Source organism: Ranitomeya variabilis, chromosome 4, assembly GCF_051348905.1.
Source record: "Ranitomeya variabilis isolate aRanVar5 chromosome 4, aRanVar5.hap1, whole genome shotgun sequence".
NCBI classification, from domain to species: Eukaryota; Metazoa; Chordata; class Amphibia; order Anura; family Dendrobatidae; genus Ranitomeya; species Ranitomeya variabilis.
The window spans coordinates 476,763,392-477,044,694 of record NC_135235.1 but is presented as its reverse complement, the minus strand read 5'-3'; the positions used below and the strand labels follow the sequence as shown (position 1 = coordinate 477,044,694).

The 281,303-nt window shown below is 44.9% G+C and overlaps 1 protein-coding gene across 1 annotated transcript; it reads left to right on the top strand.

The window, feature by feature from the left end:
• Positions 1-117,017: 117,017 nt before the first annotated feature.
• On the top strand, positions 117,018-268,660 carry ST6GALNAC1 (ST6 N-acetylgalactosaminide alpha-2,6-sialyltransferase 1). The gene is made up of 9 exons (XM_077251833.1): positions 117,018-117,252; positions 209,572-209,920; positions 210,873-211,041; positions 223,272-223,443; positions 238,906-239,044; positions 259,214-259,317; positions 262,165-262,254; positions 267,386-267,485; positions 268,098-268,660. The coding sequence occupies exons 1-9, from the start codon at positions 117,140-117,142 to the stop codon at positions 268,275-268,277; spliced, it is 1,416 nt and encodes a 471-aa protein (XP_077107948.1). The 5' UTR covers positions 117,018-117,139; the 3' UTR covers positions 268,278-268,660.
• Positions 268,661-281,303: the final 12,643 nt, after the last annotated feature.

Below are 281,303 nucleotides of genomic sequence, written 5' to 3'. Positions count from 1 at the left end.
GTGCTTCTCACAAAATTAGAATAACATCAAAAAGTTAATTTATTTCAGTTCTTCGATACAAAAGTGAAACTCATATATGATATAGAGTCATTACAACAGAGTGATCTATTTCAAGTGTTTATTTCTGTTAATGTTGATGATTATGGCTTATAGCCAATGAAAACCCAAAAGTCATTATCTCAGTAAATTAGAATAATTAACAAAAACACCATAAAAGGCTTCCTAAATGTTTTAAAAGGTCCCTCAGTAGACTCCACAATCATGGGGAAGACTGCTGACTTGACAGATGTCCAAAAGGCAATCAATGACACACTCCACAAGGAGGGTAAGCCACAAAAGGTCATTGCAAAAGAAGCTGGCTGCTCACAGAGTGCTGTATCCAAGCATATTAATGGAAAGTTGAGTGGAAGGAAAAAGTGTGGTAGAAAAAGGTGCAGAAGCAACCGGGATAACCGCAGCCTTGAAAGGATTGTTAAGAAAAGGCCATTAAAAAATTTGGGGGAGATTTACAAGGAGTGGACTGCTGCTGCAGTCATTGCTTCAAGAGCCACCACACACAGATGTATCCAGGACATGGGCTACAAGTGTTACATTCCTTGTATCAAGGAAATTTTAGAGCACTTCATGATTCCCTCTGCCAACAAGCTTTTGGGAGATGGAAATTTCATTCTCCAGCAGGACTTGGCACCTATCCACACTGCCAAAAGTACCAATTCCTGGTTTATAAACAACAGTATCACTGTGCTTGATTGGGCAGCAAATTTACCTGACCTTAACCCCATAGAGAATCTATGGGGCATTGTCAAGAGGAAGATGCGAGACACCAGACCCAACAATGCAGATGAGCTGAAGGCTGCTATCAAAGCAACCTGGGCTTCCATAACACCTCAGCAGTGCCACAGACTGATCACCTCCATGCCATGCCACATTGATGCAAATGGAGCCCCGAGTGCATTTACTGAACATACATTTCACTAGGCCAACATTTTAGATTTTAAAATCATTTTTCAAGCTGGTGTTATATATAAGTATTCTAATTTACTGAGATAATGACTTTTGGGTTTTCATTGGCTGTAAGCCATAATCAACATTAGCGGAAATAAACGATTGAAATAGATCACTCTATTTGTAATAACTCTACATAATATATGAGTTTCACTTTTTGTTTTGAAGAACTGAAATACTGTATATACTCGAGTATAAGCCGAGATTTTCAGCCCACTTTTTTGGGCTGAAAGTAACCCTCTCAGCTTATACTCGCGTCATATCCAGGGGTTGGCAGGGGAGGGGGTGCGGAGCTGTGTAATAATACTCACCTGCTCCTGGCGCGGTCCCTGCACATCTTTTCCCCGGCGCTGGCAGCTTCTTCCTGTAGTGAGCGGTCACATGGTACCACTCATTACAGTAATGAATATGGACCCGACTCCACTCCCATAGGGGTGGAGCCGCATATTTATTACGTTAATGTCTGTATGGAGCATCTTATGGGGTCATAATCAACATTTGTGCAGCATTATATGGGGCATATTTTAATATGGAGCATCTTATGGAGCCCATCATAAACACTATGGAGCATTATATGGGGCGTATTTTGTATGGAGCATCTTATGGGGCCATCATGAACTGTGTGGAGCATTATATGGGGCTCCTAATTCAATATGGATATTCAAAAACACTTAAACTACTGATGTCTCAATTAATTTTACTTTTATTGGTATCTATTTTTATTTTTGAAATTTACCAGTAGCTGCTACATTTTCCACCTTAGGCTTATACTCGAGTCACTAAGTTTTCCCAGTTTTTGTTGCAAAATTAGGGGGGTCGGCTTATACTCGAGTATATACTGTAAATTAACTTTTTGATTATATTCTAAATTTGTGAGAAGCACCTGTATATGAACTTGCCCATAAATGTTCACCATGAGAAAGAATATATTTTTTATGGCTGAGAATTGTAATCAATGTAGGTATTTAGTCAAATACTCCTATATAAAATGGAAATAACCATCACGTACAGAGGTGCAAGATAAATAATGGTTCTTATTCATAGAGACATAAAGAGAGGCCACAGCAACCAATGGGATTGCAGATTTTTCACTGTGGTTTAGAGATTTAGGCCCAAAAGAGTAAATAAAAAATAAAATCCATGCTAAAAGTGACCATTCACAGCATCTTATATATGAAATGAATCTACATGTAAAGGTGGGTAACTATTTAAATAAGTGACATTTTGTTTGGATGACCTTTACTGTACAATTCTGGAGGCATCAAAGCTTACATGTCCTAGCATTTACTGGCTCTTTTTTGGGCATAGAGATTAAAGAGTGCTGAAAATAGTCCTCCCTGGAAGCCTCATATCAGATGTCTTCTGGTAGAAAAATCATCTTTTATCCCTTTATGTAAATGAGGTCTTCCAGGCTATGGGGCAGACACTGCCTGGAAGATAACTCTGCCTCCTCACTTCATCAGCTTCACCTTCCATCAGTGTCCCTGTGACGTCTAGTTTTTGTCCAGAAACCCCACGCCTGCGCACTACAATTGCTGACGTTTCACTTTAGTGTTCCGCCCTTCTATGCGCATTGCTTCTGATTGTTCATGCGCAGTTGCCAGAGAGTCACTGCTACTTCCACTTCAGTGATCTCCGGCTGGCAGAAAAGTTGCACTCCCCACTTCCTTCCTCCCTGCCTGCAGAGCAACAATATACTGTAATTTTCAATGCCCTAGTTTAACAAAATACTGCCAACCAGTTTGCTCTCACAATCAATGAATGTATGTATGCATGCTTGTTTATATACACTACTGTTCAAAAGTTTAGGGTCAATTAGAAATTTCCATATTTTTGAAAGAAAAGCAGTTTTTTCCAATCAAGCTAACATTAAATGATTCAGAAATAGACTCTATACATTGTTAATATTGTAAATGACTATTTTAGCTGCAAACGTCTGGTTTGTAATGTAATATCATCATAGGTGTATAGAGGCCCATTTCCAACAACCATCACTCCAGTGTTCTTATGGTACTTTGTGTTTGCTAACTGTGTAAGAAGGCTTATGGATGGTTAGAATACCCTTGAAAACCCTTGTGCAAGTATGTTAGCACAGCTGAAAACAGTTTGGCTGATTAGAAAACCTATAAACCTGACCTTCCTTTGAGCTAGTTGAGAATCTGGAGCATTACATTTGTTGGTTCCATTAAACTCTCAAAATGGCCAGAAAAAAAGAACTTTCACATGAAACTCGACAGTCTATTCTTGTTCTTAGAAATGAAGGCTATTCCATGTGAGAAATTGCCAAGAAACTGAAGATTTCCTACAACGGTGTGTACTACTCCCTTCATTGGAGAGTCAAACAGGCTCTAACCAGAGTAGAAAGAAGTGGGAGGCCCCGCTGCACAACTGAGCAACAAGACAAGTACATTAGAGTCTGTAGTTTGAAAAATCGATGCCTCGCAGGTCCTCAACTGGCAGCTTCATTAAATAGTACACGCAAAATGCCAGTGTCAACGTCTACAGTGAAGAGCAGACTCCGGGATGCTGGCTGGCAGGGCAGAGTGGCAAAGAAAAAGCCATATCTGACACTGGCTAATAAAAGGAAAAGATTAATATGGGCAAAAGAACACAGACATTGGTCAGAGGAAGATTGGAAAAAAGTGTTATGGACAGACAAATAGACGAATCCAAGTTTGAGGTGTTTGGATCACAAAGAAGAACATTTGTGAGACGAAGAACAACTGAAAAGATGCTGGAAGAGTTTCTGACGCCATCTGTCAAGCATGGTGGAGGTAATGTGATGGTCTGGGGTTGCTTTGGTGCTAGTAAAGTGGGAGATTTGTACAAGGTAAAAGGGATATTGAATAAGGAAGGCTATCACTCCATTTTGCAATGCCATGGCATACCCTGTGGACAGCGCTTGTTTGGAGCCTATTTCATCCTATAACAGGACAATGACCCAAAGCACACGTCCAAATTATGCAAGAACTATTTAGGGAAGAAGCAGGCAGCTGGTATTCTATCTGTAATGGAGTGGCCAGCGCAGTCACCAGATCTCAACCCCATTGTGCTGTTGTGGGAGCAGCTTAACCGTATGGTACGCAAAAAGTTCCCATCAAGCCAAACCAACTTGTGGGAGTGGCTTCTGGAAGCATGGGGTGAAATTTCTCCAGATTACCTCAGCAAATTAACTGCTAGAATGCCAAAGGTCTGCAATGCTGTAATTGCTGCAAAGGGAGCATTCTTTGACGGAAGCAAATTTTGTAGGAGAAAATTATGATTTCAAATTAAAATCTTTTTTTTTCGAACCTTGTCAATGTCTGGACTAGATTTGCAATTCATTTGGCAACTCATTTGATTAATAAAAGTATGAGTTTACATGGAAAACATAAAATTGTCTGGGTGACCCTAAACTTTTGAACGGTATTCTGTGTATATATTGTAGGGGTTGTACTCGCTCAGGTGCGACGGGTGACACTCAGGAGACACGTTTCCTTAAAAAGTTCACAGGTTTATTGCTCCATAAACCACATTGCAACAGGAATAACAGGTAAGCAGTCTTACGTCAGACAGGTGATTCCTCAATGTCCATAGTAGAGCTCCGCTCTCTCAGGTCTGTGGGCACACAGACTGTGCTATGTCCAGCATATAGGCTCTCCAGCCTAAATATGGTCTCTGTGTGCTGTTCAGGACATCTGTCGCCACGTGGAACCGTCCAACACACAGGCCACTCTGGAGTGTCCAGCCAGGACACATGGAAGTGTGTCCACCCTGACAGACTCCCACACACTCACACCATGTGCTACACACACCTCCTTTACATAGGTGTAACCACACCCAGGTACCTGTCACATGGCCAGTCAGGTGAGCGTGACATCACCACAGGTCCTTACACACAAAACCATCTTATGTGTTCAGACACGCCTCTTTGGGTGGGTTTGTAGGTGACTGAACCCACCCATCTCTCCAATCACCTGGAAGCCTACCCAATGTAAACAATTCCCTCAGCAGTAGATCTGCTTGAGCAAAACATACCCAGGCTTCCATCACAGGGCCACCTCTGCGATACATACCGTCCATTAATCACATGACCAGTCGCTATGCCACAATATATATATATATATATATATATATATATATATATATATATATATATATAGTATATATATATACAGTACAGACTAAAAGTTTGGACACACCTTCTCATTTAAAGATTTTTCTGTATTTTCATGACTATGAAAATTGTAAATTCACACTGAAGGCATCAAAAATATGAATTAACACATGTGGAATTATATACTTAACAAAAAAGTGTGAAACAACTGAAAATATGTCTTATATTCTAGGTTCTTCAAAGTAGCCACCTTTTGCTTTGATGACTGCTTTGCACACTCTTGGCATTCTCTTGTTGAGCTTCAAGAGGTAGCCACCGGAAATGGTCTTCCAACAATCTTGAAGGATTTCCCAGAGATGCTTAGCACTTGTTGTCCCTTTTGCCTTCACTCTGCGGTCCAGCTCACCCCAAACCATCTCGATTGGGCTCAGGTCTGGCGTAGCATTCCATCACTCTCCTTCTTGGTCAAATAGCACTAACACAGCCTGGAGGTGTGTTTGGGGTAATTGTCCTGTTGAAAAAGAAATGATGGTCCAACTAAATGCAAACCTGTTGGAATAGCATGCCGCTGCAAGATGCTGTGGTAGCCATGCTGGTTCAGTAGGCCTTCAATTTTGAATAAATCCCCAACAGTGTCACCAGCAAAGCACTCCCACACCATCACACCTCCTCCTCCATGCTTCAGGTGGGAGCTAGGCATGTAGAGTCCATCTGTTCACCTTTTCTGCGTCGCACAAAGACACGGTGGTTGGAACCAAAGATCTCAAATTTGGACTCATCAGACCAAAGCACAGATTTCCACTGGTCTAATGTCCATTCCTTGTGTTCTTTAGCCCAAACTAGTCTCTTCTGCTTGTTGCCTGTCCTTAGCAGTGGTTTTCTAGCAGCTATTTTACCATGAAGGCCTGCTGCACAAAGTCTCCTCTTAACAGTTGTTGTAGAGATGTGTCTGCTGCTAGAACTCTGTGTGGTATTGACCTGGTCTCTAATCTGAGCTGCTGTTAACCTGCGGTTTCTGAGGCTGGTGACTCCGATAAACTTATCCTCAGAAGCTGAGGTGACTCTTGGTCTTCCTTTTTCCCAATTTTTCGGACTGACTGACCTTCATTTCTTAAAGTAATGATGGCCACTCATTTTTCTTTACTTAGCTGCTTTCTTCTTGCCATAATACAAATTCTAACAGTCTATTCAGTAGGACTATCAGCTGTGTATCCACCAGACTTCTGCACAACACAACTGATGGTCCCAACCCCATTTATAAGGCAAGAAATCCCACTTATTAAACCTGACAGGGCACACCTGTGACGTGAAAACCATTTCCGGTGACTACCTCTTGAAGTTCATCAAGAGATTGCCAATAGTGTGCAAAGCAGCACGGTGTCGCAGTGGTTGGCACAGCAGCCTTGCAGCGCTGGAGTCCTGGGTTCTAATCCCATCAAGGACAACATCTGCAAAGAGTTTGTATGTTCTCCCCGTGTTTGCGTGGGTTTCCTCCGGGTACTCCGGTTTCCTCCCACATTCTAAAGACATACTGATAGGGAATTTAGATTGTGAGCCCCATCGGGGACAGCAATGATAATGTGTGCAAACTGTAAAGCTCTGCGTAATATGTTAGCGCTATATAAAAATAAAGATTATTATTATTAAAGCAGTCATCAAAGCAAAAGGTGGCTACTTTGAAGAACCTAGAATATAAGACATATTTTCAATTGTTTCACACTTTTTTGTTAAGTATATAATTCCACATGTGTTAATTCATAGTTTTGATGCCTTCAGTGTGAATTTACAATTTTCATAGTCATGAAAATAAAGAAAAATCTTTAAAGGGAACCTGTCACCTGAATTTGGCGGGACCAGTTTTGGGTCATATGGGTGGGGTTTTGGGGTGTTTGATTCACCCTTTCCTTACCCGCTGGCTGCATGCTGGCCGCAATATTGGATTGAAGTTCATTCTCTGTCCTCCGGAGTACACGCCAGCGCAAGGCAATATTGCCAGCACAGACCGCACAGTGGTCTATCCAGCACAGCCCGCACAGTGGTCTATCCAGCACAGCCCGCACAGTGGTCTATCCAGCACAGCCCGCACAGTGGTCTATCCAGCACAGCCCGCACAGTGGTCTATCCAGCACAGCCCGCACAGTGGTCTATCCAGCACAGCCCGCACAGTGGTCTATCCAGCACAGCCCGCACAGTGGTCTATACAGCACAGCCCGCACAGTGGTATATCCAGCACAACCCGCACAGTGGTATATACAGCACAGCCCGCATCTCTCGCCCCCCCCCGAGAATGCCCCCACAGTCCAGTAAAAAAAAACAAAAAAACACTCCTTACCTTTCCTCTTGCCAGCGTTGCTTCCTGCTCCGGTCTCAGGCTCGGCTGCAGTCTGCCCGGGACACAGCAGGTGCGCGATGATATGATGTCATCGCGCACCCGCAGTGTCAGAGGCAGAGCGGGGAATGATGGGAGAGGGAGCGTCTGTAGACGCTCTCTCCTCCGTCATTGCATTCAACTATACCGGCGTCATAGACGCCGGTATAGTTGAATGCGACGGCAGGGGGGGTGAGTCGGCGGCGGCGGGGGGAGGCGGATCGAGCGGCCCATGACTGGCACCGGCTCTTCTGGCATTTGCCAGAAGTGCCCGATGGCCAGTCCGGCCCTGCTCTGACCTGCCGGCCCTGGGCCCCTGACCTGCCGGGCCGGGTCGCAATGGCGACCGCTGCAACCGCGGTAGTTACGCCCCTGTCCATACTGTACAATGGCCACACATAGTGCTCTATACTGTACAATGGCCACACATGATGCTCCATACTGTACAATGGCCACACATGATATTGCCTACAGTATAATGGCCGCACATAGTTACTCCTACACACGCGGCTGAGCTCCGTACACATTGCACATGCGGCTCCCCTCCGTACACCTCGTACACCTTGCACACACGGCTCCGCTCCGTATACCTCGTACACACATGGCTCCGCTCCGTACACCTCGTACACACACTGCTACGCTCCGTACACCTCGTACACACACGGCTACGCTCCGTACACCTCGTACACACACGGCTACGCTCCGTACACCTCACACACACAGCAACGCTCCGTATACCTCATACACACCCGGCTCCGCTCCGTACACCTCATACACACACGGCTCCGCTCCGTACACCTCATACACACCCGGCTCCGCACCATACACCTCATACACACACGGTTCCGCTCCATACACCGCATACACACCCAGCTCCGCTCCGTACACCTCATACACACCCGGCTCCGCTCCGTTCACCTCGTACACACCCGGCTCCGCTCCGTACACCTCATACACACCCAGCTCCGCCTTGTACACCTCATACACACACGGCTCCGCACCATACACCTCATACACACACGGCTCCGCTCCATACACCGCATACACACCCAGCTCCACTCCGTACACCTCATACACACCCAGCTCCGCTCCGTACACCTCATACACACACGGCTCTGCTCTGTACACCTCATACACACACGGCTCCGCTCCGTACACCTCATACACACACGGCTCCGCTCTGTACACCTCATACACACACTGCTCTGCTACATCCACACAAACCCCTCCTGACCTCACACAAAAGCTTACCCTCCTCCAGCACGATGACGACCAGCACTGCACTACTGTCCTGCACTACACGGAAGCCCTTGATCATGTGACTCCGACTCCTCCCCTCCTGTGACCTCATCACAGGTCCTGTGCGCTCAGAGCAGCTGCAGCCATAGTTGTGGTGTGCGGCTCTCTGCGGTGGAGGGGCTCTGCTGCGGGACAAGTGCAGTCCCACCCGTGATCGCGCATGCACTGAGAGAGTTCACGCGCACCAGGGCCTGTAAAGAAGATTTATTTAAAGGGCCGGTGGCCCATTTTGTAGCTCAGAGTTCTTAGGGGCCCGCCCAGTCTGCTGGACTGGGCGGGCCCCTAAGCACTGCGGGCCCCGTTGCAATTGCGACCCCTGCGACCACGGTAGTTACGCCCCTGTGTGGACATGTAAATAAATATAGACACTAGCTTTATTTACATAAAGGGATAAAGGATGATTTTTCCACCAGAAGGCTTCTTAGATGAGGCATACGTGTAGGGCTATTTTAAGCTTTCTATAACCTGTATGCTCATATTAATAGTTTAGATAGATCAAATGTGGTGACAGATTCTCTTTAAGCTCGGTGGTGTCTATGTTCCTTGTATTCTGTGCTCAGTCTCATACCTATTGTTACCCATACTTTGACCTTGGTTATGACCATCCATTTGCCTAGCCCCTTTATCTTGAACAGCTGCCTTCCTGGAGTTCTGAACTCGGAGCAAGATCTGACTACACCTTTGTCTAACCCCTTTGTTTATGATGAGCTCTCTTGGTATCTGACCCCGGACCTCTTGACTACCCAGCATCATGGCTTGCCCGTGTGTAGTGACTAGTGTCACATTTTTTTTTATACAAAACATTGCATCAAAAATTCATAAAATAATGGGGAAAATGCATTAAAATGCAACAATAATCAGAGAAGACTGTTGTTGTGTTGTTTGGTGCGGACACCAGCAGATAATAAAAAATACAGGATTTATGCAATATGTGAACACAGTATTAGGCTGGGGTCACACATGCGTGTTTTACGTACGTAAGAGCGCAAAAACTACGTACGTAAAACTCGCATTACATACGGCACAATGCTTCTCAATGGGGCTGCTCCTATTAGCCGTATATTACGGTTCAGTATTATACGGCGTTCTACGGCCGTACAAAATCGCAGCATGCTGCGTTTGTCAGCGTATTGCGCAAATAATACGCCAATGAAAGTCTATGGGGGCGAGAAAAATACGGATTCCACACGGACCAGCAGTGTGACCTGCGAGAAATACGCAGCGGTGTTAGTGAAAAGTCGGTAATTCAATTGCCGGCTTTTCATTTCTCCTGCACAACCCCGACAGGATATGAGACATGGTTTACATACAGTAAACCATCTCATATCCCCTTTTTTTTTGCATATTCCACACTACTAATGTTAGTAGTGTGTATGTGCAAAATTTCAGCGCTGTAGCTGCTGAAATAAAGGGTTAAATGGCGGAAAAAATTGGCGTGGGCTCCCGCGCAATTTTCTCCGCCAGAGTGGTAAAGCCAGTGACTGAGGGCAGATATTAATAGCCAGGAGAGGGTCCATGGTTATTGGCCCCCCCGTGGCTACAAACATCTGCCCCCAGCCACCCCAGAAAAGGCACATCTGGAAGATGCGCCTATTCTGGCACTTGGCCACTCTCTTCCCACTCCCTGTAGCGGTGGGATATGGGGTAATGAAGGGTTAATGCCACCTTGCTATTGTAAGGTGACATTAAGCCAGATTAATAATGGAGAGGCGTCAATTATGACACCTATCCATTATTAATCCAATTGTAGGAAAGGGTTAAAACACACACACACACATGATTTAAAAGTAGTTTAATGAAATAAACACAGCGGTTGTTGTAATAATTTATTGTTCTCGCAATCCATCAGGAACACCCTCGCTTGGAAAAATAATAAACGCACAAGATACATACCTTCTGGTGAACCGTCTCGTCCCACGAAGTAATCCATCTGAAGGGGTTAACTAATATTACAGGCACGAGCTGCGATAAACCACTCGCTCGTACCTGTAATCCCCGGCGAATGAATGAAATGTAGGTCATTGACCTACATTTCCTTCAGTCGCGGTGATGCGCCCCCTGGTGGATGTCCTCATATGACCTGGAGCGTGGGAAAAAGTTCCCAGGCTGCAGTTCATGAGAACATCCACCAGAGGGCGCCTCACCGCGACTGAATGTAAGTATAGATCCTGCTTTCCTTTCAGCACCCGGGGATTACAGGCACGAGCGAGTGGTTTATCGCAGCTGTGCCTGTAATATTAGTTAACCCCTTCAGATGGATTACTTCGTGGGACGTGATCTGACATCAGAAGGTATGTATCTTGTGTGTTTATTATTTTGCCAAGCGAGGGCCTGGAAATGGATTGCGAGAACAATAAATTATTACAACAACCGCTGTGTTTATTTCATTAAAATCCTTTTTAATCATGTGTGTGTGTGTTTTTTAACACTTTCCAACAATTGGATTAATAATGGATAGGTGACATAATTGACGCCTCTCCATTATTAATCTGGCTTAATGTCACCTTACAATAGCAAGGTGACATTAACCCTTCATTACCCCATATCCCCCCGCTACAGGGAGTGGGAAGAGAGTGGCCAAGTGCCAGAATAGGCGCATCTTCCAGATGTGCCTTTTCTGGGGTGGCTGGGGGCAGATGTTTTTAGCCACGGGGGGGCCAATAACCATGGACCCTCTCCTGGCTATTAATATCTGCCGTCAGTCACTGGCTTTACCATTCTGGCGGAGAAAATTGCGCGGGAGCCCACGCCAATTTTTTCCGCCATTTAACCCTTTATTTCAGCAGCTACAGCGCGGAAATTTTGCACACACACACTACTAACATTAGTAGTGTGGAATATGCAAAAAAAAAGGGGATATGAGATGGTTTACTATATGTAATCATGTCTCATATCCTGTCGGGTTTGTGCAGGAGAAATGAAAAGCCGGCAATTGAATTACCGGCTGTTCACAGATATCGCGCTGAATGAAATCTAAATACAGAATATATATATGTGTCTCAATGACATATATATATATATATATATATATATATATATATATATATATATATATATACTGTATATATGTTTTCCCGAACATTTGAGCACATAAATCCATTAGATGTCGGTTTTGCAAGCCTGCGCGAAAATCTCGCAGTACGGATGCCATACGGATTACATACGGAGGATGCCATGCGCAAAATACGCTGACACACCCTGACTACGGATCACTATTTTGGGAACATTTCTCCGTATTACGGCCGTAGTACGGACGTATAATACGTGGCGTATTGTCTTACGCCAAGTGTGACTCCAGCCTTACAGACACAAAAAAGCCAGATATCCTATAGCAAAGCTTACGTACAAATGAGAACGTTTTGGCTGCTACGATTCTGTATGAATGAACAAAAAAATAAATCCATAGGTCTCAACTAGAGATGAACATGACACACAGATGACCTTACGACAGCCAATCAAAAGCTGCGCCGGGCGCCGGAAGGTAAGAGATTCATGGGTCTCCAGTCCAGCTGCCTGGTGCCGCTGACCTGAATGCTGGAATGGTAAATGAGTGTGGTTTGGGGTATGGCCATGGGTGTGGTCAAAATTTGCCACAGCACTCTAAGCGTGCCACATAATTTGTCCCTCTATCAGTTCTTCAAAAGTTGGGAGGTATGGTTTAATGCAGAGATAAGCAGGCTGAAGTTGGGTGGCTGCCCAGGCCAAAATTTAACAGCCAGCCCCAGATTCACGCAATGTTGCAATCATGTCTGCATTTTCCTGCGGCCTCTGTGTGTCCTAGTGCACTTGCTTGTCATCTTGCATAGCATATTGTCCTGGCCTTCACCGCTGTGAGCGCCAAACAGCAATTTATAAAAATATCCATGTACATTAGGGTTGATAGTTTTTCTTCTACATTTACGCTTTGGTCTGCAAAGTAATGTTAGATCAAAGCCAATTCTTGAACATCAGTTTTACGTTCTTAAATGTGTAATATATCCCTGTATTTTAGATCATATACAAGTCTAAGAAATAACATACACCTGAATATTTGGAAACCCTGTAATGAGAAAAAAAATACAGAAATACATATAAAGACATTCAAAAGTAAAAACTTTGTTCAAAATCTGTTGGGGATGCATATCATTTCTACTAAGGTTCAACCTAACTAAAGGCATAGCAAATTTGCCTTGGTGATTAGAGCCCAGAATGTATGTATGGGAGGACTGTAACATTATATCTTCCCCATAGTGCTTGATGCCGCCAACATTAAAGGGAGCTCGCTGCATAGAAAAAAGCTCTAATTGAGGTCAGTCCAAGCTGTATAAATTGATTTACTATGCGCCCCCTAGTGGGGACTCCAGGCAGATAGATGATTATCATACAAGTGCATGAAGACACGCAGGTCATTTGGAGTTTTATGTGCATGTTGTGAAATTAAGGTGGAAGATAATTTTATGAGTAGTTAAAGGACTTTTTGAACATGTCTACAGCCTTAAAGCAAGTCGGAGGATTAGTGCAGCTATGATTTCCCCTTTAGGAAGGTTTCACATTAACGTTTTTTGTGCAGCATAGGCCTGCGTACTGTCCGCATGCGTCTTGCGTACCTATCTTTAACATTGTGTACGCAGGGACCTGCGTTGGCATCAGTTTGCATGCGAATGCGTCCGCATGCGTTGTTTCGCGGTGTCTGGCAAACGGAACATGTTGCATTTTTTGAGGCGTCAAATATGCACTGGCATAAACATACGGATGAGTGCGTATAATCAACACATTACTGTCTATGGGAACGCATTGGTAGCAAGGACATGCGTTCGATACGCTTGTGTACTTCGGACTGCGCATGTCCAGGAACTGATTGAGATACGCCCATTGAGACATGCCCTCCTGGAAATATCAAACACCTGTGCATAAACATTGCAAAACCAGGCAAAAATGCATACAAACGCATGCACATGCAGCGTTTTTTTGGCATCATGCGCAGGGCCGTATTTGCCACTAGGCACTCGAGGGCATGTGCCTAGGGCGGTGACGATGCGGGGGGGGGGGGGCGGCACCAGAGCAAGGGTGTTTTTTATTTTTTTTATTTTGAAAGTCCGGCAGGGTCACCTTAATAAACAACCCGCCCCCCGCTCCCCGCTCGTGGTCTCCCGCCCTTGCCCCGACATCATGAGTGGTGAGTCATCATCAATCATACATAGATACATACTCACCTAGCTAGCTCCAGCGATGCCTGGTCTCGTCTCTGCGTCGGCCGGCGGCAGCTCGTCCTGTGTGAGCGGTCAGGTGGTACCGCTCATTAGGTTCATGAATATGCGCATATTCATGAACCTAATGAGCGGTACCACCTGACAGCTCACACAGGAGGACTAGGGTGCTGCGCCGCCGCCGCCGGGACAGAGGTGGATTCCGCGCAGTGTGGAAAGGAGTCGGACGGTGAGTCGGTGACTCGGTGAGTATGATGTCATGTGTCAGCCAGGGTGGGAGGACGGCGGGGGGAGGACCGTGGACAGGGAGCGGAGCAGCGAGCCGAGCCATAAGATGGGACTGGAGCGCAGAGCGGCGGGGAGCCTCAGCCGATGAAGATGAGCCGCCCATGATGACCATGAATGATGGTGACGCAGCCGCTGATGCCCATGCATGGAGGATGGAGCCTGGGGGCGGCTGGCCCGGGGGGAGAGGAGAGATGACAAGCCATGCAAGATGGGAGCCCGAGCCGGGCGGCGATGAGCCACGCGTACAGGGGGAGGATGGGGGTGTGGTTTTATGGGAGATGAGCCAGAGAGCCACCCCTGCATACAGGGAGGCCTGGGAGGGGGACATCACATGAGCCAGTGCCACGCATGGGGGGGGATGGGAGATGAGCCAGAGCCACCCCTGCATACAGGGAGGCCTGGGAGGGGGACATCACATGAGCCAGTGCTACGCATGGGGGGGATGGGAGATGAGCCAGAGCCACCCCTGCATACAGGGAGGCCTGGGAGGGGGACATCACATGAGCCAGTGCCACGCATGGGGGGGGATGGGAGATGAGCCAGAGCCACCCCTGCATACAGGGAGGCCTGGGAGGGGGACATCACATGAGCCACGCATGGGGAGGATGGGAGATGAGCCAGAGCCACCCCTGCATACAGGGAGGGGGACAACATGAGCCACGCATAAAGGGGGGGGAGATGAGCCATCATCCATGCATACAGGAGGGGGGGTCATTATACAGTATGGAGAACTGTGTGTGGCCATTATACAGTATGGAGCATCATGTGTGGCCGTTATACAGTATGGAGCATCATGTGTGGCCGTTATACAGTATGGAGCATCATGTGTGGTCATTATACAGTATGGAGCATCATGTGTGGCCGTTATACAGTATGGAGCATCATGTGTGGCCATTATACAGTATGGAGCATCATGTGTGGTCATTATACAGTATGGAGCGTCATGTGTGGCAAATGGCCATTATACAGTATGGAGCATCACTTGTGGCCAATGGCCATTATACAGTATGGAGCATCACGTGTGGCCATTATACAGTATTGAGCATCATTTGTGGCCATTATACAGTATGGAGCATCAAGTGTGGCCGTTATACAGTGTGGAGCATCATGTGTGACCATTATACAGTATGGAGCATCATGTGTGGTCATTATACAGTATGGAGCGTCATGTGTGGCCAATGGCCATTATACAGTATGGAGCATCACGTGTGGCCAATGGCCATTATACAGTATGGAGCATCACGTGTGGCCATTATACAGTATTGAGCATCATTTGTGGCCATTATACAATATGGAGCATCATGTGTGGCCAATGGCCATTATACAGTATGGAGCATCACGTGTGGCCATTATACAGTATTGAGCATCATTTGTGGCCATTATACAGTATGGAGCATCATGTGTGGTCATTATACAGTATGGAGAATCATGTGTGGCCATTATACAGTATGGAGCATCATGTGTGGCCATTATACAGTATATGGAGCACTGTGGCCATATTGTTTCGTTTATAATTATTGTATATAAAACAGTGTGATCAGCAGTGCTAAATGGCTGTGGTTGGGATGTGGATATGGGTGTGACTAGTTGTGAAATGGGTGTGGTCAGAGGCGTGGCCTAAAATTTGCCGCGGCGCGCTATGCACGCCGCACACTTTATACCTCCTTCCCTTCTTCAAAAGTTGGGAGGTATGGTACCGCATTTGCCAGGTCATGGCAAGTGCCGCAAATCCCATAGGGAATGAATGAGGCCGAACGCAGTGTTGCTGTAAGTGATCCGTTACACGGCATATGCAGAAAAACTGCCCGATCTGCTGCAAAAGGCTACTTTCACATCAGCGATTCTTGCCAAAGTCACTGCCGATAGTGTCATACTCATCAAAGGGGGAGGCAGCACTATAAGTGCCTAGGGCAGCAGAAACTCTAAATACAGCCGTGGTCATGCGTAAGCTGATGCGGATAAAAAACGTAGTGTAAGCATACGATTAAATGCGTTTTGGCATGTGTTGGCGCATGCAGATGATACGCTGCGCACAGGTACGCTAATGTCCACTTAGCCTTATTTATCATCAACAAATGTTTTAAAAAAATGTTTCTGAGACATATTTGGCAGCATTCATTTAATACTATTAAACATTGGAGTTTTACATGTGCTATCACTTAGTGGTCAAATAGACTATGATGCAAAACAGATGCACTTTACTTTACAATTCACAGGGTGTAAAATAGCTCTAAAAGGAATAAAACTGTCTCCCTAGTGCCTATGGATAGCTGCTTATTATGTTAATAACCAAGAGCCTGAAACAGGGCCGGACTGGGACAAAAAAGCAGCCCTACCACACAAACCCCACCAGCCCACAAACTATAACACTCCTCTCCCCGATCAGTGAATTTTGCTTTACTTTCTCGTGCCCCTCACTCTGATAAAAGGAGATATTTGAAGAGCCACATGTGAATAACGTCACGGTGCATATGATCGACCACAGCTGCATTAACATGGTGCTCTACAGAGCTCTGATTTTCAGGATCATGGGGGTCCCAGCAGTCGGGTCTCCAGCACTTGGAAAGTTATCTCCTATCCAGAGGAGAGGGGATTACTTAGGATAATCCATTTAAACAGCTTTTCCAATATTTTATTTTTATTTGGCCATAGTAATGTTGAAAATACTAAACCAATATTGATCCTCCCAATGTCCAATGTCTCCTCTTCGAAAACAGGACAGGAGAAGTGGTACTGTGCAGTGTACACTACCGTTCAAAACTTTAGGGTCACCCAGACAATTTTGTGTTTACCATGAAAACTCATACTTTTATTAATCAAATGAGTTGCCAAATGAATTGAAAATCTAGTCCAGACATTGACAAGGTTCGAAAAAAAGATTTTTATTTGAAATCATAATTTTCTCCATCAAACTTTGCTTCCGTCAAAGAATGCTCCCTTTGCGGCAGTTACAGCATTGCAGACCTTTGGCATTCTAGCAGTTAATTTGCTGAAGTAATCTGGAGAAATTTCACCCCATGCTTCCAGAAGCCCCTCCTACAAGTTGGTTTGGCTTGATGGGAACTTTTTGCTTATCATACGGTCAAGCTGCTCCCACAACAGCTCAGTGGGGTTGAGCTCTGGTGACTGCGCTGGCCACTCCATTACAGATAGAATACCAGCTGTCTGCTTCTTCCCTAAATAGTTCTTGCATAATTTGGAGGTGCACTTTGGGTCATTGTCCTGTTGTAGGATGAAATTGGCTCCAATCAAGCGCTGTCCACAGGGTATGCCATGGCGTTGCAAAATGGAGTGATAGCCTTCCTTATTCAAAATCCCTTTTACCTTGTACAAATCTCCCATTTTACCAGCACCAAAGCAACCTCAGACCATCACATTACCTCCACCATGCTTGACAGATGGCGTCAGGAACTCTTCCAGCATCTTTTCAGTTTTTCTGCGTCTCACAAATGTTCTTCTGTGTGATCCAAACACCTCAAACTTGAATTCTTCTGTCTATAACACTTTTTTCCAATCGTCTTCAGTCCAATATCTGTGTTCTTGTGGCATATTAATCTTTTCCTTTTGTCAGCCAGTCTCAGATATGGCTTTTTCTTTGCCACTCTGCCCTGAAGGCCAGCATCCCGGAGTCGCCTCTTCACTGTAGATGTTGACACTGGCGTTTTGCATGTACTATTTAATTAACCCCTTCATGACCTTGGGATTTTCCGTTTTTCCGTGTTCGTTTTTCACTCCCCTCCTTCCCAGAGCCATAACTTTTTTATTTTTCCGTCAATTTGGCCATTTGAAGGCTTATTTCTTGCGGGACGAGTTGTACTTTTGAACGACATCATTGGTTTTAGCATGTCGTGTACTAGAAAATGGGAAAAAAATTCCAAGCGCAGTGAAATTGCAAAAAAAGTGCAGTCCCACACTTGTTTTTTGGTTGGCTTTTTTGCTAGGTTCACTAAATGCTAAAACTGACATTATGATTCTCCAGGTCAGTACGAGTTCATAGACACCTAACATGACTAGGTTATTTTTTACCTAAGTGGTGAAAACAAAATCCAAAGTTTGCTAAAAAAAAAAAAAAAAAAAAATCGCGCCATTTTCCGATACTCGTAGCGTCTCCATTTTTCATGATCTGGGGTCAGTTGAGGGCTTATTTTTTGCTTGCCGAGCTGACGTTTTTAATGATAGCATTTTGGTGCAGATACGTTCTTTTGACCGCCCGTTATTGCATTTTAATGCAATGTTGCTGCGACCAAAAAAACGTAATTCTGGCATTTCTAATTTTTTTCTCGCTACGCCGTTTAGCGATCAGGTTAATGTTTTTTTTTTATTGATAGATCGGGCGATTCTGAACGCGGCGATACCAAACATCTGTAGGTTTGATTTTTTTTTTATTGATTTATTTTGATTGGGGCGAAAGGGGGGTGATTTAAACTATTATATTTTTTTTATTTTTTTCACATTTTTTTAACTTTTTTTTTTTACTTTTGCCATGCTTCAATAGCCTCCATGGGAGGCTAGAAGCAGGCACAGCACGATCGCCTCTGCTACATAGCAGCGATCTGCTGTTCGCTGCTATGTAGCAGAAAATCAGGTGTGCTGTGAGCGCCGACCACAGGGTGGCGCTCACAGCTGCCGGGATCAGTAACCATAGAGGTCTCAAGGACCTCTATGGTTACTATTCTGAAGCATCGCCGACCTCCGATCATGTGACGGGGGTCGGCCATGCCATTATTTCCGGCCGCCCGACCGGATGCGGTAGTTAAATGCCGCTGTCTGCGTTTGACAGCGGCATTTAACTAGTTAATAGGCACGGGCAAATCAAAACAGCTGACATGTCCCGGCTTTGATGAGGGCTCACCGCCGGAGCCCGCATCAAAGCGGGGCTTCTGACCTCGGACGTACTATCCCATCCGAGGTCAGAAATTGGTTAAGCTGCCAGTTGAGGACCTGTGAGGCGTTGATTTCTCAAAAAACAGACTCTAATGTACTTGTCTTGTTGCTTAGTTGTGCAGCGGGGCCTCCCACTTCTCTTTCTACTCTGGTTAGAGCCTGTTTATGCTCTCCTCTGAAGGGAGTAGTACACACCGTTGTAGGATATCTTCACTTTCTTGGCTATTTCTTGCATGAAATATTCATTTCTAAGAACAAGAATAGACTGTCGAGTTTCACATGAAAGTTCTTTTTTTTTTGGCCATTTTGAGAGTTTAATGGAACAAACAAATGTAATGCTCCAGATTCTCAACTAGCTCAAAGTAAGGTCAGGTTTATAGGTTCTCTAATCAGCCAAACTGTTTTCAGCTGTGCTAACATACTTGCACAAGGGTTTTCAAGGGTTTTCTAACCATCCATTAGCTTTCTTAGGCTAGGTTCACATTGCGTTAGTGGGTGGTCGCTAACGGACAGCGTTGCACGGCGAAAATGTTGCAATTACCGCCGTGCAACGGGTCCGTTAGCGCACCCATTGACAGCAATGTAAATTTCGCCTGCAGCGCATCAGTAGCGCGTGCATTTTTCGGCTCGCGCTAGCGATGTGCCGTTCTTTTGTAGCGCTCCTCGGACTAGGACTGGCAAGCGTGAGGACCCGTGACATGGGTTGCCAGCTTATGTATTGTGGCCATAATATTAACTAATACCTTACATTTTTCAATGTGTTCTTGTGCACTTTTTTTACTTTTACTTTTTGAGGTGCAGTTGGGCCCTGATGGCTTTGTAAGTTGTGGCCTCTGTTCACACAGGACGCATTACAGTTAGCACTGGTCAGCCCGCCACATGGCATTACTAATAGGCTAGGATCCAGTTGCTGTGCATACTCTGTGTGATCATTGCTGCAGATTATTTATTTGCACTGGTGTGCCCAGCGGCCAATCCCTGATTGTAGGCTGGCTGTCTCATTTGGTATTACCACACCTGTGTAGTCGCCATCTTTACTTGGGGCCCACTGCACCATGAGAGTGCATTTGATTTGAGGCCTAGTCAGGTAAGCACCTTTGCCTGTTTTTCTGTGGTGTTTTTTTCTAGAATAGTGGAGGTTTTTTCCTCCTTTTTTTCCTCCTGTTGTGGTTTTTGCTGTTAGACTAGGACTGGCAAGCGTGAGGACCCGTGACGTGGGTTGCCAGCTTATGTATTGTGGCCATAATATTAACTAATACCTTACATTTTTCAATGTGTTCTTGTGCACTTTTTTTACTTTTACTTTTTGAGGTGCAGTTGGGCCCTGATGGCTTTGTAAGTTGTGGCCTCTGTTCACACAGGACGCATTACAGTTAGCACTGGTCAGCCCGCCACATGGCGTTACTAATAGGCTAGGATCCAGTTGCTGTGCATACTCTGTGTGATCACTGCTGCAGATTATTTATTTGCACTGGTGTGCCCAGCGGCCAATCCCTGATTGTAGGCTGGCTGTCTCATTTGGTATTACCACACCTGTGTAGTCGCCATCTTTACTTGGGGCCCACTGCACCATGAGAGTGCATTTGATTTGAGGCCTAGTCAGGTAAGCACCTTTGCCTGTTTTTCTGTGGTGTTTTTTCAAGAATGGTTCTGTGCAGTGTATATACACAGGACAGGGGGAGTAGTACTGTGCAGTTTATATATACAGGACAGGAGCAGTGGTACTGTGCAGTGTATATATACATGAGGAGTGGTACTGTGCAGTGTATATATACAGGACAGGAGAAGTGGTACTGTGCAGTTTATATATACAGGACAGGAGGAGTGGTACTGTGCAGTTCATATATACAGGACAGGAGGAGTGGTACTGTGCAGTGTATATATATTAGGGTTGAACAATTAATATAAATGTTCAATTCTCTAGTTGCCTACTCCTGGCCTAATGGATATTGATCATGTGCACTAAAGAAATACACCAGACACAGTCAGCTGTAACTCTCCTTGATCAATGTGTGGCTCAGCTCAAAGAAGAAATTTATTAGTCAAACACAATGTTATATATCTCCTGTAAGGGGGCTCGGTTAGCTCTAAAATGGGAGTGATCGGATGTATTCCATTGGTTAGTGGGTTGGGCATGAGCAAGTCCATGGGCGGATCCATGAGGTCATCAAGGTGGGTTGGTCCGTGAGGTCATCAGGGTGGGCATCGCTGTGGGTGGATCCATGAGGTCATCAGGGTGGGCGTCATCTTGGATACCAGACCACACGGTCTGGTGAAACAGGAAATGGCGGCCATCTTCAGTGTCTTACTTTGTCTGAGGAAAACTTATGTAAGGTTAAACAATACATGTTATAGGTTGCTTCCCTCAATTACCTTATGTGTTGAGGTTAATTAAGTATTTGATCTTATGGCTCTCCTCAACAGTCCCCCCTAAATACTTTATTAACCTTTTCTTTTATCTTGATCCCACCGTGGTTCCCTAACCCATCAATGTTAAGTGTTATTATGACATCAGAGGCTTCATGACAATATGGATGCTATAGACACCAGAGAATGTGTGACCGATTATGGGTATACTGAGGAGGTATATCGGAGCGTGTTACCAGTGTCCTCGGGACTTCCCAACCTGCTGGATCTATTACTCTCCAATCTCCCATCTCCATGGTTACTTAGAGTAAAATACACATGCGACTAACCCTGTTGTACACATCCTAGATCTGATCGTCTTGCCTGGGAGGGGGAATTGGAGTTTTCACCAGTTTGAGACAAGTTTTCCCTTATGGAAAACCTCCCTTTGTAGCTGGACTTTGACAAGCAGGTCAGATCCTACTCTGTCCCTACCTGTCTAAGAAGTTTACAATGTGAGAGATGGATCCAGGAGGCGCTCAGCAATCCTGACCGAAGTAGGCACAAACTTGCATACAGCTGCTCTGACTGCCTAGTTGTGGACTGTAAAAGACCGAAGAGGGCCTAGCTGTTCTATGTCTGCAGAATAACTCACCTCCTGAGCTATGAAAATGGGCACTGATGTTTTTACTCCTCTTTCGATCATTTTCCTTACACAGGGAAGAACACAACAAACAATAATAGCTGCAACGATTAGGACGACGAGGATAACTACGCCTATCTGAGCTAGCCATCTCTGCCACCCTTTCATCCATGAAAATTATTGGTCCCAGGGATCTTCTACACCTGAATTTTTCTTTAATTCTTTTTGTAGGGAGTTCAGCTTTTTTATGGCTACTGTAACCTTCCCTGTGGGACCTGTATTATCTGGAATATAGGTACAGCATGCAGATTTCACCATTTTGCAAACACCTCCTTTTTCTGCCAATATCATGTCAAGGGCCATTCTGTTTTGAAAAGCCATTATTGATGTAGGGCCTAGTTGGTCTGCCAAACCTTGAAGAGCTTCTCTAGTGTAATTGACAAATCTCTGTTGATTATAATAGATGTAATTGATCCAGTCTACATTTTTATTTATAGTCACTAGGGGTAAGATAAACGATTCAAAACCTGCTTTGACTTGATCCCTGGCTTTAAATTCATCTGGTACCCCCCTTGGGACTCCTATAGCATCGATATAAATGTGGGGGTCAAAACTGCCTCTTGGTTCTAAATTTGTTTCCCGTTTTGTTCTGTGGAGATTTTCTGAAGTTAGGGCTTCCTCACCTTCTGCTGCTATGTAGAAGGGCATTATGGCTTTGGCTAGTGTACATTCTCCTATCCACTCTCCTTCTAAATGAGTTCTGATCTTCATGTCTCCACATATCCAGAAAACATCAGAAATAGACTGGGTTTGGTTAATCAGGTCCCCCCTGCTTGCATTACTATATCTGCTGCAATATCCCTTTGTGAAATTACCCAAAAATATGCTCCCTTCAGTATTAGTGTAACAGGTGTACTTTCCTGGGTATATGGCGATGCCTTCACCTGGATTAGGTGTTTTTGTGACTATGGGATACTTCTTTTTCCAATTTTCTCAATTTGTTTCATCAAGGGATTTGTTAGTAAACAGACTCAGGAAACATTTTTCCACATCTGGGGGTAAATCTAGAGGGACAGATCCCAAGTGGGGTCTTGCTCCTGCACAGACAAAGCAATTAGATTTATTATATTGATTGGCTGTATATTTCATCCACTTCAACCATAAGTTGGTCTCAGTGTATCCTGTTTCAATGGCAAGAATATCTTCAAATGTGGGGTTTGCAATGGCTGTCACCTTGTTAAGAGGGTTTGAATGCTTATTTTTATCTTTTGGGGACATTTCTTTTATATCTGCTAATATGAATTGACCTAGATGGGCACAACTGGCACACACACCATTTACATACAGTGGGGCAAAAAAGTATTTAGTCAGTCAGCAATAGTGCAAGTTCCACCACTTAAAAAGATGAGAGGCGTCTGTAATTTACATCATAGGTAGACCTCAACTATGGGAGACAAACTGAGAAAAAAAAATCCAGAAAATCACATTGTCTGTTTTTTTATCATTTTAATTGCATATTCTGGTGGAAAATAAGTATTTGGTCAGAAACAAAATTTCATCTCAATACTTTGTAATACATCCTTTGTTGGCAATGACAGAGGTCAAACGTTTTCTGTAAGTCTTCACAAGGTTGCCACACACTGTTGTTGGTATGTTGGCCCATTCCTCCATGCAGATCTCCTCTAGAGCAGTGATATTTTTGGCTTTTCGCTTGGCAACACGGACTTTCAACTCCCTCCAAAGGTTTTCTATAGGGTTGAGATCTGGAGACTGGCTAGGCCACTCTAGGATCTTGAAATGCTTCTTACGAAGCCACTCCTTCGTTGCCCTGGCGGTGTGCTTTGGATCATTGTCATGTTGAAAGACCCAGCCACGTTTCATCTTCAATGCCCTTGCTGATGGAAGGAGGCTTGCACTCAAAATCTCACGATACATGGCCCCATTCATTCTTTCATGTACCCGGATCAGTCGTCCTGGCCCCTTTGCAGAGAAACAGCCCCAAAGCATGATGTTTCCACCACCATGCTTTACAGTAGGTATGGTGTTTGATGGATGCAACTCAGTATTCTTTTTCCTCCAAACACGACAAGTTGTGTTTCTACCAAACAGTTCCAGTTTGGTTTCATCAGACCATAGGACATTCTCCCAAAACTCCTCTGGATCATCCAAATGCTCTCTAGCAAACTTCAGACGGGCCCGGACATGTACTGGCTTAAGCAGTGGGACACGTCTGGCACTGCAGGATCTGAGTCCATGGTGGCGTAGTGTGTTACTTATGGTAGGCCTTGTTACATTGGTCCCAGCTCTCTGCAGTTCATTCACTAGGTCCCCCCGCGTGGTTCTGGGATTTTTGCTCACCGTTCTTGTGATCATTCTGACCCCACGGGGTGGGATTTTGCGTGGAGCCCCAGATCGAGGGAGATTATCAGTGGTCTTGAATGTCTTCCATTTTCTAATTATTGCTCCCACTGTTGATTTCTTCACTCCAAGCTGGTTGGCTATTGCAGATTCAGTCTTCCCAGCCTGGTGCAGGGCTACAATTTTGTTTCTGGTGTCCTTTGACAGCTCTTTGGTCTTCACCATAGTGGAGTTTGGAGTCAGACTGTTTGAGGGTGTGCACAGGTGTCTTTTTATACTGATAACAAGTTTAAACAGGTGCCATTACTACAGGTAATGAGTAGAGGAAAGAGGAGACTCTTAAAGAAGAAGTTACAGGTCTGTGAGAGCCAGAAATCTTGATTGTTTGTTTCTGACCAAATACTTATTTTCCACCAGAATATGCAAATAAAATGATAAAAAAAACAGACAATGTGATTTTCTGGATTTTTTTTTCTCAGTTTGTCTCCCATAGTTGAGGTCTACCTATGATGTAAATTACAGACGCCTCTCATCTTTTTAAGTGGTGGAACTTGCACTATTGCTGACTGACTAAATACTTTTTTGCCCCACTGTATGTACCCAGCAGATAGGTGCCATTATCGCCAGGTTGAGGGTTCTCCAGGTTGAGGACTAAAGGGTTGCATTGGCCAATGGTATCACAGGGTTTGAGGACTTTTGTACGGGAGAGTGTCATCCTAGTGAGTAGGGATTTGCCCTGTGAGTCCTGTTTTCTTGAGGCTGTGTTTGGTCTATACCCCCAATCTTCACCGGTGTTCCACCCGACCGCCCTCCATGAACTACATGTTCGTCCCCATCCATCACCTGTAACACATATATATTGTTGTCCTGATCTCAGCTGTGCCGGTTGACTCATTGTGGAAGGTGAGGAAACCCACTTAGTGTCGCACTGTACTACATCACAATAATCAAATTTAAAAGAAGCAACGTGTGCAGTAGTATTGTACCAGAATGTGATCACCCCCCCAGTTTGGGTGATTGCGACCTGTTGTGCTCCTACAAAGGAGTATAGAATGGCACAACACACAAAGTAAAGGATATGCAACATTATGTAGAGGGTTCTGATGGTGGCACGAACTTCTTGCAGTGAGAGGCGTGTATCCACGTCGGTCTTCCTTCAAGTTTGACCAAAGTAGGAGTAGTCAGGAGCACTTGGTAGGGACCCTCAAATCTCAACTCCAGGGAAGTCTTTCTGACGAACTTCTTAACCAGCACGTAGTCACCGGGTTGGAAAGTATGGGTACCTTCAATGGAATCTGGATCTGGAATGGATGATAAAACTCGTGCATGTGTTACTGACAGTTCTTTAGTAAGGGCAATGACATATTTCACCAAAGTATCACTTCCTAAGGCTAGCTGTTGTGGAAAATATTGACCCAACCTTGGAGGCCCCCCAAAAAGAATCTCGTATGGTGTGAGTTTAGTGGGACCCCTTGGAGTGTTTCTGACTGAGTATAAGGCAATGGGCAAAATGTCTGTCCAAGGAAGTCTGACCTCCTGACTGGCTTTCAGTATTTTATTTTTCAAGGTGCCATTCAATCTTTCTACTTTCCCACTGCTCTGAGGGTGATATGGAGTATGTAAACCCAAATCCGCTCCCACCAGTGTCCATAGTTCCTTAGTCAGTGCTGCAGTGAACGCAGGTCCTTGGTCACTCTCAATTACCTCTGGGACCCCATATCTGCAGACTACTTCAGTCATCAGTCTCTTAACAGTCACTCTGGCAGTCATGTTTGTTACTGGATAGGCTTCGGGCCATCCTGAGAACATGTCAGTCACTACCAGTACATACTCGTACTTCCCTACTTTTGGCATTTGAATGTGATCAATCTGAATCCTCTGAAAGGGATAAAGTGGTTTAGCCAAATGTTTCTGAGTAACTTTCTGAGGCGGTGCTGGATTGCATGTTGCACACACAAGGCAGGACTTGCAATATTTTTGGGTAACAGTAGAGATTCCAGGTGCCATATAAGTCTTCCAAATTAGGTCATTCATCTGATTCTTGCCTCTGTGGGTGATACCGTGTGCCCATTCTGTCACTGAAGGGTACAGATTACGGAGTAGACAGACCTTTTTGTTCATCCTCCAGACTCCATCTTCATCCTTTTTAGCTCCTCCTTCTTGCCATGACTTCTTTTCATCATCTGATGTCTTGTCTTGATGTAGATGGATGATTCTCATAATAGAGCCTTTAGTCCCTTCTTCAGTGTCTTGTGACACGTACACCGCTGCTTTTTCTTTCCCGAATGGATGCACAGCATAGGTTTTTGCTGTTTTGTCAGCAAAGAAATTCCCCCTTGCTTCTGGAGAATCCAATCTCCCGTGAGCTTTGATCTTGATTACTGCAACCTCCAAAGGTAGATCTAGAGCGGCCACAAGTTCTTGTATGATAGCAGCATGTTTTACAGGAGTTCCACTGGACGTTAGGTATCCTCTGGCTGCCCAGATACTGCCGAAGTCATGAGCCACTCCAAAAGCGTATCTTGAATCCGTGTAGATGTTGACCACCTTCTCCGTCGCTTCCTGACAAGCCAACGTCAAAGCTTTAAGTTCCGCTTCTTGTGCAGACATGTGCGGTGGTAGCGATCCAGCTGAGATGACCTGGTCATGTGTAACCACGGCATACCCCGTATGGAATCTTCCAGTTTCATCTGCAAATCTGGAACCATCAGTGAAGAACGTCAGGTCAGCATGTGGGAGTGGGTCTTCAGACACGTTTTTCTTGGAGGCTGCTTCTTCCTGCATTTGTTCGAGACAGTCATGATCCTCTGAGTGTGTAGAGGCATCTTCTCCGAGAGCATCAGTATCATCATCCACATCCCCCCTGGAAAGAGGAAGCAGCGTGGACGGGTTGAGGATGGTGCAGCGGACAAGAGTGACATTATCCGGAATCAAGAGGGAACATTGGAGTCTCATATGACGCTGTAGCGACAGGTGTTTAGGTTGAGTCTGGCCTAGAATAGCTTTTATGTCGTGTGGAGCCATTAAGAGAACCGGATGTCCTAAGATGATATCAGAAGTTTTGTCCAGAAGCATATGTGCAGCATGAACAGCTCTGAGGCAAGTCGGGGAAGCTTGAGACACAGAGTCCAGGCGGGCAGAGTAGTAGCCGATTGGTCTTGTTCTTCCCCCATGTTTTTGTGCTAGGACTCCAGAAGCATGTCCTGCTACTTCACTGACAAACAAGTAAAAAGGTAGTTGATAATTTGGGATTCCAAGAGCTGGTGCAGACTGTATGGCCTGTTTAAGAGCATAGAAGGCTTCAACAGATTTGGGACATAGTGGAAATGCTGACGTCTTAAGGTCATCGTACAATGGTTGCATCAGCTTGGAGGCGTCTGGAATCCATTGGCGACAATATGCGATAAGTCCCAAAAAAGCTTGTAACTGCTTAGGTCCTTTTGGTAGAGGAACGGTCTTAATAGCAAGCTTCCTTTCATCCGTTAGGTGTTTCAATTTCGGAGAGAGACAGTGGCCTAAAAACACGACTTTAGGCTGACACCACTGGACTTTGTTGAGGGACACCTTACAGTTTTGTTGTGCAAGATGAAGAAGAAGACTGAGACTTGACTCTTCAGCGGTCGCCTGATTAGGACAGCATAGTAGGAGATCATCCACATATTGAAGGAGGACAACTTGATGGTTAATCTCTCTCCATGGCTGTAGACAAGTGGCAAGGGCCTGAGAGAAATGACTTGGTGAGTTCTGTGCTCCTTGTGGTAAGACCGTCCAGGTATATTGTAATCCTCTGTAAGTGAAAGCAAACAGGTACCAATCTTCTGAATGCAGTGGTATGCTGAAGAAAGCATTGGCCAGGTCTATGACAGTGAAACGTTCTGCATCTGATGGTATTTCCGACAGCAATGTATGTGGATTGGGCACAATTGGACTTTCTAGTACAGTTGCTGCGTTAACAGCCCGGAGATCTTGAACCATACGATACTTTGGAGCTTCTCCTTTTAATGTCCTCTTCTTTACTGGAAATAAAGGTGTGTTACAGGGAGAGTTACATTTGACTAGTGCCCCGTTCTCCAAGAGAGTCTTAATTTGAGTGGCTAAAGACTCTTCTTGGACAGATTTGAGTGGATATTGGGGCACCCTTGGAAGCTGAGCTCCAGGTTTAAGAATGACCCGCACCGGGGGCACAGCAAGATGTCCAATATCTTCAGGGCCAGTAGACCATAGAGTAGATGGAACTTGTGACATTACTTCTGGCGGAACACTCGAGACTGTTTTAGCAGCTTCATCCATCATCATAAGCAGAGGTGCAGCTTGAAGTTGACACTCTTCGCTCGGATCGAGCGGGTCAGTGATGGTGATGGTGAGACCATCTGATGAATAAGCTATAGTTGCTCTCAGCTTTTGGAGAAGGTCTGCTCCCAGAAGGTTGGTAGGACAAGTGGGGGACACTACTAGACGCATAAACATATCTTCGTATGGTCCAACCTGTATCTTACGGGTGAGCTTGTTAGAAGTAGGCTTGCCATCCACTCCCACGCATGTCACGGCTTCAGAGGATATCAGATCGGGAAAAGGCAGGTCCTGTAATCTGATAACACTTCTGGCTGCACCTGTATCCACAAGAAACGGTAAGGGTTTGCCTTGAATGTTGATAGTTACTTTGGCTATAGGACCAGACATGGAAGCCAAAGTAGTGGACACGGGCTTGCCCTTGTCCTATCGGGTACTTAGATCCATCAGAGATGCATCGGGATGCATCTGAGCTTGTAGTGGTCGTTCGTAGTATTGGTCATTGTAACGAGGATAGTTGAATCTGTGATTATCATCGTTGTGATTCCTGAATCTGCGTCTTGGGAAAGGGACTCTACAATCTCGTTTTCGGTGACCTGGGTTGCCACAATTGAAGCAGATGTCTTTGCTACGAGGTGATAGAAGTTGCTGGTTTTGATATTGTACATCAGTCCATAGAATATGGGTCTTTTTGTTTGAGGGTATCAATTTCTCAGGGAGTGTTTTTTCGAATCCCTTAGCTATTGTTAAAACATCCTTAGGATCCAATGTAGCATATTCAGGTCTGATTGCTTGAAATTGCTTCCTCAGGGCTTCTCGTAGGCCTTCAACAAAAGAGGAGACGAGCAGTGTCCGTTGAACTTTTATTTGGTTACTGAAGCCAAGGTCATTAAACATTTGAGCTAAACGAGCATGATATCTCTCCACTGATTCCCCTGGTTCCTGCGTGACATCCTTGAAAGATGTTGACTGATCCGCCAACTTATCCGAGGCCCATGTCTTAAGTTGTTGGCAAAACAAAATACCAGAGTCCCATGTGGTGTCACTGGCAAGTGAGGCATCATTGAATGCGGCCTCCATAACAGGCCAATATGCATCGCCCGCTTTAAGATTTGCCAGGGAAATGAGATCTTGCCACGTGGCTGAGTAATTCCTTTATATTTGAAGCATGCTCCTGTAGAAAGGCATCGGCTGTTTTTCTGGATCTGGAAGCTGGTTCAACAGAGTAGCAGCTTGCTGGGGTGTAAACTTGACATAGAGGGTGGGCTCTTCAGACATGAGCATCGGCACTGTTGGTGGCGGCACCTGAGGCGGGAGTAGAGATGGCACCGCGAGTACAGATGTAATCCCTTGTTTATGAGGAGCAGGAGGAGGTAACAGTCCTGGAATGAGGGGCTCTATTTGGGCAGCTCCAGTATCATGGTGTGGGGTCCAGGTGATGCAGGCAGTCTTAAAAGCTTTAACAGTCCTGTCCTCATTACTAATTAACCAGATTTCAGAAAGGCAGCAAATGCTTGGGGGGCTACACTTGTTTATTATAATTTCAACGATTTCCCTTGTACATGCATAAACAGGGAAACCGAAAATGCCAACACCAATGGCGGGAATTGTCAAGGTCTCAATGTGCTCACTAATATTTGCATACTCTAAAATGCGAGTTATTGCTGCACGAAGTTGTTGAGCACTAACGTCTGGATGAATAGGGTCATAAGTAGGGGTCACAGCATGTATGATCATTCTACATGGAAGATTGCCAGCTTTAGTCACCGCTATGTCCCCAACAGCTATCTGACCACGTGACTCAACAATGATATGACTGTCAGCTTGAATAGTCGCCCCTCCTGCTTCCACTATAGCTCTAGCTACACCTCCATTGTGCTCTAACCGAGAATTGGCAGCATTAACAATAGCGTCTGTCTCCATTGTTGTTATGTCACCCTTTCCCACCACTAACAAGGGTCCCTCAGGAAGTTCTTTTTCAAAAATAGGTTGCCAACATTCCCTCCCCTTTGTGCTTCCTGTGCTATTGGTATCCCCCTCCCACATTGAGCCCCCCTTGATACAGTCGCCACCGTCCCATACAGGTGTGCGCTTGGCTGCGAGACAGCCTGTGAGGTACTGGGTATAGGGTTATGTAGGCTGCGTGAGAGTGCTGTTGTGGAAGCATTGGGAGGAGAGGCCGCTGCTTGGAGCATCTCATGTGGGTGTGCGGCTAAATTGGCAGTGGAAGTGACAGTAGAAAGGGTAGGTGCTGGGGACGATCCAGGTGGGAGGACTGCTGGATTCACAACAGGAGTGATAGAGGAAAGGGTTGGTGCCCCATTGGAAACAACAGAGATAGGAAACATGGGTAAAGCCTGTTCACTTCCCGAAGGAATATAGTATTGGCCGTTAGTGGTCATTACTGGGTAACAAGGATTTGGTGATGTGGCGTGTAGCCTTAATCTGAGATGTTCACCACCAGGAGCAGCACATTCGCCATCCACAACATGGGTGCCGTCAGAATTACATTTGCCATCCACGAAATGGCCGCCGTCAGCATTAACACCTTTGCCATCCACAAAATGGCCGCCATCAGCATTATATTTACCACCAACAAGATGGCCGCCGTCAGAATTATATTTACCACCAACAAGATGGCCGCCGTCAGAATTATATTTACCACCAACAAGATGGCCGCCGTCAGAATTATATTTACCACCAACAAGATGGCCGCCGTCAGAATTATATTTACCACCAACAAGATGGCCGCTGTCAGAATTACAGTGGGGCAAAAAAGTATTTAGTCAGTCAGCAATAGTGCAAGTTCCACCACTTAAAAAGATGAGAGGCGTCTGTAATTTACATCATAGGTAGACCTCAACTATGGGAGACAAACTGAGACAAAAAAATCCAGAAAATCACATTGTCTGTTTTTTTTATCATTTTATTTGCATATTATGGTGGAAAATAAGTATTTGGTCAGAAACAAACAATCAAGATTTCTGGCTCTCACAGACCTGTAACTTCTTCTTTAAGAGTCTCCTCTTTCCTCCACTCATTACCTGTAGTAATGGCACCTGTTTAAACTTGTTATCAGTATAAAAAGACACCTGTGCACACCCTCAAACAGTCTGACTCCAAACTCCACTATGGTGAAGACCAAAGAGCTGTCAAAGGACACCAGAAACAAAATTGTAGCCCTGCACCAGGCTGGGAAGACTGAATCTGCAAAAGCCAACCAGCTTGGAGTGAAGAAATCAACAGTGGGAGCAATAATTAGAAAATGGAAGACATTCAAGACCACTGATAATCTCCCTCGATCTGGGGCTCCACGCAAAATCCCACCCCGTGGAGTCAGAATGATCACAAGAACGGTGAGCAAAAATCCCAGAACCACGCGGGGGGACCTAGTAAATGAACTGCAGAGAGCTGGGACCAATGTAACAAGGCCTACCATAAGTAACACACTACGCCACCATGGACTCAGATCCTGCAGTGCCAGACGTGTCCCACTGCTTGGGCCCGGACATGTACTGGCTTGTCTGAAGTTTGCTAGAGAGCATTTGGATGATCCAGAGGAGTTTTGGGAGAATGTCCTATGGTCTGATGAAACCAAACTGGAACTGTTTGGTAGAAACACAACTTGTCGTGTTTGGAGGAAAAAGAATACTGAGTTGCATCCATCAAACACCATACCTACTGTAAAGCATGGTGGTGGAAACATCATGCTTTGGGGCTGTTTCTCTGCAAAGGGGCCAGGACGACTGATCCGGGTACATGAAAGAATGAATGGGGCCATGTATCGTGAGATTTTGAGTGCAAACCTCCTTCCATCAGCAAGGGCATTGAAGATGAAACGTGGCTGGGTCTTTCAACATGACAATGATCCAAAGCACACCGCCAGGGCAACGAAGGAGTGGCTTCGTAAGAAGCATTTCAAGGTCCTGGAGTGGCCTAGCCAGTCTCCAGATCTCAACCCTATAGAAAACCTTTGGAGGGAGTTGAAAGTCCGTGTTGCCAAGCGAAAAGCCAAAAACATCACTGCTCTAGAGGAGATCTGCATGGAGGAATGGGCCAACATACCAACAACAGTGTGTGGCAACCTTGTGAAGACTTACAGAAAACGTTTGACCTCTGTCATTGCCAACAAAGGAAATATTACAAAGTATTGAGATGAAATTTTGTTTCTGACCAAATACTTATTTTCCACCATAATATGCAAATAAAATGATAAAAATACAGACAATGTGATTTTCTGGATTTTTTTTTCTCAGTTTGTCTCCCATAGTTGAGGTCTACCTATGATGTAAATTACAGACGCCTCTCATCTTTTTAAGTGGTGGAACTTGCACTATTGCTGACTGACTAAATACTTTTTTGCCCCACTGTATATTTACCACCAACAAGATGGCCGCCGTCAGAATTATATTTACCACCAACAAGATGGCCGCCGTCAGAATTATATTTACCACCAACAAGATGGCCGCCGTCAGAATTATATTTACCACCAACAAGATGGCCGCCGTCAGAATTATATTTACCACCAACAAGATGGCCGCCGTCAGAATTATATTTACCACCAACAAGATGGCCGCCATTACATTTAGCACCTGGCTCTGGGCCACCATTTTGGCTGCTATTACATTTAACACATTCGCCATTAACAAAATGGCCACCATTACATTTACCACATGGCTCTGGGCCACCATTTTGGCTGCTATTACATTTAACACATTCGCCATTAACAAAATGGCCACCATTACATTTACCACATGGCTCTTGGCCACCATTTTGGCTGCTATTACATTTAACACATTCGCCATTAACAAAATGGCCACCATTACATTTACCACATGGCTCTGGGCCACCATTATACGGTGGTGGCCGCTCACAGGATATATTTTTGTAATACACATAGGTCAAAACTCTACCTCTTTTTTTCCTTTCCTCCTCTATCCAATTTTCTCTATACAGACTTTCAGAGACTCTTTCCCATGCCCTAGCAGTAGACAACAATCCATTATCTTCTAGGATACCTTTTCTTTCTTTCAAGACAAGCTTCCAGTCCAGGGGCTGCAACCTTCCCCCTTCTGGCATTCCACACAACTTCATAAGCTTTTTACATTGCTTAATATGACTCTTCCCTTCACGAGTCGCTACTAATGTGCATGAGTCTAACTTGCCATCTGAATTTGGCTTAGTGCCTATACGGCAGAACTGCATTAATTTCTCCATCTTTCTATAGATATACAGTATATATATATCTATCTATCTATCAAGATAACAAACACCAAACAAACAATAAGACGGGGGAGATGACTCAAACCTGAGATTCTAAAGGGAACTGAGTCTGCAGTACTCAGTTCCTATTGCTTCTTGTCACGTGGTCCCTGTCTGACTTCCGTGCTCCGTACTTTACAAACCAATTATTCCCTACTTTGTCAAATTGCTCCCTAACTTACCGGTCCCCGTGCAGAGTCAACTCACTCGATGTCACGGGGCAAAAAAAAGAAAAACTATAAATTTAATTGGCTCGAACTGAGCCAATTCGCTCCAAGTTTCAATGAGCCGCTACACAATTTATTATGCCCGAACTGAGCCAATTCGCTCCAAGCTTTACCGGGCCCCCCCTAGGCCGAGTCAATTCACTCCAGGTCCTAGTCTCTCTTATATAGAACTGAAAATCTTATCACAGGCGACAACCGTATACCACAGACAAAAATTATTATTTTTTTTTATTATTTTTTTTTTTACTTGCTTGCTTTCCTTTTCTAAAAACAAACCTGTTTTTCCCGTCCTACCACATGCTTTTCCTTCTATAAACACTTGCTTAACTTTCCTAGAAACCTGTTTTTCCTGCTCCAAACACAATGCTTCTCTTTAACTACTAGTCATCTCCCCTCTTCACAACATGTAACAGGCAGTAGGCAACTAAAACGTGACGGTTCTTGCAATTAAATGACCAGCAGCGGAGAGACCCTTCTGCCGTGTTACAGATACCAAGGAAACCGGACACGGTCAGGCAATCTGCACAGGATACCCCGAAAGACACAGGTAAAGACTACAGATTATAAAAAAATCAGCAGACTTACCGTGTTCTGTTAAAGAGGTGATCAGTCTCCAGATTTGGGGTACTCAGAGCATCCAGCCGTTCCACCTGCCGGTTTTACAGGGTTCAGGGCTCTCCTCTGCTGGCCCCAGGTTGGGCGGCCAAATATTAGGGTTGAACAATTAATATAAATGTTCAATTCTCTAGTTGCCTACTCCTGGCCTAATGGATATTGATCATGTGCACTAAAGAAATACACCAGACACAGTCAGCTGTAACTCTCCTTGATCAATGTGTGGCTCAGCTCCAAGAAGAAATTTATTAGTCAAACACAATGTTATATATCTCCTGTAAGGGGGCTCGGTTAGCTCTAAAATGGGAGTGATCGGATGTATTCCATTGGTTAGTGGGTTGGGCATGAGCAAGTCCATGGGCGGATCCATGAGGTCATCAAGGTGGGTTGGTCCGTGAGGTCATCAGGGTGGGCGTCGCTGTGGGTGGATCCATGAGGTCATCAGGGTGGGCGTCATCTTGGATACCAGACCACACGGTCTGGTGAAACAGGAAATGGCGGCCATCTTCAGTGTCTTACTTTGTCTGAGGAAAACTTATGTAAGGTTAAACAATACATGTTATAGGTTGCTTCCCTCAATTACCTTATGTGTTGAGGTTAATTAAGTATTTGATCTTATGGCTTTCCTCAACATATATACAGGACAGGAGGAGTGATACTGTGCAGTGTATATATACAGGACAGGAGGAGTGGTAATGTGCAGTGTATATATACAGGACAGGAGGAGTGGTAATGTGCAGTGTATATACACAGGAGGAGTGGTACTGTGCAGTGTATATATACAGGAGGAGTGGTACTGTGCAGTGTATATATACAGGACAGGAGGAGTGGTACTGTGCAGTGTATATATACAGGACAGGAGGAGTGGTACTGTGCAGTGTATATATACAGGACAGGAGGAGTGGTACTGTGCAGTGTATATATGCAGGACAGGAGGAGTGGTACTAAATAACTCACAGACTTGTTGTTTTCATATATAATTCTTTTACATTTTCCTTTTTTTCTCTCCTTATGACGACTGTATACAAGATATTGTTTTATACGAATGTGTACATTGTTCTTTGGTTGTTGTTTAGTAAACAAATTTAACCCCTTAAGCCCCAAGGGTGGTTTGCACGTTAATGACCGGGCCAATTTTTACAATTCTGACCACTGTCCCTTTATCTATAAATATAATTGTCTAAGGGTTTTTCTGTCTGTCTGTCTGTCCTGGAAATCCCGCGTCTCTGATTGGTCGAGGCCGCCAGGCCTCGACCAATCAGCGACGGGCACAGTCTGCCGCGAATTCGCCTCGACCAATCAGCGACGGGCACAGTATCGACGTAGATGTCATAATGGTTGCCATGGCGACGATGATGTCATAAAGGTTGCTTCGACCAATCAGCGACGGGCACAGTCTGCTGCGAATTCTTGAATCATCATTGTCCATATACTACGGGGACATGCATATTCTAGAACTAGATTGTGGCCCGATTCTAATGCATCGGGTATTCTGGAATATGCATGTCCCCGTAGTATATGGACAATGATGATTCCATAATTCGCAGCAGACTGTGCCCATCGCTGATTGGTCGAGGCAACCTTTATGACATCATCGTCGCCATGGCAACCATTATGACATCTACGTCGATACTGTGCCCGTCGCTGATTGGTCGAGGCCTGGCGGCCTCGACCAATCAGAGACACGGGATTTCCAGGACAGACAGACAGACAGAAAGACAGACAGACAGACAGACAGATGGAAAAACCCTTAGACAATTATATATATAGATATATAGATACCCGATGCGTTAGAATCGGGCCACAATCTAGTGAGGTTATAACTCTGGAACGCTTCAACGGAACGGATTCTGACCATGTTTTCTCATGACATATTGTACTTCATGATGGTGGTAAAATTTATTTGATATAATTTGCGTTTATTTGTGAAAAAAATGGAAATTTGGCGAAAATTTTGAAAATTTTGCAATTTTCCAAATTTGAATTTTTATGCCCTTAAATCACAGAGATATGTCGCACAAAATAATTAATAAGTAACATTTTCCACATGTCTACTTTACATCAGCACAATTTTGGAACCAAATTTTTTTTTCTTAGGGAGTTAAAAGGGTTAAAAGTTGACCAGCAATTTCTCATTTTTACAACACCAATATTTTTTAGGGACCACATCACATTTGAAGTCATTTTGAGGGGTCTATATGATAGAAAATAACCAAGTGTGACACCTTTCTAAAAACTGCACCCCTCAAGGTGCTCAAAACCACATTCAAGAAGTTTATTAACCCTTCAGGTGTTTTACAGGAATTTTTGGAATGTTAAAAAAAAAAAAAATGAACATTTAACTTTTTTTCACAAAAAATTTACTTCAGCTCAATTTTGTTTTATTTTACCAAGGGTAACAGAAGAAAAGGGACATCAAAAGTTGTTGTACAATTTGTCCTAAGTACGCTGATACTCCATATGTGGGGGTAAACCACTGTTTAGGTGCATGACAGAGCTCGGAAGGGAAGGAGCGCGGTTTGACTTTTCAATGCAAAGTTGACTGGAATTGAGATGGGACGCTATGTTGCATTTGAAAGCCCCTGATGTGCCTGAACATTGAAACCCCCACAAGTGACACCATTTTGGAAAGTAGACCCCCTAAGTAACTTATCTAGATATGTGGTGAGCACTTTAACCCACCAAGTGCTTCACAGAAGTTTATAATGCAGAGCCGTAAAAACAAAAAAATCATATTTTTTCACAAATATGATCTTTTCACCCCCCATAATTTTTTATTTTCCCAAGGGTAAGAGAAGAAATTGGACCCCAAAAGTTGTTGTGCCATTTGTCCTGAGTAAGCCAATACCCCATATGTGGGGTAAACCACTGTTTGGGCGCATGGCAGAGCTCGGAAGGGAAGGAGCGCCATTAGACTTTTCAATGCATAATTGACTGGAAATGAGATGGGACACCATGTCACGTTTGGAGAGCCCCTGATGTGCCTAAACATTGCAACCCCCCACAAGTGACACCAGTTTGGAAAGTAGACCTTCTAAGGAACTTAAATTAAGCGTCAGAGAATTTCTTTTACATTTAAGGCCACTCAATCATAAGCTTACTAAAACAGGAGAAAAACGAGTCACATTAAGCCTGGATACAATCAAAATATCCTTTATTATAAGACTAGTATCAATTCCATTTTAAAAACAGATATACAGCACAGTGCATGAGTATAAGTAAATTCACTAGGTAGCTAAACAGTGATTACTATGGTGCAACCCTTAAACCGGGACACATAACAGGATATAGGTATTGAGAAAATAAGAAAATAATGTACAAGAGGATCCAATGCATACAAACAAAAGTAAAGGCCCACAATCAGCAGCACATGGCAGAGTAAAATGTCCTTGCACGGCTAAATTGCCACAGTACATACCGCCATCATGTGCCACATAACTACGCCCATGCTGCTTGTATAAACATAGATAGAAGTATTAGTTACCCATTTATAGTAGAATATCCTGAACTGGGTCCCGGTCCCGTATCCCGTGCCATGTGCTGCTGATTGTGGGCCTTTACTTTTGTTTGTATGCATTGGATCCTCTTGTACATTATTTTCTTATTTTCTCAATACCTATATCCTGTTATGTGTCCCGGTTTAAGGGTTGCACCATAGTAATCACTGTTTAGCTACCTAGTGAATTTACTTATACTCATGCACTGTGCTGTATATCTGTTTTTAAAATGGAATTGATACTAGTCTTATAATAAAGGATATTTTGATTGTATCCAGGCTTAATGTGACTCGTTTTTCTCCTGTTTTAGTAAGCTTCTAAGGAACTTATCTAGATGTGTTTTGACAGCTTTTTTTTCAGAAAAATTATTTTTTAGCCCCCAATTTTGTATTTTCCCAAGGGTAACAGGAGAAATTCGACCACAAAAGTTGTTATCCAATTTGTCCTGAGTACGCTGATACCCCATATGTGGGGGGGAACCACCGTTTGGGTGCATGGCAGAGCTCGGAAGGGAAGGAGAGCCATTTGGAATGCAGACTTAGATGGATTGGTCTGCAGGCGTCACGTTGCATTTGCAGAGCACCTTATGCACCTAAACAGTAGAAACCCCCCACAAGTGACACCATTTTGGAAACTAGACCCCCCAAGGAACTTATCTAGATGTGTTGTGAGAACTTTGAACCCCCAAGGGTTTTACTAAAGTTTGCAATGCAGAGTCGTGAAAATAAAAATTAATTTTCCATTACGTCCCTCAGGACAGCACAATGGAGGATGTCCTTCCTTTGACCTAAAGCGGGACAGGATCATAGAGAGGTTAAAAGGACCCTCCCACCTCCACCCTCCAGTGTTTTTCCTGTCCCTACAGGGGACGGTTGTATGAGAGGTTGCTCCTAGAGCGAAGATAGCCTGTGGATTCTCTCACCCCTGTCAAGTGGACCGTGGCCGACTCCTCTTTGAGAGGTTCCTCAGCCAACAGTCAGCCTGTGCAATGGGCTCAGGGGGATCGTGCGGCTGGTCCAATCCTTCCCCCTGTCAAGTAGCCCAGGGTGGAAACTCCCCGGTGGGGAGTCCCTCAGCCCCAGAGACCAGTCGAGCAGACGGGCTCCTGGGTAGAGCCGCTTCCTCCCGGTGGGGGGCTCTCGGCTCGGACGCCAACCGGCAAAACACCTCTATGTCCGAAAGTCGTGTGGTGGAGAAGGCCGTGGCGCTTACAGTGATGCCAGAGAGGAGCGCCGGCACATAGGTTTGGCGTGCGTTCCACGATGGAACACGGAAGGGGGCACAGGAGAAGAGTAATGGGGACGCCGCTTCCTTCCACGGTAGGCTTTCGGCGTTACCAGCTCCCCCTGTCTTCTAGCAGGTATGGAGCCAGCACAGGTGAGTGCATGGTTTAAATGTTGCATTGATGGCCTGGGCCTGTGGGCTGACTCTAGTCTCATGCCTTTGTGTCAAAGCTGTACCTGGAACCCATTTGCAGCTAGGCCTTGGACCTCTAGGCTATGGTAGGGCCATATGTCCAGGCTACATCTCATGACTGGACTTCAGTTAGTGCAGGTTTGTCTGCACAGAGCCTTATGATTGGGCTTCAGAGTGATTTTTTTTTTTTTTTTTAGAAGCATGCTTTCCATTTTTTGGTTCAATAAACAAGTGTTTCACTTTTCTTTGCAACTTAACTACTCCGTCCGTAGGAGGACACAAGGTGTTTATTCAGCACATTGTCTTCATGAAGTCTGCCCTCCAGCTGCGGCTCATTAATTAGCTCCTTCGGGTGGAGTCAGTCTGACAAATGAGAGGTACTGTTCAGAGTGGAGATTTATCTGGACCTCTGATAGATTGCTCTTTTGCTTAAAAGTGTAGGCCTGGTCTCTTGTTTGGCACCTTCAAGCATGGCCTAGTCTTTCTGTGCATCATATCAAGTGCCTCCGTGCATAATACTGCATCATACTGCTTTTATGCATCATATGGAGGGTCTCTGTGCATGATACTGAATCATAGTACATCTATGCAACATATTGAGTGCCTCTGGGTTATCATACGGCATCATATTGCTTTATAGTTCCTATATGCATCATAGCGCTTCATAGTTACTTCGTGTATCATATTGCATCATATTGCTTCATGGTTCCTTTATGCATCAGAGTGCTTCATATTGCCTTTCTGCATCATATATTGCATCTCTGTTCCTATATGCATCATAGTGCTCATATTGCCTTTGTGTATCATATTGCTTCATGGTTCCTATATGCATCATAACGCTTCATATTGCCTCTGTGCATTATATTACAGCATATTGCTTCATGGTTCCTATACGCATCATAGCGCTTCATATTGCCTCTGTGCATTATATTACAGCATATTGCTTCATGGTTCCTATACGCATCATAGCGCTTCATATTGCCTCTGGCATTAGATTACAGCATATTGCTTCATGGTTCCTATACGCATCATAGCACTGCATATTGCCTTTGTGCATTATATTACAGCATATTGCTTCATGGTTCCTATACGCATCATAGCACTGCATATTGCCTTTGTGCATTATATTACAGCATATTGCTTCATGGTTCCTATACGCATCATAGCGCTTCATATTACCTTTGAGCATTATATTACAGCATATTGCTTCATGATTCCTATACGCATCATAGCTCTTCATATTGCCTTTGTGCATTAGGTTACAGCATATTTCTTCATGGTTCCTATACGCATCATAGCGCTTCATATTGCCTTTGTGCATTAGATTACAGCATATTGCTTCATGGTTCCTATATGCATCATAGCGCTTCATAGTGACTTTGTGCATTATATTACAGCATATTGCTTCATTGTTCCTATATGCACCATTGTGCTTTATAGTTACTTCATGCATCATATTGCTTCATAGTTCCTATATGCATTATAGTGCTTTGTTCCTATATGCACCATAGCGCTTCATAGTTACTTCATGCATCATATTGCTTCATTATTCCTATATGCATCATATTGCTTCATTGTTCTGTGTATGCATCATAGTGCTTCAGATTGCCTTTGTGCATCATATTTCTTCATAGTTTCTATATGCATTATAGCGCTTCATAGTGACTTTGCATCATATTGCATCGTATTGAATCAGATTACTTAATAGTGCCTTTGGACATCATATTGCATTATATTGCTTCATAGTTCCTATATGCATCATTTTGCATCATAGGGTTTTGGTGCCCTGTGCCTCAGGGGGTATCATTAGTGTGTCAGGCTTGGTGCTTTCTTCGCATCTGGCGGTGAACCACTGTGTTAGACCTTCTGTCTTGTGCCTTGTGTGGCTGCACATTGTATCATCGGCCTACCACTTCACATTTTGTCTTGAGCCGCAACTCTGGATATGGAGTCCTTGTGTTTTTGGGCCCAGATCCAGCTTCTGTTACTTCATTCTTTACAACAGGGCTTAGTCAAGCAAACAGATATGCTTGAATTGTCTTAGTAGAATTTGCATTTCTTCTGTTTGGAACAGATCTGTCAGGTAGGTTCTACCTTGAGTGCTAAAGGCAAGTCTATTACATAATTAGCTTTAAAAGATGACATGTCATTTTGGTACATCCTATAATCCTATAAAAGGACATACTACTGTCCTGGGAATGGGAAAAATCCCACGAGTTGAAAGGAAGGATTCCTTCCTCCTTGGAATGATTTGCCCTAAAATATTAGGACCATCTACAATTTGCATAGTTTTGGGCACTCCCTCAAAACACATTTGTTCAGAGCGGCCTATCACGTTCCCTAATCAGTCATTTTGTGTTTGTGTGTGTGTGTTAAGCCCATTCACTATCTCCATCTATCCCCCACCCCCTAAAGATGGCTGTGCCATCATTGTTATACAACATTGTTAATACTTGTACATTGTATCTTCCCCGCCTCATTGTAGATTGAACTCTCACGAGCAGGGTCGTCTTATTTTGCTTTATTATATGGTGGTTACTTATGACTGTTGCGTTTGAAACTGTCAAGCTGTAAAGCGCTGCGGAATATGTTGACTTTATATAAAGTTTATTGTTGTTGTTATTATTGATCCTTCCCAAACTCTACATTCGGCAATCAGACAGATTCTTGTCCCATAAGTCTGTTGCGTTATGTTTACCAGGGACATCAGCACTGCCTTCTGTACCTTGTGGTGAAGTAGCAGCACTGTGTCGTGTGGCAGAGGATCCCATACTCGCGGCTCTTACAGCAGTCACGGCTCCTAAGATAAATTAAACTGGATCCAGGGCTCTTACTGTTAAGACCCCATAGTCTCACTGCCTCACAGTAGATAATCTCCCTCCGTAATGGGGAAGAGACCTACTTTTTCTGTAGCCATGGAATATGGTTACTCCCACAATGGCAGTCTGGGTGTATAAAGATCCCTGAGAAGATTGCCTCTTGGATATGTATGTGCGTATATGCATATATGGACAAATAGTCGACATACTTATAATGTCTGGACTAATGACTCGTATAAATGCAGTTTCGAATAATTTCAAGTGTCGGAAGATTTTTAATAGCACCACCACATTTATTGATTGAGTCCGGACTTCCTGTGTCTAACATCAAGGAAAACAGGAGTGATGATCCACGTTTCTCTTTCAGCGCTTCTAATAGAAGCCCAGCATTGGTAATGGCAGGAGATATTACCTGCCGGATGGTGTATCCCTTAGTTTCAATAATATCCAACCCTTACTTGGGATTAGACATCTAAGGATTTAGAATAGACGTGATCTCCTGGATGAGTAATGTGTGTACATCCCAATGCTGTGCCATTATCCATGTACTAACTGTTATTGGTTTGATCTTTCCCAGTCCAGGGCCTCTGTCCTGCAGGTCTCCTTGTAGTACGGTAAGTTGGTCGGTTACCAAGACTTAACCTGAGCCCAGAAGGTCCGATGAAGGAACAGTCCTGTTATAAGCACATCCAGTTTATTATTGGTCGGTACAGTCCTCATTGTATGGTGGCTGTGACTTTCACCATATTTTGCTGGGCAGTAAGGTTCTCTATCCCTATTCTGGGGCGGTGATGTCTATAAGTATCTATCACAATAAATAACTTGCTGTGGTTCATTATTGGTATTGGAGTACAATGGGTGAATTTCCCTCTCTGTTTCTGATGCTTATTTCGTTTACCACATTCATACTGAAATTGGCCATTATAGATGTATATCAGACACTCACTACGGTGATTTTCTTTGCGGATCTCTTTAGATATCTATGGTTTTTCTGATCTTTCATATCATTTATTCATCTAGTCTGGTTTTAGCCTGGGACTTTGATTCCTGGGCTTCTGTACCCACCCTGGGAGAGTTTCTTTGGTATTCTCCATTGTGCTGTCCTGAGGGACGTAATGGAAAAAGGGAATTAGACCTACCGGTAATTCGGTTTCCAGGTAGTCCCTCAGGACAGCACCCTTAGTTCCCTCCCTTATGTTTCTCTTTTTAGGCTTGTACGGGATTAATCTACCGGCAGATCGTTCGTCCTTTGAGTCACCATGGCTCAAAATTAAGATGAAGCCGTTAAATGGATTATAACACACGTGTTTGTAAGGGCATGTTTAGACCATTTATTTCCATCCTTCTGTGGTACTTTGAAAAAACACTGGAGGGTGGAGGTGGGAGGGTCCTTTTAACCTCTCTATGATCCTGTCCCGCTATAGGTCAAAGGAACGACATCCTCCATTGTGCTGTCCTGAGGGACTACCTGGAAACCGAATTACCGGTAGGTCTAATTCCCTTTTTTTTCCAGCAAAAATGTTTTTTTACTCGGACTCCCATGACAGCACGACGAGAGAGGGGATCCGCCCATTAGGAACAGGAAACCTACAGATACAAAAGGGCGGCACCTCTCCCCTGCATCAGTTGGTTTCCTGTTCCTAAAGGGACGGGTGCCTACAGATGAACTAACGGAGCCCAGGCCGGTCGGACCGAATCTGGTAGCGGGGGGGTCTCCTACCTCGGCCGGTGCGGAGAACCCTGGAGACGCCACGGTGGTCCTGGCTGGACTGCACGCGGTGGCGTTCGCAGCAGGGAGCGGAGTCCGGAGGATTTCCTGCCTCCATCAGCGTCAGCGCCGGTAAGTATACCCATTGGTGGTGCAGCGGTGCGGTGAATGTGGGGTGCCGGCGTCAGGGCTGTCTGGGTGAACTCCTGGAGCGCTGCGGTCCGTCCCCGGCGTCCTGCACCGCTCTCAGCGTGTGCTGGAGCGTTTCCGGGTGCGGTGACGTGAGGGGGCGGAGTTAGCAGCCGCTTCCGGGTCGCCGGGTGTCTGCGCATGCGCAGTCGATCCAAGATGGCGGCGTCCATAGCATCCTGATGCCGGTTTTCTCCCACATGGTTTCCTGCCTCCCTGCGGTATCCTGAGCCAATGGGGCAGCGTCTGACCTATCTGCTGACCGGATCCAAGGGGGATTTAAGCAGGTGACAACTACAGAGCCCTGCTTTTGGTCGCAAATCATCATGGAGAGTGGTGGTGAGCAGCAGCAGCAGCAGCAGCTGGATGAGGTGCGTCAGAAGCCCAAGGACAGAAGCGACCAGTCCAGTCGAAGAAGCTCGTCCGCAAAAGGATCCAGAGCTTCGGCTAGGAAAGAACCCCCTCGTATTCCGGTACTTACTTTGGCGCACGGGTAAGTGATCTACGTGAAAGTTCACTCTGTGACGCAGGCCCCCTATACTTTATCATTCTAGGGGAAGAAAAGCACGGACAAGTCGAAGCATAAGGAATGTGCCCTCTGTGGGGTCCCCTTACCTGATTCTTGTCCCAAAAAATGATGTGCCCCCTGTATACAACAGACGGTGAGGTCTACAGGAGTGGTTGGGTGGAAGTGACATTAGGTCAGATAGTAGTTATCACCTATATTGTCCTCCCCTAGGTAGCGGAAGAATCTGTGAGTGCGGCTAACCTGAAAGAAATTATCCGTTTGGAAGTAAGGGAATCCCTACGGTCCCTGTCCCAAGCGGGAGGTTCAAAACATAGGACCCCCCTGGACTCTAATTCTTCGGAGGAAGAAAGAGAAGAGGGTGCCTATCACTCAAGTCCTTCCTCCTCTTCATCAGATGAGGAGTCTGGACGATTCTGCCTACCCCTGGATAGAATTGACAAAGTCGTCAAGTCTGTTAGAGGCACAATGGGGATAGAAGAGCCCAAACCGCAGCCCTCAAAGCAGGATATGATGTTCAGCGGATTGGATCGTAAAAAACATAGATCTTTCCCGGTGAACGAAAAAATCCAAGACCTGATTCTCCGAGAATGGAAGAAACCCGAGAAAAAGGGTTCCTTACCGCCAGCGTTGAAACGCAGGTACCCTTTCGATGATCCGGTTGTGGAAACATGGGATAAAGCCCCTAAGCTGGATGCGGCGGTGGCAAAAGCGTCAAAGAAAGCCTCTTTGCCATTTGAGGATATGGGGACCCTCAAGGACCCCCTTGACAGAAAGGCAGATACTTTCCTTAAAGGAACCTGGGAGACGGCGGCAGGATCTCTAAGACCAGCAGTTGCCGCGACATGTACAGCCAGGTCTTTAATGGTCTGGCTGGATCAGTTAGAATCCCAGCTCAAGGACGGCGCTTCCAGAGATTCCATTCTGAAGGCTTTACCAACAATGCAGAATGCTGCGGCCTTTCTGTCAGACGCATCTGTGGACTCAGTCAGGATGGCGGCTAGAGCAGCAGGACTCTCCAACGCGGCTCGTAGAGCTTTATGGTTGAAGTGCTGGTCTGGCGACATTCAATCCAGAACTAAGCTCTGCGCCATTCCGTGTAAAGGAGAATATCTCTTTGGACCAACTCTGGATGAGTTGCTGGAGAAAGCGGGGGATGATAAGAAGAAATTTCCTAATCTGTCTTCAGCATCCTACCGCAGGCCCTTCATTAAGAGGAGATTTGGTCGCGGGAAGAAACGCGGATCCTCACCCTCTAGAGAGAGTTTTAGATGGGAGGACAGACGCGGAAGAGGTACGGGCTATATGTTTCGCCGTTCCTTGAAAGAACAGAAGAAACCGGACCAATGACTAGCGATCCCTGTGGGGGGTAGACTGTCAGCATTCTCCTCAGCTTGGTTTGACATTACGAACAGTAAATGGGTCCGAGGCATCATAGCGAAAGGTCTAAGACTTGACTTTGATCACTGGCCTCGAGATAAATTTAAATTAACCCCTTTACGTTCCTCCCCCCTTGAGCAAGCAGCCTTGGAAGCAGAGGTCACAAACTTATGCTTCAAGAATGTTTTGGTTGAAATCCCAGTATCAGAAAGAGGGAGGGGATTTTACTCTCCTCTCTTTCTGATCAAGAAGCCGGACGGATCATTTAGAACGATCATAAATCTTAAAGGCCTTAATAATTTTCTGACCAATGAATCGTTCAAAATGGAATCAATTGGTTCAGCAATAAAGATGTTGTTTAAAAACTGCTTCATGGTAGTTGTAGATCTAAAGGACGCGTACTATCATGTCCCAATACATGAAGACTTCCAGAGATTCCTGAGGGTAGCTGTGTCAATGGGGGGACAAATTCGTCATTTCCAGTTTAGAGCTCTTCCCTTTGGCTTATCAGCGGCTCCTAGGGTGTTTACCAAGTTAGTGGCCGAAGTCATGGCGCACTTACGAGAGTCTGACATCTTAATTGTCCCCTATTTGGATGATTTCCTTATAGTTGGGAATTCAGCAGACCATTGCCTCTCTCAGCTACAGACAACCACAACCAAACTTGAGCATCTGGGGTGGATTGTGAATTATGAAAAATCCCGATTACAGCCCCAGAAAATACAGAGATTCTTAGGACTGTTGTTAAATTCAGAGACCCAACAGTGTTGTCTTCCGCCCGACAAGTTATTACAAATCCAACAACAGGTGTCTAGAGCAACTGATAATCCATCCATGACACTTAGACAGGCTATGTCACTGTTAGGATCTCTAACCTCGTGCATTCCCGCTGTCCGGTGGGCCCAATTTCACACAAGACCTTTACAATCCGAGGTACTGGTTAATGACAGAATCTTACAAGGGTCCTTGCAAAGTCAGATTACTTTGGGTCCAGAAGCACTGACATCTCTTAGATGGTGGCTAATCAATGACAATTTATCGGCAGGAGTTCCCTGGGTGACACAGGTGACACGTATTGTAACGACAGACGCTAGCCCTTCAGGTTGGGGAGCCCACATGGACGACATGATAGTTCAGGGTCTATGGGACCCCCTAACATCAGCCTCCTCCAACCAAAAAGAATTAATGGCGGTTGAACTTTCAGTTAAAAAATTACTCTCATATCTGCAGGGTCACCACGTCAAGATCCTCTCGGACAACCAGGTGGCAGTCGCGTACACAAATCACCAGGGTGGAACTCATTCCGAATCACTGATGAGGGTGACAGATCGTCTATTCCAGACTGCGGAAGACCATTTTCTATCTTTAACCGCACTGCACATAAGAGGAAAAGAAAATGTAAAAGCGGACTTTCTAAGCCGCAACACCCTGAGACAAGGGGAGTAGTCTCTAAACGGTCTTGTGTTCGACCAGATTGTCCACAAATGGGGACATCCAGAGGTGGATTTATTTGCCACCAGGGACAATCGAAAGTGTCATTAATCCCAATGGCTAGGGATAGCAAGGGACAAGCAAAGTAATACAAAATATCGGACGAGCTCTAGGGTGATGGAACCTGGGCTGACCGCTGCCCTACGCCTGACAAACGCAACTAGAGATAGCCAGGGAGCGTGCCTACGTTGGTTCTAGACGCCACGCACCAGCCTAAGAGCTAACTAGTACTGCAGAGAAAATAAAGACCTCACTTGCCTCCAGAGGAATGAACCCCAAAAGGTATAGTTGCCCCCCACATGTATTGACGGTGAAATGAGAGGAAGGCACACACATAGAGATGATATATATAGGTTCAGCAAATTGAGGCCCGCTCTAAACTAGAAAGCAGAACGATACAAAAGGGGTCTGAGCGGTCAGCAAAAAACCCTAATCAAAAACCATCCTGAGATTACAAGAACCCATGTGCCAACTCATGGCACATGGGGAGAACCTCAGTCCACTAGAGCTACCAGCTAGCATAGAGACATAATAAGCAAGCTGGACAAAAAAACCAACAACTGAAAATCAGCACTTAGCTTATCCTGAAAGATCTGGGAGCAGGTAGGCAGGAACCAAACAGAGCACATCTGAATACATTGATAGCCGGCAAGGGAATGACAGAAAGGCCAGGTAAAATAGGAACCACCCAGCCTCTGATGGACAGGTGGAAACCAAAGGCCGCAACCCACCAAAGTCACCCAGTACCAGCAGTAACCACCAGAGGGAGCCCACAAACAGAATCCACAACAGTACCCCCCCCTTGAGGAGGGGTCACCGAACCCTCACGAGAACCCCCAGGGCGATCAGGGTGAGCTCTATGGAAGGCGCGGACCAAATCAGTCGCATGAACATCGGAGGCGACCACCCAGGAATTATCCTCCTGACCATAACCCTTCCACTTAACCAAATACTGGAGTTTGCGTCTGGAAACACGAGAATCCAAGATCTTCTCAACAACATACTCCAATTCTCCCTCCACCAGCACCGGAGCAGGAGGCTCAACCGAAGGAACAACGGGCACCTCATACCTCCGCAACAACGACCGATGGAACACATTATGAATAGCGAACGATGCTGGGAGATCCAAACGAAAAGATACAGGGTTAAGAATCTCCGAGATCCTATAAGGACCGATGAACCGAGGCTTGAACTTAGGAGAAGAGACCTTCATAGGGACAAAACGAGAAGACAACCACACCAAATCCCCAACAAGAAGTCGGGGACCCACGCGGCGACGGCGATTAGCAAACTGCTGAGTCTTCTCCTGAGATAACTTCAAATTGTCCACCACCTGATTCCAAATCTGATGTAGCCTGTCCACCACCACGTCCACTCCAGGACAATCCGAAGACTCCACCTGACCAGAGGAAAAACGAGGATGAAACCCCGAATTACAAAAAAAAGGAGAGACCAACGTGGCAGAACTAGCCCGATTATTAAGAGCAAATTCGGCCAGTGGCAAAAAAGCAACCCAGTCATCTTGATCAGCAGAAACAAAACACCTCAAATAAGTTTCCAAGGTCTGATTAGTTCGCTCCATCTGGCCATTCGTCTGAGGATGGAATGCAGACGAGAAAGACAAATCAATGCCCATCTTGGCACAAAACGTCCGCCAAAATCTAGACACAAACTGGGATCCCCTGTCAGAAACGATATTCTCCGGAATCCCATGCAAACGAACCACGTTCTGAAAAAATAAAGGGACCAACTCAGAGGAGGAAGGCAACTTAGGCAAGGGCACCAAATGAACCATCTTAGAAAAGCGGTCACACACAACCCAGATAACGGACATTTTCTGTGAAACCGGGAGATCAGAAATAAAATCCATGGAAATGTGCGTCCAAGGCCTCTTTGGGATGGGCAAGGATAACAACAACCCACTGGCCCGAGAACAGCAAGGCTTAGCTCGAGCACACACTTCACAAGACTGCACAAAGGTACGCACATCCCTAGACAAGGAAGGCCACCAAAAAGACCTGGCCACCAAGTCTCTAGTACCAAATATTCCAGGATGACAAGCCAACACAGAAGAATGGACCTCGGAGATGACTCTACTGGTCCAATCATCCGGAACAAACAGTCTTTCTGGCGGACAACGATCCGGTTTATCCACCTGAAACTCCTGCAATGCACGTCGCAAGTCTGGGGATACGGCGGACAATATTACCCCATCCCTAAGGATACCAGTAGGCCCAGAGTCTCCAGGAGAGTCAGGCACAAAACTCCTGGAAAGAGCATCTGCCTTCACATTCTTAGAACCTGGCAGGTATGAAACCACGAAATTGAAACGATAAAAAAACAACGACCAACGAGCCTGTCTAGGATTCAAACGCCTGGCAGACTCAAGGTAAATGAGATTCTTGTGATCAGTCAAGACCACCACACGATGTTTAGCACCCTCAAGCCAATGACGCCACTCCTCAAATGCCCACTTCATGGCCAAAAGCTCCCGATTACCCACATCATAATTGCGCTCGGCGGGCGAGAATTTTCTAGAGAAGAATGCACATGGCTTCATCACCGAGCCATTAGAACTTCTCTGTGACAAAACCGCCCCCGCTCCAATCTCGGCAGCATCAACCTCAACCTGAAAAGGAAGTGAAACATCTGGTTGACACAACACAGGAGCAGAAGAAAACCGGCGCTTAAGTTCCCGAAAGGCCTCCACGGCCGCAGGAGACCAATCAGCAACATCAGCACCCTTTTTAGTCCAATCAGTCAAAGGTTTAACAATACTGGAAAAATTAGCAATGAACCGACGATAAAAATTAGCAAACCCCAAGAACTTCTGAAGGCTCTTAACAGATGTAGGTTGTGTCCAGTCACAAATCGCCTGAACCTTGACGGGATCCATCTCAATAGTAGAAGGAGAAAAAATGTACCCCAAAAAAGAAATCTTCTGGACTCCGAAGAGACACTTTGAGCCCTTCACAAACAGAGAATTGGCCCGCAGAACCTGAAACACCTTCCTGACCTGTAAAACATGAGACTCCCAGTCATCAGAAAACACCAAAATATCATCCAAATACACAATCATAAACTTATCCAGATATTCACGGAAAATATTGTGCATAAAGGACTGAAAGACTGACGGAGCATTGGAGAGTCCAAAAGGCATTACCAAATACTCAAAATGGCCCTCAGGCGTATTAAATGCGGTTTTCCACTCGTCACCCTGTTTTATCCGCACCAGATTATACGCACCGCGAAGATCTATCTTAGTGAACCACCTAGCCCCCTTAATGCGAGCAAACAAATCAGTCAATAATGGCAGTGGATACTGATATTTGACTGTAATCTTATTCAGAAGGCGATAATCTATACAAGGCCTCAGGGAACCATCTTTTTTGGCCACGAAAAAAAAAAACCTGCTCCCAGAGGGGACGAAGATGGACGAATATGTCCCTTTTCCAAGGACTCCTTAATATAATTCCGCATAGCAGTATGCTCTGGCAGTGACAGATTAAATAAACGACCCTTAGGGAACTTACTGCCAGGAATCAATTCTATAGCACAGTCACACTCTCTATGAGGAGGGAGCGAATTGAGCTTAGGCTCCTCAAAAACATCCCTATAGTCAGACAAAAACGCAGGGATCTCAGAAGGAGTAGATGAAGCGATTGAAATCGGAGGTGCATCATCATGAACCCCCTGACATCCCCAGCTTAACACAGACATTGTTTTCCAGTCCAGGACAGGATTATGAGTTTGTAACCATGGCAGACCAAGCACTAGTACATCATGTAAATTATACAGTACAAGGAAGCGAATCACCTCCTGATGAACGGGAGTCATGCGCATGGTCACTTGTGTCCAATACTGCGGCTTATTCATAGCCAATGGTGTAGAGTCAATTCCCTTCAGAGGGATAGGAACTTCCAGAGGCTCCAGACTAAAACTGTAGCGTTTAGCAAATGACCAATCCATAAGACTCAGGGCAGCGCCTGAATCCACATAGGCATCGACGGAAATGGAAGACAGTGAAAAAATCAGAGTCACAGACAAAATGAACTTAGGCTGCAGAGTACCAATGGCAAAAGATTTATCAACCCTTTTTGTGCGTTTAGAGCATGCTGATATAACATGAGCTGAATCACCACAATAAAAACACAATCCATTTTTCCGCCTATAATTTTGCCGTTCACTTCTGGACTGAATTCTATCACATTGCATAGTCTCAGGTGCCTGTTCAGAAGACACCGCCAAGTGGTGCACGGGTTTGCGCTCCCGTAAACGCCGATCAATCTGAATGGCCATAGCCATCGACTCATTCAGACCTGTAGGCGTAGGGAACCCCACCATAATATCCTTAATGGCCTCGGAAAGACCATTTCTGAAGTTTGCAGCCAGGGCGCACTCATTCCACTGAGTAAGCACCGACCATTTCCGAAATTTTTGACAATATATTTCCGCTTCATCATGCCCCTGAGAGAGGGCTAATAAAGCCTTTTCAGCCTGAATCTCCAGGTTGGGTTCCTCATAGAGCAATCCCAATGCCAGAAAAAACGCATCCACATTGAGCAATGCAGGATCCCCTGGTGCCAATGCAAATGCCCAATTCTGAGGGTCGCCCCGCAGGAAAGATATTACAATCTTAACCTGTTGAGCAGGGTCTCCAGAGGAGCGAGATTTTAAAGAAAGAAACAATTTACAATTGTTCCTGAAATTCAGGAAGGTAGATCTATCTCCAGAAAAGAACTCTGGAATAGGAATTCTAGGTTCAGACATGGAAGTGTGAACAACAAAATCCTGTATGTTTTGAACTTTTGCCGCGAGATTACTCAGGCTGGAAGCCAAACTCTGGACATCCATGTTAAACAGCTAATATTAGAGCCATTCAAGGGTTAAGAGGAGGTAAGAAGCAGCTAGACAGCAATTAAGGGCTAGGCAGCAAAACTCTGAAGGAAAAAAAAAAAAAAAAAAAAATTTCCCTTAAACATTTCTTTTTCTCCTGCTTCAGCCCAAACAATTAACACTTTGTGGCCCGGCTATACTGTCATGAATCCCAATGGCTAGGGATAGCAAGGGACAAGCAAAGTAATACAAAATATCGGACGAGCTCTAGGGTGATGGAACCTGGGCTGACCGCTGCCCTACGCCTGACAAACGCAACTAGAGATAGCCAGGGAGCGTGCCTACGTTGGTTCTAGACGCCACGCACCAGCCTAAGAGCTAACTAGTACTGCAGAGAAAATAAAGACCTCACTTGCCTCCAGAGGAATGAACCCCAAAAGGTATAGTTGCCCCCCACATGTATTGACGGTGAAATGAGAGGAAGGCACACACATAGAGATGATATATATAGGTTCAGCAAATTGAGGCCCGCTCTAAACTAGAAAGCAGAACGATACAAAAGGGGTCTGAGCGGTCAGCAAAAAACCCTAATCAAAAACCATCCTGAGATTACAAGAACCCATGTGCCAACTCATGGCACATGGGGAGAACCTCAGTCCACTAGAGCTACCAGCTAGCATAGAGACATAATAAGCAAGCTGGACAAAAAAACCAACAACTGAAAATCAGCACTTAGCTTATCCTGAAAGATCTGGGAGCAGGTAGGCAGGAACCAAACAGAGCACATCTGAATACATTGATAGCCGGCAAGGGAATGACAGAAAGGCCAGGTAAAATAGGAACCACCCAGCCTCTGATGGACAGGTGGAAACCAAAGGCCGCAACCCACCAAAGTCACCCAGTACCAGCAGTAACCACCAGAGGGAGCCCACAAACAGAATCCACAACACGAAAGACAGTAAAATTCTGTTCCCTAAATCCCAGGGAGAATCCTCTAGCGGTAGACGCCTTTCTGATCAGTTGGAACTTTCGGCTGGCTTATGCGTTCCCCCCGCTGGCCTTGATACCTCTGGTAATCAGGAAGATAAGAGAGGATCGGGCAAGAGTTATTTTGATTGCCCCATTTTGGCCCAGAAGGGCCTGGTTCACCTGGCTCAGGATCATGTCAGTAGAGGACCCCTGGGTGCTTCCGGACATTCCAGATTTACTCTACCAGGGTCCAATCAGCCATCCTCAAGTAAAGAATCTCCATTTAACGGCATGGAGTTTGAGAGGGCGTTACTGAAGGACAAAGGGTTCTCCCCAAATTTGATTGAAACCCTTATGAAAAGTAGAAAGCAGATTACAACAGCAATCTATGCTAGAACCTGGCGGAAATTCCTAGCCTCTTCTGACTTTAATTTAGAAGAGGGAATTCCTATAAAACAGATCTTAGAATTCCTGCAAAGGGGCTTAGAGCTAGATCTATCCACTAGTACCCTAAAGGTACAAGTCTCGTCCCTAGGGGCCTTGTTTTCCTGTAACATCGCCAATAATTATTGGATCTTAAGGTTCATTAAAGCTTCTAGTAGGGCTAGACCCATACATAAGGATAGATCTATGCCTTGGGATCTTAATCTAGTCCTGTCAGCATTGACTAGAGAGCCGTTTGAACCATTACAATCAGCTTCAATCAAGGCCCTATCCCTTAAAACAGCATTTCTGGTAGCGATAACATCTGCCCGTAGGGTAGGGGACATACAAGCTCTCTCCAGAATTTCCCCTTACACAGAGTTTCTGCCAGATAGGGTAGTCCTCAGACCGGACCCAGCCTATTTACCAAAAGTGTCATCACGGTTTCACAGGTCACAGGAGATAGTTTTACCATCTTTCCTTCCCAATCCCTCCAACCCTAAAGAAGAGCTACTCCATACACTAGACGTTAGGAGATGCCTGTTAGAATACATCTCTGTTACTGATACATGGAAGAAAGATAATGCGTTATTTTTATCTTTCCAAAACCCTAGAAAGGGACTCGGGGTATCAAAGTACACACTAGCGAAGTGGATTAGGGAGGCTATCTCTTTGGCTTATACTGCAGGTGGGGGTCCGACTCCGCAGAATCTGAGGGCGCATTCCACCAGAGCCATGGCTACATCCTGGGCGGAAAGATCTGGAGTATCAATCGACCAGATATGTAAGGCGGCCACATGGTCATCCCCGTCCACCTTCTTTAAACACTATAGGTTGGATTTAGGGGCCTCCTCTGATCTCACCTTCGGGTTAAGGGTGCTGCAAGCTATAGTCCCTCCCTAAGGTAGTGTTACATCTCTGTAAATCTCTCGTCGTGCTGTCATGGGAGTCCGAGTAAAGCATTAAGCTACTTACGGGTAGCGGCATTTCTCGGAGGCCCATGACAGCACCCTTAGTTCCCTCCCTATTCACGTGGGGGTTGCACCTCCTATAATGTATATATCTCACGTATAATACCCAGTTCCAATATATGGGCTATAATATTGTATATAAACTGTATATAATGTATATTTTTGTGTGCCACTAACCGCGGTAGTCCTCTCAAGGCTCTGGAATACAACTGATGCAGGGGAGAGGTGCCGCCCTTTTGTATCTGTAGGTTTCCTGTTCCTAATGGGCGGATCCCCTCTCTCGTCGTGCTGTCATGGGCCTCCGAGAAATGCCGCTACCCGTAAGTAGCTTAATGCTTTTAGCCCCCCAAATTTTTATTTTCCCAAGGGTAACAAGAGAAATTGGACCCCAGTAGTTATTGTCCAATTTGTCCTGAGTATGCTGATACCCCATATGTTGGGGTAAACCCCTGTTTTGGCGCACGGGAGAGCTCGGAAGGGAAGGAGCACTGTTTTACTTTTTAAACGCAGAATTGGCTGGAATTGAGATTGGATGCCATGCTGCACTTGGAGAGCCCTGATGTGCCTAAACAGTCCCCAATTCTAACTGAAACCCTATCCAAACACACCCCTAACCCTAATCCCAACCATAACCCTAACCACACCCTTAACCCTGACACACCCCTAACCCTAATCCCAACCGTAAATGTAATCCAAACCCTAACCCTAACTTTAGCTCCAACCCTAACTTTAGCCCCAACCCTAACTCTAACTTTAGCCCCAACCCTAACTGTAGCCCTAACCGTAACTTTAGCCCCAACCCTAACCCTAGCCCTAACCCTAGCCCTAACCCTAGCCCTAGTCCTAACCCTAACCCTAGCCCTAACCCTAGCCCTAACCCTAGCCCTAGCCCTAGTCCTAACCCTAACTCTAGCCCTAACCCTAGCCCTAGTCCTAACCCTAACTCTAGCCCTAACCCTAGCCCTAACCCTAACCCTAGCCCTAACCCTAGCCCTAACCCTAACCCTAACCCAAGCCCTAATGGGAAAATGGAAATAAATACATTTTTTTAATTTTTTTATTTTTCCCTAACTAGGGGGGTTTGATTTACATTTATAGCGGGGGTTTTTAGCAGATTTTTATGATTGACAGCTGTCACACACTAAAAGACGCTTTTTATTGCAAAAAATATTTTTTGCGCTACCACATTTTGAGACTTATAATTTTTCTATATTTTGGTCCACAGAGTCATGTGAGGGCTTGTTTTTTGCGGGACGAGTTGACATTTTTATTGGTACCATTTTTGGGCATGTGACATTTTTTGATCGCTTTTTATTCCAATTTTTGTGAGGCAGAATTACCAAAAACCAGCTATTTATGAATCTCTTTTGAGGGGGGGGGGCGTTTATATCGTTCCACGTTTGGTAAAATTGATAAAGCAGTTTTATTCTTCGGGTCAGTACGATTACAGCGATACCTCATTTACATAATTTTTTTATGTTTTGGCGCTTTTATACGATAAAAACTATTTTATAGAAAAAATAATTATTTTTGCATCGCTTTATTCTGAGGGCTATAACTTTTTTATTTTTTTGCTGATGATGCTGTATGGTGGCTCGTTTTTTGCGTGACAAGATGACGTTTTCAGTAGTACCACGGTTATTTATATCTGTCTTTTTGATCGCATGTTATTCCACTTTTTGTTCGGCGGTATGATAATAAAGAGTTTTTTACCTCATATTTTTTTTTTTTTTTTTTTTTAACGGTGTTTACTGAAGGGGTTAACTATTGTGAGAGTTTTATAGGTCGGGTCGTTACGGACGCGGCGATACTAAATATGTGTAGTTTTATTGTTTTTTTTTTATTTAGATAAAGAAATGTATTTATGGGAACAATATTTTTTTTTTCTTTATTTAGGATTTTTTTTTTTTTTTACACATTTAAAAATTTTTTTTTGTAACTTTACTTTGTCCCACGGGGAACATCACTGTATAGTGACAAATCACTGATCTGACACTTTGCAGAGCACTGTGTCAGGTCAGCGATCTGACGTGCCCTGTTCCAGGCTTACCTGCGCCTGCTCTGAGCAGGCACTTGGTAAGCCACCTCCCTGCAGGACCCGGAAGTAGCCCTGCGGCCATTTTGGATCCGGGGCCTGCAGGGAGGAGACGCTCGGTACAAGGTGAGCACATTGCCTTGTACCGATCGTCTCAGGGAAGCACGCAGGGAGCCCCCTCCCTGCGCGATGCTTCCCTGTACCGCCGGAACTCTGCGATCATCTTTGATCGCAGTGTGCCGGGGATTATTGTGCCCGGAGCAGTCTGTGACTGCTCCTGGCACATAGTGCCGGAAGTCAGCTGTGATAGTCAGCTGACACCCGGCCGCGATCGGCCGCGCTCCCCCCGTGAGCGCGGCCGATCGCATATGACGTACTATCCCGTCATATGGGATTAAGAGGTTAAAAAAAAATAAATGTGTAAAACAGGGTGTTTTGTATTATTTCAAATAAGGAACTTTATTGTTTCTGTGTGTTTATTTACAAACTTACTATGGGATTAATAGACTCCTCTCCATTACTAACCTCTTGATGTCACCTGACAATAATGTCACGGGAAGCCTAGGTGGGCAAGAGCTAATAACCCGGGCCCCTGCAATTTCCCTCAGACTAGGGAAATCCTGACTGACCCTCTACCTAGAGTTTACACTGATGGTGTGCATGTCTAGGCCTCCACCCTCTCCCTGTCTCCTGTTTCAACCCTAGGCTGAAATTACCACCCACCACCCAGTGAAGAGATCATACACCAATACCCACAGTTAGCACAGACAAGGATAACGGAAAATATACACCACGCCGCAGTCACTCAGGAATACACTATAAATGCACAGGACAAAATAAATACAAATATAGGAAGGAGTAAATAAGACAAAGGGAAATACACCACCAGATACGATACTCCAACTCCTAGCTCACCACTCCAGACCGAGATAACCAAGCACTAGACAGAAGCTATAATCGGCGACGCCCAATGTTCAGAAGAACTATTTAAAGGCAGTGGGCATGGCCCAGCTTCCAATCCGAGCACCAGCTAAATTAACCCCGGACCAGCTAGATAAAATCTAGCCGATGCCACTGAGCACATAGTGGACAAAAGCGGAATTACCGCTGTCTGTCGAACGCCCTGGTATGAACAGCGTCCGACATGACAAATACATAGGTGACATAAACCCCAACCCTATTACCCCACTATACACTGCCACAGGGCAAGTGGGAAGAGCAAGCCTAAGTTCCAGATTTGGCGCATCCATAAGATGCGCCATTTCTGGGGAAGCTGAGGGCTGATATGGTTAGCCTGAGGGGGAAGCAATATCTCTGACCCCTTCCCAGGCTATTAATATCAACTTACAGCTGTCTGTTTAGCCTTTGCTGGTTTGAATTTATAGGTGGACCCTATGTCATTTTTTTTCTGCTGTCCCCTATAAATTCACCAGGAAAGGCTAAGCAAACAGCTGTGAGCTGTAATTAATAGCCTGGGAACCTTATGGGGTATTGTCCTTTGTCCCAGATTATTAACATCAGCCACCAGCCGTGGGCTTTCCTCAGCTGGATATGAAAAGTGCGCGGGAGCCCATGCAGTTCTTTTTTTTTTATATAATTATTTGTTTTGTACAGACGTTACACAGTGGCTGCTGAATACAACTCTTAGCATGACCAGGAGACGATGAGAGCTGCCTTCAGTGACCGGTGCCTGGGATCAACGCAAACTGTACTGCTTTTCCCAGGCGCCGGTATGTGTCACACGGTCACATAGACGGCAAACAGATGTGAAACACGGACCACGGACAGCAAACGGATACAGAGATGTCACATACATACATTCGTATGGCACGCGGACACAGACCACAAATCTCACCAGTACGGGTTTTTCCTGTACAGGAATCACCAGGATGTGTGAAAGAGGCCTGAGAGTGCCCAAGAACCCAGACGTGTGGCACTGCTATACCTGTAAAAATACAAATGAAACTTATGCCAACGTCCCATAATATCTCACAACAAATTTGGACTAACATAGGTGCTGAAAACATGAAGACTTCGGTTCTACTTTTGCCAGAAGCAAGTCGGTGCACGACAATGACTAATACATAGGGCAGCAATAATGCTTGTTCTGCTTTAACATAAAGACACAAAGGGAAACAGACAATGAAAGAAACAGCAATCACTCAACATGCTCCCAGACTACAGAAAGGGAAAATAAACCAAATAGGAGATAAGGTAAAGGAAGACACTTAAACAGATATCTTCAAAGAGGACTCCAAGACAGCCTCTCTTCACACAGCTCACACCTCCAACTCTAAACCAGGTTATGGAAAACTGTCACTGGCAACAACTCAAGCTAAGGTTACTTTCACACATTAGGTTTTTTGCATCAGGCATAATCCGGCGAATTTTTAAAAAAACGGATCTGTTTTTTTCTCATACAGTTGTATTAGCGTCGGATTGTGCCTGATGTCCCAACGTTTCATCCGTTTTTTGCCGGATCCGTCAAAAATTAGTTTTTCGACTGATGGAGAAAACGTCCTAAGAGGTGAGTCTTTGTACCAGAAAAGAGTGGAGAAATCAGAACAGCTAAGATAGCTCAGGACAGAGAGGTGTAGGAGACAAACCAAACTGTTTAACCATTGCAACAACAAAACAAGGGAAATCTGCACAGCTAAGTGGAAGGCAAAGCAGATCCAACGTTGCAATCTTATGACCACTCTCTGTTTCTGTATCTCCGTGACAGTACCCACCTCCTTAGAGGGGACTTCGGACCCTCAGGACCAGGTTTATTTGGATTGAAGACATGAAACGTACTAGCCTGATTGCTTGAACGCTGGTACACACATTCTCTTCTCTGGACTGTTACCTTTCCAATGTACCAAATACTGAAGTGACCAGTAGGGTTGAGCGAAACAGATCGGACAAATTGAAAAATCGCCGACTTTCGGCAAAGTCGGGTTTCATGAAACCCGACCCGATCCCAGTGTGGGATCGGCCATGCTGTCGGCGATCTTCACGCCAAAGTCGCGTTTCGTATGACGCTTTCAGCGCCATTTCTCAGCCAATGAAGGAGGACGCAGAGTGTGGGCAGCGTGATGACATAGGTCTCGGTCCCCACCATCTTAGAGAAGGGCATGACAGTGATTGGCTTGCTTTCTGCGGCGTCACAGGGGCTATAAAGGGGCGTGCACGCCGACCGCTATCTTACTTCTGTCGATCTGAGCATAGGGAGAGGTTGCCGCAGCATCGTCAGAAGCAGGGATATACTTAGGGAGGGAAGATTAACCCCCCAAACTGCTTGTGCTGTAGCGATTTCGACTGTCCAACACCACCTTTTCTTTGCAGGGACAGTGGAGGCTAGATTTTTGTGCATCAGCTCTGTAGCTTATAAGGCTCCCTGATAGCTGCATTGCTGTTTGTACGCCGCTGTGCAAACCAACTGCTTTTTTAAAAGCAAAAATCCTGTTGCTCCTTTCTGCACAGTTCTATTGTTTATTTGTCCATACTTTTGTGTGCAGCAGTCCTTTTTATTGCTGGCTGCCATACTTGTCCTGAGATCATTGTAGGGAGATTGTTATTGTAGTACAGTCCCTTTTTTTTATATATCTTCCAGCCACGTTCTGCCACTTACATTGTGTAGTGTAATACAGTGGGCCTGGTTTTTGCAGCAGTCTCCCACATAATAAAGGGAGATTTAAATTGCCCCTAAGTGGATCTGTGTCAGTTCTGTTTGTCGTATATCTGCCAGCCACTTTCTGACACTTACATTGTGTAGTGTAATACAGTGGGCCTGGTTTTTGCAGCACTCTCCCACATAATAAAGGGAGATTTAAATTGCCCCTAAGTGGATCTGCGTCAGTTCTGTTTGTCGTATATCTGCCAGCCACTTTCTGCCACTTACATTATGTAGTGTAATACAGTGGGCCTGATTTTTTCAGCATTCTCACACACATAAAAGGGAGATTTAAATTGCCACTAAGTGGATCTGCGTCAGTTCTGTTTGTCGTATATCTGCCAGTCACTCTCTGCCACTTACATTGTGTAGTGTAATACAGTGGGCCTGGTTTTTGCAGCAGTCTCCCACACAAAAAATGGAGATTTAAATTGCCACTAAGTGGATCTGCGTCAGTTCTGTTTGTCGTATATCTGCCAGCCACTTTCTGCCACTTACATTGTGTAGTGTAATACAGTGGGCCTGATTTTTGCAGCAGTCTCCCACACAAAAAAGGAAGATTTAAATTGCCAACGAGTTTATATACACCTTCTACCTTGTTTTACAGTACCATATAACGGTTGTTAGTTTGGTTACATTTTCCCAAAAATGAGGAAGTCTGGTGGAAGAGGCCGTGGGCGGTCATTGCCAGCTGGTAATGATGGTGGTGATGGTGGAGCATCTGGTGGTAGTGGGAAAAGCAAAATAGCACCTAAGGCTCGAGTTGTTCAGACAGCATCATCGTCTGGCTACACAAGGCCTCGAAGGCTCCCTTATCTGGGAGTAGGAAAACCACTTTTAAAGCCGGAGCAGCAGGAACAAGTTTTGGCTTTCATTGCTGACTCAGCCTCTAGCTCTTTCGCCTCCTCTTCAGAAAGTTCGAAATATAAAAGCAGCGAGTCGTCAGTGGATGCTCCCGGTCAGGAACAAGTCGCTTCCCTGTGTCCTTCACCCAAAGCAAAAGTGAAGGATGCGGCAGGCGACACTACAGGTTACTCCATGGAGCTCTTTACACATACCGTGCCAGGGTTAGAAAGGGAAATAGTTAACAGCCCATTACAAGATGAATCGGACATGGAGTGCACAGATGCACAGCCACAGCTAGATTATTATGCTGTTCCATTGACTCAGATCACTACATTGCCCTCACAGTGTACTGATCCAGAATCTGATCCTGATGAGACTATGGTGCCCCGTCCCGAATGCTATAGCATCTTACACGGTGACTCAGAGGAAGGTGCACAGGACATTGAAGAGGAGGTGATAGATGACCCAGTTGTTGACCCAGATTGGCAGCCATTGGGGGAACAGGGTGCCGCTGGCAGTAGCTCTGAAGCGGAAGAGGATGATCCACAGCAGGCATCAACATCGCAACAGCTTTCATCTGGCAGTCCCGTATCAGGCCAAAAACGTGTGTCTAATACAAAAACAGTTTTAGGACAGCGTGGCCATCCGGTGAAAGTAGCACAGCGTGCAATGCCTGAAAAGGTATTTGATAGTAGGAAGAGTGCAGTGTGGCAATTTTTTAACCAAGATCCGAATGATCAGTGCAAAGTTATCTGTAAGAAATGCTCAAAGACCTTTAGCAGAAGGAAGAATCCCCTAAATTTAAATACAACGTGCATGCGTAGACATTTAACCAGCATGCACTTGCAAGCCTGGACTAACTACCAAACGTCCCGTAACGTTGGTGTACCTGCTCAGAATGAAGGTAGTCAGCAACGCTACATTGCTTCCCTCACTGCAAGAATACCATCACCAACCCTCTCTCAATCTGCCATGTCCACCACCACCCCTGCTAGTTCCACCATATGCAGCTCTCCAGTCCAGCTCACCCTACAAGAGACTCTCGTTAGGAAAAGGAAGTACTCATCCTCTCATCCGTGTACACAGGGTTTGAACGCCTACATTGCTATACTAATCTCGTTAGAGATGATGCCCTACCGGTTGGTTGAAAGCGAAGCTTTCAAGCCCTGATGGCCTACGCAGTACCACGCTATGCCCTACCCAGTTGACACTTCTTTGCGAGAAAAGCCATCCCAGCCCTCCACCAACATGTCAAAGACCGCATTGTCCAGGGACTCAGGCAATCAGTCAGTAGAAAGGTGCACCTCACAACAGATGCATGGACCAGTAGGCATGGCCAGGGACCTTACGTGTCCATCACAGCACACTGGGTTAATGTGGCGGATGCAGGGTCCACAGGGGACAGCCATAGTGGGACAGTTGTGCCTAGCCCATGGTCTAGTAAACAGTTGGCAGTAGGCGTTTGACACCCCTCCTCCTCCTCCTCCTCCAGAAGCAAAAGCTCGTCCACAGAGCGCAGTCGCCCTACCACTCCATCCGCAGCTGCCAGTGTTGCACACGAGGTGTCCCATTATGGAACAGCTAGCGGTAAGCGTCAGCAGGCTGTGTTGGAAATGAAGTGTTTGGGCGACAACAGACACACCGCGGAAGTACTGGCAGAGTACTTTCAGCAAGAAACTCAGTCATGGCTGGGCAGTGTACATCTTGAGGCAGGCAAGGTAGTCAGTGATAACGGAAGGAATTTTATGGCTGCCATAGCCCTTTCAGAACTGAAACACATACCTTGCCTGGCTCACACCTTGAAACTGGTGGTGCAGTGCTTCCTGAAAAGTTACCCGGGGTTACCAGCCCTGCTCCTGAAGGTGCGAAGACTTTGCTCGCACATCCGCCGGTCGCCCATAAACTCCAGCCATATGCAGAACCATCAGCGATCGCTGAAGCTTCCCCAGCACCGCCTAATAATCGATGTTGCAACAAGGTGGAACTCCACACTGCACATGCTTCAGAGGCTGTGCGAACAGAGGCGTGCTGTAATGTATTTGTGGGAGGAAAACATACATGGGCAGGCAGTTGTGTCATGGTTCCCAATGGCAAGGGAACGTCAGAGAACATAAATAACAGAACAGCTCTTGGGTGATGGAATCTCGAGCTGACCGTGAGCTAAACCTACCACACAACTAACAGTGGCCGGGTGGCGTACCTACGTTTTATCCCTAGACGCCTAGCGCCAGCCGGAGGACTAACTAACCCTAATAGAGGAAAAGACAGACCTGGCTTATCTCTAGGGAAATTCCCCCAAAAAGGAGACAGAAGCCCCCCACATATATTGACGGTGAGTTCAGAGGAAAAGACATACGCAGTATGAAGGTAGGTTCAGCAAAGCGAGGTCCGATTACTAGATAGCAAGAAGATACAATAGGGAACTTCACGGTCAGCTGAAAACCCTATTAAAATACCATCCCGAAATTACTTTAAGACTCATGTGTCAACTCATGACACCGGAGTGGCAATTTCGGCCCACAAGAGCTTCCAGCTACAGAAAAATAACATAACTGTGAACTGGAACAAAAATGCAAAACAAACTTAGGACTAAGAGTCCAACTTAGCTGATAGTAGTCTAGAAGCAGGAACATGCAACAGAAAGGCTCTGGTTACATTGATGGCCGGCACTAGAATAACTGAGCAGCAAGGCTAAATAGGATACTCCCATATCCTGATGGAAACAGGTGAACAGAGAAAGTGAAGCACACAAGTCCAGTACCACCAGTAACCACCGGGGGAGCCCAAAAACCAAATTCACAACAGTACCCCCCCTCAAGGAGGGGGCACCGAACCCTCACAAGAACCACCAGGGCGATCAGGATGAGCCCTATGAAAGGCACGGACCAAATCAGAGGCATGAACATCAGAGGCTGTCACCCAAGAATTATCCTCCTGACCGTAGCCCTTCCACTTGACCAGATACTGAAGTTTCCGTCTGGAAACACGGGAGTCCAAGATCTTCTCCACAACGTACTCCAATTCACCCTCAACCAACACCGGAGCGGGAGGCTCAACGGAAGGCACAACCGGTACCTCATACCTGCGCAATAATGACCGATGGAAGACATTATGGATAGAAAAAGATGCTGGGAGGTCCAATCGAAAGGACACGGGGTTAAGAATCTCCAAAATCTTATACGGGCTGATGAACCGAGGCTTAAACTTAGGAGAAGAAACCCTCATAGGGACAAAACGAGAAGACAACCACACCAAGTCCCCAACACGAAGACGAGGACCAACACGACGACGGCGGTTAGCAAAATGCCGAGTCTTTTCCTGGGACAACTCCAAATTGTCCACCACCTGTCCCCAAATCCGATGCAACCTATCCACCACAGTATCCACTCCAGGACAATCCGAAGACTCCACCTGACCGGAAGAAAAACGAGGATGAAACCCCGAATTGCAAAAGAAAGGAGAAACCAAAGTGGCAGAACTAGCCCGATTATTGAGGGCAAACTCCGCCAACGGCAAAAAGGCAACCCCGTCATCCTGATCCGCAGACACAAAACACCTCAAATAAGTCTCCAAGGTCTGATTAGTTCGCTCAGTCTGGCCATTAGTCTGAGGATGGAACGCAGATGAAAAAGACAAATCAATGCCCATCCTAGCACAGAACGCCCGCCAAAATCTAGACACGAACTGGGTCCCCCTGTCAGAAACGATATTCTCCGGAATACCATGCAAGCGAACCACATTTTGAAAAAACAGAGGAACCAACTCGGATGAGGAAGGCAACTTAGGCAAGGGCACCAAATGAACCATCTTTGAAAAACGGTCACACACCACCCAGATGACAGACATTTTCTGAGAAACAGGGAGATCAGAAATAAAATCCATAGAGATGTGAGTCCAAGGCCTCTTCGGAATAGGCAAAGATAACAACAATCCGCTAGCCCGAGAACAACAAGGTTTGGCCCGAGCACAAACATCACAAGACTGCACAAAAACTCGTACATCTCGAGACAGGGAAGGCCACCAGAAGGACCTAGCCACCAAATCCCTGGTACCAAAGATCCCGGGATGACCTGCCAACACAGAAGAATGAACCTCCGAGATGACTCTACTGGTCCAATCATCAGGAACAAACAGTCTACCAGGCGGGCAACGATCAGGTCTATCCGCCTGAAACTCCTGCAAAGCCCGTCGCAGGTCTGGGGAAACAGCAGATAATATCACTCCATCCTTAAGGATACCTGTAGGTTCAGAATCACCAGGGGAATCAGGCTCAAAACTCCTAGAAAGGGCATCCGCCTTCACATTTTTAGAACCTGGTAAGTATGAGACCACAAAATTAAACCGAGAGAAAAACAACGACCAGCGCGCCTGTCTAGGATTCAGGCGCCTGGCAGACTCAAGATAAATCAAATTCTTGTGATCGGTCAATACCACCACCTGATGTCTAGCCCCCTCAAGCCAATGACGCCACTCCTCAAAAGCCCACTTCATAGCCAAAAGCTCCCGATTACCAATATCATAATTTCGCTCGGCGGGTGAAAATTTTCGAGAAAAGAACGCACAAGGTCTCATCACGGAGCAGTCGGAACTTTTCTGCGACAAGACCGCCCCAGCTCCGATCTCGGAAGCATCGACCTCAACCTGAAAAGGAAGAGTAACATCAGGCTGACGCAACACAGGGGCGGAAGAAAAGCGGCGCTTAAGCTCCCGAAAGGCCTCCACAGCAGCAGGGGACCAATCAGCAACATCAGCACCCTTTTTGGTCAAATCAGTCAAAGGTTTAGCAACATCAGAAAAACCAGTTATAAATCGACGATAAAAATTAGCAAAGCCCAAAAATTTCTGAAGGCTCTTAAGAGAAGAAGGTTGCGTCCAATCACAAATAGCCCGAACCTTGACAGGATCCATCTCAATGGAAGAGGGGGAAAAAATGTACCCCAAAAAAGAAATCTTTTGAACCCCAAAAATACACTTAGAACCCTTCACACACAAGGAATTAGCCCGCAAAACCTGAAAAACCCTCCTGACCTGTTGGACATGAGAATCCCAGTCATCCGAAAAAATCAAAATATCATCCAGATACACGATCATAAATTTATCCAAATATTCACGGAAAATGTCATGCATAAAGGACTGAACGACTGAAGGGGCATTTGAAAGACCAAAAGGCATTACTAAATACTCAAAATGGCCCTCGGGCGTATTAAATGCGGTTTTCCACTCATCCCCCTGCTTAATTCGCACCAAATTATACGCCCCACGGAGATCAATCTTAGAGAACCACTTAGCCCCTTTTATTCGAGCAAACAAATCAGTAAGCAGTGGCAGAGGATACTGATATTTGACTGTAATTTTATTCAAGAGTCGATAATCAATACACGGCCTCAAAGAGCCATCTTTTTTAGATACAAAGAAAAAAACGGCTCCTAAGGGAGATGAAGAAGGACGAATATGTCCCTTTTCCAGGGACTCCTTAATATATTCTCGCATAGCAGCATGTTCAGGTACAGATAGATTAAATAAACGACCCTTTGGAATTTTACTGCCCGGAATCAGATCTATGGCACAATCGCAATCTCTGTGAGGAGGTAGTGAACCAAGCTTAGGCTCCTCAAAAACATCACGTTAATCAGATAAAAATTCCGGAATCTCAGAGGGAATAGATGACGAAATGGAAACCAAAGGTACGTCCCCATGAGTCCCCTGACATCCCCAGCTTAACACAGACATTGCTTTCCAGTCAAGGACTGGGTTATGAGATTGTAACCATGGTAATCCGAGCACCAAAACGTCATGTAGATTGTACAACACAAGGAAGCGAATCATCTCCTGATGGTCTGGATTCATACGCATAGTCACTTGTGTCCAGTATTGTGGTTTATTACTAGCCAATGGTGTAGAGTCAATACCCTTCAGAGGTATAGGAACTTCCAGAGGCTCTAGAGCAAACCCACAGCGCCTGGCAAAGGACCAATCCATTAGACTCAAAGCGGCGCCAGAGTCGACATAGGCATCCGCGGTAATTGACGATAATGAACAAATCAAGGTCACAGACAGAATAAACTTAGAATGTAAAGTGCCAATTGAAATAGACTTATCAACCTTTTTTGTACGTTTAGAGCATGCTGATATAACATGAGTTGAATCACCACAATAGAAGCACAACCCATTTTTTCGCCTAAAATTCTGCCGTTCGCTTCTGGACAGAATTCTATCACATTGCATATTTTCTGGAGCCTTCTCAGAAGACACCGCCAAATGGTGCACAGGTTTGCGCTCCCGCAAACGCCGATCAATCTGAATAGCCATTGTCATGGACTCATTCAGACCTGCAGGTGCAGGGAACCCCACCATAACATCTTTAATGGCATCAGAGAGACCCTCTCTGAATTTCGCCGCCAGGGCGCACTCATTCCACTGAGTAAGCACAGACCATTTACGAAATTTTTGGCAGTATATTTCAGCTTCATCTTGCCCTTGAGATAGGGCCATCAAGGCTTTTTCAGCCTGAATCTCTAAGTTAGGTTCCTCATAAAGCAACCCCAAAGCCAGAAAAAACGCATCCACATTGAGCAACGCAGGATCCCCGGGTGCCAATGCAAATGCCCAGTCTTGAGGGTCACCCCGCAGCAAGGAAATTACTATCCTAACCTGCTGTGCGGGATCTCCAGCGGAGCGAGATCTCAGGGAAAGAAATAATTTACAATTATTTTTGAAATTCAGGAAACGAGATCTATCCCCGGAGAAAAATTCTGGTATAGGAATTCTAGGTTCAGATATAGGAGCATGAATAACAAAATCCTGTAAATTTTGAACCTTCGTAGCAAGATTATTCAAACCTGTAGCCAAACTCTGAGGATCCATTTTAATCAGGTGAGATCAGAGCCATTCAAGGATTAGAAGGAGAGAGAGAGACAAAGGCTGCAATTAGAGCAGAAATGCAACTAAGTCAACTATAGAGCAAGCTCAGAGGAAAAAAAAAAAAAAAAAAAAATCTGCAGACTTCTTTTTCTCTCCTTTCTTCTGCCAACGGTTTTAACACTGGGTCGGCCATACTGTCATGGTTCCCAATGGCAAGGGAACGTCAGAGAACATAAATAACAGAACTGCTCTTGGGTGATGGAATCTCGAGCTGACCGTGAGCTAAACCTACCACACAACTAACAGTGGCCGGGTGGCGTACCTACGTTTTATCCCTAGACGCCTAGCGCCAGCCGGAGGACTAACTAACCCTAATAGAGGAAAAGACAGACCTGGCTTACCTCTAGGGAAATTCCCCCAAAAAGGAGACAGAAGCCCCCCACATATATTGACGGTGAGTTCAGAGGAAAAGACATACGCAGTATGAAGGTAGGTTCAGCAAAGCGAGGTCCGATTACTAGATAGCAAGAAGATACAATAGGGAACTTCACGGTCAGCTGAAAACCCTATTAAAATACCATCCCGAAATTACTTTAAGACTCATGTGTCAACTCATGACACCGGAGTGGCAATTTCGGCCCACAAGAGCTTCCAGCTACAGAAAAATAACATAACTGTGAACTGGAACAAAAATGCAAAACAAACTTAGGACTAAGAGTCCAACTTAGCTGATAGTAGTCTAGAAGCAGGAACATGCAACAGAAAGGCTCTGGTTACATTGATGGCCGGCACTAGAATAACTGAGCAGCAAGGCTAAATAGGATACTCCCATATCCTGATGGAAACAGGTGAACAGAGAAAGTGAAGCACACAAGTCCAGTACCACCAGTAACCACCGGGGGAGCCCAAAAACCAAATTCACAACACAGTTGTATGGCAGACATGGAGTTGTCAGGTGTGCAGTGGTCGAAACTACAAGACCTCTGTCAAGTCCTTCAGTGTTTTGAGGAATGCACACGGCTGGTAAGTGCAGATCATAAGCATGAGCATCCCACTAATGCATCTGCTGATGCAAAGTTTGACGCACATTAAGGAGCAGGCGTCTGCAGCCGAGGATGAGGGAAGCCTTGATGACAGTCAGCCATTGTCTGCTCAGGGAACTCTCCTGGACGAGGTGGCGGACAAAGAGGAGGAGGATGATGGGGATGAATATTTATGGGAGGAGGATGCTTCTCAGGGGGCAATAGAAACTGGTGGCGTTGCAAGGTCAGGTACAGGGTTTTTGCGGGAGACAAGTGATGTTGATTTGCAAGAAAGTGCTCCTCAACCCAGCACAAGCAGTGAATTGACACCTGGAACATTGGCCCACATGGCTGATTATGCCTTGCGTATCCTAAAAAGGGACCCCCGCATTATAAAAATGATGACCGATGACGATTACTGGTTGGCCTGCCTCCTGGATCCATGCTACAAAGGGAAATTACAAAATATCATGCCACATGAGAACCTTGAGCAAATATTGGCTACCAAACAAGCAATTCTTGTAGACCATTTGGTTCAGGCATTCCATGCACACAGCGGCGGTGATGGTTCTCACACGAGCTGCAGGGGGCAACATGGAAGAGGTGTTAGAGGTTCACAAATCAGAAGTGGCGTTGGACAGAGGGGTTTTATGACCAGGTTGTGGAGTGATTTCGCAATGACCGCAGACACGACAGGTACTGCTGCATCAATTCAAAGTGGCAGGAGACAACATTTGTCCAGTATGGTTACGAACTATTTTTCCTCCCTTATCGATGTTCTCCCTCACACGTCATTCCCCTTTGATTACTGGGCATCTAAAATAGACACCTGGCCTGAATTGGCAGAATATGCATTACAGGAGCTCGCTTGCCCAGCTGCTAGTGTGCTATCAGAAAGAGTCTTTAGTGCTGCTGGTTCAATACTGACCGAAAAAAGGACTCGTCTGGCTACCCAAAATGTTGATGATCTAACCTTTATTAAAATGAACCAATCATGCATTTCAAATTATTTTGCCCCACCTTCCCCTGCTGACACGTAGCTTGCCTGAAAAATGTCTTGCTTTTGGCCTCCTCTGACTGACTGCTCTAATTCCTCCATTTGCAGCTGCTGAATGTCCACCATAGGCCATTTTTTTATTTCCCTAAATGGGCTGACTCCCCCCACAGGGCCGTGGTCACCACCTAGCGCAAGCACCCGTGTGAGTGCCGTTTGCCTGGACAGGTGGTGTGCCCACTCTTGGGTGACGGCACTGGCACAGGGTCCCTCATAGTACAATGAAGTGTCTCTGACGGTGGTGGTGCACAACCAACGTCAGACACACCATCGTAATATGAGTGGCCCTGTGCCAGTACCACCGCCCACCAGAGAGTGTTCCCCCCCTGGTCGAACAGTGCTCTACCACTTGCAATACTTACCTCTCCCTGCTCCACCACAGTGTAGTCTGTGCTGATAAATCCTTCAATGGCACTGCCAATACAAATTTGTTTTAATGATAGATGATAGTTAAAATATACAGGGGCCCTGGTCTCCATTTAGACCATTTAATACTTTGCGCCAACTACCACTGTCTGCTACTCAGCAGAGGAGCCCACCCCTGTACGTAGCTATGCCACCTGTTTATTTTGGAAAAAAATTTTGGCAGACATTTACCTCACTTTATTATTTTGGCCTACTAACTGTGTCAGCCACTCCTTACAGTTGTCCTCCACTGAACAAAGCTATGCCGCCTGTGTACCCCTGTAACCAATTTTAAACTGCATTGAGCCTACTTTTTTATTTTAGGCCTACTAAGTCTGTCTGCGCCACTCATTACAATCGTCCTCCGCTGAACAACGCTATGCCGCCTGTGTACCCCTGTAACCAATTTTAAACTGCATTCAGCCTACTTTTTTATTTTAGGCCTACTACCTGTGTCTGTCTGCGCCATTCCTTACAATTGTCCTCCGCTGAACAACGCTATGCCGCCTGTGTACCCCTGTGACCAATTTTAAACTGCATTGACCCTACTTTTTTATTTTAGGCCTACTAAGTCTGTCTGCGCCACTCATTACAATTGTCCTCCGCCGAACAACGCTATGCCGCCTGTGTACCTCTGTAACCAATTTTAAACTGCATTTGGCCTACTTGTTTGGTTGGGTCTACTAACGGTGTTTGCCGCTCCTTGCTTTTCTCCTCCACTGAACAAAGCTGAGCTTCAATTTTTAGCCTATATCACATATTAAACTGCATTTGGCCTACTTGTTTGGTTGGGCCTACTAATGGTGCCTGCCGCTTCTTGCTTTTCTCCTCCACTGAACAAAGCTGAGCTTCAATTTTTAGCCTATATCACATATTAAACTGCATTTGGCCTACTTGTTTGGTTGGGCCTACTAACGGTGTCTGCCGCTGCTTGTTGTTCTCCACCACTGAACAAAGCTGAGCTTCAATTTTCAGCCTATATCACATATTAAACTGCATTTGGCCTACTAGTTTGGTTGGGCCTACTAACGGTGTCTGCCGCTCCTTGCTTTTCTCCTCCACTGAACAAAGCTGAGCTTCAATTTTCAGCCTATATCACATATTAAACTGCATTTGGCCCACTTTATTACTTGGCCCTACTAACTGTGTCTGCCACTCCTTACAGTTGTCCTCCGCTGAACAAAGCTATGCCGCCAGTTTACTCCTGTTACCAATTTTGAACTGCATTTAGCCTACGTACTTTTTTGGGCCTACTAACTGTGTCTGCCACTCCTTACAAATGTCCTCCGCTGAACAAAGCTATGCCGCCAGTTTACTCCTGTTACCAATTTTGAACTGCATTTAGTCCACTTTATTATTTGGGCCTATATCTGTGTTTCCTCCTCATCCTGCCCATTGCCCAGCCACTGCTAGATGAGTCTGCTGGTTCATTGACCCAGACCACTATATTCCCCTTGCTCTGCAGAGGCTCCCCTATGAAAGGCGGGGTACGACAAAATCTACTGTATCCATATGTCGGTGGCCTTGGCCACCTACTTTATCAAGGTAGACAAAGCCAACCTAGGATAGAAAACATTTTTGCCACCTTGGTTTTCTTATCCAAAACCCCTCAACTGTGACATTATCCATGTGAACAAGAGACCAAATATCCACAAATTCGTGTTTTATATTTTTTTCTTTGTTTCCGTGGGCATGCGAGTACGTAATAGAGCTACACCACAGAACATGGAATCCAGAAAAGCAAAATTGGTGCTAAAGTGAGGCTGCCCATTCGGAGCTCCCCTGTAGAACCCGAATGTATTGACATGAATCATTACGCTCCAATTTTACTAAAAATGTTCTCAACATATCTATGAAATCACTACAATCATTATTCTGACTATTCACTACTACAGTGGGCCATGTCCCACTGCAGGTCAACTCATCTCCATTGGGTGATCCAGAGTTTCCGGCTGCAACCCCAGGCTGTGGTGGAATGTCGGGTGTCATGTGTCACAAGTCGGCAGGAAGAAGCGCTTGACGGGACTGGCCACAGCTACCCTATCCTTAATGGGACATGCTTCAGACTCTTTTGGAGTGATGTAGTTCTTTTTGACCATTCGGGGTGGTGATTCATCAGAAGATGAAAATGAAAAATCGGATAATGAGGAACAACTAGGAAAATTGTCTACACTCCTGGGTTGGACAGACTTTCCATACTTCTGCCGGTACCTTCTGATGTGGAGATGATGGTGATGTTACAAGACATATCTGCCACTCTTGCTGCCTACCAAAGACAAGGTGAAAAGAGAAACTGGACAGCTCCTTCTAACAGTAATGTTCCGCTATGGTAAAGTTCAGCAAGCAAAAGCATACTTTAGAAAGCAGCCACTGTATCCTCATTGACTCATGCACAGGTCCTGAAACCTGCCCTATAGGCATGTCCCTCATAGCCCTTGGTGAAGGGTAAAACCACTCCCAGGTGTGGGATAATAAGAGCTTCTCTTTGTGTTTTTTTTTTTTAACCTTTTTTATTCCTCCTCCTCACATAGTCACCAGTAACCCCTATGGGCTCAGTGACCCCAGCCTATCCTACCTGAATGTTCTTCAATAGGGATAGTATGATCCCTGCTGTGCCACTTTCTCCAGGACCAACTTACCAACTTCTCTAGGGCTTCAGTCATGATGGTATCCAATCTGTGCTGAAGGTGATCTTCTGGTTTCAGAGGAAGGAAGAGGGAGTACGTTCCCGTCTTTACATTTATATATCCCTTCTTGACCCTCCCACTAATCAATCAAAACCAATCCTTGTGGAACGCACGCCAGGGCAGTGGGGTACTTGGTACCGGGTCTGGTACTTAAAGGGAATGTCACGGTGGTGGCGACCCGGTCCGTGGCACTGGGCGCCCAAGTAAAAGGGAAAGTCTTTAAAGGGATTTTGTGAATAAAGATTGTGTTCATGACACCTGTGGTTTTTGGTCAGTGATGACCGACGCTGCTTTAAGGGGTCCGCTGGGGTGATGTTATGGCAGCAATAATGGTATGACTTCCCAATGGTGAAGCTGGGTCCCCAGGGCTCCTGGTGTAGTAGGGACAGGTGATAGGTGGTGTAGAAAGAAATGGAGGACACAAAGTTGCAGTCTCTTTACCTTTTTACTGAAGCTTCAGGCAGCCGCAGTCCAGGGTACCGAATCACAGGTGTTGATGGTCCGGCAGGCTTGGAAGCGAATCTGGAATCCACCTAACCAGGTGGAGTCGTAAGTCTTCCTTCTAGCGCTGTGGTGCAGTTCTTTGCTGCCTAAGGCCTCACACAAAGTCCCACGTGTTCTCTGTTATGGTTACCCCAATGACCAGGGGAATAAAAATACAAAACGGACTAGCTCTCGGGTGATGGAAACTAAGGTCGACCGTGACCTGAACCTGACCCAACACTTACAGTAGCCGGGGGATGTACCTACGATGCCCTAGACACCACGCGCCAGCCGGAGATCTAACTACCCCTATAAGAGGAATATACAGGCCTGCCTTACCTCCAGTGAGGAACCCCAAAAGATGATAGTAGGCCCCCACAGATATTGACGGTGAGTTCAGAGGAAATGACATACGTAGGATGAACAGCAGATTTAGCACAGTGAGGTCCGCTTACTAGATAGCAGAAGGACAGGAAAGAGTTACTTCACGGTCGACCTAAAAATCACTATTCAAAAACACCATCCAGAAATTACTTTAAACTCCAGTGACAACTCATGCCACTGGAGTAGTAATTTTCTGTCCACAAGAGCTTCCAGCACTGAAGAGTCACATTGCAGATAGCTGGACAAAAATAGCAAAAAACAAGAAACAAAATTCAACTTAGCTGAACTGGAACTTGAGGCAGGTGAATGCAACAGAATGCTACTAGCACATTGTTGGCCGGCATGTGACTAACAGCCAAGCAGCCTTAAATAGGAAACTCCCCTAGAGGGTGGCGACAGGTAATCAGAGATGGAGGAAGGCACATAAGAGACACTACCATAACAGACCACCGGGGGAGCCCACAAACCGAATTCACAACAGTACCCCCCCCTTAAGGAGGGGGCACCGAACCCTCACCAGAACCACCAGGGCGACCTGGATGAGCACTATGAAATGCACGAACCAAATCGGGAGCATGAACATCGGATGCTGTCACCCAAGAATTATCCTCCTGGCCATAACCTTTCCACTTAACCAGATACTGAAGTTTCCGTCTGGAAACACGGGAGTCCAAGATCTTTTCCACCACATACTCCAATTCACCCTCAACCAACACAGGAGCAGGTGGATCAGCAGAAGGAACAACCGGTACCTCATACCTCCGCAATAATGACCGATGGAAAACATTATGGATATTAAAAGATGCTGGGAGGTCCAAACGAAAGGAGACAGGATTAAGAACCTCCAGAATCCTATAAGGGCCGATAAACCGAGGCTTAAACTTAGGAGACGAGACCTTCATAGGAACAAATCGAGAAGACAGCCACACCAGGTCCCCAACACAAAGACGAGGACCAATACGCCGATGACGATTAGTGAACTGTTGAGTCTTCTCCTGGGACAACTTCAGATTGTCCACAACCTGTCCCCAAATCTGATGCATCCTATCAACCACAGCATCCACTCCAGGGCAATCCGAAGACTCCAATTGACCGGACGAAAACCGAGGGTGAAACCCTGAATTACAAAAAAATGGAGAAACCAAAGTGGCAGAACTAGCCCGATTGTTAAGGGCAAACTCTGCCAATGGCAAAAAGTCAAGCCAATCATCCTGATCAGCGGACACAAAACACCTCAAGTAAGTCTCCAAGGTCTGATTAGTACGCTCAGTCTGGCCATTAGTCTGAGGATGGAATGCAGACGAAAAAGACAAATCGATACCCATCCTGGCACAGAACGTCCGCCAAAATCTAGACACAAACTGAGTACCCCTGTCAGACACTATATTCTCAGGAATACCATGCAAACGCACCACATTCTGAAAAAATAGAGGAACCAACTCAGAGGAGGAGGGCAATTTGGGTAAAGGTACCAAATGAACCATCTTGGAAAAACGGTCACAAATCACCCAGATGACAGACATCCTACGAGAAACCGGAAGGTCAGAAATAAAGTCCATAGAGATGTGCGTCCAAGGCCTCTTAGGAATAGGCAAGGGCAACAACAACCCACTGGCCCTAGAACAGCAGGGCTTGGCCCGAGCACAAACATCACAAGACTGCACAAACATGCGCACATCTCGAGACAAAGAAGGCCACCAGAAGGACCTAGACACCAAATCCCTGGTGCCAAAAATTCCAGGATGACCTGTCAACGCGGAAGAATGAACCTCCGAGATAACTCTACTGGTCCAATCATCAGGGACAAACAGTCTACCAGGCGGACAGCGATCAGGCCTATCCACCTGAAACTCCTGCAAAGAACGCCGCAGGTCTGGGGAGACAGCTGACAATATCACCCCATCCTTCAGAATGCCGGTAGGTTCGGAATCACCAGGCGAGTCAGGCTCAAAACTCCTAGAGAGGGCATCCGCCTTCACATTCTTGGACCCAGGCAGATATGACACCACAAAGTTAAATCGGGAGAAAAACAACGACCAGCGCGCCTGTCTAGGATTCAGACGCCTGGCCGACTCAAGATAAATTAGATTCTTGTGGTCAGTGAGGACCACCACCTGGTGTCTAGCACCCTCAAGCCAATGACGCCACTCCTCAAACGCCCACTTCATGGCCAGAAGTTCCCGATTTCCCACATCATAATTTCGCTCAGCGGGCGAAAATTTTCGGGAGAAAAACGCACATGGTCTCATTACTGAGCAGTCAGGATCTTTCTGCGACAAAACTGCACCTGCTCCGATCTCCGAAGCATCCACCTCAACCTGGAACGGAAGTAACACATCAGGTTGGCGCAACACAGGAGCGGAAGAAAAGCGGCGCTTAAGCTCTTGAAAGGCCTCCACAGCCGCAGAGGACCAATTAGCAACATCAGCACCCTTTTTGGTCAAATCAGTCAAAGGTTTAGCAATGGCAGAAAAACCCGCTATAAATCGGCGATAGAAATTAGCAAAACCCAAGAACTTTTGCAGACTCTTCAAAGAAGTAGGTTGCATCCAATCACAAATAGCCTGGACCTTGACAGGGTCCATCTCCATAGATGAAGGGGAAAAAATATATCCCAAAAAGGAAATTCTCTGAACTCCAAAACTACACTTTGAGCCCTTTACAAAAAGAGAATTAGCTCGCAAAACCTGAAAAACTCTCCTGACCTGTTGAACGTGAGATTCCCAGTCCTCCGAAAAAACAAGAATATCATCCAAATACACAATCATAAACTTATCCAGATATTCACGGAAAATATCGTGCATAAAGGACTGAAAAACGGAAGGGGCATTTGCGAGACCGAAAGGCATTACCAAATACTCAAAATGGCCTTCAGGCGTATTAAATGCGGTCTTCCACTCATCCCCCTGCTTAATCCGCACCAAATTATACGCACCACGTAGATCGATCTTAGTGAACCACTTAGCCCCCTTTATACGAGCAAACAGATCAGTCAGTAAAGGTAACGGGTACTGGTATTTAACTGTAATCTTATTCAAAAGTCGATAGTCGATACAAGGTCTCAATGAACCATCCTTTTTACCTACAAAGAAAAATCCTGCCCCTAGTGGAGACAACGAGGGGCGAATATGACCCTTTTCCAAGGATTCTCTGATATACTCCCGCATAGCAGTATGTTCAGGTACAGACAAATTAAACAAGCGACCCTTAGGAAACTTACTACCGGGGATCAATTCAATAGCGCAGTCACACTCTCTGTGGGGAGGGAGAGAATCAACTTTAGGCTCTTGAAAGACATCATAAAAATCTGACAGAAATGCTGGGATCTCAGAGGGAGTAGATGAAGAAATAGGAACCAAAGGTGCATCCCCATGAATACCCCGACATCCCCAGCTCAACACAGACATAGATTTCCAGTCCAAGACGGGATTATGAATCTGTAACCATGGTAATCCAAGCACTAAGACATCATGTAGGTTATATAATACAAGGAAACGAATAATCTCCTGATGGTCTGGGGTAAGACGCATAGTCACTTGTGTCCAATATCGTGGTTTATTGCTAGCCAAAGGTGTAGAATCAATACCCTTCAGGGGAATAGAAACTTCCAACGGCTCCAAATCAAACCCACAACGCTTGGCAAAGGACCAATCCATGAGACTCAGAGCGGCGCCAGAATCCACATAAGCATTCACAGTCACAGATGATAAGGTACAAATCAATGTCACGGACAAAAGAAATTTTGACTGCAAGGTACCTGTAGAAAAAGATTTATCAACCTTTTTATCAACCTTATTTATACGTTTAGAGCATGCTGATATAACATGAGCTGGATCTCCACAGTAGAAGCACAATCCATTTTTGCGCCTGTAATTTTGACGTTCGCCTCTAGACAAAACACGATCGCATTGCATATGCTCTAATGCCTTTTCAGAGGTCACCGCCAAATGGTGCACAGGTCTTTGCTCAGAAGACACCGCCATATGGTGCACAGGTTTTTGCTCAGAAGATACCGCCATATGGTGCACAGATCTTTCCTCAGAAGACCCCGCCATATGGTGCACAGATTTGCGCTCCCGCAAACGCCGATCAATCTGGATAGCCAATTTCATGGCATCATTCAGACCTGTAGGCACAGGGAACCCCACCATGACATCCTTCACGGCATCAGAGAGACCTTCTCTGAAATTAGCTGCTAAAGCGCACTCATTCCATTTAGTAAGCACCGACCATTTACGGAATTTCTGGCAGTATATCTCAGCTTCATCTTGCCCTTGGGAAAGAGCTATCAAGGCTTTCTCAGCCAAAATCTCCAAATTAGGTTCCTCATAAAGCAACCCCAAAGCCTGAAAAAACGCATCTACATTCAACAACGCAGGATCCCCTGGCGATAATGCAAATGCCCAACTTTGTGGGTCGCCGCGCAGTAGAGAGATAACAATTTTAACTTGTTGAGTCTGATCACCAGCAGAGTGAGATCTCAGAGACAAAAACAATTTGCAATTTTCTCTGAAACTCAAAAACCGGGATCTGTCTCCGGTAAAGTATTCAGGCAGAGGAATCTTAGGTTCAGACATTGGAGCACGTATAACAAAATCTCGTAGGTTCTGTACTTTTGTCGCAAGGTTATTCAAACCCGCAACTAAACTCTGTGGATCCATGTTTCAAATGGGTGTAACCCAAGCATTCAGAGGTTAAGAGGAGAGGAGGAAAAAAAAAGGCTGAAGACTGCAGTTTAAGCAAGGAATACAAATGATCAAACTAAGGTGCACTTTCAAACACAGAAAAAAAAAACCTTTTCTCCTCCTTCCTGCTTTAGTGCATATTTTAACACATAGATTTTTTACAGGCCGGCCAAACTGTTATGGTTACCCCAATGACCAGGGGAATAAAAATACAAAACGGACTAGCTCTCGGGTGATGGAAACTAAGGTCGACCGTGACCTGAACCTGACCCAACACTTACAGTAGCCGGGGGATGTACCTACGATGCCCTAGACACCACGCGCCAGCCGGAGATCTAACTACCCCTATAAGAGGAATATACAGGCCTGCCTTACCTCCAGTGAGGAACCCCAAAAGATGATAGTAGGCCCCCACAGATATTGACGGTGAGTTCAGAGGAAATGACATACGTAGGATGAACAGCAGATTTAGCACAGTGAGGTCCGCTTACTAGATAGCAGAAGGACAGGAAAGAGTTACTTCACGGTCGACCTAAAAATCACTATTCAAAAACACCATCCAGAAATTACTTTAAACTCCAGTGACAACTCATGCCACTGGAGTAGTAATTTTCTGTCCACAAGAGCTTCCAGCACTGAAGAGTCACATTGCAGATAGCTGGACAAAAATAGCAAAAAACAAGAAACAAAATTCAACTTAGCTGAACTGGAACTTGAGGCAGGTGAATGCAACAGAATGCTACTAGCACATTGTTGGCCGGCATGTGACTAACAGCCAAGCAGCCTTAAATAGGAAACTCCCCTAGAGGGTGGCGACAGGTAATCAGAGATGGAGGAAGGCACATAAGAGACACTACCATAACAGACCACCGGGGGAGCCCACAAACCGAATTCACAACAGTTCTCTCTGTCCCCCTTTAGGTAGGACAATACCTGTATGACAGGTAACTCGAGCCTTTTTACAGGATCTCTATCATGACCCGGCCTCTATATGTTATGCATCATAGTTCTCAAGATTGCCTTTGTGCATCATATTTCTTCATAGTTGCTATATGCATTATAGCGCTTCATAGTGACTTTGCATCATATTGCATCGTATTGAATCAGATTACTTAATAGTGCCTTTGGACATCATATTGCATTATATTGCTTCATAGTTCCTATATGCATCATTTTGCATCATAGGGTTTTGGTGCCCTGTGCCTCAGGGGGTATCATTAGTGTGTCAGGCTTGGTGCTTTCTTCGCGTCTGGCGGTGAACCACTGTGTTAGACCTTCTGTCTTGTGCCTTGTGTGGCTGCACATTGTATCATCGGCCTACCACTTCACATTTTGTCTTGGGCCGCAACTCTGGATATGGAGTCCTTGTGTTTTTGGGCCCAGATCCAGCTTCTGTTACTTCATTCTTTACAACAGGGCTTAGTCAAGCAAACAGATATGCTTGAATTGTCTTAGTAGAATTTGCATTTCTTCTGTTTGGAACAGATCTGTCAGGTAGGTTCTACCTTGAGTGCTAAAGGCAAGTCTATTACATAATTAGCTTTAAAAGATGACATGTCATTTTGGTACATCCTATAATCCTATAAAAGGACATACTACTGTCCTGGGAATGGGAAAAATCCCACGAGTTGAAAGGAAGGATTCCTTCCTCCTTGGAATGATTTGCCCTAAAATATTAGGACCATCTACAATTTGCATAGTTTTGGGCACTCCCTCAAAACACATTTGTTCAGAGCGGCCTATCACGTTCCCTAATCAGTCATTTTGTGTTTGTGTTTGTGTGTGTGTGTTAAGCCCATTCACTATCTCCATCTATCCCCCACCCCCTAAAGATGGCTGTGCCATCATTGTTATACAACATTGTTAATACTTGTACATTGTATCTTCCCCGCCTCATTGTAGATTGAACTCTCACGAGCAGGGTCGTCTTATTTTGCTTTATTATATGGTGGTTACTTATGACTGTTGCGTTTGAAACTGTCAAGCTGTAAAGCGCTGCGGAATATGTTGACTTTATATAAAGTTTATTGTTGTTGTTATTATTGATCCTTCCCAAACTCTACATTCGGCAATCAGACAGATTCTTGTCCCATAAGTCTGTTGCGTTATGTTTACCAGGGACATCAGCACTGCCTTCTGTACCTTGTGGTGAAGTAGCAGCACTGTGTCGTGTGGCAGAGGATCCCATACTCGCGGCTCTTACAGCAGTCACGGCTCCTAAGATAAATGAAACTGGATACAGGGCTCTTACTGTTAAGACCCCATAGTCTCACTGCCTCACAGTAGATAATCTCCCTCCGTAATGGGGAAGAGACCTACTTTTTCTGTAGCCATGGAATATGGTTACTCCCACAATGGCAGTCTGGGTGTATAAAGATCCCTGAGAAGATTGCCTCTTGGATATGTATGTGCGTATATGCATATATGGACAAATAGTCGACATACTTATAATGTCTGGACTAATGACTCGTATAAATGCAGTTTCGAATAATTTCAAGTGTCGGAAGATTTTTAATAGCACCACCACATTTATTGATTGAGTCCGGACTCCCTGTGTCTAACATCAAGGAAAACAGGAGTGATGATCCACGTTTCTCTTTCAGCGCTTCTAATAGAAGCCCAGCATTGGTAATGGCAGGAGATATTACCTGCCGGATGGTGTATCCCTTAGTTTCAATAATATCCAACCCTTACTTGGGATTAGACATCTAAGGATTTAGAATAGACGTGATCTCCTGGATGAGTAATGTGTGTACATCCCAATGCTGTGCCATTATCCATGTACTAACTGTTATTGGTTTGATCTTTCCCAGTCCAGGGCCTCTGTCCTGCAGGTCTCCTTGTAGTACGGTAAGTTGGTCGGTTACCAAGACTTAACCTGAGCCCAGAAGGTCCGATGAAGGAACAGTCCTGTTATAAGCACATCCAGTTTATTATTGGTCGGTACAGTCCTCATTGTATGGTGGCTGTGACTTTCACCATATTTTGCTGGGCAGTAAGGTTCTCTATCCCTATTCTGGGGCGGTGATGTCTATAAGTATCTATCACAATAAATAACTTGCTGTGGTTCATTATTGGTATTGGAGTACAATGGGTGAATTTCCCTCTCTGTTTCTGATGCTTATTTCGTTTACCACATTCATACTGAAATTGGCCATTATAGATGTATATCAGACACTCACTACGGTGATTTTCTTTGCGGATCTCTTTAGATATCTATGGTTTTTCTGATCTTTCATATCATTTATTCATCTAGTCTGGTTTTAGCCTGGGACTTTGATTCCTGGGCTTCTGTACCCACCCTGGGAGAGTTTCTTTGGTATTCTCCATTGTGCTGTCCTGAGGGACGTAATGGAAAAAGGGAATTAGACCTACCGGTAATTCGGTTTCCAGGTAGTCCCTCAGGACAGCACCCTTAGTTCCCTCCCTTATGTTTCTCTTTTTAGGCTTGTACGGGATTAATCTACCGGCAGATCGTTCGTCCTTTGAGTCACCATGGCTCAAAATTAAGATGAAGCCGTTAAATGGATTATAACACACGTGTTTGTAAGGGCATGTTTAGACCATTTATTTCCATCCTTCTGTGGTACTTTGAAAAAACACTGGAGGGTGGAGGTGGGAGGGTCCTTTTAACCTCTCTTTGATCCTGTCCCGCTATAGGTCAAAGGAAGGACATCCTCCATTGTGCTGTCCTGAGGGACTACCTGGAAACCGAATTACCGGTAGGTCTAATTCCCTTTTTTTTCCAGCAAAAATGTTTTTTTACTCGGACTCCCATGACAGCACGACGAGAGAGGGGATCCGCCCATTAGGAACAGGAAACCTACAAATACAAAAGGGCGGCACCTCTCCCCTGCATCAGTTGGTTTCCTGTTCCTAAAGGGACGGGTGCCTACAGATGAACTAGAGGAGCCCAGGCCGGTCGGACCGAATCTGGTAGCGGGGGGGTCTCCTACCTCGGCCGGTGCGGAGAACCCTGGAGACGCCACGGTGGTCCTGGCTGGACTGCACGCGGTGGCGTTCGCAGCAGGGAGCGGAGTCCGGAGGATTTCCTGCCTCCATCAGCGTCAGCGCCGGTAAGTATACCCATTGTTGGTGCAGCGGTGCGGTGAATGTGGGGTGCCGGCGTCAGGGCTGTCTGGGTGAACTCCCGGAGCGCTGCGGTCCGTCCCCGGCGTCCTGCACCGCTCTCAGCGTGTGCTGGAGCGTTTCCGGGTGCGGTGACGTGAGGGGGCGGAGTTAGCAGCCGCTTCCGGGTCGCCGGGTGTCTGCGCATGCGCAGTCGATCCAAGATGGCGCCGCCCATAGCATCCTGATGCCGGTTTTCTCCCACATGGTTTCCTGCCTCCCTGCGGTATCCTGAGCCAATGGGGCAGCGTCTGACCTATCTGCTGACCGGATCCAAGGGGGATTTAAGCAGGTGACAACTACAGAGCCCTGCTTTTGGTCGCAAATCATCATGGAGAGTGGTGGTGAGCAGCAGCAGCAGCAGCAGCAGCAGCAGCTGGATGAGGTGCGTCAGAAGCCCAAGGACAGAAGCGACCAGTCCAGTCGAAGTAGCTCGTCCGCAAAAGGATCCAGAGCTTCGGCTAGGAAAGAACCCCCTCGTATTCCGGTACTTACTTTGGCGTACGGGTAAGTGATCTACGTGAAAGTTCACTCTGTGACGCAGGCCCCCTATACTTTATCATTCTAGGGGAAGAAAAGCACGGACAAGTCGAAGCATAAGGAATGTGCCCTCTGTGGGGTCCCCTTACCTGATTCTTGTCCCAAAAAATTATGTGCCCCCTGTATACAACAGACGGTGAGGTCTACAGGAGTGGTTGGGTGGAAGTGACATTAGGTCAGATAGTAGTTATCACCTATATTGTCCTCCCCTAGGTAGCGGAAGAATCTGTGAGTGCGGCTAACCTGAAAGAAATTATCCGTTTGGAAGTAAGGGAATCCCTACGGTCCCTGTCCCAAGCGGGAGGTTCAAAACATAGGACCCCCCTGGACTCTAATTCTTCGGAGGAAGAAAGAGAAGAGGGTGCCTATCACTCAAGTCCTTCCTCCTCTTCATCAGATGAGGAGTCTGGACGATTCTGTCTACCCCTGGATAGAATTGACAAAGTCGTCAAGTCTGTTAGAGGCACAATGGGGATAGAAGAGCCAAAACCGCAGCCCTCAAAGCAGGATATGATGTTCAGCGGATTGGATCGTAAAAAACATAGATCTTTCCCGGTGAACGAAAAAATCCAAGACCTGATTCTCCGAGAATGGAAGAAACCCGAGAAAAAGGGTTCCTTACCGCCAGCGTTGAAACGCAGGTACCCTTTCGATGATCCGGTTGTGGAAACATGGGATAAAGCCCCTAAGCTGGATGCGGCGGTGGCAAAAGCGTCAAAGAAAGCCTCTTTGCCATTTGAGGATATGGGGACCCTCAAGGACCCCCTTGACAGAAAGGCAGATACTTTCCTTAAAGGAACCTGGGAGACGGCGGCAGGATCTCTAAGACCAGCAGTTGCCGCGACATGTACAGCCAGGTCTTTAATGGTCTGGCTGGATCAGTTAGAATCCCAGCTCAAGGACGGCGCTTCCAGAGATTCCATTCTGAAGGCTTTACCAACAATGCAGAATGCTGCGGCCTTTCTGTCAGACGCATCTGTGGACTCAGTCAGGATGGCGGCTAGAGCAGCAGGACTCTCCAACGCGGCTCGTAGAGCTTTATGGTTGAAGTGCTGGTCTGGCGACATTCAATCCAGAACTAAGCTCTGCGCCATTCCGTGTAAAGGAGAATATCTCTTTGGACCAACTCTGGATGAGTTGCTGGAGAAAGCGGGGGATGATAAGAAGAAATTTCCTAATCCGTCTTCAGCATCCTACCGCAGGCCCTTCATTAAGAGGAGATTTGGTCGCGGGAAGAAACGCGGATCCTCACCCTCTAGAGAGAGTTTTAGATGGGAGGACAGACGCGGAAGAGGTACGGGCTATATGTTTCGCCGTTCCTTGAAAGAACAGAAAAAACCGGACCAATGACTAGCGATCCCTGTGGGGGGTAGACTGTCAGCATTCTCCTCAGCTTGGTTTGACATTACAAACAGTAAATGGGTCCGAGGCATCATAGCGAAAGGTCTAAGACTTGACTTTGATCACTGGCCTCGAGATAAATTTAAATTAACCCCTTTACGTTCCTCCCCCCTTGAGCAAGCAGCCTTGGAAGCAGAGGTCACAAACTTATGCTTCAAGAATGTTTTGGTTGAAATCCCAGTATCAGAAAGAGGGAGGGGATTTTACTCTCCTCTCTTTCTGATCAAGAAGCCGGACGGATCATTTAGAACGATCATAAATCTTAAAGGCCTTAATAATTTTCTGACCAATGAATCGTTCAAAATGGAATCAATTGGTTCAGCAATAAAGATGTTGTTTAAAAACTGCTTCATGGTAGTTGTAGATCTAAAGGACGCGTACTATCATGTCCCAATACATGAAGACTTCCAGAGATTCCTGAGGGTAGCTGTGTCAATGGGGGGACAAATTCGTCATTTCCAGTTTAGAGCTCTTCCCTTTGGCTTATCAGCGGCTCCTAGGGTGTTTACCAAGTTAGTGGCCGAAGTCATGGCGCACTTACGAGAGTCTGACATCTTAATTGTCCCCTATTTGGATGATTTCCTTATAGTTGGGAATTCAGCAGACCATTGCCTCTCTCAGCTACAGACAACCACAACCAAACTTGAGCATCTGGGGTGGATTGTGAATTATGAAAAATCCCGATTACAGCCTCAGAAAATACAGAGATTCTTAGGACTGTTGTTAAATTCAGAGACCCAACAGTGTTGTCTTCCGCCCGACAAGTTATTACACATCCAACAACAGGTGTCTAGAGCAACTGATAATCCATCCATGACACTTAGACAGGCTATGTCACTGTTAGGATCTCTAACCTCGTGCATTCCCGCTGTCCGGTGGGCCCAATTTCACACAAGACCTTTACAATCCGAGGTACTGGTTAATGACAGAATCTTACAAGGGTCCTTGCAAAGTCAGATTACTTTGGGTCCAGAAGCACTGACATCTCTTAGATGGTGGCTAATCAATGACAATTTATCGGCAGGAGTTCCCTGGGTGACACAGGTGACACGTATTGTAACGACAGACGCTAGCCCTTCAGGTTGGGGAGCACACATGGACGACATGATAGTTCAGGGTCTATGGGACCCCCTAACATCAGCCTCCTCCAACCAAAAAGAATTAATGGCGGTTGAACTTTCAGTTAAAAAATTACTCTCATATCTGCAGGGTCACCACGTCAAGATCCTCTCGGACAACCAGGTGGCAGTCGCGTACATAAATCACCAGGGTGGAACTCATTCCGAATCACTGATGAGGGTGACAGATCGTCTATTCCAGACTGCGGAAGACCATTTTCTATCTTTAACCGCACTGCACATAAGAGGAAAAGAAAATGTAAAAGCGGACTTTCTAAGCCGCAACACCCTGAGACAAGGGGAGTAGTCTCTAAACGGTCTTGTGTTCAACCAGATTGTCCACAAATGGGGACATCCAGAGGTGGATTTATTTGCCACCAGGGACAATCGAAAGACAGTAAAATTCTGTTCCCTAAATCCCAGGGAGAATCCTCTAGCGGTAGACGCCTTTCTGATCAGTTGGAACTTTCGGCTGGCTTATGCGTTCCCCCCGCTGGCCTTGATACCTCTGGTAATCAGGAAGATAAGAGAGGATCGGGCAAGAGTTATTTTGATTGCCCCATTTTGGCCCAGAAGGGCCTGGTTCACCTGGCTCAGGATCATGTCAGTAGAGGACCCCTGGGTGCTTCCGGACATTCCAGATTTACTCTACCAGGGTCCAATCAGCCATCCTCAAGTAAAGAATCTCCATTTAACGGCATGGAGTTTGAGAGGGCGTTACTGAAGGACAAAGGGTTCTCCCCAAATTTGATTGAAACCCTTATGAAAAGTAGAAAGCAGATTACAACAGCAATCTATGCTAGAACCTGGCGGAAATTCTTAGCCTCTTCTGACTTTAATTTAGAAGAGGGAATTCTTATAAAACAGATCTTAGAATTCCTGCAAAGGGGCTTAGAGCTAGATCTATCCACTAGTACCCTAAAGGTACAAGTCTCGTCCCTAGGGGCCTTGTTTTCCTGTAACATCGCCAATAATTATTGGATCTTAAGGTCCATTAAAGCTTCTAGTAGGGCTAGACCCATACATAAGGATAGATCTATGCCTTGGGATCTTAATCTAGTCCTGTCAGCATTGACTAGAGAGCCGTTTGAACCATTACAATCAGCTTCAATCAAGGCCCTATCCCTTAAAACAGCATTTCTGGTAGCGATAACATCTGCCCGTAGGGTAGGGGACATACAAGCTCTCTCCAGAATTTCCCCTTACACAGAGTTTCTGCCAGATAGGGTAGTCCTCAGACCGGACCCAGCCTATTTACCAAAAGTGTCATCACGGTTTCACAGGCCACAGGAGATAGTTTTACCATCTTTCCTTCCCAATCCCTCCAACCCTAAAGAAGAGCTACTCCATACACTAGACGTTAGGAGATGCCTGTTAGAATACATCTCTGTTACTGATACATGGAAGAAAGATAATGCGTTATTTTTATCTTTCCAAAACCCTAGAAAGGGACTCGGGGTATCAAAGTACACACTAGCGAAGTGGATTAGGGAGGCTATCTCTTTGGCTTATACTGCAGGTGGGGGTCCGACTCCGCAGAATCTGAGGGCGCATTCCACCAGAGCCATGGCTACATCCTGGGCGGAAAGATCTGGAGTATCAATCGACCAGATATGTAAGGCGGCCACATGGTCATCCCCGTCCACCTTCTTTAAACACTATAGGTTGGATTTAGGGGCCTCCTCTGATCTCACCTTCGGGTTAAGGGTGCTGCAAGCTATAGTCCCTCCCTAAGGTAGTGTTACATCTCTGTAAATCTCTCGTCGTGCTGTCATGGGAGTCCGAGTAAAGCATTAAGCTACTTACGGGTAGCGGCATTTCTCGGAGGCCCATGACAGCACCCTTAGTTCCCTCCCTATTCACGTGGGGGTTGCACCTCCTATAATGTATATATCTCACGTATAATACCCAGTTCCAATATATGGGCTATAATATTGTATATAAACTGTATATAATGTATATTTTTGTGTGCCACTAACCGCGGTAGTCCTCTCAAGGCTCTGGAATACAACTGATGCAGGGGAGAGGTGCCGCCCTTTTGTATCTGTAGGTTTCCTGTTCCTAATGGGCGGATCCCCTCTCTCGTCGTGCTGTCATGGGCCTCCGAGAAATGCCGCTACCCGTAAGTAGCTTAATGCTTTTAGCCCCCCAAATTTTTATTTTCCCAAGGGTAACAAGAGAAATTGGACCCCAGTAGTTATTGTCCAATTTGTCCTGAGTATGCTGATACCCCATATGTTGGGGTAAACCCCTGTTTTGGCGCACGGGAGAGCTCGGAAGGGAAGGAGCACTGTTTTACTTTTTAAACGCAGAATTGGCTGGAATTGAGATTGGATGCCATGCTGCACTTGGAGAGCCCTGATGTGCCTAAACAGTCCCCAATTCTAACTGAAACCCTATCCAAACACACCCCTAACCCTAATCCCAACCATAACCCTAACCACACCCTTAACCCTGACACACCCCTAACCCTAATCCCAACCGTAAATGTAATCCAAACCCTAACCCTAACTTTAGCTCCAACCCTAACTTTAGCCCCAACCCTAACTCTAACTTTAGCCCCAACCCTAACTGTAGCCCTAACCGTAACTTTAGCCCCAACCCTAACCCTAGCCCTAACCCTAGCCCTAACCCTAGCCCTAGTCCTAACCCTAACCCTAGCCCTAACCCTAGCCCTAACCCTAGCCCTAGCCCTAGTCCTAACCCTAACTCTAGCCCTAACCCTAGCCCTAGTCCTAACCCTAACTCTAGCCCTAACCCTAGCCCTAACCCTAACCCTAGCCCTAACCCTAGCCCTAACCCTAACCCTAACCCAAGCCCTAATGGGAAAATGGAAATAAATACATTTTTTTTATTTTTTTATTTTTCCCTAACTAGGGGGGTTTGATTTACATTTATAGCGGGGTTTTTTTTAGCAGATTTTTATGATTGACAGCTGTCACACACTAAAAGACGCTTTTTATTGCAAAAAATATTTTTTGCGTTACCACATTTTGAGACTTATAATTTTTCTATATTTTGGTCCACAGAGTCATGTGAGGGCTTGTTTTTTGCGGGACGAGTTGACATTTTTATTGGTACCATTTTTGGGCATGTGACATTTTTTGATCGCTTTTTATTCCAATTTTTGTGAGGCAGAATTACCAAAAACCAGCTATTTATGAATCTCTTTTGAGGGGGGGGGCGTTTATATCGTTCCACGTTTGGTAAAATGGATAAAGCAGTTTTATTCTTCGGGTCAGTATGATTACAGCGATACCTCATTTACATAATTTTTTTATGTTTTGGCGCTTTTATACGATAAAAACTATTTTATAGAAAAAATAATTATTTTTGCATCGCTTTATTCTGAGGGCTATAACTTTTTTATTTTTTTGCTGATGATGCTGTATGGTGGCTCGTTTTTTGCGGGACAAGATGACGTTTTCAGTGGTACCACGGTTATTTATATCTGTCTTTTTGATCGCATGTTATTCCACTTTTTGTTCGGCGGTATGATAATAAAGAGTTTTTTACCTCATATTTTTTTTTTTTTTTTTTTTAACGATGTTTACTGAAGGGGTTAACTATTGGGACAGTTTTAAAGGTCGGGTCGTTACGGACGCGGCGATACTAAATATGTGTAGTTTTATTGTTTTTTTTTATTTAGATAAAGAAATGTATTTATGGGAACAATATTTTTTTTTTCTTTATTTAGGATTTTTTTTTTTTTTTACACATTTTAAAATTTTTTTTTGTAACTTTACTTTGTCCCAGGGGGAACATCACTGTATAGTGACAAATCACTGATCTGACACTTTGCAGAGCACTGTGTCAGGTCAGCGATCTGACGTGCCCTGTTCCTGGCTTACCTGCGCCTGCTCTGAGCAGGCACTTGGTAAGCCACCTCCCTGCAGGACCCGGAAGTAGCCCTGCGGCCATTTTGGATCCGGGGCCTGCAGGGAGGAGACGCTCGGTACAAGGTGAGCACATTGCCTTGTACCGATCGTCTCAGGGAAGCACGCAGGGAGCCCCCTCCCTGCGCGATGCTTCCCTGTACCGCCGGAACACTGCGATCATCTTTGATCGCAGTGTGCCGGGGATTATTGTGCCCGGAGCAGTCTGTGACTGCTCCTGGCACATAGTGCCGGAAGTCAGCTGTGATAGTCAGCTGACACCCGGCCGCGATCGGCCGCGCTCCCCCCGTGAGCGCGGCCGATCGCATATGACGTACTATCCCGTCATATGGGATTAAGGGGTTAAAAATAAATAAATGTGTAAAACAGGGTGTTTTGTATTATTTCAAATAAGGAACTTTATTGTTTCTGTGTGTTTATTTACAAACTTACTATGGGATTAATAGACTCCTCTCCATTACTAACCTCTTGATGTCACCTGACAATAATGTCACGGGAAGCCTAGGTGGGCAAGAGCTAATAACCCGGGCCCCTGCAATTTCGCTCAGACTAGGGAAATCCTGACTGACCCTCTACCTAGAGTTTACACTGATGGTGTGCATGTCTAGGCCTCCACCCTCTCCCTGTCTCCTGTTTCAACCCTAGGCTGAAATTACCACCCACCACCCAGTGAAGAGATCATACACCAATACCCACAGTTAGCACAGACAAGGATAACGGAAAATATACACCACACCGCAGTCACTCAGGAATACACTATAAATGCACAGGGCAAAATAAATACAAATATAGGAAGGAGTAAATAAGACAAAGGGAAATACACCACCAGATACGATACTCCAACTCCTAGCTCACCACTCCAGACCGAGATAACCAAGCACTAGACAGAAGCTATAATCGGCGACGCCCAATGTTCAGAAGAACTATTTAAAGGCAGTGGGCATGGCCCAGCTTCCAATCCGAGCACCAGCTAAATTAACCCCGGACCAGCTAGATAAAATCTAGCCGATGCCACTGAGCACATAGTGGACAAAAGCGGAATTACCGCTGTCTGTCGAACGCCCTGGTATGAACAGCGTCCGACATGACAAATACATAGGTGACATAAACCCCAACCCTATTACCCCACTATACACTGCCACAGGGCAAGTGGGAAGAGCAAGCCTAAGTTCCAGATTTGGCGCATCCATAAGATGCGCCATTTCTGGGGAAGCTGAGGGCTGATATGGTTAGCCTGAGGGGGAAGCAATATCTCTGACCCCTTCCCAGGCTATTAATATCAACTTACAGCTGTCTGTTTAGCCTTTGCTGGTTTGAATTTATAGGTGGACCCTATGTCATTTTTTTTCTGCTGTCCCCTATAAATTCACCAGGAAAGGCTAAGCAAACAGCTGTGAGCTGTAATTAATAGCCTGGGAACCTTATGGGGTATTGTCCTTTGTCCCAGATTATTAACATCAGCCACCAGCCGTGGGCTTTCCTCAGCTGGATATGAAAAGTGCGCGGGAGCCCATGCAGTTCTTTTTTTTTTATATAATTATTTGTTTTGTACAGACGTTACACAGTGGCTGCTGAATACAACTCTTAGCATGACCAGGAGACGATGAGAGCTGCCTTCAGTGACCGGTGCCTGGGATCAACGCAAACTGTACTGCTTTTCCCAGGCGCCGGTATGTGTCACACGGTCACATAGACGGCAAACAGATGTGAAACACGGACCACGGACAGCAAACGGATACAGAGATGTCACATACATACATTCGTATGGCACGCGGACACAGACCACAAATCTCACCAGTACGGGTTTTTCCTGTACAGGAATCACCAGGATGTGTGAAAGAGGCCTGAGAGTGCCCAAGAACCCAGACGTGTGGCACTGCTATACCTGTAAAAATACAAATGAAACTTATGCCAACGTCCCATAATATCTCACAACAAATTTGGACTAACATAGGTGCTGAAAACATGAAGACTTCGGTTCTACTTTTGCCAGAAGCAAGTCGGTGCACGACAATGACTAATACATAGGGCAGCAATAATGCTTGTTCTGCTTTAACATAAAGACACAAAGGGAAACAGACAATGAAAGAAACAGCAATCACTCAACATGCTCCCAGACTACAGAAAGGGAAAATAAACCAAATAGGAGATAAGGTAAAGGAAGACACTTAAACAGATATCTTCAAAGAGGACTCCAAGACAGCCTCTCTTCACACAGCTCACACCTCCAACTCTAAACCAGGTTATGGAAAACTGTCACTGGCAACAACTCAAGCTAAGGTTACTTTCACACATTAGGTTTTTTGCATCAGGCATAATCCGGCGAATTTTAAAAAAAACGGATCTGTTTTTTTCTCATACAGTTGTATTAGCGTCGGATTGTGCCTGATGTCCCAACGTTTCATCCGTTTTTTGCCGGATCCGTCAAAAATTAGTTTTTCGACTGATGGAGAAAACGTCCTAAGAGGTGAGTCTTTGTACCAGAAAAGAGTGGAGAAATCAGAACAGCTAAGATAGCTCAGGACAGAGAGGTGTAGGAGACAAACCAAACTGTTTAACCATTGCAACAACAAAACAAGGGAAATCTGCACAGCTAAGTGGAAGGCAAAGCAGATCCAACGTTGCAATCTTATGACCACTCTCTGTTTCTGTATCTCCGTGACAGTACCCACCTCCTTAGAGGGGACTTCGGACCCTCAGGACCAGGTTTATTTGGATTGAAGACATGAAACGTACTAGCCTGATTGCTTGAACGCTGGTACACACATTCTCTTCTCTGGACTGTTACCTTTCCAATGTACCAAATACTGAAGTGACCGGTAGGGTTGAGCGAAACAGATCGGACAAATTGAAAAATCGCCGACTTTCGGCAAAGTCGGGTTTCATGAAACCCGACCCGATCCCAGTGTGGGATCGGCCATGCTGTCGGCGATCTTCACGCCAAAGTCGCGTTTCGTATGACGCTTTCAGCGCCATTTCTCAGCCAATGAAGGAGGACGCAGAGTGTGGGCAGCGTGATGACATAGGTCTCGGTCCCCACCATCTTAGAGAAGGGCATGACAGTGATTGGCTTGCTTTCTGCGGCGTCACAGGGGCTATAAAGGGGCGTGCACGCCGACCGCTATCTTACTTCTGTCGATCTGAGCATAGGGAGAGGTTGCCGCAGCATCGTCAGAAGCAGGGATATACTTAGGGAGGGAAGATTAACCCCCCAAACTGCTTGTGCTGTAGCGATTTCGACTGTCCAACACCACCTTTTCTTTGCAGGGACAGTGGAGGCTAGATTTTTGTGCATCAGCTCTGTAGCTTATAAGGCTCCCTGATAGCTGCATTGCTGTTTGTACGCCGCTGTGCAAACCAACTGCTTTTTTAAAAGCAAAAATCCTGTTGCTCCTTTCTGCACAGTTCTATTGTTTATTTGTCCATACTTTTGTGTGCAGCAGTCCTTTTTATTGCTGGCTGCCATACTTGTCCTGAGATCATTGTAGGGAGATTGTTATTGTAGTACAGTCCCTTTTTTTATATATCTTCCAGCCACGTTCTGCCACTTACATTGTGTAGTGTAATACAGTGGGCCTGGTTTTTGCAGCAGTCTCCCACATAATAAAGGGAGATTTAAATTGCCCCTAAGTGGATCTGTGTCAGTTCTGTTTGTCGTATATCTGCCAGCCACTTTCTGACACTTACATTGTGTAGTGTAATACAGTGGGCCTGGTTTTTGCAGCACTCTCCCACATAATAAAGGGAGATTTAAATTGCCCCTAAGTGGATCTGCGTCAGTTCTGTTTGTCGTATATCTGCCAGCCACTTTCTGCCACTTACATTATGTAGTGTAATACAGTGGGCCTGATTTTTTCAGCATTCTCACACACATAAAAGGGAGATTTAAATTGCCACTAAGTGGATCTGCGTCAGTTCTGTTTGTCGTATATCTGCCAGTCACTTTCTGCCACTTACATTGTGTAGTGTAATACAGTGGGCCTGGTTTTTGCAGCAGTCTCCCACACAAAAAATGGAGATTTAAATTGCCACTAAGTGGATCTGCGTCAGTTCTGTTTGTCGTATATCTGCCAGCCACTTTCTGCCACTTACATTGTGTAGTGTAATACAGTGGGCCTGATTTTTGCAGCAGTCTCCCACACAAAAAAGGAGATTTAAATTGCCACTAAGTGGATCTGCGTCAGTTCTGTTTGTTGTATATCTGCCTGCCACTTTCTGCCACTTACATTGTGTAGTGTAATACAGTGGGCCTGATTTTTGCAGCAGTCTCCCACACAAAAAAGGAAGATTTAAATTGCCAACGAGTTTATATACACCTTCTACCTTGTTTTACAGTACCATATAACGGTTGTTAGTTTGGTTACATTTTCCCAAAAATGAGGAAGTCTGGTGGAAGAGGCCGTGGGCGGTGATTGCCAGCTGGTAATGATGGTGGTGATGGTGGAGCATCTGGTGGTAGTGGGAAAAGCAAAATAGCACCTAAGGCTCGAGTTGTTCAGACAGCATCATCGTCTGGCTACACAAGGCCTCGAAGGCTCCCTTATCTGGGAGTAGGAAAACCACTTTTAAAGCCGGAGCAGCAGGAACAAGTTTTGGCTTTCATTGCTGACTCAGCCTCTAGCTCTTTCGCCTCCTCTTCAGAAAGTTCGAAATATAAAAGCAGCGAGTCGTCAGTGGATGCTCCCGGTCAGGAACAAGTCGCTTCCCTGTGTCCTTCACCCAAAGCAAAAGTGAAGGATGCGGCAGGCGACACTACAGGTTACTCCATGGAGCTCTTTACACATACCGTGCCAGGGTTAGAAAGGGAAATAGTTAACAGCCCATTACAAGATGAATCGGACATGGAGTGCACAGATGCACAGCCACAGCTAGATTATTATGCTGTTCCATTGACTCAGATCACTACATTGCCCTCACAGTGTACTGATCCAGAATCTGATCCTGATGAGACTATGGTGCCCCGTCCCGAATGCTATAGCATCTTACACGGTGACTCAGAGGAAGGTGCACAGGACATTGAAGAGGAGGTGATAGATGACCCAGTTGTTGACCCAGATTGGCAGCCATTGGGGGAACAGGGTGCCGCTGGCAGTAGCTCTGAAGCGGAAGAGGATGATCCACAGCAGGCATCAACATCGCAACAGCTTTCATCTGGCAGTCCCGTATCAGGCCAAAAACGTGTGTCTAATACAAAAACAGTTTTAGGACAGCGTGGCCATCCGGTGAAAGTAGCACAGCGTGCAATGCCTGAAAAGGTATTTGATAGTAGGAAGAGTGCAGTGTGGCAATTTTTTAACCAAGATCCGAATGATCAGTGCAAAGTTATCTGTAAGAAATGCTCAAAGACCTTTAGCAGAAGGAAGAATCCCCTAAATTTAAATACAACGTGCATGCGTAGACATTTAACCAGCATGCACTTGCAAGCCTGGACTAACTACCAAACGTCCCGTAACGTTGGTGTACCTGCTCAGAATGAAGGTAGTCAGCAACGCTACATTGCTTCCCTCACTGCAAGAATACCATCACCAACCCTCTCTCAATCTGCCATGTCCACCACCACCCCTGCTAGTTCCACCATATGCAGCTCTCCAGTCCAGCTCACCCTACAAGAGACTCTCGTTAGGAAAAGGAAGTACTCATCCTCTCATCCGTGTACACAGGGTTTGAACGCCTACATTGCTATACTAATCTCGTTAGAGATGATGCCCTACCGGTTGGTTGAAAGCGAAGCTTTCAAGCCCTGATGGCCTACGCAGTACCACGCTATGCCCTACCCAGTTGACACTTCTTTGCGAGAAAAGCCATCCCAGCCCTCCACCAACATGTCAAAGACCGCATTGTCCAGGGACTCAGGCAATCAGTCAGTAGAAAGGTGCACCTCACAACAGATGCATGGACCAGTAGGCATGGCCAGGGACCTTACGTGTCCATCACAGCACACTGGGTTAATGTGGCGGATGCAGGGTCCACAGGGGACAGCCATAGTGGGACAGTTGTGCCTAGCCCATGGTCTAGTAAACAGTTGGCAGTAGGCGTTTGACACCCCTCCTCCTCCTCCTCCTCCAGAAGCAAAAGCTCGTCCACAGAGCGCAGTCGCCCTACCACTCCATCCGCAGCTGCCAGTGTTGCACACGAGGTGTCCCATTATGGAACAGCTAGCGGTAAGCGTCAGCAGGCTGTGTTGGAAATGAAGTGTTTGGGTGACAACAGACACACCGCGGAAGTACTGGCAGAGTACTTGCAGCAAGAAACTCAGTCATGGCTGGGCAGTGTACATCTTGAGGCAGGCAAGGTAGTCAGTGATAACGGAAGGAATTTTATGGCTGCCATAGCCCTTTCAGAACTGAAACACATACCTTGCCTGGCTCACACCTTGAAACTGGTGGTGCAGTGCTTCCTGAAAAGTTACCCGGGGTTACCAGCCCTGCTCCTGAAGGTGCGAAGACTTTGCTCGCACATCCGCCGGTCGCCCATAAACTCCAGCCATATGCAGAACCATCAGCGATCGCTGAAGCTTCCCCAGCACCGCCTAATAATCGATGTTGCAACAAGGTGGAACTCCACACTGCACATGCTTCAGAGGCTGTGCGAACAGAGGCGTGCTGTAATGTATTTGTGGGAGGAAAACATACATGGGCAGGCAGTTGTATGGCAGACATGGAGTTGTCAGGTGTGCAGTGGTCGAAACTACAAGACCTCTGTCAAGTCCTTCAGTGTTTTGAGGAATGCACACGGCTGGTAAGTGCAGATCATAAGCATGAGCATCCCACTAATGCGTCTGCTGATGCAAAGTTTGACGCACATTAAGGAGCAGGCGTCTGCAGCCGAGGATGAGGGAAGCCTTGATGACAGTCAGCCATTGTCTGCTCAGGGAACTCTCCTGGACGAGGTGGCGGACAAAGAGGAGGAGGATGATGGGGATGAATATTTATGGAGGAGGATGCTTCTCAGGGGGCAATAGAAACTGGTGGCGTTGCAAGGTCAGGTACAGGGTTTTTGCGGGAGACAAGTGATGTTGATTTGCAAGAAAGTGCTCCTCAACCCAGCACAAGCAGTGAATTGACACCTGGAACATTGGCCCACATGGCTGATTATGCCTTGCGTATCCTAAAAAGGGACCCCCGCATTATAAAAATGATGACCGATGACGATTACTGGTTGGCCTGCCTCCTGGATCCATGCTACAAAGGGAAATTACAAAATATCATGCCACATGAGAACCTTGAGCAAATATTGGCTACCAAACAAGCAATTCTTGTAGACCATTTGGTTCAGGCATTCCCAGCACACAGCGGCGGTGATGGTTCTCACACGAGCTGCAGGGGGCAACATGGAAGAGGTGTTAGAGGTTCACAAATCAGAAGTGGCGTTGGACAGAGGGGTTTTATGACCAGGTTGTGGAGTGATTTCGCAATGACCGCAGACACGACAGGTACTGCTGCATCAATTCAAAGTGGCAGGAGACAACATTTGTCCAGTATGGTTACGAACTATTTTTCCTCCCTTATCGATGTTCTCCCTCACACGTCATTCCCCTTTGATTACTGGGCATCTAAAATAGACACCTGGCCTGAATTGGCAGAATATGCATTACAGGAGCTCGCTTGCCCAGCTGCTAGTGTGCTATCAGAAAGAGTCTTTAGTGCTGCTGGTTCAATACTGACCGAAAAAAGGACTCGTCTGGCTACCCAAAATGTTGATGACCTAACCTTTATTAAAATGAACCAATCATGCATTTCAAATTATTTTGCCCCACCTTCCCCTGCTGACACGTAGCTTGCCTGAAAAATGTCTTGCTTTTGGCCTCCTCTGACTGACTGCTCTAATTCCTCCATTTGCAGCTGCTGAATGTCCACCATAGGCCATTTTTTTATTTCCCTAAATGGGCTGACTCCCCCCACAGGGCCGTGGTCACCACCTAGCGCAAGCACCCGTGTGAGTGCCGTTTGCCTGGACAGGTGGTGTGCCCACTCTTGGGTGACGGCACTGGCACAGGGTCCCTCATAGTACAATGAAGTGTCTCTGACGGTGGTGGTGCACAACCAACGTCAGACACACCATCGTAATATGAGTGGCCCTGTGCCAGTACCACCGCCCACGAGAGAGTGTTCCCCCCCCTGGTCGAACAGTGCTCTACCACTTGCAATACTTACCTCTCCCTGCTCCACCACAGTGTAGTCTGTGCTGATAAATCCTTCAATGGCACTGCCAATACAAATTTGTTTTAATGATAGATGATAGTTAAAATATACAGGGGCCCTGGTCTCCATTTAGACCATTTAATACTTTGCGCCAACTACCACTGTCTGCTACTCAGCAGAGGAGCCCACCCCTGTACGTAGCTATGCCACCTGTTTATTTTGGAAAAAAATTTTGGCAGACATTTACCTCACTTTATTATTTTGGCCTACTAACTGTGTCAGCCACTCCTTACAGTTGTCCTCCACTGAACAACGCTATGCCGCCTGTGTACCCCTGTAACCAATTTTAAACTGCATTAAGCCTACTTTTTTATTTTAGGCCTACTACGTCTGTCTGTCTGCGCCATTCCTTACAATTGTCCTCCGCTGAACAACGCTATGCCGCCTGTGTACCCCTGTGACCAATTTTAAACTGCATTGACCCTACTTTTTTATTTTAGGCCTACTAAGTCTGTCTGCGCCACTCATTACAATTGTCCTCCGCCGAAAAACGCTATGCCGCCTGTGTACCTCTGTAACCAATTTTAAACTGCATTTGGCCTACTTGTTTGGTTGGGTCTACTAACGGTGTTTGCCGCTCCTTGCTTTTCTCCTCCACTGAACAAAGCTGAGCTTCAATTTTCAGCCTATATCAAATAGTAAACTGCATTTGGCCTACTTGTTTGGTTGGGTCTACTGTTGTGGATTCTGTTTGTGGGCTCCCTCTGGTGGTTACTGCTGGTACTGGGTGACTTAGGTGGGTTGCGGCCTTTGGTTTCCACCTGTCCATCAGTGGCTGGGTGTTTCCTATTTTACCTGGCCTTTCTGTCATTTCCCTTGCCGGCTATCAATGTATTCAGATGTGCTCTGTTTGGTTCCTGCCTACCTGCTCCCAGATCTTTCAGGATAAGCTAAGTGCTGATTTTCAGTTGTTTGGTTTTTTTGTCCAGCTTGCTTATTATGTCTCTATGCTAGCTGGTAGCTCTAGTGGACTGAGGTTCTCCCCATGTGCCATGAGTTGGCACATGGGTTCTTGTAATCTCAGGATGTTTTTTTTTTGATTAGGGTTTTTTGCTGACCGCTCAGTCCCCTTTTGTATCGTTCTGCTTTCTAGTTTACAGCGGGCCTCAATTTGCTAAAACTATATATATCATCTCTATGTGTGTGCCTTCCTCTCATTTCACCGTCAATACATGTGGGGGGCAACTATATCTTTTGGGGTTCATTCCGCTGGAGGCAAGTGAGGTCTTTATTTTCTCTGCAGTGCTAGTTAGCTCTTAGGCTGGTGCGTGGCGTCTAGAACCAACGTAGGCACGCTCCCTGGCTATCTCTAGTTGCGTTTGTCAGGCGTAGGGCAGCGGTCAGCCCAGGTTCCATCACCCTAGAGCTCGTCCGTAATATATTTGTACTTTGCTTGTCCTGTGCTATCCCTAGCCATTGGGATTCATGACAGTCTACTAACGTTGTCTGCCGCTCCTTGCTTTTCTCCTCCACTGAACAAAGCTGAGCTTCAATTTTCAGCCTATATCAAATATTAAACTGCTTTTGGCCTACTTGTTTGGTTGGGCCTACTAATGGTGCCTGCCGCTCCTTGCTTTTCTCCTCCACTGAACAAAGCTGAGCTTCAATTTTTAGCCTATATCACATATTAAACTGCATTTGGCCTACTTGTTTGGTTGGGCCTACTAACGGTGTCTGCCGCTGCTTGTTGTTCTCCACCACTGAACAAAGCTGAGCTTCAATTTTCAGCCTATATCACATATTAAACTGCATTTGGCCTACTAGTTTGGTTGGGCCTACTAACGGTGTCTGCCGCTCCTTGCTTTTCTCCTCCACTGAACAAAGCTGAGCTTCAATTTTCAGCCTATATCACATATTAAACTGCATTTGGCCCACTTTATTACTTGGCCCTACTAACTGTGTCTGCCACTCCTTACAGTTGTCCTCCGCTGAACAAAGCTATGCCGCCAGTTTACTCCTGTTACCAATTTTGAACTGCATTTAGTCCACTTTATTATTTGGGCCTATATCTGTGTTTCCTCCTCATCCTGCCCATTGCCCAGCCACTGCTAGATGAGTCTGCTGGTTCATTGACCCAGACCACTATATTCCCCTTGCTCTGCAGAGGCTCCCCTATGAAAGGCGGGGTACGACAAAATCTACTGTATCCATATGTCGGTGGCCTTGGCCACCTACTCTATCAAGGTAGACAAAGCCAACCTAGGATAGAAAACATTTTTGCCACCTTGGTTTTCTTATCCAAAACCCCTCAACTGTGACATTATCCATGTGAACAAGAGACCAAATATCCACAAATTCGTGTTTTATATTTTTTTCTTTGTTTCCGTGGGCATGCGAGTACGTAATAGAGCTACACCACAGAACATGGAATCCAGAAAAGCAAAATTGGTGCTAAAGTGAGGCTGCCCATTCGGAGCTCCCCTGTAGAACCCGAATGTATTGACATGAATCATTACGCTCCAATTTTACTAAAAATGTTCTCAACATATCTATGAAATCACTACAATCATTATTCTGACTATTCACTACTACAGTGGGCCATGTCCCACTGCAGGTCAACTCATCTCCATTGGGTGATCCAGAGTTTCCGGCTGCAACCCCAGGCTGTGGTGGAATGTCGGGTGTCATGTGTCACAAGTCGGCAGGAAGAAGCGCTTGACGGGACTGGCCACAGCTACCCTATCCTTAATGGGACATGCTTCAGACTCTTTTGGAGTGATGTAGTTCTTTTTGACCATTCGGGGTGGTGATTCATCAGAAGATGAAAATGAAAAATCGGATAATGAGGAACAACTAGGAAAATTGTCTACACTCCTGGGTTGGACAGACTTTCCATACTTCTGCCGGTACCTTCTGATGTGGCGATGATGGTGATGTTACAAGACATATCTGCCACTCTTGCTGCCTACCAAAGACAAGGTGAAAAGAGAAACTGGACAGCTCCTTCTAACAGTAATGTTCCGCTGTGGTAAAGTTCAGCAAGCAAAAGCATACTTTAGAAAGCAGCCACTGTATCCTCATTGACTCATGCACAGGTCCTGAAACCTGCCCTATAGGCATGTCCCTCATAGCCCTTGGTGAAGGGTAAAACCACTCCCAGGTGTGGGATAATAAGAGCTTCTCTTTGTGTTTTTTTTTTAACCTTTTTTATTCCTCCTCCTCACATAGTCACCAGTAACCCCTATGGGCTCAGTGCCCCCAGCCTATCCTACCTGAATGTTCTTCAATAGGGATAGTATGATCCCTGCTGTGCCACTTTCTCCAGGACCAACTTACCAACTTCTCTAGGGCTTCAGTCATGATGGTATCCAATCTGTGCTGAAGGTGATCTTCTGGTTTCAGAGGAAGGAAGAGGGAGTACGTTCCCGTCTTTACATTTATATATCCCTTCTTGACCCTCCTGTAGGGGACAGGGACCTGGTGAGCTGTGCAGACGGGTGGAACCATTGTTGCCGGGAGTCGGGGTTCTGGGGGACGGATTTGAGGGGTGCATGGGAAGCCAGGCTCATGTGACAGGAGGAAGAGTGACGCAGGGAGAGGAGAGGATAAAAAGCAAAACGCGCGAAAGCAGGGGCAGAGAAGCGCGGGAAATCTCTGAGGAGAGGAAACTGCAGCGCAGTTGTTGTGAGTGTGCAGGCCGCAGTGAGACTTGCTGGAAGCAGGGGGAAAACGTGCAACAGACACTGCGGGCAACTACCAGAGCCCCCAAAAAGAGGCGCATTCGTCGTCAGCGACCCCCCAGGCAGAGGGGTAGTGCTGACCAGCTCAGGGACAGTATTACCGCGCTCCCTGAGAGCACCTTGCCAGAGAGTGCTACGGACTCGCATGGTTTCGTCTCAGCTGTGACTGATACTGATTATTCTCCTAATCCTCCTCAAAAAGACTCTTCTCTGGACTGGGAGGCTGTTACCTCGGATCAACGTCCGCCTGCAGGAGGGAACGCAGCACCGCAAAAGACATTCTGGACTCGACTCTACGCCTGGGCCCGTCGCCAGAAGACACCTCCTTCCTCCGCCATCAGGACTACGGCGTTGTCGGAGCCTCACCGTCAGGACTACATCGCTGAACCAGCACTGATAAGTGACCGTTGTTGACTTTATCTTAGTAGGGAGTCACTAGTGAGGCGCTGCCGCGTTCTACGGGTATAGTTCAGGGCAGTCATATAGTAATTAGGATTTACTGCGAGATTGTGTTCTTGTATATAAGTTCCCTGCGTGGAAAAACGTTTGTCATCTTTTTGGTTGGAAGTCAAAAAGAAAGTTAAAAACGCTATTTGCTTTCTGGCTCCTATTTGTCCCTGCATCCTTCTTTACCTGCGGTCCCTACATTTGGCGTAGTCGGCAGGATGCAGGATCCAAAGAAGGAGCCAGAAGATACGGAGGATGGGGCTGGGCCTAGAGCTTCTCTCTCATTGGGGGCCATGTTAAACAATTTGCCCAAGTTTAATGGGAGCAACATGTTGTTGTGGAGCTGGACTGAAAGGATGAGGGGGCTGTTGAGAATGCATCCTATGACCCCAGCCCTGGAAGCAGAGGTGGCCATTATGGCCTTAGATGGAGAGGCTCGGGATTCAGTGATGTTGAGACCCCCCACAGAGCGGAATACTTTTACCGGGGTGTTACATGTGTTAGAGGGGACGCACGGGGATCCCACCGACGTGGGAGAGCTGCGGGCCCGGTTGTTTGGACGGCGACAAAAAGAGGGCGAGACTGTCACTCAGTACATGAATGCTCTGCAAGAGCTAAACATTGCAATCGTGCGGAAAGATGGTATGGGGATGGGACATGTTGACGTGACCCTGCGCGACCAACTGGTGACGGGACTGCGGGATGAGTTGACCAAACAGGCTCTACGTGAACGAGTGCGGGTCGACCCGCGCCTGACTTTCTCCGACATAGGCAATGAGGCCCGCACCCGGGAGCAAGAGAGGGGGGTGACGGTCCTGACAGGAGAGGCTCGGGTTATCCAGACCGCTGCACCAGGAGGGGGTGAGCCGTCGTGGGTTCAGGAGATGCGGCAGGAGCTCAAACAAATCCGAGAGGAACTGGCCGAAGTTAAAAAAAATGCGCGAAGCCCAAGGGAGCTACCCCGGGGGCAAGGGTCTGGGAGTCCAGCTCGTGGCGCTCGTTCAGGATATTATCCGGTCCCCGGTGCTTGCTATGGTTGCGGGGAGGCAGGACACTTCGCACGGGAGTGCCCCCGGAGAGGGAGGGCCTCGTCACGGCGGCCGTTAAACTAGAGGACTCCGAGCTAAGGGGATGACGCTCGGAGTCAGAATCCCCGCGGATGGGTGGTGAAAGTCCCGAAAATTTGGTTGCCAGCTGCCCCCTGGTTTGGGCAGAGTTTGAAGGGCGGGCTGTACGTTGTCTGGTGGACACCGGATCTCAAGTCACGACGATGCCCGAGGCCTATTTTAGAAAACACTTCCCTGTGTCAGTCAGACCCCAATGGGGCCCCGTAATCCGGTTGCAGGCCGCCAATCAGCTGCCCATCCCAGTGGAAGGGGTCACCTGGATGCAAATATCTTTATGTGGGAAAGACCTGGGCCGCCGGGGGGTTGTGTTGACGCGGGGGGATCCCAGCCCACAACATATCGTGACTTTGGGGATGAATGTATTGAAGGACTTTGGCAGTTTGCTGTTAGGGGAGACCACACAAGAGACACTCAATCAGTGGGGGACCAGTACACCTCAAGGCTCCGTGTTCAGACAGTTAGTGAGGGAAGTCCGTGTGCAAGAGACCTTTCAGGAGGGAGACATACTAGGGAAAGTAATCACCTCCCCGACAGCAGAAGTGACGTTTCCCCCAGGACAGACTGTTATATCCCTGCCCATCCGAGCTCGCATCCCTCTGGAAGGAGTGCAAGTGCAGGTTGAGCCCACCTTTACGTCCCCTTTGCCCACAGGACTGCTGGTGGCCCGATCTCTGGCTACTGTTAAAAATGGGGCCGTACCAGTGCGATGTGTGAATGTGGACGAACACGATGTCGTGCTACGGGTCCGAAGTGAGATGGCCAAAGTGTTACGACCGTTAGAAGTGATGCCTCCTCCAGATACTTTACAGTTAAAGGTGGATTCCCCTGATCCCTGGATGGTCAGTGTCCGGTCTACACAGGATCCTGAGCTGATAGCGTTCCGAAAAGGTCAAACTATTCTGGAACATATGCGAGCAGAATTACCGGGTCTGGATCCATCACAAGTCTCGCGAGTGCAGCGGCTCCTTGGACACTATGCTGAAGTGTTTGCGCAACATGAAGATGATTTTGGCTGTACCACGGCCATCGAACATGGAATTCCGACCGGAGATACAGTGCCCATCAGGGAGCGGTACAGACAGATTCCCCCGCAGATGTACCAGGAAGTAAAGACGTTGTTAGGCCAGATGCTACAAAAGGGAGTGATCCGCGAGAGTCAGAGCCCGTGGGCTGCCCCGATCGTGCTGGTGCGGAAAAAGGACGGCACGCTCCGGTTCTGTGTGGACTATCGTAAGCTAAATGCATGCACCGTCCGAGACTCTTATCCACTTCCCCGTATCGAGGAGTCTCTCTCCGTGCTGGGTCGGGCCAAATATTTTTCCACCTTAGACCTAGCCAGCGGATACTGGCAGGTCCCGATGACAGAAGCAGATCGTCCTAAGACAGCGTTCATCCTTCCCATGGGACTATTTGAGTTCAATCGAATGCCGTTTGGGCTGGCCAACGCTCCAGGCACCTTCCAACGATTAATGGAGCGGCGTCTGGGGGATTTGAACTTCGAGGCCACTCTCATTTATCTGGATGACATCATCATCTACGCCCCAACATTCGAGGAACATCTGTGCCGACTGGAACAGGTACTAGACCGGTTGCTGAAATACGGGCTTAAGGTGAAGCCCCAGAAGTGTCACTTGTTCCGGGAACAGATCGAGTACCTGGGGCATGTGGTGTCCGCCGAAGGAGTCCGGCCATCGCAGGAGAAGATTGCTGCAATCCAGGAGTGGCCCACACCGGAGACCGCTAAGGATGTACGGGCGTTCTTGGGCCTCGCTGGGTACTACCGGCGCTTCGTGAAGAATTTTGCTCGCCGTTCTCACAATCTACAAGTCCTGCTGAAAGGAAGCTCCCCCAAGGAACGGGGAAAGAAGATACAATGGCAGGAGTCACAAGAAGCAGCGTTCCGGGACTTGAAGACAGCTCTCATGGAGCCGCCGGTGTTGGCTTATGCGGACTTTTCGCAACCGTTCATCCTACACACCGACGGCAGCTCTCAGGGATTGGGGGCTGTGTTGTCTCAGGTTCAGGATGGGCGGGAGAGAGTGATCGCCTATGCAAGTCGGTCTCTTCATGACTCTGAGTTGAACCCAGACAATTACAGTTCTTTCAAGGTGGAGCTGCTGGCCGTGGTGTGGGCTATGACGGAGCGGTTCGCTGAGTACCTGGCCGGTTCCGAGGTGCTGATACGCACGGATAACAACCCATTGGCACATCTGGAAAATGCAAAATTGGGTGCCCTAGAACAGCGCTGGGTAGCCCGGATGGCCAAGTACAGATACCGTATCCTTTACAAGCGAGGAGCGGAGAATGTTCATGCTGACGCATTATCTCGTCTGCGGAAGAATCCCCCAAGGACTAACCGAGATGAGGAGCTGGAGGGAGAAGAAATCCCCTACGCCATCGGGGGCGCTACTCGGACGGCTGTGAGCCGGGAACAGACCGGGAACGGAACGGCTACAGGACTGTTGGTTCAGAGTCGGGACGAATGGATACGGCTGCAACAGGAAGACCAGGAACTAGCTCCATTGCGACAGTGGATAACGAATGGTCTATTGCCCGTGAGAAGCCCTGGACAAACTCTCCCGTCAGACCTGAACCTTCTTCTGCGGCAGTGGGAGCGCCTAACTCTTCAGGACGGGCTCTTATGCCACTTAACCATGGCTCAGGCAGATTCCGAGCCGACCTGGCAGATGGTCTTACCAGGGCCCGTGGTGGCCGCAGTTGCTAAAGAAGCTCATGAGTCCGGGGCACACTTCGGAGTGAAGAGGACGTTTAAGTGGCTGCAAACTCGGTTCTATCATCCTCGGCTGCTTGCGGAAGTACAAACTGCCTGTAGACAATGTCGACAATGTGAGCTAACCAAGTCACCGGAGGAAAGGGCGCCTGTGCAGAGCATCACGACGTCTGCCCCTTTTGAAGTATTAATGATAGACTACATTACCATTGGAGCAGCGCATCAAGGCTACGAACACTGCCTCGTTATGGTAGATCATTTTTCAAAATTCGCGGTAGTCACCCCTACCCGTGATCAGACAGCTGAGTCGGCGGCGAGCGCTATCTGTAGGAACTTTATTCAAGTTTACGGCTGTCCGAGGCGAATACATTCGGATCAAGGCGCCTGTTTCTTGGGCAAAGTCATGGAAGAGCTGCATCGCCTCTACGGCATTGATAAGTCACGCACCACACCGTATCATCCCCAGGGAAATGGGGCTTGTGAGCGGTTTAACCGGACTTTGCTTCAAATGCTGCGTGCGCTAGAACAAGATCAGAAGGCCCGCTGGCCGGAGTATGTGTCGGACCTAGTGTGGGTCTACAACAATAGAGTTCATCAAGTCACAGGACGCACCCCGTATGAAGTGGTCTTTGGGCGCCCAGGAAAAGGCATGACAGATCTGGAACTGTCTTCGGAGGAAGAAGGCCCCCGAACAGGGATGGCTTCGTGGGTGCGTGATCATCGGCATCGGCTGCAGACCTTACACCGACTGGTATTCGGGAAGTGGAGCATCGGAGCACCCCTACAGCAAAACCCCCAGAGTTCCGGCCAGGTGATCGAGTACTCGTTCGAGAGCAAAGACCGCAAAACAAGTTAGACCATCGTTGGGAAAAAACACCCTATCGGGTGCTTCGCCGTATAGACCCGCATGGACCTGTATATGAAGTGCAGTCTGAGGCCCTCGGAAGTACAGGTACTCGCATTCTTCATCGCAACATGCTCCGGTTGTGTCGCTCTGTTGACTCGGACACCCCGGAATCCGCAATCAGGGAAGAGCCACCTACGACTGAATCCCCCAACAACCATTGGTGGGATGAAGAAGATGATGAAGAAGAAGAACGGCGTCAAAATACTCCCCCTATCTCGACTACTACACTACCCCTGACCAGTCACTCTTCCGCTGACGACATTTCCCCAACACCCCCTATACAAGGACCCGAGCCACGACGTTCTGAACGTTCTACTGCCGGTAGACCCCCAACTCGCTACAGTCCTGACTTACACACCAGACAGACCCAAGTGTGGAACAATCCGTCAGGTGGGCGACCTGTCAGTGCGAAGGCCTCGCCCAGGGACTGGCGAGCATACAGGGTGGGGGAATGTAGGGGACAGGGACCTGGTGAGCTGTGCAGACGGGTGGAACCATTGTTGCCGGGAGTCGGGGTTCCGGGGGACGGATTTGAGGGGTGCATGGGAAGCCAGGCTCATGTGACAGGAGGAAGAGTGACGCAGGGAGAGGAGAGGATAAAAAGCAAAACGCGCGAAAGCAGGGGCAGAGAAGCGCGGGAAATCTCTGAGGAGAGGAAACTGCAGCGCAGTTGTTGTGAGTGTGCAGGCCGCAGTGAGACTTGCTGGAAGCAGGGGGAAAACGTGCAACAGACACTGCGGGCAACTACCAGAGCCCCCAAAAAGAGGCGCATTCGTCGTCAGCGACCCCCCAGGCAGAGGGGTAGTGCTGACCAGCTCAGGGACAGTATTACCGCGCTCCCTGAGAGCACCTTGCCAGAGAGTGCTACGGACTCGCATGGTTTCGTCTCAGCTGTGACTGATACTGATTATTCTCCTAATCCTCCTCAAAAAGACTCTTCTCTGGACTGGGAGGCTGTTACCTCGGATCAACGTCCGCCTGCAGGAGGGAACGCAGCACCGCAAAAGACATTCTGGACTCGACTCTACGCCTGGGCCCGTCGCCAGAAGACACCTCCTTCCTCCGCCATCAGGACTACGGCGTTGTCGGAGCCTCACCGTCAGGACTACATCGCTGAACCAGCACTGATAAGTGACCGTTGTTGACTTTATCTTAGTAGGGAGTCACTAGTGAGGCGCTGCCGCGTTCTACGGGTATAGTTCAGGGCGGTCATATAGTAATTAGGATTTACTGCGAGATTGTGTTCTTGTATATAAGTTCCCTGCGTGGAAAAACGTTTGTCATCTTTTTGGTTGGAAGTTAAAAAGAAAGTTAAAAACGCTATTTGCTTTCTGGCTCCTATTTGTCCCTGCATCCTTCTTTACCTGCGGTCCCTACACTCCCACTAATCAATCAAAACCAATCCTTGTGGAACGCACGCCAGGGCCGTGGGGTACTTGGTACCGGGTCTGGTACTTAAAGGGAATGTCACGGTGGTGGCGACCCGGTCCGTGGCACTGGGCGCCCAAGTAAAAGGGAAAGTCTTTAAAGGGATTTTGTGAATAAAGATTGTGTTCATGACACCTGTGGTTTTTGGTCAGTGATGACCGACGCTGCTTTAAGGGGTCCGCTGGGGTGATGTTATGGCAGCAATAATGGTATGACTTCCCAATGGTGAAGCTGGGTCCCCAGGGCTCCTGGTGTAGTAGGGACAGGTGATAGGTGGTGTAGAAAGAAACGGAGGACACAAAGTTGCAGTCTCTTTACCTTTTTACTGAAGCTTCAGGCAGCCGCAGTCCAGGGTACCGAATCACAGGTGTTGATGGTCCGGCAGGCTTGGAAGCGAATCTGGAATCTACCTTACCAGGTGGAGTCGTAAGTCTTCCTTCTAGCGCTGTGGTGCAGTTCTTTGCTGCCTAAGGCCACACACAAAGTCCCACGTGTTCTCTCTGTCCCCCTTTAGGTAGGACAATACCTGTATGACAGGTAACTCGAGCCTTTTTACAGGATCTCTATCATGACCCGGCCTCTATATGTTACTGTGTCTTCAGGTGTGGGATGGACAGGTAACTTGCAATCAACTGTCCTGCTGGTTTCTGCTGTGAAATGTAGAATACTGCACAACCTCGGTCTTCCAGCTACCAATTTCATGCGCTCAGTAGGGCGGCAGCTCAGTTGCAGCTAACCCCCTTAGTTCTTCACTTCGCCTGTGCTTCGTTCCTCCTTTACGCTCGCTACAATCTGTTCTGCTTTCCTCTCTCTCTTTCTTTCCAGGAGCTGCAGCAGTTTCTCGTGGCTGCTCGGCCCCTCTGCTTCCTTCTCCTCTGTCTCTCTGACAGGAACTGCCTAACTTTCCCTCCAGACCAGAATATATATATAGGGGAGCCACCCACAAGCTGGATCAGAGCTCCCCCTTATGGCCTGGAGTGTAAACATGTTGCATGTTTGTGAATACCTGATAAGAGGAATCCTTCATCGCTTCCAAGCGTGACATCACTCTCCCCATGAGGAAAGCAATGCCACTGTAACAACCAGGAACTTGGGGTGTTACACTTGACCTGCATGTTACAAATTCAAAACCATACAGTCATCCTAATCCTTTATTTAACCCCTTAGAAGACCTTGGCACCTTCGTTATACTCTGTGGTGACAACAAAGGGGTTTTCTGAATTCTAATATTGATTCACTAGATGGCAGCCCGATTCTAAAGAATCGGGAGTCTAGAATCCATATATACTTTATTTATTCAAATGTAAGAATAATACAATTAATAAATAATAGTAAGAAAGAACAAAAAATGGCTGCACTCACCAGCTCTTGACAGTACGGCACATTTCTGATTGGTCGCTCGCGGCAGGCGGCAACCAATCAGAAAAGTGCCGCGCACCACGAAGGCATATATCTTTGTCCACCCTGAGCGGGTGTAGGACGCTGGTGACGTCACTTATCTCCGGACATTATCTCCGGACAAAGCCACGGAAGTTGGCACAAATTGCCGGAAGTAGTATTCTAGGCAATTATATATTAGATTTTAATGTTATCAGTGTTTACCTTTGAACGTTTATATTGTACTGTCCTGTCACCAGCCATGTGTACGATTATCGGCCGAAAGCCTCTCTGGAACCAATAATCACCCCATGTAAAGGTATCTTTATAAGTTAAAGATTCAGAATACTATGACTTTTATCATATCCTGAACAGTCAAGTTTTTTATGAACCGTTAAGGTTTTCTGGTTGAAGTAAAAAAAACTCTGAGTGTTTACAGTTTGAAACCATAAAATGTTGAAAAATTATGTCATTCTTGAGTATATCACTCAATGGTGCTCATAAACGTGTCAAATTTGATCTATAATATACTTTAATATACGTTACTTTAATCTTTAATATACTTAAGAACAGGGCCCCAGACATCACACAGGGGGTCTGAAACACCGCACAGTGGTCCAAAATATCGCTGTGCTCTGCCTGGGGCCCCATATGCTGCCTGGGGCCCCTGTGCTCTGCCTGGGGCCCCATATGCTGCCTGGGGCCCCTGTGCTCTGCCTGGGGCCCCTGTGCTCTGCCTGGGGCCCCATATTCTGCCTGGGGCCCCTGTGCTCTGCCTGGGGCCACTGTGCTCTGCCTGGGGCCCCATATGCTGCCTGGGGCCCCTGTGCTCTGCCTGGGGCCCGATAGGCTGCCTGGGGCCCCTGTGCTCTACCTGGGACCACTGTGCTCTGCCTGGGGCCCCATATGCTGCCTGGGGCCCCTGTGCTCTGCCTGGGGCCCCTGTGCTCTGCCTGGGGCCCCATGTTCTGCCTGGGGCCACTGTGCTCTGCCTGGGGCCCCATAGGCTGCCTGGGGCCCCTGTGCTCTGCCTGGGACCACTGTGCTCTGCCTGGGGCCCCATATGCTGCCTGGGGCCCCATATGCTGCCTGGGGCCCCTGTGCTCTGCCTGGGGCCCCATATGCTGCCTGGGGCCCCTGTGCTCTGCCTGGGGCCCCTGTGCTCTGCCTGGGGCCCCATGTTCTGCCTGGGGCCCCTGTGCTCTGCCTGGGGCCACTGTGCTCTGCCTGGGGCCCCATGTTCTGCCTGGGGCCACTGTGCTCTGCCTGGGGCCCCATAAGCTGCCTGGTGCCCCTGTGCTCTGCCTGGGACCACTGTGCTCTGCCTGGGGCCCCATATGCTGCCTGGGGCCCCTGTGCTCTGCCTGGGGCCACTGTGCTCTGCCTGGGGCCCCATATGCTGCCTGGGGCCACTGTGCTCTGCCTGGGGCCCCATATGCTGCCTGGGTCCCCTGTGCTCTGCCTGGGGCCCCTGTGCTCTGCCTGGGGCCCCATGTTCTGCCTGGGGCCCCTGTGCTCTGCCTGGGGCCACTGTGCTCTGCCTGGGGCCCCATATGCTGCCTGGGGCCCCTGTGCTCTGCCTGGGGCCCCATATGCTGCCTGGGGCCCCTGTGCTCTGCCTGGGGCCCCTGTGCTCTGCCTGGGGCCCCATATGCTGCCTGGGGCCCCTGTGCTCTGCCTGGGGCCCCATGTTCTGCCTGGGGCCCCTGTGCTCTGCCTGGGGCCACTGTGCTCTGCCTGGGGCCCCATATGCTGCCTGGGGCCCCTGTGCTCTGCCTGGGGCCCCATATGCTGCCTGGGGCCCCTGTGCTCTGCCTGGGGCCACTGTGCTCTGCCTGGGGCCCCATAGGCTGCCTGGGGCCCCTGTGCTCTGCCTGGGACCACTGTGCTCTGCCTGGGGCCCCATATGCTGCCTGGGGCCCCTGTGCTCTGCCTGGGGCCACTGTGCTCTGCCTGGGGCCCCATATGCTGCCTGGGGCCCCTGTGCTCTGCCTGGGTGTAGGACACTGGTGACGTCACTTAGCTCCGGACATTAGCTCCGGACATTAGCTCCGGACATTAGCTCCGGACATTATCTCCGGACATTAGCTCCGGACAAAGCCACGGAAGTTGGCACAAATTGCAGGAAGTAGTATTCTAGGCAATTATATATTAGATGGGCATTTCCAGAAGGAAATACATGGTGCTTGAACAGCGCTACCAGCTTTACAGCAGCACTTTTCACACACGGGACTGGGGGGCGCGCTTACTTTTGCACCCGGGGCCGGGGGCGCGCTTACTTTTGCACCCGGGGGCGCACTTACATTTGCACCCAGATGCGCACTTACTTTTGCACCCGGGGGCGCACTTACTTTTGCACCCGGGGGCGCACTTACTTTTGCACCCGGGGGCGCACTTACTTTTGCACCCGGGGGCGCACTTACTTTTGCACCCGGGGGCGCACTTACTTTTGCACCCGGGGGCGCACTTACTTTTGCACCCGGGGGCGTACTTACTTTTGGGGCCGCACTTACTTTTGGTGGGCGGGGCTCCTCGGCCTCCGATTTGGTTGGTGGGGCCCCTCGTCCTCTGATTTGGTGGGTGGGGACCCTCGTCCTCCGATTTGGTGGGCGGGGACCGGCCTCCGATTTGGTGGGCGGGGACCCTCGGCCTCCGATTTGGTGGGCGGGGACCCTCGACCTCCGATTTGGTGGGCGGGGACCCTCGGCCTCCGCTTTGGTGGGCGGGGCCCCTCGGCCTGCGATTTGGTGGGCGGGGTCCCTCTGCCTCCGATTTGGTGGGCGGGGACCCTCGGCCTCCGCTTTGGTTGGCGGGGCCCCACGGCCTCCGATTTGGTGGGCGGGGTCCCTCTGCCTCCGCTTTGGTGGGCAGGGCCGCTCGGCCTTCGATTTGGTGGGCGGGGCTCCTCGGCCTCCGATTTGGTTGGTGGGGCCCCTCGGCCTCCGATTTGGTGGGCGGGGCCCCTTATCCTCCGATTTGGTGGGCGGGGCCCCTCGGCCTCCGATTTGGTGGGCAGGGCCCCTCGGCCTCCGATTTGGTGGGCGGGGCCCCTCGGCCTCCGATTTGGTTGGCGGGGCCCCTCGGCCTCCGATTTGGTGGGCAGGGACCCTCGGCCTCCGATTTGGTGGGCGGGGCCCCTCGGCCTCCGATTTGGTTGGTGGGGCAACTCAGCCTCCGATTTGGTGGGCGGGGACCCTCGGCCTCCGATTTGGTGGGCGGGGCCCCTCGGCCTCCGATTTGGTTGGTGGGGCCCCTCGGCCTCCGATTTGGTGGGCAGGGCCCCTCGGCCTCCGATTTGGATGGTGTGGACCCTCGGCCTCCGATTTGGATGGTGTGGACCCTCGGCCTCCGATTTGGTGGGCGGGGACCCTCGGCCTCCGATTTGGTGGGCGGGGCCCCTCGGCCTCCGATGTGGTGGGCGGGGCCCCTCGGCCTCCGATTTGGAGGGCGGGGACCCCCGGCCTCCAATTTGGTGGGCGGGGCCCCTCGGCCTCCGATTTGGTGGGCGGGGACCCTCGGCCTCCGATTTGGTGGGCGGGGACCCTCGGCCTCCGATTTGGTAGGCGGGGCCCCTCGGCCTCCGATTTGGTGGGCGGGGACCCTCGGCCTCCAATTTGGTGGGCGGGGACCCTCGGCCTCCAATTTGGTGGGCGGGGACCCTCGGCCTCCGATTTGGTGGGCGGGGACCCTCGGCCTCCGATTTGGTGGGCGGGGCCCCTCGGCCTCTGATGTGGTGGTCGGGGCCCCTCAGCCTCCGTTTTGGTGGGCGGGGCCGGGCCCCTCGGCCTCCGCTTTGGTGGGCGGGGCCGCTCGGCCTTCGATTTGGTGGGCGGGGCTCCTCGGCCTCCGATTTGGTTGGCGGGGCCCCTCGGCCTCCGATTTGGTTGGCGGGCCCCTCGGCCTCCGATTTGGTGTGTGCTCTGCCTGGGGCCACTGTGCTCTGCCTGGGGCCCCATATGCTGCCTGGGGCCCCTGTGCTCTGCCTGGGGCCCCATATGCTGCCTGGGGCCCCTGTGCTCTGCCTGGGGCCCCTGTGCTCTGCCTGGGGCCCCATGTTCTGCCTGGGGCCCCTGTGCTCTGCCTGGGGCCACTGTGCTCTGCCTGGGTGTAGGACACTGGTGACGTCACTTATCTCCGGACATTAGCTCCGGACATTAGCTCCGGACATTAGCTCCGGACATTAGCTCCGGACATTATCTCCGGACATTAGCTCCGGACAAAGCCACGGAAGTTGGCACAAATTGCAGGAAGTAGTATTCTAGGCAATTATATATTAGATTGTCCTGTCACTAGCCATGTGTACGATTATCGGCCGAAAGCCTCTCTGGAACCAATAATCACCCCATGTAAAGGTATCTTTATAAGTTAAAGATTCAGAATACTATGACTTTTATCATATCCTGAACAGTCAAGTTTTTTATGAACCGTTAAGGTTTTCTGGTTGAAGTAAAAAAAACTCTGAGTGTTTACAGTTTGAAACCATAAAATGTTGAAAAATTATGTCATTCTTGAGTATATCACTCAATGGTGCTCATAAACGTGTCAAATTTGATCTATAATATACTTTAATATACGTTACTTTAATCTTTAATATACTTAAGAACAGGGCCCCAGACATCACACAGGGGGTCTGAAACACCGCACAGTGGTCCAAAATATCGCTGTGCTCTGCCTGGGGCCCCATATGCTGCCTGGGGCCCCTGTGCTCTGCCTGGGGCCCCATATGCTGCCTGGGGCCCCTGTGCTCTGCCTGGGGCCCCTGTGCTCTGCCTGGGGCCACTGTGCTCTGCCTGGGGCCCCATATGCTGCCTGGGGCCTCTGTGCTCTGCCTGGGGCCCCATATGCTGCCTGGGGCCCCTGTGCTCTGCCTGGGGCCCCTGTGCTCTGCCTGGGGCCCCATATGCTGCCTGGGGCCCCTGTGCTCTGCCTGGGGCCCCTGTGCTCTGCCTGGGGCCCCTGTGCTCTGCCTGGGGCCCCATGTTCTGCCTGGGGCCCCTGTGCTCTGCCTGGGGCCACTGTGCTCTGCCTGGGGCCCCATATGCTGCCTGGGGCCCCTGTGCTCTGCCTGGGGCCCCATATGCTGCCTGGGGCCCCTGTGCTCTGCCTGGGGCCACTGTGCTCTGCCTGGGGCCCCATAGGCTGCCTGGGGCCCCTGTGCTCTGCCTGGGACCACTGTGCTCTGCCTGGGGCCCCATATGCTGCCTGGGGCCCCTGTGCTCTGCCTGGGTGTAGGACACTGGTGACGTCACTTATCTCCGGACATTAGCTCCGGACATTAGCTCCGGACATTAGCTCCGGACATTAGCTCCGGACATGATCTCCGGACATTAGCTCCGGACAAAGCCACGGAAGTTGGCACAAATTGCAGGAAGTAGTATTCTAGGCAATTATATATTAGATTATGCTAAAAGCCATAAAAATAGCAACAGCTGTATTAGGTATTTCAGCTTTGTCTTACTCAGTTTATCAGTGGACTACAGAGAGTTGGACCTGCACTAAGTTACTGTATATGTAGATAAATATACATCAACAATATTAAAATTCTGTAAAAAAGCACTTTAACACACAAAATGACAAAAATAAAGTGTTTAAATTAGAAGATAGATGACAAATACAACTCCTCATCTCTATCTCTGAGTTTGAAAAACAAAAACAAACAAAAGAACCCCAAGAATGTTAAAACTGTAGTCACCTGACCAACATAACTGCTGCTGCCACTGATAGGCTGCAGCTTTTACATATGTATGGAACCGTGCTCTGTACATCCCTTTCTGGCCTTACGGACTAATGACCACTACAGTCAAGGTCAGTTTGGCCAGAACAAGATGTAGAGTGACCATCTTAAAGTACCAATTTCCCAACAGACCTTTTCCAGCATTGGCTAGGTCCTTGCTAGTCCCTTTGCTTCTTCTATACATGTGTCAGCTGCAGTAAATTGATGTGCACAACAGTGACATATTTTTCATGGAGCTGCAGCTGTATCATGCCAATCTATCCAGAAGAGGAAGCATGAAGTCCGTCAGATGACTAGAAATAATTAGATCAAATCCAAATATATATATATATATATATATATATATATATATATATATATATATATATATATATATAACACTGAAAATTTTAATTCTATGAGAGAAATAGGTGAAAAAAATAGTAAAAATAAAAGTTGTTTCTGTTTATTTTTCAGGGACGCATTGCATCTACAACATCCATCCATTTCTAAAGAGACACTCAAGTACTTAGTGCTTTAGTTCCTATTCACCTGACTGTATACTATGGTTCTTATCACAGCAGCAATTTACGACCTGACCGAGAGTCTACTAATTTGAAGTAACCGTGTCATATATGTCTGTGAGACTATTAGTTCAGGTCAAAATCCCAACAGTTGGTTTGTGAATGTGACCATAACAAAGACTGTAAAATATATGGTCATGTGAATAAGGCCTTAGAGTTATAGCATATTATCTAATGATTGCAAACAAAGATCTGTAAAGCACAAATATTTTATCCAGAAAGTTTACTGGATAATGAATATGTTTATTTGCTTACATAAAGTATTACATATGTAGCATGACTTGAGCCCAGTTTCACGGGGAGCGTGAACAGTTAAACATTCCGGAAACTTATATTTCCCTCCTGGCTACCTGACTCTCGTTACTCACTTCTTGTCTCTTGTGAGAACAGCACTTTCTCAAATTTTTTTCCAGCAATCAGTCTTTACCTGTGATAAAAAAAAATACAGTCTGTTTAACCAATGGGTGGATACCAAGAGTACAAACAGGAAGGCACCGATGGGAACTGCAAAGTGGTCTGAGTGTAAAGTCACACTGCTGTCTGTACATTACGGAGCAGTCAGGTGCACTGGTCACATCCAGCACAATAGAACTGCTGCACCCTCACCGTCCATCCACCTCCAACACGCTCTGTTCTTCATCTGTTTGACACAATGATGTTTAGTCGAATTAGAGTTTTATTCTTTATTTTGGCTCATATTATTCTGGCCATTCTGCTAATTTTCTTGTTTTCCAATCCAATAAGTGAGCACCTATATCCGAAAAGGTAAGTCCCTTATACATTACTTGTTATAGTTTGTATATATGATTCCAATATAATCTGCAGAACTGTACAGAGATTATCTCCTAATGGAATACAAAAATCACAGGATTTTTTTATTGTAGTCTAATGTATGAACTGATATGATATATATAATATATGTAGATAAACACAGGGGCAGACACAGACAGAAGTGGACCCTTGTGTCAAAACATTGTATGGCTTCTTACAGCTCAATCGCTCATCATAATGCACAATTCCACCTGCTTTGGAAGTAGATGTGACCCTATCACCTCTTGGGTCCTTGTGTGGCTGGCCCTCATATGGTAATACTGTTGTATAAGATTAGGAGTTGGAAATTAGGTTGTAAACTAATTCTGATTGTAGTCTTGTACACTGTGTGCAGAATTATTAGGCAAGTTCTATTTTAGAGGATTATTTTTATTATTGATCAACAACTATGTTCTCAATCAACCCAAAAGACTCATAAATATCAAAGCTTAAAATTTTTGAAAGTTGGAGAGGGCTTTTTTTAGATTTGGCTATCTTGGGAGGATATCTGTTTATGCAGGTAACTATTACTGTGCAGAATTATTAGGCAACTTAATAAAAACCAAATATATTCCCATCTCACTTGTTTATTTTCACCAGGTAAACCAATATAACTACACAAAATTTAGAAATAAACATTTTTGACATGCAAAAACAAAACCCCAAAAAATTAGTGACCAATATAGCCACCTTTCTTTATGATGACACTCAACAGCCTTCCATCCATAGATTGTCAGTTGCTTGATCTGTTTACGATCAACATTGCATGCAGCAGCCACCACAGCCTCCCAGACACTGTTCCAAGAGTTGTACAGTTTGCCCTCCCTGTCGATCTCTCATTTTATGAGGGACAACAGGTTCTCTATGGGGTTCAGATCAGGTGAACAAGGGGGCCATGTCATGATTTTTTCTTCTTTGAGACCTTTACTGGCCAGCCACACTGTGGAGTAGTTGGAGGCATGTGATGGAGCATTGTCCTGCATGAAAATCATGTTTTTCTTGAACGATACCGACTTCTTCCTGTACCACTGCTTGAAGAAGTTGTCTTCCAGAAACTGGAAGTAGGACTGGGAGTTGAGCTTCACTCCATCCTCAACCCGAAAAGGTCCCACAAGTTCATCTTTGATGAAACCAGCCCATACCAGTACCCCACCTCCACCTTGCTGGCGACTGAGTCGGAGTGGAGCTCTCTGCCCTTTACTGATCCAGCCTCTGGCCCATTCATCTGGCCCATCAAGAGTCACTCTCATTTCATCAGTCCATAAAACCTTTGAAAAGTCAGTCTTAAGATATTTCTTGGCCCAGTCTTGATGTTTTAGCTTATGTTTCTTGTTCAAAGGTGGTCGTTTTTCAGCCTTCCCTACCTTCGACATGTCCCTGAGTATCGCACACCTTGTGCCTTTTGTTACTCCAGTAACGTTGCAGCTCTGAAATATGGCAAAACTGGTGGCAAATGGCATCTTGGCAGCTTCACGCTTGATTTTCCTCAATTCATGGGCAGTTATTTTGCGCCTTTTTTGCCCAACATGTTTCTTGCGACCCTGTTGGCTATTTGCCATGAAATGCTTGATTGTGTTGTGATCACCCTTCAAAAGTTTTGCAATTTCAAGACTGCTGCATCCCGCTGCAAGACATCTCACCATTTTGGACTTTTCAGAGCCCGTCAAATCTCTCTTCTGACCCATTTTGCCAAAGGAAAGGAAGATGCCTAATAATTAAGCACACCTTATATAGGGTTTTGATGTCATTAGACAACACCCCTCCTCATTACAGAGATGCACATCACCTGATTTACTTAATTGGTAGATGGCTCTCAAGCCTGAACAGCTTGGAGTAGGACAACAGGTATAGAAAGTATCATGTGATCAAAATGCAACTTGCCTAATAATTCTGCACACAGTGTATTGGAACTGTTCATTTATAAAAGAATTAGAAACAAAAAACAAGCATGTTTGTCATCCCTATGACTCCAGCTGTCTCAAGTAATGGAATAATATTAGTAAATTAAATAGTATCACTGGTGGTTTAGTTGTATATACTGTAGTTTACACTAACTTAACTGTGCTGCAATAGAAATATACTGTACGTGCTCCTCTGCCACTGTATCACCAACGGAGAGCGGTCCGGAAAGGTCCTAAATGTTGTCTTTGAAATGTTGGTAACTGTAATGCAGTGTAAGTAATAGATCATAGTAAACAATACAAATAAATAACGCTACGTAAAATCAATCTGTGGTTTCTGGCCGGTGGGATACTGTAATGTATTAAATTAGGCATGAAAACTAAAGACTGACATAATACTACCATCTCACGCAGCACCAGAGTAGCCTCATTGGAATATGCATTTCAGTTCTGGATATCAATATATAGAAAGTGTATCCTGAAGTTAAATTTTTTTTTCACAAAAAGGACAAATAAATCAATAAAGGTATGCATTAACTGAATCACACCATTCCCGATGTCTGCTGACATCGTGACTTTGTTGGTGCATCACTCAACCATATCTATTGGACATGTCCTTTAGTTCTTCCTTATTGAAGGCTGTTGAGAGGCCTACTGGAAGGAGTCTTCAGCACTCAGTTATCTCTTCACCCTGTTACCTATCTTTTAAATGTCCCATCCAAGACTTTTAGCAAGTCTAGCTACAGACTGCCCGTCACATTTTTTGACAGCTTTAAAATGTTTGATTGCTCTATTTTGGAAGCATAGGGTCACCATCTGATGTTCTGTATGTGCATTGGCGCTATGACATCGGCGCATTGGTCTGCCTGAGCCTCGCCTATGGATTCATCAGAATTCTGGATTAGCTGAGTATATAATCTTTTTTATTAAAACTTGTGGTGTGACTATGGGGGCATCATAAACAATGAGTGACCATCATACAGTGAGGGGAACCCTGTAACAGTGTGTTTGGGCCCCTCATAAAGTCTGGAGGCCGCTATATAGCATGTGAGTCAATGTGGGAGTCAATGTGGGAGCCAATGCGGGGCAATTATATAGTTAGGGGACTGATGCAGGGGCCATAATATAGTTTCAGAGCTAAGGCTGGGGCCATTATACAGTTAGGGGGCTAATACAGGGGCCATTATACAGTTTGGGGGCTAATGTGGGAACCGTTATACAGTTTGGGGCCTACCACTGGGGCAATCATAGAGTGTGGGGGGCTCTCATATTGTGGGTGGATCCATCATGAGTTGTAGGGACATCTCTGGGGGATTCTCATAAAATGTGGGAGCCGTTATATAGCGTGGGAACTAATTTGAGTTCCATTATACAGTTTGGGGGCATACTGTGGAGGCAATATTATAGTATGTGGACCACTGTGGGAGCTAATGCAGGGACCATTATACAGTTTGAGGGCTACTGTGAGGCCCATCATAAAGTGTGGGGACCATTAAGCAGTGTGAGGGTTACTCTGGGGGTCATTATACTGTGTTTTGGGAGAGCAGTGGGGACATCTTACTGTATAAGGGACGTGTGGACCCATCATACTGTGTACAGGGGAGCTGTTGGGCCATTTTACCATGTATAGGGGAGCTTTGGGTCCATCATACTGTGTACAGGGAAGCTGTGGGGGAATTATATTGTGTATAGGAGAGCTGTAGGCCCATCATATTGTAAATGGGGGAGCTGTGGGCCCATCATACTTTATATAGGGGGCTGTGTGGATATCATACTGTATATAGAGGAGCTTTGGGCCCATCATACTGCCCTTGAGTTAATGGGAGGGGCTAAGGGTAAATGTCATCAACTGCCTGAAAAACAATTGACAATGGAGTGGCAGGGTTATTAATAATGTTTTGGTAGACTTTTTCTGCTATAGGTTTATTTCAATTACTGTGCCAAATATTAAGAAAGTTATTTAATGGTCAGTTATTAATATTGATGTTATATGTATATAGCTTTTGAGTACTCACTTTTTATAATATCTTTCTCTTTATATATACTCATCACTTTTCGGTTACTAGTAAGTGGGTTTAAGAAATGATTACTGCACAGCACAGCTACTGTACATAATAGTGGTTTCTAGAACCAAAAACTGAATTATTAGAACTGGCTAAAATGCATGCAGTATTATAGTTTATGAGGCATGACAGATGTCATTGTACAGGTATTCACACTGTGGCTACCTCTTATTATGGTTTACTTTTCACACTCCCCATTAGAGGATTGTGGAGACATGGGAATCAGGTGGTGTTCTCTAGTCCGCTAGCCTGAAACAGCATGGATCAGGGCTTGTCCCACTGAATGCCCGCTCTCCTTTTGCTGTAGGAATAATTCTACTCAAACAACATAGGGTGGGGATAAAACAGTGTGGTAATAATTTATTGAACCACAAAACAGGCAAATACAACATAGAACAGACCCATCAAAATACCCAAGATGATGCAAAATTATATAGTCTCACATATCCACTGACTCACCAGGATAAGAGCAGTTGTGACTTCAGAGCTTCCAGGGCTGAAAACCCCACCTGTGGCACGCACAGTGAGAAGGTAATGACAAGCTTAGGAACCTGACAGTCCATTGAGATACAAGGCCAGGTGACAGGCGGGTCACAACCTGTATTTCCCAAATGTATCCATGTGGCTCCAAATCCTGACTGCTCCAAACATATCCATAGGTTCAGTGATAGTCATTGGAGCAGATCTGTGTTCTTTCAGTCTGGGCCATGGTCCCCTAAGCTGGCATCCTGTAGAGTGTCAAATCTGTGTCCCTCGTGATGGAGTCATGATCTGGCAGCTATCCTGTAGAGTGTTCCTGACTGTGGTTTTGTAAAGAGTCTCTGCTTCTCTGGATCTCTTGGATGTCTGGATGTTATTGTTACAGAAGCATATCCCTTTTTATAATTCACAACTGTTCTTTAAGCCATTATTCACAGGTCAAGGGGAAGTGGTGATGAGATTAACTTGCATTGTTTGATTATTTAATTTATCCTTCAATGTTTGCAAGTCAACAAACTGCATGGCCTTGTATAATGTGCAATCTAAGTAGCAAATATCATTGTTCACTGACCCTGCATCCCTGTTTTGCAAAGATAACAGTACAATAAACTGTAGAAGCTGATATAAGAGGTAAATAACAACTATTCATCAGTTTATAAATATCAATTTAACCTACAAGAAGAGTCAACATTTCAGACTCTTAACCAACCAAAGAAAGAAGCACATAAATTCAAAAGTCAACAAGTAGATAACAGTTTATTCCTCCTGTCTTAAGGTACCTTCACACGATGCGACGCTGCAGCGATAGCGACAACGATGCCGATCGCTGCAGCGTCGCTGTTTGATCGCTGGGGAGCTGTCACACAGACCGCTCTCCAGCGACCAACGATGCCGAGGTCCCCGGGTAACCAGGGTAAACATCGGGTTGCTAAGCGCAGGGCCGCGCTTAGTAACCCGATGTTTACCCTGGTTACCAGCGTAAAAGTAAAAAAAACAAACAGTACATGCTCACCTGCGCGTCCCCCGGTGTCCGCTTCCTGACACTGACTGAGCTCCGGCCCTAACAGCACAGCGGTGACGTCACCGCTGTGCTTTCACTTTCACTTTAGGGCCGGCGCTCAGTAATGTCAGGAAGCAGACGCTGGGGGACGCGCAGGTGAGTATGTACTGTTTGTTTTTTTTACTTTTACGCTGGTAACCAGGGTAAACATCGGGTTACTAAGCGCGGCCCTGCGCTTGGTAACCCGATGTTTACCCTGGTTACCAGTGTAAAACATCGCTGGTATCGTTGCTTTTGCTTTCAAACACAACGATACACGGCGATCGGATGACCAAATAAAGTTCTGGACTTTATTCAGCGACCAGCGACATTACAGCGGGATCCTGATCGCTGCTGCATGTCAAACTAAACGATATCGCTAGCGAGGACGCTGCAACGTCACGGATCGCTAGCGATATCGTTACAAAGTCGTTTCGTGTGAAGGTACCTTTACTGAAAATAGACATCTGGTTAATTAAGATAAAATGTGGTGTCATCACAAGGATGTTTAGTGAGTGACTGTTATTTCGCTTTAGTTATTGTACTATCAATCACAATTTGCAATGTTTAAATTAATCTGTTGTTGCTTTAGAATTTTGTTACTTGTATGCACAGTCTTTCCATAGCATGTGGAACAGGTTGATGGCTTTATTAAGCATGGTTGATGGCGGTCGAGTCTATTTAAGGTGTCAAATGGCCTCTTTCCTGGCGGTTAAGGAGTCAGGTGGAATTTGCAGACAAGTTAATGTGAACTCATTTAACTAATAGAGGATGTAAAACCTCATGGTGGTGAATAGGCTCGACTTTGGTGGCCAGCGTCAAGGACGTTGTAATAGTAACATCAATCAGGGGCTGCACAGTGTTTAAGCACAGGACTGAGGATAATAGGGTAATTGGTGCCCTGAAAGTTTACTGGCTCTGCTTGAATGGCAAGCCAGTGCGTGCCGCCCCTTTATGGCTGTCTGTCCAGGTGTTGTATTTCAGACCGCTGGGAATATCACAGTACTTATAAATCCCAATGTACTAGCACTTCATCTGATTCCTTGTGATTGTTTTAATCCTGTGGTTTAAATAAAGCTGTGTCCATTTTGACAACCAATATAATATGTTTTGTGTATTTATTCCAGTGTCTAGGTTTACTGAAGGTATGGTTGTTTTAAGATGGAGTGGGGGTCCGTCCCATATCCAGAAGTCATGAGATGTGAAACCGCTTGTTCTGAAGGGCTGATGGGAGTGTTTTTAACTCTATTACCCAGCTCTAAGCTGATTTGTGACGATAGACCACATCAAAGTTGATTGTCCACAGAAACAAAGAGTATGTAATAGCAAAATGGCACAAAATTATTAATAAAAAATATAAAAATTTTCAGCCCCAAATAGATGCATTTAAGTAAAAAAAAAAAAGTCCTCAAAAGTGGATAACCCGTTTAAGTTAAATGAATGTTTCAACTTCAAGGTTGAACATGATGGACCTAGGTCTTTTTTCAACCTACATAATAACTATACAACTAACACAATGATGATATATTGTTAGAATGCTATTGTTAGAATGTTCCCCGCTCAGTCAGTGAAGAGCAATGTGTGCAGAAAAAAATGCTGATTTGGCAATGATCTCTTCAGAGATACCAGAATCCAAGTCCCCCCTATACATAATGTAATGGCATAGCCTAGTGATTTCCCATAGCATTATAAAATAAATTTATCCTTTAAATATTGGAGGAGAAGGAGGGGGCTTTGGAAAAGTTTTCTTTATATCACAGATTGTTGTCCAACCCCTGATACTTAATAAACGTCTCATGTATTGAGAAGTGTGCACAAGGACACTGCCTCAAGGCTTGCAATTTTTATGCAATTTTCTCTGCATGTATTTTTTTATTAGAAGTGCAGTGTAAAAATAATAAACAGTATAAAGCCTCTTTCAGGTGTCCATTTTTCATATACATGTCCTGTTCATGTTTTTTTTACAGATAGGACACATACATATTATAGTCAGTGGGGCTATTCACATTTCTGTATTTTTTGACGACCAGGTATATGCAACAAAAACAAAAAAAATATATATATAGCCATGTCTATTCTGTTATGAGTCAGCTTTGCCTATGAAGCTTTAGAACAGTGTTCCCCAAGTCCGGTCCTCAAGAGCCACCAACAGGTCATGTTTTCAGGATTTCCTTAGTATTGCACAGGTGATAATTGCATCACCTGGACAGGTAAGCATTCAATAACCTGTGCAATACTATGGAAATCCTCAAAACATGACCTGTTGGTGGCTCTTGAGGACCGGAGTTGGGGAACACTGCTTTAGAAGAATACAGGGGCACTGAAGCTTGTCCAATTCATCAATCTTGCCATCTTCAAATCAGCTGTTCAAAGCAAGTGCATGCTCCTTGCCTAAGAAACTGCCCACCTCTGATAGACTGAAGAAGTGGCCAGTAGTCTATGCAATCAAAAGTACAAATTTAACAAAAACTGACATGCCAGATACACATGTCAACAAAGTACCAGCCAAGGCGAACATGAACAATGTTCAAAAGACGGGCAACTCCCTTACTACTAGAGTCCTACAAAAAAATGGAGCAATACACCTCAGGATACCAAGTGAGATGAAACACAATCGTATAAGTGTAATAGAAAATGTATTAATTGCTCAGTCACATAAAAAAGGGGAAAGGGTAAATACTAGTGATGAATGAACGTGCTCGCCACTACTCGGTACTCGGTACTGAGTATCACTGTGCTCGGTGTACTCAACGAGCACCGAGCATTTCCAGGATTATTCGGCGGGAGCTCGGGTCTCCTCCTTTTAATTTTGGCGCTTTTCAGAGCACCAATCAACATGCAGGGATTGTCTGCCATGCACAGTAATACCGCAGCCATCTTTGTTGTGGTATTCCAGTGATTGGCTGGCCGCACAGCGTCATCAGGTCTATAAGAGACCTGGCGCTGCCCTGCTCGGCGCATTCTGCTCCGGACTGAGCTAGTATAGGGAGAGCTTCCGCTGAGATAGGGTCAGATTTGTCTTTTGTTAGTTAGTGTGGGTCTACTAGTGTTCAAACCACAAATCCTGATAAACCAACAGTCCTTTTTAGGGGTAATTCGGGGGTACATAGATTGCTCTGCTAGGTAGGCAGGGGAGTCTATGTGCACATATCCATATCAGTGCAAGACATGCAGGCACTGTATGTGAGTATATACATCTCACTGCATACATCAAAAGGCTCTACTACTGTCTGCTGCTGCTTATTTTATATATACGTAGCTGTAGGTATCCGTGGCTAGGATTTTTTTTTATTTCACCTTATACCTGCTAATTTTTGTACAATGCAATCCATAGCCCCCTTTTTTCTAGATTTATTTGCTTGGTCACACTGCAGACTACAGCCAGGTCATTTCAGTACAAAAGCGTGAAAATCTAACAATTTAAAAAGTTTTTTTTGTCCCAGGCATCAGATGTGAGTGCCCCAAAAATTCTGGCCTTCTTTTTTTGGTACTATAGTAGTTTTTCGACTGTCTTACAACATTTTTGGACACCATTTTGCTGACCAAAAAATCTGTAGCTGGCCCAAAAATATTTAGCTACAGTTCTTATATTTATCACTGTGATTTGTACGCCACACGCATCGCATATAATTGCACTAGATAATTTACAATTTTATTACTCCAATTTTTTTTTTGTGTCATAGCTTACTTATCGACACAATTTTGGTGGACCCAAAAAAATCAAGGCCACATTTTGATCAGTCTGTTATCTCCGTCCGACGCCTGGTCTATATGTGGTCTGCAAATACTTGCTGTTCAGTCATACATTCCGCTTTTTTGTTTGTCTGCTACCCTTGTTCTATACAGTATTTTGTGGTTAAAAAAATGTAAAAAAATCTATGCCACATATTACAACAGTCTGTTATCTCCATCCGATGCCTGGTCTATCTGTGTTGTACAAATACTTGCTTTCCAGGCATACATTCCACTTTTTTGTCTGCTATCCTTGGTCTATATAGTATTTTGTGGTTAAAAAAAAAAAAAAAAAATTCCAGGCCACATATTGAAACAGTCTGTTATCTCAATAAATTTATCAAGAGTCCCAAAATAGTATTCAGCACACCTCAAATTCATTGTATCAAACCCAAAATTTCCCAAAACATGTTAAGGGAAAAAGAGGCATAAGCTATAAATATAAAAACCAATTTTAATGAACATATTAAAATACAAAAGACATGGAAAAAGCAGGGTAAAGCTCATAAAACGGCTGGGAGCAAAAACCACACCAGGTAATGCATATGCCCCCTATTTGAAGAAGCCAGTCAGGTGAAACGGCGCTGTCGGGGTCGCTGTGGAACATTTCCCACCAGGACAGTCACTTGTAAGTTTACTCTCTGCAATAGCGTGTCATATGCTAGCGCATTGCATGGTGGCACATAGATAGATTCATTAGTTCATGCATTTGAGCACTTTAGGTTTGGCTTGCCACGGGTTATAACTGAGGTTGTTTGAACTTAGCACTTTAGGAACTGTGTTTTCCTGTTGATTTGATTGTGTGGAATATACCTCTGTTAGTGCCTGCTTGCTTATGCATTACCTAGTTATATTTTAAAGACTGTCGATAACCTCAAACAGGCCATTTGCAGCACCTGCCATGCCTGTGGAGTGGCCCCCAAATGCAGGGCAGCGGGGTACTCGGTACCGGGTCTCTCGGTTCTAGGAATGTCACGGTGGCCCGACCCGGTCCGTGGCCCTGCTAAGGGGCACCCAATAAAAGGAGTAGGTGGTGGTGTAGGTTGCAGTAAATGACAAGGACACAGGGTTGTAGTCTCTTTACCTCTTTACTGAAGGCTTTGGCATCCACAATCCAGAGCACCGCTAACAGGGCTGGCTGAGACTGGCCGGTCCGAAGGCACATCCAGAGTTCTCTTTGCAGGTGGAAATCAGTAACCTTCCTACTAGTGCCTGGGTGTTGTAGTACTTCCCTGCTGAGCCCCACGGGATAGTCCTCACAACTGTCGTGTATGTTTCTGTTCTTTCTCTCCGTCCCCCAGATGATATGGCTAGGACGCACCCGTATGACGGGGTAGGCCTGGAGTTATTTTATAGGGACCCTAGAGACGCCCCTCTCCCACAATTGCCTCCGTTGTCTTCATTAGGTGTAAAAGGTGAGACAGCCAACCTAAAGTTAACTGCCCTGCCGTAGTTCAAAGTAATGCGTAGAGCCTATTACTTCCTCGGCGTTCCGGCCGCCGGCTACACGCCTCAGAAGGATGTTGCTGATCTTGGAGCACGACTCCTTCTGGTTCTATCTCCTTGTGCTGTGATCCCGTTTCTCACTTCTCCATAATATACTTCGCTTCGTGTCCTTTCTTAGGAGACTGCCGCTATACGATACTGGCACAGCTCCGTAACGATCTGTCTGTGTTAGGCCGCTGTCAGGATCCCACCCCTGACAGGACCTCTCTCTAACTCTTCCCAACTGCTTTCTCCCTGACTTCCTATCCAACCCCCAGTTTTACCCATGTGTGAGGAGTGTGAAGTGTAATGTGTGACTGTGATACCTGGCAAGGTGAACTCTTTTAGTGCAATCAGACGTACCATCACTCCCCCTGGTGGAAGAGCGACGTTACTGCAATGACCAGACTCTGGGGCGCTGCACTTGCATCAGCAGGGGTAGCAAAACTACCAGCCTGACCACCACCAGCATGATCAGGCACATGGCAGCAAAGCACCTGACTTTGTGGGCCGAACACTAGGCTCCAGGAACACTGTCTGCAGGTGACAACACTGCTTCTTCCACTGTTTTGCATACAACCCAGTCCCCAAACCACGGTGCATGCGAAGATGCCCCGTGCCCTGCACCTGTTGTTGCCACAGGCAACTAGCACCATCATCAAGCCCATCCACATCCTTGTCCCAGCGCTGCCAACGCCCCACAGGCCACAGTACAAAATTCTCACATTCCTCATCTGCTTGCGCTCGAAATGTTGCCTTTTAGGCTCATTGAGATGGAAGCTTTCCACAACCTGATGGCGGCAGCTGACCCAAGATACTCGGTCCCCAGTCGCCACTACTTCTCCTGCTGTGCTGTACCGGCATTACACCAGCACGTGTCCCACAACATTACCCGTGTCCTCAACAATGCTGTTTCTGGGAAAGTCCACCTAACCACGGACACTTGGAAAAGTGCTTGTGGGCAGGGATGGTACATCTCACTGTTGACACACTGGGTTAACATAGTGGAAGCTAGGACCCAGTCAAACCTTGGGATGGAACACATCCTCCCGATGCCAAGGATGGCGGGCCCTATGTCAATCAGGGTTGCCCCCACAGTCTACAGCTCCTGCACCTCCTCCTCTTCCTCTTCAGCCTCCATTTCTGAAATTAGCTGAAATTAATCAGTCAGAAGCTGGAAGCACTGCAGCACTGTCTCAGCCAGGTGTCAATAGGCTGTGCTGAAGCTAATCTGCTTAGGTGACAAACCACACAATGCTGAAGAGTTGTGGACAGCGCTGAAAGAGCAGTCAGATTTTTGGCTGACACCGCTGAACCTACAGCCAGGCATAGTCGTGTGTGACAATGGCCGGAACCTGGTGGCGGCTCTGAGGCAAGGTGAGTTGACAAACGTACCTTGTCTGGCCCATGTGCTTAACTTTGTCGTTCAACATTTTCTCAAAAGCTACCCGGAGCTGCCGGGTCTGCTAATCCGGATCTGCTAATGAAAGTACGCTGCCTGTCTGCCCATTTTAGAAAGTCAGCTACAGCTTCAGCCGCCCTTGCCATGCTTCAGCAGCGTTTGCAGCTTCTGGCTCACTGACTGGTGTGTGATGTCCCCACACATTGGAACTCAACTGAAAATGCTGACAGGCTGACTCTTATAAGAATGAACAAGGGCTGGATTGGGCAAGACTTTTGTACACCACTGAATGAAAACAGCTAAACATAACTTCAAATACATTGTCTTTTTGGGCAGGTGTATTCTCATGCACCTCTTCACAACCACACATGGGTATACGCTTCCTGATTTTGTCTATTTGGTGTTATTCTCCTCCTTATCCTCATCATCCAGAACCACTATAACACCAGGGTGAATGTATTCCATGATGCAAAAGTCACTCAATTTTTGTGCAAGGGTGTTTTTATGATGCCTGTTACTAATTTGAAACCAAAAAATGTTTTACTCCCCCAGGGGGAAATGTTTGTCAGTCCATACACTTAGTGCATGGGCATTACAAGTCTAGGAGACCCACTCCTTTAAATTAGGTGAATTTTTTAATGAGGCCTTCTTCCACGTCTCATCATCCACCGCCACAAGATCACCAGGGTTAATGTGTTCCGTGCTGCTACAGCCAGTCTATTTTTTGGCAAGGGTGTCTATGATCCCCATAAAAAAAAAAAAAAAAAATGTACCCCCCCAGGGAAATGTTTGTCAGCCCATGCACTTAGTGTTTGGACATTATGAGTCTAGGAGACCCGCTCCTTTAAATTGAGCCTATTTTTTAATGATGCCTTCCTCCATGTCTCATCATCCACCACCACCACCACTAGATCACCAGGGTGAACGTGTTCTATGCTGCTACAGCCAGTCTATTTTTTGGCAAGGGTGTCTGTGATCACCTAACATTTTTTTTTAAAATGTACCCCCCATGAGGAAATGTTTGTCAGCCCATACACTTAGTGCATTATGAGTCTAGGAGACCCGCTCCTTTGTAATGGGACAGTTTTTTTTATGAGGCAGTCCTCCATGTTTCTTCCAAGGGGGGATTGGGGTGCGTGCAAATTTGGGTCAAGGTGGGACTTGCATTCAATGCATAAGGAAACAGTATGGCAGGACCAACTGAAGAATGTGAAGTGGGTTTTCCTGTGGCCACCCAGTACCTTGGGTTCAAACGGTTCTTGGGGTTCATATGACTTGGTAGCCGGGCAGGCCTGGCAGTCAATGCATAAGAGAACAGTATGGGAGTACAAAACGAATAATGTGAAGTGGGTTTTCCTATGGCCATCCAGTACCTGGGTTTAAAGGATTCTTGGGGTGCACATGACTTGATAACAGGGCAGGCCTTGCAGTCAATGCAACATTTTTTCAGGAAGCCCTCCTGTACCTCTCGTGAAAGGGATATTGGGGTCCATCGTAATTCTTGGCATCCCAGCCAATCACTGCATAGGCAATAACAGCATAGGAGACCCACTGTTTAATAATGGCCCTTTAAGAATATTAATGCCGCCTGATGCCCCTCTAAAAATAGGCTTTGTGACTTTAAGAGTCCCTCCTTCATAAATAAAACAAGATGTATCTGCTTATGTGTCACACACCACATGGCCAGCTAGGGTTTTTAAATATTATAATTAAATTTCCCAGTTAATGCATTTGTATTGGTTGAAAGCAATGTGAAAGTTGAAAAACGGATCAAAAACGCTGCATGTGAACATACCCCAAGGGGTGGAAGAACATTTTGGTCTGGGGTTAATTATTTTGCCTTATATACAAGTCATTACCCTGGAAAGGATGTACCTTAACATATTTCAAAGCAAAATCCATTTTGATTTAGTTTTTGTATGTTTTTTGGTGCACCTGTAAAAATGGCGGGAAACTCTGACAACATTGTTTACAGCTGTGATCTAGGAGTCAAAAATGGTTCCTAGGGCCATCCCCATGATGTTCTTGTGTCATTTGAGCAGTGTTTTCAGTGGCGTATCTAGGGGGGGGGGGCAGCCGGGGCATGTGCCCCGGGCGCAGCCGGCAGGGGGGCGCAGTCGGGCCGCCTAATTCGGCGGTCCGCAGTGTCTCCCCCAGCGGCTGCATTCTGCCGCCCCCGGTCTGGGAGTCAGCTGTTCTCTGTGCCGACTGTCAAGCTGACAGCCGGCACAGAGAAGCTGCAGAGTGCCGGCTCCCAATGTGTGCAGAGGTGGAGGGGAGCCCCTGCAGAGTGGCTGCGGGGGGCAGGGAGAAATCCCTGCAGCTCCGCTGCCCAGTGATCTGCCTTCCTGCTTCCTCTTGCTTCCTCTCACACAGACGCGCCACTGGATGACGTCATCATTCAGCGGCCGGCTGTGTCAGAGGAAGGCGATGGAGCTGCTGCGGCAGAGCGCGAGGAGAGGTGAGAGGTGTGTGTGTATGTGAGTGTGTGTGTGTGAATGTGTGTGAGTGTGTGTGTGTATGTGTGTGTGAATGTGTGTGAATGTGTGTGTGAGTGTGTGTGTGTGTGTGTGTGTGAATGTGTGTATGTGTATGTATGTGAGTGTGTGTGTATAACTGTATATGTGTGTGAATGTGTGTGTGTGTGTGAATGTGTGTATGTGTGTGTGTATATGTATGTGTGTGTGTGAATGTGTGTATGTGTGTGTTTGTGGCTCAGTATTGGGTGTGTGTGTGTGTGTGTGTGTATCGTGCTGCAGGGGAATGTGCAGAGAAGTGAATGGTGTGTGTGGGGGGGGAGGGGAGGGCAATGATGGGGCTGACGGGGGGCATATGTCCTTGGGGGGGGCGCCAAAATGAATTCTTGCCCCGGGTGCCAGAAACGCTAGATACACCTCTGAGTGTTTCCATTATTTTCAGATGTTTTTAGACCTTAAAAGGACCCCCGGGGGGGATCACGGTAAAAATGCTCGGGTTTCCCATAGACTTACATTGGGCTCGGTGCTCGGGTCGAGTACCCGAGAATTCCAATTTGCTCGACCCAAGCAACGAGCACCTGAACATTTTAGTGCTCACCCTTCACTAGTAAATACAACTATAGTGACAAGCTGAGTACAATTGGTGAAGACCAGGCAACACACACCATCACAAATAGCTCATGTTAAAATAGTAAAAAATATGATGAGGTTACAAACATCCCATGATATATGGCATGGAGAGTATATCCCTACATAAAAATACGCTGAGCCGCGGGTCAAAAATGGTAAGTGAAATTGTCAGGGGGTCCTATTTAGTACAGGGTGACTGTGTACTAATGCAGTGGGACTATGAAGCCCTGCACTGCATCTAGCAAGGTAATCAAGTAAACGTCTTGACCAAGGCCATAAATGGGATAGAGTTACCCAAACTCGTTAAATGCATAAAGTGCCACTGACAGTGCTATTGCAAAGTGCCTACCCGTGTGGGGGAAGAAAGTTGGTGAGCGTACTTTAGACTGCACATGTCCAGAAAATTATGTCACCGTCTCCACCATGCGCATAAAAAACGCAAACGCATGCCAAAACGCATGTAAACGCATGCACTGTTTGCGTAATGCCAATATGATGTGCAGGCGTAAGCATGCTTTTGCATGCATTTTGGCATGCGTTTACGCATGCAGACGATACGCTGAGGACACATACGCAAATATGAACTTAGCCTTAGTAACATCCTATGTCTTTTGCAAAGTTATGAGTAAAAATATTAAATATTGCTCCACTTATGAAGAATGGTAGTTCACTTGTCATTAGTCAAAAAAGCTGACCGCAATAGAGGTGGCAGGAAAAGCAGGACTATCCAGTTGTTAAGGCTAGCGGCACATGCCAGCACCTCAACAAAGATTCAGAAGTTTGTTAAAAAATAATTAAATAATGAAATATTTTGGTTTGTGTTGTCCTTTTTCTAAAACCAGTAACGTTTTTACTTTTCTGTCCATAGACCTGGGAGAGGGTTTGTTTTTGCATGGCAAGCTCATAGTTTTATCAATACCATCATGTCATACATATACGACATTTTAATGACTTCTTATTGCATTTTTTAAAGGAGTTAAAGTGACAAAAAAATTATGCAATTCTGGTGTGTCGATTTGTTTTCTCGTCACAGCATTTACTGTACTGTTAAATCATTTTATATTTTTTCTAAACTGGACGTTTATGGATCCGGCAATACCAAATGTTTAATTTTTTTTCTTTATTTCTAGCAGGGAAAAAGCGGTCTACATTTTTATATATTTTTAAAAACTTTTTAATTTTGTTGTTGATTATTTAGTTACCTTAGGGGACTTGAACTTGCGATCAACTGATTGCTTATGCTATATACTACAATATTGGAGTATTACAACATATAGGACAAATCACAGTCACCTATGAAGCTTTACAGGAGAGCCAAAATGGCAGCAACAGGGACCTCTAGCAGGCCCCGATTTTAATGATAACCCATCGGTACCCCGTGAATGTGCACACATCATCGACCACTCCATTTACTCCATTTAGTGTATTGTGTCTCTGTCAGTGGTCACCTGGCAGCTCTAAAATGGCTGCTATGCACAGGCTTAGCACAAGCCACTCACCTTACCAGATCCCAAGGGTTGCCCTGACCTTTACCCTTCAAGCCTTGTACATGAATCTGGACTTAAACAGTGCCCCTGGGATGAATAAGCAGCTGCACGGTGGTGCACAGGCTTGGACTGGCCAATAGGGTAACAGGGGAATCCCCCGGTGGGCCCTTGTGTAGATCTGGGCCCCCAACCCCACTGTATGGGCAGTGCTTGGCATCATTCACTTGATTCACTCTGTACAGAAAAAAAGAAGCATTTTATCATTCATTAACCAAACTACCCAGTTTATTACTATATAGAGATACAGGTAAATTTGTGAACGAGGGAAGTGTAATAATTGTATGAGGTGAAAAATGGGCCCCCCCAAGTCAATGTTACTGGTGGGCCCTTGGCAACCCAGTCCGACACTGGTGGTGCAGGTTGGCAGGAGTGCTCAGGTAGCCAGGTCAGAACCAAGAGGGCAGGAACAGACCATGAATAAGACATATGTCGAAACGCGTTGGTCCTAACTTTAATCTGCACTACTTGCCAGATGTATTTGGAGCATTCTTTATAATGGCTAATTAAAAGCTAAGTTTTATATATGTATACTTAAGCCCTTTTCTTCCCTGGATCGCCACCTGTCTTTTCTGTGTTAATTTAAGCTGCTCTGACTTGATCCATGCCAGGCGGCTAATGCTCCACACCCTGGAAGGTGAGCGGACTATTTCTTTTTAATCAAGAGGGCAGGAAAGGTACAAAATCAAAATACACAAGAATAGTCGATAAAAAAAGCTCAAAAACAGAAAACAAACACACTTAACTGGAGCTGAACTAACAGGACTGAACCAGAAGAGCACAAGGCTATATCTGGCAGCTTCCAGCAGTAAGCTTGGAGCTTAAGTAGGGTGTGGTGCTTTCCAATTGGCTGCAACAGGGAGCTGATAACTCCAGATGGACATCTCACACAACCATACTGCCAGAATTGATGGCACTACAGATCCAAGCCTCCATAATCTTAGTGGCTGGACAAAGCCTGCGCCCTCCAGAGCTTCTGGTTCCAATATCTCTTCAATCACTAGCATCATCACCAACAGAATGAATGCGGTGGCAACAAAAGCAGATGTCGCAAGATCAGGTCCTGTTGAAGATGTGACAGTACTGTTCCTTTTAAAAGGGGCTATCAATGCCCCAACATTGGAGGAATTGAAAGCTAAAATTAATAATATCATATGCCTGGAGAGAGGTACTTACATTAAAAGGAACTCAAGGAAAAAGTTTATAAATATATGGGAACGATTGCTGGGGTGGCATCTGTGGACCTAGTCAGAATAACTGTATTACATCGGTTTGCTATTTAGGCTTTTTAAATATTGTATGTTGAGGACATATAGATACCAATTATTTTATGTTCGTAAACATTTTGTTAGTGAACATACAACTAATACTAGTTTTGAAGAAAACCAAAAGAAAATGGACGCTAGAGCTGAATAAAAATATACAGTCTTTGTTACGAACAAATTAGTTTTACGTTTTTTTGGTTAAAAGAATCATGAAGATAAATATTAATGACACAAAAATTAAAATGGAGGACAACACACAAGTGCCAGGTACATGCCTAAGGAGGACTAAATGAAAATAATAAGCAAAACAGCCTAAAGTAGTATGTAGAATGAGAATCAAGTTTTATGCAAAGCTGATTGTGAAGCCTGATAAAAGTGCAATTATTATCAAAATATATAAATATTAAAAATGCACAATGTGTATATATATAAAACTGTAACAATACTCCATATACAATATAATACAGTTATATATACACTAGATGGTGGCCCGATTCTAACGCATCGGGTATTCTAGAATATGTATGCGTAGTATATTGCACAGCCACGCAGTACATTGCGCAGCCCACGTAGTACATTGCGCAGCCACGCAGTACATTGCGCAGCCCACGCAGTACATTGCGCAGCCCACGCAGTACATTGCGCAGCCCACGCAGTACATTGCACAGCCCACGCAGTACATTGCACAGCCCACGCAGTACATTGCGCAGCCCATGCAGTACATTGCATGTCCACGTAGTATTTTGCCCAGTCATGTAGTATAATGCTCCATGCAGTTATGGCCCCATAGATGCCCCATATAATGCTCCATGCAGTTCTTTATGGCCTCATAGATGCCCCATATAATGCTCCTTGCAGTTATGGCCCCATAGATGCCCCATATAATGCTCCATGCAGTTCTTTATGGCCCCATAGATGCCCCATATAATGCCCCATATATTGCTCCATGCAGTTATGGCCCCATAGATGCCCCATATAATGCTCCATGCAGTTATGGCCCCATAGATGCCCCATATAATGCTCCATGCAGTTATGGCCCCATAGATGGCCCATATAATGCTCCATGCAGTTATGGCCCCATAGATGGCCCATATAATGCTCCATGCAGTTATGGCCCCATAGATGCCCCATGTAATGCTCCATGCAGTTCTTTATGGCCCCATAGATGCTCCATACAGCATTGTGCCACATGTAATGCTGCTGCTGAGGCAATAAAAACAAAATATCACATACTCACCTCTCGTCGCTGCTCCTCGGCGTCCCATCTCTCCGCACTGACTGTTCAGGCAGAGGGCGGCACAGTTATATACTGCGTGGGCTGTGCTATATACTATGTACCCTGTGTTATATACTGCGTGGCCTGTGTTATATACTGCGTGGCTGCAATATACTGCGTTGGCTGTGTTATATAGTAAGTGGGCTGTGTTATATATAGTGCGTGGCCTGTATTAACGCATCTGGTATTCTAGAATATGTATGTATGTATATAGCAGCCACATAGTATATAGCACAGGCCACGTACTATTTGTCTGCTATATACTACATGCCTCCTATATACTAAGTATATAACACTGCCCATGTAGTATATAGCACAGCCCCCGCAGTATATCACACAGCACACGTAGTATATAACACTGCCCATGTAGTATATAGCACAGCCCTGTAGTATATCACACACCTCACATAGTATATAACACTGCCCATGTAGTATAGCACAGCCCCCGCAGTATATCACACAGCCCACGTAGTATATAACACTGCCCATGTAGTATATAGCACAGCCCCCGCAGTATGTCACACAGCCCACACAGTATATAACACTGGCCACGTAGTATATAGCAGCCCCTGCAGTATATCACACAGCCCACGCAATATTTAGCAGTGTGGGCACCATATCCCTGTCGCCTGTCGCTGATTGTTCGCGGCCGGCCACGTAGTATATAGCGTAGTATTATAGAATATGTATGCAGTTTATTTATGAAGATTGAAGAATAATGCAATAATGGATAAAATATATTTATTATCATTAAATTTTATTGGTCATAGAACTTAATACAATTGAATGAAATTATGAAACAGATCATCAAAATATATAAACCACATTACATGAACTGTAACTGTATTTAAATAAATCATCGGACAAAAGAAGGACATTGACACTATAATATATTTATTAACAATATCAAGCCAAAATATTTTTGTACACCACATTTCTTGTGAATACCTTTTGACTACCTATAAGCAACTTTCCTTGTAAAGGGGTAGGAAGAACTTGCACCTTGACGTTGGATCTCATTTTAACTCTTGAAAATGCAACGTAGAGTTGTTCATGACCAAAAACGGGCTGCGGTAGATATATGCCAACACGGTGTAGAGTTTGACCTTGTGACTTGTGAATTGTCATGGAAAAAGCTGGTTTTATTGGAAACTGTCGACGCCGAAGCCTAAATGGAAGACCCGTGTCTGAAGGACAAAAATCAATGCGTGAAATGAACAATTCATCTCCTTTTGCTGATCCAGTGATCACTCTTGCTTGAATAACGTGAGAATGGAGTCCAGTAACAATAAGGCGAGTTCCATTACATAGACCATTTTTCGTATTTGGATTCCGCAGCAACATTATGATTGTTCCAACTTTCAGTTGAAGTCTGTGGGATGGCATTCCTGATGGCGTAAGACTATTTAAAAATTCAACTGGATAATGCTCTCGTTCATCTTCATTGTCTACATCCACTGAATCATCACTTTTATACAACTTATACTCACCAGGCATTCTATCCATCACCTGGGAATTTAGCAGAGCCACGTCATCATTCTTGAGACAGAGAATTGCATGAGAAGAGGCCCTCTCAACACTGCTTTGGTCGTTCACATCAATTTCAATGCATTGTCCAAAAACATCAGTTACGATGCAGTCAGTGCACAACATGTCTTCTGGTATTTCAATAATATCTTCTCCAAGGTTGTATTCATTGCTAAGTTCACCGTTGCCAAGTTTAAGAAGCCAGCTGCTATACTCTGGGTCCGAAGATCGCATATTGTTAATTAGTTGGAGTTTACTGTTTCCAAAGGTCAGCCATTTTTAAGCTGGACTCGATAACATCTGTTCTTGTTCCATTTGGTATGACTGGAAGGCATTGCCTAAAATCTCCGCCAATGACAAAAACTTTACCTCCAAACGGAATTTTATTTTTTTCAGCAACATTTGTAGTCATTACTTCACGCAGAAGTCTGTCAATTAAGCTCAAAGCATATTTGGGTGCCATGGTGCACTCGTCAAGTATGAAAACATGTGCATTTTTTAACAGTCTTCCTGCAAATGTGTCTTGTTTTATTCTGGAAATAGAGATTTCATTGACTGGAACTGGTATCCCAAAGAGTGAATGGATAGTGCGACCTCCTCGTAAAAGGTTTGCTGCAATCCCTGTTGTAGCCAACGGCAATACGACTTTTCCCAATCCTCTAACGTGATGCATTATAACTTCATAGAGGTATGTTTTACCGCTCCCTCCTGGACCGTCAATAAAGAAACATTTTGGCCTTGCATCTGCTTGGTTTTCTATAGCGCTCACAATAGTGTCATATGCAATCCGTTGTTGTTCATTCAAGGAGTTTGTCTTCTCTGTTGCCAACAATAATTCATAAGCTTCGTCATACTCTGGAACTTGTGGAACTTGAATGGCAGGCTAGGGCAAATTAAAGTCTGAAAACGTTTTTCAATGTAATGTAGTAGTAAGATATTTTGGACATCTTGCATGGCATAAGATTCGCAATTTTGACAACTTCCACTTCTGTTGTGAAGACGTAAGCAGTAGTCCTCGATTAGATGTTCTTTAAAATTTGTCCAAAGTTGAGCTGGATTTGTAGGTGGTCCAAATACACAGATGTAGGCAAACAATTCACAAAGTTGCTTAGGCATATGTAGGGTAACTGCGTCTTCTAAAGTAAGTTTCCACACAGTATCATCCAATAGAAGTCCTAAAGCCAAAGCTGCAGCTTTAAATTTATCGTGCAATACTCCGTTAACTGTTTTCAAATCGTCATAAGTTTTAGCTCCTTAGATATGTAGTAGTAACAGCCGAAGGCAATATCTTTCTTGATCCTTGACACTAACAGTATACATGCGTCCAATTATTCTGCTAACTCATCGTTGTCTTGGATTCCAAGTTTTATTCCAAATGTAATGCTCTGGAATCTCTCGGTACAAATAGTGCCTTGCGTTTTCGTCACGTTGGTTCAGCAAAAAACCATTCCATTAATGTTGATGTCGTGCTTAAAGTTTTTGAGACATCTTTGACTTCAGCATCTTCAAAGAAATAAAGCTGCTGTTGATTTGGTAAATGAATAGCTAAACGTATAATGGCATGGGACTGTGAATGCATTGGAAATGCAAATATCCTCCAAGCAGCTTCTGGAGCACTGACATATCTTGAGTCAACAAAAGTTGATGATTCATCGTGATTGACTGTTTTCTGTTGTATTTTGATGTTAGCTTTGTCATGCCCCTTGTAGATGTACTTGAAGAGATATTTTACACTTTTTATTGAAGCACAGATTTCTACGTTGATGTGACAGTTGTAGCATTTTGATAAGTACGGGTTGTATGGGACTATCCATGAGTTATTTATAATTTTTTTGTTGCAAGCAATGTTATCAATGTGTTGTCGCCGGTAGGATGGGTAGCCATCCAAGTCTTTAACAGTGTGCTGTTTCAACTCCTTTGGAAACCCTTTTGTACACTTTCTGTTTTCCATGCATGGACTTTTTGGATTTGCTACACCGCATAGGCCATAAACTATACGAGAGACTACAATATTATACAGTTCAGGATACTTTTCTTGGTTAGGAATTTCAGCCAACACTATATTGTCGATTTCTTCCTCCGTACGAATCTTGGAATCCGTGTCTAAGATAATTAGTATATGCGCATGCAGGAGACCTCGTTTCTGAAACTCTATGACGTGTACCATTGCTACGACTATTCCAAAAAGCCCATTTTTGATGTCTTTCAAAAGGCTGATGAGTTTCAGTCGAAATACACGTGCGACTAAGTCCGGCCTGTGTTCAACTTTTTGCCAGGGTTCTAGATTTTCGGTAATTTCCGGCCATTTAGGATTACAGGTCATTGTCACAAAAATGTCAGGTCTTCCAAACTTTGTTACTATTGCCATTGCATCTTGATAACGCTGTTGCATGTTGCGGGGGCTACCTTCAAACGACGACGGGAGGATTACTGTTTTTCCAATTGGAATTCCCTTTTCAATTGATTGTTTTTGCAAATGTTCTTGAAGAACGCAGTAGTCTTCAACTTTAAGTTGTTTTTGGTTCATTCTTATGAAATTTAGACGATTAGCTTAAATTTTAACATATGCGTCAACTAAGTACTGTTGTGTCAGTTTCCCACCGTTTAAAATAGGATTGAAGTAATTTCGGACAGACAGACGAAAACTGTAGTATTGCAGCTGTGTAATTCTTCTTGAAGTTCCTTGTTGGTTTAGGTTTTCATGCCACCCTTGTTCACCTCTTGGAAAGAATAGGGGATACAGAAGAGCATCAAGGTTACTGTGCAAAATGCTAATTCGTTGTGTCTTAGGAACCACAGGGTTGTTTTGGTCTGGCTTAAGATGGACTAATATATCCCTTTGAAAAGGAGGTTCTCCATCATCGTTTTGAAAAACAACTGCGACCTCACTTACACGTGGTTTGTTGTAAAGTCGAGGATTCTGTTTACGTTCTTGTTTAATGGCCATGACAATAGAAGGCATTTCAGTACCATTTTGTATAGCCCTCTGTTCCTCCTCAGCTTGAACGTATTTTAGCATGCGATATGCGGCAGCAAATGGGCTTATTTTTTGTAAATGTACAGCAATTTAGTTCATCAGTTCAGCATCACACTTTTCGTTTTCTTTTAGGTTCATCCTTTGTTCTGTAGCCTCATTTGTATCAATGATGTATAATTGTGCAAATTTTGGTGGTTGTCCTATTTCTGGGTGAAGTGTTCCAGTGTGGTGGTAGATCTGGCCGTGAATTTTAAAACAATACGGTCCGAATCCAGGGGGCGGTGCAATGTTGGCACCGAATGAAGCAAACGTATGAGAACTGTTGATGCTTCTGATATTTTCCATTAAATTTCTACTGTGTTGATGCGTTCCTTTCATTAACTGCTCAAACAGATCTGAGTAGTGAGGTCTCGGTAGCATAACTTTTCCTTTTTGGCAGCATTGAGTAAACTGATTGTCAGATGGTTTTTCATCAATGAAATTCAGAGAGCCGCATTTAGAGCAATCTGCATTCATATTCCCACAGTAGTGTTCATGAATTGTACTTTCATTGTCTGTTACGTAATGTGCAAGTTGTTGAATATTGTCGTGGCCGTGCCTTAGTTGGTAGAGCATTCGTTTTTTATGAATTTGGCAATCATGTTGTTCCTGTCGTACAACAGTTTGTTGTGGTGTCTCCAGTTGGCAACGGTGTCTGTGAGATTCCGCATCCTGGGCTTGTCTGGCAGCAGTTTGTTGTGGTGTCTCCTGTTGGCGACGTTGTCTGTGAGATTCCACATCCTGGGCTTGTCAGGCGGCAGTTTGTTGTGGTGTCTCCTGTTCCCGATGTTGTCGTTTTCTTGCTGCTGCTGCTGCTTTTCTGTCATCCTCATTGGCGTATTTTCGTTTACGACCCATTCTAAGATAGAAACACAGGGAGTTGCCGCCCATACAGGGAGACGCAGGCACGCACCCTACACAATGGCAGCACTTGACAGCAGTGGAGGACAATGATGATTCCAGAATTTGCGGCAGACTGTGCTCGTCGCTGATTGGTCGAGGCCGGCTGGCCTCGACCAATCAGAGACTGTGCCCGTCGCTGATTGGTCGAGGCCTGGCGGCCTCGACCAATCAGCGACGCGGGATTTCCAGGACAGACAGACGGAAGTGACTCTTAGACAATTATATATATAGATTGTGCATTTTTAATATTTATATATTTTGATGGTAATTGCACTTTTATCAGGCTTCACACCCAGCTTTGTATAAAGCTTGGTTCTCATTCTACTTCTTTCATTTTTTACTCTAGGTATTTCACCATCACTCCTCATTTGTCTTTCACTCACTTTTTCAAGGTATGTGCACGGGTTCTTATCTTTCTTTTCTCTGTCTTGATTAGTTTATAATCCCTCCACTTCCTCTTTCTCATTGATCCGCCCACCATCCTTTTTATATGCTGCAGTTCATGCGATGTGCGCTCCCTTTAACCGCGGTGCTTTCGTTGCCATGGTGATGCGTCCTCTCGGCATTGCACTTCGGGCCTGCCTTGCTGATGCATCAGTGGTGAGTGTGAATCTGTGACGTCGGACTCTGATTCCCTGGCTTCCGGTCTTCGCTGTGTCAATGGTAGTGCTGCATTTGCCACCATTAACATGTGCAGCTCAGGATATATAAACCTGATTTTTGACCCTTGACCCCCCGAAGAAGCATTGAGCGAAACGCGCATTGGGGGTCTTCCTCTTTCACGTCTGCTGAAGGTTGGTCTATATATTTTTGGCTCACTTGCTTCCTTCCATCAGTGGTATCCAGTTTACATCACCCAGTATGGGATTTACTTTGTTATGGAACCATAGGGTTATGTGGTAAAAGTATAGGCTTTGTTATCCGTTTAGTGCACTTTACATGTCTTCCAACTAATGGGGTACCATATGGCACTTGCCAACTGTACTTGTATGTACCTATATGTACAGTACAGACCAAAGGTTTGGACACACCTTCTCATTTAAAAATGTTTCTGTATTTTCATGACTATGAAAATTGTGCTTCACACTGAAGGCATCAAAACTATGAATTAACACATGTAGAATTATATACTTAACAAAAAAGTGTGAAACAACTGAAATGTCTTATGTTCTAGGTTATTCAAAGTAGCCACTGTTTGCTTTGATGACTGCTTTGCATACTCTTGGCATTCTCTTGATGAGCTTCAAGAGGTAGTCACAGGGAATGGTCTTCCAACAATATTGAAGGAGTTCCCAGAGATGCTTAGCACTTGTTGGCCCTTTTGCCTTCACTCTGCGGTCCAGCTCATCCCAAACCATCTCGATTGGGTTCAGGTCTGGTGACTGTGGATGCCAGGTCATCTGGCATAGCACCCCATCACTCTCCTTCTTGGTCAAATAGCCCTTACACAGCCTGGAGGTGTGTTTGGGGTCATTGTCCTGTTGAAAAATAAATGATGGTCCAACTAAACGCAAACCGGATGGAATAGCATGCCGCTGCAGGATGCTGTGGTAGCCATGCTGTTTAAGTATGTCTTCAATTTTGAATAAATCCCCAACAGTGTCACCAGCAAAGCACCCCCACACCAGGAACCAGGCATGTAGAGTCCATCTGTTCACCTTTTCTGCGTCGCACAAAGACACGGTGGTTGGAACCAAAGATCTCAAATTTGGACTCATCAGACCAAAGCACAGATTACCACTGGTCTAATGTCCATTCCTTGTGTTCTTTAGCCCAAACAAGTCTCTTTTGCTTGTTGCCTGTCCTTAGCAGTGGTTTCCTAGCAGCTATTTTACCATGAAGGCCTGCTGCACAGTCTCCTCTTAACAGTTGTTGTAGAGATGTGTCTGCTGCTAGAACTCTCTGTGGCATTGACCTGGTCTCTAATCTGAGCTGCTGTTAACCTGCGGTTTCTGAGGCTGGTGACTCCGATAAACTTATCCTCAGAAGCTGAGGTGACTCTTGGTCTTCCTTTTTCCCAATTTTTCGGACTGACTGACCTTCATTTCTTAAAGTAATGATGGCCACTCATTTTTCTGTACTTAGCTGCTTTTTTCTTGCCATAATAGAAATTCTAACAGTCTATTCAGTAGGACTATCAGCTGTGTATCCACCAGACTTCTGCACAACACAACTGATGGTCCCAACCCCATTTATAAGGCAAGAAATCCCACTTATTTAACCTGACAGGGCACACCTGTGAAGTGAAAACCATTTCCGGTGACTACCTCCTGAAGCTCATCAAGAGAATGCCAAGAGTGTGCAAAGCAGTCATCAAAGCAAAAGGTGGCTACTTTGAAGAACCTAGAATATAAGACATATTTTCAGTTGTTTCACACTTTTTTGGTATGTATATAATTCCACATGTATTAATTTATAGTTTTGATGCCTTCAGTGTGAATTTACAATTTTCATAGTAATGAAAATACAGAAAAATCTTTAAATGAGAAGGTGTGTCTAAACTTTTGGTCTGTACTGTATGGCTATATTAAAGGGAACCTGTCACCCCAAAATTCGAGTATGAGTTGCGGCCACCGGCATCAGGGGCTTATCTACAGCATTCTGTAATGCTGTAGATAAGCCCCCAATGTACCCTGAAAGATAAGAAAAACAGGTTATATTATACTCACCCAGGGACGGTCCCGGTTCGGGGCCGATGGGTGTCGCGGTCCGGCGCCTCCCATCTTCATGCGATGACATCCTCTTCTTTTCTTCCTGCTGTGGCTCCTGCGCAGGCGTACTTTGTCTGCCCTGTTGAGGGCAGAGCAAAGTACTGCAGTGAGCAGGTGCCGGGAAAGGTTAGAGAGGCCCGGCGCCTGCGCACTGCAGTACTTTGCTGTGCCCTCAACAGGGCAGATAAAGTACACCTGCGCAGCAGCCGCGGCTATCCTGATGTGATTTGATTACCTTGTGGATAGTGTTGAGCGATACCGTCCGATACTTGAAAGTATCGGTATCGGAAAGTATCGGCCGATACCGGCAAAGTATCGGATCTAATCCGATACCGATACCCGATACCAATACAAGTCAATGGGACTCAAGTATCGGACGGTATCCCTGATGGTTCCCAGGGTCTGAAGGAGAGGAAACTCTCCTTCAGGCCCTGGGATCCATATCAATGTGTAAAAGAAAGAATTAAAATAAAAAATAGGGATATACTCACCCTCCGACGCAGCCTGGACTTTACCGCCGTAACCGGGAGCCGTTGTACCTAAGAATGCGCGCTTGCAGGGCCTTAGATGAGGTCACTGCGCTCTGATTGGTCCGTAGCGGTCGCGTGACCGCTACGCGACCAATCACAAAGCAGTGACGTCTTCTAAGGTATTTCAAGCGCTTGAAATACCTTAGAAGACGTCCGCAGCTTCTGATTGGTCGCGTAGCGGTCGCGTGACCGCTACGCGACCAATCACAATGCAGTGACGTCTTCTAAGGTATTTCAAGCGCTTGAAAGACCTTAGGTGACGTCACTGCTTTGTGATTGGTCGCGTAGCGGTCACGCGACCGCTACGGACCAATCAGAGCGCAGTGACCTCATCTAAGGCCCTGCAAGCGCGCATTCTTAGGTACAACGGCTCCCGGTTACGGCGGTAAAGTCCAGGAGCCGCCGGAGAGGTGAGTATATCCCTATTTTTTATTTTAATTCTTTATTTTACACATTGATATTAATCCCGATACCGATTCCCGATACCACAAAAGTATCGGATCTCGGTATCGGAATTCCGATACCCGCAAGTATCGGCCGATACCCGATACTTGCGGTATCGGAATGCTCAACACTACTTGTGGAGTTTCAGCCATATTTACTTACACACATATATATCTCATATACCATAGAGAGGGTTGTGGGCATTTAATTTTTTCTTTTTGATTGCCAATGGGTACCTAAGTGTCCTTATTGCATACAACCGCATTCATTGGGACATTATTTTCGTGCATATATATGAGTATACTACTGTTGGCTCTTTTGCTTATTATTTACTTTAGTCCTTCTCAGGCACGTACGTGGCACTTGTGTTTCGTCCTCCATTTTAATTTTTGTGTCATTAATATTTATCTTTATGATTCTTTTAAACAAAAAAACGTAAAATTAATTTGTTCGTAATAAAGACTATATTTTTATTCAGCGCTAACGTCCATTTTCTTTTGGTTTTCTTGAACTCCTTATGGCGGAGCTTATATTTTTGCCCTTCTTTTTGGTTTAATCAATACTAGTTTTGGTTTAATCCCTGTATTTAATAACGTGTTACCAATCTTTGGGAAAATCTTCATTTGGACAAAATTGATAACTTTGTTTGACATGGAATACCTTGGCAGGTATAGCACTATATAAACTTTAAGGGTTAAATTTGTTTATTAAGTTTGTTGTGTTTGTACTATATTGTATAATGTATGTAATTGTTTATAAAATCAAATAATCATTAAAAATGATCTGATTTAAAAAAAAAGGCATGTTCCACACAGTCAGACTAATGATTAGACACACAACACCGAAAATACTGCTCGAGTGTTTGATTAGTACCTTCTATCTGACTATTAGTCTCTGGGTGGTAGGCAGAGGAAAAAGACTACTCAATATTGATCTTTTTACATAATCCCCTCCAAAATTTGGAGATGAACTGAGTTCCCCCGGTCAGAAACAATATTTTCAGAATAGAATGTAAATTAGGGTGTTTAATTTTTCCGAAGTTATGATTTTCATATGACTTTGCTTGAATCCTTGGTCTAAGTCATCTAAAAGATCCATGTAAAAAATTTTAGCGAAATCAATTAATATTTAGAGGTTGCACACTTTGATCACTTTTATCTGAAAGTACCGTACTTCATGAAAATGTATCATCGACATCACACTAATGTGTATGTTGTGTTTCTATTATGTTTTGCGGGTAGTTTAACTGAAAAAGAGTATTAGAAAGGGAATTTGGTTAATTGAAAAGGTGCCTGGTGGTGAATTTTTGGGAGATCAACTTCCCTCCAAGGAACATGTGCTTTTAGTTTTTATTTACCATCACAAGGAAATGAAAGAAACACTCTCGTGTGCTGCTAAATCCACAAGTATTAAACTAAAGGAAGTGTGGAAGAAAGCAAGTATCCCTGTCATGACAGAGGAGAATTTCCGAACTTGTATACAGAAGTTATACAAGGAATATCAAAATCTGGGTAAAGAGAAATCAAGAAACATTGACAAAGTTAATATGAAGCGGCAGATTTGGAAAGGTGATCTTGTTGAGCTATTTGATATTGCCAGGCAAAATGTGATCTCCATGAATAGCGTACTAGAAGACGATAAAGCTCTCCTTATGTCACAAAGAGAGGATTATATGAGTTTATCAATGAGTGGTGTAGATAAGGTTCTTGCCTCACAAATTAAAAAGAAGATAATAAATGCAGAAAAAAAGGAGGCATACAAGGAGAAACATTATAAAGAAATCGCCAAAATGAACAGTGGAACACTCAGTCTCATCTCCATCATCATCAATTCACGAAGAGGACAAATTTTCTGCACCACCAGTGAAAAAATCTTGTGCAGGTCGTAGATTAAAACCTCTTGATCACACACTCACGGCTACATGGGATCGAGAACAACTCTCCATTTGACTAGCAAGTACTTCATTTATTGCGACTGCAAAAAGCCTTGGTCATGATGTTTCATGCATTTCCATATCTCCATCTACCGTTTTCCGAGCTCGGGCGATTAACAGAAGACAAATGGCTGAGAACATGGAAAAGTCACTGTTTGAAAATCCTCCTCATTTAACCCCTTCACCCCCAAGGGTGGTTTGCACGTTAATGACCGGGCCAATTTTTACAATTCTGACCACTGTCCCTTTATGAGGCTATAACTCTGGAACGCTTTGATGGATCTTGGCGATTCTGACATTGTTTTCTCGTGACATATTGTACTTCATGATAGTGGTAAAATTTATTCGATATAACTTGCGTTTATTTGTGAAAAAAATGGAAATTTGGCGAAAATTTTGAAAATTTTGCAATTTTCCAACTTTGAATTTTTATGCCCTTAAATCACAGACATATGTCACGCAAAATACTTAATAAGTAACATTTCCCACATGTCTACTTTACATCAGTACAATTTTGGAACCAAAATTTTTTTTTATAACGGAGTTATAAGGGTTAAAAGTTGACCAGCAATTTCTCATTTTTACAACACCATTTTTTTTTAGGGACCACATCTCATTTGAAGTCATTTTGAGGGGTCTATATAATAGAAAATACTCAAGTGTGACACCATTCTAAAAACTGCACCCCTCAAGGTGCTCAAAACCACATTCAAGAAGTTTATTAACCCTTCAGGTGTTTCACAGGAATTTTTGGAATGTTTAAATAAAAATGAACATTTAACTTTTTTTCACACACAATTTATTTCAGCTCCAATTTGTTTTATTTTACCAAGGGTAACAGGAGAAAATGGACCCCCAAAGTTGTTGTACAATTTGTCCTGAGTACGCTGATACCCCATATGTGAGGGTAAACCACTGTTTGGGCGTATGGCAGAGCTCGGAAGGAAAGGAGCGCCATTTGACTTTTCAATGCAAAATTGACTGGAATTGAGATGGGACGCCATGTTGCGTTTGGAGAGCCCCTGATGTGCCTAAACACTGAAACCCCCTACAAGTGACACCATTTTGGAAAGTAGACCCCCTAAGGAACTTATCTTGATGTGTGGTGAGCACTTTGACCCACCAAGTGCTTCACAGAAGTTTATAATGCAGAGCCGTAAAAATAAAAAATCATATTTTTTCACAAAAATGATCTTTTTGCCCCCAATTTTTTATTTTCCCAAGGGTAAGAGAAGAAATTGGACCCCAAAAAATGTTGTGCAATTTGTCCTGAGTACGATGATACCCCATATGTGGGTGTAAACCATTGTTTGGGCGCATGGCAGAGCTTGGAAGGGAAGGAGCGCCATTTGACTTTTCAATGCAAAATTGACTGGAATTGAGATGGGACGCCATGTTGCGTTTGGAGAGCCCCTGATGTGCCTAAACATTGAAACTCCCTACAAATGACACCATTTTGGAAATTAGACCCCCTAAGGAACTTATCTAGATGTGTGGTGAGCACTTTGACCCACCAAGTGCTTCACAGAAGTTTATAATGCAGAGCCGTAAAAATAAAAAATCATATTTTTTCACAAAAATGATCTTTTTGCCCCCAATTTTTTATTTTCCCAAGGGTAAGAGAAGAAATTGGACCCCAAAAAATGTTGTGCAATTTGTCCTGAGTACGCTGATACCCCATATGTGGGTGTAAACCATTGTTTGGGCGCATGGCAGAGCTTGGAAGGGAAGGAGCGCCATTTGACTTTTCAATGCAAAATTGACTGGAATTGAGATGGGACGCCATGTTGCGTTTGGAGAGCCCCTGATGTGCCTAAACATTGAAACTCCCTACAAGTGACACCATTTTGGAAAGTAGACCCCCTAAGGAACTTATCTAGATGTGTTTTGAGAGCTTTGAACCCCCAAGTGTTTCACTACAGATTATAACGCAGAGCCGTGAAAATAATTTTTATTTTTTTTCTCAAAAATGATTTTTTAGCACCCAGCTTTGTATTTTTACAAGGGTAACAGAATAAATTGGACCCCAAAATTTGTTTTCCAATTTGTCCTGAGTACGCTGATACCCCATATGTGGGGGGGAACCACTGTTTGGGCGCATGACAGAGCTCGGAAGGGAAGGAGCGCCATTTGGAATGCAGACTTAAATGGATTGGTCAGCAGCCGTCACGTTGCATTTGCAGAACCCCTGATGTACCCAAACAGTACAAACCCCCCACAAGTGACCCCATATTGGAAACTAGACCTCCCAAGGAACTTATCTAGATGTGTTTTGAGAACTTTGAACCCCCAAGTGTTTCACTAAAGTTTATAGCGCAAAGCCGTGAAAATAAAAATTCTTTTTTTTTTCACAAAAATGATTTTTTAGCCCCCAGTTTTGTATTTTCACAAGGGTAACAGGATAAATTAGACCCCAAAAGTTGTTGTCCAATTTGTCCTGAGTACGCTGATACCCCATATGTGGGGGGGAACCACTGTTTGGGTGCATGACAGAGCTCGGAAGGGAAGGAGCGCCATTTGGAATGCAGCCTTAAATGGATTGAACTGCAGGCGTCACGTTGCATTTGCAGAGCCCCTGATGTACCCAAACAGTACAAACCCCCCACAAGTGACCCCATATTGGAAACTAGACCTCCCAAGGAACTTATCTAGATGTGTTGTGAGAACTTTGAACCCCCAAGTGTTTCACTACAGTTTATAACGCAGAGCCGTGAAAATAAAACATCTTTTTTTTCCCACAAAAATGATTTTTAGCCCCCCAAATTTTTATTTTCCTAAGGATAACAAGAGAACTTGGACCCCAGAAGTTGTTGTTCAATTTGTCCCGAGTACGCTGATAACACATATGTTGGGGTAAACCCCTTTTTGGGCGCACGGGAGAGCTCGGAAGGGAAGGAGCACTGTTTTACTTTTTCAACGCAGAATTGGCTGGATTTGAGATTGGACGCCATGTCGCGCTTGGAGAGCCCCTGATGTGCCTGGACAGTGGAAACTCCCCAATTCTACCTGAAACCCTAACCCAAACACACCCCTAACCCTAATCCCAACGGTAACCCTAACCACACCCCTAGCCCTGACACACCCATAATTCTAATCCCAACCCTAATCCAAACGTAAATGTAATCCAAACCCTAACCCTAACTTTAGCCCCAACCCTAACTTTAGCCCCAACCCTAACTTTACCTCCAACCCTAGCCCTAACCCTAACCCTACCCCTAACCCTAACCCTAAACGTGACTGAAATACGTGGCACTGAAATACGTGGCACTGAAATACGTGGCACTGAAATACGTGGCACTGAAATACGTGGCACTGAAATACGTGATACGTGGCACTTAAATACGTGGCACTGAAACACGTGGCACTGAAATACGTGGCACTGAAATACGTGGCACTGAAATACGTGGCACTGAAATACGTGGCACTGAAATATGTGATACGTGGCACTTAAATACGTGGCACTGAAATACGTGGCACTGAAATACGTGGCACTGAAATACGTGGCACTGAAATACGTGGCACTGAAATACGTGCAACTGAAATACGTGGTACTAAAATATGTGGCACTGAAATACGTGATACGTGGCACTGAAATACGTGATACGTGGCACTGAAATACGTGATACGTGGCACTGAAATACGTGGCACTGAAATACGTGGCACTGAAATACGTGCAACTGAAATACGTGGTACTAAAATATGTGGCACTGAAATACGTGATACGTGGCACTGAAATACGTGATACGTGGCACTGAAATACGTGGCACTGAACTACGTGGCACTGAAATACGTGGCACTGAAATACGTGGCACTGAAATACGTGGCACTATGACTGTCAGAAAATGTTCATTAAACGGTTAGGGGTGAGGTTAGGGGTAGAGTTAGGGTTAGGGTTTGGATCCCTTTATCACCTTGATGGTGGTGGGTGGCTTTTCAGTGTGTTTTCTGTTTTTTTTCGAAAAAATGCATGCGTTTTTAACGCAAACAAACGCATGTGCTTAAAAATGCAAGAAAATACTGCAGGTTGTATTTCTGAAAATGAACGCATGCAGAAAAAAAACGCATGCGTTTGAAAACGCGACCAAACGCGTACAAAAAAAACGCATGCGTTTTCAATGTTAATTATAGGGAAAAAACGCATGCGTTTTTTTGTGCAAAAAACGCTGCAGACAAAAACGCAAGTGTGAAACCAGCGACGCTTTTTATAGCAAAAAAGTTTTTGCGTCTCCACATTTTGAGACCTATAATTTTTCCACATTTTGCTCCACAGAGTCATGTGAGGTCTTGTTTTTTGCGGGACGAGTTGACGTTTTTATTGGTAACATTTTCGGACACGTGACCGTTTTTGATCGCTTTTTATTCCGATTTTTGTGAGGCAGAATGACCAAAAACCAGCTATTCATGAATTTCTTTTGGGGGAGGCGTTTATACCGTTCCGCGTTTGGTAAAATTGATAAAGCAGTTTTATTCTTCGGGTCAGTACGATTACAGCGATATCTCATTTATATTTTTTTTATGTTTTGGCGCTTTTATACGATAAAAACTAAAATATAGAAAAAATAATTATTTTGGTATCGCTTTATTCTCAGGACTATAACTTTTTTATTTTTTTGCTGATGATGCTGTATGGCGGCTTGTTTTTTGCGGGACAAGATGACGTTTTCAGCGGTACCATGGATATTTATATCAGTCTTTTTGATCGCGTGTTATTCCACTTTTTGTTCGGCGGTATGGTAATAAAGCGTTGTTTTTTGCCTCGTTTTTTTTTTTTTTTTCTTACGGTGTTTACTGAAGGGGTTAACTAGTGGGGCAGTTTTATAGGTTGGGTTGTTACGGACGCGGCGATACTAAATATGTGTACTTTTATTGTTTTTTTTTTTATTTAGATAAAGAAATGTATTTATGGGAATAATATATATTTTTTTTTTATTATTTATTTAGGAATTTTTTTTTTTTTTTTTTTTTTACACATGTGGAAAAATTTTTTTTTTACTTTTTTACTTTGTCCCAGGGGGGGACATCACAGATCATTGATCTGGCAGTGTGCACAGCACTCTGCCAGATCGACGATCTGCTGTGCAGGGCTGCAGGCTTACCAAGTGTCTGCTCTGAGCAGACACTCGGTAAGCCACCTCCTTCCCTGCAGGACCCGGATGCCGCGGCCATCTTGGATCCGGGACCTGCAGCCAGGAAGGAGGTAGGAGACCCTCGCAGCAACGCGATCACATCGCGTTGCTCCGGGGGTCTCAGGGAAGCCCGCAGGGAGCCCCCTCCCTGCGCGATGCTTCCCTATACCGCCGGTACACTGCGATCATGTTTGATCGCGGTGTGCCGGGGGTTAATGTGCCGGGGGCGGTCCGTGACCGCTCCTGGCACATAGTGCCGGATGTCAGCTGCGATATGCAGCTGACACCCGGCCGCGATCGGCCGCGCTCCCCCCGTGAGCGCCGCTGATCGGTGATGACGTACTATCCCGTCGGCGGTCATACGGGCCCACCCCACCTCGACGGGATAGTACGTCTGATGTCAGGAAGGGGTTAATCTTACATTGGGTAGTGAATTGTTGCCTGAGGGAGTGTCAAAACTCTAGAAGATAGAGCTGCTGTTTTTGAAACTGGAAAAGATTTTGAGCATTTGCTTGGCGTACCTGTTGAACAGAAAGGTACTGGTGAGCTAATGGCTGAAGTTGTTATTCAGGAGGTGGACCGATTCGCGCTACGTGACCTTATCATTGGTATATCTTTCGATACAACTGCATCTAATACAGGAATGATCCAAGGAGCATGTATCAGAATGGAAACTGAATTTGGGAGACCATTGTTGTGGTTGGCTTGCCGCCACCACACCCACGAATTAATCTTGAAAAGAGTGTTTGGTAACTGTTGTAACATCCCATCAAGTTGTCCTGACATCCAGATTTTCCGAAAGTTCCAAAATCAGTCGAATTCAGTTGATAAGAAGTCCTATTCCACAATGTTAGATGAAGAAAATCCCATTCAAGGTTTTCTCGAAGAACAACGTGTCAAAATAGAGGACTACTTCAACAATGTCTTGCAAGATGGCAGTCATCCAAGAGAAGATTACAAAGAGCTATTAGAACTATCATTTCTATATCTTGGAGGCTGGGATGAAAACTATTTCGAATTTAGGGTTCCAGGGGCTCTGACTGAAGCAAGGTGGATGGCAAAGGCCATATATGTATTCAAAATTGTGCTATTCACTAAACAATTGCATATTTCTAATACCGAATTGAAAGGAATAAGAAAAGTAGTGCGCTTTGTCTGTCTAATATATGTCCGCTTTTAGCACGAGGCAGTTGTAAGTCGATGGGCTCCAAAGAATGATTTGGAGATGCTACAGCTTTTGCAATATTATCCAGATAAAGATGTCAGAGAAAGTGCCCTCACAGTGGCTAAGAGTCACATTTGGTATCTGTCAGAAACTAACATAGGATTGCCATTTTTGGATGAACGTATCAGTCAGCCTGAGAAGGATAAGATGTTTGAAAATTTAAGAATGAAACCTGCAACGAAAAAGGAGCTGAAACAGTTGGAAGGTAAAAAACTAGTTTTTGAAGGAAAAGACCTCAGCGATTTTGTTACAAGTAAAACAAAAACATTCTTTGAATTGAATTTTGGGATCCACGATGTAGAAGAATATTGCAGTGATACACTAAGAAGCTCCATCAATGCTCTTAAGGTGGTGAATGACACCACAGAAAGGGGCATTGCTCTGATAAAGAAGTTTAATAATTCAATCAGAGATGAACAGCCGAAACAGTTCTTGTTAAGAGTTGTCGAGAATCATTGAAAAGCCGTCACCAAGCGAACAAAAGAATAATACATATGATACTGCCTATCAATGTTACTGTTTATTGTCACTATTATTCTAAGTTTTTAATTGTTTGAATTTCTAATAAAAAATACTTAACATTGAAAATCTGTTTTTTTTTGCGTGCTTTTATTAAACTGATAAAAGTGTGTGCAACGCCCCAGAGTCCTGGTCGTTGCAGTACTGTGGCTCCGCCACTATGGGGAGCTATGGTGCATCTGATGGCACTGAAGGAGTTCATCTGATCAGGTATCACAGACACCAATACATTTCACAGTCGGGCCTCCGGGGGGAGCTAAGGGTTCTATTCACTAGGCCACTCCCCACCATAGTGGGTAAACTGGGGGTCAGGCAGGAAGTTAGATTAGAAAGCTGACTGGGTTGGAACCAGGCAACACCTTGTGGCAGAGGGTGTTGTGGGGGAAGATACAGTAGGGTCTCTGTCAGGGGTGGGATCCTGACAGAGGCTTGGCAACTTGAACGAACGTAACGGGACCGTGCCTGCTCCGGGTAGCGACGGTACCCAAGGAAGGATTAGAAGCGAGATAGATTGTGCTGAGTGAGAAACGAGATCACGCAAAGGAGAAATACCAGTAGGAGTCGTGCTGTAAGACCGAAGCAACATCCTACTGAGGTGCACTACCGGTGGCCGGAACGCCGAGGGAGTATCATAACATTCAGCTTCAAGCAATACTCCAAACAGCGGCAGGACAGTCAGTCTAAGGCGGGCTGTCTCACCTTAAATCACCTATGCAGTCTTGGGGGGCAACTTGTGGAGAGGGGCGACTCTAGGGTCCCAGAAGAGCTCCGAGCCTACCCGTCAAACGGGTGCCGTCCCAACCAGAACATCAGGAAGGGACGGAGGATTAGCAGAACATCATCTAATCGAGTTGTGAGGGAACTTAAGAAACAGACACAACAGTTGTGGGGGACTTTCCGTAAGCACAGCAGGGAAGGACCACAACACATAGCGCTAGAAGGAAGGCACCGATTTCCACCTGTGAAGAGAACTCTGGAGGTGCCATTGGACCGGCCGGACTTGCGCAGCCTGGTGAACCGTATTCCGGACTGAGGACCCAGAGATCTTCAGTAAAGAGGTAAAGAGACTGCAACCTGGTGTCCTCGTTATTTACTGCACTGCACCACCGCACCACCACCACCACTACGGCCTCATCATCATCATCTGTTGTACCTATTTCACTGTGCGCCCCACGGCAGGGTCACGGACCGGGGCCTAGCCGCCATGACAACCCCGGAGCAGAGACTCAGAGGCCCGGTGCCGGGTACCCCTCGGCCCTGCGGCAGTGGGGGCGCTACAAACTTGGCGTCACGAACAGGATCTACTTAAGCCTGAAGAATCAGGTCATGTGTGCCTTGGAACTGTGATTTATTGTGCTTGGACTGTACTTTATTGCAAAGACTGTGGATTGTCACTTGCCGCTAAAAGTTCGCGCCAAAACCGCCGCCATTATGGCGCTAAGGAGAGCGCAGGAGAAGAAGGGCGTGGAAGTGGGCGTGAACAAGCTGAAGAGCGCAAAAGACAATGGCCGCCCAGTCTAAATATCTCGGCCCCTTGAGGACGTGTCCGTCAGCAGCCGAGATCCGCCTCCTGATCCTCAATGGTGGGCAGAGACAGAGAAAACGAAACCGCCCACGAAGGAGAGAGGGGGAAAAGGACCAGGAAGAAGAAGTCAGCGACATGGAGGACGCCATGGCGAGCCGCCCGGAGCTGGAGCGTGGGGTCGGAGCCGAGGACTCCCCCAGCTACCCGAAGAGGCACCGCAGCCAGACCTCCACAGTTGGCGCTGACCTCCTGCAGACCGGAGCGGACGAGCTGATCCACCAACTCCCGCAGACGCAGCTGAGCACTGAGGCCGGGTGGAAGAAGTCCATCATCGGGAGCCTCACCAGACATCTGTCGGCAGTCTCGTCTGGTCCGGAGCAAGAAAGAAGTTCCAGCGCTCCGAAGCCAGAAAGCAAGGCCCTGCCGGAAAGCGAGATGCTGCGAGCAGAGATGACAACGTTGCAGCACGAGGCCCTGCAGCCAGCGTTCCAGACCCCAGCGGAGACGGAGCAGACCGGCACCGGAGGAACCGCATCTGAAGCAGGTATGAAGGACGACCCTGCCCTGACAACTGACACCACTCCAGTGACTGCTAGTGCCACAGCTGCTGACCTCTTTCCAGTGACTGATCTTGCAGCAGCCGCTACCTCTGCTGCAGCAAATGCCCCTACTCAAGCTGCGCAGACCTCCATCGCGGCGCATGATTTTACCGTACATGAAAGACGGATTAACGGCGTTTGTCCGGCACTGGGTGCAACCCTGGACCTCACTTTTCCCAGGCCAGGAAGGGTTAAGTGCCAGGTGCAGCCCTGGAAGCCGTCCAACTAAACCTCGGAAACCTGAAACTGCACATAGTTAACTGTTTGTTTCCCTGCTTTTTGCTACTTTAAACCCGACCTGGGTTATTCTAAAGGGATCCCTTTGTTCACCCGGGATCCCTTCTTCTGCTTTTTGTTTTGTTTCCTGTTTATTCATCACTGAAAGAACTGCTGAATCATGAACAATGCATGATACAAACTTCTTGTAAATAGTTTGCACCTTATTAAAGGCGCTCCCTACTGGTTTTACTTAAAGAAGGACTCTTTGTGAAGATACCACACTGGAACCTTTGCTGAGTATGGACTGGTAGCTTGAGAAGGCGTGCTACCTCATAGAGACTTGGTCCCCTCTTAAGGGGGATGTTCATTTGTCGCACTTAAACGGTGATATTGCTTTAAGACAGGAAGCAATAATGTTTTGACAAAAGAAAGTGATGATAATGTTTACATGAGAAAGTTATATGTATTCAACTAGTTAATTGTGAAGAAATGCTGATGATGTTCCTGAAAGAAAGTGGAAGCGAGAAGAAGGATGCAGTGGGCCCGTAGGGGTAGACGTGGTGTCCAGCATGCATGTTAGTGAGAAAGATAATGAGAATGGTTAATAATGTTGACAGATAATTAGGATAGAAGGTAAACACTGAGTCCTCATAGGAGTCGTGTAGAGATGGCTCAGTGCTCTTAAACTGAAAGTAATGTTATGCTCTATACTGTGTATAGTAGTAGAAAAGGCAGTAGGCCCGGGCTGAACGGGGCGGTCCTGCATAGAAAGGAGAGGCAGTAGGTCTGGAGCCGTTAGGACAGGCGGTCCTGCAGATTTAAAGAAGGAGAATGAAAAAGTTAAATTGCCTTATAATGTGATTATAAGAAGGTCTTTAGTGGATTCAGAGTGTATGTCCTTAAAGGCGATGTTAAATTATTGTTCAACAATTTTGCACTTAGTAGAATACCCGGCTGGGTAAGAAAAGTTATTTATAGCATGTTGCTATGATATATAACCATGTTTGTAACGTTCAAGTGTCCTCACCTCCCATAAAGGGAAGCTCTGTTTAAGTATACTTATTGTTATTGCACTCAACAAAACTGTATGTCTTTTTGCTGACTTGTATTGTTGTTTTCTTCCCAGTCCCGGAGTACTGTGTTTAACCAGGGGGGAGTGCAGCGCCCCAGAGTCCTGGTCGTTGCAGTACTGTGGCTCCGCCACTATGGGGAGCTATGGTGCGTCTGATGGCACTGAAGGAGTTCATCTGATCAGGTATCACAGACACCAATACATTTCACAGTCGGGCCTCCGGGGGGAGCTAAGGGTTCTATTCACTAGGCCACTCCCCACCATAGTGGGTAAACTGGGGGTCAGGCAGGAAGTTAGATCAGAAAGCTGACTGGGTTGGAACCAGGCAACACCTTGTGGCAGAGGGTGTTGTGGGGGAAGATACAGTAGGGTCTCTGTCAGGGGTGGGATCCTGACAGAGGCTTGGCAACTTGAACGAACGTAACGGGACCGTGCCTGCTCCGGGTAGCGACGGTACCCAAGGAAGGATTAGAAGCGAGATAGATTGTGCTGAGTGAGAAACGAGATCACGCAAAGGAGAAATACCAGTAGGAGTCGTGCTGTAAGACCGAAGCAACATCCTACTGAGGCGCACTACCGGTGGCCGGAACGCCGAGGGAGTATCATAACATTCAGCTTCAAGCAATACTCCAAACAGCGGCAGGACAGTCAGTCTAAGGCGGGCTGTCTCACCTTAAATCACCTATGCAGTCTTGGGGGGCAACTTGTGGAGAGGGGCGACTCTAGGGTCCCGGAAGAGCTCCGAGCCTACCCATCAAACGGGTGCCGTCCCAACCAGAACATCAGGGAGGGACGGAGGATTAGCAGAACATCATCTAATCGAGTTGTGAGGGAACTTAAGAAACAGACACAACAGTTGTGGGGGACTTTCCGTAAGCACAGCAGGGAAGGACCACAACACATAGCGCTAGAAGGAAGGCACCGATTTCCACCTGTGAAGAGAACTCTGGAGGTGCCATTGGACCGGCCGGACTTGCGCAGCCTGGTGAACCGTATTCCGGACTGAGGACCCAGAGATCTTCAGTAAAGAGGTAAAGAGACTGCAACCTGGTGTCCTCGTTATTTACTGCACTGCACCACCGCAACACCACCACCACTACGGCCTCATCATCATCATCTGTTGTACCTATTTCACTGTGCGCCCCACGGCAGGGTCACGGACCGGGGCCTAGCTGCCGTGACAACCCCAGAGCAGAGACTCACAGGCCCGGTACCGGGTACCCCTCGGCCCTGCGGCAGTGGGGGCGCTACATGTGCAACCTCTAAACATAGTTCGATCATCTTGAAAATTGGCATATATACTTTTTACATTAGTGAGACTCGGGGCGTAAGCAAAGTCTGCAAAAATTTGACATTTTCATTTTTACCATACAAAATGAAACACCCTAATGTAAATGCACAATATGATTATTGAACAACTTACTTAGGGTTTCGGTGTTATGCAATCCAGACAGAAGGACAAAATAACGCTGTAAACTGAACCTTAAAACCACCACCAAGATAACAGTCTTCCCTTCTAAGGATGGGAAGTCCGTAATGAATTCCATTGAGAGGTGGGTCCAAGGACTCCTAGGAGTAGGTAGCAACTCAAGAAAACTGCCGAGACAGGTTCACGGTGTTGGGCACAAGTTTCAAATGCGCATGCAATCCCTATATTCCTTAACTATGGTTGGGCAAAAATTCCTGATTACCAGTCGGATGTTATTATTAATACCATGGTGACAAGCAAGCTGAGAATCATGAGCCTCATGGAGAATGCGTAGGCAAAATTAGGGAGTAATAAATAGCTTTTGGGTAGGAGTTGTCAGGGGCTAGCTCTTGGGTTCTCTTCTACAAGATCTAAGGAAACAAAAGACTCAACTATACCTTCAGCTAGACTAGGAAGTGGTTCAGAGTTTTCAGAATGACATGAACAGAAACTTCGAGAGAGTGTACCTACCTTTATGTTTTAGTACCAGGTCTGAACATCACAAAAAAATCTAATCTAGAAAAGAACAACACCCATCTAGCTTGCCTGGGGTTGACTCCTTTAGTTCATTCTAAATAAGTCAGAATTTTGTGGTCCATAACAGTAATTTTATGTTTGCCACCTTCGAGGAAGTGGCATTATTTTTTTTAAATTGTCAACAATTCACGATCACAGAACTCAAAATTTCTCCTGGCAGATATAAATTTTCATGAAGGGTTGGCGCATGGATGAGTGAGAGACGGGGTACCCAGCCATAGCATTGCTCCGACTGAAAGTTTACCAAATAAGGAATTGTCTCTGAGTCTTCGGAGTACAGTAAATACATGTTGGACGTGTGAATTAATATCAGTAGAATACACCAAGATGTCATCCAGATAGACAACCACATATTGACTATTAATATCTCTGAATATGTCATTAAAAACATTTTTAAAAATGGCAGGCACATTGCTTAGCCTTAAAGGTATCACAATATTCTCATAGTGATCTTCAGGTGTGGTAAATACCGTCTTCCACTCATCTCCTTCTCCTATATGTATCGGGTGATATGCACAACTGAGATCAAGGTTGGAAGACCAATGGGCTTCCAACAGCTGATTACATAAACCAGGGATGAGTGGCAGAGGATACTGATTCTTCACAGTAAAGATGTTAAGGGCCCAGGAGTCAATACATGGTTTGAGACCATCATCTTTTTTATCAACAAAAATGAAACCTGTCCCTACTGGTGACATGAACGGTCCGATGAACCCATTTTTGCAGACTGTCTGCTATATAATTTTTCATGGCCTGATGTTCTGAAGCAGAAAGATTATATATTTTACCCATGGGAGATGGGAGTTGGGTACAAGATCAATGGGACAATCATAATCCATGTGTGGGGTTAAATTTTCAAATTCAGACTCAGAAAATGCATAACAAAATTTCTGAATACATCGGGTAAACTATTGGGTATGGTTTTAGACAAATTCATAGATAAAGCAGATAAAGAGGAAGTGTAACATCAACATTGTGTTCCTGTCGGCATTCGCTTAAACGCCAATCCAGATGGATTGCCAGGGATATGCCGGTATCAAGAGAGTCAGAAGGGAACTGAACTAACATGTCCTTAACTTGGTCAGAGAGTCCAGAGTCCCTGAGCTCCTTGGCCAGTTCCTTTGACCTCATAATTCTCATTTGGTCTGACATGATGCACTGTGAGCTGTAAGGTCTAAAACAGACAGGTGTGTGCCTTTCCAAATAAAGTCCTATCAGTTTAATTAAACACATTTGGACTCCAATGAAGGAGTAGAACCATCTCAAGGAGGATCACAAGGAAATGGACAGCATGTGACGTAAATATGAGTGTCTGAGCAAACGGCCTGAATACTTATGACTAGAGTTGAGCGACTTTTACTTTTTTCGGATCGAGTCGGGTTTCGCGAAACCCAACTTTGTCAAAAGTCGGGTCGGGTGAAATCGGCCGATTATTGCAAAAAGTCGGGGTCCGACTGAAACACGAAACCCAGTGCAAGTCAATGGGGAATCAAAGTCGGCAGTGAGTGGAGGACAGGAAAACACCTACAGTGCCCATTTTAATGCCAAAAACATCAATTCTTATTACTGAAGCTTGTCAATATTAATTTACTTTATAATACTAGTTAGGCATTGAAAACTGGGGGTCATTTGGCTAAAGTTGTGGGGGGGTAGGGCTGGCTCAAGTTTTTCGTGGGCCCAGGAAATGCGGAATACGTCACGGCGGTGGAGCAGGGAGAGGTAAGTATTTCAACTTTGCAAGTGCTGTGATCCTGAGCAAGTAGTGGGGGCCAACTAGTTGGCATTGGCACTGGCACAGGGCCCCTCATAGTACGGCGGTGTGTTTGACGGCGGGTGGCGCCTCCCACTGGCAGAGACACTTTTGTGTACTATGAGGGGCCCTGTGCCAGAGACGTCACCAACGAGTATGCCCCCCACACCTGATGAAGGAACCTGCACTTTCATCTGCACCTTCCTCTTTGTCCTTGTGTAAGGTGGTATAGTATGCGGGAAAGGGAACCTGACTTTCAGCAGGGTCAGATTCTGGCTGTGTAGAGTGCAAGGGGAATGTAGTGGTCTGGGTCAATGTACCAGCAGACTCATCTAGCAGTGGCTGGGCAATGGGCAGGATGAGGAGGAAACACAGATATAGGGCCAAAGAACAAAGTAGGCTAAATGCAGTTCAAATGTGGTAACAGGACTAAACAGGCAGCATTGCTTTGTTCAGTGGAGGACAACTGTAATGAGTGGCAGACACAGTTAGTAGGCTCAAATAATAAAGTAGGCTAAATGCAGTTCAAAATTGGTAACAGGACTAAACAGGCGGCATTGCTTTGTTCAGCGGAGGACAACTGTAATGAGTGGCAGACACAGTTAGTAGGCGCAAATAATAAAGTAGCCTAAATGCAGTTCAAAATTGTTAACAGGACTAAACAGCCGGCATTGCTTTGTTCAGTGGAGGACAACTGTAATGAGCGGCAGACGCAGTTAGTAGGCCCAAATAATAAAGTGGGCTAAATGCAGTTCAAATGTGGTAACAGGACTAAACAGGTGGCATTGCTTTGTTCAGCGGAGGACAACTGTAATGAGTGGCAGACACAGTTAGCAGGCCCAAATAACAAAGTAGCCTGAATGCAGTTCAAATGTGGTAGCAGGACTAAACAGGAGGCATTGCTTTGTTCAGTGGAGGACAACTGTAATGAGCGGCAGACACAGTTAGTAGGCCCAAATAATAAAGTGGGCTAAATGTCTGCCAAAAAATTGTTCATAAATACACAGGTGGCATAGCTAGGTACAGGGGTGGGCTCCTCTGCTGAATAGCAGTCAGTGGTAGTAGGCGCAAAGTATTAACTGGTCTAAATGGAGGCCAGGGCCCCTGTATATTTTAACTATCATCTATCAATTCAACAAATTTGTATTAGCAGTGCCATTGAAGGATTTAACAGCCCAGACTACACAGTGGTGGAGCAGGGAGAGGTAAGTATTGCAAGTGGTAGAGCACTGTTCGACCAGGGGGGAGCTCACTCTCTAGTGGGTGGCGATACTGGCACAGGGCCCCTCATATTACGACGGTGTGTCTGACGTTGGTTGTGCACCACCACTGTCAGAGACACTTCATTGTACTATGAGGGACCCTGTGCCAGTGCCATCGCCCAAGAATGGGAACACCCACCTGTCCAGGCAAATGGCACTCACACGGGTGCTTGCGCCAGGTGGTGACCACGGCCCTGTGGGGGGAGTCAGCCCATTTAGGGAGGTATAAAAATGGCCTATGGTGGACATTCAGCAGCTGCAAATGGATAAATTGGAGCAGTCAGTAAGAGGAGGTCAAAAGCAAGACATTTTTCAGGCAAGCTACGTGTCAGCAGGGGAAGGTGGGGCCAAATAATTTGAAATCCATGATTGGTTCATTTTAATGAAGGTTAGATCATCAACATTTCGGGTAGCCAGACGCGTCCTTTTTTCGGTCAGTATTGAACCAGCAGCACTGAAGACTCTTTCTGATAGCACACTAGCAACAGAGCAAGCGAGCTCCTGTAATGCATATTCTGCCAATTCAGGCCAGGTGTCTATTTTAGATGCCCAGTAATCAAAGGGGAATGACCTGTGAGGGAGAACATCTATAAGGGAGGAAAAGTAGTTTGTAATCATACTGGAGAAATGCTGTCTCCTGTCACTTTGAATCGATGCAGCAGTACCTGTCGTGTCAGCGGTCATTGCGAAATCACTCCACAACCTGGTCATAAAACCTGTTGTGAAATTGGATTTTGGGCTCCCCCGGTGGCCACTGGTGGAATTGAACTGGTGTGCATCATCCCCTCTGTTCACCTGTTTCCATCAGGATGTGGGAGTCGCTATTTAACCTTGCTCCTCTGTCACTTCCTTGCCGGTCAACATTGTAATCAGAAGCCTTTCTGTGCATGTTCCTGCTGCTAGACAACTCCCAGCTAAGTTGGACTTTAGTCCTCGTTTGTTTTTGCATTTTGTTCCAGTTCACAGCTGTAGTTTCGTTTCTGTGTCTGGAAAGCTCTTGTGATCTGAAATTGCCACTCTGATGTTATGAGTTAATACTAGAGTCTTAAAGTAATTTCAGGATGGTATTTTGATAGGGTTTTCAGCTGACCATGAAAGTGCCCTTTCTGTCTTCCTGCTATCTAGTAAGCGGACCTCAATTTTGCTAAACCTATTTTCATACTACGTTTGTCATTTCATCTAAAATCACCGCCAATATATGTGGGGGCCTCTGTCTGCCTATCGGGGAAATTTCTCTAGAGGTGAGCCAGGACTATATTTTCCTCTGCCAGAATTAGTTAGTCCTCCGGCCGGCGCTGGGCGTCTAGGGATAAAAACGTAGGCAACGCTACCCGGCTACTGTTAGTTGTGCGGCAGGTTTAGTTCATGGTCAGTTTAGTTTCCATCCTTCCAAGAGCTAGTACTCATGTTTGCTGGGCTATGTTCTCTTGCCATTGAGAACCATAACAGTTTGACCGGCCGCAAAGGGTTAAATTAATTGACAGAGAAAGGAGAGAAAAGAGAAGTCTGCTGAAGATTTTTTTTTTTCCCTTCCCTTCAGTTCTGAGTGTGCTTGTAATTGAATCTCTTGCAAGTCTGCCTATATTGCAGCCTTTCTCTCTCTCTCTCTCCTTCTAATCCTGGAATGGCTCTGTGTTCACCTGTTTAAAATGGATATTCAGAGTTTAGCTGCAGGTTTGAATAATCTCACCACGAAAGTTCAAAATTTACAAGATTTTGTTGTTCATGTTCCTATATCTGAACCTAGAATTCCTTTGCCTGAATTTTTCTCGGGGAATAGATCTTGCTTTCAAAATTTCAAAAATAATTGCAAGTTGTTTTTGTCCCTGAAATCTCGCTCTGCTGGAGATCCTGCTCAGCAGGTCAGGATTGTGATTTCCTTGCTCCGGGGCGACCCTCAGGATTGGGCTTTTGCATTGGCTCCAGGGGATCCTGCGTTGCTCAATGTGGATGCGTTTTTTCTGGCCTTGGGGTTGCTTTATGAGGAACCTCAGTTAGAGCTTCAGGCGGAAAAGGCCTTGATGTCCCTATCTCAGGGGCAAGACGAAGCTGAAATATACTGCCAGAAATTCCGTAAATGGGCTGTGCTTACTCAGTGGAATGAGTGCGCCCTGGCGGCGAATTTCAGAGAGGGTCTCTCTGATGCCATTAAGGATGTTATGGTGGGGTTCCCTGTGCCTGCGGGTCTGAATGAGTCCATGACAATGGCTATCCAGATCGATAGGCGTCTGTGGGAGCGCAAACCTGTGCACCATTTGGCGGTGTCTACTGAGAAGACGCCAGAGAATATGCAATGTGATAGAATTCTGTCCAGAAGTGAACGGCAGAATTTAAGACGAAAAAATGGGTTGTGCTTCTATTGCGGTGATTCAACTCATGTTATATCAGCATGCTCTAAGCGTACTAAGAAGCTTGATAAGTCTGTTTCAATTGGCACTTTACAGTCTAAGTTTATTCTATCTGTGACCCTGATTTGTTCTTTATCATCTATTACCGCGGATGCCTATGTCGACTCTGGCGCCGCTTTGAGTCTTATGGATTGGTCCTTTGCCAAACGCTGTGGGTATGATTTGGAGCCTCTTGAAACTCCTATACCCCTGAAGGGGATTGACTCCACCCCATTGGCTAGTAATAAACCACAATACTGGACACAAGTAACTATGCGGATTAATCCGGATCATCAGGAGATTATTCGCTTTCTTGTGCTGTATAACCTACATGATGTGTTGGTGCTTGGATTGCCATGGCTGCAATCTCATAACCCAGTCCTTGACTGGAAAGCTATGTCTGTGTTAAGCTGGGGATGTAAGGGGACGCATGGGGACGTACCTGTGGTTTCCATTTCATCATCTATTCCCTCTGAGATTCCTGAATTCTTGACTGAATATCGTGACGTTTTTGAAGAACCTAAGCTTGGTTCATTACCTCCGCACCGGGAGTGCGATTGTGTCATAGATTTGATTCCGGGTAGTAAATACCCTAAGGGTCGTTTATTTAATCTGTCTGTGCCTGAACATGCTGCTATGCGAGAATATATAAAGGAGTCCCTGGAAAAGGGACATATTCGTCCTTCGTCATCTCCCTTAGGAGCCGGTTTTTTCTTTGTGGCTAAGAAAGATGGCTCTTTGAGACCGTGTATTGATTATCGGCTTTTGAATAAAATCACGGTTAAATATCAATATCCGTTGCCACTGCTGACTGATTTGTTTGCTCGCATAAAGGGGGCCAAGTGGTTCTCTAAGATAGATCTCCGTGGGGCGTATAATTTGGTGCGAATTAAGCAGGGGGATGAGTGGAAGACCGCATTTAATACGCCCGAGGGCCACTTTGAGTATTTGGTGATGCCTTTTGGTCTTTCAAATGCCCCTTCAGTCTTTCAGTCCTTTATGCATGACATTTTCCGTGATTATTTGGATAAATTTATGATTGTGTATCTGGATGATATTTTGATTTTTTCGGATGACTGGGACTCTCATGTCCAGCAGGTCAGGAGGGTTTTTCAGGTTTTGCGGTCTAATTCCTTGTGTGTGAAGGGTTCTAAGTGCGTTTTTGGGGTTCAAAAGATTTCCTTTTTGGGATATATTTTTTCCCCCTCTTCCATCGAGATGGATCCTGTCAAGGTTCAGGCTATTTGTGATTGGACGCAACCCTCTTCTCTTAAGAGTCTTCAGAAATTTTTGGGCTTTGCTAACTTTTATCGTCGATTTATTGCTGGTTTTTCTGATGTTGTTAAACCATTGACTGATTTGACTAAGAAGGGTGCTGATGTTGCTGATTGGTCCCCTGCTGCTGTGGAGGCCTTTCGGGAGCTTAAGCGCCGCTTTTCTTCCGCCCCTGTGTTGCGTCAGCCTGATGTTGCTCTTCCTTTTCAGGTTGAGGTCGACGCTTCTGAAATCGGAGCTGGGGCAGTTTTGTCGCAGAGAAGTTCCGATTGTTCCGTGATGAGACCTTGTGCCTTTTTCTCGCGTAAATTTTCGCCCGCCGAGCGGAATTATGATGTTGGGAATCGGGAGCTTTTGGCCATGAAGTGGGCTTTTGAGGAGTGGCGTCATTGGCTTGAGGGGGCTAGACATCAGGTGGTGGTATTGACTGAGCACAAAAATCTAATTTATCTTGAGTCCGCCAGACGCCTGAATCCTAGACAGGCGCGCTGGTCGTTGTTTTTCTCTCGGTTTAATTTTGTGGTGTCCTACCTGCCGGGTTCTAAGAATGTTAAGGCGGATGCCCTTTCTAGGAGTTTTGAGCCTGACTCCCCTGGTAACTCTGAACCTACAGGTATCCTTAAGGATGGAGTGATATTGTCTGCCGTTTCTCCAGACCTGCGGCGGGCCTTGCAGGAGTTTCAGGCGGATAGACCTGATCGTTGCCCACCTGGTAGACTGTTTGTTCCTGATGATTGGACCAGTAAAGTCATTTCTGAGGTTCATTCTTCTGCGTTGACAGGTCATCCTGGAATCTTTGGTACCAGGGATTTGGTGGCAAGGTCCTTCTGGTGGCCTTCCCTGTCTCGAGATGTGCGAGGCTTTGTGCAGTCTTGTGACGTTTGTGCTCGGGCCAAGCCTTGTTGTTCTCGGGCTAGTGGATTGTTGTTGCCCTTGCCTATCCCGAAGAGGCCCTGGACGCACATCTCGATGGATTTTATTTCGGATCTTCCTGTTTCTCAGAAGATGTCTGTCATCTGGGTGGTGTGTGACCATTTCTCTAAGATGGTCCATTTGGTTCCCCTGCCTAAGTTGCCTTCTTCTTCCGAGTTGGTTCCTCTGTTTTTTCAAAATGTGGTCCGTTTGCATGGTATTCCGGAGAATATCGTTTCTGACAGAGGAACCCAATTCGTGTCTAGATTTTGGCGAGCATTCTGTGCTAGGATGGGCATAGATTTGTCTTTCTCGTCTGCTTTCCATCCTCAGACAAATGGCCAGACCGAGCGGACGAATCAGACCTTGGAGACATATTTGAGGTGTTTTGTGTCTGCAGATCAGGATGATTGGGTTGCTTTTTTGCCTTTAGCGGAGTTTGCCCTCAATAATCGGGCCAGCTCTGCCACCTTGGTGTCTCCTTTTTTCTGTAATTCGGGGTTTCATCCTCGATTTTCTTCTGGTCAGGTGGAATCTTCGGATTGTCCTGGAGTCGATGCTGTGGTGGAGAGGTTGCATCAGATTTGGGGGCAGGTAGTGGACAATTTGAAGTTGTCCCAGGAGAAGACTCAGCTTTTTGCCAACCGCCGGCGTCGGGTTGGTCCTCGGCTTTGTGTTGGGGACTTGGTGTGGTTGTCTTCTCGTTTTGTCCCTATGAGGGTTTCTTCTCCTAAGTTTAAGCCTCGGTTCATCGGCCCGTACAAGATATTGGAGATTCTTAACCCTGTGTCCTTCCGTTTGGACCTCCCTGCATCTTTTTCTATTCATAATGTTTTTCATCGGTCATTGTTGCGCAGGTATGAGGTACCGGTTGTGCCTTCCGTTGAGCCTCCTGCTCCGGTGTTGGTTGAGGGCGAGTTGGAGTACGTTGTGGAAAAAATCTTGGACTCCCGTGTTTCCAGACGGAAACTCCAGTATCTGGTCAAATGGAAGGGATACGGTCAGGAGGATAATTCTTGGGTGACTGCCTCTGATGTTCATGCCTCCGATCTGGTCCGTGCCTTTCATAGGGCTCATCCTGATCGCCCTGGTGGTTCTGGTGAGGGTTCGGTGCCCCCTCCTTGAGGGGGGGGTACTGTTGTGAAATTGGATTTTGGGCTCCCCCGGTGGCCACTGGTGGAATTGAACTGGTGTGCATCATCCCCTCTGTTCACCTGTTTCCATCAGGATGTGGGAGTCGCTATTTAACCTTGCTCCTCTGTCACTTCCTTGCCGGTCAACATTGTAATCAGAAGCCTTTCTGTGCATGTTCCTGCTGCTAGACAACTCCCAGCTAAGTTGGACTTTAGTCCTCGTTTGTTTTTGCATTTTGTTCCAGTTCACAGCTGTAGTTTCGTTTCTGTGTCTGGAAAGCTCTTGTGATCTGAAATTGCCACTCTGATGTTATGAGTTAATACTAGAGTCTTAAAGTAATTTCAGGATGGTATTTTGATAGGGTTTTCAGCTGACCATGAAAGTGCCCTTTCTGTCTTCCTGCTATCTAGTAAGCGGACCTCAATTTTGCTAAACCTATTTTCATACTACGTTTGTCATTTCATCTAAAATCACCGCCAATATATGTGGGGGCCTCTGTCTGCCTATCGGGGAAATTTCTCTAGAGGTGAGCCAGGACTATATTTTCCTCTGCCAGAATTAGTTAGTCCTCCGGCCGGCGCTGGGCGTCTAGGGATAAAAACGTAGGCAACGCTACCCGGCTACTGTTAGTTGTGCGGCAGGTTTAGTTCATGGTCAGTTTAGTTTCCATCCTTCCAAGAGCTAGTACTCATGTTTGCTGGGCTATGTTCTCTTGCCATTGAGAACCATAACAAAAACCCCTCTGTCCAATGCCACTTCGGGTTTGTGCACCTCTAACACCTCTGCCATGTTGCCCTCTACAGCTTGTGTGAGAACCATCACCGCCGCTGTGTGCTGGGAATGCCTGAACCAAACGGTCTACAAGAGTTGCTTGTTTGGTAGTCAATATTTGCTCAAGGTTCTCATGTGGCATGATATTTTGTCATTTTCCTTTATATCGTGGATCCAGGAGGCAGGCCAACCAGTAATCGTCATCGGTCATCATTTTGATAATGCGGGGGTTCCTTTTTAGGATACGCAAGGCATACTCAGCCATGTGGGCCAATGTTCCAGGTGTCAATTCACTGCTTGTGCTGGGTTGAGGAGCACTTTCTTGCAAATCAACATCACTTGTGTCCCGCAAAAACCCTGTACCTGACCTTGCAACGCCACCAGTTTCTATTGCCCCCTGAGAAGCATCCTCCTCCCATAAATATTCATCCCCATCATCCTTCTCCTCCTCCTCTTCGTCCACCACCTCGTCCAGGAGAGTTCCCTGAGCAAACAATGGCTGACTGTCAACAAGGCTTCCCTCCTCCTCGGCTGCAGACGCCTGCTCCTTAATGTGCGTCAAACTTTGCATCAGCAGATGCATTAGGCGGATGCTCATGCTTATGATGGCGTCGTCTGCACTTACCAGCCGTGTGCATTACTCAAAACACTGAAGGACTTGACAGAGGTCTTGTAGCTTCGACCACTGCACACCAGACAACTCCATGTCTGCCATCCAAGTGCCTGCCCGTGTATGTGTATCCTCCCACAAATAAATTACAGCACGCCTCTGTTCGCACAGCCTCTGAACCATGTGCAGTGTGGAGTTCCAGCTTTGTTGCAACGTCGATTATTAGGCGGTGCTGGGGAAGATTCAGCGATCGCTGATGGTTCAGCATACGGCTGGAGTGTACGGGCAACCGGCGAATGTGCGAGCAAAGTCTTCGCACCTTCAGGAGCAGGGCTGGTAACCCCAGATAATTTTTCAGGAAGCACTGCACCACCAAGTTCAAGGTGTGAGCCAGGCAAGGTACTGTATGTGTTTCAGTTCTGAAAGGGCTATGGCAGCCATAAAATTCCTTCCGTTATCACTGACTACCTTGCCTGCCTCAAGATGTACGCTGCCCAGCCATGACTGAGTTTCTTGCTGCAAGTACTAGGCCAGTACTTCCGCGGTGTGTCTGTTGTCGCCCAAACACTTCATTTGTAACACAGCCTGCTGACGCTTATCACTAGCTGTTCGATAATGGGACACCTCGTGTGCAACACTGGCAGCTGCGGATGGAGAGGTCATGCGACTGCGCTTTGTGGACGAGCTTTCTCTTCTGGAGGAGGAGGAGGAGGGGTGGTGAACGCCTGCAGCCAACTGTTTCCTAGACCGTGGGCTAGGCAGAACTGTCCCACTATGGCTGTCCCTTGTGGACCCTGCATCCACCACATTAACCCAGTGCGCCGTGATGGACACGTAACGTCCCTGGCCATGCCTACTGGTCCATGCATCTGTTGTGAGGTGCACCTTTCCACTGACTGATTGCCTCAGTGCATGGACAATGCGGTCTTTGACATGCTGGTGGAGGGCTGGGATGGCTTTTCTCGCAAAGAAGTGCCAACTGGGTAGGTCATAGCGTGGTACTGTGTAGGCCATCAGGTCTTTGAAAGCTTCGCTTTCAACCAACCGGTAGGGCATCATCTCTAACGAGATTAGTATAGCAATGTGGGCGTTCAAACCCTGTGTACGCGGATGAGAGGATGAGTGCTTTCTTTTCCTAATGAGAGTCTCTTGTAGGGTGAGCTGGACTGGAGAGCTGCATATGGTGGAACTAGCGGTGGTGGTGGTAGTGGACATGGCGGATTGAGAGAGGGTTGGTGATGGTATTCTTGATGTTGGCCTACATACAGTGATTCCTACCAATAACCTTGTGATTCCCTGACTGCTTTGGCCTTGCGACGATACCTCCACATTTGCTGCTGCTGGTGTCCTAACCGGTGGGTGAAGCAATGTAGCATTGCTGACTACCTTCATTCTGAGCAGGTGCACCAACGGTACGTGACGTTTGGTAGTTAGTCCAGGCTTGCAAGTGCATGCTGGTTAAATGTCTATGCATGCACGTTGTATTTAAATTTTGAAGATTCTTCCTTCTGCTAAAGGTCTTTGAGCATTTCTTACAGATAACTTTTGACTGATCATTCGGATCTTGGTTAAAAAATTGCCACACTGCGCTCTTCCTACTATCGAATACCTTTTCAGGCATTGCACGCTGTACTACTTTCACCGGATGGCCACGCTGTCCTAAAACTGTTTTTGTTTTTGACACACGTTTTTGGCCTGATACGGGCCTGCCAGATGACAGCTATTGCGATGTAGATGGCTGCTGTGGATCATTCCTCCTCCGCTTCTGAGCTGCTGGCAGCGGCACCCTCTTCCCCCAATGGCTGCCAATCTGGGTCAACAACTGGGTCATCTATCACCTCCTCTTCAATGTCATGTGCACCATCCTCTGTGTCACTTTTTAAGGTGCTATAGCGTTCGGGATGGGGCACCATAGTCTCATCAGGGTCAGATTCAGGCTCAGTACACTGCGAGGGCAATGTAGTGATCTGAGTCAATGGAACAGCACAATAATCTAGCTGTGGCTGTGCATCAGTGCACTCCATGTCCGATTCATCTTGTAATGGGCAGTTAACAATTTCCCTTTCTAACCCAGGCACGGAATGTGTAAAGAGCTCCATGGAGTAACCTGTAGTGTCGCCTGACGTATCCTTTACTTTTGGTTCGGTTGAAGGACACAAGGAAACGTCTTGTTCCTGACCGGGAGCATCCACTGACGACTCGCTGCTTTTATAGTTGGAACTTTCTGAAGAGGAGGCGAAATAGCTAGAGGCTGAGTCAGCAAGGAAAGCCAAAACTTTTTCCTGCTGCTCCGGCTTTAAAAGCTGTTTTCCTACTCCCAGATAAGGGAGCCTTCAAGGCCTTGTGTAGCCTGACGATGACGCTGGCTCAACACCTCCAGCCTTAGGTGCTATTGTGCTTTTGCCACTACCACCAGATGCACCACCCCCACCACCACCATCAGTACCAGCTGGCAACGACCGCCCACGGGCTCTTCCACCAGACTTCCTCATTTTTTAGAAAATCTAACCAAAATAACAACTGTTATATGGTACTGTAAAACAAGGTAGAAAGTGTATATAATCTTGTTGAGAATTTGAATCTCCCTTTTTTGGGAGGGAGACTGAACCAAAACTCAGGCCTGTGTATAAAACAACACAATGTAAGTGGCAGAAAGTGGCTGGCTGATATGCGACAAGCTAACAGGACTGTAGTATATCCTCTTTGGGAGAATTTGAATCTCCCTTTTTTGGGGGGAGACTGAACCAAAACTCAGGCCCAGTGTATAAAACAACACAATGTAAGTGGCAGAAAGTGGCTGGCTGATATACGACAAACTAACAGGACTATAGTATATCCACTTTGTGAGAATTTGAATCTCCTTTTTTTGGGGGGAGACTGAACCAAAACTCAGACCCAGTGTATAAAACAACACAATGTAAGTGGCAGAAAGTGGCTGGCTGATATACGACAAACTAACAGGACTGAAGTATATCCACTTTGTGAGGATTTGAATCTCACTTTTTTGTTGGGGAGACTGAAACCAAAACTCAGGCCCAGTGTATAAAGCAACACAATGTAAGTGGCAGAAAGTGGCTGGCTGATATATGACAAACTAACAGGACTGTAGTATATCCACTTTGTGAGAATTTGAATCTCCCTTTTTTGGGGGGGAGACTGAACCAAAACTCAGGCCCAGTGTATAAAACAACACAATGTAAGTGGCAGGAAGTGGCTGGCTGATATACGACAAACTAACAGGACTGAAGTATATCCACTTTGTGAGGATTTGAATCTCACTTTTTTGTTGGGGAGACTGAACCAAAACTCAGGCCCAGTGTATAAAACAACACAATGTAAGTGGCAGAAAGTGGCTGGCTGATATACAACAAACTAACAGGACTGAAGTATATCCACTTTGTGAGAATTTGAATCTTACTTTTTTGTTGGGGAGACTGAACCAAAACTCAGGCCCAGTGTATAAAACAACACAATGTAAGTGGCAGAAAGTGGCTGGCTGATATACGACAAACGAACAGGACAGAAGTATATCCACTTTGTGAGAATTTGAATCTCCTTTTTTGGCGGGGAGACTGAACCAAAACTCAGGCCCAGTGTATAAAACAACACAATGTAAGTGGCAGGAAGTGGCTGTCTTATATACGACAAACTAACAGGACTGAAGTATATCCACTTTGTGAGGATTTGAATCTCACTTTTTTGTTGGGGAGACTGAACCAAAACTCAGGCCCAGTGTATAAAACAACACAATGTAAGTGGCAGAAAGTGGCTGGCTGATATACGACAAACTAACAGGACTGAAGTATATCCACTTTGTGAGGATTTGAATCTCACTTTTTTGTTGGGGAGACTGAAACCAAAACTCAGGCCCAGTGTATAAAGCAACACAATGTAAGTGGCAGAAAGTGGCTGGCTGATATATGACAAACTAACAGGACTGTAGTATATCCACTTTGTGAGAATTTGAATCTCCCTTTTTTGGGGGGGGAGACTGAACCAAAACTCAGGCCCAGTGTATAAAACAACACAATGTAAGTGGCAGGAAGTGGCTGGCTGATATACGACAAACTAACAGGACTGAAGTATATCCACTTTGTGAGGATTTGAATCTCACTTTTTTGTTGGGGAGACTGAACCAAAACTCAGGGCCAGTGTATAATACAACACAATGTAAGTGGCAGAAAGTGGCTGGCTGATATACGACAAACTAACAGGACTGTAGTATATCCTCTTTGTGAGAATTTGAATCTCCCTTTTTTGGGGGGGAAACTGAACCAAAACTCAGGCCCAGTGTATAAAACAACACAATGTAAGTGGCAGAAAGTGGCTGGAAGATATATGAAAAAAATACAATCACTTTAGTACAATTTCAATCTCCCTACAATGATCTCAGGACAAGTATGGCAGCAATAAAAAGGACTGCTGCACACAAAAGTGTGGACAAATAAACAAGATAACTGTGCAGAAAGGAGCAACAGGATTTTTGCTTTTAAAAAAGCAGTTGGTTTGCACAGCACCGTGCAAACAGCAATGCAAATATCAGGGAGCCTTATAAGGCAGCCTAATAAGCTACAGAGCTGATGCACAAAAATATAGCCTCCACTGTCCCTGCAAAAAAAAGGTGGTGTTGGACAATTGAAATCGCTACAGCACAAGCGGTTTGGGGGTTAATCTTCCCTCCCTAACTATATCCCTTATTCTGATGAAGCTGCAGCAACCTCTCCCTATGCTAAGATCGGCAAAAGTAAGATGGCGGTCGGCGTGCACGCCCCTTTATACCCCCTGTGACGCCGCAGAAAGCAAGCCAATCACTGTCATGCCCTTCTCTAAGATGGTGGGGACCGAGACCTATGTCATTGGAGCGCCCCCACACCACCGCAGGGCCGAGGGGTACCCGGAGCCGGGCCTCTGAGTTATCAGTTCTGGGGTTGTCACGGTGTCTAGACCCGGTCCGTGGCCCTGTCTGTCAGTGGGGGACGTCCGGTGCAATAAGTGGTGTTGTAACGGTGCAGTTGTGGGGTGCAGGTCGCGGTAAATAACGAGGACACCAGGTTGCAGTCTCTTTACCTCTTTACTGAAGATCTCTGGGTCCTCAGTCCAGAATACGGTTCACCAGGCTGCGCAAGTCCGGCCGGTCCAATGGCACCTCCAGAGTTCTCTTCACAGGTGGAAATCGGTGCCTTCCTTCTTAGCGCTATGTGTTGTAGTCCTTCCCTGCTATGCTTACGGAAAGTACCCCACAACTGTTGTGTCTGTTTCTTAAGTTCCCTCACAACAACTCGATTAACTGATCTTCTGCTAATCATCCGTCCCTTCCTGATGTCACAGTTAGAACGGCACCCGTTTGTCGGGTAGGCCTGGAGTTCTTCCGGGACCCTAGAGTCGCCCCTCTCCCGCAATTGCCTCCCAAGACTTCATAGGTGATTTAGGTGAGACAGCCCGCCTGAGACTGACTGCCCTGCCGCTGTTTGGAGTATTGCTTGAAGCTGAATGTTATTCCACTCCCTCGGCGTTCCGGCCACCGGTAATGCGCCTCAGTAGGGTGTTGCTCCGGTCTTACAGCATGACCCCTACTGGTATTCTCCTATTGCTTGATCTCGTTTCTCACTCAGCACAATCTATCTCGCTTCTAGTCCTTTCTTGGGTCCCGCCGCTTCCCGGAGCTGGCGCGGACCCGTTACGTTCTTTTCAATGCCAAGCCTCTGTCAGGATCCCACCCCTGACAGAGACCCTACTGTCTCTTCCTCCACAACACCCTCTGCCACCAGGTGTTGCTTCGTCCAATCCAGTCAGCTTTCTGATCTAACTTCCTGCCTGACCCCCAGTTTACCCACTATGGTGGGGAGTGGCCTAATGAATAGAACCCTTAGCTCCCCCCGGAGGCCCAGCTGTGAAATGTATTGGTGTCTGTGATACCTGATCAGATGAACTCCTTCAGTGCCATCGGACGCACCGTAGCTCCCCTTAGTGGCGGAGCCACAGTACTGCAACGACCAGGACTCTGGGGCGCTGCACTCCCCCCTGGGTAAACACAGTACTCCGGGACTGGGAAGAAAACAACAATACAGGTTAGCAAAAAGACATACAATTTTGTTGAGTGCAATAACAATAAGCATATTTGAACAGGCTTCCCTTTATGGGAGGTGAGGACACTTGAACGTTACAAACATGGTTAACATTATAAATTACAGGCTATAAATAACTCCTGTTACCCAACCGGGTATTCTACTAAGTGCAAAATTGTTGGACAATAATTTAACATCGCCTTTAAGGACATACACTCTTAGTCCACTAAAGACCTTCCTATAATCACATTATAAGGTATTTTAACTTTTTCATTCTCCTTCTTTAAATCTGCAGGACCGCCTGTCCTATCGGCACCAGACCTACTGCCTCTCCTTTCAGTTACAGGACCGCCCCGTTCAGCCAGGGCCTACTGCCTTTTCAACTACTATACACAGTATAGAACATAACATTGCTTTCAGTTTAAGAGCACTGAGTCATCTCTACTTGACTCCTATCAGGACTCAGGGTTTACCTTCTATCCTAACTTTCTATCAGCATTATCAAAACATTTTCTATCAAACATTAAGCCTTCTCATTATCTTTCTTCCTTTCATGCATGCTGGACACCACGTCTATCCCTACGGGTCCACTGCATCCTTCTTCTATCTTTCAGTATTTCTTCACATTTAACTAATTAAACACATATAACTGTCTCGTACAAACATTATCATCATTTTTCTCTCATCAACATTATTGCTACTTGTCTTAAGCAATATCGGCAAATGAACATCCCCTTTAAGAGGGGACCAAGTCTCTGTGAGGTAGCGTATTTTCTCAAGCTACCAGTCCATACTCAGCAAAGGTTCCAGTACGGTATCTTCGCAAAGAGTCTTTCTTTAAGTAAAACCAGTAGGGAGCGCCTTTAATAAGGTGCGAACTATTTACAAGGAAAAGTTCGTTTCATGCACGGTCCATGATTACCGCAGTTCTGTAAACTTTTGTGCAAACACTTGGAAAACAAACAAGAAAACAAAACAATAGGGATCCCAGGTCCATAGAAGGATCCCCTTAAAAGTTAACCCTGAACGGGTTTTGGCAGCCACATAAAAGCAATAAAACAGTAACTATTTACAAGTAAGAAAGTACAGTAAAATCTTACTGTGGTGGTCTCCGATCTGGCCTCACCAGGCCAACGGATCGCACTGGTGAGCCAGGAAACGGTTCCGGTCCCAGCAGCGATAAAATCCCTCGCCGGGAGGCCCTTCTCACTGGCAGGTGCACACGTTCCTCCGGGGCACGGCGAGGCCGGGCTTCTCGAGGTTCCGCAGGGCCGGGCTCTGCTGCCTCCTTCACGGGATCTTCTTCTTCCGGTGTTCCGGCAGCAGCCTGGAGGGCAATGCATCGCTGTACGCCTCGGGCTATCCAGCCCGTCTCACCAGCTTCCCTCCTCCACCTCGTGTAGGTCACAGCGTCGCCCGGCTCCAGATCACGAGCGAACCTCATGCTGCAGGGCTCCACCTCCTCCCGATCGACACGGACCTGCAGCGGCTCTCCAATCTCCTGGATAACTCCTCTTCCGTGCCGGGAGTTAAAAGACACTACCACACCCCAGTGTGACAGCGGGATCTCTGGAGCTCTGACCAAGTCAATCGGCGCTGCAGGCTGGGGCCGGCTCCGCCACGCTGCCATCAGACCCCGTAAATGTTCGGCGTCCGGCATGATCTTCAGGTCCAGCGTCTGTAACGTACCTCCAGCCGCGGCCAGGTGGGAGGGAACAGGGGACACTGGGGACAACCGGACCTCCGTGGGCTGGCCCAGCCGAGTAAGCACGCGGGCATCAGCCTTCAGCCGGCGGGCTAGCTGTCGGGCCTCGGCTGCAGCCACACACTCCTCAGCCAGCGGAAAAGGGGGTCGGCCCATCGGTGGTTCCGTGAGGGTCAGACCCCGCAGCGTTGGCGCTTCTGGGGCTGTGTCAGGTTGTGCAGCCTCAGGCCGGATCGGGTCAGCCCCACGCGGTGCTCCTGGTGTCGCCATCTTTGCCTTTCCTCCAATGTCTTCTTCCCGCGGTCTCTTTCGTGGGCGGCCCCGTCTCCATGGTCTCCACCCTCCAAACAGGATCAGGATGCGGACCTCAGCTGTTGACGGACACGTCCTCAGGACACAGAAATATTTGGACTGGGCGGCCATTGCTGTTCGCGCTCTCCAGCTCGCCTACGCCCACTTCACGCCCCTCTTCTCTTCCTGCGCTCTCCTCAGCGCTGCAATGGCGGCGGATTTTGGCGGCAAATGGCGCAGCACACAGTCTTTGCAATAAAGTATAGTCCAAGCACAGTAAATCACAGTTCCAAGGCACACATGACCTGATTCTTCAGGCTTAAGTAGATCCTGTTCGTGACGCCAAGTTGGAGCGCCCCCACACCGCCGCAGGGCCGAGGGGTACCCGGAGCCGGGCCTCTGAGTTATCAGTTCTGGGGTTGTCACGGTGTCTAGACCCGGTCCGTGGCCCTGTCTGTCAGTGGGGGACGTCCGGTGCAATAAGTGGTGTTGTAACGGTGCAGTTGTGGGGTGCAGGTCGCGGTAAATAACGAGGACACCTGGTTGCAGTCTCTTTACCTCTTTACTGAAGATCTCTGGGTCCTCAGTCCAGAATACGGTTCACCAGGCTGCGCAAGTCCGGCCGGTCCAATGGCACCTCCAGAGTTCTCTTCACAGGTGGAAATCGGTGCCTTCCTTCTTAGCGCTATGTGTTGTAGTCCTTCCCTGCTATGCTTACGGAAAGTACCCCACAACTGTTGTGTCTGTTTCTTAAGTTCCCTCACAACAACTCGATTAACTGATCTTCTGCTAATCATCCGTCCCTTCCTGATGTCACAGTTAGAACGGCACCCGTTTGTCGGGTAGGCCTGGAGTTCTTCCGGGACCCTAGAGTCGCCCCTCTCCCGCAATTGCCTCCCAAGACTTCATAGGTGATTTAGGTGAGACAGCCCGCCTGAGACTGACTGCCCTGCCGCTGTTTGGAGTATTGCTTGAAGCTGAATGTTATTCCACTCCCTCGGCGTTCCGGCCACCGGTAATGCGCCTCAGTAGGGTGTTGCTCCGGTCTTACAGCATGACCCCTACTGGTATTCTCCTATTGCTTGATCTCGTTTCTCACTCAGCACAATCTATCTCGCTTCTAGTCCTTTCTTGGGTCCCGCCGCTTCCCGGAGCTGGCGCGGACCCGTTACGTTCTTTTCAATGCCAAGCCTCTGTCAGGATCCCACCCCTGACAGAGACCCTACTGTCTCTTCCTCCACAACACCCTCTGCCGCCAGGTGTTGCTTCGTCCAATCCAGTCAGCTTTCTGATCTAACTTCCTGCCTGACCCCCAGTTTACCCACTATGGTGGGGAGTGGCCTAATGAATAGAACCCTTAGCTCCCCCCGGAGGCCCAGCTGTGAAATGTATTGGTGTCTGTGATACCTGATCAGATGAACTCCTTCAGTGCCATCGGACGCACCGTAGCTCCCCTTAGTGGCGGAGCCACAGTACTGCAACGACCAGGACTCTGGGGCGCTGCATCATCACGCTGCCCACACTCTGCGTCCTCCTTCTTTGGCTGAAAAATGGCAGTAGAAGCGTCATATGAAACTCGACTTTGGCGCGGAGATCGCCGACCGCATGGCCGATCCCACACTAGGATCGGGTCGGGTTTCATGAAATCCGACTTTGCCGAAAGTCGGCGATTTTTGAATTTGTCCGATCCGTTTCGCTCAACCCTACTTATGACCATGTGATATTTCAGCTTTTCTTTTTTTAATACATTTGCAAAAATGTCTACATTTCTGGGGGGTTTTCAGTCAAGATGGGGTGCATGAGAAAAAAAATTACTTTTTTGAATTTACCAAATGGCTGCAATTAAGCAAAGAGTTAAAAATTTAAAGGGGTCTGAATACTTTCCGCACCCTCTGTATACATGAGTGATAATACTACTATAATAATCATTATACAAAAGCACTGTACTAAGACTACTGGAGCGCCCCATGGGGCGGTGGGTTCTTAAAGGGGAAGGTCACGGCAGCAGTGACCAGGTTTGTAGCCCCGGGCATCCAAAAATAAAGCAATGTTTTTGTGGTAAATGGGAAATGGGAATACATTTTATGGGGAGAAGGGGAAATGCTTGTGATGCCATCCATGGTGTTCAGCAATGAGGTGGTGACCGACGCTGCAGTTCAGATCCTCTGGGGCAGAGGTGATGCAGCAGAGTTGGTGCAGCTCTTCACAGGTAGAGCTAACCCCAGGGCAGATGTAATGTAGAGGATATAAGATGGCGGTGGTTGCTATACCGGACAGGTGCGATTGGAATAATGCAAAGGACACAGCAAGGTGCAGTTTCCAGGCTTTTACTTACAGTTCTTTAAGGCATCCAGCCGGGTGTGCTGTGTCCTCTGGGTCTGCAGTCCAGCAAACTCCATGGTAGATTGGAATGCACCTTTCCTGGACTCCTTTCATATGTCTTTCTCTAGCCATCTCTCTATGCTGGCTTCCACTTCTCCTGCCCAGTGCCTTACCCACAGTGTCCCAAGCCAGCAGCCATGAACCTGATCGGGCGACGTCTCCTGCGTCCGCTGGATTCTCTCCGGCTGCCTTTTTGGCGAAGTATGGGTGGATGTGGCTGTGACTCTTGCAGAAGCCACAGCCTTCGGTTTCTTAGCTAGACTTGCAGTTTCTCACTAAGTTGGGGCTGGTCCTCTTAAAGCGACTTGGTCCCTCCACGTCTGGATATGGGCCCCACGGGTGGTTTCTGCACTTCCCGTGCCCCTAGGACCCCTTCTGCCCTTCTGGGAGCTTATTTCTGTCTCTATTTCACTCTTCTTCAGTACTGTCTGTCAGGAGCTGCAGACCTGCATGTCTGCTCAGCTCCACTTCCTCCCTCCTTCTCCTCACTTTTCCTCCTAAATAGCTCCTCCCCTACTCTACCTACCCCACCCTCTCCCAACACCCATTCCTATCCAGCCTGGGATGAGGCCTTCCTCCCTAAGGGTACACCCAGGTGCCCCGACTGAACTGGTGTGTGTTGGATGTGAGTGTTAGAGTCCTGGGTAGTGCTCCCTCCTTACCTGAAAGTGCGATACCACACCTCTAGATGAGGTGCCATATCTCTGTGGCGACTGGACCCCAGAGGTGCCACATACCCCTGTTAAATACAGCACGTCCGCGAGCTGGAACACATTAATTAACCGATGTTAACAAAGAAGCTATCAATAATTTTAGACATGCATGTCAACAGGTAAAACAGGTAAAAAAAACAATTCTTCCCCTTATGGGAGGCTCTTCAAATTTAAATGTTGCATTTTAAATAACATGACCATTTAGCAAAGTACAAAACATTAGCATTCTTTCAGTAAAATAGCAACATACTAAACTTTCCTTTAAGTTCACCAGGCCATTCCCGGTCAAAGACAGGACAACATCAGTAAAACATTTCCATTGTGCAATTAAAACATCTTTATATCAAGTGCAATTCTCACAGTCTTAAATGAGTTCAACAAGCTTTAGTGAGATCCCCAACCGTGGCATCCCTCCAGTCAGTGTACTATTGGGGAACCGTCCCAAACCCCCCATGTAGGCTCTGGGCGTGATTGCAGAGCATAGCTGGTCTCCACATAGGACCTCTTCTTCGGTCATGCCAGACGGTTTTTAGTTCTGTGGTACAAAGTTAAACAAGGAAGGTTCCACCCACACTAAACAGGTGTGGTAAAACCAATAAGGGGCACTTTAAGAAGTGCTATGTACAATAATAGTTTCTGGGTCACTCATCGTTCATGATCCTATTGTCCTTTAAACTGGTTAGCAATAAAGGCAACGTTCAAACTTTTTACATTTTGCTCATTAATCTCTGGAAGAATTTACTTCTTTTTCCAAGGCTGCACCTGGTGACAGCCGCTCCCTGGCCGGGGAGGTTCAGGATCATACCTTTCCACAGGTATATCATACAATGCCAGAATGGTTGATTCCACCACAGGTGTCTGGGTGGCTTGTGTGCGCTGAGTGACTGATTGGGCCGCACCTGCAGGGTCTGTAGTTGCAGCCGGATCTGCAGCTGCTGATTTTCTTGGCGCAGGTATACTGTACACTTTCTGACATCCAGGGCATACCACCCCTTATCACCGATGTGGCGGGTGTAGGTTACCCGATCCCCTGGGTATAAGTCTCTGTGTGGATGACCTTCTATCAAGTGGGATTTGACGTCCCAGCGGGTGACAAAGACATCGTTAATCATTCCGGGCTCCGCAATGAAGCCCCATCCTTTTTCCTAGTGGAAGGTGACCACCACTCCCTGCCGCAGTGGTCCCCTGTCAGCGCATTTGGTCTTTCTAGCCTGGGCCTTAGCCTGCAGATTCCGTTTTTCACAGGCCTCCTGCCGAGCCCTGCTTCCTGCATCATATTTTGCTGCCCGCTGCCTGCGATATTCTTCCCACATGATGGCCGGGGTTTCCCCCTGGAGCTCGATCATATCAGCCCCCTGGGGTCCCCCTTTAAATACTAACACTCGTTGGTGTTAGTGGGGTTTCCATCCTATCCAGGATACCACTTTCCTGTTCCCAGTGGAGTAATTGGGATGCCCCCCCAGGTGTTGGGGTTGGCGAGGGCGTTAGAGCCCCTACCAGGGTTTCCTCAGCTGTGGATACGGTGTCATTGCCCACCGCCTGGGTGCTCCCGGTGCCTGATGACTGCTCCCTGGGCAGATCAAAACCTTGGCCGGGTGTATAGAGTGACGGAAGAGGCAGGGGCTTAATTGAAAAGCCCTCAACTCCCGGGGTCAGGTTGGCACCCCTTACCTCCACTTCCTGGATGCCAGATCCTCTCTCCTTCTCCGGAGTTGATGTTGTTGGTGGCGAGGCCATCCGCCACCTGGTCATCTTCTCCAGGAAGGCCTCCTTCCACCCCGCTATCGCCGCCAGCTGAGTCTGCAGGAGCTGGCAGGTCAGCTCCTCTACCTCCGTGCAAGGAGGTCCAGGTCCACTGCAGGCGGCTGGTACAGTTCTTGTGAGTCTCGGCTGGGGGAGTCCTCCTGCTCCTCCCCACGCACCGATGCTTGTTCACCTCCCTCTGCCATGGCATTGCCCAGGTCTGCTGCTCCATACTTGCAATTTCCCACGCTTTCACTGCTCCATGCCCGTCTTCGTGGGCGGTTCCCCTTTCTTGGTGGGTAGTTCCTGTTTCTCCTCCTGCCATTCTGGGCCATGAAGCGGATCTCCCTGTCTGATGTTCTTTTTGCATCATTCTCCTCACATTGTGCAGGCACAGCTTTTGCACTTTTAATAAACACAGTCCAAAATAGGCGCACAGGACTCGGTGTAGTGGGTCGGTTCATCCTGTTCGTGATGCCAAGTCGGAGTGCCCAAAAGGGCCGTGGGGTACTCCTTACTGGATCGGCACAGTTCTTAAAGGTGATGTGTCATGGTAGCGGTGACCTGGTCCGTGGCCCTAGGAGCCCAATAAAAGAGGATGAAATGTAGTGAAAAATAAAGTCTATGGAGAAATGTTCGTGACGCCACCTGTGGTGTTGGGCAAATAAGGTGTTAGCTCTCCACAGGCAAAGCTATTCCACAGGGCAGTTATGGTGCAATAGATGGTGATGATGGTGGTTATAGTGCAGGGCAAGTGACACAGTAATACATTGTAGGACACAGCAGTGTGCAGTCTTCACAGGTTTACTTACAATGCCGATGTTACAATCCCCAGCCAGGGTGCTGTGTCCTTAGGGTCCTTGGTCCAGTCAGCTCCCAGGTAAATTGAGGTGCATGTTGCCAGGACTCCCTTTGATATGCCTTTCCTGGCCGTCTCACTATGCTGGCTCTCACCTCTCCTGCCCTGCTTCTTCATACACAGTGTCCCAAGCCAGCAGGCTCAGATCCTGTCGGGCGAAATGGTCAGACACCAGGAACCTGTGTGCCTGCCTTTTTGGCAAAGTATGTGTGGACGTGGCTGTAGCACTTGCAATGCCTATTGCCTCTGGATTGCTAGCTGAGTCCTTAGTTTTTCTCTAGCTGGGGCTAGTCTCCTAACTGCGACCTGGTCCCTCCACCGACCACGCGGATGCGGGCCGCACAGATGGATCTCTCACTATCCGTGCCCTTAAGGGTACCGTCTCACAGTGGCACTTTTGTCGCTACGATGGCACGATCCGTGACGTTCCAGCGATATCCATACGATATCGCTGTGTCTGACACGCAGCAGCGATCAGGGACCCCGCTGAGAATCGTACGTCGTAGCAGATCGTTTGGAACTTTATTTCGTCGCTGGATCTCCCGCTGTCATCGCTGGATCGGTGTGTGTGACACCGATCCAGCGATGCGTTCGCTTGTAACCAGGGTAAACATCGGGTTACTAAGCGCAGGGCCGTGCTTAGTAACCCGATGTTTACCCTGGTTACCATCGTAAATGTAAAAAAAACCAAACAGTACATACTCACATTCCGGTGTCTGTCAGGTCCCTCGCCGTCTGCTTCCCGCACTGACTGACTGCCGGCCGGAAAGTAAAAGCAGAGCACAGCGGTGACGTCACGGTTTTTTTTACATTTACGATGGTAACCAGGGTAAACATCGGGTTACTAAGCGCGGCCCTGCGCTTAGTAACCCGATGTTTACCCTGGTTACCCGGGGACTTCGGCATCGTGGTCGCTGGAGAGCTGTCTGTGTGACAGCTCCCCAGCGACCATACAACGACTTACCAACGATCACGGCCAGGTTGTATCGCTGGTCGTGATCGTTGGTAAATCGTTTTGTGTAACGGTACCCTAAGACCTCTTTTTCCTCTCCTTTCGAGGATCTCTCTCTCTCCTCCTTCTTCTCTTCCCTCTGTAGTCTGGAGACAAGCTGCTCTCAGCTTCAGCCCCCCTTCTAGACTGTCCCTCTCGTCTCTCTGGCCACTGCCTGCCACTCTCTGACTCCTCCCCTTCCCTACTTTCTCCACCCACACCCACTACACAGCACTCCCCGCCGACTGAGAGATCTAATGTTAGATGCAAGTGTTAGAACCCTGGAAGTGACCCCACCTTACCTGAGAGTGGGGTACCACACCTCTGGATGAGGTGCAATACCTCTGTGGTAAATGAACCGCAGGGGTGCCAAACTACCAATACACAGAGCTCTAAAATAGTAGATGTCAGTTCTACACCAGTCTCTGCAGACCATATACAGCTCTGGCAAAAATTAAGAGACTACTGCAAAATGATCAGTTTGTCTGATTTTTCTCTTTATAGGTATATTTTTTAATAAACTGTAAATTTTTCTTTTATTCTATAAACTACTGACACATGTCTCCGAATTTCCAAGCAATAAATGTAGTTGTTTTTTTTCTAAAAAGGAGAAATGGTCAAAATTACAAAAAAAAACCAGTGCTTTCAGACCTCAAATAATTCAAAGAAAACAAGTTCATAATCATTTAGAAACAACAATACTAATGTGTAACTCAGGAAGAGTTCAGAAATCAATATTTTGTAGAATAATCATGATTTTTAATCACAGCTTTATTACATCTTGGCATGCTTTCCACCAGTATTTCACACCGCTCCTGGCGCAAAAATGTAAGCAGTTCTTCTTTGCTTGATGGCTTGTGACTATCCATCATCCTCTTGAATACATTTCAGAGGTTTTCAATGGGGTTCAGGAATGGAGATTGGGCTTCCCATGACAGGGTTTTGATGTGGTGGTCTCTTAATTTTTGCCAGAGCTGTATATGTGTATAGTGTTCAGCTAAATTCAGTGACTCACCACAGACGTTCTCATTGATCGTAGTCATTAACTTTACCTTTTTCCTTTTCATTGATCTCAGATCGCCATGATCACTTTTTCCCTCCATGAGTTGTCGAATTATTTGGCTTACTACTTTTTCTGCATCCTCCTCACATTCACCCACCTCCACACAAAGCATATAGTGCTATAATCAGCACTTAGACAGTAATATTGCCCCACCGCCTCCATATAATGATTACGAATCCATGCATCTTTATTATAATTGCCCTTGTACCTCCTTACAATAGCTATGCCTCATGCGTCTTCTTATAATCTATCTATATAATCGACTAAGGTCCACTTCCGTCTGTTTGTCTGTCTGTCTGTCACAGAAATCCCACGTCGCTGATTGTTCGCGGCCGGCTGGGCGCGACCAATCAGCGACAGGAACAGTCTGGCCGCGAATTGGCCCCTCCCTACTCTCCTCCAGTCAGTGCCACCTCCATACTCCCCTCCAGTCAGCGCCCACATAGCGTTTTAGCAGTCCGCTAAACGGACTGCATTACACCGCGGCATAAAGCAGTCCGTTAACGCTGCCATTAACCCTGATGCCTATGCAGCATCAATAGTAAAAACATATAATGTAAAAAATAATAATAATAAAAAAACCTAAATATTCTCACCTTCCTGCATGGGCTGTGTTATATACTGCGTGGGCTGTGTTATATACTACGTCGCTGTGCTCTACACTACGTGGGCTGTACTTTATACTACATGGCTGTGCAATATACTACGTGGCTGTGCTATATAATACGTGGCTGTGTTATATACTACGTGGCTGTGCTATATACTGCGTGGCTGTGCAATATACTACATGGCTGTGCTATATACCACGTGGCTGTGCTATATACTATGCGGCTGTGCTATATACTACGTGGCTGTGCTATATACTACGTGCTTTTGTTATATACTACATGGGCTGTGTTATATACTGCGTGGGCTGTGCTATATACTATGTGGGCTGTGCTATATACTATGTGGGCTGTGTTATATACTGCATGGGCTGTGTAATATACTGTGTGGGCTGTGCTATATACTACGTGGGCTGTGCTATATACAACGTGGGCTGTGTTATATACTGCGTGGGCTGTGCTATATACTACGTGGCTCTGCAATATACTATGTGGCTGTGCTATGTACTACGTGCCTGTGTTATTTACTACATGGGCTGTGTTATATACAGTGTGGGCTGTTCTATATACTATGTGGGCTGTGCTATATACTATGTGGGCTGTGTTATATACGGCATGGACTGTGTTATATACTGTGTGGGCTGTGCTGTATACTACTTGGGCTGTGCTATATACTACGTGCCAGTGCTATATACTACGTGGCTGTGCAATATACTACATGGCTGTGTATTCATTGTGGAGCGGCCCCCAAACGCAGGACGGCGGGATACTCGGTACCGGGTCTCTCGGTTCTGAGGATGTCACAGTGGCCTGACCCGGTCCGTGGTCCTGCTAAGGGGCGCCCAATAAAAGGTGTAGGAGCTGGTGTAGGTCGCAGTAAATAACGAGGACACAGGGTTGCAGTCTCTTTACCTCTTTACTGAAGGCTTCGGCAATCCAGAACACTGCTAACAGGGCTGGCTGAGACCGGCCGGTCCGAAGGCACATCCAGAGTTCCCTTTGCAGGTGGAAATCAGTGCCTACCTACTAGCGCCTGGGTGTTGTAGTATTTCCCTGCTGAGCACCACGGGATAGTCCTCACAACTGTCCTGTGTGTTTCTGTTCTTTCTCTCCATCCTCCAGATGATATGGATAGGACGCACCCGTATGACGGGGTAGGCCTGGAGTTATTCTGGGACCCTAGAGACGCCCCTCTCCCACAATTGCCTCCGTTGTCTTCATTAGGTGATTAAGGTGAGGCAGCCAACCTAAAATTAATTGCCCTGCCGTTGGTTTGAAGTAATGCGTAGAGCCCAATACTTCTTCGGCATTCCATCCACCGGCTACGCGCCTCAGTAGGATGTTGCCAATCTCGGGGCATGACTCCTACTGGTTCTCTCACCTTTGTGCTGTGATCTTGTTTCTCACTTCTCCACAATATACTTCGCTTCGTGTCCTTTCTTAAGATGCCGCCGCAATGAAGTGCAGGCTCGGCACCGTAACGATCTGTCCTTTCGCTAGGCCTCTGTCAGGATCCCCCTGAATCTTCCCAAGCAACCTCTTCTCTCACAAGGTGTTACCTGGGCAAAACCCAGTCAGCTTCTCCCTAACTTCCTATCCAACCCCCAGTTTTACCAGAGTGTGAGGCGTGGCCTAATACATAGAACCCTTTGCTCCCCCTGGTGGCCAGAGTGTGAAGTGTAGTGTGTGACTGTGATACCTGGTCAGGTGAACTCCTTTAGTGCAATCAGACGTACCATCACTCCCCTTAGTGGCGGAGCGACAGTACTGCAACGACCAGGACTCTGGGGCGCTGCAATTGCATTATTCTGAAATCTTCATAAATAAACTATATACATACTCTAGAATACCCGATGCGTTAGAATCAGGCCACCATCTAATGCTAATTTAAAATGATCGTCTTTTTGTGCCCCTTATAAATAATAATGCCTTCCCGTGTTTCCTTATAATGATAATAGTAATAATAAAGCCCCGCATTGTGCCTCCTTATAATGGCCACCTCCACAACTATGGTCCTGACCCTGCTGCAGGTCATCAGCCTACTGTGCAATTGGGCAGTGTTGCCTACAGGAATCTTTCTGGTCAGACAGTTGGTAAGAAAGGACCTGTGAAGATCTCAGAAAGCGGTATTCTGTCTGAGACGCACTTCACACCACTGCCTAAGACAAGATGCTCATTTAATGGGAGAAGTGGCCCAGCACAATAGTCTAATGCAAAACTTTGTAGTAGGCTATTGTTGACCAGTTAAAGCTACAGCATACACTCTCCTCTAGTTCTTACCTCTTTAAATTCCATACTAGGAATGCCAACTTCATTAACTTGGCATAAGAATTACTGGTTAGTAAGGCACACATTGCATTGTGAATACTTTATTTGTGCATAGAGGTGTTTCCGTTTAAGAAAAGTTATGTACATAAGGGAAGAGCTATTATTATATTTGCATTGTACACCTTTATTCTACTTTTTATAACAGTGTATTCATTAATTAACATGGTACAGTGGGGAAAAAAAGTATTTAGTCAGCCGCCACCAATTGTGAGGATTTTCCAAGCAACTGGGAATTGTCAGGGGCCCTCTAAGAAGTGAGAAAACAAGTGTGAGCAGGTTGCGGGACGCAGTGATGGACAGGAGGCAGAGCAAGGGTTAACAAGTTTAATAACAGGAGAATACTCCACAAAGGGAGGTAAAGGGCTAAACAGGGTATTAAACAGTTAAAATGGCAAAGGATATTGAGTTGAAGAACAACGGTTCAGATAACGGCAGTTCTGATTAAAGTCAGTGGTTCCTAAGTCCATGAAGTGAATAGCGCCGACGACAGCTGGCGCGGTGTCTTTCCCAATTGGGTCCTGTAGGCAATAATGCCCCGTCTTCTGGCGGCAGCGGTCGGTCTCCAGTACCTTCTGCTGAGCCCCTAGTCCATATACTGCAGTGACTGACAAGGGTATGGGCCACAGTCCTGTACGAGCCCAATGTGGCTCTGCAAATATACACTGGCAAAGTCAGGGTGCAAGTGGAACACCTGCCAGGGCCTAGGGGTACTCGGCACCACGTCCGGTACTTAAAGAGGATGTGTCACGGTGGCAGCGACCTGGTCCGTGGCCCTGGGCGCCCAAGTAAAAGGGAAGGTCTTTAAAGGGATCTGAAGTTTGTTTGTGATGCCACGTGAGGTTCTCGGTCACGGATGACCAACGCTGCTTAAAGGGGTCCACTGGGATGATGTTATGGCAGCTAAGATGGTATAGCTTCCCACAGGTGAAGCTGGGTCCCCAGGGCTCCCGGTGTATAGATGAAGATGGTGGGTAGTGTAGCAAGAAACAGAGGACACAGGTTTACAGTCTCTTTACCTGGTTTACTGATGAATTCAGGCAGCCACAGTCCAAGGTCCCAGATTACAGGTACAGAAATGGTCCGACCGGCTTGGAAGCGAGTTGGGAGTCCGCTTACCAGGTGGGGTTAGGAGCCTTCCCTCTAGCGCTGTGATGTAGTCCTTTTCTGCCTTAAGCTTCTCACAAGGTCCTCACGTGTTCTCTCTGTCCTCCAGGTTGGTAGGACACTACCCGTACGACAGGTAGCTCGAGCCTTTTTACAGGGTCTCTATCACGACCCAGGCTCTATGCGCTACTGTGTCCTCAGGTGTAAGGGCGGACATGTGATTTGTAATCCAGCTGTCCTGCCAGTTTCTGCCGTGAGGCGTAGAGTCCCTCACAACCTCGGTCTTCTGGCTACCGGTGTCTGCGCTCAGTAGGGAGGTAGCCCAGTTACAGCTAACTCCACCGTTCTTCACTCTCCAGTGCTCCTCTTCACCTACACGCTAACTACAATCTGTTCTTCCCTCTCTTCTGTCTTTTGCCAGGAGCTGCAGCACTTGTCGTGGCTGCAAGGCTCCTTCAGTCTTCCTGACTTTCACTGTCTGACTGCTCTCTTCTCTGTCCCTCTAACCAACTGTCTGACCCACACTTTCCCTCCAGACCACAATATATATAGGGGAGTCATCTACAAGCTGGATCAGAGCTCCCCCTTCTGGCCTGGAGTATGAACATGTTGTATGCTTTTGATTACCTGATAAGAGAGATCCTTCGCTTCCAAGCGTGACATCACTCTCCCCGTGAGGAAAGCAGTGTCATTGTAACAACCAGGAACCTGGGGTGTTACACAAGTGTATGGGCAAATATTCACTGGCAATGTCAGATTGTCAAGTGTCTGTTCCGTTCCTGGTCACTCTTATGTGTCACGTGCGCTGTACTCACAGACGCGCGCCGTACGGCACCTTGTTCTCTGGTAGTCACCGGGCTCCCACTGCATGTCTCCTTCTCTCTGGTGCCCACAGCTGGCTGTGGGAGATGATGGATGCTGACCTGCCCGGGGCTGGTGCTCCCAGGACGGACCATTTCTGTCCCTGGCTGCTGCTGAACACACAGCTTCCCTGAGCGCAGCAGTCCCTCTCTCTCTGGATTACTGCAGCCCTCCCACCTTCTCTCTTTCTCTGGTGTGGTCCCTTTGCAGTCAATGGGGCTGCCACAGCGCCAGTACTCGGTGGAGGAGCGGGAAGCAGAGCGCGTTGCTCACCTCTCTGCGCACTGCCCTGGGTTGGCACCAAACTGCTCTGTTGTTCTCCTTTTATCTCCCCACCCCCCTCGGTCAAGAGGAAGGTCCGGCTTGCTATTGCTTTCCCCCGGAAACAGGGGATGCAGCCTTGACAGTTCCGGCCCCGGTAAGCAGGTACCCACAGTGCGGTCATCCCTCTTAGACAAGCACTGAATTCTATATCAACATTCTTCTCCTTAATGCCCTTCAGAGTCTTTTAACAACCCTGAAAGGGAATTTTCAGCAATATTTTGCCCTCGTCTGGAAATAGCAAGGTCTTAGAATGTTTGAACTTCATGGACATGTGTCTCGTTTATCCTAAATAATATTCAGCCTTAAAAAAACAGGTATAGTATCTGAATGAACAACATACAGTATATGTATTCAGTATTCATGTGTCAGAATAATCTAGATGGTATGTATCTTTTATTGCCAAGTACCCTAGAGTAAAAGTTTAATCTGGTCAATTAACTACTAACTATCCTGCCCGGGTATTGTAAAAAAAAGATGCATGTCACATTACATACTTCTACAAATCCATTTATTATAGTGTTAATCTTTTATGCCGCTCAACTTTCAAGCACCATTTAGGGTTCCGTCACACTGGCGTATAGATTGGAAGAGTGCAATCCAATAATAAAAAATCAGATTGAACTTGGACCAATGTTATTCAATGAGTCAGTGCAGATCTGAGCTTTTTACTCCGAAATCACATGAGTGTGAGAAAAAAATTGCATGCCATACGGACCATCAGTACAGATTCTGACTTTTACAGTTGCATTACAATTCTGTAGCATAAGAAACTGTAAATGGTCCTGTAAAAGATTAATAGCTGCTGAGTAAGGTCATAGATTGTATAAGGATGACAAGTGAGAAAAAAATCATCCCACTCCTCTTGGTGAGAAAAGTACCAATTTTTCATACGCTAATGTGAGCAAACCCTAAACTCCAGGATCCAAATTTTAATACAACCTCTACATCTCCTATCGCTACACCATTGCTGCACCAAAACAAATGGTGAGTAGAGATGGGCAGACACCTGGATGTTTGGATTTGGTGGGTTCGGCAGAAGAGTACACGGACCCAAACCCAGACCCCATTAACTTGAATGGGGGGCCCGAACATCCAGTGTTTGCCACACAGTCATGTGCATGACAGCGCAGCAAACTCCACTTCTGATCGTCGGTGAAATCAGTCCCACCAGAGTGCTGCGGTTCGCATGCTGTCACAAGGCAGCGTGAGCTTGCAGCTGTGATCGGAAGTATAAAGCTTACCTCCGTCACTGGTGTCAGCGGATGGGACTACTGCTCCCATCATCTGACACCTGCTGCCATTAAGATGAGTATTCATTAGCCGCCTCCTGCGCTGTAAATAAATTATTAAACAAAAAAAATTGGCGTGGGGAAGTCCTGGTGAAGTCCGTGTTCGGTGTCCATGCCCGAACAGTAGGTGTTTGGTACCGATGCCAAACTTTACTGTTCGGGTTCACCCATCTCTAATGATGAGTCCAATCCTACAACCTTGCCACAAAGTGTTAACAGAACACAACCCTTAGATTTGGGTAACTTTGGTTTAGTCTACATTTCCAGTGGACCGTAAAGGTTATTCACGTGTTCTTGGTTAGAAGATTATTCAGCACTGTATGGATGACTTGTGCCTGTCATCTCTTTACCTGCTAAGGTTAGCAAAATTCTGAGTTTTGCTGATAACAAATGTTCCCGCATACCGTCAGCAATTTACCATACCATTAACCCTGTATATTTTGGCTGTATTATTTAAAGAGAAATGAGTCAAAATGGTAATTGGGGGGAAGTAGAATAGGTTAGACTAAAATAAAAAGTCACAGGCAATGGCATGGCCATGCCATACATAGGCATACATGAGAAGTGGGTTGAACCTGCCGAATGGACTTGCTGGGCTTATAAGGCTTATATGTAAGGGGGCTTATATACATCATATATTGGAGTAGAGGGGATGTTTTTGACAGTGGCATATCTCTTGCAGGTGAAACAGTTGGGTATGTTTTATAGTGGAGTTCATGAAAGCAAAATTAGCAATTCAACCTACAGCTATCTCTTGTGTATGGCAGGCTTTAGAATTCTAATGATGGAAATAAGTTCTCTACATCACTATTTACTAGTTTGGCAGACAAATTTAGGTTTTATGCATTCTTTGACAATGCCTGACTGTACGCAAAGTACCAATTTGTTCTGCTGTAGCCAGTGATAGGTCGACTTGGCCTTGTGTTTTGGATTGTTGTCATGTTGGAACATCCAAGTCGTCCCATGCGCAGCTTCTGAGCTGATGAGTGCAAATTTGCCTCCAGTATTTGCTGATAACATGCTGCATTCATCTTTCCTTCAACTTTGACCAAGTTTCCTGTGCCTTTGTAGCTCACACATCCCCAAAACATCAGCGATCCACCTCCATGCTTTACAGTAGGAATGGTGTTCCTTTCATCATAGTCCTTGTTGACCTCTCGCCAAATTTAACATTTATGGTTGTGGCCAAAAAGCTCAATTTTGGTCTCATCACTCCAAACCACCTTGGTCCAGAAGTTTTGAGGCTTATCTCTGTGCTGTTTTGCATTTTGTAGACGAGATACTTTGTGGCATTTGCACAGTAATGGCTTTCATTTTGCGACTCAACCATGCAGCCCATTTTTCTTCAAGTGCCTCCTTATTGTGCATCTTGAAACAGCCACAACGCTAGTTTTCAGAGAGTCATGTATTTCAGCTGATGGTATTTGTGGGCTTTTGTTTGCATCCCGAACAATTTTCCTGGGAGTTGTGGATGACATTTTTGGTCTACCTTTGTTTTTTTAACAGATCTCCTGATTTTCCATTTGTTAATCACAGTTTGAACACTGCTCACTAGCATTATCAAATCCTTGGATATCTTTTTGTATCCCTTTCCTGTTTTATACAGTTCAACTATCTTTTCCCATAGATCTGTTGACAATTCTTTTGCTTTCCCCATGACTCACAACCAAGAAATGTCAGTGGCTGGATGAAAGATGCAAGAGTAAGTCTGGATCCTAGAAAATCACTCAGTTTTTATGCAGGAAAGAAATATATCTTGGTACCGTGTTAGCCAGTAGATAGAAAAATATTTAGAATTGAGAGTCCTCAGTGGTTGATAGTTTTTATGCACACACTGATTTCAAGCAAACACATCACAGTTGAGGATGTTACCTTTAGTAGCCATTCAAACCAAATTGTGTCAACTTCTGTGCCTGTTATCAGCCAAAATCACCAGGGTATGTGAACTTTTCATCAGGGTCATTTGAATGTTTTGGGTTGTCATTATGATTTAAAAAGAGAAAACACAGTAGTTTGACAATAAATGGCTACACCCAACCACTAACCAAGTAACCATGGAGAAAAAGTTTTGATGCTAAAATTCATATTCTCTGAAAAAAGGCCAAGAAAACAAAAATTCTGCTGGGGTATGTAAATTTTTGAGCACAACTGTAAATATCTCCTTCTCAGTAAAAAAAAAAAAGTAAATATATATATTATTAGAGGTATGGGGAGGCCCAAACAGAACTTTTGCTATGGTGCTCTGTGAACTCTATGTACACCGCTGCTTGCAGTGATAATGAGGGCAATCTGGCCTGTTGCACACAGCCCAAGGCAACGGGGGTCCCATGTCCAGATTGTCCTAATCATAAGCAGCATGACTGGCAAGGAGGGGGGCTCAGACAGACATATTTCTTGCACAGAGGCCCCAAGCTGTCAGTCTCCACCCCTGGTAGGTGTAATAATAATAACAATAATAATATTAGCAAATATCTCCAATTAGAAATGTAGTATAGTTCTTCTGATTCGCTATGTCTCTTTCCTCATGTGTAGGCATTGCAGAAGTTTAGGTATCCATGGAGGTATTTGCTAATATTATTATTATTACACCTACTTCATATTAGGATAGGATGTTGGAGATGGGAATGCCCATTTAACTCTAGGGTGTGAAATACAAATGGTCACACTATAAGAAAACAGTTTATTTGCCGACTTTGTGGACTCCAGCTAAACACTGGAAACTCAAAGACCTAAATAAATATATCAGTGAGTTTTCATCCTCAAACAAATAGAAGTGCTTTATTTTTTTAGCTTTAAAGAAAAGAAAATTCACACTACTGATTTATGTAAAAATAAATTGAATAGCGCAAATATGGAAATATACAGACACAAGATAGATAGAATGATTTTGGATAGATATGTGATAGACAAATAGATATGTGATAGATAGATATATGATAGATAAATAGATATGTGATAGATAGATAGATAGATAGATAGATAGATAGATAGATAGATAGATAGATAGATACATGATAGATAGATAGAGAGATATGTGATAGATAGATATATGTTAGATTATAGATAGATATGTGATAGCTAGATAGATAGATAGATAGATAGATATGGGATAGATAGATAGATAGATAGATAGATAGATAGATAGACAAATAGATATGTGATAGATAGATATGTGATAGATAGATGGATAGATAGATAGATAAATAGATATGTGATAGATAGATTATAGATAGATATGTGATAGATCGATAGATAGATAGATAGATAGATAGATAGATAGATAGATAGATAGATAGATAAATAGATAGACAAATATATACTGTATGTGATAGATAGATAGATAGATAGATAGATAGATAGATAGATAGATAAATAGATATGCCATAGATAAATAGATAGATAGATAGATAGATAGATAGATAGATATGGGATAGAAAGATAGATAGACAGACAAATAGATATGTGATAGATAGATAGATAGATAGATAGATAGATAGATAGATATGTGATAGATAGATAGATAGATATGGGATAGATAGATAGATAGATAGATAGATAGATAGATAGATAGATAGATAAATAGATAAGTGATAGATAGATAGATATGTGATAGATAGCTATGTGATACAGTAGATATGAGATAAATAAATAGATAGATAGATCTTGAGAAAGGCTCATTTGTAGCCGAAACGTCGCCCAGACATGTGGGTTGATTAAAATCCTGCACATTTTTCCACTGAAACAATGGAGTGCTGCCTCTTTCTTGGAATTCTAGATAGATAGATAGATAGATAGATAGATAGATAGATAGATAAAAAAAGAAAAAACAAGGCTTTATTAGCCCATATGGTGTGACCAGCCTTCCTCAAGCCAAAACATCACCATATGGGCTAATAAAATCCACTTTTTTCATCATTTATTTGAGTGCTGCCTCCTTTTTTATTTTGTACTAGCTGAAGAGCCCGGCGTTGCCTGGGCATAGTAAATATCTGTGGTTATTTTCCCATCAGGCCTCTCATTTAGCACCTCACTTCTGTCATTTTCCCATCACGTCTCTCATTCCCCCTAACACTTGTCATTTCGACCTCACATCTGTCATTTTCCGATCACTCCACTATTTTCCCTCACACCTCTCATTTTCACCTCACACCTCATTTTCACCTCACACCTCTCATTTTCACCTCAGTATGTACATGTTTGTCATCTCCCTTATATATAGTATACACCTGTATGTCATCTCCTGTATATAGTATATACCTGTATGTCATCTCGCCTGTAAATAGTATATACCTGCTGTATGTCATCTCCTCCTGTATATTGTATATACCTATGTGTCATCTCCTCCTGTATATAGTATATACCTGTATGTCATCTCTTCTGTATATAGTATATACCTGTGTCATCTCCTCCTATATATAGTATATACCTGTATGTCATCTCCTGTATATAGTATATGCCTGTATGTCATCTCCCCTGTATATAGTATATACCTGCTGTATGTCATCTCCTCCTGTATATATTTATGTGTCATCTCCTCTTTTATATAGTATGTACCTGTATGTCATCTCCTCCTGTATATAGTAAATACCTGTGTCATCTCCTCCTGTATGTAGTATATACCTGTGTGTCATCTGCTCCTTTATATAGTATATACCTGTATGTCATCTGCTCCTGTATATAGTATATACCTGTGTGTCATCTCCTCCTGTATATAGTATATACCTGTGTGTCATCTCCTCCTGTATATAGTATATATCTGTGTGTCATCTCTTCCTGTATATAGTATATACCTGTGTCATCTCCCCTGTATATAGTATATACCTGTGTGTCATCTCTCCTGTATATAGTATATATCTGTGTGTCATCTCCTCCTGTATATAGTATATACCTGTGTGTCATCTCCCCTGTATATAGTATATACCTGTGTGTCATCTCCTCCTGTCTATAGTATATACCTGTGTGTTATCTCCTCCTGTATATAGTATATACCTGTGTGTCATCTCCTCCTGTATATAGTATATACCTGTGTGTCATCTGCTCCTGTATATAGTATATATCTGTGTGTCATCTCCTCCTGTATATAGTATATACCTGTGTGTCATCTCCCCTGTATATAGTATTTATCTGTGTCATCTCCTCCTGTATATAGTATATACCTGTGTGTCATCTCCTCCTGTATATAGTATATACCTGTGTGTCATCTCCCCTGTGTATAGTATATACCTGTGTGTCATCTCCTCCTGTATATAGTATATACCTGTATGTCATCTCCTCCTGTATATAGTATATACCTGTGTGTCATCTCCCCTTTATATGTTAGATTGTTTGTACAAATGGATATTTGTTTGGAGGGCCCTGCACCCTGCTGTTCCATTTTTTTCTTCTAGATAGATAGATAGAACCCTCAACGTTGAAATTGCAAAACCAAGAATAAGTGGAGCTATGGAAATCACTGCAATAGATAGATAGATAGATACATGATAGATAGATAGAGAGATATGTGATAGATAGATATATGTTAGATTATAGATAGATATGTGATAGCTAGATAGATAGATAGATAGATATGGGATAGATAGATAGATAGATAGATAGATAGATAGATAGATAGATAGATAGATAGATAGATATGTGATAGATAGATAGATATGTGATAGATAGATGGATGGATAGATAGATAGATAAATAGATATGTGATAGATAGATTATAGATAGATATGTGATAGATCGATAGATAGATAGATAGATAGATAGATAGATAGATAGATAGATAGATAAATAGATATGCCATAGATAAATAGATAGATAGATAGATAGATAGATAGATAGATAGATAGATAGATATGGGATAGAAAGATAGATAGACAGACAAATAGATATGTGATAGATAGATAGATAGATAGATATGTGATAGATAGATAGATAGATAGATAGATAGATAGATAGATAGATAGATAGATAGATATGGGATAGATAGATAGATAGATAGATAGATAGATAGATATGGGATAGATAGATAGATAGATAGATAGATAGATAGATAGATAAGTGATAGATAGATAGATATGTGATAGATAGCTATGTGATACAGTAGATATGAGATAAATAAATAGATAGATAGATCTTGAGAAAGGCTCATTTGTAGCCGAAACGTCGCCCAGACATGTGGGTTGATTAAAATCCTGCACATTTTTCCACTGAAACAATGGAGTGCTGCCTCTTTCTTGGAATTCTAGATAGATAGATAGATAGATAGATAGATAGATAGATAGATAGATAAAAAAAGAAAAAACAAGGCTTTATTAGCCCATATGGTGTGACCAGCCTTCCTCAAGCCAAAACATCACCATATGGGCTAATAAAATCCACTTTTTTCATCATTTATTTGAGTGCTGCCTCCTTTTTTATTTTGTACTAGCTGAAGAGCCCGGCGTTGCCTGGGCATAGTAAATATCTGTGGTTATTTTCCCATCAGGCCTCTCATTTAGCACCTCACTTCTGTCATTTTCCCATCACGTCTCTCATTCCCCCTAACACTTGTCATTTCGACCTCACATCTGTCATTTTCCGATCACTCCACTATTTTCCCTCACACCTCTCATTTTCACCTCACACCTCATTTTCACCTCACACCTCTCATTTTCACCTCAGTATGTACATGTTTGTCATCTCCCTTATATATAGTATACACCTGTATGTCATCTCCTGTATATAGTATATACCTGTATGTCATCTCGCCTGTAAATAGTATATACCTGCTGTATGTCATCTCCTCCTGTATATTGTATATACCTATGTGTCATCTCCTCCTGTATATAGTATATACCTGTATGTCATCTCTTCTGTATATAGTATATACCTGTATGTCATCTCCTCCTATATATAGTATATACCTGTATGTCTTCTCCTGTATATAGTATATGCCTGTATGTCATCTCCCCTGTATATAGTATATACCTGCTGTATCTCATCTCCTCCTGTATATACTTATGTGTCATCTCCTCTTTTATATAGTATGTACCTGTATGTCATCTCCTCCTGTATATAGTAAATACCTGTGTCATCTCCTCCTGTATGTAGTATATACCTGTGTGTCATCTGCTCCTTTATATAGTATATACCTGTATGTCATCTGCTCCTGTATATAGTATATACCTGTGTCATCTCCTCCTGTATATAGTATATACCTGTGTGTCATCTCCTGTATATAGTATATATCTGTGTGTCATCTCTTCCTGTATATAGTATATACCTGTGTCATCTCCCCTGTATATAGTATATACCTGTGTCATCTCTCCTGTATATAGTATATATCTGTGTGTCATCTCCTCCTGTATATAGTATATACCTGTGTGTCATCTCCCCTGTATATAGTATATACAGTGGGGCAAAAAAGTATTTAGTCAGTCAGCAATAGTGCAAGTTCCACCACTTAAAAAGATGAGAGGCGTCTGTAATTTACATCATAGGTAGACCTCAACTATGGGAGACAAACTGAGAAAAAAAAATCCAAAAAATCACATTGTCTGTTTTTTTAACATTTTATTTGCATATTATGGTGGAAAATAAGTATTTGGTCAGAAACAAACAATCAAGATTTCTGGCTCTCACAGACCTGTAACTTCTTCTTTAAGAGTCTCCTCTTTCCTCCACTCATTACCTGTAGTAATGGCACCTGTTTAAACTTGTTATCAGTATAAAAAGACACCTGTGCACACCCTCAAACAGTCTGACTCCAAACTCCACTATGGTGAAGACCAAAGAGCTGTCAAAGGACACCAGAAACAAAATTGTAGCCCTGCACCAGGCTGGGAAGACTGAATCAGCAATAGCCAACCAGCTTGGAGTGAAGAAATCAACAGTGGGAGCAATAATTAGAAAATGGAAGACATTCAAGACCACTGATAATCTCCCTCAATCTGGGGCTCCACGCAAAATCCCACCCCGTGGGGTCAGAATGATCACAAGAACGGTGAGCAAAAATCCCAGAACCACGCGGGGGGACCTAGTGAATGAACTGCAGAGAGCTGGGACCAATGTAACAAGGCCTACCATAAGTAACACACTACGCCACCATGGACTCAGATCCTGCAGTGCCAGACGTGTCCCACTGCTTAAGCCAGTACATGTCCGGGCCCGTCTGAAGTTTGCTAGAGAGCATTTGGATGATCCAGAGGAGTTTTGGGAGAATGTCCTATGGTCTGATGAAACCAAACTGGAACTGTTTGGTAGAAACACAACTTGTCGTGTTTGGAGGAAAAAGAATACTGAGTTGCATCCATCAAACACCATACCTACTGTAAAGCATGGTGGTGGAAACATCATGCTTTGGGGCTGTTTCTCTGCATAGGGGCCAGGACGACTGATCCGGGTACATGAAAGAATGAATGGGGCCATGTATCGTGAGATTTTGAGTGCAAACCCCCTTCCATCAGCAAGGGCATTGAAGATGAAACGTGGCTGGGTCTTTCAACATGACAATGATCCAAAGCACACCACCAGGGCAACGAAGGAGTGGCTTCGTAAGAAGCATTTCAAGGTCCTGGAGTGGCCTAGCCAGTCTCCAGATCTTAACCCTATAGAAAACCTTTGGAGGGAGTTGAAAGTCCGTGTTGCCAAGCGAAAAGCCAAAAACATCACTGCTCTAGAGGAGATCTGCATGGAGGAATGGGCCAACATACCAACAACAGTGTGTGGCAACCTTGTGAAGACTTACAGAAAACGTTTGACCTCTGTCATTGCCAACAAAGGATATATTACAAAGTATTGAGATGAAATTTTGTTTCTGACCAAATACTTATTTTCCACCATAATATGCAAATAAAATGATAAAAAAACAGACAATGTGATTTTCTGGATTTTTTTTTCTCAGTTTGTCTCCCATAGTTGAGGTCTACCTATGATGTAAATTACAGACGCCTCTCATCTTTTTAAGTGGTGGAACTTGCACTATTGCTGACTGACTAAATACTTTTTTGCCCCACTGTACCTGTGTCATCTCCTCCTGTCTATAGTATATACCTGTGTGTTATCTCCTCCTGTATATAGTATATACCTGTGTGTCATCTCCTCCTGTATATAGTATATACCTGTGTGTCATCTGCTCCTGTATATAGTATATATCTGTGTGTCATCTCCTCCTGTATATAGTATATACCTGTGTGTCATCTCCCCTGTATATAGTATTTATCTGTGTGTCATCTCCTCCTGTATATAGTATATACCTGTGTGTCATCTCCTCCTGTATATAGTATATACCTGTGTGTCATCTCCCCTGTGTATAGTATATACCTGTGTGTCATCTCCTCCTGTATATAGTATATACCTGTATGTCATCTCCTCCTGTATATAGTATATACCTGTGTGTCATCTCCCCTTTATATGTTAGATTGTTTGTACAAATGGATATTTGTTTGGAGGGCCCTGCACCCTGCTGTTCCATTTTTTTCTTCTAGATAGATAGATAGAACCCTCAACGTTGAAATTGCAAAACCAAGAATAAGTGGAGCTATGGAAATCACTGCAATGGATAGACATTGTAGCATGGCTAAAGGGTGTCTAATCGACGGGAGGTATGTATCACAGAGAAGGCTTGTCGCTGTGATGTAACCCGGAGTGTTTTCTGTTTCCACATAAAGCAATAAGGAGTTGCTTAGTATATTTGGGTCCGGGTTACGGGTAGCTATGAGAGATGGGAGGGTCTGGCTACCCATATACCTCACCCCTGGGTAAGGGGCATAACCATGCCTGTCTATGTTTGTTGCAGGACCTGTGGTGAGGTCACAACCACATGTCTGATCATGTGATGGGTTCTGGGTGTGGTTAGACCTATTAAAGAAAGCCTAATGCTAGCCTCCAGAGTGAGTGTATGGGAACCTGTCAGTGTGGACAGATTTCCGTGTGTCCAGGTGGGACACTACAGACAGGAGTCTGTGTAAAGAGATGGAGAAGCCTTTCTCTGTCTGTGGCTTCAGACAGAGCCTGAGTGCCGTCAGGCCTGAGAAGAGCAGAGATCTTCTATGGACTTTTATGTTATGTTGGCCTGATGTACGGACTGTTACCCTTTTTCGTTGCTGACTTAAATGGTTTATGGAGCAAATAAACCTGTCAACTTTTAAAGAGAATGTGCCTCCTGTTTCCTCCAACACACCTGAGCGAGTGAATCCTTACAACATGTTAATGATGTGCAAATGATGAAAAAATGGAAACAAAATTTTCAAAACATCTTGATTTATTCAGTAACAAGTATGAGCACCAGGTGCAGAAATTCCTGCACTCACCTTGGCTACTATCAATGATTGTCTGAGGAATATTCTGCCACGCTGAATACAGTTGGGCATGCAAATCATCAAGATCCTCTGCTGGCAGCTCTCTTTACAGTTGACAACCAATGATGTCCCAGATGTGCTCAATGGGAGACAAATGTATAGACGCTGCAGGCCACGGTGGCATATTTAGACCATGGATGCAACACTCAGTAGCGTGAGCAACATTCAGTCTGATGTTATGTTGAAAAACCCTGTGTACTCCCACGGCGTATATGTTGGCCCCATGCGTCCATGGGGACCTAGCATGATTGCCATAAGACCAGGTACAGTGTATCTGACCACTGACCTCTAATATATATATACAGTATATATATATATATATATATATATATATATATATACAGTGGGGCAAAAAAGTATTTAGTCAGTCAGCAATAGTGCAAGTTCCACCACTTAAAAAGATGAGAGGCGTCTGTAATTTACATCATAGGTAGACCTCAACTATGGGAGACAAACTGAGACAAAAAAATCCAGAAAATCACATTGTCTGTTTTTTTTATCATTTTATTTGCATATTATGGTGGAAAATAAGTATTTGGTCAGAAACAAACAATCAAGATTTCTGGCTCTCACAGACCTGTAACTTCTTCTTTAAGAGTCTCCTCTTTCCTCCACTCATTACCTGTAGTAATGGCACCTGTTTAAACTTGTTATCAGTATAAAAAGACACCTGTGCACACCCTCAAACAGTCTGACTCCAAACTCCACTATGGTGAAGACCAAAGAGCTGTCAAAGGACACCAGAAACAAAATTGTAGCCCTGCACCAGGCTGGGAAGACTGAATCTGCAATAGCCAACCAGCTTGGAGTGAAGAAATCAACAGTGGGAGCAATAATTAGAAAATGGAAGACATTCAAGACCACTGATAATCTCCCTCGATCTGGGGCTCCACGCAAAATCCCACCCCGTGGGGTCAGAATGATCACAAGAACAGTGAGCAAAAATCCCAGAACCACGCGGGGGGACCTAGTGAATGAACTGCAGAGAGCTGGGACCAATGTAACAAGGCCTACCATAAGTAACACACTACGCCACCATGGACTCAGATCCTGCAGTGCCAGACGTGTCCCACTGCTTAAGCCAGTACATGTCCGGGCCCGTCTGAAGTTTGCTAGAGAGCATTTGGATGATCCAGAGGAGTTTTGGGAGAATGTCCTATGGTCTGATGAAACCAAACTGGAACTGTTTGGTAGAAACACAACTTGTCGTGTTTGGAGGAAAAAGAATACTGAGTTGCATCCATCAAACACCATACCTACTGTAAAGCATGGTGGTGGAAACATCATGCTTTGGGGCTGTTTCTCTGCAAAGGGGCCAGGACGACTGATCCGGGTACATGAAAGAATGAATGGGGCCATGTATCGTGAGATTTTGAGTGCAAACCTCCTTCCATCAGCAAGGGCATTGAAGATGAAACGTGGCTGGGTCTTTCAACATGACAATGATCCAAAGCACACCGCCAGGGCAACGAAGGAGTGGCTTCGTAAGAAGCATTTCAAGGTCCTGGAGTGGCCTAGCCAGTCTCCAGATCTCAACCCTATAGAAAACCTTTGGAGGGAGTTGAAAGTCCGTGTTGCCAAGCGAAAAGCCAAAAACATCACTGCTCTAGAGGAGATCTGCATGGAGGAATGGGCCAACATACCAACAACAGTGTGTGGCAACCTTGTGAAGACTTACAGAAAACGTTTGACCTCTGTCATTGCCAACAAAGGAAATATTACAAAGTATTGAGATGAAATTTTGTTTCTGACCAAATACTTATTTTCCACCATAATATGCAAATAAAATGATAAAAAAACAGACAATGTGATTTTCTGGATTTTTTTTTCTCAGTTTGTCTCCCATAGTTGAGGTCTACCTATGATGTAAATTACAGACGCCTCTCATCTTTTTAAGTGGTGGAACTTGCACTATTGCTGACTGACTAAATACTTTTTTGCCCCACTGTATATATATACAGTCATATGAAAAAGTTTGGGCACCCCTATTAATCTTAAGCTTAAAGTTTTATAAAAATTGTTTTTTTTGCAACAGCTATTTCAGTTTCATAATCTAATAACTGTTGGACACAGTAATGTTTCTGCCTTGAAATGAGGTTTATTGTACTAACAGAAAATGTGCAATCTGCATTCAAACAAAATTTGACAGGTGCATAAGTATGGGCACCCTTATCATTTTCTTGTTTTAAATACTCCTACCTACTTTTTACTGACTTACTAAAGCACTTTTTTTAGTTTTGTAACCTCATTGAGCTTTGAACTTCATAGCTAGGTGTATGCAATCATGAGAAAAGCTACTTAAAGTGGCCACTTGCAAGTTGTTCTCCTGTTTGAATCTCCTCTGAAGAGTGGCATCATGGGCTCCTCAAAACAACTGTCAAATGATCTGAAAACAAAGATTATTCAACATAGTTGTTCAGGGGAAGGATACAAAAAGCTGTCTCAGAGGTTTAACCTGTCAATTTCCACTGTGAGGAACATAGTAAGGAAATGGAAGAACACAGGTACAGTTCTTGTTAAGGCCAGAAGTGGCAGGCCAAGAAAAACATCAGAAAGGCAGAGAAGAAGAATGGTGAGATCAGTCAAGGACAATCCTCAGACCACCTCCAGAGAGCTGCAGCATCAACTTGCTGCAGATGGTGTCACTGTGCATCGGTCAACTATACAACGTACTTTGCACAAGGACAAGCTGTATGGGAGAGTGATGCGAAAGAAGCCGTTTCTGCAAGCACGCCACAAACAGAGACGGCTGAGGTATGCAAAAGCACATTTGGAGAAGCCAATTTCTTTTTGGAAGAAGGTCCTGTGGACTCATGAAACCAAGATTGAGTTGTTTGGTAATACAAAAAGGCGTTATGCATGGCGGCAAAAAAACACAGTGCGTTGTATAGTTGACCGATGTACAGTGACACCATCTGCAGCAAGTTGATGCTGCAGCTCTCTGGAGATGGTCTAAGGATTGTCCTTGACTGATCTCACCATTCTTCTTCTCTGCCTTTCTGATGTTTTTCTTGGCCTGCCACTTCTGGCCTTAACAAGAACTGTACCTGTGTTCTTCCATTTCCTTACTATGTTCCTAACAGTGGAAATTGACAGGTTAAATCTCTGAGACAGCTTTTTGTATCCTTCCCCTGAACAACTATGTTGAATAATCTTTGTTTTCAGATCATTTGACAGTTGTTTTGAGGAGCCCATGATGCCACTCTTCAGAGGAGATTCAAACAGGAGAACAACTTGCAAGTGGCCACTTTAAGTAGCTTTTCTCATGATTGCATACACCTGGCTATGAAGTTCAAAGCTCAATGAGGTTACAAAACCAAAAAAAGAGCTTTAGTAAGTCAGTAAAAAGTAGGTAGGCGTATTTAAAACAAGAAAATGATAAGTGTGCCCATACTTATGCACCTGTCAAATTTTGTTTGAATGCAGAATGCACATTTTCTGTTAGTACAATAAACCTCATTTCAAGGCAGAAACATTATTGTGTCCAACAGTTATTAGATATATGAAACTGAAATAGCTGTTGCAAAAAAAACAATTCTTATAAAACTTTAAGCTTAAGATTAATAGGGGTGCCCAAACTTTTTCATATGACTGTATATGTATATGTATATGTATATATATATATATATATATATATATATATATATATATATATATATATATATCGGGCCCTCTGAGCAGGTTGTAAAAGGGTTTCTGTCAACCCATAAGAGCATTTTTAGCTAATATTATGGGCACACAGGTTGTATAAAGCTGAAACTAGCCTTACCTTTATGCCTCCTTGTTGATGCCTTGCTCATTAAAAATCATCTTTTTTCATTTTGATCTTGCAGGCCATGAGACATATGCTGTCCAGAAGATTGCCTCCGCTCTCATTATACTATATTTCCCCTCCCCCCTCTTCTCTGGTTGCCTTTGACCTCATTCATTTATTCTACCTGCCATCTCTCCTATGCACTGTTCCACCCTTCTCAGGGCATTGACTTCAAATTTCCTGTGCGCAGGCGAGGCAGAGTGAATGTCACTTCCTGTCCCAGTGTTCTCCAGTGCTCTGAAAAGTTGCAAGTCAGGTGCCTGCCATGGAAATGAGCAGGCGTGGGATTTCCAGCAATGCCCCTGAAGTCAAAGGCAAGCAGGGAAAAGGGGGAAGGAGAAATCTAGCCCACATAGCCTGAAAGATCAAAACTAAAAAAGATTATTTTTATTGAGCAAGGCATCATCAAAGAGGCATGAAGGTATGAAAAGTTTCAGCTTTATACAACCTGTATGTCCATATTATTAGCTAACAACTCTCAAGTGGGGTGACAGATACCATTTAATATGTTTCACTGTGATAGTCTGCTTATTCTAAACAGAGTGTTTATGTATTGCTTTAATTATAATGAGCCATGTCCTTGACATCCTTATAAAGCTCTTTGGTCTTGCCCATGTTGTAGAGGTTAGAGTCTGACTGATTAATTGTGTCTGTGGACAGGAGTCTTTTATAAAGGGGACTATGTAAGACAGTTGTCTTTAATGCAGGTAACGAGTTGATTAGGAGCGTCTAACTGGTTTGTAGGAGCCAGTTCTCTTAATGGTTGGTAGGTGATCAAATACTTATTTCTCCTTCCCCCATGACGCCACCACGGAGAGAGGGGATCCGCCCTTCAAGGACAGGAAACCTACAGATAAAAAGGGCGGTACCTCTCTCCCGAATCAGTTGGTTTCCTGTCCTTGATGGGGGACCTACAGTACTGGTGAAAAGGCATACCTGTGCCAGAAGAGATTGTCATGGAATGCCAGGCCCAGTCAGTCCAATTCAGGCGGGGTGCTTCTACTTAATGCTGAGCAAAGGGACTGAATATTTAGGACCATGTGATATTTCAATTTTTCTTTTTTAATAAATATGCAAAAATTACTACATTTCTTTTTTTTCAGTCAAGATGGGGTGCAGAGTGTACATTAATGAGAAAAAAATGAACTTTTTTGAATTTACCAATGAAACAAAGAGTGAAAAATGTAAAGAGGTCTGAATACTTTCCGTACCCACTGTACTTTGTATCTTAGTTTTTCATCTGAGATTCATTCGTTCTAATTGATCCATTGCTAACAATCAGTCTACCTGCTTCAGCAAAAAAGAAACAGATGGAAAAAAACGGATGCAACTAGGAAGCCTTGTCAATTAAATAGGTCAGTTTGCCTTGGATGGCAACTCACACACATGTGTGAATGCAGTCTAAGTTCTCACTAAAACTCGGGCCTAATGCGACCTCTCAGCAAGCCTGCCAAACACAATGAGACATGAGTGTGATAACACTCCTGCAGTGTGTAGGGCTGATGTGAGAAAGGTCACCGGAGTTCACAGCTGATGAACCTCGGTCACCTCACGGATGTCTCCGCTCACTTCGTGAGAAAGCTCAACAAGCCATGTAGATGTAGGAGAGCTGGAGATCTGTCAGACAAATGGATTTTTGTTTGACAGGGGAGGAATATGATGGGTTTACTATTTTTTATTTTACAGTACTGAATGGGAAAAAGAGGGATGAGAACTATTTTTATATATATATATATATATATATATATATATATATATATATATATATATATATATTATATATTTAATTAATGTGTGTCTTTCTTTCAATTAAAGGACTTTATTCTGGCTCTGTATTTTTTACAATATGACTATGGAATTAATAATGGAGGTGTCTCATAGACCCCTCTCCATTACTAACCCCGGGGCTTGATGTCAGCTGCCATAAAACAGCCCTATTACCCCACTTGCCACTGCACCAGGGCAAGCGAGAAGAGCGGAGGGTAAGGGCCAGAATTAGCGCATCTTATGGATACTCCATTTCTGGGATGGCTGATTGCTGATGTTCATAGCCTTATTAATATAGGTTAGGAAGGAGCCAATATCCATTGCCCTTTTGTAGCCTATTGATCTTAGCCTGCAGCTGTCTATCTAGCCTTTGCTGGTAATTAATTATAAGGGGGAACCCCACATAATTTTTTTGGAGAGGGTCCCATTTTAATAACCAGTAAAAGGATAAGTAGACATCTGTGACCTGATATTAACAGCCCGGGAAGCTCCATGTTTATTACCCTCTTCCCAGGCTATAAACATTAGCCCCCAGCTGTCGGCTTTCCCTCAGCTGGTTATTAAAAATTCAGGGAACCACATGCCATTTTTTTTTACGTATGTAATTATGAGCTAAATACATGTACAGTAAGCTTCACTGCACTGGTTATATATCTCAATTACATCTATCTATAGCTAAGATTGTTTTATTAGTCACTAAACTAGATTGAAATGACAGAGAGAATTGACAAAGACCTTTTTAGGTTGCATCATGGCAGAATAAAGGTATTGATTTTTTTCCTCACCCGGACTGGATGCTGTTCCTTTTGTGTTTGGACTGTTTATCTCCAATTGGGTCATTGGACTGGAGCATGTATCTGAATATTGATGTACTGTCGGCTGCTCTCTTTCACACTGGACCTTATCTGAAAGCAGCATTTATGTAGGGGCAGAGACTCTTATTCCAGCGATATGTCACTTACTGGGCTGTTTACTGTAGTTTTAATAAAAGAACTGTTTTATGCACACAATTGCACACAAAGGTATCACTAGAGGACTAGTAAACCAGCTAACATGGAATGAAAATATAATTTTTACATTTTGGAAGAGCTGCCTATTTTTGGATTAGATAGATAGATATGAGATAGATAGATAGATATGCGATAGATAGATAGATAGATAGATAGATAGATAGATAGATAGATAGATATGAGATAGATGATAGATATGAGATAGATAGATAGATCTATCACTATCTAACACAAAACATAATTTATATGTTATTGATATGTTCTGTGTTTGTACTGTATTTAGTGTAGAGGAAACTGAAGTTTATTTGGAAAACGGAGCCACTCCACAGTTCCAGGATCATGTAAAGCCCACGGAAGATACGTTATCTGTCACTGCAAAAAGCAGTGGACAACCTGGGAATATGGCCTTGGAAATTCAGCTAAGAGATACAGCAAAATCCAGTAGACCTACGATAGCAAACCATAAGCTGATCTATCAATCTGAATCCAAATCAAACCAAACACGGTTGGATGTCCGGTCAACAACTTTTGGACAAACCACTTGGAAATCTCTGAGGGTATCTGACTTTACTGCTGAGCCACAGTGGAAAACTGAAGAGCATTATATTCTGGTTCCTTCCTCCCATCAGACTGTAAGTGCTTGTCAAATATCTTGTGCTGTTTAGTCCAATGTACATCGCTTGTAGAAGTGTCCTAGCAGCCAAGTTATACCAGTTCTAGTTTCTTTCCAGGTAGCATCTTGGTGCCCAATGAGCCTGTATGGACCAGTATTATCCACTTTTAATTCTACAGCAAGGATTTAATTGCTGATGTAACTCTGTAGCTAAATTACCTGGTTGATGAAGAGTGATAAGTTAGTACCACCCTGGTATGCAGCACTGAGAGCTCTTGCCCTGCCAACCTTCACGCTAGCTATGTCAATGGGGGTTGGTTTGCCTGAGCACTCAGGACCACTATCTAAAATTTTTGGGCCTCATTTGGTTAAAATTATTCCTTATGCTACACATTTTGCTGCATAAACTTAGAGAAAAATAAGTGACAAAACAATGTGGGCCTGATTCATCAAAGCTTTTATGCCAGAATTCTGTCGTAAAAAGCTTTGAAAAGTTGCAAAATTTTGTTGCATTGCAAGGCCGTGCGACTTTTGCCATTTTCACACCATTTTCACACAGCTCGAAAAAAGTGGGCACAGCATGGCAAATTCAGGAGCGGCTGCGTTCCTTATGACATAAATTATGTTCTAGTCCTTGACTGGAGTAAAATCTGTGGTAAGGTGCACAATAAGCAGGTACATGCCTCTTAATGAATCGACAAGTCTGAAAGGTGGTGTCTGTGCCACAAATCTTACTCCAGTCAAGGACTAGAGTACAATTTGCAGTATAAGGAATGCCACTGCATCCTAATGAATCAGGATTATCTGAATCCAGCCTGGCCCCTCATCAAGACCGGAGTGGAAAAACACAGATTTTGATGAAAGTGGATACATTTGGGGCTTCTTTGTATGTATATATAGATGATCTCAAAATATTGTGAATACACTTTGGTGGGTTGATTTTTAAATGTGCATCTTATTTCTTTTCCCAGACCTGTCCAATGTCTATAAAAATTAAATCTCGTAATGTTTCTTGGCTACAACAAAAGTTCCTACGTGATATCACCATATTTATGGATGCCCGCCATTTCACTGATAAGGAGTGGAAAAGACTGGGACACTTTATTCCTCCATTTGGCTGGATGGAGTTACAGTATCCAGGTAAGCCATGTGGTGCTGACATGTTTTTCTTGTAGTTCAACTAATACAGGTGCCAAAAAGTTAAAAAGTTAACTAATATGCCTGATCTTTCTGCTGTTACTGACAGAACAACCACCAGGAAAATACTAACTATCCCATTATACATTTTCTCTATACTTGGCCCCTATACAGTGGCGTAACTAGAGTCGCATCGGCCCTGGTGCAAAATTTGGACCTGGGTCCCCACCTCCATTGTTGATCAGATGTAAGAGCCTTTGTAGCTTTTTAGATACTATAAAGAAATACAAGTAATAGTGTCCCCATCATGGAACCTTTCTGCAATAATGTCCCCCACCTTGGCCCCTTTCTGTAATAATGCCACCCACCCTGGTATAATATCTGGCTTCCTGGAATAATGTCCTCCCTTATAGGCCCCTTCCTGTAATAAAGTCCCCAATTCTGAGCACCTTCTAGTATTAATGTCCAGCATTCTGGACCCCTTACTGTAAAAATGTCCCCCATCCTTGCATAATGTCCCCCATCTTGGGCCCCTTCCTGGTATAATGTCCCCCTTCCTATAATAATGTCCGCCATACTGGGTCCATTCCTGGTACAGTTATTCCTATCCTTGACCCCATTCTGTTATAATGACCTTCGTCATGGGCCCCTTCCTGGTATAAAACCCCAATCCTCTAATAATGTCCACCATCGTGGGCTCCTTCCTGGTATAATGTCTCCCATCTTGGACCTCATTCAGGCATGATGACCACCATCTTGTGCCACTTTCTTGTATAAAGACCTCCATCTGAACCCCTTCCTTGTATAATGACACCCATCCTGGGTCTCTTCCTTGTATAATGACCGACTGTCCTGGATCCTATTCTGGTATAAAGGCACCAATACTGGGCTCCTTCCTTGTATAATGACCCCCAGCCTCACATAATGACCCCTCTCCTGGTATAATTCTTGTACTATTTTCCAAAACATAATAATAATTACAATTCTTATTTCCTTCTTCCGCTCCTACAACATGCGACATCCTCTACTGCAGCTGGTAGCTGACTTAAGTATGACGGCAATGGCAGATCATGATGTCACTGCCATGCACCACTCGTCACTGGCACACCGACGTGAGATGCCAACCTCTGATTGTCCGGCAGCATATATTGCAGCTCAGGGAGCCTTAGACGCACCTCCAGCTGAATTGGTTGCTGGTGGAGCGCCCCCATGCGTAAGGGCAATGGGGTACTCGGTACCGGGTCTGTCTCTCTCAGTTCTGGGGATGTCACGGTGGCCTGACCCAGTCCGTGGCCCTTCTGAGGGGCGCCCAATTAAAAGTATAGTTGTTTGTACGGTGTTCGTGACGCCACCTGTGGTATTCGGTCAGGGTGACCGACGCTGCTAGGGGTCCGCTGGGGTGATGGAATGGCAGCTAGATGGTGTACCTTCCCACAGGTGAAGTACGTCCCCAGGGCTTCCCAGATGTGTAGGTGGTGATGGTGGACATCGTAAGGCGCAATGAATAACGAGGACACAAAGGTTGCAGTCTCTTTACCTTTTACTGAAGACTTCAGCGTCCACAGTCCAGAGTACTGTTCACAGGGCTGGCTGAGTCCGGCCGGTCCGAAGGCACATCCAGAGTTCCCTTTGCAGGTGGAAATCAGTAGCCTTCCTACTAGCGCCTGTGTGTTGTAGTACCTCCCTGCTGAGCACCACGGGATAGTCCTCACAACTTTCGTGGATGTTTCTGATGCTCTCTCTCTCTGTCCCCCAGATGATATGGATAGGACAACCCGTATGACGGGGTAGGCCTGGAGCTATTTTATAGGGACCCTAGAGACGCCCCTCTCCTACAATTTGCCTCCGTTGTCTTCATAGGTATTAAGGTCGGGCAGCCAACTTGGAATTAACTGTCCTGCCGGTCTCTGAAGTAATGCGTAGAGCCTATTACTCCCTCGGTGTTCCGGCCACCGGCTACTCGTCTCAGAAGGATGTTGCCTGTCTTAAGGCAAGATTCCTCCCGGTATTATCTCCTTGTGTTGTGATCTCGTTTCTCACGCTCCACAATATACTTCGCTTTGTGTCCTTTCTTAGGATGCTGCCACAATGATGCGCAGGCGCAGCTCCATAACGTTCTATCTCGTGCTTGGCCTCTGTCAGGATCCCACCCCTGACAGGGACCCTCTGCCTGCAGCTCAGATGTTCCTCTTTCTCCCCCTGTCTGCCTGACAGGTCCTCTCTGGGTCTAACCCAGGCAGCTTCTGTCTCACTTCCTATCCAACCCACCAGTTTTACCCATCTGTGAGAAGTGGCCTAGTACATAGAACCTTTGCTCCCTCTGGTGGACTAGAGTGTGAAGTGTAGTGTGTGACTGTGATACCTGGTCAGGTGAACTCCATTAGTACAATCAGACGTAACATCACTCCCCCTGGTGGAAGAGCGACATTACTGCAACGACCAGGACTCTGGGGCGCTGCACTGGCATCAGCGGGCACCCCCCCCCCCCCCCCCCGAGCACATGCCTGGTTGTAGTCGTACCCTCTGCGACCGTGAACTTTTAATTTTGATAAGGGCTAATAGGGGAAATTGCACAACAAACTGAGAGGTCAGTTTTTTCCAAAGTGCGCTAACACCTTACATGTAATCTGGAACTACTTTTGAAGCACAGTGCAAAACACAGAAGTGAAGGAGAGCCATGATTTAGTGCAGATTTTGCTGTTATGGTGTGTGGGTGCCATAAACCACTGGATGAGTCCCTGAGATGCCAGAACAGCAGAACCCCCCCATAAGTTACCCCATTTTACACACTACACTTCTCAGTGAATTGATATTGGGGTGCAGTGATTATATTGACACTACAGGTGTGTCACCAAATTTTATACCGTTGGGCAGTGAAGAACAATTACATTTTTACCACAACAATTTTGTTTTAGTCCCAGATTTTACATTTTCACACATTGAAATGGGAAGAAATGGCACTAAAATTTTGCACATAATTTCTGCTGAACATAGAAATACCCCTTATGTGGCTGTACAGTACTGCTTAGCCATACGGCGAGACTTGGAAAGGACGGAGCGCTATTTGACTATTGGAGAACAAATTATGGTAGAATAGTTTGTGGACTCCATATACAGAGCCTCTAAGTACTAGAAAAGCAGAATATCCCCCTCAAGTGACCCCATTTTGGAAATTACACCCCTATTGGACCTTATCTACACATATAGTGGCAATTTGACTCCAAGGGTGTTTTCCAGAAATAAACAGCAGTGGATCTTGTTGAATGAAAATTGCGAATCTACTATTGCTATAGAAATGCCACACATGTGGGGCTCAGAAGTGAGGAGGGCATTTGGATTTGGGAGCGCAGAATTCGCTGACTTTCTTTGGGAATCAAGGAACCATGGAGCCATTTTGCTTTTCCAGAGCCTTTGTGCTACCAGTAACGTTGAAGGCTCCTTTATTTCCGTTAACAGATGATGGACCTGAGTGGGGACTTGTTTTTTTTGTGGATGAAGTTGAAGCTTTTATTGGGAACATTTTACATAATATTTTGGATTACATTTATCCAGCGCTCTATGCTGAGCACTTAAATCAAGGTTTCCATCTAAATCTCCGAATGATGTGGTTCAGATGAAACCCCTGAGGGATCCATTCACTATAATAAGGCTTACTCTGGACTCCTCCTGGCCTCTGTTCGGCGGTGTCATTTTCAGAAGTGCACAAAACTGTGATCGACCGCATTTTTATGCATGAATAAAGATGGACAGCGTCCACAGTGCCTCCATCTGCCTCATTATAGTGAATCTTCTGTCGAGGGTTCTGTCTGAGTCACATATTTCAGAGATTTACACGGAAACCCTGTTGTAAGCGCTCAGTGTAGAGCGCAGGATAAATGTGAGCCGACCATTACTGCGATCTTTGAGAAGAAGAATGAACAAATCAATAGTAGGTCAAGAATTTGTTTTAATTATTTTTTTTTACATTCCTCGTGTGGTATAAGTGGTTAGATGACTTTATTCTTTGAATGGTGCAATTACAGTGATACCAGATTTATATGGGGTTTTTATGTTTGGCTGCTGTCACAGGCTAAAAGACTTTTTGCTTTGCAAAAACAAGTTTTTGCATGACCATATTTGAGAGCGTTTTTTGATTGCTTTCTATTCCGATTTTTGGAAGGCATAATGAACAAAAATCAAAATACAGAAACTCAGGAATTTTATTATTTTTTTATGATTTTATGCTAGTTGTAAAACTGATAAGACAGCTTTATTCTTTGAGTCAGTATGATTACAGCGATTTCACATTTATATATTTTTTATGTTTATGCTTTTACACAATAAAAACTATTTTATAGAAAAAATGTTATTTTTGTATTCTGAGAGCTATTGCTTTTTTATCTTTATACTGATGGAACTGTATGGCGGCTCGTTTTTTAGGTGGAACAAGATGACAATGACGACAAGATTCAATTTTTATTTACATTCATCTTTTTGATCGCGTTTTATTCCACTTTTTGTTCAGCGGAATGATTAAAAAGCATAGTATTTTTACTTCATTTTTTATTTATTTTTTTACGGGGTTCACTGAAGGGGTTAACTAGTGTGATTGTTTTTTAGGTTGGGTTGCTCCGGACGTTGCGATATCAAATATATGTGCTTTAAAAAAAACTTATTTAACGGTTTAATACATATATTTTTTATAATTATTTTGTGATTTTTTTACAATTTTTTAAAATATTTTTACAATTTTTTAAACATTTTTTTGTATTTTTTTACTTAGTCCCTCTATGGGACTTTAAATTTTCTTTTGTCGCTGGTATAATGCATTGTATAAGAAGCCTTTAGAATATGCTCTAAGCATAGTGTTATTTGTAATACTGCCTGTGATGATAACAAGGTTGCTGAAACACATTCTGTAAAAAAATAGAAAGTATGAGTCTAAAATAACTTTAGCAGCCAGTATTAAAATTGTAAGATTAGCATTTTTTTTTTAAAATACAGATTATGCTATGAAAAAAAGCCAATTAATAAAAAAAATTACAATCAGCACAAAAATTTGATTTAAACAATAGGTCAGCTTATACATTCCCTTTAAAGTGACAAGTACAAGGTCATGCAAAAAGGTAACTAGAGTATGTTTCAAAGGCCACAAACATGGAGACTTAAAGACTTTTACAATATGGAAAGCAGAACAGCAGAAACAATTTACAAAAGTGATTGAACAAAAGGTCAAAGCTACAATCTCTGATGCACGTGCAGATAATTGGCTTGGCGTCTTTAAAGAGACACATAATCAGACAAGGATGGTGCTTTCAACAAGTTACATGACAAGCGACAGATTTTTCACAGAACTCAGGAAACAATATCGTGTTGATAGAAAAAGGACAAATGCAGAAGATTCTGAACATAATATCCTCGTGACATCCAGCAAAAAGTTATTAATCAAGGAGAGAGAGAAAGAGAGCCAGACATTCATATTACAGGGAATATGTCAGCAGGTTTTTGCTATGTAATCTGAAGACAACAGGAGATAGAGGTTTGAAACACAGATTTCAGCGGTGTGTCACTTTTTTGGCAGCGCGCTGTTGTTAACTTACAATGAAGGTTTTATCACAAGGAGATTATCACTGCCTGGAATAGGTCTCACCTCAAATGCTAGACTGACCACTCCCACTCCTGTGATAAGCAACTCACTGTCAATAGACAATGTACATACAGAACCTGGTGTGGGTGGGGTTAGCTTTCTGAACTCTGCTTCATATTACATCTAAAAACTCTGATTGTATAATAAACACTGCCCCCAGTAAACTAAATGATACATCCCTGGAATCAGGGTCTCTTTTCCTATATTATGTTGCTCTCACATGAGTAGCAAAAACCTGGTGACAGATACCCTTTAATAGGTCATAGATGAACAACATATTCAATTAACGTGTCAGAGCTGTAAAACAGGAATTAAAGGGGTTTAGAACATACAGGTGAAATGAGCAAGTTACAATATGTTTACAGCACTGAACACCTAGTTTAAGTGCAGTGTGGGCATATTTATGGTTAGGCTAAGGGCAGACTAAATTTGTGCATTAGGTTTAAGGTCGGCGTCACACTGGCGAGTTTTACGGACGTATGAGAGGCGCAGAAAATACGGATTGCATACGGTACAATGATTCTCTATGGCCCAGCTCCTATCTGCCGTATTTTACGGATCCGTATTATACGGTCTTGTATGGCCGTAGAAAATCGCAGCATGCTGCGTATGTCAAGCGTATTGCGAAAAAAATCCGCCAATGAAAGTCTATGGGGGCGAGAAAATTACAGATTACACACGGAACAGCAGTGTGACTTGCGAGAAATACGCATCGGTGTTTTATAGAAAAGCCGGCAATTCAGTGCGGTGTACAGTAAAATCACACTGACAGGTTAGAATAGAATAGGTAGAATAAATATCTACATATAGAATAGGTATATATATATATATATATATATACATATATATATATATATGTCAGTGAGACACATATATATATACCGTATATACTCGAGTATAAGCCGACCCGAGTATAAGCCGACCCCCCTAATTTTGCCACAAAAAACTGGGAAAACTTATTGACTCGAGTATAAGCCTAGGGTGGAAAATGCAGCAGCTACCGGTGAATTTCAAAAATAAAAATAGATGCTCCATACCGTTCATTATGGCCCCATAGATGCTCCATATAAAGCTGTGCCACATATAATGCTCTGCACCGTTCATTATGGTCCCATAGATGCTCCACATAAAGCTGTACCATATATAATGCTCTGCACCGTTCATTATGGCCCCATAGATGCTCCACATAAAGCTGTGCCACATATAATGCTCTGCACCGTTCATTATGGCCCCATAGATGCTCCACATAAAGCTGTGCCATATATAATGCTCTGCACCGTTCATTATGGACCCATAGATGCTCCACATAAAGCTGTGCCATATATAATGCTCTGCACCGTTCATTATGGCCCCATAGATGCTCCACATAACGCTGTGCCATATAGAATGCTCTGCACCGTTCATTATGGCCCCATAGATGCTCCATATAAAGCTGTGCCACATATAATGCTCTGCACCGTTCATTATGGCCCCATAGATGCTCCATATAAAGCTGTGCCCCATATATAATGCTCTGCACCGTTCATTATGGCCCGATAGATGCTCCACATAAAGCTGTGCCATATATAATGCTCTGCACCGTTCATTATGGCCCCATAGATGCTCCATATAAATCTGTGCAATATATAATGCTGCTGCTGCTGCTATAAAAAAAAAAAAAAAATGACATAGTCACCTCTCTTGCTGCCCGCAGCTCCTCAGCGTCCCGTTTCGGCGTCTCTCCGCACTGACTGTTCAGGCAGAGGGCGGCGCGCACACTAGTACGTCATCGTGCCCTCTGACCTGAACAGTCAGAGCAAGAGGACGGGAAGACTGAGCGGCGCCCGGCGTGTAGAACGCGGACAGGTAACTATGACATACTTACCTGCTCCCGGCGTCCCTGGCTCCTTATCCCAGACAGCTGGTCTCTGGGTGCCACAGCATCTTCCTCTGTCAGCGGTCACCGTCACCGCTGATTAGAGGAATGAATATGCGGCTCCACCCCTATGGGAGTGGAGTCCATATTCATAACTTTAATGAGCGGTCCCACGTGACCGCTGAACAGGGGACGAGCTGCGGCACCGAAGACCGTGGGACGGGCAGGTGGAGCGCCGGGACTAGGTGAGTATGCGACAGTCCTCTCTCCCCTCACCCGCCGACCCAACCGCCGATCATGACTCGAGTATAAGCCGAGAGGGGCACTTTCAGCCCAAAAATTTGGGCTGAAAATCTCGGCTTATACTCGAGTATATACGGTATATATATATTTATATTTAATTCAGCGCTAGATAGCAGAAAAGCTGGTAATTCAATTGCCAGCTTTTGCTCGCTCCTTCACAAACCCGACAGTATATGAGACATGGTTTACATACAGTAAACCATCTAACATCCCTTCTTATTTTACATATTCCTCTTTACTAATGTAACAAGTGTCTCTGTGTAAAATTTGGGGTGTCTAGCTATTAAATTAAAGGGTAAAATCCCGGAAAAAATTGGAGTGGGCTCCCGCGCAATTTCCCCCGCCAGAGTGGGAAAGCCAGTGACTGAGGGCAGATATTAATGGCCTAGAGAGGGACCATGGTTATTGCCCCCCCCCTGGCTAAAAACATCTGCCCCCAGCCACCCCAGAAAAGGCACATCTGGAAGATGCGCCTACTCTGGCACTTAGCCTCTCTCTTCCCACTCCCGTGTAGTGATGGGATATGGGGTAACAAAGGGTTAATGTCACCTTGCTATTGTAAGGTGACATTAAGCCAGGTTAATAATGGAGAGGTGTCAATTATGACACCTATCCATTATTAATCCAATAGTATGAAATGGTTAATAAAACACACACACACATTATTAAAAAGTATTTTAATGAAATAAAGACACAGGGTGTTTTAATATTTTATTATACTCTTAATCCACCTGAAGACCCTTGTCACCTGAAATAAAGTTAAACAAAACAAACAACAATATTCTTTACCTTCCGTCGATCAGTCTTGCCCATGCTATAAATCCATCTGAAGGGGTTAAATCATTTTACACCCAGGAGCTCTGCTAATGCAGCTGTGCTCCTGTCTGTAAAATTTGGTGAATGAATGCAATGCAGGGGAATGTCCTATAGTTACCTTGAGTCGCGGTGATGCGCCCTCTGCTGGATGAACTCATATGAACTCGAGCCTGGGAACTTTTCAGAATATTTTCCCACACTCATATGAGTTTATCCAGCAGAGGGCGCATCACCGTGACTCTAGGTAACTATAGGACATTCCCCTGCATTCCCTTCCATCACCAAATTTTACAGACAGGAGCACAGCTGCATTAAATGATTAAATGATTAAACCCCTTCAGATGGATTTACAGCGTGGGACAAGACTGATCGACGGAAGGTATGGAATATTGTTGTTTGTTTTGTTTAACTTTATTTCAGGTGACAAGGGTCTCCAGGTGGATTGAGAGCATAATAAAATATTAACACACCATGTGTCTTTATTTCATTAAAAATACTTTTTAATAATGTGTGTGTGTTTTATTAACCATTTCATACTATTGGATTAATAATGGATAGGTGTCATAATTGATGCCTCTCCATTATTAACCTGGCTTAATGTCACCTTACAGTAGCAAGGTGACATTAACCCTTCATTACCCCATATCCCACCACTACATGGGAGTGGGAAGAGAGAGGCTAAGTGCCAGAATAGGCGCATCTTACAGATGTGCCTTTTCTGGGGTGGCTGGGGGCAGATGTTTTAGCCGGGGGGGTCCTATAACCATGGTACCTCCCTAGGCTATTAATATCTGCCCTCTGTCACTGGCTTTCCCACTCTGGCAGAGAAAATTGAGCGGGAGCCCACGCCAATTTTTTCTGGGATTTAACCCTTTAATTTAATAGCTAGAGCTTCAAAATTTTACACACAGATACTTGTTACATTAGTAAAGAGGAATATGTAATAAAAAAAGTGATATGAGATGTTTTACTGTATATATGTTTTTAGGAATATTTTAGCCGATGGATCCATGATTTGTCCATTTTGCAAGCCTGCGCAAAAAAATCGCCGTACGGAAGCCATACGGACGCCATAAGGATGACATACGGATACATTTGTCCGTAAAAATTGCATCCTCGCATTGAATACGGAACAGTGTTTTGGGAAAATTACTGCGTATTACGGCCGTAAAATACGGACCGTATTTCCCTACGCTGAGTGTGACGCCGGCCTAAGACATACTACCGGGACACGGATGTATACATTAAATGGAAGCCTGTGCCAGTTGCCATACATTTCTATCTGTATCTCCACAGCCTACTGTTGTAAAGAATTTTATGAATTGACAAATGCCTTTATTAAGTGTACATCGTTAAAGGGAATCTGTCGGTAGGATCAACCCTCGTAAGCTAAATGGACATGTAAATCATAGGAAGTTGAATAAAATGATACATTAATATCTGCTATCCAATGGCTTTTTGCAGAGAAATCCAGGGATTTCTAATATGTTAATGAGTATGATATGAAATGACAGCTCTCCTGATCTCACTGCGGAGTTGTGAGTGGCTATGTAGGATGCTAGCAGGTGCATAGGATGCAGTGACACACAGGAGGCAGAGCAAGGGTTAAGAGGTTCTTTATGTGTACAAACAGTAATGGTACAAGCAGGGGGTAAAGGATGTGATTGGAGAATAGAGGAAAGTCAAATGCACTAGAGTATAACAGGTTAACCTATCAGTCTCTGTGCGCTGGAGGAAGGTGGCTGGAAGATCCCTCGGCAGCGCCGCAGGTGGTGCGAGATGTTTCCGATCTGGTCCCACAGATGAGAGATGCACTTTTACCTGGCCTCTTCCCCCTGCAACACTGATGACAGCCCTGTCGGCTCCAGCCCAGACACGCAGGAGAGACCATTAGCCTGGGCCTGGTTCTCCTCTCTACAGCTATAACTGACACATCTGTAGGTTCCTCTCAGCTTCTATCTCACAGGCAGACAGTGCTATAATACTGTTGCACTACAGCAGAGCTGTGAGAGCTGCAGCAAATAAGTTTGTAAGGAAACAAAGTTCACTTCTACTGTTCTGCTTTACGTGTCTCACTGGTAGCGCCCCCTGTTTATTAAAAACTAGATGGTGGCCCGATTCTAACGCATCAGGTATTCTAGAATATGTATGTAGTTTATTTATGAAATTTTCAGAATAATGCAATTTATACACAGGATTCGGCCGGCAAAGTGTGGTTCAAATTCCGCGCCAATTTGTGGCCGGACTGCGCCTGTCGCTGATTGGTCACGCCCGCTCGTGAACAATCAGTGAAGCCAGGGCCTGCTCCAGGTTTTTGAGGGCCCCAGGCGAAAGAGTCTCAGTGGGCCCCCCTCTTTAACACATAACACAATTCATGATACAGCAGAGAAATATAGCACAGCCAAATAGCATATAACACAGCCCACATAGAATATATCACAGCCCACGTAGTATATAGCACAGCTCACGTAGTATATTTCACAGCCCACATAGTATATAGCACAGCCCCCGTAGTATATAGCACAGACGCGTAGTATATTGCCCAGCCACGTAATATATTGCACAACCACGTAATATATTGCACAGCCACGTAATATATTGCACAGCCACATAGTATATAGCACAGCCACGTAGTATATAGCACAGAGACGTAGTATATAACACAGCTCATGCAGTATATAACTCAGGCCACATAGTATATTGCCCAGCCACGTAATATATACCACAGCCATGTAGTATATAGCACAGAGACGTAGTATATAACACAGCCCACGCAGTATATTGCCCAGCCACGTAATATATTGCACAGCCACGTAATATATTGCACAGCCACGTAGTATATAGCATAGCCACGTAGTGTATAGCACAGAGATGTAGTATATAACACAGCCTATGCAGTATATAACACAGGCCACGTAGTATAGAGCACAGCGATGTAGTATATTGCTCAGCCACGTAATATATACCACAGCCACGTAGTATATAGCACAGAGACATAGTATATAACACAGCCCATGCAGTATATAACACAGCCCACGTAGTATCTAACACAGCCCACGTAGTATATAGCAATGTGGGCACCATATAATATCCCTGTTAAAAAAATATTAAAATAAAAAAGTTATATACTCACCTTCCGTCGGCCCCCGAATCCAGGCCAGGCATTTAGCGATGTTCCTCGCGACGCTCCGGTCCCAAGAATGCATTGCGGTCTCGCGACATGATGACATGCGGTCTTGCATGATTTCCGTGACAGACAGACAAACAGACGCAAGTGACCCTTAGATGATTATATAGTAGATTATCTCTGGAGGCAGATTCTCATGCAGATGAGTGTCCTGCCCATAGTTCTGAACAGCTCATTTACATATAAGAAACACATGGATATCTCTGAAATAAGACATTTGAATGCAGATATCAAGGTATCATTTTATTCACCTTCTTATGACCTACATGCCCATATATAAATGGCTTAGGAGGATTGATCCTACTGAGAGATTCCTTTGAATGAAATAGCATTCTATGGTAGTGAGCCAATTTCTTAAAGGGTCAGCATCAGTCATAACTTTCATACAATAAAATCTATCTATACATCTTGAATTTTTAACCATTATCTCTCTCTGTATGGTTTAGTGGTGAAAGAAGTTGTGTCTGTTCTACCTGTGATAGCAGATCAGCAACTGCTCCTTGCAGAAAAGAGTGGAAAGATTCCACACTGTGTTAACTGTGCCGTGGTTGGGAATGGAGGCATTCTCAATGGATCTCAAATGGGAAAAGAAATTGATTCACATGACTATGTTTTTCGGTAAGTTCCATGAAATAAATGAAGCATGAAAATAAATGAAGCTTTTTCCCAGCACTCAGCAACTCAGCAGTAGAATAAGGTTTTCTTGTGTGTAAAGTGTGTATATTTATTGGATATACAGTTGTGAGTTGTGTGGAAAATGTTTGCCTCCTTCCTGATTTCCTGTTCTTTTGCATGTTTGTCACATTTAAATTTTCAGATCACCAAACAAATTTAAATATTAGACAGATAACACAAGTAAACATAAAATGCAGTTTATAAATGAATGTCTTTATTATTAAAAGGAAAATAAATTAAAACCCACAGGGCCCTGTGTGGAAAAGTGTTTGCCTCACCATTAGCAGCAATTGGTTGGGCCACCCTTAGCAGCAACAACTGAAATCAAGCGCTTGTGATAACTGGCAATGAGTTTTTTACAATGCTCTGGAGGAATTTTGGTCCACTCATCTCTGCAGAATTCTTGTCATTTAGCCACATTGAAGGGTTTCTGAGCATGAACCGCCTTTTTAAGGTCATGTCACAGCACCTCAATCAGATGAAGGTCAGGACTTTGACTAGGCCACTCCAAAGTCTTAATTTTGTTTTACTTAAGCCATTCAGAGGTGGACTTGCTGGTGTGTTTTGGATTATTGTTCTGCTGCATAACCCAAGTGTGGTTCAGCTTGAGGTCACAAATAGATGGCCAGACATTCTACTTTAAGATTTTTTGGTAGACAGCAGAATTCATGGTTCCATTTACCACCGCAAGTCTTCCAGGTCCTGAAGCAGCAAAACAGCCCCAGGCCATCACACTACCGCCACAATATTTTACTATAGACATGATGTTCCTTTTCTGATATGCTGTGTTACTTCTATGCCAATGAGCCATACACCTTCCATAAAGTTTAACTTTTGGCTCCTCAGTCCACAGAGTATTCTCCCAAAAGTCTTGGCGATCATCAAATTGTTTTCTGACAAAACTGAGATCAGTGTTTACATTCTTATTGCTCAGCAGTGGTTTTCATCTTGGAATTCTGCCATGTAGGTCATTTTGCCCAGTTTCTTTCTTATAGTGGAATCATGAACACTTACCTTAACATGCGGCTGCCAATAGAATATGGCAGCCTCCCCCGGATGTGACGTTCCCGCCTGGGGCGCCGCGTATCCCCCGGCAACCACGATGCAACAGAGCGTCCACGTCACATGGTATCGCTCGCATGTGCAGTGCCGCGTGTAGACGCCGAAAGCTCTGGGGCGCAGCGGGTGCCAGGCAGGACCGTGCGCACAGGCAGGGACGCGACATTAACAGTCAGATTTTTTTAGCAAAAGATCTATTACTTATTGGCAATAGCATCATACACAAACATAACTATCTTATCCTCATTATACCATCGTTATGATTAACATTCTTTAATATGTATACATTATCACTATATATAGAGTACAAAAACAATACAATGAAAGGTCGCATTAGAATATTTATGCCGATGCTGCCATATTCTTTATTCCAATGGACACAATTAAACTAGTCCTTTCATTCAAATCAGACATGGGGGACCAATGCCTGCCTGGCTCCCGCTGTGCCCCGGAGCTTTCGGCTTCTATACGCGGCACTGTGCATGCGTGCGATGCCATGTGACGCCAATGCTCTGTGGCGTTGCAGTTGCCGGGGGGATATGCGCGTCACACCCGGCGGGAACGTCACATCCGAGGGAAGCCGCCATATTCTATTGGCCGCCACATGAGGTTGGAGAGTATTTAATGCACAGGACAGGAGGAAGTGTGTGCCCCCTGACGAAGGACGGCCCGAAACGCGCGTTGGGGTGGGCACACACTCCCCTGATCCTCTTCTACTTGCTGCGCACTCTGCACTTTATAGTAAGTACCGCTGTGTATATATATATATATATATATATATATATATATGGAGTGATGTCTCTGTTTGAGATGGGACCCAGTGAATAGTCATAAGTTAGAGATACATGACACAGTGGTGCAAGGCAGTTTTAAAGGGAATGTACCCTGGCTATAATTATTGATATATCGATAGGTAATTGGATATTAGTTGGGAGGTATGGGGGGCAGTGTGCCCAAAGGTTTATTTCTTCATGGTTGTCATCTGACATACACTTATCAGTCTTTTTAATGGTTTTCATAATAAAGATGATGTTTAAATTGCAAAGAAAAACACAAAAATTGAGCTTAACTTGAGTTGATACACATGCAGAGGTTAAACGCATGTTCACATTGGCCACAAAGCATTAAAACCTACAAGAGAAAAAAGTAAGCAAAAACCCTGATGTAACTAAGTAAAAAAGCAAAAGTGCATTTAAATAACAGAGTTTTTAGTAATACTGTTTTTTGATCAAAAATAGCACAAAAGCCATCCCACCTCATCAAGGTAACTCTGATTGGGACAGTCCTACACTGTCTAATATTAAAACCTTACCATGTGTCAATGTTGACCTCAGTGTGAATAAGGGTAGACAAAAGGACTGGGCCCAACCAGTGAAACACTAGACTGGGGAAGCCTTATATATATTTTCTAGCTCAGAAACAGGGAGGCCAGGGTGTGACATGGTAAGGTTTTAATATTAGACAGTGTAGGACTGTCCCGATCAGAGTTACCTTGATGAGGTGGGATGGCTTTTGTGCTATTTTTTGATCAAAAAACAGTATTACTAAAAACTCTGTGTTATTTAAATGCACTTTTGCTTTTTTACTTAGTTACATCAGGGTTTTTGCTTACTTTTTTCTCTTGTAGGTTTTAATGTTTTGTGGCCAAAGTGAACATGCGTTTAACCTCTGCTTGTGTACCAACTCAAGTTAAGCTCAATTGTTGTGTTTTTTTCTCTGTATTGTGGCATTCTGTGCAAGCCAGGGTGTGGCCTCCCTGTTTCTGAGCTAGAAATTATATATAAGGCTTCCCCAGTCTAGTGTTTCACTGGTTGGGCCCAGTCCTTTTGTCTGCCCTTATTCACACTGAGGTCAACATTGACACATGGTAAGGTTTTAATATTAGACAGTGTAGGACTGTCCCGATCAGAGTTACCTTGATGAGGTGGGATGGTGTTATGATCCTTAGTGGCTGAGGATCACAGAACTGACGAGCTAAGTAACTGAACATAGAACGAGCTCTAGGGAGGTGGTAACTGGACTGACCGCAATCCTGATTCTAACCAAACACACTAAAGGTAGCCGGTGAATGTGCCTGAATTCCTAGACGTCACGACGCAGCCTGAGAAACTAGCTACCCCTAGAGATAGAAAGTAAGACCTCACTTGCCTCAGAGAAATAACCCCAAAGATATAGAAAGCCCCCAACAAATAATAACGGTGAGGTAAGGGGAAAATACAAACGTAGAAATGAAAACAGATTCAGCAAATGAGGCCCGCTAGTACTAGATAGCAGAAGACAGATAGGAAACTGTGCGGTCAGTAGAAAACCCTATACAAAATATCAACGCTGAGAATTCAAGAACCCCCACACCAACTAACGGTGTGAGGGGAGAAACTCAGCCCTCTAGAGCTACCAGCAAGCAAGGAAATCACATATTAGCAAGCTGGACAAGGACAGATAATAAACCAAGAAACATATTGAACACTGATGATCAAAAAATGAACAAACAGAAACTTAGCTTCTCTTGGAGAGACTGATAACGAAGGTAGTCAGGAGAGATCAAAATAGCACTGAATACATCGACAGCAGGCCACAACTGAAAGTCCAGGTGAGCTAAATAGGAAACCAACTAGCAGATAATGAGACAGCTGATCCCAGCCACAGACCTGCAGAATGACAAAAAGAGCCACCAGAGGGAGCCCAAAGATAGCACTCACACAGTACCACTTGTGACCACAAGAGGGAGCCCAAAAACAGAGTTCACGACAGTACCCCCCCCTTGAGGAGGGGTCACCGAACCCTCATCAAAACCCCCAGGGCGATCAGGATGAGCAACATGGAAGGCATGAACCAAATCGGCCGCATGAACATCAGAGGCGACAACCCAGGAATTATCCTCCTGACCATAGCCCTTCCACTTAACCAAATACTGAAGCCTCCGTCTAGAAATACGAGAATCCAAGATCTTATCCACTACGTACTCCAATTCTCCCTCAACCAGCACCGGAGCAGGGGGCTCAACAGAAGAAACCACAGGCACCACATACCTCCGCAACAAAGACCTATGGAACACATTATCAATGGCAAACGACGCTGGAAGGTCCAAACGAAATGACACAGGGTTAAGGATTTCCAAAATCTTATAAGGACCGATGAAGCGAGGCTTGAACTTAGGAGAGGAGACCTTCATAGGAACATACCAAGAAGACAGCCATACCAAATCCCCAACACGAAGTCGGGGACCCACACCGCGACGGCGGTTGGCAAAGCGCTGAGCCTTCTCCTGTGACAACTTCAAATTGTCCACCACATGGTTCCAAATCTGCTGCAACCTATCCACCACAGAATCCACCCCAGGACAGTCAGACGGCTCCACCTGACCTGAGGAAAAACGAGGATGAAAGCCAGAATTACAAAAAAAAGGCGAAACCAAAGTAGCAGAACTAGCCCGATTATTAAGGGCAAACTCGGCCAATGGCAAAAAAGTAACCCAATCATCCTGATCAGCAGAAACAAAACATCTTAAATAAGTTTCCAAGGTCTGATTAGTTCGCTCAGTTTGGCCATTCGTCTGAGGATGGAAGGCAGACGAAAAAGACAAATCAATGCCCATCTTAGCACAAAAGATCCGCCAAAATCTGGACACAAACTGGGATCCTCTGTCAGACACAATATTTTCAGGGATGCCGTGCAAGCGAACCACATTCTGAAAAAATAGAGGAACCAAATCGGAGGAGGAAGGCAACTTAGGCAAGGGCACCAAATGGACCATTTTAGAAAAACGATCACACACCACCCAGATGACAGACATTCTCTGAGAGACTGGAAGATCCGAAATAAAATCCATGGAAATGTGCGTCCAAGGCCTCTTCGGGACAGGCAAAGGCAAAAGCAAACCGCTGGCACGAGAACAGCAAGGCTTAGCCCGAGCACAAATCCCACAGGACTGCACAAAGGAACGCACATCCCGCGACAAGGAAGGCGACCAGAAGGATCTAGCCACCAAATCTCTGGTACCAAAAATCCCAGGATGACCTGCCAACACCGAAGAATGAACCTCAGAAATAACTCTGCTGGTCCATCTATCTGGGACAAACAGTCTCTCTGGTGGACAACGGTCAGGTCTATCCGCCTGAAATTCCTGCAGCACTCGTCGCAAATCTGGGGAAATGGCAGACAAAATCACTCCCTCTCTGAGGATACCAGCCGGCTCTGAAACTCCCAGAGAGTCAGGCACAAAACTCCTAGAAAGAGCATCAGCCTTCACGTTCTTCAAACCAGGCAGGTACGAGACCACGAAATCGAAACGGGAGAAAAACAACGACCAACGAGCCTGTCTAGGATTCAGCCGCTTGGCAGACTCGAGATAGATCAGATTTTTGTGATCAGTCAAGACCACCACACGATGCTTAGCTCCCTCGAGCCAATGTCGCCACTCCTCAAATGCCCACTTCATAGCCAACAACTCCCGATTACCAACATCATAATTCTGCTCGGCAGGCGAAAACTTTCTTGAAAAGAAAGCACAAGGCTTCATCACAGAGCAATCAGAGCTTCTCTGCGACAAAACAGCCCCTGCTCCAATCTCAGAAGCATCAACCTCGACCTGAAAAGGAAGAGAGATATCAGGCTGATATAAAACTGGAGCCGAAGAAAACCGGCGCTTCAGCTCCTGAAAGGCTTCCACGGCCGCAGAAGACCAATTAGTCACATCAGAACCCTTCTTGGTCAAATCCGTCAAGGGTTTAACCACGCCAGAAAAATTAGCAATGAAGCGACGGTAAAAATTAGCAAAACCCAAGAACTTCTGAAGACTCTTAACAGATGTAGGCCGAGTCCAGTCATGAATAGCCTGGACCTTGACTGGCTCCATCTCAATAGTAGAAGGAGAAAAAATAAAACCCAAAAAGGAAACCTTCTGTACTCCGAAGAGACATTTTGAGCCCTTCACAAATAAGGCATTAGCACGCAGGACCTGAAATACCATCCTGACCTGCTTCACATGGGACTCCCAATCCTCAGAAAAGACCAAAATGTCATCCAGATACACAATCATAAATTTATCCAGATATTCTCGGAAGATGTCATGCATGAAGGACTGAAACACAGAAGGAGCATTAGAGAGTCCAAAAGGCATCACCAAGTACTCAAAATGGCCTTCGGGCGTATTAAATGCTGTTTTCCATTCATCCCCCTGCTTAATACGCACAAGGTTATACGCACCACGAAGATCTATCTTGGTGAACCAACTGGACCCCTTAATCTGAGCAAACAGATCAGACAATAATGGCAAAGGATACTGAAATTTGACCGTGATTTTATTTAGAAGACGATAATCTATACAAGGTCTCAGAGAACCATCCTTCTTGGCCACAAAAAAGAATCCTGCACCAAGAGGGGATGAGGACGGCCGAATATGTCCCTTCTCCAAAGACTCCTTTATATAACTCCGCATAGCGGCATGTTCTGGTACAGACAAATTAAAAAGTCGTCCCTTAGGGAACTTACTACCAGGAATCAAATTTATAGCACAATCACAATCCCTATGAGGAGGCAGGGCACCGGATCTGGGCCCATCAAATACATCCTGGTAGTCCGACAAAAACTCAGGGACCTCAGAAGGAGTGGAAGAAGCAATTGACACCAAAGGAGCATCGCCATGAATTCCCTGGCAACCCCAACTTGACACAGACATAGCTTTCCAATCCAGAACTGGATTATGGGCCTGCAACCATGGCAGACCCAAAACGACAACATCATGCAAATTATGCAGCACAAGAAAGCGAATCACCTCCTGATGTACAGGAGTCATGCACATGGTCACTTGAGTCCAATACTGAGGCTTATTCTCAGCCAATGGTGTAGCATCAATTCCCCTCAGTGGAATAGGGAATTTTAAAGGCTCCAGGACCAAACCACAGCGTCTGGCAAACGACAAATCCATCAGATTCAGGGCAGCACCTGAATCCACAAAAGCCATAACCGAGTAGGATGACAAAGAACAAATTAAAGTAACAGACAAAATGAATTTAGGCTGTATAGTACCAACGGTGACAGATGTAGCGATTTTTTTTTAAGCGCTTAGAGCATGCTGAGATAACATGAGTAGAATCACCACAGTAAAAGCACAACCCATTTTGACGTCTATCACTTTGCCGCTCAATTCTGGTCAGAATTCTGTCACATTGCATAGACTCAGGTCTCTGTTCAGAAAACACCGCCAGATGGTGCGCAGATTTGCGCTCCCGCAAACGCCGATCAATCTGAATGGCCAAAGCCATTGAGTCATTCAGACTTGCAGGCGTGGGGAACCCCACCATAACATTCTTAATGGCTTCAGAAAGACCTTCTCTGAAATTTGCAGCCAGGGCACACTCATTCCATTGAGTAAGCACTGACCATTTCCTAAATTTTTGACAATACACCTCTGCTTCATCCTGTCCCTGAGATAGGGCCAGCAAAGCCTTTTCTGCCTGGTTCTCAAGATTAGGTTCCTCATAAAGCAGTCCAAGCGCAAGAAAAAACGCATCCACATTCAGCAATGCAGGATCTCCTGGCGCCAGGGAGAAAGCCCAATCTTGAGGGTCGCCACGTAACAAGGAGATAACAATTTTAACTTGCTGAGCGGAATCACCAGAGGAACGAGGTCTCAAGGAAAGAAATAATTTACAATTATTCTTAAAATTCAGAAACCTAGATCTATCTCCAGAAAACAACTCAGGAATAGGTATTTTTGGCTCTGACATAGGACTGTGAACAACAAAATCCTGAAAGCTTTGCACCCTTGCAGCAAGATGATCCACACTAGAAGTCAGACTCTGAATATCCATGTCTGCAGCTGAACTCAAAGCCACCCAGAGATTAAGGGGATGAGAGAAGCTGGACAGACTGCAGCAAAGGGAGGAAAAAAAAAAAAATTGCACTCAGGACTTCTCTTATCCCACTTCTGCGATGCATTAAACACTCTTTGGCCTGCTGTACTGTTATGATCCTTAGTGGCTGAGGATCACAGAACTGACGAGCTAAGTAACTGAACATAGAACGAGCTCTAGGGAGGTGGTAACTGGACTGACCGCAATCCTGATTCTAACCAAACACACTAAAGGTACCCGGTGAACGTGCCCGAATTCCTAGACGTCACGACGCAGCCTGAGAAACTAGCTACCCCTAGAGATAGAAAGTAAGACCTCACTTGCCTCAGAGAAATAACCCCAAAGATATAGAAAGCCCCCAACAAATAATAACGGTGAGGTAAGGGGAAAATACAAACGTAGAAATGAAAACAGATTCAGCAAATGAGGCCCGCTAGTACTAGATAGCAGAAGACAGATAGGAAACTGTGCGGTCAGTAGAAAACCCTATACAAAATATCCACGCTGAGAATTCAAGAACCCCCACACCAACTAACGGTGTGAGGGGAGAAACTCAGCCCTCTAGAGCTACCAGCAAGCAAGGAAATCACATATTAGCAAGCTGGACAAGGACAGATAATAAACCAAGAAACATATTGAACACTGATGATCAAAAAATGAACAAACAGAAACTTAGCTTCTCTTGGAGAGACTGATAACGAAGGTAGTCAGGAGAGATCAAAATAGCACTGAATACATCGACAGCAGGCAACAACTGAAAGTCCAGGTGAGCTAAATAGGAAACCAACTAGCAGATAACGAGACAGCTGATCCCAGCCACAGACCTGCAGAATGACAAAAAGAGCCACCAGAGGGAGCCCAAAGATAGCACTCACACAGTACCACTTGTGACCACAAGAGGGAGCCCAAAAACAGAGTTCACAACAGGATGGCTTTTGTGCTATTTTTTGATAAAAAAACAGTATTACTAAAAACTCTGTGTTATTTAAATGCACTTTTGCTTTTTTACATCAGGGTTTTTGCTTACTTTTTTCTCTTGTAGGTTTTAATGTTTTGTGGCCAAAGTGAACATGCGTTTAACCTCTGCTTGTGTAAAAACTCAAGTTAGGCTCAATGTTTGTGTTTTTTTCTCTGTATTGTGGCATTCTGTGCAAGCCAGGGTGTGGCCTCCCTGTTTCTGAGCTAGAAATTATATATAAGGCTTCCCCAGTCTAGTGTTTCACTGCTTGGGCCCAGTCCCAGTTACCTTGACGAGGTGGGATGGCTTTTGTGCTATTTTTTGATCAAAAAACAGTATTACTAAAAACTCTGTGTTATTTAAATGCACTTTTGCTTTTTTACTTAGTTACATCAGGGTTTTTGCTTACTTTTTTCTCTGATATTTAAATTGCATTGGACTAGTACATCGTTTATTCCCTAGTGGAATGTGTTTGTTACTTGGTGAACCAAGTAGAGTACCAAGTACTGTCGAGTTGAATCGGGTATTGCTGCCTACGGGCCAGCTAAGCCAACCTGAGTGGTATCTCCCTGTGATGCACTTTACAAAAGACTTTACCTGAGTGAATACACTCTTTGTCTTAACTTAATCTAAAAGGCTTTGCAATAACAAAAAAGGATTAAAGTACTTGATACTAGTAAGCCTTAGCTGGTTGAAGACAGATGTAAAGCTTCAGCTGAAGAGATGCTGGTTGTTTAAGTTGTTTTACTTCTTGCAGGAGATCTAAAACCAAGAGTAAGGGTACCGTCTCACAGTGGCACTTTGGTCGCTACGACGGCACGATCCGTGACGTTCCAGCGATATCCATACGATATCGCTGTGTCTGACACGCAGCAGCGATCAGGGACCCCGCTGAGAATCGTACGTCGTAGCAGATCGTTTGGAACTTTATTTCGTCGCTGGATCTCCCGCTGTCATCGCTGGATCGGTGTGTGTGACACCGATCCAGCGATGTGTTCGCTTGTAACCAGGGTAAACATCGGGATACTAAGCGCAGGGCTGCGCTTAGTAACCCGATGTTTACCCTGGTTACCCGGGAACTTCGGCATCGTTGGTCGCTGGAGAGCTGTCTGTGTGACAGCTCCCCAGCGACCACACAACGACTTACCAACGATCACGGCCAGGTCGTATCGCTGGTCGTGATCGTTGGTAAATCGTTTAGTGTAACGGTACCCTTAGTTAAGGTAAGACTGTTGTTAATGTTTTAAATTGAATGCTAAATGAGCAATGTTTAAGATACACACAGTGTTACATGACTTTCACCACCTCTTTCAAAAGTACAAATAAGGGACAATAGTTACTAGGGTTGGTAAGACAAACTACAAAGAAAACAAATGTCAGGGACGACATTAAATTAGGAGGGAAGAGTGTGACAGATAGAAGTTGGTTGCATTGTTCATTTAAAATCATCCAGCAACTATAGGGGTTAAAATGGTTATAGCAGACAGGGAGTGGCTAGCTTAGTCCTATGGGATACTGGGAAAGTTGTTATTGTGTCCTGGACATCTAAGAGTAAGGTGTGTGCTAGAGAGTCTCCTGCCAGACTGAAATCAGACAAGCTGTATAGACCAGTTCTTCCTGGGAAATGATTGCCATAATCATACAAGCACTCAGGACAGCCAAGAGCATCTTTATTACCTCAAGATTTAAGTGAGAGAACTACAGCATCAGACTCATCCCCTCCTCCCAACTAACTGCACGAGAAAGGTACAGTTCTGCTTGGGTAAATAATAATCTTTATTTTTATATAGCGCTAATAGCGCTAACCTATTTACGCGCGCAACCTTGTCATCATCACCCTGTGTGTTCTCACACCCGTCGTCCTCAGAGCCAACCTCTTCCTGCCCTGACCGAAAAGTCAAGTTTTCGTTCCAATCAGGTATCTCAGTCTCATCATCATCTTCCTCATTGTCTCCACCAGCAGGAGTTACAGTTTGGGAATGAGGGTCTACATTATGCTCAGAACCTCCTTCATCTGGGCCTGGATCCGACTCACAAAGATTCTGGGCATCAGTGCAGATCATTTCCTTGTCTGGATTCACAGAAACTCTGGAGCAGACCTCTGATTCCCAGGCTATAGTATGAGTAAACAGCTCTGCAGACTCAACCATCTGTGTTACCCCATACTCAGACGGGTGGCTGGAGACTTGGGAGCTGTGAGGAAGCAAGTGCGATTTGGGTGACACCTCTGAGGACTGGAGTATTTGTGATGTTGAAGTTGAGGTGGAGGAGAGCCCCAATGAAGGAGCACTTGATATCCGTTCAAGCACCTGCTGTTTTTGTGCCTCATCTGGAATTTGTAGCGATGCTCGTAGCGATGGTCATAAGAAAGGGATCATATCAGATTGTCCACGAAAAGAAGTAGACATCTTACTTTGGCTCGAAGATGGTCTTTCTTCTGCAGATGTTACTGTTGCGTTACCACCTACCCCACAGACACAAGCTTTTTTTCCCTTTCCAACATGCCTATTCCCCTTTCCACCAGCAGCAGGCCTTTTGCCACTCATTTTGGTGCTTAACTAATTAGTAGTTGCCAAAAAACGATGGATGGAAACCGAGCAGAGCTGAGTGGCCAAACTGTGGTACTAGCCCAAAATGATTTACTGGGATAGATGCAGAAAAAAATTATTATATACACAGGCGGTGTAGCTAGCTTCACAGGCAGGCTACTCCGCTGATGTGCAGACACTGCTCCTAGGCCCAAAATGATTTACTGGGTTAGATACAGTAAAAAATTATTAGATACACAGGTGGTGTAGCTAGCTTCACAGGCGGGCTACTCCGCTGACGTGCAGACACTGCTACTAAGCCCAAAACAATTTACGGGTTAGATGCAGTATAAAATTATTAGATACACAAGCGGTGTAGCTAGCTTCACAGGCGGGCTACTCCGCGACTAGGCCCAAAATGATTTACTGGGTTAGATGCAGTAAAAAATTATTAGATACACAGGCGGTGTAGCTAGCTTCACAGACGGGCTACTCCACTGACGTGCAGACACTGCTACTAAGTCCAAAACAATTTACTGGGTTAGATGCAGTAAAAATTTAGATATACAGGCGGTGTAGCTTCACAGGCGGGCTACACCCCTGGCGTGCAGACACTGCTACTAAGCCCAAAACGATTTACTGGGTTAGATGCAGTAAAAAATTATTAGATACACAGGCGGTGTAGCTTGCTTCACAGGCAGGCTACTCAGATGACTACCAGACAATGCTACTAGCCCAAAAGGATTGGCTGAGCTAGATTACACCAAATGCTGTGACTAACACTTGCACAGCACTGGCACAGACCTGCCTGGCAAACAGTGCTATGAACTGCGATAACCTACCCTGAAAAGGGCTGATATTACAACTAGTCCCGACTCCCTAAACCTATCTCTCTCTCTCTAACTGCAAATTCGCTCGCAATTCACACTCAGGCTGGTTTCACACTTGCGTTTTGATCTGCAGCATTTTTACCGAAAAAAACGCATGCGTTTTTTTCCCTATGTTTAACATTAAAAGCGCATGCGTTTTTTTTGTACGCGTTTGGCCGCGTTTTACGACGCATGCGTTTTTTTGCTGCATGCGTTCTTTTGCAGAAATGCCACATGTAGTAATTTTCAGAGGCGTTTTTTTGCCGCAAAAAAATGCATGTGTTCATTTGCGTTTGATTTGCGTCAAAAAATACATTGATGTCTATGGAAACGCATGCGTTTTTGCGTACATGCATTTGCTAGCATTTTAAACGCATGCGTTTTTATAGAAAAAAACAAGAATACACCCTGATAAGCCACCCCCCACCATCAGGGTGATAAAGGGATCCTAACCCTAACCCTAACCCTAAACCTAAACCTAACCCTAACCCTAGGGATCCAAACTCTAACCCTAACCCTAACCTTAACCCTACCCCTAACCCTAACCTTAACCCTACCCCTAACCCTAACAATATGACAGTGAATACTCTCCGAGTTTATATTTTTAGTACTCTATAGCAATACCGTATATCTTGGGGTGTCCACATTGAACAAAGCTTTTTATTAGAAGAATGTCCTGGTCTCCAGGTCAACATAATAGCCAATCTCTATGGATCCCTAGGATCCCTTGGGTTAGGGTTAGGGGTAGGGTTAGGGTTTGGATCCCTAGGGTTAGGGTTAGGGGTAGGGTTAGGGGTAGGGTTAGGGTTAGGGTTTGGATCCCTTTATCACCTTGATGGTGGGAGGTAGCTTATCAGTGACCTGGTGACCAGGACATTCTTGTAATAAAAAGCTACCCCTAACCCTAACCCTAGGGATCCTAGCCCTAACCCTAACCGTAACCCTAGCTAATTCTATTAATAGTGGGTTTTCTAGTTGATTTTGATGATTGGCAGCTGTCACACACTTCTCAGCATGCGTTTCAAAAACGCAAACGCAGGACAAAATGCATGTAAACGCGTCAAAACGCTGCGTTTTTTTCTGCATGCAAAAACGCATGCGTCTAAAAAACGCAGCGTTTGCACGCGTTTACATGCGTTTTTTCACCACCTGCGTTTTTTTTACAAACGCTGCAGATCAAAACGCAAGTGTGAAACCAGCCTTAGTCTGTATAGTGCCCACAGCAGCAGCGGTGCCGTCTAACACTAAGCTGCAGCAGTGAGGAAATGGTGGTGACGGGGAAAATGGCTGGTTCTTATAGGGCAAGGACATGTGACATACACAGCCAGTGACACATGCCCTAGCTTGTCTGCATCACATGCACATTGCTTCGTGTGTGTGCACTGCTGATAGGATGAGAGTCTGCACCGCCCCTCTGTAAATGTGGGAAAGAAAAAAAAATGTAGATTGGCATTATTTCAGCACAGATCTATCCCCCGCCCACTATACACTGAAAGAGTCTATTAACATTGATAAACAGTTTTAATGTGAAAATCAAGTTAGGCTTTTGGTGAACGAACAGTTATCGAACAGAAACTCGAACAGCCGAATTTTAAGAAAATTGTTCGAGTTCATTGAATGACTCGAACACCGCCCAAAACAGCTCGAATTTGAAATTGGCGAACAGTTCGACTCGAACGCCGCTCCTCTCTAACAATAAGAAAAAATGGAGATGCTAAGCATCCCCATTTTTGGGGTGTACGTGTGCCGGCTTCAGGGAGATGCAATGCGCATGATCGGAAGTGCCGAAGAAACAGCTGGATTATCTTCCATTGTTATTTTACCTGGGCTATACATATAAGGGCTATGTGCAGGTGGTTACCTGACTATATACAGGAGGGTACCTGGGCTATATACATCAGGACTATATACAGGAAGGTAGCTGGGCTATATACATCAGGACTATATACAGGAGGTACCTGGGCTACATACAGAAGGTCTATATACAGGAGGGTAGCTGGGCTATATAAAATAGGTTGAAAGCAGAGCAGTTAAACAAATTCACTTGCTGTGCAAATGTTTAGATCCACAGTATGTCAATTTTTCGTGCAAATTTTATCGCTGTCTTCACTCTTGCAATACATTTAGGAAAACTTCTAAAAATGTACACTAGATGGCGGCATAATGTTTAATAACATGCGTTGCTGCAGTAGATATATATGTGATGTGTTGCGCACTACCACCAGGTGGTGCTGCTACAGTGAGTAATGGCGCATGAAGTTAAACCATCAGACAAATGGTTGCCTGTATATTTAGCCCCCTCAAAATTGTACGAATTCAAAAAACTAAAGGGAAGACTAAACTATTCCTTTATAACATTAGCGTATGAACGCATTTTAAGTTGTGAATATTAAGGTCATAAAGCTTTAGTTTATATATAAGAACTTGGTAAGATTGATTTTCATCTATGAGATAAATCTAATGTATTTAACAGTTTCTATATTCAAGGGTTATCATTTTATGACTGAGATGGGAATAACTCTGTCCAAGCTTTGACCATTTAGGCTACTTTCACACTAGCATCGTGCACTGCATGTCGCTATGCGTCGTTTTGTAGAAAAACGCATCCTGCAAAAGTGCTTGCAGGATGCGTTTTTTCTCCATTGACTTGCATTAGCGACGCAGTGCGACACATTGCCACACTGCCGTTGTGTTGCGTTGGACCGTCGCCACCAAAAAACGTTGCTTGTAAAGTTTTTTGGTGCGTCGTGCCCGTCTTTTCCGACCGCGCAACTCCGCCCCCGCCTCCCCGCACCTCACAATGGGGCAGCGGATGCATTGAAAAACAGCATCCGCTGTCCCCGTTGTGCGGCGCATTCACAGTTTGCGTCGGTACGTCGGGCCGAAGCAGCGCGACGGCCCCGTACCGACGCTAGTGTGAAAGTAGCCTAAGATGGAGCTACGGAAACAACAGAGAGAGACTGTCTACACGGTTTCCTTTACTCCAGTTCATTTGTTCTCTTAGCTCCACCTTAATGGTTAGTGCCTAGACAGATGCAAGGATGAGATGGGAAGAACCCTTTAACTGCATATATTGAAGGAAAAAATGGTACCATAGCCTTCATTTCTAACAATGTTTTACATTTTAATATTTTTAGAGTTAATGGAGCTGTAACAAAAGGATATGAGGATGATGTAGGAAACCGGACGTCATTCTATGGCTTTACTGCTTACACCATGCTTGCTTCCCTCGTGTTGCTAAAGAGAAAAGGATTTCCTACTATTCCCCATGACAAGGTAACGGCAAACCCGGCCAATAGAGATTTCTACATTCCTACTTTAAAGGGTTTGTACAGGACTTTTATACTGAGAGCCTATCCTTAGGATAGGTCATTAATTTCTGATCGGTGCCGCATGTACTGTAGCACCCCGCTGATCAGCTGTTCCCGCTTACAGTGGTGACTGGATGTGTCTCTTGTAATCTGCTCTTGAAAAACAAAAGCTGTGCAGTGATTGCAAAGACCCTTTTTATTGTTATACAATTTCATAAATCTGGCTTTATATAATAGAGCATGTATATAGTTGGTGAGACAGGATAAAGCTGCATCACATAGGATACGCTGAGACTCTCCTGTATATATTGTATATCACGTAGAATACACTGAAACTGTTGTATCCATCACATAGGATAGTCTAAGAAACTGGTGTATACTTCATGCAGGAGACACTGGAACTCTGCTGTATACTTCACATAGGAGACATTGAGACTGATGACTATACACCACATAGCATATACCGAGAGTCTGATGTATACATTAGGTACGGAAATTATTCAGACCCCTTGCAGCAATTTGTTAAATTTTAAAAAGTTCATTTTTTTCACATTAATGTACACTCTGCATTCCATCTTGACTGAAAAAAACAGAAATGTAGAAATTTTTGCAAATGTAATATAAAAGAAAACTGAACTATCACATGTCATAAGTATTCAGACCCTTTGCTCAGACTCTCATATTTAAGTTGCATGCTGTCCATTTCCTTGTGGTCCTCCTTTAGATGGTTCTACTCCTTCATTGGAGTCCAGCTGTGTTAAATTAAACTGATAGGACTTGATTTGGAAAGGCACACACCTGTCTATATAAGATCTCACAGCTCACAATGCATGTCAGACCAAATGAGAATCATGAGGTCAAAGGAACTGGCCAAGAGCTCAGAGACAGAATTGTGGCAAGGCACAGATCTGGCCAATTTTACAAAAGAATATATGCAGTACTCAAGGTTCCTAAGAGCACAGTGGCCTCCAAAATCCTTAAATGGAAGAAGTTTGGGATCACCAGAAGACTTCCTAGACGTGACTGTCCAGCCAAACTGAGCAATCGTAGGAGAAGAGCCTTGGTGAGAGAGGTAAAGAAAAACCCCAAGATCACTGTGGCTGAGCTCCAGAGATGCAGTAGGGAGATGGGAGAAAGTTCCACAAAGTCAACTATCACTGCTGCCCTCCACCACTTTTGCATTTATGGCAGAGTGGCCCAGCGGAAGATTCTTCTCAGTGCAAGACATATGAAAACCCGCATAAAATTTGCTAAAATGTACATGAAGGACACCCAGACTATGAGAAATAAGATTCTCTGGTCTGATGAGATGAAGATAGATCTTTTTAGTGATAATTCAAAGCGGTATGTGTGGAAATAAACAGAGACTGCTCATCACCTGCCCAACAGTGAAACATGGTGGTGACAGCATCATGCTATGTGGGTGTTTTTCAGCTGCAGGGACAGGGCGACTGGTTGTCATTGAAGGAAACATGAATGCGGCCGAGTACAGAGATATCCCAGATGAAAATCTCTTCCAGAGTGCTCTGGACCTTAGACTTGGCCGAAGTTTCACTTTCCATCAAGACAATGACCCTAAGCACACAGCTAAAATAACAAAGGAGTGGCTTCAGAACATCTCTGTGACCATTCTTGACTGGCCCAGCCAGAGCCCTGACCTAAACCCAATTGAGCATCTCTGGAGAGACCTGAAAATGGCTGTCCACCAAAGTTCACCATCCAACCTGACGGAACTGGAGAGGATCTGCAAGGAAGAATGGCAGAGGGTCCCCAAATCCAGGTGAGAAAAACTTGTTGCATCATTCCCAAGAAGAGTCATGGCTGTACTAGCTCAAAAGGTGCTTCTACTCAATACTGAGCAAAGGGTCGGAATACTTATGACCATGTGATATTTCAGTTTTTGCAAAAATTACTACATTTTTTCTTTTTTTCAGTCAAGATGGGGAGCAGAGTGTACATTAATGAGAAAAAAATGAACTTTGTTTGGCTGCAATGAAACAAAGAGTGAATTTTTTTTAGAGGTATGAATACTTTCCGTACCCACTGTATAGCTCTCAAAATATGGCAATACAAAAACTAGATTTTGCAATAATAGCATATTTTACTGTGCGACAGCAGCCAAATATAAAAAAGATATAAATCTGGAATCGCTGTAATCACACCAACCCGAAGAATGAATTTGCCATATTACTTATACTACATGAGGAACAGTGTAAAAAAAAAAATACTTCACCCGCTGTTGTTTTATTCATTCTGCCTCCTAAAGATTGCAGTAAGGCCCGGCGCAAATTTATCCTGTGCTCTGCACTGAGCGCTTACCTCGGGGTTTCCGTGCAAATCTCTGAAATACGTGATGGAACCCTCGTTGGAAGATTCCCTATAATGAGACAGAAAGGAGGCACCGTGGACACCATCTGACCCATGATCTGGCTGTGTCCGTCTTTTTAGGAGTGCATAAAAGTGCCGTCAGACAGAGTTTTGTGCACTTCTGAAAAGAAGACACTGCTCAACAGAAGTCAGATGGAGTCCAGCGTAACTCTACTGCTCCTTATAGTGAATGGATCCCTCGGAGCTTTCATCTCAATCACGTCACTCAGAGATTTAGATGGAAACCCCGATGTAAGTGCTCAGCGTAGAGTGCTCCCAAACATTATGTAAAATATTCCTAACAAAAGCTTCAACTCAATCCACAAAAAAATCAAGTCCCCGCTCAGGTCCGTCATCTGAAAATGGAAATATAGGGACTTCCATGTTACTGGTAACGAAAAGGCTGTGGAAAAGCGAAATGGCTTCTCGCCCCTCAAAAAAAATTCAGCAAATTCTGCGCACAAATCTAAATGCCCCTACTTCTGAGCCCCACAGTGTATGTAAACCACATATAGTGTTCACATGTTTGGAATTTCTGAAGCAATGAAAGCCCACCTAACTTACTGGTGCATGTCTTCAGAAGCATGAGCTGGTCACTACAAGGTATTTGTCACTACAACGTACTGGTCAACACAGCCTACTGGTCACTACCATGGCAGTTTGCAATTTTCACTCTGCAACATTCATTGCTGCTTGTTTCTGGAATACACCCATGAAGTCAAAATCGTCACTACAACTGTAGATAAATTCCCGAAGGTGTATAGGTTCCAAAATGGAAAGAAGGGATTCTCCTCTTCTAGCACTTAGGGTCTCTGTATCTGGAGTCCGCAAACTATTATAGGAAAATCTGTGCTCCAGGAGGCAATGAGCGCTCCGTCCCTCCCAAGTATCTCCATATGGCTAAGTAGTACTGTACAGCCACATATGGGGTATTTTCACGTTCACTAGAGATTGTGGGAAAATTTGCGGTGCCCTTTTTACCCACTTCTGTGAAAATGCAAAATCTGGGGCTAAAACAAAATTTTGGTGGTAAAAATGTAATTATTTTTTCTTCAATGCCCAATGGTATAGAATTCTGTGACACATCCCTGGTGTCCATATGAACACTGCATGCCTAGATGAATTCGTCCAGAGGTGTAGTTTGTGGTCACTTATGGGGGTTTCTGTTGTTCTGGCAACTCAGGGGCTCTCCCAGTGTGTCATGGTGCTCCTTCTTTTCTGAGCTTTGCACTGTGTCTAAAAAATATTTCCCAATTACATGTAGGGTATTGGCATAGTCAGGATAAAATGGACTTTAGTGTGTTGTAAAAAAAAATTTCCAATTAGCACATAGAAAAATTAAAATCTTGGGGCTAAACAACATTTTAGTGGTAAAAATGTAATTTATTCTTTCTTCACCGCTCAATAGTATAAAACTCTGTGAGGCACACATGGTGTCAATATGATCACAACATCCTTTGTGGAATTCATTGGTGAATGTAGATTGTAAAATGAGTCCACATATGGGGGGTTCCTCAAACCATTCCAGCAAAATCTGAACTGCACTATGGTGCTTCTTCCCTCCCGAGCTTTGCGCTGTGCCTCAAAAGTAGTATTCCCCCCACATATGGGGTATCAGTGTACTAGGGAGAAATTGCACAACAAATTGTATGGTGCAATTTCTCCTATCACACTTGTGAAAATAAAAGAAATTAAGGCTAGAATAACATATTTGTGGGGAAAATGTGATTTTTTTATTTTCACAGGTCAGCGTTATAAAATTCTTTGAAGCACCTAGAGGTTTAATGTGCTCACCACCCATCTAAATACATTCCTTGAGTGGCTTAGTTTCCAAAATGGGGGGTTTCCATTGTTTAGGTACATCAGGGGCTCTCCAAACGGGACATGGCACGGGATATGGTGTCCGCTCATGATTCCAGCAAATTTTATATTCAAAAAGTCAAATAATGCTCCTTCCCTTCTGAACCCTGCGGTGCGCCCAAACAGTAATTTTCTCCCACATATGAGATGTCGACGTACTCGGGAGAAATTGCACGACAAATTGTATGATGCAATTTCTCCTGCTACCCTTATGAAAGTGCTAAATTTGGGGCTTAAATACATTTTTTGTGAGGAAAATGTGATTTTTTTTAATATATTTTCACGGCTTAACGTTATAAATTGCTGTGAAGCACCTGGGGGTTCAATGTGCGCACCATACATCTAGATAAGTTTCCTGAGGGGTCTAATTTCCAAAATTGTGTCGCTTGAGGGGGAATTTTATTGTTTAGGCACATCAGGGGCTCTCCAAATGCGACATGGTGTCCGCTAGTTGTTCCAGCAAAATTTGTGCTGCCCGAGATCCTGCCCCACAGTGTGAATAAATCTGAAGACACTGCGGGGCGGGATCTCAGGCAGCGCGGCCGCACAGGCGCAGTCAGCAAGACATCAAATGATGTCAGAAGACGGGCAGCGCTAACTGCGCATGCCCAAGGCATAAGATAACAGCGCGGGCGCCGGGACAGTTGAAAACAACGCTGAGGAGGTGGCGCCAGGCGCCAAGAGGGCATGGGTGACGGCGGTGCTGCGTCTGCATTAGGGGGGAAAGACCTGCCCCCAGGACTATTTCAAGGAATTTTGGACAAATTGCAAAATAGATTATTTCTGCCGTTACAGCACCAAGAACTAAAAGAGCCACCTTGTCAGAATGCAGCATTAGTGCTGCACAAGGTGGCTCTTTTAGTTACAAACGCCTGGGGGGGGTGACAGATTCCCGTTAGATAAATGGTTTAGTTAATTTGGTTGGAAAAATTAGAATTTGCTGGCAAACCTTTAACCCTTATAACTACCAAACAAACAAACGAAAAAAATTTTTTGTTTCAACAATTGTGCTGATGTAAAGTAGACATGTGGGAAATGTTATTTGTTAACTATTTTGTGTGATATATCTCTCTGATTTGAAGGCATAAGAATTCAAAGTATGAAAATTGAAAGTTTCCATTTTTTTCACAAATAAACGCAAGTCATATTGAAGAAATTTTACTATTATCATGAAGTACAATATTTCATAAAAAACATTCTCAGAATCAGTGGTATCCATTGAATCGTTCCAGAGTTATTACCTCATAAAGTGACAGTGGTTAGAATTGTAAAAATTGGCCTGGTCATTAACGTGCAAACCACCTTGGGGGATAAAGAGGTGAAAAAAAAGGAGTAGAAAAATACATAATTTTTTTTATCATCATATTTAGCTCCAAGAATAAAGATAACATGTCAAGCAATCATGACTAGTGTTGAGCATTCCGATACTGCAAGTATCGGGTATCGGCCGATACTTGCTGTATCGGAATTTCCGATACCGAGATCCGATACTTTTGTGGTATCGGGTATCGGGTATCGCAACAACATTAATGTAATAATGTGTAAAAAAGAGAATTAAAATAAAAAATATCGCTATACTCACCTGTCCGACGCAGCCGGGAACTCAGCGAGGGAACCGGCAGCGTTGTTTGTTTAAATTTCGCGCTTTTACTTGGTTACGTGACGTCATGGCTTGTGATTGGTCAGGGCGGCCATGTTGCCGGGACGCGGACCAATCACAGCAAGCCGTGACGAAATTACGTCACGGCTTGCTGTGATTGGTCCGCGTCCCGGCAACATGGCCGCCATTAACCAATCACAAGCCGTGACGTCACGGGAGGCTGGACATGCGCGTATTTTGAAAAGCGCGCGTGTCCAGCCTCCAGTGACGTCCCGGCAACATGGCCGCCATTAACCAATCACAAGCCGGGACGTCACGGGAGGCTGGACATGCGCGTATTTTGAAAAGCGCGCGTGTCCAGCCTCCCGTGACGTCACGGCTTGTGATTGGTTAATGGCGGCCATGTTGCCGGGACGCGGACCAATCACAGCAAGCCGTGACGTAATTTCGTCACGGCTTGCTGTGATTGGTCCGCGTCCCGGCAACATGGCCGCCCTGACCAATCACAAGCCGGGACCTCACGTAACCAAGTAAAAGCGCGAATTTTAAACAAACAACGCTGCCGGTTCCCTCGCTGAGGTCCCGGCTGCGTCGGACAGGTGAGTATAGCAATATTTTTTATTTTAATTCTTTCTTTTACACATTAATATGGTTCCCAGGGCCTGAAGGAGAGTTTCCTCTCCTTCAGACCCTGGGAACCATCAGGAATACCGTCCGATACCTGAGTCCCATTGACTTGTATTGGTATCGGGTATCGGTATCGGATTGGATCCGATACTTTGCCGGTATCGGCCGATACTTTCCGATACCGATACTTTCAAGTATCGGACGGTATCGCTCAACACTAATCATGACAAATTGCTTACAAACAATATAACTATCTAAATTTAGTATTAGTAGGTCATACTGACCCACAGAATTAATTTAACACTATATTTGTATGACTTGTAGAATAGTGTAACATTTAACACCTTCACTACTGAACCTGTTTTCTCCTTCCTGACTAGGCCAAATGTAACAATTCTAACCACTGGCACTTTATGTGGTAATAACTCTGGAATGCTTCAACATATCTCAGTGATTCTGACACTCTTTTTTTCACGGCACATTGTACTTCATGTTAGTGGTAAATTTAGGCCAATATTTTGTGCGTTTATTTGTGCAAATATCAGAACTTTGGTGAAAATTTTGAAAATGTTACAATTTTCAAACTTTTAACCTTTATACCCTTAAACCAGAGTTGTATCATGCAAAATAATAAATAATTGACATTTACCATATGTCTACTTTACATAAGCATCATTTTTTAAATATAATTTTTTTTAATAGAAAGTTACACTGGGGAAAATAAGTGTTTTCCCACCTACAAAGAATGGAGAGGTTTGTTTTTATTTTTTATCGTAGGTAACTGTGAGAAACAGAATCTAAAAAAAAGACCAGAAAATCACATTGTATAATTTTAACATAATTAATTTGCATTTAATTGCCTGAAAATAAGTATTAGGTCCAATAGAAAAACAGGTACACAAACCTTTTTTTGCAATTACAGAGGGCAGAAGTAGAGTTGAGCGACTTTTACTTTTTTCGGATCGAGTCGGGTTTCGCGAAACCCGACTTTGTCAAAAGTCGGGTCAGGTGAAATCGGCCGATTATTGCGAAAAGTCGGGGGCCGACTGAAACACGAAACCCAATGCAAGTCAATGGGGAATCACAGTCGGCAGTGAGTGGAGGACAGGAAAACACCTACAGTGCCCATTTTAATGCCAAAAACATCAATTCTTATTACTTAAGCTTGTCAATCTTAATTTACTTTATAATAATAGTTAGGCATTGAAAACTGGCGGTCATTTGGCTAAAGTTGTGGGGGGGTAGGGCTGGCTCAAGATTTTCGTGGGCCCAGGAAACGCGGAATACGTCACGGCGGTGGAGCAGGGAGAGGTAATAATTTCAGCTTTGCAAGTGCTGTGATCCTGAGCAAGCAGGGGGGGCCCACTAGTTGGCACTGGCACAGGGCCCTTCATAGTACGGTGGTGTGTTTGACGGCGGGTGGTGCCTCCCGCTGTCAGAGACACTTTTGCGTACTATGAGGGGCCCTGTGCCAGTGACGTCGCCAACAAGTATGGTCCCCCACCTGATGAAGGAACCTGCACTTTCATCTGCACCTTCCTCTTTGTCCCCGTGTAAGGTGGTATAGTATGCGGGAAGGGGAACCTGACTTTCAGCAGGGTCAGATTCTGACTGTGTAGAGTGCAAGGGGAATGTAGTGGTCTGGGTCAATGTACCAGCAGACTCATCTAGCAGTGGCTGGGCAATGGGCAGGATGAGGAGGAAACACAGATATAGGCCCAAATAATAAAGTAGGCTAAATGCAGTTCAAAATTGGTAACAGGACTAAACAGGCGGCATTGCTTTGTTCAGTGGAGGAAAACTGTAATGAGTGGCAGACACAGTTAGTAGGCCCAAATAATAAAGTAGGCTAAATGCAGTTCAAATGTGGTAACAGGACTAAACAGGCGGCATTGCTTTGTTCAGTGGAGGAAAACTGTAATGAGTGGCAGACACAGTTAGTAGGCCCAAATAATAAAGTAGGCTAAATGCAGTTCAAATGTTGTAACAGGACTAAACAGGCGGCATTGCTTTGTTCAGTGGAGGAAAACTGTAATGAGTGGCAGACACAGTTAGTAGGCCCAAATAATAAAGTAGGCTAAATGCAGTTCAAATGTGGTAACAGGACTAAACAGGCGGCATTGCTTTGTTCAGTGGAGGAAAACTGTAATGAGTGGCAGACACAGTTAGTAGGCCCAAATAATAAAGTAGGCTAAATGCAGTTCAAAATTGGTAACAGGACTAAACGGGCGGCATTGCTTTGTTCAGTGAAGGAAAACTGTAATGAGTGGCAGACACAGTTAGTAGGCCCAAATAATAAAGTGGGCTAAATGTCTGCCAAAAAATTGTTCATAAATAAACAGGCGACATTGCTTTGCTCAGTGTCGGAAAATTGTAATGAGTAGCAGACTAAGTTAGTAGGCCCAAATAATAAAGTAGGCTAAATGTCTGCCAAAAAATTGTTCATAAATAAACAGGTGGCATAGCTAGGTACAGGGGTGGGCTCCTCTGCTGAGTAGCAGACAGTGGTAGTAGGCGCAAAGTATTAACTGGTCTAAATGGAGGCCAGGGCCCCTGTATATTTTAACTATCATCTATCATTTCAACAAATTTGTATTGGCAGTGCCATTGAAGGATTTAACAGCACAGACTACACAGTGGTGGAGCAGGGAGAGGTAAGTATTGCAAGTTGTAGAGCACTGTTCGAGCTGGAGGGGAACACTCTCGTGGGCGGCGGTACTGGCACAGGGCCCCTCATATTACGACGGTGTGTCTGACGTTGGTTGTGTACCACCACTGTCAGAGACACTTCATTGTACTATGAGGGACCCTGTGCCAGTGCCGTCGCCCAAGAGTGGGCCCACCCACCTGTCCAGGCAAACGGCACTCGCACGGGTGCTTGCGCCAGGTGGTGACCACGGCCCTGTGGGGGGAGTCAGCCCATTTAGGGAGGTATAAAAATGGCCTATGGTGGACATTCAGCAGCTGCAAATGGAGGAATTGGAGAAGTCAGTAAGAGGAGGCCAAAAGCAAGACATTTTTCAGGCAAGCTACGTGTCAGCAGGGGAAAGTGGGGCAAAATAATTTGAAATCCATGATTGGCTCATTTTAATGAAGGTTAGATCATCAACATTTTGGGTAGCCAGACGTGTCCTTTGTTCTGTCAGTATTGAACCAGCAGCACTGAAGATTCTTTCTGATAGCACACTAGTAGCAGGGCAAGCGAGCTCCTGTAATGCATATTCTGCCAATTCAGGCCAGGTGTCTATTTTAGATGCCCAGTAATCAAAGGGGAATGACCTGTGAGGGAGAACATCGATAAGGGAGGAAAAGTAGTTCATAACCATACTGGACAAATGCTGTCTCCTGTCACTTTGAATCGATGCAGCAGTACCTGTCATGTCAGCGGTCATTGCGAAATCACTCCACAACCTGGTCATAAAACCCCTCTGTCCAACGCCACTTCTGATTTGTGCACCTCTAACACCTCTGCCATGTTGCCCCCTACGGCTCGTGTGAGAACCATCACCGCCGCTGTGTGCTGGGAATGCCTGAACCAAACGGTCTACAAGAGTTGCTGTTTGGTAGCCAATATTTGCTCAAGGTTCTCATGTGGCATGATATTTTGTAATTTTCCTTTATATCGTGGATCCAGGAGGCAGGCCAACCAGTAATCGTCATCGGTCATCATTTTGATAATGCGGGGGTCCCTTTTTGGGATACTCAAGGCATACTCAGCCATGTGGGCCAATGTTCCAGGTGTCGATTCACAGCTTGTGCTGGGTTGAGGAGCACTTTCTTGCAAATCAACATCACTTGTGTCCCGCAAAAACCCTGTACCTGACCTTGCAACGCCACCAGTTTCTATTGCCCCCTGAGAAGCATCCTCCTCCCATAAATATTCATACCCATCATCCTCCTCCTCCTCCTCTTCGTCCGCCACCTCGTCCAGGAGAGTTCCCTGAGCAGACAATGGCTGACTGTCATCAAGGCTTCCCTCCTCCTCGGCTGCAGACGCCTGCTCCTTAATGTGCTTCCTGACCGGGAGCATCCACTGACGACTCGCTGCTTTTATATTTGGAACTTTCTGAAGAGGAGGCGAAAGAGCTAGAGGCTGAGTCAGCAAGGAAAGCCAAAACTTTTTCCTGCTGCTCCGGCTTTAAAAGCTGTTTTCCTACTCCCAGATAAGGGAGCCTTCGAGGCCTTGTGTAGCCAGACGATGACGCTGGCTCAACACCTCCAGCCTTAGGTGCTATTGTGCTTTTCACACTCCCACCAGATGCACCACCACCACCACCACCACCATCAGTACCAGCTGGCAACCACCGCCCACGGGCTCTTCCACCAGACTTCCTCATTTTTTGGAAATCTAACCAAAATAACAACCATTATATGGTACTGTAAAACAAGGTGTATATAAACTTGTTGAGAATTTAAATCTCCCTTTTTTGGGGGGGAGACTGAACCAAAACTCAGGCCCTGTGCATAAAACAACACAATGTAAGTAGCAGAAAGTGGCTGGTTGATATACGACAAACTAACAGGACTGAAGTATATCCACTTTGTGAGAATTTGAATCTCACATTTTTTTTTTTTGAGACTGAACCAATACTCAGGCCTAGTGTTTATAAAACAACACAATGTAAGTGGCAGAAAGTGGCTGGCTGATATACGACAAACTAACAGGACTGAAGTATATCCCCTTTGTGAGAATTTGAATCTCACTTTTTTGGGGGGGAGACTGAACCAAAACTCAGGCCCAGTGTATATAACAACGCAATCTAAGTGGCAGAAAGTGGCTGGAAGATATATGAAAAAATACAAGGACTGTAGTACAATTTCAATCTCCCTACAATGATCTCAGGACAAGTATGGCAGCAATAAAAAGGACTGCTGCACACAAAAGTGTGGACAAATAAACAAGATAACTGTGCAGAAAGGAGCAACAGGATTTTTGCTTTTAAAAAAGCATTTGGTTTGCACAGCAGCGTGCAAACAGCAATGCAGCTATCAGGGAGCCTTATAAGGCAGCCTAATAAGCTACAGAGCTGATGCACAAAAATATAGCCTCCACTGTCCCTGCAAAAAAAAGGTGGTGTTGGACAGTGGAAATCGCTACAGCACAAGCAGTTTGGGGGTTAATCTTCCCTCCCTAACTATATCCCTTCTTCTGATGAAGCTGCAGCAACCTCTCCCTATGCTACGATCAGTAGAAGTAAGATGGCGGTCGGCGTGCACGCCCCTTCATAGCCCCTGTGACGCCGCAGAAAGCAAGCCAATCACTGTCATGCCCTTCTCTAAGATGGTGGGGACCGAGACCTATGTCATCACGCTGCCCACACTCTGCGTCCTCCTTCATTGGCTGAAAAATGGCGCTGAAAGCCTCATACGAAACGTGACTTTTGCGCGCAGATCGGCGACCTCATGGCCGATCCCACACTAGGATCGGGTTGGGTTTCATGAAACCCGACTTTGCTGAAAGTCGGCGATTATTGAATTTGTCCGATCCGTTTCGCTCAACCCTAGGCGGAAGATTACTGTAAGTCAAAAACTACTTTTGAGGCACAAACTACACCTCGCAATGAAGTCATCTATTGGTGCAGTGAGCATGTTGACACCACATGTGTTTCACAAAATTTTCTACCATTGGGCGGTGAAGAAAAAATAAATACATTTTTACCACTAAAATGTTGTTAAATTTTCATAAGGGCTAATATGAAAAATGGACCTCACAGTTTGTTGTGTAATTTCTCCTAAGTGCGTTAATACCCTACATGTAATTGGGAACTACTTTTTTGGCACAGTGAAAAGCTCAGAAGAGATTCACATTATAGTAGATTTTACTGTTATGGTTGGCAGGTGCCATGACCCATGGGAAAAGCCCTTGAGGCGCCAGAACAGCAGAAAACCCCCATAAGTGACCCCATTTTACAAACTGCACCTCTCAAAGAATTAACCTAAAGGTACCTTCACACTAAGCGACGCTGCAGCGATACAGACAACGATGCCGATCGCTGCAGCGTCGCTGTTTAGTCGTTGTGTGGTCGCTGGAGAGCTGTCACACAGACGGCTCTCCAGCGACCAATGATGCCGAAGTCCCCTGGTTACCATTGTAAAAGTAAAAAAAAAAAACAAATACTCACATTCTGGTGCCCGGCATCCGCTTCCCTGCACTCCTCCTGCATCCTGTGTCAGCCCCGAACATCTCTGGCATCTCCCACAGAGCAGAGCGGTGACGTCACCACTCTGCTTTACGGCCGGCACTTACACAGGATGCAGGAGGAGTGCAGGGAAGCGGACGCCGGGCACCGGAATGTGAGTATGTGGTTTTTTTTTTTACTTTTACAATGGTAACCAGGGTAAACATCGGGTTACTAAGCGCGGCCCTGCGCTTAGTAACCCGATGTTTACCCTGGTTACCAGTGAAGACATCGCTGGATCGGTGTCACACACACCGATCCAGCGATGTCAGCGGGAGATCCAGCGACGAAATAAAGTTCTGGACTTTCAGCAACGACCAGCGATCTCACAGCGGGATCCTGATCGCTGCTGCGTGTCAAACACAACGATATCGCTATCCAGGACGCTGCAACGTCACGGATCGCTAGCGATATCGTTTAGTGTGAAGGTACCTTAAGGGTGCAGTGATCATATTGACTGTAAGGGTGTGTCACAGAATTTATACAATTGGGCAGTGAAAAAAAAAGTAATTACATTTTTACCAAAAAGTTTTTAGACCCAGATTTCACATTTTTACACCAGAAAACGGGTGAAAATGGCACCAAAATTTGTCACACAATTTCTGCTGTACAGTAGTGCTTAGCCACACAATAAGACTCAGGAGAGAAGGAGTTTTATTTGCTTCCTGAATCACAGATTTTCCTAGAATAATTGGTAGAATCCATATACAAAGTCTAAGTGCTAGAAGAGCAGAGAATACTCCACCTCAAGTGACCCCATTTTGGAAATTATAGCCCTTTGAGAATTTATCTACAGATGTAGTGATGATTTGACTTCATGTGTGTTTTCTAGAACCAATCAGTGGGGGATGTTACTGAGTGAAAATTGCAAATCTGCTATTGCAGCCCATACATTGTAGTGTCTGTACATTGTTGTGCCCAATATGTTATAGTGCCCAGAACATTATGTCCAGCTTGTGCTTCTAGAGACATGCACCTGTAAATTAGGTTGGCTCTCATCACTACTGAAATGCCTTTTTTGGGATTTAAAAAAAAAATATTTTTTCAATTCTCGTTTTCCTTTTTTTTACTTTCTTACTTAATCCCTCTTTGGAGCTTTAACTTTTATCACTCTGATTGCTGGTATAATGCAGTGCAATGCAGTAACATTGCGATGCTTTATACCTGTCAGTGCTGCACTGACAGATTGCCTCTTAGACCATGCTCTGAAGATTTTTGTAGCCTGGTGACCCTGATATCATCAAGATGACTTGGGATCACCATTGCAGTCATAGGGCCCTCTACCTCTCCTAGCCTCTGAAATGTTGTGATCAATATCGGTCATGGCATTTAAGGGCTTAAATAGCTCGGGGGACACCCGTCTTGGCTGTGAGAGTTGAGTGTCAGCTATCACTTTAGCTGAACTCTCAGCAGCAATCGTGCTGGCATAGCTTTTGTGCTTGCACAATCGTCAGGACATATCCATACATCCAAGTCAGGAACCTCTTCCCAACCAGGACATCCAAGGCCGTGAATGGGTTAACCCCTTAGTGACGGAGCCAAATTTTTTAAATCTGACCAGTGTCACTGTATGTGGTAATAACTCTGCAACGCTTCAACAAATCCCAGTGATTTTGAGATTGTTTTTTCATGACACATTATACTTTATGATAATGGTAAATTTAGGTCAATATGTTTTGTGTTTATTTACAAAAAATATCAAAAATTTGAGAAAAATGTTAAAAAATTGTCAATTTTCTAAATTTGAATGATTATCCCTTTAATCCAGATGGTCATACCATAGCAAACCATTAATAAATAACATTTTCCACATGTCGGCTTTACATCAGCACCATTTGTAAAATGTTATTTTATTTTGTTAGCATTTTAGGAGGTTTAAAAATGTAGCAGCAATTTTTTATTTTTTCAGGGACTTATCCATGTTTGAAGTGACTTTAGGGGTCCCAAATATTGGGAAACCCCCAAACGTGATACCATTTTAAAAACTGCACCCCTGACATATTGAAAACTGCTGTCAGGTAGTTTATTAACCCTTCAGGTGCTTTACAGGAATTAATTCAAAGTTGCATGACAGAAATGAAAATGTGTATTTTTACCACCTAAATGCCTCTAACTTCTGAACAGATTACTACAGCCGTCAGACTCTTAGGCCAATATTTGATCGTGAATCGCCATGGCAAACATCAGGACCACACAATCATGTGAGGGCACCAATTTGGATAAAGAGGAAGCCCTCACACTCTGTTAACCATTTATAATGATGTAGTCACTATTGACAGCAGCATCTAAGGGGTTAAACAGATATGGGCGGTGCAAACACTGATCGTGGCTGATACAGCAAGTTGTCAGCTATAGTGTACAGCTGACAGCTGCTGGATTGTCACCTGTATGGGGATCCTATTCTCATATTTCAGGTCAGTTAAAAGACGTATTGAAGCAACTTTAATGTGATAGACCACATATCTAAGCCCTTTCCACTTCCTGACGACTCCAACTAAAAAAACATTTCCTAGATCTGTACATTTCTTAACCTAGAATCTGCAAAAACACTTGTGCATGCCCTCATTATCTCACGCATTGACTAAAGCAACCTCTTGCTCTGTGGCCTCCCTGTTGAGCATTCCGATACTGCAAATATCGGGTATCGGCCGATATTCGCTGTATCGGAATTCCGATACCGAGTTCCGATATTTTTGTGATATCGGAAATCGGAATCGGAAGTTCCTATAAGTTCCCAGGCGTGTGCGGTGCGTATGGTTCCCAGGGTCTGGAGGAGAGGAGACTCTCCTTCAGGCCCTAGGATCCATATTCATGTAAAAAATAAAGAATAAAAAAAAAAATGTGGATATACTCACCCTCGGACGGGCCCTGGCTCTCACCGGTGCAAGCGTCTGCCTCCTGTTGTGAATTTACCTTTTGGCTCCCTCTGGTGGCTACTAGTGTTTTTACTCTGGGTATGTCTATCATCCCTTGTATGCTCACCTGGGTCATTAGGTCAGGGGTGTTGCTATATTAGCTCCCTGGACCTTCAGTTCAATGCCTGGCAACGTTGATATCAGAGCTAATCTGTAGTGCTCTTGTCTACTGATCCTGGTTCCTGCTTGATTAAGCTAAGTCTGCTTTCTTGCTTTTTGCTATTGTTTTGGTTTTGCATTTTTGTCCAGCTTGTACATAATCTGTATCCTATCCTTGCTGGAAGCTCTAGGGAGGCTGGAGTTCTCCCCCCGGGCCGTTAGACGGTTCGGGGGTTCTTGAATCTCCAGTGTGGATTTTTGTTAGGGTTTTTGTTGACCATATAAGTTATCTTACTACATTCTGCTATTAGTGAGTGGGCCTCTCTTTGCTAATCCTAGTTCATCTCTGTGTTTGTCATTTCCTCTTACCTCACCGTTATTATTTGTGGGGGGCTTGTATCCAACTTTTGGGGTCTATTCTCTGGAGGCAAGAGAGGTCTTTGTTTTCCTCTTCTAGGGGTAGTTAGTCCTCCGGCTGGCGCGAGACATCTAGCGACCAACGTAGGCATGTTCCCCGGCTACTTCTAGTGTTGGCGTTAGGAGTAGATATATGGTCAACCCAGTTACCACTGCCCTATGAGCTGGATTTTTGTACTTCGCAGACTTGCTGATATCTCTGAGACCCTCGCCATTGGGGTCATAACAGCCTCCGTTCCTAAGAATGCAGTGAGTGAAGGACCTGCGATGACGTCGCGGCTTGTGATTGGTCGCGTGAGGGGTCACATGAGCGGTCACGCGACCAATCACAAGCCGCGACGTCATCGAAGGTCCTTCACTCTGCATTCTTAGGAACGGAGGCAGACGCTTGCAGCGGTGACAGCCAGGGCCCGTCCGAGGGTGAGTATATCCATATTTTTTATTTTTATTTTGATCCAGGATCACTTCCGATATTTGTGTCCCATTGACTTGTATTGGTATCGGGTATCCAAGCCGATCCAATACCGATACTTTCAAATATTTGAAGGTATCGCTCAACACTACTCCCTACTAATGCTCTCACACCCCTCCAATTTATCCTAAACTCGGCTACCCAATTAATCCACCTCTTCCCCACTATTCCCCAGCCTCTCATCTCTGCCAATCCCTTCATTGGCTCCCCATTACTCTCAGACTCCAGTCCAAAACCCTATCCATGACATACAAAGCCATCCGCAAATTGTCTCCTCCATACATCTGTGGCCTAGTCTCCCGATACTTACCTACACGCACCCTCTGATCCTCACAATATCTCCTTCTCTAATCTCCTCTTATCTCCTCATACAAAATTTTTCCTGTGCATCCCCTACTCTGGAACTCTCTACCCCAACATATCAGACTCTTGCCTACTTTATAAATCTCCAAAAGGAACTTGAAGACCTACCTCTTCCAACAAGCTTACAACCTGCAGTAACCCATGCTCCACTATACCGCTCAGGGCTGGACTGGGACTAAAATTCAGCCCTGGCATTTGAAGTTACACAGGCCCACTTGTCACATGGTGACTATAATATCTTTGTTCACTTGTAGGTTACAAGAAGTGAGGGGAGTGTAACACGACTATATAACATATAATTACAGCTGTATCCAGCATTACAGCTCAGTCCTATTTATTGCTTTTAGTTGCAGTACAAAGAAAAGCCGCTACTTTACCTACATAACTGGATCTCGTACATAATGAAGGGATGAGACGACCAAAGGCTATAGAACCTCATTCTCATGCTCCATAAACGTTGCTTACAGCCACTTTTGATTCCGCTGGGTAGCAGGAGACATGGTGACTCTGAAGAGCTGTGACATCAGTATCTCAGTAACGTCACCGCTCTTCAGATATTCTGGGTCTTGTGCTGAGCTCGGCGACTGTGAAGAGCGGTACTGTTACTACCATCACCGCTCTTCAGAGTCGCTGGGTCTCGCCAGGTCTGAGCTAGTACTGGGGCTGTCTGATAGACTCCTCTCCATTACTTACACCAGGGATTGATAGCAGCTGACATTACGAAGCTGACATCAACCCTAAAAATCATTACACATACCAGAATTAAATGCTCTGGCGGCTGGGAAAAGCAGTAGAGTTAGCGCTATTCCCAGACGTCGGGTGCTAAAACTACAACTGTCATCATCCTTGCCTGGTCTCCCTGCGAAGCATTTCTGCTGTATTTACATGTGCTGATCTCAGGCCACTAAAGGAGTGTGATGACAATACTGAAGTCGTTTGCTTGTTTCCCGGCCTCTTTACGCCAACTGAGAAAGAATGAAGGGAACAGAACAATCACTAATAGATCAATCTGTCCCCATACAGTATCATGTTATCAGCAGCACAACTACAGTTTACACCGGAAATGTGCTGCAGAGAACAAGGATTTCTGTTACCACATAAACAATCCAATCACTCGATGAATAGGCAGCATTTTGCTTGTTTAGTATAATACACCCCATAGTCCTCCATATATTATAATGTGCACCTCAGTCCTCCATATAGTATAATACACTCCTCAGTCCTCCATATAGTATAATACACTCCTCAGTCCTCCATATAGTATAATACACTCCTCAGTCCTCCATATAGTATAATACACTCCCCATAGTCCTCCATATAGTATAATACACTCTTCTTAGTCCTCCATATATTAAAATACACTGCAATTCCTCCATATAGTATAATACACTCCTCAGTCCTCCATATAGTATAATGTACTGCCACAGTCCTCCATATAGTATAATACACTCCTCAGTTCTCCATATAGTATAATGTACTGCCACAGTCCTCCATATAGTATAATTCACTCCTCAGTCTTCCAAATAGTATAATACATTCCTCATAGTGCTCCATATAGTATAATGCCCCGCCATTGTCATCCATGTAGTACAATTCACTTCCCATAGTATAATGCACACCATATTTCTTCATATAGTATAAGGTATTCCCCATAGTCCTCAGTACAGTATAATGCAGCCCACATATAGTATAATGATGCCACCCCAAAGTATAATGCAGCCACCCCACAGAATATATTGTAGCCCCCTGAGTATAATGTAACCCCCCAGAGAATATAATGCAGCCCCCTCATATAGTGTAATGCAGCCCCATATGGTAGCCCCTCATAGAAAATAATGCAGCCCCCCATAGAATATAATGTAGCCCCTCCATAGAATATAATACAGCACCCTATAGAATGTAATACAGCCCCCCATATAATGCAATACAGCCCACCTCCCCATAGAATATAATACAGCCCCCATAGAATATAATGTAGCCCCCAGAGAATGTAATACAGCCCCCCATAGAATGTAATACAGCCCCCCATAGAATGTAATACAGCCCTCCCACATAGAATGTAACACAGCCCTCCCCCATAGAATGTAATGCAGCCAGCCCCCATAGAATGTAATGCAGCCAGCCCTCATAGAATGTAATGCAGCCAGCCACCAATAGAATGTAATGCAGCACAGCCCCCATAGGATGTAATGCAGCACAGCCCCCATAGAATGTAATGCAGCACAGCCCCCATAGAATGTAATGCCGCACAGCCCCCATACAATGTAACGCAGCCAGCCCCCATAGAATGTAACGCAGCCAGCCCCCATAGAATGTAATGCTGCACAGCCCCCATAGAATGTAATGCAGCACAGCCCCCATAGAATGTAATGCAGCACAGCCGCCATAGAATGTAATGCAGCCCCCTAATAGCCCCACAATCCAGTTATCAGTCACTGATATATTAAAAAAAAAAACATACATTCCTCACTTCTCCTCATGCCCCGCACTGTTCCTGGCTCCGGTCTCAGCGGCTGCAGTCTGCCCGGCCACACAGCAGGTGCGCGATGATATGACATCATCGTGCACCCGCAGTGTCAGAGGCAGAGCGGGGAATGATGGGAGAGGGAGTGACAGCGGACGCTCTCTCCTCCATCATTGCATTCAACTGTACTGGCGATATAGACGCCGGTATAGTTGAATGCGGCGGCGCTGCCGGGGGGAGTCGTCGGCAGGGGGGGGAGTCGGCGCTGGCGAGCGGCCCACTACTACCACCGGCCCTTCTGGCATTTGCCAGAAATGCCCAATTGCCAGTCCGGCCCTGATACCGCTGCACGACCAGCTCTGCCCTCGCCTACTGTATTTTAACCCAGCCCTTGTAGATTGTGAGCCCCCTGTCTTCCTGTACCAATCAGTAACTTGTATTGTTCCAGATTATTGTACTTGTTTTTTAATATGTACACCCCTTTTCACATGTAAAACGCCATGGAATAAAAGGTGTTATAATAATAATAATAATACTAATAATAATAGAGCAGAATAATTCAATGATTTATATTTAACCACTTAGCATCAGGCTGTCAGAATAACTTGTCAGTAATCTTTAACTAAATTCTCCAGAACCTGCTGTCTTCAAAACACCCAGACTTATACAATCAATGGCACATTTATTAGGAATACCACCTGCCCTAATACATACTTAATGAGGGCAATTAGGTAGATTGGATAATAACATGTTCCTTTGTGGGTTTCCCAGGAGACAAAGTACATCCTTTTCACCGAAGGACAGAGAGACTTTGAGTGGCTGAAAGCATTACAGCAGAACAAAGAGATCACCAACAGTATTCTGAAGCAATACAGGTATATAGCTTGTTACCCATCAAATGCTTTCTGTGGGACTAGCCATCCATATAGCATTCTCCCAGTGATCGTATTCATCCCCTACTCTGTACAATAGAATGTCTGATCTATCACCTACATTACATGGATATGGTTACGTTTTCTGAAAATCTGCAGTTTCAGCTTCCCACATTAATTTAACTGCGACTGAAACTAGATATCAGTTCTTAAACAAACGTATAGAAGTAGCCTGATGTGTATCTTATATGTCATGTATGTTAAGGATTGCTGATGAGATGGCCAGAGAAAAACATGGCAAAATTACTCAAAGGATCACTTTGAAAAATTGGGAATTAATTATTTTTTTTTTACTTTAAACCTTGGTTTCCCTACATAGAACTAGGAGTCTGTAAGTTTTACATATCAACAAAACAAAATTAACTTATTTCCGTGTGGTTCTATTTTATAAGACAAATACCAATTTCCTTCCAAAATTGCTTGTTATTCCTATTTTCATAAATTGGTATGGTTATATAGCTTTTACAATTTACTGCTGATTAAACTGTGCAATTGTTCTTGAGAGATTAACATTTTTCTATTGTTTACATCTCATTTCCTAGTAGTCCGACCACTGCTGCAATTTAATTTATAAATGCAGCATGGAAGCTGGCCAAGATAAGATAATATAAGTGATAACAGTGTGCTCCTGAGATACTGGTCAGCTTCAAAACAGCGCTTACAAACTCAATAGACAAGAGCCACCAAGCACTAGGTGGTCAGTGTCCAAAGCAACAAACTCTAAACAAAATAAGAATATCTCAAGAACAGCTGAAAATTTTCATAAGCAGTGAATAGAAAAATAGTTTTTACTTACAAGCACTATACCAATTTATGCAGATTGGAAAAACTCTTTAACTTAATATAGTCTTGTGACTTCCTAAGTCAATAAAAGTTTTACACTTCAATTTTAATTTGTCAAATTCATTACTAGTGTTGAGCATTCCGATACTGCAAATATCGGGTATCGGCCGATATTCGCTGTATGGGAATTCCGATACCGAGTTCCGATACTTTTGCGATATCGGAATCGGAAGTTCCTATAGTGCAATTATGAACTATAATGGAGTGTGGGCCGTGCGTGGGCAGAGACTGCGTGTGTGTGCAGGCGGGGTCTGTGCGTGACCGTGGGGGGTCTGTACGTGCCTGCCGGGGCTCTGTGCGGGCTGCCAGGGGTCTGTGCAGGCTCCTGGGGCTCTGTGCGGGCTACTGGAGCTCTGTGCGGGCTGCCGGGGCTCTGTGCAAGCTGCCGGGGCTCTGTACTGGCTGCCGGGGCTCTGTGTGGGCTGCCGGGGCTCTGTGCGGGCTGCCGGGGCTCTGTGCGTGCCTGCTGGGGCTCTGTGCGGGCTGCCGGGGCTCTGTGCAAGCTGCCGGGGCTCTGAAGGGCTGCCGGGGCTCTGTCCGGGCTGCCGGGGCTCTGTGCGTGCATGCTGGGGCTCTGTGCGGGCTGCTGGGGCTCTGTGCAAGCTGCCGGGGCTCTGTGCGTGCCTGCCGGGGCTCTGTGCGTGCCTGCCGGGGCTCTGTGCGTGCCTGCCGGGGCTCTGTGCGTGCCTGCCGGGGCTCTGTGCGGGCTGCCAGGGCTCTGTGCGGGCTGCCGGGGCTCTGTGAGTGACTGCTGGGGCTCTGTGCGGGCTGCATTTTTTCTTTAACTTTCCTTGGGGTATTGGGACACTGAAAGCGCCAATACCAAGGTGGTTTCCAAAAAGTTCATTCTGTGGATCAGCTAGGAAGAAAGGCAACGAAAGGGCTCATTCAAATGACAATTATTTTTCTCATATGCAAAAAGTGACCCGAGTTTCATCACTGATTTTAATCATATTTTCATCAGAGTTCGGTCAATATGTCAGTTTTTCCATCAGAGTTTCAGCAGTTTTTCTCATACAATAAAAAGAAGATGAAGGTTTCTCAAGCTTTTCTTATGAAAAAGTCTGTAAAACATATATGGCTTTCAGTGCTGTCTGATTTAGATTTGCATTGGTGAGTTTGGTCCATGACTTGGATCAAAATAGGACAGGAGCTTTTTCATTAAGGTGTTTGCGTTACAATTATGGCTTAAAACACCTCAATAAGTTGCAATGTATTTGAGCAACTTGGAAATTGCTCAAAAATATTGTGACATCTGGTGTTTACTCTCTCTTCTCGGCCTGCTATGCCGATATGGGTGGAACGGGATATGGTTATACCTGCCTTTGAAATACATGAAAAACGATGCCACTTTAGTGATGTATCTTCTTCCAGAAATTTACTCCAGTAACTAACTGGACTATATATCTTGCAGGGGCAGGCACCAGTTAACAGACATGCCTAATGCATTAAGCCCATATCTGTGTAAGGAAACATTCTTTGGGCTCCATAAAAGCGATGCCGATGAAAAAGAGATACGAGGATAAAAATTAACTGATTTTTATTAAAGCTGCATGTTTTGGAGCTGATCCAGCCCCTTCCTCAGGCATATTTTTCATGCATAATTTTATTCAATTAATGCATTAAGCGATGTGCATCGCTTAATGAGTAAGGCACAAGATGCTCCATTGAGCCTGTTCATTCAGACTGGCGACACAATGAAAATCTCAATGAAATGAGCCAAAAAAACTGAAATTAGCTTTTTATTTTGCCAGTGATTCTTACCAAAAGTTAAGTCATGCACCACCATGTTCTAGATGGAGAAGCCCTCTTGTAGGCAACTCGATATAAAACGTAAATTGCTTTATAGTACAGTACATGCCACAGCAACCTTAGTATCATGTGTAGAGGGGGCAGAGCACTTATGTATTTTTTCGCAAAGTCATTATGCCTCACATATTTCTTTAGACTTCGTCCCCGCGATGACTTTGGTAACAGCTTCGACCTGAAGAATTTATTAGTTGTACATCCAGATTTTACACGGTACTTGAAAAACAGGTAAGATCAGCTTAAATATTAAGGTTACAGTAAATCTACATAAGGTTACAATCCTGTTCTTACACCATGTTCTCCATTTGTAATGCAAAAACCTGGAGAACAAGAAATAAAGATCACTTATATTGTAATCTCTCTAGATTAGCCTCTAGAATAGTTTTATTGTTGCTCTTACCATATACATAGTCAAGAAATTTATTTTTGAAAATGTGGCATAGAGAATCATGTAAATGTTACTGCTTCCCATATTTTGTCTCATTTACTGGACCATTGCTATTTCCTGTTGAATATAAATATCAGACTATTCAGATGTTGTATTAAAGCACCACCTTTTTTTAATTCAGCACTAGAAAGGGAACAGACAATAGTGATACCAATGTGTAGTAAAATACGTACTGGTCACGGTTTTCTGCTCCCATGTTGGCTGGGAGACCTGGAGCCATTTTTCAATGTAAGTCTATGAGACTCAGAACGAGGCTCTCCTACACTTTTACATGGAGAGCTAATGACTGTTACCTCTGACTTCTGGACAGTCACAACTGACGGACAGGGATCAAAGCAGTGCTGGCACCAGTAGAAGATGGCAACTGGTAAGTATTCTACTACATATAGGAAACGGATATTAAGGATGTCAGTATGGTACTGAAATAAATAAATACTTTAAAGGGAATCTGTCAGCAGAATTTCACACCCCAATATATTTATATAATATAATATAATATAATAATAATAATACATGTACTGTAGCTATTTCAAAGATAAGTCCAACAAGACCTTTATATGGCCAGTCTGCGCCTCCATTACTGAAATTCAGCGTTTGAATTGATATGCAAATGAGGCTGAAAGTTTGTGGCAGCTTTGTCAGTCCAGCTCTATTCCCGGCCCAGCGCCGCCTCCTCCTGCTTAACTGACGGCTCCTTTGCCTAAAGTCACACAGCAAAAAAGTTGTCAGTTAAGCAGGAGAAGAAGGTGCTGGGCGGGAAATGGAGCTGGAGTAAAAATGCTACCACAATATTTCAGTCTTATTTGCATTTCAATTCAAACGCTGAATTCTCAGTAACGGAGGAATAGACTGGCCCTGTAAAGATATTGCTAGACTTATTTTTGAAAGAGCTACATGGTTATATACCATAAATAGTTTGGAGCATAAAATCCTATTGACAATAATAATAATTTCCTTCAAACTAAGCCTGATGAGAATATCTAAGTAGTCTTGAAATCTTGCTTTATATTAATCACCTTTTTATTTAACTATTAAAAAAGGTATCAACCTCTGAAGATTATCAATTATCAGTTACAGTTAGGTCCAAAAATACTTGGACAGTGACCAAATTTTCGTGATTTGGGCTTTGCATCTCACTAATATCCTGTGAAATGTTTAGGAACTGCAACCATTTTTCTACAAAGCCTCTTCATTTCAGGGGCTCAAAAGTAATTTGACAAATTAACTTTACCATAAATAAAATGCTCATTTTTAATACTTTGTAATCTTGAAGCCATGGACATCACCAAATGCTGGGTTCCCTCCTTTGTGATGCTATGGACATTATTTACATGTGACAGGAGGCCAGAGCATAGAGACATTGCAATGTTCAGTCATTACTACAGCCCTGGTCCTGCCTCTCATAGATTAATGAGGGAATAACCCACACAGCAAATTAAAGAACTTTTTAAATAATTGTCCTATTACTTTTGGTCCATTTAAAAGGAGTCACCTACATGGTAAAGAACTATAATTTTTAAACCCTTGCTCTAGTTACGATGTGAATACCCTCAAAGATAGTCTGCACTTTAAGCCTGTATTGATTATATAACTGTATCTTGAATATGTTTTAGTAAACAACTAAAATACTCAAACTTGGGTCACTGTCAAAATATTTCTCATAGAAATTGCTCATAGAAATATATGAATCTATCACACTCAGTTCAGGAGATGTACAGCCAGTCAGTAAGATGGCGCATGTGCAGATTAAGATATTGGCACAGAGATCTCGTCTCCCGAGATCTCAACCTGCATATGCACCGCCTCCGGCAGACATTTTCCTGAAGTCCACCGCAGTGAAAACTATGGGACGTGCGGGGATTCCGATGGGATTTTATGAAAGCCTGGAGCCTGCCACAGCCTCCCAGCCCTGGGCTCCTAGCATTGCCCAACTCCTGCCGTCGCCGCAAGCTTCTTGCAGCAGCAAAATCAAACTCGAAAATGAAGTTACAGGCTGATCCAACTTCAGTGGAAATGCCTCAAGACAAGGAAATGATGCTCAGTAGTGTGTGTGGCCTCCACGTGCCTGTATGACCTCCCTACAATGCCTGGCATGCTCCTGATGAGGCGGCAGATGGTCTTCTGAGGGATCTCCTCCCAGACCTGGATGAAAGCATCCGCCAACTCCTGGACAGTCTGTGGTGCATTGTGACGTTGGTGGATGGTGCGAGACATGATGTCCCAGATGTGTTCAATCGGATTCGGGTCTGGGGAACAGGCGGGCCATAGCGTCAATGCCTTCATCTTGCAGGAACTGCTGACATACTCCAGCCACATGAGGTCTGGCATTGTCCTGCATTAGGGGAAACTCAGGGCCAACCGCACCAGCATATGGTCTCACAAGGGGTCTGAGGATCTCATCTCAGTACCTAATGGCAGTCAGGCTACCTCTGGCGAACACATGGAGGGCTGTGCGGCCCTCCAAAGAAATACCACCCCACACCATTACTGACCCACTGCCTAACCGGTCATGCTGAAGGATGTTGCAGGCAGCAGATCACTCTCCATGACGTCTCCAGACTCTGTCACATCTGTCACATGTGCTCAGTGTGAACCTGCTTTCATCTGTGAAGAGCACAGGGTGCCAGTGGTGAATTTGCCAATCCTGGTGTTCTGTGGCAAATGCCAAGCGTCCTGCACAGTGTTGGGCTGTGAGCACAACCCCCATCTGTGGACGTCGGGCACTCAGACTTCCTCATGGAGTCGGTTTCTAACCATTTGTGCAGACACATGCACATTTGAGACCTGCTGGAGGTCATTTTGAAGGGCTCTGGCAGTGCTCCTCCTGTTCCTCCTTGCACAAAGGCTGAGGTAGCAGTCCTGCTGCTGAGTTGTTGCCCTCCTACAGCCCCCTCCACGTCTCCTGGTGTACTGGCCTGTCTCCTGGTAGCGCCTCTGGACACTACGCTGACAGACACAGCAAACCTTCTTGCCACAGCTGACATCGATGTGCCATCCTGGATGAGCTGCACTACCTGAGCCACTTATGTGAGTTGTAGAGTCCATCTCATGCTACCACGAGTGTGAAAGCACAACCAACATTCAAAAGTGACCAAAACATCAGCCAGAAAGCATTAGTACTGAGATGTGTCTATTCCATTTGCACAACAGCATGTGAAATTGATTGTCAAACAGTGTTGCTTACTAAGTGAACAGTTTGATTTCACAGAAGTTTGATTTACTTGGTCTTATATTCTTTTAAGTGTTCCCTTAATTTTTTTGAGCAGTGTAGTTATACTCCTGAATATAAATACTGTAGGATATTAGATGTGTAGTCCAGCACTTGAGAAAATCTTTTAAAATTATCCTTCTAATAAAAGTCACTGCAGTCACCCTACGTCACTGCAGATTTCTGAATCCAAATGTTGTCAGGATTCTCTGGTATTGCCGGTGAGAGCAGGTGGTCACGTGATCGCAATTATGCAATTTGCATACTTCCAGCCCCATTTCGACTAGTCTTCTCAGCCTTGCTCAATTCAGGTGAACAAGACCAAGCATGTCTAGTCCGCATGTGACCATATACAGGTGCATCACACAAAATTAGAATATGATCAAAAAGTTAATTTCAGTTCTTCAATACAAAAAGTGAAACTCATATATTATATAGAGCTATAACAAACAGCGTGATCTATTTCAACTGTTTATTTCTTTTAATGTTGATGATTATGGCTTACAGCCAATGCAAACTCAAAAGTCATTATCTCAGTAAATTAGAATACTTCAAAACACCAGCTTGAAAAGTGATTTTAAAATCTGAAATGTTGGCCTACTGAAATGCATATTCAGTAAATGCACTCAATACTTGGTCTGGGCTTCTTTTGCATCAATTACTGCATCAATGCGGCGTGGCTTGGAGGCGATCAGTCTGCGGCACTGCTGAGGTGTTATGGAAGCCCAGGTTGCTTTGATAGCAGCCTCCAGCTTGTCTGCATTGTTGGGTCTGGTGTCTCGCATCTTCCTCTTGACAATACCCCATAGATTCTCTATGGGGTTAAGGTCAGGTGAGTTTTCTGGACAATCAAGCCCAGTGATACTGTTGTTTTTAAACCAGGTATTGGTACTTTTGGCAGTGTGGACAGGTGCCAAGTCCTGCTGGAGAATGAAATTTCCATCTCCAAAAAGCTTATTTGCAGAGGGAATCATGAAGTGCTCTAAAGTTTCCTGGTAGACGGCTGCGCTGACTTTGGTCTTGATAAAACACAGTAGACCTACACTGGATTTTCATTGTCAGTAAGCCATAATCATCAACATTAACAGAAATAAACACTTGAAATACATCACTCTGTTTGTAATGACTCTATATAATATATGAGTTTTACTTTCAGTACTGAAGAACTGAAATAAATTAACTTTTTGATAATATTCTAATTTTGTGAGATGCACCTGTACTTGTCACGTGATCTCTCACCGGCAATATTCGGGAATTCTGGCAGCCTGCACTGCACACACTCTAAGGATTTAAAACTCTGCAATCAAGTAAAGTGACTGCAGACTTTCACCAGAAGACTGGACAACCCGTTTAGTTAGCTCATAAAAGGCACATATATACTTATATTAATCCAAGGAAATTCAGTCACCCCTCAGCCATCTTTAAAAAAAAAAAAATAACCTTAACATTGATGAATCTTTTTGTGTACTGTAGCACACTCACGTTATTTATTAGTTTGTTCCCCCTCTGTTATCGCACAAATTCTGCCATGTCTTTCTCATAATATTCACTGGTGTGCAAGAATATACTCAATAATTCAAGTATGTAGCTTAATTAGTCATCTGTATAGAGGTAAACCTGTGGACATAATATGTTACATTTCCCAATATTTGTGAGAATAGAACTGAGATCAGGTTCTTAACATTTTCCTGTGTATTTTATAGGTTCTTGAGATCAACCACACTTGATGGGAAATATTGGAAATTTTACAGGCCAAGCACAGGGGCCTTGGTTCTACTTACAGCACTACACCTCTGTGACCAGGTGAGTGTGATAACTTTCTAGACATGGTCTCGTATGGGCAGTTGGCAGTATATTGCTGGGCTCCAGAAACTCATGTACAGACTGCTTGTTTCCTACACCCACTTACTTTGCTTACGTTTCATCCTGGCCCTGGAGGAGCAGCTTCTGCCAATGTATATAAAAGAGTCCTGTGCTCCCTGCCCATGTGGCCTAACAGAGAAGCTGTTATGTAATATACACATATGGGTTCTGCATTCACTTGGCTGCAGTTTTACACTGAATTACAGCTATTTTTTCCTTTGTCTCCATCAATGCTTATTATACAGACTAGAGACCAAGCAAGGCTGTCTATTCCTGATAAGACATTTTGACCACGTTCACACATTCAGTATTTGGTCAGTATTTTACATGAGTATTTGTAAACGAAAACCAGGAGTGGGTGAAAAATACAGAAGTGGTGACGTGTTTCTATTAGTTTTCCTTACTGATCATATAAATGTGGACTCTCATTCTTGTATAGGTCAAAATATATCAGCATGCTGACCTTAACATCCCTGCAATCACCTATTATACACTGTAACTGCCTTTAATACATTAGTATGCCTCTTTAACCTCTGTTTTCTTACCTTGAAGATCAATGCCTATGGTTTTATGACAGATGATTTCAAAGAATATGCCAATCATTATTATGACAAGACGAAGACGAAAGTTGATTTTTATATAAATCACGATTTTATGTTGGAGAAAGACTTATGGGCTCGTCTACATGAGGAAAATATCATCAAACTTTTCAAGAGAACTAAAGGACTATAGGACTGGGACCACATCGAGAAATCATGACACTGACCTCTTTGTGACCAAGAAAAAAAGCTAACTTCATCCTAGTGACAGGCGAATCTTTTCACAGTTTTGGAGCTATTGTTCATTTATTTCATATTCTATTTAAATATTGTAACTATTTAGAACTATATGATGTATATATCAGTCATGAGTACATGTCACAATGCCTCCGGGTCTTCTATACACTATAGCCAATCAGATCTTACCACGGTGGGGCCTGTTAGTCCAACTATCAGTCAAGCACTGACAGTGTAGAGTAATACACAACATCACTAAGGTAGTGCTACTGTATGTATGTCTAATGTGATCGTAAGATTGAATGTTAAAGTCCTCTTGGGGACCAATAATTATTGTTGAAAAAAAAGATTTAAATAAAAAAAAAAAGAAGGAAAAACACCCTCCCTCAAGAAAATATAGAGGGACAAATCTATGCTAAAACTGCCAAGTTTGATGCTTGCTGAAAACTAAACAAAAAAATTAATCAAAAGTTGCATTAAAAGAGATACCAATAAATACTACAAAGTGGTATGCAAAAAAACAAGCCCCCACGCAGGCCTATAAAAAATGCAGAAATTAAGGCTCCCAGAACATGATGCAAAGCAAATCATGTCTGATGTGATTGGGGCCATCTCCATGATGTCGGCTCTGTGGCAGCAGCTTCACCAGCAGTGATGAGGAGGCCAGTGTGGGCTGCACTGCCAGCGAGATATCGGGACTGTGGAAACTGCATCTCCTGGCCTCCAGTCACGGTTCACACCGGACAGCACAAGCACCAGGAAGTAGTGTGTGTGGTGTGTGTATTCACATATACAATGTCTTCAATAAAATGGCACCGGAGATCGCGGCATAACCATGTGCTGACTCTGGTGCCATTTTATGGAAGTAATATACTACAAAAATAAAGGGAACCTGTCAATTTCAGTCATGCCACAGATTCATTCACTGCTCTGAATATAAAGAGTGACCACTGTAACCGCGCTCCTGGCTCTGACTGATAGCTGGCCTCAATGTGGAGCCAGTGTACTCAACAGTGACTGAAACCGTGGTGCCCCCGCTCCCATGACTGAAACCGAATGCTGGTGGGGAGTTTTTTTTTAATTTTGTAGTACAACACTTTAATAACATGGCGCTAGAGATTGCTGTATGCGCTTGCGCTGACTCCAGCGCCATTTTTTTGAAGTAATGTACTACAACGTCAACATAGCAGTACGCATGCGTCGGACATAGGGATACTGGCAATAGGCGGTGCATGCGCACTGTTATGTTGACATTGTAATACATTACTTCAATAAAATGGCGCTGGAGTCAGCGCGTGCACATACTGCGATCTCTGGCGCTATTTTATTGAAGACACTGTATTCGCAGACACAGTGTTTTAAAAAAAATGGCACCAGAAATGTACCAATAAAAATGCTCGCCACCCAATTAAATGCTATAAGTTGAATATCACTGTAAATATATTGACCAACATTATAAAAATATATAATTATTCATCCTGTATGGAGCATAATATACTACAAAATATAAAAAGTGCAATGACAGAATTGCTGCATTTTGCACATGCAACATCACATAAAAATGAATTAAAAAGTGACAACAAATTGTACATACCCAAAAATGGCACCAGTGAAAACTACAGTTTGTCCTGCAAAAAATTATCCCTTGTACAGCTTTGACTACTGAAAGATAAAAATAAATATTGGTCTTTAAATATGGTGATCCCCCCAAAAATATATTTTTTTCAATATTGATTTTTTAAGGGAGTAGTAAAACAAATAGCATAAAATATATAAATTTGTATTGGAATCGATGAATCGACCTGCAGAATAAAATTAATATATAAATTAAGCTTTATAGTGAACAATGTTTTTTTTTTTAAATACAGAATTTTTGATTCTTCTGTACACTCTACCTCAAAAAAGTGTAATAAAAAGTCGTATGTAATACAAAATGGCACGCAGAAAATAAGCACTGCTTCAGTTCTATCGACAGAAAATTGTAAATCTTCTGGCTATAGGACTATCTAAACACAAAAACAAATGATTATTTTTTTGCAAACACTATTTATTGTGCAAACATAGTAAAACGTAAAACTGTATGAATTTGGTATCGCCATAATCTGGCTGACTCATAGAATTAAGTTAATACCTTAATTTGCTCAGTTTGCGAATAGCAGAAAATATAAAACAGAAAAAAGCAGCAGTTCTTTTGTTTGTTTTCTATTTCTCCTCACAACGAGGTAATAACATTTTCAGAATAAGTTATATGTACCCCAAAATTTTACCACAGACCAATGCAACTCATCCTAAAAAAAAAAAAAAATCTGACATACAGCTACATCGACCAAAAAATTAAAACACTATGGTCCTGGAAAGTGATAATGAAAAAGCAAAAAAAAAGGTTTTCATCTTAAAAGCCCAAAAAGGGCATGTTCTTAAGGGGTTAAACAAGTAGCGGGGTAAGCAAGGGTTAAGTTTGTCAATTAAGGTGTTAACACAGTCCAACTTTTACAGGGGCATCATTCTTTTTGCACTGCACCCCCTCTCCCCTTTCTTCATAGGGAGGACCATGGCTTCCAGGAGTTGCTAGGTGATAATTCAAGGACTGTATTCTTCCTACACTGAAAGGAATCTCATTCTCCAGGCCCCACTGAGACTTGGATTAGCAGGCAGCCTTTCATACAAGTGCTATTTATTGGCCATTTGTCCTTTTTCCCCCTTTTTTTCTGCTTTGTTTCTATTTTTATGTTGTAGATCTAAAGGTTTTCGCACCAACGTTCACACATTTCCACTCAACATAATTTTAGCATATAGAAACAACCAAGTAAGTTCTATTTCACAAATTTGTCCCGATTTTAGGAAGTGAAGCAACAAACCATATTTGTTCTTTCAAATACAGTAACACCTAAGGTTGTATCCGCTGAAAGGATCAATGTTATGATATATCATATTAATTTATAGAGAAAATTTCACCCAGAATTTACTTTCTGAACTATATCCGAGAGAACACATAGTGAATTGTGGAAGATTTTCTGTTTCCAAACCCTTATTTATAATACAGAGCAAAAATTGGACAAAAACATCTCTGCTTTTGAGGAACCCTGAAAATCTGTATATTACACAGCCCATGTGAGAACTTTTATAATAGTTTATTTCAACCATGGTGGCGCTAACAGGGAATGTTTGCTGCAGTGGGACATCTTGTGACTCGTTTATTGTCAGGGACCATGCTAACAAAAAAAAATTATTCAAAGAGGACAAGCAGTATGCCGTATCTCCTGTAGTCCCATTGAGAATGAATGGAGCAGAGAATCGCATGCCTGGTCCTCCAAGATATGCCATAAATATGTGATAGTTGTCTAATGTTTCCATAAATTCCATAGAAGTGAATGGAGAAAGAGCTAATGTATGGCCGATTCTCCCACATGCTCCACCTGGATGTGGTGCATCTCACCAAGGATAAATCGGACATCCTCCTATCTCTACATACAGTAATAATAATAATAATCTTTATTTATATAGCGCCAACATATTCCGCAGCGCTTTACAGTTTAACAGTTTCAAACACAACAGTCATAGGTAACAATGTTAACAATACAGTAATAAAGCAAAATAAGACAAAATAAGACGACCCTGCTCGTGAGAGCTTACAATCTACAATGAGGTGGGGGAGATACAAAGCACAGGTGTGTATTTACAATGATGTATTTACAATGATGGTCCAGCCATCTTCAGGGGGTGGGGGGTAGATGGAGATAGTGAATGGGCTACACAAACACAAACCTAAAATGACTGATTAGGGAACGTGATAGGCCGCTCTGAACAAATGAGTTTTGAGCGAGCGCCTAAAACTATGCAAGTTGTGGATGGTCCTAATATCTTGGGGTAGAGCATTCCAGAGGATTGGTGCAGCACGGGAGAAGTCTTGGAGTCGGGAGTGGGAGGTACGGATTAGTGCAGAGGTTAGTCGGAAGTCGTTTGCAGAGCGCAGCGGTCGGCTAGGCCGATAGAGAGAAATGAGGGAGGAGATGTAAGGCGGTGCCGCACTGTGGAGAGCTTTGTGGGTGAGAACAAGTAGTTTGAATTGTATCCTGTAATGAATGGGCAGCCAGTGTAACGACTGGCGAAGATCGGACACGTCCGAGTAACGATTAGCCAGATGGACGACCCTAGCTGCTGCATTAAGGATAGACTGGAGAGGGGAAAGTCGCGTGAGGGGAGGCCAATTAATAGAGAGTTGCAGTAGTCCAGACGGGAGTGGATTAGGGCGACAGTGAGAGTTTTTGTTGTCTCCATGGTGAGAAAAGGGCGTATTCTAGAGATGTTCTTTAGGTGTAAGCGGCACGAGCGGGCAAGAGATTGTATGTGGTAGGTGAAGGAGAGATCGGAGTCAAACATAACACCCAGACAGCGTGCCTGCTGCCTAGGCGTTATTATGGTGCCACCCACAGAGAGGGAGATGTCAGATTTAGGGAGGCTAGTAGAAGTTGGGAGCAGAAGAAGTTCAGTTTTGGAGAGGTTGAGTTTCAGATAGAGAGTGGACATGATGTTAGAGACTGCAGACAGCCAGTCAGTGGCGTTCTGTAGTACAGCGGGGGTAAGGTCATGGGCTGACGTGTATAGTTGTGTGTCATCAGCATAAAGATGGTACTGAAAGCCAAATCTGCTGATGGTCTGTCCAAATGGGGCCGTGTAGAGGGAGAAGAGAAGAGGGCCAAGGACTGAGCCCTGAGGTACCCCGACAGTGAGAGGAAGAGGAGATGAAGGGGAGCCGGAGAACAGAACACTGAAGGAGCGTTCAGAAAGATAGGAAGAGAACCAGGAGAGAGCAGTGTCCTTAATGCCTAGTGACTGGAGCCTAGAGAGTAGGAGAGGGTGGTCAACAGTGTCGAAAGCTGCAGAAAGATCGAGGAGAATGAGCAGAGAGTGGTCACCGTTACATTTTGCTGTCAGAAGGTCATTGGTCACCTTGATGAGTGCAGTTTCTGTTGAATGTAGGGGGCGGAACCCGGACTGTGAAGGGTCTAGGAGGGAATGAGTGGAGAGGTAACGGGTAAGGCGGGAGTAGACTAGGCGCTCCAGGAGTTTTGAGATGAAGGGGAGATTGGAGACCGGTCTGTAGTTGTTTGCGCATGATGGGTCAAGGGTGGTTTTTTTTAGTAATGCAGTAGATGTTGGTCCCAGAGAAATCACTAATTGGGAGTACTCCTTTAATCATGGCCACCATTCATGTATATCGTGCGGGCTCATGAGCTAAGCCCACTCTATGCCGTATAACATGTGACTGAACAGAAACTGATTTCATCATAGCTAGCACCTATAGCATCAGTTTACCTTCTTAAATGCTACTGTGAAGTATTTAACAAGCTTCAGAAGGGCAAATGTTACTTCTGATGACTATCGGGGCTCCAAGCCACCATGAATGTCATAAAAACTAAAACCAAAAAACCAATGGCGGAATTGCGTTTTATTCACAAATTCAACCTATTTTGAATTTTTCAGGACACTATATGGTTAAATTAGTGGTGTAATTCAAAACTATAGCTCATTCTGAATAAAAAAACAAGCAGTGATTCAGCGATGTTTACAGAAATATAAAGAAACCCGATGACTGGAAGAAGGAGAGTAGAAAACAAAATTACAAAAGCCTCGTTATTAAGAGGTTCTTTAACCTTTGGGTTTTCTCAACATGAATCTTCAGAAACGCACTACTTCCTGCTTTCGAAGCTTCCCAGATCTAGCCATCCTGTTGCAGTTACTCCTTGACTGGTCTCGTGTTCAGGTGACCATGAGATAGCTAATAAAGGGATGGGTAAAAATTCAGGAGTTCAAAATGTTGTTATCCGAAGGATAAAGAGATGATCCTTCACGAATGTGATAAACAAAGTATTCCTTTATTCATAGTTATCCGAGATCATAGGGCAAAATGGGTTTTTGGCCCCAAACTGGGACGTCCATAATGTAATGAAGTAGGCTGAAAAACGGTTTGTACTGTGACCCCTAATAACTATGAAAGTATAAGATCATCTGTTTATCCTCTGGATGACAACGTGCTGAACAGCTCCTGAAATTTTACCCATCCTTGTATGAGGCTACTCCATGTCTTGTATGTGCCTGTATTAAAATTAAAGGCAAATCACTGAAATTGCGACCATATTTCCTATGATTGTGCTGTAGCAAGAAATCAGCCCAGAGAAGCACACGCCTTCAAATTATCTAATGTGCTGTATCCGAGTAAACCAATATTTATCTATGTACACAGTTTATGAAGGAAATGAAATGTGTAAATTTATTAAATCTATTAGTATAAAGTGTTTTGCTATACTAATTTTTAATGTTTGTTCTACTAATTTCTGTTGAACAGAAAATAGTCATCTGTTTTAATTTTCAAATATTATATATTTTCTAATTTTACTTCTGATTATGATTGCTGGGGCAGCCATATTGTCTGATCTGCTAATCTGCTCTGTGATTAGTCGATGATTCATCACTGCAGTTAGTTCACTGCAACCCATTGAATTTTATGGAATAGTGTTTTGGTTATCTGCCTGTGATAGTTTCCACTGTAACTCTGGTCTGTAATTTTTGTCTTTGGTACACTTCAGCTGAGAGAGACAGATTCTGAAAATAAAAACCAGAAAATCACATTGTATGATTTTTAGATAATTAATTTGCATTTTATTGAATGAAATAAGTATTTCATACAATAGAAAAACAGAAATTAATATTTGGTACTGACACCTTTGTTTGTATTACAGAGGTCAGACATTTCCTGTCGTTCGTGACCATGTGTGCACACACTGCAGCAGGGATTTTGGTCCAGTCATCTATACAGATCTTCTCCAGATCTTTCAGGTTTCGGGGCTGTTGCTGGGCAACATTGAGCGTCAGCTCCCACCAAAGATTTTCTATTGGGTTCAGGTTTGGTTAGTTCCCCAAGATGTTTGGAACAACCTACCACCAACCTCCATAAAAACCTGTATACACCTGTACCAAGACAAATCTAAAGCTGCTTTGTCAATGGATGGTCACACCAAATATTGATTAAGATTTCTCTTCTGTTCATTCACTTTGCATTTTTTTAGCTCCTTCACCCATGAGCCTGTTTTCACTTCATGACCAGGCCAAATTTTACAATTCTGACCATTGTCACTTTATTTGGCCACAACTCTGGAACACTTGAATGGATCCTACTGATTCTCAGATTGTTTTTTGGGACATATTATAATTCATGACAGTAGTATGGCAAACAGTTTGAAAATTTCACGGTTTTCAAAGTTTTAATTTTTATGATCTCAAGTCAGCGAGTTACAGGCGCTTCTCACAAGATTAGAATATCATCAAAAAGTTAATTTATTTCATTTCTTCAATACAAAAAGTGAAACTCATGTATTATATAGAGCTGTAACAAATAGCATGATCTAGTTCAACTGTTTATTTCTTTTAATGTTGATGATTATGGCTTACAGTTAATGCAAACTCAAAAGTCATTATCTCGGTAAATTAGAATACTTCAAAATACCAGCTTGAAAAGGGATTTTAAAATCTGAAATGTTGGCCTACTGAAATGTGCATTCAGTAAATGCACTCAATACTAGGATGGGGCTCCATGTGCATCAATTACTGCATCAATGTGGCGTGGCATGGAGGTGTTCTGCCTGTGGCACTGCTGAGGCGTTATGGAAACCCAGGTTGCTTTGATAGCAGCCTTCAGCTCATCTTCATTGTTGGGTCTGGTGTCTCTCATCTTCCTCTTGACAATACCCCATAGATTCTCTATGGGGTTAAGGTCAGGTGAGTTTGCTGGCCAATCAAGCACAGTGATACTGTTGTTTTTAAACCAGGTATTGGTGCCAAGTCATGTTGGAGAATGAAATTTCCATCTCCAAAAATCTTGTCGGCAGATGGAAGCATTAAGTGCTCCAACATTTTCTGGTAGATGGCTGTGCTGACTTTGGTCTTGCTAAAACACAATGTACCTACACCAGCAGATGACATACTGTAGCTCCCCAAACCATCATTGTGGAAACTTCACACTAGACCTCAAGCAGCTTAGATTGTGAGCCTCTCCACTCTTCTGTCAATCTCTGGGACCTTGATTTCCAAATGAAATGCAAAATTGACTTTCATCTGAAAACAACACCTTGGACCACTGACCAACAGTCCAGTTCTTTTTCTCCTTGGCCCAGGTAAAATGCTTCTGGTGCTGTCTATTGGTCATATGTGGCTTGACACAAGGAATGCGACACTTGCAGCCCATATCTTCGATACGTCAGTGTGTGGTGGCTTTTTTTATATTCAGAAAGATAACAGGAAAAAATGGACACCAAACTTTGTTGAGCCATTTCTTCTGAGCACGCCGATACGCTGGGGGAAAACTACTATTTGGGAGCATTCCAGGGCTTGGAAGGGAAGGAGTGCCAATTAACTTTTTGAGCACAAAATTTGCTGGAATAATTAGTGGATGCCAAGTCGTGGCTAAATGTGGCTAAACAGTGGAAGCCCCTTACAAGTGACCCTATTTTGGAAACTAGACCCATTAAGGAATGTATCTAGATGTGTGGTGAGCACCTTGAACCCCCAGGTGCTTCACAGAAGTTTATAACATAGAGGTGTGAAAATAAAAAAAAATCATATTTTTCCCACAAAAATGTTTGTAGCCCCAATTTTTTTTTTATTTTCACAAGGGTAAAAGGAGAAATTGCAGCATACAATTTGTTATGCAATTTCTCCTAAGTACATCAATACCCTATATGTGTGGGAAAACTACTGTTTGGGCGCATGGCAGGGCTCAGAAGCGAAGGAGTGTCGTTTTGAAATGCAGACTTTAATGGAATGGTCTGCGGGAGTCTTGTTTTTGGAAAGCTTCTGATGTGCCTAAATAGTGGAAATCCAACCCAAAAGTGACCCCATTTTGGAAATTAGACCCCTCAATGAATTTCTGTAGATTTGTGGTGAAAGATAAAAGGACATGGGTCTCTGCATTTCAAGCTGTAAACCTCTTAGTCCTCCAGTATCTGCTTCTCCTTCTTTCCCACCTTTTGTCATGTTTTTGTTCTTATAATTTAATTTACTGTATTTTTCGGACTATAAGATGCAGTGGACCATATGACGCACCTCAAATTTTCAAAAGGAAAATAGGGAAATAAATAAATAATGTGTCAAATGGGGGTCTGTCTTACAGTCTGAATTCTGCTTACCAGGGGGATAGGCACAGGTGCAGGAGTGGTCACAGGGGTTGTTCGGTGGTCTAGACTGGTGAGGTGGACTCTGGGAAATCTCCTCCCAGGCCAGTGTAGCAGCAGTGCTCTGTGCTGTTATGGCAATGGCGCTCTGTGCTGGGGCTGCAGCAGTGCTCTGTGCTGGGGCGACGGTGGTGCTCTGTCCTGGGGCGGCAGTGCTCTGTGCTGGGGTGGCGACCATCTGTGCCTTAGCGGCGGTGCTCCGCTGGCATTTTGTCAAAGCCCGGAGGCCCCCGCAGCTTCATTGCTGCAATGCAGTGACCTCTGGGAAAATGGCCGCTGGAGGCGGCGCATGCTCAGATTCAGATCTTGTCTCCCGATCTGCAGCAATTCTCACAGGCACATCTGCATCTTTTTTAAACCTGCGGTTTTGCTGTGTATTGGCATGAAACAATGGAAGTCAATGGGTGCAGAAACGCTGCAGATCCGCAAAAATAATTGACATGCTGCAGAAAAAAAAGCACTGCGATTCCGCGCTTTTTTTTTTTGGCAGCATGTGCACACCAAATGTCAATTTCACATTGATTAACATTGCTTGTGCGCTACACTGCGGAATTAATGCAATTCTGCGAGTCTGATTTTTCTCTTTAAATGCATATTTTTGAGTAAAATGTAAATTGTTCTTTTATTCTATAAACTTCTGACAACATGTCTCCGAATTTCCAAGCAATAAATTTTGCATTTTTTTTCCGAAAAGGAGAAATGGTCAACATTTAAAAAAATGACTAGTGCTTTCAGAACTCAAGTAATGCAAAGAAAACAAGTTCATAATCATTTAGAAACAACAATACTAATGTTTTAACTCAGGAAGAGTTCGGAAATCAATATTTTATGGAATAACCATGATTTTTAATCACAGCTTTCATGCATCTTGGCATGCTTTCCACCAGTCTTTCACACTGCTTCTGGCGCAACAATTTAAGCAGTTCTTCTTTGTTTGATGGCTTGTGACTATCCATCATGCTCTTGATTACATTCCAGAGGTTTTCAATGGGGTTCAGGTCTGCAGATTGGGCTGCCCATGACAGGGTTTTGATGGGGTGGTCTTTTAATTTTTGCCAGAGCTGTATATATTGCAAATGTCAGGAAGGGGTTAATTGATACATATAAACTTGTATTTTTAAAAGCAATTTTACTTGGCAGTAGTTTTTGCAGCCTTACGAAAACTTTTGCGCAGTACTGTATGTGTACAGTTGTTGTTGAAATTATGCTTCTTACAAAAGAAGTGGATCTTCTAAACCACAATTTGTTTGAGAATAGATAGATTAGGGTGCAGAAGAATTTCCTTCTTCTTAGCCCCAGCAGAGGGGATGGGTTTTCCTGGTTGGATTCCCAGATTGTGGCAGGTTGTGGTCGCCAGAATAGTTTCTGATTAGTCAACTACATAGCCAATAGTCATAAAAGAATAGCGAGATGCAATAAGTCAGAGAATGAGACTGAACCATAGCCAGGAGGCATACCAAGAGAAGAATCACAAGAACCAGGAGTTAGGACTGGAGGAAGAGACGGAAACACAGCTAAGCTGAAGATCAGGAGTCAGGAACCAGATCAATATTGCTGGAACAAATAACCTATCAAGGATAATACCTTACAGAGTCGAGGGCAGAAAACTGGAGTACCCTTCAAATAAGCACCAGGGGCTCACGCAATCTTTGGGTGCCAGTTAATTTAGCATCCATTGTTGCTGTGATGACATAGCTATTATTCTATGGCCCAGTAAATGAGAACAGTTGCTCCTGATGGAGCCAGTCGATAGAGGAGGCATCTTCCTGTCAACATGAGCCACAGAGACCTAAGAACGTTCATCACAGGAAGAGGTATATAAAAGTTTCTTCTTTATAAACAGTCCTCCTAAGCAGTAATTTATTGAAGAAAAAGGTACTTTGTATGGAATCCAATATTTTCAGGCTCCATTCAGACAGTGGAAAATTGGCATATGGCACCATTTTTCATTTGTTTCTATGCGACAGCATAGAGTGTCAAATTGCGATATAGTAAATCCATTAGGATAAGATTACCGTCATATTATGTCTCATTATAACTGGTGAGGAGATATTATATGGTTGTGAGCATCAGCACTTAGCAAAAATGAAACGTGTGAACATAACCTATGTTTTCCCATGTGTTTTCCATGTCTTTTTGACACAAAAAAATGCAGCAATTTACTGTCCCATGAAAGTGAAGATTTCTGAAATCAAATCTTATGCACATGTTGCTTATTTTTTTTCCTTGCATATTTGAAGTAGTTTCCTATCTGCAGCTTGTCAATTCTTTCAGCGTTTTTGCAGTGTTTTCAACTATTCTAATGAATGGGGAAAAAAGGCATTGAAAATGCATTTTTTAATCTAACGTTTTTCCTGCCAGGAGACATTTGTGAGAAATGTCTGCAGCAAATACTTAACGTGTGCACATACCCTAACAATGGTTTATAATGGTAATGATCTACAAGTCATGAGAATGTAAATAGTTTCCAGACTCCAACCCCACCTGCCCAGACATGGTACCTTTTTGTGTAGCTTGGTATTGCTTTTGTTCTTTTGACACGTATAAATATTTGACTGCTGACTGGCACTGTTTGGTTTATTATTCAGATATTTATTTCCTGATCAAACATTGGCATCAACCATAAAACCTGTTTTAATAAGCATAATTGTTACCAACCACAAGCAAACAGATTCCAGCTTCAGAATTGAAAGAAATCATCTGGAAGTTTACCATAAGCAACACTGACATTTTTCGTTAGAATTTGGCTAAATTGTATTCTGATATTATTGGTAGTGTTGAGCATTCCGATACTGCAAATATCGGGTATCGGCCGATATTCGCTGTATCGGAATTCCGATACCGAGTTCCGATATTTTTGTGATATCGGATATCAGAATCGGAAGTTCCTATAAGTTCCCAGGCGTGTGCGGTGCGTATGGTTCCCAGGGTCTGGAGGAGAGGAGACTCTCCTTCAGGCCCTGGGATCCATATTCATGTAAAAAATAAAGAATAAAAATAAAAAATATGGATATACTCACCCTCCGACGGACCCTGGACCTCAGCGGTGCAACCGGCAGCCTCTGTTCCTAAGATTGCAGTGAGTGTAGAACCTGCGATGAAGTCGTGGTCTTGTGATTGGTCGCGTGACCGCTCATGTGACTGCAACGTCATCGAAGGTCCTTCACTCACTGCATTCTTAGGAACGGAGGCAGACGCTTGCACTGGTGAGAGCCAGGGTCCGTCGGAGGGGTGAGTATATCCATATTTTTTATTTTTATTCTTTATTTTTTACATGAATATGGATCCCAGGGCCTGAAGGAGAGTTTCCTCTCCTTCAGACCCTGGGAACCATCCAGGATAGCTTCCGATATTAGTGTCCCATTGACTTGTATTGGTATCGGGTATCGGTATCGGCGATATCTGATATTTTTTGGATATCGGCCGATCCAATCCGATACAGATACTTTTGAATATTGGAAGGTATCGCTCAACACTAGTGTTGAGCATTCCGATACTGCAAGTATCGGGTATCGGCCGATACTTGCTGTATCGGAATTTCCGATACCGAGATCCGATATTTTTGTGATATCGGGTATCGGGTATCGCAACAACATTAATGTAATAATGTGTAAAAAAGAGAATTAAAATAAAAAATATCGCTATACTCACCTGTCCGACGCAGCCGGGACCTCAGCGAGGGAACCGGCAGCGTTGTTTGTTTAAATTTCGCGCTTTTACTTGGTTACGTGAAGTCCCGGCTTGTGATTGGTCAG

What these genes read in the sequence shown, in the direction of transcription:
- ST6GALNAC1 (XM_077251833.1), top strand. Translation starts at nt 117,140, where the DNA reads ATGATGTTTAGTCGAATTAGAGTTTTATTCTTTATTTTGGCTCATATT. An exon ending in GAGCACCTATATCCGAAAAG is followed by an intron (nt 117,253 to 209,571) that starts GTAAGTCCCTTA and finishes TACTGTATTTAG; the next exon opens with TGTAGAGGAAACTGAAGTTT. An exon ending in GATGGAGTTACAGTATCCAG is followed by an intron (nt 211,042 to 223,271) that starts GTAAGCCATGTG and finishes TGTATGGTTTAG; the next exon opens with TGGTGAAAGAAGTTGTGTCT.